The sequence below is a fragment of the Temnothorax nylanderi genome, unplaced genomic scaffold, assembly GCF_030848795.1.
Source record: "Temnothorax nylanderi isolate EJ_2023f unplaced genomic scaffold, tnyl_v1.0 TNYL_tig0275_pilon, whole genome shotgun sequence".
NCBI lineage: Eukaryota > Metazoa > Arthropoda > Insecta > Hymenoptera > Formicidae > Temnothorax > Temnothorax nylanderi.
The window spans coordinates 10069-254950 of NW_027249337.1; the positions used below are offsets into that span (position 1 = coordinate 10069).

Genomic DNA, 244882 nt, shown 5'->3' on the forward strand with positions numbered 1-244882 from the left:
TTGGGAAGCGTAGACAAAGTGTCAATCAGTAAAATGTGCGAGAAGTGTATCAATAAATTTCATACACCCTTAACGAAGCGTTTGGGAAGCGTATACGAAGTGTCAATCAGTGAAGTGTGCGAGAAGTGTATCGATAAGCTTCATACACTCTTTATGGAGCGTTTGGGAAGCGTAGACGAAGTGTCAATCAGTGAAGTGTGCGAGAAGTGTATCGATAAGCTTCATACACTCTTTACGGAGCGTTATTTGGGAAGCGTAGACGAAGTGTCAATCAGTGAAGTGTGCGAGAAGTGTATCGATAAGCTTTATACACTCTTTACGGAGCGTTATTTGGGAAGCGTAGACGAAGTGTCAATCAGTGAAGTGTGCGAGAAGTGTATTGATAAGCTTCATACACTCTTTACGGAGCGTTCAGAGAGCGTTTGGGGAGCGTGTATGGGTATTCGCAACCGCAAAGAGTCAATGGAAAGTCATTAGAGTGTCAAAGAAGCGTTAGATCTCTTCATTTAAGGTGCCATTTCACGTTGACGCTCGACGCTCATTTTCAGCGAGCAAAAATCTTCAAATATAATATATTTTATTTATATATATATATAAATTTACTTATATAATATAAATAAGTAAAAAATATTATTTCTAGGGTCACGCGGTTTCGCTTTGACGCTAGCGTCAAGAAATAAAGCTGAATTTATTCAACATCCAGCGTTGACGCTGAATCGTCGTTGATCGTCTCAGTACAATCAAAAATAGGCTTCGAAATACGTAAAATATTAATTATTTTCAAGTAATATCTTCAAGTAATAATATTTTACGAATATATATATAAATAAAAAATATTATTTCTGAAGATTTTTGCTCACTGAAGATGAGCGTCGAGCCGATCGAGCGTCAACGTGAAAAGGCACCTTTACGCTTATTTGACGCTCCGAGAAGCTTTCTATTTTCACCAGGGCAGTGAAGGGATTACCGATTTCTGGCTATTTTTTAGAAATGTCCGTGGTTGCTCTAATTTCCGTAAATTTTGAGATATCGAGCTTATTTTTTTTATGGATAGAGTATCACTAAAGGAAGATTGTTATTTAATTTGGCGAGGATCGGTAAAGAGATTACCGATTTCTGCTTAAAAAGTGTATAAGATGTACATGTAATTTTATATAGAGTATCATTAAAGGTAGGTTGGTGTTGAATTTAGCAAGGATCGGTGAAGGGATTACCGATTTTTGGCAATTTTTAGAAATGTCCGTGGTTGTTCTAATTTTTGTAAATTTTGAGATATCGAGCTTAATTTTTTTTTTATGGATAGAGTATCATTAAAGGTAGGTTGGTGTGGAATTTGGCAATGATCGGTGAAGGGGTTACTAATTTTTGCTTAAAAAGTGTACAAGTTATACATGTAATCTTATATACAAGATATTATTAAAGGAAGGTTGTTTTGAATTTGACGAAGATTGGTTAGAAAAATTTTGGAACCGGTTTCCCAAAAAATCGGTAATGATGAGGTTCTCAAAATATATATTTATATATTAACGCTTTAGTTTATATAATATGTGCATTTCATTTAATTGTGCAAGTAGAAACTTGCACATTGCTTCCTCATAGCTTTTAAGTGTGCAAGTAGAAACTTGCACATTGCTTCCTCATAGTTTTTAATTGTGCAAGTAAAAACTTACACATTGCTTCTTCATAGTTTTTAAGTGTGCAAGTAGAAACTTTCACAAGTGCAAGTAAAAACTTGCACACTTAAAAACTATGAGGAAGCAATATGCAAGTTTCTACTTGCACACTTAAAAACTATAAGGAAGCAATGTGCAAGTTTCTACTTGCACACTTAATTTTACTTCATTTTCCACACTTTCCCTGGTATTTCTTAAAGGAGTCATATGAACCGACTAAACTTAAGTTTTTAATTTTTTTAGTATAATTCAAATTTGTCTATAAACAGTAACTATCCATGTAACTTACATTCAATCCGCTAAGTTTTTTTGAGCGTCAAAGTAACATTAATATTAATTAATGGAAGAATATTTTTTTTTATAAAAAGAATAAAATCTCTTTCAGAATATGTTGTTCAATCTATTTCATAATTTTACTTTAAAAATTACGTAACTGTCGTCGTTAACTTATTACCGAAACCACTGCTTTTAGAGACCGCCAAGAAAACCCGAAATTAATTTCGGCCCTGCAATGGAACCCTTAGATTTAACGAGGCACCGAACTAAGTGCCGCAGATGGGTCCTATAGAAACCGACGAGAAATAACTCTCTACGATAAAGATCGTTACGACTCTACATCGGTACAATCCACGCATTTGCTAGCGTCTACTTGACGCGAGGGATAGCGATAAGGCCCTATGCCCTATCACCGAGGCAGCGATCACGTGTATGAATGTGACAATAACACGATATTTGCATTAACTTTTAGCGATTTAACATATTTAACGCCAAACGTAATTTAAGAAAATTCGTTTAACAAATATCATACGAAATTCGCGAAAATGTTATCGAAAACGAAATAAAATAACGTTTTAAATTTTAAAAATTGATTTTTTATTACGGGCAATAATCTAAAATCTGAAATTTCGTAAAAATATGGTAATTTTATTTGTCATTTCATAATATCTAATTGTAAGACGCGAATGTCGACTTTCATGAGCAAAAATTCTATCGTAAATGATTATTGTCTTAGCATCGAACCTTTTCGTACTTTTATTTAATAAATTATATATTACTTACAATAATAATTTTTAATACAAAATTTTGAGCGAAAGATCTCCCGAATTTAAAATGACAATCTTTTAATAAATTAAAAGTAGGGGAGACCGGGGTTAAACCGCCAGTTTTTTTTGGTGCCGATTTTTAACAACAAAATAAATAATTTTAGTTAAATGTAGTATACCACTGTAAAGAGTGAACCTTTAGCTACAAAATTTATATAGGAAATTTATATCTATGTTGCTTTGTTTAACCGGTATAGAGCAAAAACGACAACGGTGGAAAAATTGAAATCTCAAAAATGCCGGGGTTGAACCGCCACCCCCCCGGGATAAATCAGTTTCAGGTTTGATCGCCCATGAAATATTAGATATCTACACTGGATTCGTGTTCAGCATGCATTACTCTTTATAATCAGCATGCATTTATAATCACGTACCTCGAGATTTGGAGAGCAAATATTATTGCAGATATTACAAAATTTCCACGCGCAGAAAATTTCACTTTTCACCACGAAAACACGTTTGCCTCCGTAAAAATCATAACACGGCAGGTAACCTGTCGAAACTCCGTTGGTCACATGGGTACCATAAGCAGCGTTTACAATGTTAATAGCGAGCTCGCACAATATACAGGTTCCGAGATATTTGATTTGGCGGTTCAACCCCGTTGGCGGTTTAGCCCCGGTCTCCCCTACTAAGGTTTTAAAGAAAAGTTTTAAAAAATTCACCAAACACGTCATGATTTCCGTCTTATTACACGCATCCGATTACATAATTAACATTACATTATTTTCATATTTTTAATATATACAATTATCGATTATACACGGAAAAAAAGGATTAGCTACTATAGCTAAAATAGTCGTAATATATGGATAACTAACATTTTTTGCAACGAGAGTAACATTTTTTGCAGCGAGAACAAAAGGTTTTGCTACTATTGCTAAATTATAGCTCTTGCTGCAAAAAATATTAGTTATCCATATTTTACGACTAAATTTAGCTAAATTTTTTTCCGTGTACGTATATTGATTTGATATATACAATATATACAATTTAATTACGTAATATTTACATAAAATATACACAATATACACATAATATATATATATAATATATATATAATAATTACATAATATTTATAATAAAATACGATACGATACAATCATTTGTAAAAATTGATATTATATTTAATATAAAAATTAGAGTAGTTAATATTACGGAAAAAAAGGTTTTGCTGCAACAGCAAATCTATTTGTTAAATATGGGACAGCTAACATTTTTTGCTGCGAGAGCTAATTAATTTTGCAATAATAGCAAAATTAATTAGCTCTTGCAGCAAAAAATGTTAATTGTCCGTATAGTAGCAAATCCTTTTTTTCCGTGATAAAATACTAATTTTTAATATATTAAATAAATTTTAATATAAAAATTATTTAATATAAAAATTAGTATTATTTAATATACTTTTGAGTTATTGTTAAAAATATAATAATAATAAATATAATTACATTTATTATTATTATATTAAAGTTATTACTCTTATTTTGTCTATAATTTTTTCGAATTATATCCCCTTGTCCCTGCCTACCCGAATCCCTACCTACCCGACCATATTCCGACCTATAAGTAGTACTACCTACCCGTGTTACAATTTAAGATAAAAATTAGTTGAGACCGCGACACGATTTATTATAAGGGGTTTGATTTACTAGTCAATCTAGCGGGATATCTAAACGGGATACCTAAAAGCCACGATCATTTAAGATGTGGGAAATGTGGATTTGAGGATTTTAATATGCGCGCGATTAGGATTTAATTAAGGTTTTATCAATCTCGCACATATGCGAGAAAATATAAAGAAATTAGCCCTACATTGGGCAAATAAACAGATATGATATATCAAGTCATTTTGTATGTTATCTTATGCATTCTATTGTGGTCAATGTTGACCACTTACCTTATCGTATCCAATCTTCTTTCTTCGGGCCAGATCGGACCTACCTTTGTTATTCCTGGCCATATACAATCTGGTCGCATTTCAACCAGAGATCAATAGGAAGGAGAAAATCTCCTTTCATTGTCGGATCATTATCATCGCCGACAGATAATATTACGATAATATTTCGATTCGAATTACACGCAAGCATCGATCGTATCAAAAAATGCACAACGAGAAGTTAATTAAAAATATATATATTAATTCATAAAAGCTGACTGCACAACTTGATCAAAAATATTGCTATCAATAATTCCATTACTTACTTGAAAATATTGATTGACCGTTTCTTTGTGACCCGTTCGTTTAATTTGGAATTGTAATTAAGTATAGAAAAAATTTTACTTTGCGTTATATAAATATTAATTTCAATTATATTCCGCGAAAAATTGAAATTTATAATGCAAACAAAATTAAAAAATTAATAACGAAAAATTTTTCGATGTAAAAACCGACCGCGAAAATACGAAGATGCGTGATTGTGCATGTTGTTCATGCGGTACGCATCTTGAAAATATATCAAGTAAGATACATACAGAATAAATGACGTGAGATCCGAAAAAAAACTTCCCGCACAATTGATATTAAATTGGATATTATTAATAATTAATCAATAATTGAGTTTTATAATTGAATAATATGTATATCTTTATAAACTTACATATCGATATAAATATATCTTCTTATATTTTACATTTTCTACTAAAATTATTTTTGTTATAACATATTCATATATTTTACTGTAAAATTGAATTTAAAAAAACTCATAAATTGTTACCTCATTGTTACCTCAATAAAAAAAATTCTGACTCACCGACTCGATGCGCAACGGGCGGAGTTATTCAGCAACGTAGCTACGGTGATACTGTAACATACGAACATAATTGAAATTAAAGAAACATTTAAAATGATCAATATTTTAAAAGTTAATTCTTATTGCCTCTAATTCGTCTTTCAATGTAAAATTGATATTTAATAATTTAGTAATATAATTATCTATTTTCCAAAAAAGATCTTTACAAAAGTAAAATTTTATATAATTTTTCTGTCTCTAATTATTTCTAACTAATCAAGATAAGACAATTCGAATAAATGGAAAAGAATTATTATGCAGATAAGAGATGATACTCACCTCAAGGTTGCTCCGCCGGTGCCCGATGTCCCTCTCAGACCTCCTCCTCCTCTCAGGACGTCAGGCCTCTTCCTCTCGCCGCACAGGACACTCGCGAGAAACACTCGCGGATAATAAACTACAATCGCGCGCGGACTAATTTCAGTAAAAGTCTTTCTCGCGCGATACTGTACGGCACTCCCGTTTAAAAAAGTCCTTTAGTCCGATTACTTGAACGGCACTCCCGAAGCAAACGCGACGAACCGGCTGCGGTTCGTTCATTCAATTAAATCGGCGGACGAGGGTACGTTAGCTTCCCCGTCTTTAGATTTTTATCCAAGCAGAACAAGAGTTTTGCTTGGGTAAAATCTTCGTACTGGGTACTGAGCCTTCCCACCTCGCCAAGGTCGTACCCATGGGAAGGAAATCCTTTACTGTGCGATATAAAAACTGGTATAATATATAATATATATATATATATATATATATATATATATATATATATATTATATACTATTATATAAAGGAGAAAAGTTTGTACTGTTGTTCGGGGTAATCTTAGAAACTATTGGACCGATTTTGAAAGTATTGTATATGAAGTAGGGGTAGAATTTCCCGGGGAGTGCTATAGGGTGTATAGTTTTTCGTTACCGATCTTCTGGAAACCGGTTTTTCTAATTTCTTCAATTTTTCGGGAAATAATTGACGAAATCTCAAAGAATTATATATGAAACAGGGGTAGAATTTTTCGGGGAGTGATATGAAGTGTATAATTTTTCGTTACCGATCTTTTTAGGAACCGGTATCCGAAATTTTTCCAATTTTTCGGGAAATAATTGACCGAATCTTAAAGAATTGTATATAAAACGGGGGTAGAATTTCCCGGAGAGTGCTATAAACTGTATAGTTTTTCGTTACCGATCTTTATTGGAACCGGTTTCCGAAATTTTTCCAATTTTTCGGGAAATAATTGACCGAATCTTAAAGAATTGTATATAAAACAGGGGTAGAATTTCCTAATAAAGGGGTTACCGATTTCTGTCTAAAAAAAATCTACTTAATTGTTCTGATTTCTGCAAATTTTGAGATATCGAGCTAATTTTTTTTTATGGATAGAATATTATTATATTGAATTTGGCGAGAATCGGTGAAAGGGTTGCCTATTTTTGCTTAAAAAGTGTGTAAGTTACACATGTCATATTTGTCATCTTATATAGAGTATCATTAAAGGAAGGTTGTTTCGAATTTGGCGAGGATCGGTGAAGGGGTTACTGATTTCTACTTGAAAAGTGTATAAGTTATACATGTAATTTTATATAGAGTATCATTAAAGGAAGGTTGGTATTGAATTTGGCGATAATCGGTAAAAGGGTTCTTTCTTTATAAAAATCAAAATGACATATAATATGTGAAACCAGCAGCTTATAATATGTGAAACCAGAAGCTTATAATGACAAGAAAGTGAATTGATAGCAGTATTTTTTAGTAGAGATATATATACACAGAACCTCGATTTTTCAATTAAAAAACCAAGGAATAAAATCGGTAATCGGTAAGTGAAATATCGAGGGTCTGTGTACATCGCGAGCGAGCAATCTCAAAATTCCCGAAAAAACGCCCGGGTAAACCAAGGGATGATGTCGCTGATCGGTAAGTGAAATATCGGAAAAGCGGAAATGACTCAATAGTGTGAAACTCGAGTAGAAAAAGACCGGTTACGACATGTTTAATCCATGAAAACATTTATGTGGTTCGATTTGAAATTAGAGGCATTTAGTTATGATTCAAATTACGAATATCAATTTCATTCGAGAGTAATAATAATTGGGAAAATGGAATATGTGATCATTGTCAAGTAAAAAAGTTTAAAACTTAAGCACCTAGAATGTGTTATTCATGCAGAAAAAAATTAAACTACCGTCTTTAAATCAACCACCCGACACACTCCTTATGTTTGTCCACAATAAGGATATTGAAACACAAATGAAGTCGTTTCAAGAAAAACGACTCCCGGGCGAAGCCCGGGTAACCAGCTAGTATATATATATAAGATATGGGTGTTTTTACGTAAATAGGGATTTTTCAGATTGCAAATCTCTCAATTTCAAACATACCTAAAAAAAATTTTTTTTCCTGTTTTTGAGTGAATATAGAAGCAGAAACATACCCTGAAAGCCAGCGTACTACAACATCAAAAACCTGAAAGTAATAACTCATTCATCAGTGATCTGGTAAAGTGGTAACGAGTCGACTTTGCATGTCTAGTAAAATATTGAATTACCTCAACAATGAGTGATTTTGAGAGGAAATGTCAAAAAAATTCCTAAAATTACTTATTCCCGAGATAAATTCACAATTAGCAAAAAAATTCAATTTGATAAATGCCGGTTTACCATTTTCGTATGGAATTAGCAGATTTTAATATTCTTACATAAATATTGACGTCAAGGAATTGGGAATCTGTCAGTTGACTTCGTGATTTAATAAAAATACAAACATGAATCAATATTTATTGGTAAAAACCCATGAATGGCCAGGTGAATGACATGCCAGTAGACTGACATTTCATGGTTGAATTAACCTCACTTTTTCCTGAATTGACGTAAACCAATTTCCATTAAAAATCAAGTTTAGCCCACCGAATATCATCAGAATTTTACCACTAGAAGGAAAAATTCACTGCGATATAATAAAAAAAGATGTGCCACAGGCAAATGACGCGTAATTTTATGACATACCTTTTCTCAAGAGAAATACATGATTACGATTGTATCACGCTCAAAACAACCAACCACCAATAATGTAAACAACACACCTGATGTCCAATTCTTGAAATCTCCACACGAGAGTCCCATTGAATCGATGCAACATGGCGGAACCGCGGTAAAATTCAAAATGTGCAATTTTACTCCAAATGTCCGGACCAAGTTTGAAGCCGGTTTTTTCGGTTCCAAAGGGAGATTTATGTTTAATAATGATGTTAAAATCTTAGTTCTATATTATGATTAAATGAACATGGGGAATTTTCAATTGAGTTTGCAATTGGAGGGAGTAAGTGTAACTGGAATAAAGAATTTTCGTCAATGGACAGGCCAGGTGACTGACATTTTTAGGAGTTCCTGCATGTTTCCGTTGGATAAGCCACTCCCCAATTAGCAGATTATTGTGCGATACTTCAAATACAATGGCAGTAGTGAACTTTCACAATGCTTGCTTACCCTCCTCTCAATCATGAACATATAACAAGCTTGGACAGTAAAAATCCTTATTTACGTAGAAACACCCATATAATGTATATAATATATAATGTAATATATAATGTGTTTGCGATAAGAAGGTTCCTCCGTAGCCCTCGGCGGGGGAACAGGTGGATAAATGGTAGGAGAGTGAAAGGAGATGAAGGGAGAGATTGAGAGGTGAGGAAGGTATTGATTGAAGGGGGTAGATAGGGGAGTGCGAAAGGAAGACGGGAGAATGGAGGCGAAGCGGAAGGTGGCCTGGAGGAGACGGGAATCGACGGTGAAGTGGCACGTGGAAAGTGAGGTTAGGGAGAAGGGCGGGATTGAAGGAATGGAGGTAGCAGCCCAGGTTACACGACGAGAGAGCTGAGCGAGTTGGCAGCAGGGAGTATCGATCGGGCGATCGATCGATCTGTCGCGAGACAGAGGGATTGTCGATGGTGGCGCGGCAGGTATGGAACGGAGCAGGGAGGCGTCGCGACAGATCGATGGATCGAATGACCGAAGAGGCCGGACAGATAGACAGGTGATGGAAAGAGAAGGAGAGAAACGACGGAGTGGTAGAACGAGGAAGGAGAAGAGGTGACGAGCGTGCGTGAGCTGGACTTTGGAGGCAAGGAGAAAGGAGCTAGGGGAGTAGATTAAGGGGGAAGATGGACGAGGATAAAGCGGTGGAGGCGAGGGTATGGATACGGGCGAGGACGAGGGACATAGGAAGAAAGGTGAGTAAGAGGTAGGCGGGAGGAGCGGGGACGGATCAGGGGGAGAAGGAAGGCGGGACGAGCGGGGACGGATCAGAGAGAGAAGGAGGGAGGGGAGGAGAGCAGTGGCAGAAGGGAGGGAAGCGGAGAAAGGACAGAAACAAGGGAGGCGGAGGGAGATGGTTGGAGTAAAGAGGAAGGGAGGGGAAAGGAAGTGGGTTTTTGTTTCAGAGCAAAGACAGAATAGGAAGGAGGGAAGGTGGCGAGCGGGAGGAGAGAGAGAGAGAGAGGGAAGGAGGGGGAGAGAGCAGTGGCAGAAAGGAGGGAAGCGGAGAAATGGCTGAAGCAAGGAAGGCGGAAGGAGATGGAGGAATGAAGGACGAAGGGAGGGGAAATAATACATACAAGGTTGGCACCGCTTGTCGTTGGGAAATAGGCGGGATCGATGGAGCAATAGATCGATAGTCGAAGGAGAGAGGAAAATGCGAGACGAAGGCACGTGGCAGGTAGTAAGATAGCAGTGCGAGCGAAGGTAAGTGAGAGGAGACGGAAAAGTAATCTGCAGCCAAGGAAAAGAAGCGAAAAAAGAGAAAGAGGGGAAGGAAGGGAGAGAAGGAATTAGCGAGGAAAAGAGGAGAGAAGTAAGTAAGTAAGGGTGGAATTAGGCAGGTACACGTAAGGGGGGTAGAAAGAAGGAGAGAGAATAAGAGGGGGAGTCAAGAGATAGAAGTAAGGTAGTGAGAGTAAGAAAGGGTGTATAGGAGAATTGGTTACAGATCACCCAGGATTACCCAGGATGGAAGAAGAGGGAAAAATAATAGCGGAGGCGGTGGGAAGGATTGTGGAGGAGAAATCAAAGAAGATGGCGAAGGAAAAGAAGGAGGTGGAGAGAAGGAAGGAGGAGAGGATAGAGGAGTTGGAGGAGAAGGTAAGGAAGATGGTAAAGGAGAAAAAAGAGGTGGATAAAAAGAAGGAGGAGAGGATAGAGGGGCTTGAGGAGAAGGTAAGGAGAATGGAGAGAATAATAGAGAATGGAACAAAATGGAGGCAAAAGGAAGAGGGAGGACATCGAAGAGAGTGTGGGGGTGAAGAAGAAATGGTGGGCGGGGGTGGGCGAGAGAAACGAGGATGAACAGAGGAAAAGGAACGTAATCTTAAGGGTGGAGAAGGAGGTATGGGGAGATAAGGGCTCGCACTGGGAGAAGGTGAAGGAGGTATTTACGGAAGGATTAAAGATAAGGGTGACGGTAAGGGAGGTGTTTGTGGTAGGACAGAGAGGAGCTTGGTTAACGCTATTGGTGAAGCTGAAAGACGAAGAGGAGAAATGGCGGGTGATAGAGGCGAGGAGAAAGGCGGGAAATAGGGTAGGAGTGAAGATCGTTGAGGACAAGTCGGTGGAAAGGAGAGATAGAGAGAGAGAGAGAGAGAGAGAGAGAGAGAGAGAGAGAGAGAGAGAGAGAGAGAGAGAGAGAGAGAGAGAAAGAGAAAGAGGAGAGAGAGGAGAAAATGGAAGGGAGAATAAGCAGGAGTACAGGGAGATCTGAGGAGGATGAAATCTCCAAAGGTATGGAGGAGAAACTGCTAATGGAATCGGACGATGATAAGGAGGCCGGAGGGAAGAGGGACTGGGCCAATCGAGGGTAGGGCGAGTTGAGAAGAGGGGGGGCCAAAGGATGGGGCCGGTTCAAGAGCGGAGGAGAAGAAAGAGGAAGAGGAACACGAGGAAGAGATACTTTGATTTATGATTCGAGTTTTGACTTTGAGATTGTTGTTTGTAAGAGGCTTTTGACTCTGATGTTGAGATTGATTTGTATTCGTTTTGTTTTTTATGTCTGTGTAAGAGGTTTGAGAACGTTCCTCATAAAAAAATAAAACGCCTTGTAAACCCTGTGGGGAAACACAATAAATACACATACATACATGTAATATGAATTATTTACTACGTAGAAATACATATTTGGCACATATTTAGATACTCATATACCTTCTTTATCTTTAAATAATAATGTTAGCTGAAGCAATTCGTTCAAGAAAAAGAATTAGGATTTAAACTGTGCATAAATTATATCTGAAAAGCATTGGGATAAAACATTTATTTTGGAGAAATAAATTAAGGTTTACGTGTTAAGTAGAATGTTTAATTTGAGGACAGTCTCCGATCAATGCCTTTGTTCAAAAAGTTTTAAAGTATGTAATGACTATAAAATATAGATTTGTGTTTGTACTAAAAGAATAACATTCTACAGTAAAATAAATGTGACCTATTTCTAATAACAAAAAATATATTTTTTAAGTTTCTATTTTATACGCACATGTTCACTTAACTTTAAATAATAATGTTGGTTTAAACAATTTGTTTAACAAAGAGAATTAATGAATATATGCATATAAAATAGAAAATTAAAAAATACATTTTTTGTTTTATTAGAAATACTTCACATTTACTTCACTCTCGAATGTTATTCTTTCAGCACAAACACAAATCCATATTTTATAGTTATTGCATACTTTGAGACTTTCTGAACTAAGGTATTGATTGGAGACTGTCCTCATATTATATAGTCAGTATACATCTGTTCTTAAATTATACAATCATTATATATGGAAATGTCTTCAAATTAAATGTTTTACTTAATACTTTCTTAAAACACAATTTATGTCTGTAAAATAAATGTTCTACACCAATGCTTCTCAGGTATACTTTATGAACTGTTTAAGTCCTGAGGGCCATAGCACATAGAAAAACTTAAGCAGTAAGCAAATTGACTAATTACAGTTAAGAATTCTTGAAAACACAGGCTGTGTTGCGAATTTACTCTAGTTAACTAAAATGCTATAGTGTACGTAACGTATAGTATTATAACACTACAGCATTTTAGTTAACTAGAGTGAATTCGGAACACACCCACAAGATAGCTATTAATTAATTGCTTACCGCTCACATCTCACTGCTTAAGTTTTTTTATGTGCCAGGGTCCTAATAGCGAGACCCCATGCTCGAAATTTGCGCTGACAATTTTTTGTTTGTTATATTTTTTAAATTATGTTATAGATATATGTACATGTAATATGAATTATTTACTACATAGAAATACATATTTGGCATATATTTAGATACGCATATACTTTCTTTAACTTCAAGTAATAATGTTGGCTGAAGCAAGTCGTTCAACAAAGAGAATTAGGACTTAAACTGTACATAAATTATACCTGAAAAGCATTGGGATAAAACAATTATTTTGGGAAAATAAATTAAGGTTTATGAATGTTAAGTAGAATGTTTAATTTGAGGACATTTCCGTATATACTGATTGTATAATTTGAAAACAGTTATATACTGACTGTATAATTTGAGGACAGTCTCTGATCAATTCCTTTGTTCAAAAAGTCTCAAATTATACAATAACTATAAATTATAGAATTGTGTTTATATTAAAAAGATAACATTTGAGAATAAAATAAACTAGCTGGTTACCCGGGCTTCGCCCCGGAGGACATATGTAATAAGACACGCAAATAGTCTCTCTCTCTCTCTCTCTCTCTAAAAAATTATACACTTTATAGCACTCCCCGGAAAATTCTACCCCTGTTTCATATGTAATTCTTTGAGATTCGATCAGTTATTTTCCGAAAAATTTAAAAAAATTAGAAAAACCGGTTTTCAGAAAATCGGTAACGAAAAACTATACACATCATGGCACTCCCCGGGAAATTCTACCCCTACTTCATATACTTTTGGTAAAAATTCGGTCCACTAACGAATGAGTAGTTCGCGGACAAACGGACGGACAGACAAGACAAACAGTCGGGTTTTATATATGGAAAGACAGAAAGTCAATTAATGAAATAAAAAGAAAATAAAACAAAGAGACAGGTCACGTAAATGAAATAAAAAGGAAATTAATATTTAAGATACATACCTTTTTTGGTTATATATATATATATATGTATATATCTCTCTCTCTCTTCCCTTCTCTCTCTCTCTCTCTTTCTTTCTTTCTTATAATGTGCGAATATCCTCTTAATGACTTTCTCTCTTTCTTATAATGTGCGAATATTTTCTTAATTGCTCGTGACAGTCACGAATTGAAGTGACTGATTTATCAGTTTTGACATATCATATGTGAAAGCAGCAACTTCATAACATAATTCACTTAAAATTGCTCGACCTATGAACGATATTATTTGTTAATTTTTAAAATTTATATTTATTTTTTTAATTTATATTTATTTCACATATGATATGCAATTCTTTGAGATTCGGTCAATTATTCCCAAAAAATTGTAAAAATTTCTGATACCGGTTTCCAAAAAATCGGTAACAAAAAATTATACACTTTATAGTTTCACTACACTTTATAGCACTCCCCGGAAAATTCTACCCCTGTTTCATACCCAATTCTTTGAGATTCGGTCAATTATTTCCCAAAAATTGAAGAAATTAGAAAAACCGGTTTCCAGAAAATCGGTAACGAAAAACTATACACGTCATGGCACTCCCCGGAAAATTCTACCCCTGTTTCATATACTTTTGGTACACACAGAAAAATATATACTACCTACAAGTTAATATTACTTGCTTCAAGTATTTGATAAGTTCATATATGAGCAAATCTACCATAAAGTCGTCATAAGTATCACATTTACTCAAAACATATTCTAGATCTTAGCAAGTTTAGTACTTGAAACAAGAATATTAAATTAATACGAACATTCTGTTTACTTACAATATAGAGTCCACGGAAGAGAAGCATATACTTCAATAAAGATATCACATTTTCTTGAGAGAAGTTTATCCGTTATTTGAATCAAGTAAAAATTTTATTCATCTAGAATAATCGTTTACTTCAAAAAAGAATTTGTATTCTTGATGATTACAATTAATATTATTTTTATTTATTTAATTTTCTTTAATTCTTTAGTTCCTAAGTGGAATGTAGGTTAGGAGGTTTTCGTGCGCGGTGCGGAGGGGTACAGTTTAGAATATAAAAATTCCTGTCCTCAGGTGGACTCGAGAACCCGGTTCCTCGTGGTTATGAGTCTGACACTTTATCACTAGGCCACATCTCTGATTATATTCTTAGTGCTGCAGTATCTAGTTTTCACAGAAGTGATTCATTGATTTCAAGTATTTCATATTCTTACCTAAAGAATCAGTAAATATTCAAATCAAGCTTATGTGGCTTTTCTTAGATAAAGTTTACAGAATATACTTGAAATCAATGAATCACTTCTGTCAAAACTAGATACTGCAGCACTAAGAATATAATCAGAGATGTGGCCTAGTAATAAAGTATCAGACTCATAATCACGAGGAACCGAGTTCGAGTCCATCTGAAGACAGGAATTTTAATATTCTAAACTGTACCCCTCCGGACCGCGCACGAAAACCTCCTAACCTAGAAGAATGTTGTTCTATACAGCCAAGTATTTCATATTCTTACCTAAAGAATCAGTAAATATTCAAATCAAGCTTATGTTGCTTTTCTTAGATAAAGTTTCAGAATATACTTGAAAGAAAAATAAATTCTTCTTTTAAGCACATGATGATAAGCTTTTCTAATACTTATGATAAGTATATCTTAAAACTAATATTAAGAAAATATTCTTTGTTGAAGAAAACTATTACTCAAACCAAATAAAATAAAATGAGTAATTGCTTTTCTTGGCTGTAGAACGATATTTTTCTGTGTGTAAAAATTCGATCCACTAACGAATGAGTAGTTTGCGGACAAACGGACGGACGGACGGACGGACAGACAAACAGTCGGGTTTTATATAATAGTATGATATGACGTATTTTTAATAAAACAAAAAGTAAATTCTTTAATTTCTATTTTTTATGCATTTATTTATTTATTTAATGCACTCTTTTTTTATAAGTTATTTATTTATATTACATGTAATGTTCTATTAAACGTACTAGATATTGAACTCACATATCTATCTTTTATTTTACCTGTTTGGTTTTGTCATATTTATTCATGGACAAAATTCAAGGATTGACTTACGCGTTGGCCCTACACCTCTGACATTACTATTTCTATTGCTGTTATAAAACAACGTTCCGAATTTGTTATTTTAATTCTTATAAATTTCTTGTTTTTATGATCTCAAAACTTTGATCTATTATTCTACAATTACTACTGTGCAGTCCGTAAAAATGTTATGCTCAACTTCAAGATATGTGTTAAGAAAAAGAATTAGTTATTTTTGCATTTTTGATACCATAACATTTTACATGCAATGTTCTTTTAAAAAATCTAAATTTTTTACTTCTTTAAGGGCCGGTTGTTCCAACCTGTTGGTAATCTAACTAATAGTTAAATCATGTATCTATCTTTGTCTAATGTAAAGGATAAACAAAGACATATATATGATTTAACTATTAGTTGTATTGCGCGCCTCTTCCTCGAGATCATATGGTAGTAGCCCCTACTATGTACCGATGCACCACAGTTTTAAAGTTCTAAAACTTTCCGCTAGGGTTAGCTTCCCGTTCCGTTGGTCATTCTTTTACTTTGTGCCGATTAAGCCACACGCGTGTTTACGAGATTCCGAAGAAAATAGAAGTAAGGAAAGTTAGAGACGGTTCCTCGAGTTCGGAAGACGGCGAGGAGGTACAGAAAGGAAACGATAGCGACGGTGAGGTAGCGTTCGTCGTTCTCATATGTGTACGGTGTCACATACATATGTCACATATGTGTACGGTGCGAGGTTATGTGCCGAGTGACGACGAACGACGGCTACACGAAGCCGGAGACCGTCGTCGTCGTGACAATGGTTGACGCTGCACTTCCACGACGTTTCCGCACGGTTCGTGGGAAACAGGTGAAGTGAAGGGAAGCGCGTCGTTGTTGCGAGTAATCGCGAGCACCGCGCGCGAGGCACCCTCTCGTCGCCGCCGTCGCCGCTGTGTCGCGATCATCACGACCATCACGGTCGTGCTCGTGGCGCACCGTCGTCATCCTCGGTGCCAAGGAGGCACCTGACGGTTAGACGAAAGTAACCGAGCGAGACGCAGCAGCAAGATATAAAGGTGTCGTCTATATCGACTATATATCAACGCAGTAATGCGTAAAGGAAGGTTTCAGGTGTTTTGGTCCAACCAACTCACCTTGAGAATGCAAATTGAGAAACTTTAATTGTGCATAACCTCATCGCGGAATGTCCTACGATAGCCTAACCATCGGGCGTAAAGGAAGGTTTCAGGTGTTTTGGTCCAAACAACTCACCTTGAGAATGCAAATTGAGAAACTTCAATTGTGCATAACCTAACCTCATCGCGGAATGTCCTACGATAGCCTAACCATCGGGCGGTAGTGACTTCAAAAAGGTAAGACGCATAGGCGAGATTCAGGTGTCTTGGTCCAACCAATTCGCCTTGAGAATGCAAATTGAAAAATTTTAATTGTGCACATAACCTCGCCACGTAACGTCCTCCCAACCATCAAGCCCGTTCGGAGCGACTTTAAAAAAGGGGTAAGGTGCATAGGCGAGATTCAGGCGTCTTGGTCCAACCAATTCGACTTGAGAATGCAAATTGAATTTCAATTGTGCACAAAACCTCGCCGCATAACGTCCTCCCAGCTATCAAGCCTGTTCGGGACTGTACTGACTGTAGCGATTTTAAAAAAGAGATTCAGTCTTGGTCTAACCAATTCGACTTGAGAAGGCAAATTGAGAAACTTTAATTGTGCACATATAATACGCATATGCAAAGCCAGGTGTTTTGGTCCAACCAGTTCACTTTGGGAATGTGTGATTGATAAAATTCAATTGCATACATAACCCTTACTCATAACATCTTGTTTCAGAATATCATCAGAAAGGTAAATAATTTCGACCAGACTGGCAATCGACAACGATTGACTGAGGATGTTATCTAAGATTTTTAGAAATTATTGCGGAAAATATAATAGTAAATATATCGGTTCAACCAATATATTAAAAAACAATCCGAGCATAACTCGCCTTGAAACTATTAGAAAGACTATTTTTCCTCGAATACGAATATCCTTACAGGCGATCATAATGCCAATAAGGAAAGCTGTAGTCGTGGTTATTATTTGGAAGGTCTTTTTTACGACAAGGATTTCTTAAGAACTACGACGATAAGAGTCGTGATACGAGGAGTCGCTCTCCTGTTTGATCGTAGATATGTTCGGAGATTGCATTTTGCCTGATAGAATCCTAAAACCAGCGGGTTACAAGGATCTTGTAGTCAGGCGGGAAGACGTCATTGTAAAAGATCTTCCTTTGGAGGAGCGAAAGGTCCTGCTGAAAAAGTTATTCAGGTGTCTTGGTCCAACTAATTCGCCTTGAGAATACAAATTGAAAAATTCCTCCGGAAAACTTATACGGTAATAAATCCACTAAATATGAATTTGGAGGTTAAGTCTGTTCTAGATAGCACTATTATAAGAGGACGAGCGTATGGTTGAGAAACCAAAATTGTGCGGCAATCAATGAAGCACAGAATGACTGCTGCCATTGCTGGAATTGCAAGGGCCTCGAGTTCTAGAAACTCGCGAGGCCGTCTCGCCGAAATCGACAGAAGCCATACGGTCAATCGAAGGCGAGCGAGCAGAGGCAGATGTACAGTCAATAACAAAACTTGTTCTCTCAAAATCACATTACCGGTTGGAAGCCGGAACAAACGCCTACGAAAAGAAATTAGTTGTAAGTAAGGTTGCCAATAGACTGGCACAGTCTAAATGTCAATGAGACAACTCATATATCCGAAAGAACCGCAATAGCCGAGCAGGTAAAGATACAGATTCGTAAGTGCAGCTATCGAGGAAGCAGGCCATTCCGAAGTATCAGCCAGTTTCAAATTAATTATTTCGAGAATTATCTTGTTCCCAAACCTAATAAATTTTTTACAGGTTAATCTGATCCTTAATCTGATAAAGCCTTATAAGTTATAGCTTAATAAATAAGTTACTAATATGTTGAGCATTTTAAATAAAAGACAGAAAAAAGGTCAAACAAATTCTGGCTAAAGGATAATTCCTGGCGGCGATTGATTTGAAGGACGCATATTAAGTAATTCACATTGCTGTTTCAGACAATATAAGTACTTGAGAATTTTGTTGAAGGTGTTCTTTATGAGCTAAAGTACCCGCCTTTGTGCAAAACACGGCTTCTATAAAAACTATGAAGCCAATCTCTTACCTAAGAGAATTGGGCTACTTATCCGTTAATTAATTAATTGGATGGCTTTCTTCTTCTAGATGAGACATATACGGTATGTTTGAGAAACATACAAAAAACATGCAGTCCTCTGGAATCACTATAATTCATAATGAGGGAGAAAAGGAGAAAAATAAGCTGGCGACCAGAGATATGGTTCTTGGTTTGATTAGGATACGAGTACCTAAAATTAGTGAACAGCTTATAAATCCGAGGCAATTACACGATATTCCATTCGAGATTTTCGCCAGGCTCATAGGAACCTTAGGTTTATGTTGTGTATCCTTAAAATTTGGTTGGATACACATGAAGTATTCTGAACAAGAAAAATTGATTGTGTTGCAGAGAAACACGAATTAAAAGAGGTTTTTTGACTGGTGTTTCATTAAAAGTTTTTTCCTTTCAAATTTGCCTTAGAAATACGTTTGGATGCATTACCCTCAGGCTGAGGTGTTCCTTACCAAGCGCAGCAGATTCACGGATATCGGAATGCCATATCAACTATCTTGAATTCTTATCAGTGTTTTTGGTCTTAAGTAACTCGCAAAAATTCAGAGGACTGAGGGTGATGCAAAGAGAAGGATCTTTGGATCTTTACATTGTATATGCGATCCAAGAAGAGCGTCGAGACATCTTGAACCGAAAACGAAGTTCGTGTTATCAAATACGATTTCTTTTCGACGATAGTACAAAGGTTTTGTAAACCGAACATCAATTTATTTGCATCTCGAACCAATTCCAAATGTTTGCGTCATATCTCGTGGATAAGCGATTGAGAAGCGTTAGCTATTAACGCGTTTACTTATTGCTGGAAACAATTTCATTTTTTACGCAACTTCTCCTGTTCGCGACTATACTTCGAGTTAAAAAAAAAAAAAAAAAAGGTGAGATTGGAAGGTTCGCGAGATATTGAAGTGGCCCCTAAGTGGCCGGTTCGGGCATGAGGCCCAGTGTACTTAATAATCTTGAATTCTAATTCGTTTTATTTAGAACCGAGTAAATATTTTCTGTGGTTCCTTGACAGGAAGTCATATCCTCTCTGGAAGAGGATTATCCTGATTGTCGGAACGCTGTCAGAGAAGCGTCCGAGCTAAGAGACGTAGAAGCGACAGACATCATGTTTTCTTCGCGGATGGAGCCCTTGATTAAAAGGTTTCAAGGAAGTAAAGCATCTTATGGGCATGTCTGATAGTTGTACATAATAATCTTGGATAAGTCTTATTATTATAAAATCCTGAGGTGGTGGTGATCATAGCACAGAAAGATGTGCGCTGCTCTAATGAGCCAAAGATCTGAGTTCAAGTTCGACCAGAAATCATCGACTTTTATTCGCCACCTCTCAGAAGAACTTATTTAGTGAACAGGTTGCATGTATGTTATATATATATATTATATATATATATTATATATATATATATATAGGTACACCTACAAACGCCTTGGAGGTTAATCTCAAGTTCTGGTCTAAGGTCTATTGCACACAAGATGCGAGAATGAAGAGAAGTTAGAAAACTGCATCCTAGCATGCCACTGGCCAAAATATGATTCTGAGGATCCCAGGGTTGTATTGGGTCATGGCGCTGGGGTGATATGAAGACATAACGGTAGAAAAACTATCTTAATAGTAGTAACTGTTTGATAACGTAAGTGGAATTGACACGGATGTGACCAGTGCATATAGCACCCGCCATGCCTCAACTTCGGCCGATAAGCGAAGTGACGTCATCATAGACGTCGTTAGAAAGGCGGCAGGGTGGTCGAGAACGTTTTGCGAAGCTTTGCAAATGGCAAAAAAAAAAAAAAAAACACACGCACACAATTAGAGCCGGGCGCAGTAAATGGTGCGTAAGATATTAATAATAATAATTGAAATATATATTATATATAATTATAATATATATAAATATATCGCTAAATCTATCCTTAGCTATACAAATTAAGAATTTAATTGTCCTTTTGTTTAAATCCTTTGGTTAAGTGGATATACGCTAAATGCGGTTAAAATTTGTAAATGTATAAATTTTTGTTGTCCCTTTCACGGAATCTCAGGCATAATCTATCTGCCGTAATAACTTTAAACAGCTACCATATGATCTCGAGGAAGAGGCGCGCAATACAATTATATGATTAAACGAACTTACCTGTAAGTGAAGTTCTATCATAATTGTATGAAGCGCCTCTTCCGAAGAGATCATATGGTAGTAGCCCCTACTATGTACCGATGCACCACAGTTTTAAAGTTCTAAAACTTTCCGCTAGGGTTAGCTTCCCGTTCCGTTGGTCATTTATTTAAAGTGCTGCCGTAATATCTAGGGTTCTAATAATATTAGAATTGGGTATATACTGGGTAAGACCGATCTCTTCGGAAGAGGCGCTTCATACAATTATGATAGAACTTCACTTACAGGTAAGTTCGTTTAATCATATAATTAGTTTACCAAAAAGTTGGAACAACCGGCCCTAAAAGTGTTAAAAAATATTATTGTCGCGTTAATTCAAAAAAGAAAAATATTATAATTTTTTATAATAATTGAAGCAATATATTTAACATTAAGCACAATATTTCTTCAGTCTTTTTATAAAATATCTATAACAGTAAATATATAACATAAAATATATATAACTGTTACAATATTTTCAGGAATAAAAATTAATATTTTTAATAATTTATTTACTTTTACAAAACTGACTAACAATTTGTAATAGAAATTAACTATGTGTGTATTGAATTACTTCAAATAATTGTAATTCATAGAATGTTAAAGTATGTGAGTTATTTAGATGCATTTTTTGAAGATTTGTTTAAATCTTGTGATAAAGACCTGAAAAAGTTTACAATTAAGAATTAGTTATAATTGTCTGTCCGGGAAAAATATGTTTACGTGCAATAAATGCTTTGAAGACGATTAAAAAGCAGTAATGAATAAAGAGTAATAATGAACATTTTTTTAAATAATAATTTTCTGATTTATTATATTATATAATTATATAATTATATTTTATATACATATATGTATATATGTTTATATATAATATTTTAATTATGAAAATAATATTTTAAAAATTAATAAACCTGGAAAAATAATTTACACTCTATAATTTTTTCAAAAAAACGTAGACTTAAAATGCATTTAAAAAAGAAATTAGTGCTTAAACTGTATAAACTATACTTAGGAGACATTGGGGTAAAACGTTTATTTTGGAGACAGAAATTATGTTTTAAGATTTTGGGGTAGAATGTTTAATTTAAGGACATTTCCGTCAGGTATGTCAATTGTATAATTTAAGGACATGTATATAGGGGAGACCGGGGCTAAAAAGTCTACGGGGTAAATACGTCTAATCAAATATCTCGGAACCTGTATATTGTGCGAACTCGCTATTAACGTTGTAAACGCTGCTTATGGTACCCATGTGACCAACCGAGTTTCGGCAGGTTACCTGCCGTGTTATGATTTTTACGAGGGCAAACGTGTTTTCGGAAGGTGAAAGTGAAATTTTCTGCGCGTGGAAATTTTGTAATATCTGCAATAATATTTGCTCTCCAAATCTCGAGGTACGTGATTATAAAGAGTAATGCATGCTGAACACGAATCCAGTGTAGTTTTTTCATTATCGTTGATGTCTAATATTTCATGGGCGATCAAACCTGAAACTTGTGCTTGGGGCTAATCAGTTTACAAGCACCCGGGGCTAATCGGGCTAATCTCGTCATTGTGGCGCGCCGGGCGCACGACTTCAGCTCACGGTGATTTCAGGTTAGGTTTCCCTCGAGCGTGATTCTGTCTTCCCTTGCACGTGCGTCAGTTTGTGTAAGAGAGAAATGGTACGCACGTATCGTCGCAAAACGGGTGTTTTGGTGGCGGACCGTCGTTTTCGAGATCGCTCGCGTTCACGGCACGTCGGCGAGGTACGGCGAGGCACGGCACGGCTCTGAGATCCCGCGATTTCCGCGCGAGAGTTGACATGCCGCGCGCGCGGTAGATCGTCCCGACTCCCGGCCGCGGTAAATCGTCGTTGTGTCAGTGACAGTCGCGCGTGCGACCGCATCGTCCAGCGTTCGCCGCATCGTCTCGGCGTCATTGTCGCCGCCGTTGTAGTGGTGGTGGTGTCGGTGGTGGTCATCGTCGTCGTCGTCGTCGTGGTGGTCGTGGCCGTTGTCGTCGTGGTGGTCGTGGCCGTCATCGTCGTGGTGGTCGTGGCCGTCGTCGTCGTGGTAGTCGTGGCCGTCGTCGTCGTCGTCGTCGTCGTCGGCGCGTCGAGGAATCGGCGCGAGGACGCCGTCGAGTCGGTAAAATGGTCGCGCTCCACCGCGAGCTTTTCTAACACCCCTGTCGCTATTTATCGCTCCCCCGCGAGAAACGCGGCTTGGTTAGGTTGCTCGAGGGTCCGCGCTGATCCTATGGCACCGGAACGCCGTCACGCGTGTTCCCCGTGGTTGCCCGCGTTGACAATGTGACGTGCCGTTGGGGAGTTTACGATTTGGTTAACCTCTGTATTCACGTGCCTGAATTGTTTTATGGAATAGGTAAAACAATTATTTTTTAATAATGTTTCGCATAAAAATTTTAAATAAATTTTTATATTTTTCTCTTAAAAAACAATTATTAAAATGTATCCTATCATTTTTCAGGATTAGATGTACGTATATGTATTGAAAATGCAGTGTGACCGATTAGCCCCGGGGGGTGGACCGATTAGCCCCGGCATTTTTGAGATTTCAATTTTTCCACCGTTGTCGTTTTTGCTCTATACCGGTTAAACAAAGCGACGTAGATAAAAATTTCCTTAATAAATTTTGTAGCTAAAAGTTCACTCTTTACAGTGGTATACCACATTTAACTAAAATTATTTATTTTGTTGTTAAAAATCGGCACCGAAAAAAACCAGACTGTTTAGCCCCGGTCTCCCCTACTGATTGTATTATTTGAGAGCAGTCTCCAATCAATGCTTTTGTTCAAAAAGGTTCAAAGTATACAATGATCACAAAATTTTTCAATATTTTTTTGTGCTCTGCTCTATAAATAAAGTTTGCTATTGCACGTTCTATGTAAAGTAATATAGCATAAATTAAACGAATAAAATAGGAATGTCCCAAAACATGCTTTGTGCATATATATATATATATATATATATATATATAATATATATTAATCTATATATTGATTGATAACGTGTACTTTATTACCCACATGGGGTCCAAAAGGGCGTTTTGTAGGGACGTACCCAACCCTTTACAATAATTTCCGTCACCCATTACATATAATACATACAATACATTAGTTTGGCGTTTTATAGGGACGTACCCAACCCTTTACAATTTTTGCATTTTGTTATCCCCCTCCCTACCACTTCCAGCTCCTTCCCTCCGATCCCTCCTCTTCCTCGTCGGAAATCATTAGAAGATTTTCTTCCATCTTTTTTGAAATTTCATCCTCTGCTGACCTGCTTGACTTTCTGTTTTGCTTCTCCTTCCATTCCTTTCTCTTTTCTCTCTCTTTTCTTTCTTTGATCCTATCCTCCAGTGACTTGTCTTCGTCCATTTTTACTCTCATTCTGCTTCCTTCTCTTCTTCTTGCATCTAACACTTTCCATTTGTCATCCTCGTTTCCCAACTTTAGCAGCATCGTGAGCCATTCCCCTCTCTGCCCTAGCACGCTCATCTCCTTCAATTCCACCTCCACCTTCAATCTTTTCGATATCAGCTTCTGCACTTTGCTCAGGTTTGTGCCGCCTTCCCCCCATATCACTTTCTCGACTCTAATTATAATGTTTTTCTTTCTTTTTTCTTCCTCGCTCTCCTCCTTATCTTTGAAACACCATTTTCTCTTGTATGTGTTATCCCCTCTCTCTTCGCTCTCGTCCCTCTTCCTTTTGCCTTGGTCTTGTTCCATTCTGTTCATCCTTCTATCCATCGCGTCCCTCTCCTTCTTCAGCTCCTTTATTTCTCTCTTGAGATCTTTCAGTCGTTCGTCTATTATCGCCTCTATCACCTCCCTGTCGACTGTTAACGCCACTTTTCTGCTCATCATTCCTCTACTTCCTTCCTGCGGTATCTGTGGATAGTAGAAAATGTCTGATTAATACCTCTGCTTATATGTACCTTTCTCCTCCTCCTGTCCTCTGCCCGTCTCTCTCATTCAATTCCTTAGATAACTCTTTCTGCCGCTCTTTACCTTTACTCCTCCGTCGTCAACTCTTTCTGCTGTTCCTGCCTTGCTTCTTTTACTGTCGCTTTCTTATCACCTTTATTCTCGCCACGTGCACTTCTCGCCTGTTTTCCTCGATCTGTTACTCTCTTCCATCGCACTCTCGACCTTGCCGCCGATCCATTTTACCCGTTGTGGCGGCGTGCATTGTGTACCCGCCTTGCCATTTCCGCTATTCTCACCTCTAGTACCACTTTCTCTTTCTCCCGGGTTAAAGGAGTATTGTATCGGCTCATTCTGCTCCGTTCATTCAATCTAATAGAATACATTCTTTTATACCTCCCTCATCTTCCTTTTCACTTCCTCCTCTCTTGTTGTTCCCCTACCTGCTTATCTACCCTTTATGTTCCCCTGCTTATCTACCTCGACGTAGGTTCCCTTCATTCCTTTTCGATGTCTCGTCCTGCTTAGTCCTCTTTCGGGAGGTTATTGGCTCTTCCCCCTGCACTTTCCGTTCTTCTCCCTCTCTCCTCTTGTCTCATTTCCTCTACTGCTTTCATCCATTTCTCTCCCTCCCCCTTCTCTCCCAGCAGTCTACCCACCACGTCTTGCCATCCCTCTCCGTCCCACTCCTCCCATCTGGCACACTCCTCCCATATGTGTTCCCATGTTTCCTCCTCCCTCCCACACATCCTGCACCTTCTATCCTCCTCTTCACCCCAGTATAGTCCCTCCCTCACTTCATTACCAAGTCTGAATCTTGCCACCCTGCTCCATCTCGCTTCCTCCCATCCTTTCTTTAAATAGTCCGGGATCCCTTCCTTCCTTATATTCTTATACCACCTGTTGTACTTCGATTTCGTGATCTTTTCCATCCTTTCTTGTCTATCCTTCTCTTTCTCCTTCTTTTCCAATTCCTCCTCCTCAAGCTCTTCTTCTTCTTCCGTTTCTACTCCGATCCCTTCCAAGTAGTCTTTTCTCTCATGCTCCCATTTTCCTATTATCCTTCCTCTCTTCCATCTCTCTTTCATTTCTTCCATACACTTTCTCGCTATTTCTCCTCCTCTACCTTCTCCCAGTTTTCTTTCAAACCTCCATGCTCTTTTGCTTGCTCTAGCTCTCATTTTCTCTCTTTCTAGCTCGTCTCTGACCATATATCCCGGCGTCCTCCAGTTTACTCCGAGTACCCATCTTAGATATCTCTCTTGAATACCTTCAACCTCTCTCCTTTCCTTCCATCCCCATATTTCTGCTCCGTATCCCATCACCGTCCATATCAGGGTGTCATATAGCCAGATTCTTCTTTTGCAGTCCTTTTTCCACATCCTCTTTCCTATCCCCCACACCTCCCTCATTACTCTTGCTGCCTTTCTTCTTCTCTCTCTAATGTGCGCCTCCTGTCCTCCATTCTCCTTCAGCGTGTACCCCAGGTACTTGAATTCTTTAACCTCCTCTAATTTTTTTCCCTTCCATCTCCAGTCGCACTTCTTCTTCCTTCCTCCTCCCTTTCTGAACCTCATTATCTTTGATTTCTCTATACTCAGAGTTAAACCTTTTCTGTCTAGATATCCTTCCAGCCTGCTTATCATTGCTCTCATGTCCTGCTCCTCCTCCGCTAGCAGTGCTATATCATCTGCATACATTAGCGTGTATATCTTCTCTCCTCCTAGTTTCACGCCTCCCCATCCACCCTTCTTTATGTATTCCTCTATGTCTGCGATTAGTAGATTGAATAGTATTGGGCTTAGTGGGCATCCCTGTCTCAAGCCTTTCGCTGTCCAGAATTGTCCTCCACTCTCTTTTCCTCTCCCTACTCTGCTCTTTGTTTCCCTCAGTACTTCCTCCACCCTGTCTATCAGTCCTTGTCTCACTCCTCTTTCTCTCATTGTTTTGATTAACACTCTTTTATCCACTGAGTCGAAGGCCGCCTTTAAGTCCACAAAAAATACAGTCATTTTTCCTTTCTCTTTTCCTATTTGTCTGTTCACCAGGTAGTTCAAAGCGAATATTTGATCCATTGTTCCCATTCCTTTCCTGAATCCTGCTTGATTATCGGGGATCAGCTTCTTCATTTCTACTTCCTCTCTTATTCTTTCCGCTAGTATCGCCGTGTAGATTTTGTACATCGATGACATAATGGTTATTCCTCTATAGTCCTTCACCTCTCGCCCTTCTCCTTTCTTAACTAGTGGGATTATCTCACCTTCCTTCCATTGTTCCGGCCAACCTTCCCCTCTCCAGACCCGTTTGCATACTTCCCATATCCAATTCACCATTTCTTCTCCTCCATATTTCCATGCCTCGTTTGGTATCCCGTCATTGCCTATTGCTTTTCCTGTCTTCAGTTTCTTTATTACGTTTCTTACCTCTTCTAATTCTATCTCTTCTTCCTCCTGTCTATTTCCGTCCCCCTCTCCCTTCACCACCCTGTTCTCCATTCCGCCCATCAGTTCCATGAAGTACTCCTTCCATTCTTCCTGTTTTATCTCTTCGTTCACTCTTTTTCTTCTCTTCCTCGCTCTGCCTATCAACTTCCATACCTCTCCCTCCGTTCTCGCTTCTCCGATCTCTCTAATCATCCTTTCTTTCTCCTCTTTCTTCTTCCTTTCACACATATCCCTATATTCCTTCTTTCTTTCTCTATATCTTTCTACCTCACCTTTTCCTTTTCTCCATTTCCTCAATTCTCTTCTCACTCCCCTCTTACCTTCCGTACATTCCTCGTCCCACCACCCTCTTCTGTTCTTAATAGCTCCTTTTTCACTCTTATCCTCATTTTCTTCAATCACTTTTCTTATCTTCATTGTTCCTTCCTCTATTTCCTCTTGCAGATCTCTATTTCCTCCAATCGCGCCTAGCCTCTCTCTAAATTGTGTTCTTCCTTCTTCATTCCATATTCCTCTTCTTCTTATTCTTTCTGCTCCTCTCCTCTTTTGTTTTCTCTTTGGGCTACCTCTCACCCAAAGTATTATTGGGTGATGGTCCGAATCTATCCTTTCTCCTATTTCCAGTCTTACCACTTTTTCTCTGACTTCCTCCTCCCCTATTACGTAGTCTATGACCGTCTCGCCTCTCCCTCCCGTATATGTATACTCTCCCTCCTCATCCCCCTTCGTGCCTCCGTTTAATATCATCCATCCTCTCTCCTCGATGAACTCCAGTAATTTCCTGCCTTCCTTATTTATCTTCTTGTCTTTAGACCTCCTCCCTCTATCCTCATCTCTTCGCTCGATTTCCTCTTCCCATCCTCCTTCCTCTCCTGTTCTCGCATTAAAGTCCCCACCTATTATGGTTCTTACTCCCTTTTCCCCCTCCTCCGTCCATTCTTTCAATCCTTCTAATTTTTTGTCTATATCGTTGTTTACATAGATTCCTATTATCCTCCATATTTCCTCTCCTATCCTTATCTTACCTTCGATTTTTCCTTCTATCTCCGTCTCCCTTCCTTCCTTTATCTCTTCTATACTTTTCCTTATTCCTAGCAGCATTCCTCCGCACGCTCTGCCCTTTCTGTTCCTCCTGGTCGCTTTCTGTACTCTCCATCTATATTCCCTCGGCAGTTTCTCTTTTACTTTTTCCCATCCTTTCTCGTCGGTCCAAGTCTCCATCATCACAATAACATCCCATTCCTTTATCCCTTCCCAGAAGTCCTTATCCTTGTTTGATATACCCGCTACGTTCCAGAAGGCCACTTTCCACGTCTCTTCGCTCCCCCTATCGTTTCTTATCACTTCCCCCACGTGACCCTCCTCCTGCCCCTCGACTTCCACTATATCGTTCCCTCTCATGTCCTCCTCTTCTTCCTTATACATTTTGACGTCTTCTGAAACGCTCAGCTCTTCTTCTATCTTCTTAAACCTATCATGTCTCCTTTTTTGTATCTCTTCCTTCTTTCTCTCGTTTGTCACTCTTAGCCCTTCCTTATCCTTCTTCCTCTCAATGTGATCTGCGAAAGTCATTTCTCTCTTCTAGCACACCTTTGCTTTCGCTCCATCTCCACTCCTTGTTATCCTCCCATATTTTTTGGTAACCGACCGTTACTCTTCTTCCTGCCTCCCTTTTCTCCCTTGCTATCTTTCTTATCTCTTTCTGTATCCGTCTTTCCTCCTTAGTGAGGTCGTCATCCAGGAAGCAACCATATTTCCTTCCTAGCTCTTTCTTTCTCCCCATTATCTCCCTTTTGCTTTCCCAGTTTCTGCATCTCAATACCTTCATTTTAAACTCTCTATGTCCTATCTCTCGTACTTCCTCGACGGCCACTTTCGCTTTGTTTATTTCTTCTATCATCTTCTCGATTTTTTCTTCTCTTTCCTTTTCACTTCTTGTTTTCTCTTCTCTTATGATTATGTTGACTTTCCTCATTCTTCTCTCTGCCATCTCCATATTTCTTTCTATATCTTTCATTTTCCTCATTATTTCTCCTCCCTCCAGCACTACCGTATTATCATCTTTCTTCTCCATCTTCTCTTCTAAACTTTTAATTCTTCCTTCCATATTCTTCCTTTGTTTCTCCCATATCTCCTCGCTTCTCTTCAGTTCTTCCTTTAGTCCCTTGATTTCGTTTTTTATTTCCTCTTTATCTCTCTTTCTTTCTTTCTCTTGTTCCTCCTTATCCTTCTTTCTTTCTCTCTCTTGTTCCTTTATTTTCTCTAAAATTTCTTTTAATAAATCTTCAGTCGCCATGTTTTCTTTTCCCTCCTCTTCTTTTTTGATTTTGGTTGGTGGCGATCTGTTGACCCTCCTTTGTGTGTTGAATTCTTCCAAAAACTCTTTCTCTGCTTTAGCTGCCTCTTCCACTTCTTCTTCCCTCTTCCTCTTTTGAAGAAAATCCTTAACCGATCCTGGGCTGTCTGCACTTCCTCTCAGTTTGGCTAGCTCCTCCGCCTTCGTGGGCCTACCTCTTGTTTTCTTCTCGCCTTCGACTTCCCCCTTCTTTCCTTTACCTCTCTGTTGTTCACTTTCTGTTCCTACCTCCTTCTTTTTCTCCATCCGCTGCTTTTACTTTGCCTATCACTCTTCCTCGTTATCTATCCTATGGCTGATTGCCCGTTTTGTAGTTATCCCTACTTTACACGAGTTAGTCTATGCCCGCTTCTGCGCCAATGTCTTACATTCTGTCTGCCCTCTATATTACTTACCGTCTATGCCTCAACTGTCACTTTGCTCCTGCCACTTTCTTTGCCTTTTCTCTTTTTAACCGATTTCACACCCACTCGAATTCTTCACCTCCGCTGCAGAACACCTCCGCCCTGCTGCTCTGCCACTCTCACTCTCCGCAAACCTTTCTTAGTCCAGTTTTCTCTTCCACTTTATCTCCGCTACTCTCGCACCTGTCACTTTCTTTGTCCCGGAACCGGAAGTCTCCATATTAATCTATATATATATATATATTAATCTATATATATATATATATATATATATATATATGGGACGATCCACGTCACTTTTACCCCCCATCTGTCCAAAATTGGTATGGACGGATTTTAATGACCAAGGGCGGAAAATGTTTGTCTTGAAAAGAGCTTTCGAAAGGCGTGTGGCATATATGCGCAATTCAACATGGCGTCATAATTATGGCTGCTTAAAGGGATAAATTCAAAATTTCAGATCCAACATGGGCAGATAAAACGGTGAAAAGTAACTAAATTCGGGTGAAACTCAGTATTTGGGAAATTTTGGGGTCGCTGATTACGAATCTGAACGTAAAATTGTGAAATTCAAAATGGCGGATCCAATATTGCGGATGCAAATATGAGAAACGGACGAAAATTCCAGTAAATGATCTGAAAACTCTTACTGGAAGGTTTTTTGGGTCGCTGATCACGAATTTGTAGCTAATTTGTTAAAAAACAACAGACAAACCGTGTTAATTGAAATTCTACTCTTAGCGTTACCCAGAGATGACGGCGTGGACGTGGTAGAAATTCATCTCCTTTGGAGTGCTTTATTTTCGTGTGTTTCCCTGGCCTCTCACGCCTTGGGGATGCTTTATTTTCGTGAGTTCACCTGTACTGTAGAATGTTCAGTGGTTGCTCACTAGCAGAGTACTGATAAGAGATTACAGTACATGAAATACTCTGCTAGTGAGCAACCACTGAACATTCTACAGTACAGGTGAACTCACGAAAATAAAGCACCCCGAAGCGTGAGAGGCCAGGGGAACTCACGAAAATAAAGCACTCCAAAGGAGATGAATTTCTACCACGTCCACGCCGTCATCTCTGGGTAACGCTAAGAGTAGAATTTCAATTAACACGGTTTGTCTGTTGTTTTTTAACAAATTAGCTACAAATTCGTGATCAGCGACCCAAAAATCCTTCCAGTAAGAGTTTTTAGATCATTTACTGGAATTTTCATCCGTTTCTCATATTTGCATCCGCAATATTGGATCCGCCATTTTGAATTTCACAATTTTACGTTCAGATTCGTAATCAGCGACCCCAAAATTTCCCAAATACTGAGTTTCACCCGAATTTAGTTACTTTTCACCGTTTTATCTGCCCATGTTGGTCTGAAATTTTGAATTTATCCCTTTAAGCAGCCATAACTATGACGCCATGTTGAATTGCGCATATATGCCACACGCCTTTCGAAAGCTCTTTTCAAGACAAACATTTTCCGCCTTTGGTCATTAAAATCTGTCCATACCAATTTTGGACAGATGGGGGGTAAAAGTGACGTGGATCGTCCCATATATATATATCAGATTTAAAAAATTTTACATGACAGTTAATTTCAAGAAACATTAAATCTAAAAGATAAAACAATAAATCCATGCATATAGCTAAATGACACACATACACACACACACACACACACATACACATACAAAATACACAGTTATAAAAAATGTTATGAGTTAATTTCAAGAAACCTTAAGCCTAAAAGACAAAACGATAAACTCGTACATATAAATATATGACACACATACACACACACACACACACAAAATATATATAGTTATAAACAATGTTATGTAGGTGTTAATTTCAAGAAATCTTAAGCCTAAGAGACGAAACAATAAACCCGTGCATGTAGATATATATGACGCACGCATACACACACACATACAAAATACATAGTTATAAAAAATGTTATGTAGGTGTTAATTTCAATAAACCTTAAACCTAAAAGACGAAACAACAAACCTATGCATGTAGATATATGACATACACACAAAACATAAACTTGGAAAAAAATAGTACATTACTGTATAAACATACATGCATATAAATATATATTGTTAAATATATCTTTCCCAGGTAGCAAGACTCGTCATTTTGACGTCAATTGACGTCAAAAGTCTGTCATTTTGACGTCTTTTGACGTCATTTGACGTCAAAATGACGAGTGCTTGCTACCTGGGTTATTTCTTCTCTCCTAACTCTCAGTCATTTGTCTGTACCTCAGCTACTCGATCCACCTCGGTACGAGCCAAAGAGAAAGCGAGAGAAAAGGAAAATTTTCTATAATAATTAACCCTGTATGATTTCATGGAATATATAAATCGCAAACCTAAAAAACAAACGGTAAATAATAAGTTATAAAAGATAATCCATCATTTGACTATTAATTAGCGAATTTCATTATAATGCGTATATATAGTGAAAATAAGACTGCATGCATACAAACAAGTAAAAAATAAGTCAGAAAAGAAAAGAATTATAAATGTAAAATATTAAAAAGTTTTCTATTTTTTTTAGTGACTTTTCTATTAACATTTTTGGATTCTTTATTATGTTGAGACAAAGTATAATAAATACGCATGCGCATAAATAGTTTTATTAAATAAACTGTTGGAAAATTTGGACATGGTGCTTCAAAAGGTACGGCTTGTGCAAGTTCAAATAAATAATTACCAATATTTTTTTGGAAACAATTACTTTCAAAAGTAGTGACAAATATTTTTTCTAATTCATGTATATAAGAACAAAAACTATGACTTGCTACGTTCAAATTTCCAAATTGATTTTCTTCTGTGGTAGTAAAAGCTCGAAAAGAACAATATAAACTAGTATCATCTATGACAGTCTTGTTTTCATTAAGATAAGTTGTACACGCTTCACATGTATGTATTTGTAGACATTTCTTAATTAAATACCCGCATACATATCTAAACGCGTTTTCTTCTGGCAGGTCCATATTGTAATAGTCATGATTGGGGATGTCTAAAATTGGACGCGCCGAAGATGGAATGAACGCAGAAGATGATGAAGGACTCGAACATGATTCTCCAATTAAATTTAACATTTCATCTGTATCTACAGCACAATTTTGCGTATCTGTATGTTGTAAAAGTTTCATATTGAATAATTTTTTAAAAACGCAAGTAAACTGTATTGGTGTCGGATTTAAGCAATTACCGCCTTGTTGTCTAATGGAACCAAAAAAATTTTCAATACAGTCTTGATTTATTCTTCGTGTGCGAAGATATGGAAAATCATAACATTTTAATTTATTTCAAAGTAGCATTATACTTTTAATTGTTATTTGCCAGCATTCAAAACAATTAACTCTAACACATGAACCTTTTTCATTAATTACATTTATATTTTTCATAAAATTTATCATATATTTATCATATATATATCAATTATCATATATTTTTCACAATATACAATGACGTCCTAAAGGCGGCAATGATTTTAATTTTACAGATAAAGCGTCAAAAATTTTGTTATTTATGCCGGGTTTAATTTGCCATGTGTGCGTGAATAAATGTAGACCACCAATAGAAGGTAATGCAAAATGTTTCCTAAGTTCTCGATAATTTCGCGGACTTAAAAAAAATAAGCTTAAAGCAAACCGTTTAAATTCAGGACTATATCTTCTCCCATGTTTGCTTTTAATTTGCACGTCAATTTGTACAGATAATAACTGTGCAAAATTAGTAGGTAGTAACTTACAGCCTAATTGACGAAGAATTTCGTGTTCCTTACATTCTTCCTGAGACTTTTTCTTGCTTTCCAAGTTCTCAACTTTCTTTCGAAGCCGTCTAAGTCTTTCACGCAGCATTTTATTTTCTGCTTTCAATTTTAAATGTCGTTCTCTCCATTTCTTCTGCCACGAAGTTTCTTTCACAGCTGCTGAACACATGCTGCTGGATGTGCTTCTAAACAATAGAGAAATATTATAACATTACAGAAATATATTGCATGTATTGAAAAAAAATAAAATTATAAAACTAGAAAAAATATAAATAAATTGAGAAAAATTAAGTAACAATTTCAATAATTTTACAATCCCGTACAGGAAAAAAATAACATGAGAATTTTGAAAACTTCTAAATAAATGTAATTAGATACTGAATATATAATGCAATCATGTAAATAATTATTTTTTACATTTATTTTTATTGTTTCAAAAAATTAAGAGAAAAACAACGAAATAATATAAAATATAAAACTGAGAAATATAAGTTGAAATATATTTTAATGCGTGCATGTGTATTTATAAATCGAAATAATAACTATCATAAACTGTATATCTTTATAAATAATACAATATAATTAAAATGCACACACATATGTTGAATGAAGTATATAAAAACTTACGGTTTAGCAATTTCAGCATCTCTCCATGGATAGCGTTGCGTTTGATGTCTGGATACCACTAAAACATATCACATACATTTTTCATACCCTACATTGATAGAAAAATAAAATTTATTTATTTATTTTGCAAAAAAAATTTATTATAACAGCAAAATCTATTTTTGTTATTATAGAAATATGTTATAAGGTATATAGAGATTGAAGAACCTGTTTGTTTCTTCTTGTTGTTCAATAACTTCAATCATTGCTTCATCTTCCTTATCATTTCTTTCTTGTGTATGTTCTTCTGATGCTGTTGTCACAAGTGTATTGCTGTAAAAGTTATTATGGATAGTATTATTATATTTCATATATTATCAAATATTGTTTATATTATTAAATGTATATTATTTTATAATTTATATTATAAAATGTTTTTTATTTTATCAAATATATAGTATTATTTTATATTATAAAATATTGTTCATTATTAAAAAATATAAATATTATATATATATGGATTTACAACATACATTGCGCTTGTACTTGGCACTTTTTTTACCTTTTTTTGAAAAAGGTAATTTTGTACTGATATCATGCATTTTGTAGTGATAAGCAGAGATCGGCAAAAAATTTCCATTTTTTATTTGTTAATTATTTAAAAATTAACAATAACCACAAATTAAATTTTTATTGAATTAGCAAATTAGTAATTTATAGTCACAAAATTACTAATTATATAAAAATTAATATTAGGCTAAAGTGAATTACCCATTACTTAAAAGATTAGTAATTCGTTAGAGAAAAATTTCTATAGTTACGTGAAAATTAGTATTTAGGCAAAAATAAAATAATTTTTTTTGCAAATTGGTAATTAGTAAATATATATATATGTCGTAGGCAAATGGTTATTTTAGGAAAATAGCTTCTGACTAGGCAAATGCTATCTGCCTGGCCAAATAGCTTTCACTATTTATTCTTGCTATTTTCCTAGTCAAATGCTTTTTTTCTAGGCAGATGCTATTTGACTGAACCGCTGTTAGGCAAATGGTATTCCGCGAAGCATGCATTGGTGCACTTCAGTGACGCGCTTTAAACAGTTAAATACTGTTAAAGCGCGTCACTAATCTATACGCCGAAGGCGTGTCCTAAAATCAGTGAGAAGTTGTCGCGGGGCATGTTCATGGTCGCTACATCTCGTCGGTATGACAGGAATCATAACCTAATTCCTGTCAACTTTAACGATTAATATCTCGCTTCGCGGGGCAGAGCGACACTTTTTTCTGCCAGATTCTTTTGTTTCGTGCAAAAACGCGTCGAAAAAGCCTAATTTCATCAATTTCTGTGCTGGGGTAGCTAAACTGAAGAATTACCCACCAATGCATGCTTCGCGGAATACCATTTGCCTAACAGCGGTTCAGTCAAATAGCATCTGCCTAGGAAAATAGCATTTGACTAGGAAAATAGCAAGAATAAATGATGAAAGCTATTTGGCCAGGCAGATAGCATTTGCCTAGTCAGAAGCTATTTTCCTAAAATAACCATTTGCCTACGACATATATACATATATAGTATATGTTATATAGAGTGTACAAATATAGGTAACGATAAAAGAATTTATAAGAATTTCTGAAAAGTTTACTCACTAATCCTCGAACGACTGTCCCGATCGGCGAACAGGCTGAGACTGCTTTCGGAAGAGTCTCCTCTCAAAAAGCGTGATGACCAAACAAAAGCTGACTCTACAGATTATAAACGACGTTATCGCGTGTAACTCGAACCGTCTGCATTCTCCAACGGCCGCGATCGTCTTCGCCGAACGCTTCTTTTCGAAGGACAGCGTTTCTGTTACCGCGCTATGTAGTCCGGGAGTCAGGGGATTAGATATTGAAGTTCACGGCGCAAAGCTGGAACTTTTTTTAATCGATTCTTATGATATCCCGTAACAAGTGTGTAAAGTCTCTAAAATCAACTCGGCCCGCTTCGCCTTTTTTTATTACAAAATATATTTTTTAAAAACGCGTTTCTGTATAGTTTTCTTTAAATAACTCCTTCTGTGTTGGTCAAACGACAAAACTTGAAGAGAGGAAAATTGTTCGGAAGGAAATTTCCTAGAAGAATAAGCCTTAAAAAAATTTTTAAAATTTTTTTAATTGCAAAATTGCAAAAAATACGCGAGAAAAGGGCCATTTTTACAGGTTCCCGAAAACTGGGTTAAAAATTATCATATTTAAGCGGACATTCACTCAATGATACCTTTCAGTATGCTGAACAAGTGTGCACAAGGCTCGCCTCCAATTTTTATATAGCTGCCTATTAACAAATTATTTATGCAAATCGGGCGCTTGGCTCTCACGTCTGAACGGGTGTACTTATTTTGATGCACTTTATCGGAAATGAAAGGTAACGATGTCTACTTTATGAATTTAAAATAAAAATTTTTTTTTCTAAAATTTGACTATTATTTAAAACAATTTAAATTTCGCATATTAAATATCGGCGTTGTTTATTGGCGTAGAGTAATGCAAATAGCACCATTGGTTTGCGCTTAAAAAATTATGAACTTCAAAAAAAAAAACGTCCCGATACGACCAATAGAAGCCGAGATAATTGACTTTTACATAATTAATGATTACAGTTAAACTATTTCATATTTTTACTTGAAATTTGATGTGAAGGTACTGGAGTGAGTGCTTTAACGGTGGAATTTTTTTCGCTGCAATTCGACTGCCAAGTTCGACGAAAAAAATGTCGAATACAGCGGTTTTAGAACGAAAGCGCTGGAGCGGACGCAGCCGCGCGAGCCGCCGCTGCGTCCGCCAAGCTCGCTTAATTAACCATTATAGACCGGGAGCCCGCGACCAAAATTTGTGTCAGATCTTATTCATCGGGAAACCCTATATATTCGTTAGAGTACATCCTTCTAATATTGAAAAGTCATTTCTTACACCTGGAGGGTGGGACAACCCCTGCGGGGGAGTGGAAAAATAAAGCAGAGGGTGCAGTGTCAAATTTTATTCACCTTGAAACTTATTTGCTAGTTAGTTTTTAATAAATAATTTATGAAAGAACGTTTCTTACACCTGGCAAGCGGGACAAAATTGTTCTTACAGGTTGTAAACAATGTAATATTTCACGAGGGTGATGTCAAATATTATTCACTTTGAAATTTATATGAGAGGTAAGTTTGCACTATAAATAATACGAAAAAAAATTCTTACGGCTTGAACGCGGACCAAACGAGTTCTTACACTGCTCTGAAACTAAAAATTAAGATAGTTCTCCGGTCCTTATACTAGAGAAAATCGATTTTCTATAGATTTTCTTGAAACTGTGAATATACGTTAATTTAGGTGTGCTTTATGCGTGGTATAAATTTCAGTACCTCTTCCGGTATAAAAAATCAAGATACTGAGCCTCAAAGTTTCAATTTTTACTAAAAAAAATTTTTAAATTTAATTTTTTTTAATTTTGGCATTTTTTCCTTATAGAACTCGACGAGAAGAGCAACTTTGGTCCTCTTGGCCAACCTCGTATCTCTTACCGTTTGGCCTGGAAAACCTTTTCATTAATAAAAGTTTAAACTTTGAGGCTCAGTATCTTGATTTTTTATACCGGAAGAGGTACTGAAATTTATACCACGCATAAAGCACACCTAAATTAACGTATATTCACAGTTTCAAGAAAATCTATAGAAAATCGATTTTCTCTAGTATAAGGACCGGATGAGAACTACTTTTTGCTGCAGTGCGCACACGGTAATTTTCCTTTAATGTTAGTATATAAATCGGGTTTGTCACTTATAAACATGCAAAATAGATGAACAATACAAAATATAGTAATTTTCTATTGAACTCGCTATGATTAATATAAATTTATATTCATATATACATATTCGTAACCTGGTTGATTCTTCTTTTAAATGAAAGTATCAATTTCAACTGCATAGCAGGGGTATATAGTTTTTCAATAAGAAAAAAAGTTTACTGGATAATTAAAAACCCTCTTTTCATGAAACTACTTCGATAAAAATAAATAATCTCACGTTATTGCAAGTAAAAAAACAAAGGACTAAAATTGTAACTTTGTCGACACCCCCATGCCAAATAAATTTTGAGATGATAATATAAATCCAAAATTTTAAAAGAATTAAATTATTATTATTATTATTATTTAGAATGATAAATTTCTTTTCGCCAGTAAAAAAATTTAAACTATTTAATTTAGAAATTACATCAACGGACCAAAACCCATGGTCGAAATTAATAATGTCTCGATGATTGATCCGAAAAAAGTTCTGTGTGAATCCGACAAAGCAAGTTGGCTCACAGTTTTTCAATGTTCATATCGAAAAGACGTTATATATATTGCCAGTCAGGTCGATTTAAATTACTTTAATTGTTATTCTATGTACTGGCGAAAAGAAATTTATCATTCTGTTTATTATACATCCGTCGACCTAGTAATCGGTGCTCCATCTTATAGTTTGTTATTGCGATGAATATTACCACAGCCCCAGTGGTCGAATTGGCACGACACCCGCACGGTATACGGGAGGTTCCAGGTTCAAACCCTGGCTGGGGTAATATTTTTTCGCAATAAAAATTTAAACTATTTAATTTAGAAATTACATCAACGGACCAAAACCCATGGTCGAAATTAATAATGTCTCGATGATTGATCCGAAAAAAGTTCTGTGTGAATCCGACAAAGCAAGTTGGCTCACAGTTTTTCAATGTTCATATCGAAAAGACGTTATATATATTGCCAGTCAGGTCGATTTAAATTACTTTAATTGTTATTCTATGTACTGGCGAAAAGAAATTTATCATTCTGTTTATTATACACCGTCGACCTAGTAATCGGTGCTCCATCTTATAGTTTGTTATTGCGATGAATATTACCACAGCCCCAGTGGTCGAATTGGCACGACACCCGCACGGTATACGGGAGGTTCCAGGTTCAAACCCTGGCTGGGGTAATATTTTTTCGCAATAAAAATTTAAACTATTTAATTTAGAAATTACATCAACGGACCAAAACCCATGGTCGAAATTAATAATGTCTCGATGATTGATCCGAAAAAAGTTCTGTGTGAATCCGACAAAGCAAGTTGGCTCACAGTTTTTCAATGTTCATATCGAAAAGACGTTATATATATTGCCAGTCAGGTCGATTTAAATTACTTTAATTATTATTATTTAGAATTAAATTATTCAGATATCAATTTGAACTCCTCCTCTGAGGATTCAGACAGTGACGCGATGAAATTCAGAATATTTGATTTTATACATTATACGTATTACTTTAATAAAAAGAATGAATAATATACAATGAAAAATTATTCCACATTTTATTGTCCATCTATTTTGCATGTTCATAAGTGACAAACCCGATTTATATACTAACATTAAAGGAAAATTACCGTGTGCGCACTGCAGCAAAAGAGCGTCGTGGGCGCTCTTAATTTTTAGTTTCAGAGCAGTGTAAGAACTCGTTTGGTCCGCGTTCAAGCCGTAAGAATTTTTTTTCGTATTATTTATAGTTCAAACTTACCTCTCATATAAATTTCAAAGTGAATAATATTCGACATCACCCTCGTAAAATATTACATTGTTTACAACCTGTAAGAACAATTTTGTCCCGCTTGCCAGGTGTAAGAAACGTTTTTTCATAAATTATCTATTAAAAACTAACTAGCAAACAAGTTTCAAGATGAATAAGATTTGACAAGGATTACTTTCGAAAGTTACATATTCGTTATAATTTTCTGCATCTATGTCCCGCCGAACGATTTCGGCAATATTATGTACCTTTCTTACTCGATTAAAACAACTAATTCTATTAATATGGCGGTGAATAAGATAATACAATGATTTTGTCGCGGGCTCCCGGTCTATTACTTTTTCACAGTATATACAGTAGCGCAACTCTCCTGATTTCTTGTTGTCCAAAATGGAGTGCGCATGCGCGAAATAAGTAAGCGCCCACTAACACCATCTGAACGTCGCACAGTGGGGTATTTCGCCTAAAACGTGGCCATAAGTAAGAAAATTGAAACCATAAACAAAACATGTTATGTACATACAATTAATAGAAAACATATCCATATGTACGTTTCTGATACATATTTGTCATTTTTATTGTTGCTGTCATTGTTATTATTTATCAAAGCTTAACCTTTAAGCGAACCGTTTATAGCTTTATGTAAGATACGTTGTCACTTCGTATTATGATATATCTCACAATTGAAAGTTTTCCAGATCATTCCAGCATGAAAACGATGTCTCCAGGTATTTTAATTATATATTTATATAAATAGTTAAGTTTTACTTCTTATTTTTATAACAAGTAGTACATTGTTTTAATTTGATGTAAACTTCTTATTAGAACATCAGAGATTTTTTAATATTTATTATTGTTCCCGGCATCTCCCGGCTATGAATTTTTTTTGTTATTTAATACGTTTATTTGCCTATAATATCGCGAAAGAAAATATTGCGCCTTTGTGTGCTTTTTAAAATTATTTAATATTTTATCAGAGTCCTACTATTACAATCCTATTGAGTTTGACCGAAACTGAAAACCGAAACTTGGCCTAGAGCCCGACCGAAATTACAGGTTGTGATAATAGAATTGTGTGATAATGTGTGTAATTATTATTTTAATAATTAAATATTATAATATTTATAAAGAAAAAGTGTATAGTATATACATATATGTGAGCGTGTATACATATGGCTTTTCTAGGATTTCGATGAAAGTTTCGGTTTCGATTTCGGTTGGACTCTAGTTATAAAATATTAAATAATTTTAAAAAGCACACAAAGGCGCAATATTTTCTTTCGCGATATTATAGGCAAATAAACGTATTAAATAACAAAAAAAAATTCATAGCCGGGAGATGCCGGGAACAATAATAAATATTTAAAAATTTCTGATGTTCTAGTAAGAAGTTTACATCAAATTAAAACAATGTACTACTTGTTATAAAAATAAGAAGTAAAACTTAACTATTTATATATTGTAAATATATAATTAAAATACCTGGAGACATCGTTTTCATGCTGGAATGATCTGGGAAACTTTCAATTGTGAGATATATCATAATACGAAGTGACAACGTATCTTACATAAAGCTATAAACGGTTCGCTTAAAGGTTAAGCTTTGATAAATAATAAAAATGACAGCAACAATAAAAATGACAAATATGTATCAGAAACGTACATATGGATGTTTTCTATTAATTGTATGTACATAACATGTTTTGTTTATGGTTTCAATTTTCTTACTTATGGCCACGTTTTAAGCGAAATACCCCACTGTGCGTCGTTCTCTGAACTTCTTTCTCAATTGCTCTTCCTTTCTCCGTTCTGCTCCGCTCCCTCTCAGAATTTAAATGGTCAGTTATGTAAATGCCTATCTGTATTAGAACAGAAATTTGGAGGGAATTAGCTCAATTAGCCACTGAATGCTATTGAGAGCTGTTAGAAGTGTTTGACAGACTCTGAATAACTACGTTTGTGATGAAAGTGAAAAGAGTTTAAGAGTATAAAGTGGTTACAAACCTCAGAAGGTAGGATAATTATTCAATTAATCATTGTACTTAAAATCAGTTATGCTTAAATTAAGAATATCGTTTATCTATTTACTTGTGAAACTAACTCTGTGATACTCTAATATCTAGAAAGAATTGCTGGTTGATTCTACGTTGTCTACGAACGGTTACATTTCTGAAATACTTATTAAAATGCAAATGGTCGATATAATCTTACCAATTAGTGTAATTAGCAAATATGCTCAACTGGTGAAACCTTTTACGTGCCTGAATTCATCTACTGAAAAAAACACGGAATCTATCCGTTATAAAAACATGGCAACACCATTAGTTGGCATAACCAACTTGAATAATGAATTGTTGCCAATGAGTCTTGTTACACGGCGGCCGTTAATCGGGTTTAGTAACATCCATAGTTATAACTACCGATGTAAAATGTCGTATAAACGCTAGTTACATCCGGTTTTATAACAGCAGTTGTTATTACTCTACATATCCCTTCGTGTAAACGAGCATACGTTATAAGAAGTTACAACTACAGATGTTACTAAACCCGATTAACGGCGCCGTGTAACAGCGGTCATTGATACATTTTGAATTCAAAGGTTTTCGTCTCATGATGCCGACTGATACGAATAAATTACAACACGATTTATTGATGCTTCAGGTTGTAAACCATTTTGCTCTTGTATAATTTCCTTATTATAAAGATTTAATATTTAAACTTATTTATTTTGGTATTATATTATATATTATAGGTATAGTACCATACATTGTCACTGTAAGTCCTAATGATACAGTGAATGAGATATATGTTTGTGTAGATGAAACCTTGTATACAATTTACAGTATCATTAGAGCATTAGATATATGTTTTAAAGCATTTCACGTATTTCAATTGAATTATCCACTTGCCAGTGAACATTTATGGATTTTGATACAAAAAGGTATTTATAATTTTGATACAAAATTGGATAATAACATACCATTTATCGCACCTATATTAAAGAAAATTAAAGTAGAAATTCATGGTGAAAAGGCCAATGTTGAAAATTTAGCGGATAATAAAGAATCTAAAGATTCTGAAAGTTATATTTCAATTGAAAGCTGAAGTAGTAGAGAATAAAAAGAAAGTATTTTATTGATTGTTTTACTTTTTTATTATAATTTTGTTTTACAATGATTTCCTGTTTTTATTGTAAACTTTCATTTTATACATTAAATACGTTGATGTTACACATTTCATTGAAACACAAAACTTCTATATATTCACAAGTTGATTGTAATGTAACAAATTGCTTTAAAAAATATGGTAATGTTTATTCATTAAGGCGTCATTTAATACGTGATCATCAAATCGATAAAACTTGTGTTCCTACTCAATGTGATGCTTATTCTCATAATAATGATAATGATAATGAAAATACTGGGACATCTATAAATAACACTACAGAGTTGCATGAAATAGTAACAAATAATCCTTTACTACCATTAAACTTCATAAAAAAAGATTTGAATAATTATGAAAATATTAGTTTAAATACTTTTCAGGATGTAGTAATTAATCAGTCACTGTACTTCATAACTTATCTATACGCATATGGAAGTTTGAGTAGAAAAGCTGTTCACAATATTATAAATAAAATGAATAATTCTTATTTATCAAATTTTCTAGCAATTATTTCTTACAGATTTAATAAGAATGAGGATTTAAATGCCATGTTAAATATTATAAAAAACGGCTTGAAAATGTTTAAAAGCGAACATTTAACATTTGCATACTTGAAAAATATTAACTGTTTATTTTTACCATCACAAATGATAGTAAGGTCGTATTTAACATCTGGAAGATTTAATAAAAGAGTTAAAACTGTATTGCATAATAGTACATTAAGTATTGTTCCTTTAAAGCAAGTTATACCTACAAAAATTTCTGGAACTTCCAAACGTTTATTCTTCAATCCTATCGCATTTAGAAGAATGTAAGAATAGTCAGTATTTTACTTTTTTTTTTGATAGTGAATATTGGAAAACAATTGAAAACAAAAGAGAAAATAGAATTTTGCTTCCTTTAGTTCTATATTTTGATGATGTAGAAATAAATAATTCTTTAGGATCACGAAAATGTATTCATAAAATTGGTATAGTTTATGCTTCTATTCTTGGATTACCTTATGAATTTTCAAGTATGATAAAAAACATTTTTTTAGTTCAAATTCATAATTATCAAGATCATAAACTTTTAGGTAATAAAAGAATTTTTCAACATGTTGTAAATCAAATTATAGACTTGCAAGAAAATGGAATAATTATTTCCATAAATAACCAACAACATAAAGTATTTTTTGTTCTCGCTTTCATCGTTGGAGATAATTTAGGTTTAAATACTATTTTAGGATATCCGCGAAGTTTTAAAGCAAACTATTGTTGTAGAATTTGCTACAAAGATATTTCTAATTTAAAAAAGCAGTCTGTTGAAAATGTTAGTAAGCTTCTTAGCTTTCTTCTGTTCTTACAGAAGAAAATTATTTGTTTTATTTATATGACCAATCTTTTGGTATTCAAGAAGAATGTATATTTAATTTAATACCAAATTTTCATGTCATCAATAATATTTCAGTTGATCCAATGCACGATATTCTCGAAGGTATATGCAGATATTACATAGCGAAAATTTTACATAATTTTATATATGAAGAACATTTTTTCACATTAGAAATTTTGAATAACAGAATATTGTTTTTTGATATATATAACGTATCTTCTAATAAAAAATATTCCTCCAAATTTATCACGCGAATCTATAAAAAAAGGAATAATTATATTATCAGCATCAGAAATAAAATTCTTAATTGAAAATCTAAATTTCATAATTGGTGATTTAATTCCACACAATAATTGCACGTGGAGATTATATCTTATTTTGTCTGAAATGCTTCATATTGTAACCTTATCAGCTATTACTCTTGAGAATATTAAAAGATTTGACTCTTTGGCATCCAAATATATAAAGCTAAATTTAAAATTATTTAGGACGCCACTGAAAATTAAACACCACTATTTAGTACATTATTCTAGACTTATGAAAAAATTTGGACCTTTAAATAATATGTCTTCAATTCGATATGAAGCTAAACATAAACAACTAAAAGAAAACAGCAAAGTGATTACAAGTCGAAAAAATACATGTTATACTTTATCTCTGAAGCATCAATTACAGCCATGTCATATATTTATACATAATGAAGGATTTCCAAAAAGAATATTATATAGAACTCATATTTCAAAAGTTGAAATGATCAACACTTATGAAAATTTTAAGCAGTTATTATCAAATGATATTGGTAATTACGATATCATAGAATGGGTTAAAATTAATGGTATAGATTATCGAAAGAATGATGTACTAAATGTTGGTAAAAATAATTTGATATTATTTGGAAAAATTGAATATGTTATAACTAATTATTCTAATATTTTATTTATATATAAAAAGATAAAATCTTTAAATTATAATACACATTTTCACGCATACGAGATTGAAGAGAAAGAGGAATATGATCTGATAATTAAAGAAAACCTTATTATAGATTACAAAGTCTACAACTTGCATGTGTCATCAAACAACAAAAGATACATCTCTTTTTCTTCAAATAAGTAAAATTTATTATTTGCGAAATTTATGTTGTTTTTATGTAAATCATTTTAAATCTTAGATATGCTATTATATGAAAAAATTTTTGTAAAAACTTATCGCTGTGTGAAATGTATACCTAATATATGTATATGATTTCAGATATAAATTTATAATATAATAATTAATAAAAATCTTTCCACAAATTTCATGATTTATCTATTAAACAATGCGTAAAATGTGTTTAAAAGTGCATAAAAATACATTATTTTCATTAAAATAAATTTTCTATTTAAAACAAGTAAATAATTTATCTTAAGACTTCAATAATTTATTTATTCTTTTATTATTTAATTTTATTAACTTTTACTTATTTTTAATTAATTAATTTTATAAACCTGCAGGAACAAAATATATTTTCAAAATAAAAAAATAAAAATAATGAGCATTTACCAAAGATTGAGGCTGGCCGACATACACCGAGGGCCGTACATATCCATGACCTCCTATTCTTGCGAAATGCACATGGTGTGGCCTCGGTAAATAATGGTGGTACGGTGGACAATGTGGATAGCTTAACACATGTGAACGAGCATCGGCTTGGTTCGATTCATAGGGATACACCGTCTGAACTCCCATAGCTCCCTTCATAGCCGGGTTGAATGAGGACGTCGGCAAGTGCGATACTTGCTAACGAGATTGTCACTGCTAAGAACTGAAAAATAATAATTAACGAAACTTTATGCAGATTGTTCTTGAACAGATATTCGATATGGCAGAAATTTGTTTCCTAAATTATTTATTTACTTAATAATTTAAAATTATTGGGAGAGAGATTACATATTTATGGATTTACTATAGAATATTATTTTATTAGTATAAAAATCGAATTAGAGAAAAAGTAAAATGCAGAAAAGAAATAAACGTTGTATTACGTATTGATTTTTACAAAATTTCTGTCTAACGCTGACAACATATGGCTTTATTATTAAAAAGTTTTAAATCCAGAAGTTAAAAACTCATAAAAATATTAAATAAATGTAATACATATGTCAGAAAAGTTTTATACTCACTAATCCTCGAACGACTGCCCCAATTGGCGAACAGACTGACAAGACTGGTTTCGGGAGAGTCTCCTCCCGAAGAACGCGACGACAAAATAAAAGCTGACTCTAGAGATTATAGACGACGTTATCGCGTGTAACTCGAACCGTCGGCGACGGCACGATCGTCTTCGCCGAACGCTTTGTAGATACATTGTGAAACCGTCCCGAGACAAAAAGTACGAACGTCATTAAATTTTTTAAAAAGTATGTTCATATAGCGTGTTCTGAAAATATGGTTGCAGATGCAAATTGCTACATTTGTTATTTGGCAAAAAAAACGTGTGCTCGAGTTATGTCGTAAATACCACGCATTTGCCTAACAGCCAGCTCGCAAAAGAACTGTAAAACGATCATCTAATATAAATATCGCTAAGCAATCTTTCGTCTGCGTTTCATCGTTATCCCGCATTATATTATAGCACGCGAAACTTGAAACCAGGAGGTAAATTTCTGAAGCGATTTCATAATTCCCAGATATTACATATCTACTATAGCGATACGGTAATGTCGTGTTAAATTGCTAGTAATATTCGCAGCAACTTCAATATTTCTCAAAATGAAATATCACTTTTGTAATACGTGTTGCCTAGTTTGTGCAAAGTTTTTTTTTAAAGATAGGAAGTTAAAAATCAAACGTTTACTCGCAACTCGTCTGTTTGCGTAAAGATACACGAGACGGTCTCGCGCTGCGCGTGTACTTGGCGAGACTACCGTGTCTCTTGATATTGACATCTATCTATGGTTTTTCATAAATATCTCGAAATTGATTTAGAAGGAAATATCACAAGTTTATATTATTTATATTATTGATACACTAAAAATCTTTAAAGACTACCATCTTCGATCAAAATTCACCTAAGAAATAGAATCTGATAAATCAATCAATTTCTTGGATACTACTGTTATCAGAGATGGTGACAGACTTATATAACTAATTGGTATCGGAAACCCACTTTCTCGGGACGATATATTAATTATAATTATCTATCTAGTCATCCACATAGATACAGAGTTAATACTATAATTAATCTTGTTGACCACGCTGTTCTGCTCGCCGATATACGGTTTCATGAATCTAATATCAATATTGTTAAAGATATTCTGTACTTATACATATATAATTATGTATATATATATAAGAATCTCATTTTTTAAATAATTTAAATTAAATTAAATTATTAAATTTATTGCGATTAAAATTATTAATTTAATTTAATTTAAATTATTAAAAAAATGAGATGCTTATATATATAAGTATCAAAGATTATAAACGTCTTGACGATTAATCGGACCAAAACCAATGGTCGAATCGTCACGATAATAAATTATTGCCAGTTAGGCCGATTCATACGTCTTAGTTTTATTATCGTACTGGCGAACTACAATTGCATTGTATTTTATTATTTTATAATTTTTTATTATTTTATTATTTGTTTTAATTTAGGTTTAATTTCAGTTAATTCGAAAATTATCTTGCGATTAATGCATACATGTACTGCTGTTATAATTATAATTTTTTGATATATGTAATTTGCTTAATTTAACACACTGACACACAATGAGAATAGTCTAAAAATGGCAGGCCAAAACGTTTGTTAAGTTTTTACCTAATTAAAGATTACGACTTTGATAAGGAATAGCGCTATGTAGGTGGATGGTTTTTAAGGAACACCCTGTATATTAACCCTCAAATGCCACCCGGGGTCCAGCGGACCCCAGACCCTTTAGAATGATATATTTTCAAATGTTTCCGCCAAAAATGGAGCTCATATTTATTTATTTATTATTTTTTATTTTTTTGATTTTGGAGCCAATATTTTAACTGTTGGCGATCTTAATTTTTTTATACTATGTTGAAATTGAAATTTTAACAATATAAGCATTTTATTCTCTTTTCTAAGCCTTGAACAACATTGAAAATAATTTTCATAACTAAATATCAAAAAATCAATAAGTAAGGAGACATTTTTCATGCTGGGGTCTTTTAGACCCTATGTATCATTTACGAGATTCTTGAGAGGTGTGGCATTTAAGGGTTAAATGTTATCAAATTAAACTGATATACTTTGTACATGTTTACTTTCTATTTTAGAACACTTGAGAACATTTGTTTAACGATGAAAACAAAATTACTACTTTTGTCCAGCTAGATTGCCGTTTTGGCCCACTGTGCGCCGCCGGGGCGAACGGCAGCGTCGACAACGCCGTGGAGGAGGTTGTCAAGGTGTTGAGCGACCTCGAAAAGATCGCGCCTATAAAGGAAGAATACAGCAGCCTGTGCCTGTTGCTTACTCTGCCGCGGCTGACGGATCACCTGCAGTACAAGGACTGGAATCCCAGTAACGCGAGGGTGTAATGTTTCCGCGAGGTTCACCCTTTGGTAGAGAAGTTCCTGCCGGGCGACGGGAAGAGCGCCGACCCCGCGCATCCGATCACCTCGGCGAAAAACGATCGGCTCATTCAGCTCATCATCAAAGGCATCTTGTACGAATCCTGCGTAAATTATTGCCAAGCTACCGGGTCGAAAGAGAGCGAACAGGTCATTTTTGTCTCTTTATCTTTTTTTTTTGTTTTATTTTATTAAAGGATAAAATTTGCCAAAATTATATCAAAAGTAAAATTAAAATTACTTTTATTTAACAACATATACACTACTATAGTGTACTCTTGGCGCCTTTCTTTACCTTTTTTTTAAAGAAAGGTATTACATAAACACGAAACGATTTCTTAATGAAGAAAAAAAATCATTTGTGATTATTTGTGATATTAATCACAAGTATAATCTGAATCAGAGAGAAGACTGCGAGTGGCACTCCGGCGATCTAATGAGTTCTGAAATTGTGAATGTAAAGGTCCTTGCACAATGCTAGGCAACAGGCAATAGAATGTTTCAATGTAGAATGGACGATAATACAGGCAATAGACAGAGATTTTCCGTCACGTTGGAAATTCTGTCCTCGTTGCCTGTGTCATCGTCCATTCAGTATTTTTGATTTCTGTTTTCTGTTCCTATTGCCTGTTACCTGGCATTGTGCAAAGGTTTACATCCACAGTTTCAGAACTCACTAGATGGCCGCTCTCAGTCTTCTCTCTGAATATACAAATCTAAAACACAAATTATATCAGACATCAAAATTTACAGCTAATAAATTATCCCTGGTAACACAATCTGACACAATCTGATAGTTCAGATACGTCCCGAAGAAGTGCGCAAGAAAACAGTCCAAAATTACGACAGAAGTGCGCAAGAATTGCGACAGTTTTATATATAAATTTTCACAGTAGCTTCTTACAGCAGACTGCTGCAATAGTACAGTAAGTACTCGTTCAATCACAGATATTATGCACTTTTGTCGCAATTTTGGACTGTTTTCTTGCGCACTTCTTCGGGACGTATCTGAACTATCAGATTGTGTTACCAGGGATCCTGCCTAATAATTGCATTAACTTCATAATTAACAGGAATCCCAGGGATGTGACATTCCTAGGAATGTCTTTAGTTTTAGGAATATTTCAAAGAAGAATAAAACTAGCTTTATTGCTAAAAAACATATAATAAAAAATGTTAATATTTAATGCAGCAAATTTAAAGAAATTAAAGAAAGTGATTTTTTATTTTAGTTATTTATAGATACAAAAGTTTAGGAAGTCTTTCTGGAATTCTGTGTAGTGACATTTACGTACCATCTGTAAGAAACATGATCTTATCATAACTTAAACACTGAAATTATTATATTAATATTGACGTAAACCACCACGTCTAGCTGCCGGTTGCATCATCCTGTTCGGCGGCGTTATCGATATATCCAGATAATCTCCTATTGTGAACCTATAATTATACAAAATACATACATAATCAAGTATAAATGCTGATTTTAAAAAATTATCTTTCCTAATTCAAGTATTAGGAAATTTATTAAGATTCTAATTCATGTATCAAGATTTATTACCTTGCTTGCGCTAGCGTTTTGTTGTCATCTGCGCCTTTCTGTCCGGAACACGTAACACCAATCTCACGCATGCGATAACCGGAGTTGCGTAACTCAGGAGTCACTAACGAAAAGTCAAAGTACGTTCCCTTGCTGCGAGCGTCCGGATTCACTTCCTTAACTAAGCCTGTAATTTCTCGCAAAGTTGCATCCATCCTTTATACACAGAAATAATTAAAATTAGAGATAACTTCTTACAACAGTGTAAGAGAATTCACATTAAATTAATCAGAGAATCATAACGAGATATAAAATCTTATGGTCTCTCCGTCATAAACAATGTTAATGTTACCATGTGTATATCTGCAGCTCGTTCGAAGGGACATTCCCTCTGCTGTACTCCATTATGTTATGATGACGTCCGGTGTTGCAGAATACTCGCAGTAGAAGTGGACACGTCTGAAGTGCAAACAAATGCAACGTTATCGCATTTACGATTAAAGAAGCACTTAAGTCTATGAGATGGACATTTCTGGAAAACGCTTTTTATCGTCTCGCCGCCTTTACCTTTTCTCTGTCCACCGGCTTCTCGGGAAGCTGTTTTTCATCGACTACCATGGATTCCAAAGCCGATGCCATTTCGATTGGTAATCAAGGCCGTTGGTAATCGGGCTCGAGAACTACAAAAGAATCGTTCTCTGATGAGAAACGTCAAAATCGTGATCGTCCGTCGCGTTTAGAAAAAATGGTGAACCGCTTAATTCTAGAGGTTATGTTTGGAGAGGTTAAAGGCTGTTTCCATGAGATTCCCTCGGTCGCGCGTAAGTATCGAAATGACCGATATAGCGTAATGGAGATTTCCACAAAGGTCGGGGCGATCGTTCGACAGATGTATATAAATGTATATATGCAAAGTAATGAGAACAAAATAATCAAGCAGATTTTACTGGAATCTCTGGAGCTGAAATGTATAAATGTAATAAATCTCAAGAAGTAAATCTGTCGAATACATTTCTTATCAAACGTTCTTTCGCTCGCAAAAACGCGATCAATATGCAGAGATCAGCAGAAATGCGATTTAATATTATATAAATCGCTCGCCAAAACAAAATCGCAAATGGACTACCGCTCACTGGCGCCGTTAGATATATGAATTTTGGGGGGACTTTAGAAACTAAGAAAAAAAACATAAATAAATAAATACATAAAAAATAAAAGGTCGAGTATAGTTTAAAGACTTTAAAGTTTAACTTCTTATAGGGTTTACAAGTTGCGTTACATATAAACATTACTTTAATTTACCTACTCAAAATTATCATGTATATGTATTTATTGAGGGGAGGCGTTCCCCTCGTCCCCGCTAATGATCTCATGTGAGGATGACTTCGACCAAACTTTTTAATTAACTTGACAATATATTTTTCAGCATGTATCTATTTTGTTTGTTAACATGAATAGACTCAGCAAAATGTTTCATGCAATTTGTCAGCAGATTCAATACCTGCAGGACTTACAAATATTGCTATCAACTGCGCCCGCATTAAAATTCTGCTAGCACATAGCTAGCAGAATCCGCCAACATAATTTGACAGCAGAAACCAATACAAGGCAGAATCTATATATAGTTTCGTAATCATTTAAACGAAATATATTATTTAAGCGGTTACGAAACGACAGCTTCTCGGTTTTTGCATGCAGTCAGTTGCCATCGGAGATTTTATTATATTTCTTGGCAATTTGTTGACAAAATTTGCAGCAAAATCTGCCTTCGAGAGATTCGGTTATTTGGAGAATTTTGAACTTTTTATAATTTGACGTGTGAAGAAAGATTAGATTAGAAACGAATTATATATGTAGCTAGAAATTCCGCCGTAGGCAATTCTACCGATTAAATTAATCACTGGTTAAGTTAATCAAGCTTTGGTCGAAGTCATCGGGAAAAAGAGGGCTTTTGCGATCGCGCCTTCGCGTCCGCGATGCGGATTCGTGCATCGGCAACTTTCCCACATTTTTGCCTCCTACTTACAGACCATGATTATTACTGCTTATCGGTCGTTTTAAAAGAACAAAAGAAAGCTTAATAAGCTGCAGTCCATTTGATGTTACAAATGCTTTGAAGCCTTAACTTCTTCTTCTTCTTCTTCTCCTTCTTAAATTTCTTCTTCTTTCATCACTGAAGCGTTTGTAGTGTTAACCTTCGGTTGTCAGTTGTCACACCTCTTTTTTCGAACACGTTTGTCACACGGGGTCAATTTGACCCCAACCAATTTTCAAGCAACTGCTGTTCAAAAATTAACAACGGTTTAAGTGGATCGCAAAAAAATCTAGAATTAAGTTTAAACATTGTAAAATATGTATTCTTATTATAAAAAATTAACTTTTTGAGTGGCATCATGTTCAAAAAAATCCTTAAAAAATGTATAAGTTCCGGAAAAAAAAACAAAATTATAACTTTAATTTTTCAATGTTTCTTGCTCAAAATTTTGCATAGTACTTTTAAGATATGTTGCTTTAATAAAAAAAAAAAAATAGTCTCGGGTCACTTATTTGACCCCGGGTGACAACCGAGGGTTTAAGTGGACCACAGCTATAGAGCGGGAAGATTAACGCGGACGGCTGCGGCGAACTCGATTCCTGAAAAGCGGAAAAGTACATCATACGTCTTCGCCGCGTGGCATTATCTGCACGAACGGGGGAGCCTTGTTTACGTTCTCCTTTCTTGGTTTGCGTATCCCTAATCGCGACGAGTGTGACGCTACCGCGTACATATAACGGGACAGTGCATCTGTCCCATTGAAACGAAAGTCCATTGACACGTACGTCCGCGTTTAGCAATTCATATCCCTAAATGAATATTTTAATTTAAGCAGTGACGATCGTGGCGGAAGCAAATCGGATAAGAATATTCGGTCAATCGGACGATGCAGATGAGGGAGGATACAAGTTCGTGCGTTAATAAAGCTGCAGCGTCGAGGAGTCGTACATACCGAGAGCAGTCGTCGAAAAGATAACGCGTATCGTAAGTCGTGAATTTTATACATTTAGTATACATATTTACGTTTATCTATATATTTACGCTTATAAAACTCAATAAACATTTTAATCATCTAATCGTTGAAATACTAATTGGAGCGTAACAGCTGTTTATTATATAGGCGAGAGAGCGAAGAATCGCTTTGCGATTATAGTTAGTTAACATCCGGCATGATTCTTTCAAAAATCGATTTTTATTTTTACTGATCGACATCCATCGCGAGATATTTTTTAAAACTGGAGTCGCGAAGAGCGCTGGTTGGAATTCCATGGCTGGCCTGACAACGTTGACAACTAATGATGATTTTTCCCCTATTTTGCAACAGATAATTATCCTAATTTGATAAACAGCTGCCATCGACGCGCATCGATTCCCAATATTCCCATGAGAAGATAAAAAGGTGGTTCGCGCCGCGTGTAAATAAAGCGCGCGGGTAAATAAAGCTTGAACGATGCGTGCACCTCATCGCGCACTTTTCGCGCTTTCGTTGCCAAGAGCGTCAACGTCAAGAGCGCGGCGTGTCGCGCCGATAGCATCTATAGAATGTATACGTTTACGTCGCGTCCCCTCGGAGGCTCGAACTGTTCGAAGACTTCGAAGCGGCACAGGCCACCACAGGCCACAGCCACTCGTGACTCGTGACTCGAGTTTAGTCGGCAGCATGCGTCGGCGACGTACGTCTCGAATGTCTCGATACGCGGTACGCGGCGGTCTCGCGTGAGCAGCGTGAGCTAACGTCCGGACCCGGACTCCGGATTACCCGCGCTCGGATGACCTGGCTGATCTGGCGAGCTTCTCCTCTCGCGCTCGTATGACCGCGAGAAATCCTACGCTGGTGAGCTTAAGCGCCGGTTCCACGATCACGCGGAAAAACAATGCTCGCGGTCTCCGCCGTTTCCGCGTTCCGGCCGCGGTACGAACGGAGCTGATGGAGCACATCATACATAGAGCGATGACAACTCGCTGCCGGGACTGCCGGGAGGTGTCCCCCGTCCGATAAAACGCTGGGATTTTTAGTCGGTCTTATTTACGCGAGCACTATTCTCGGACATGATTCAGGCTCGGCGAACGTTGTTTACATCCGCGCGTCTCGTAGCTTCATAGATATATGTATATATGTGCTGTAGCTGGCAAGGATATGATAAATTTGCATGCTCTAACCTATTCTATTTCATTCAGAACTTGAGAAATAAATACTAATTTATGTATATAGAATTTAGTACATTGTCACAGCACTTGTGTTTTCGAGTCTGATTCTACATAAATATGCACTGCAAAAGATGGTTTTATTAACTGTATAATAATATTGATAGGGTATGACCATTTTGTGGAATGTACACATGACTAAAATAATGTGAGAAAAAATGGTAAGCAATTTACCACAAGAATTCAAGAAGTATCAGAGGAACAGGAATCAGCTACACCATATACTTGAAGAGACACAGCGTACATTAGAGGTTATAAAACTTGAGAACTTTTTCCCTGGAGGTAATTATTCATAATTATTCATGTTTGAGATTTAAATCGATAAATCTAATACGTTGCTGATTAGTCTTATTTAACATTTATATAACGTTTCTTGTAGAGAATATCATCGAGGAATTACTGCCTCCGTTGACCTTGGACAGAGTGACACACATCCTTGATAATTCCCCCGCAATAGTCATTTTTGGGCAAGATAATAAAGCCAAAGCTTTGCTGGTTAACAACTTGCTTTCCGCCGATATCTTGCCGCTGTCCAACGATCCATGGAGATGGGTCAAGATCACGTATGGTCATACGAATCATGTCAGTCTCACGTTAGGTTTAGAATACGAAGTAGTCGAGACGTTACGGGCCAACGAAAAATCATGGAGCACGCTCCCATTCGAGGATCTAGAAAAATCGATAAACGAAGACATCAATTGCCCTACAGTGCTGGAAGTGAAGTTAGATCAAGCAATACTGAAAGAAGGTGTTCAAATATTTGTCGTCCCCAACAGTGGTGTAGTAAAAATTCTCGCTAAAGGCTCGTTGAAAATTTTACCTATATTTCTCTACGCTCTCGGGGAGCAACCGTTGACTGAAGAAAATTTGGAAGAATTGAGAGATTTGAAAGAGACTTATCCGTATAATCCGATTTTATTCATATCGTCGTTAGCTAATGTTTCGTTGGATGGCACAGACGCGGAATTGACTGAGTCTGAGCAGCATAGCCTGCAAAATCGGATAGAGGTGCCGAGCGTATCTAAGGAATCGAAGAGTGATGATAGTATTAATATTGACAAAATGAATTCACTCGGTCTAACGTGGCTAGATCAGTTGAGCAGTTTAGGATTCCTAGGGATGGAAGAGTCTGTGGAAGTTCATCAATTAACGTGGCTTGTCGGCGAGCGTTACGTTAATAATTCAAGCGACCTAGTGGATTCATGCAAAAAAACGGACCGCGTTTTACATTTCACGCGTGCCTGCCTGCAAAGCTATCTGATAAACGCCAGCACTTATTTGAATGAAATACATACAACCAGTCTACGTAAATTTATTTTAAGTGCGTTTGACATGGCACGAAAAATACAGATCACTCCTAGAAGGATACAATACGCCCAACAGAAAGAAAACGAACTTTATGCTAGTCTAATGAAGGTTGTTAATGAGCAGCAGGTGGAATTGACTGAGTTAATACAATGTATTATTCAGGAGATGAAAGACGATATATTAGGGTCCACTGGCGATATCTTCCAGTATCAAACCGTTCCTTTCGATAATAGCGAACGAGCGGAGTGGACGGTTACTGTTCGTGTCGCGACGTCGGAGGTCCAACGATTTGTGCTAGGCCGCTTGGGCGAGAAAGTCGCGAAGGAGCTCGTAAACTCGGTAAACTGTCTTCGAGAAACTTTTATCGGGACTCTTCAACGTTGCTTAATAAGTCTTGAAAAAACTTACGAACACGACAGCAGCCTGTTAGCTAGCGATGCCTTGAAGCAAATACTCTCCGCGGCTTACAATGTGGAATTGCACAATTCGTCACCATCCTTGGTGCATTCGTTCTTGGAAAGATTGAGGCAGCTCTTCAAATCTTTACCGCTGCCATGGACACCTACCCCGACTCTGGACACGGCTTGGAGGCGGAAGGTTACTGTCGATATCTTGAATTCCTTGTCGGCAGCGAGATTGGCAAAAACAATTTCCACGCAGTTTAGAGACAAACTGAAATCGTCGCATGACGCCTTCCAGACTGCCTTGAAATCTCTAGAAAACTATTATTCGGGGAAGCTGGAGAGGACCGAGGAACAGAGAATAGCTATACGAAAGTACCACGCACCCAAGCTAGCTAAACTCGCGTTGGAATCCACGTCGATGATGGATGCGATTCGCTTCGGCATTCCTCATTACGGCAAGGAGATTGGCAGAGGACAGTATGGTGTGGTGTTTGCTTGCGACGGTTGGGGCGGTGCGCCGGGACCATGCGCGGTAAAATCCGTTGTTCCGCCGGACGAGAGGCATTGGAACGATCTCGCGATGGAGGTTTACTATACCAGGTCGATACCAGATCACAAAAGGATAGTGAAGCTTCGCGGATCCGTTGTAGACCAATCGTACGGCGGGGGATTCGGATTGGGCACTGCAGTTCTCTTAATCACTGACCGGTTAAGTCGCGATTTATACTGCGGTATACACGCCGGTCTTTCGTGGCTGGAACGTATACAAATAGCGATAGATGTCCTGGAGGGAATACGTTATCTTCACTCGCAAGGCCTAGTTCATCGTGATATCAAATTGAAAAATGTCTTGCTCGATACGGAAAACAGGGCTAAACTAACCGATCTCGGATTTTGTATTACCGAAGCTATGATGTCGGGTAGTATCGTAGGAACGCCGATCCACATGGCACCGGAACTCCTGTCTGGCCATTACGACAGCAGTGTCGATGTCTATGCCTTTGGCATCTTGTTTTGGTACATATGTGCTGGGAAGGTTCGATTACCGTATGCATTTGAACAATTTCATAACAAGGAGCAGTTATGGACAAGCGTGCGGAAAGGTAATAACTTCATTACGTACAGAGAGAAGTCGAGCCTGCATTATAATCATATATTTATGTGCTAAAATAAGAAAAAGGTTAATTTAATATTTCATATTTTGTAATTTCATATTTCATGATAAACAAAAATTACATTAAAATTTCTATAATGCAAATTTCTCAAATTTAATTCAGTAATAGTGAGGAATGTATATCATTGTTGGCTGATTTAACTGACTTAAGTGGATTGATATTTAATCATTCAAATTACTGCTTATCTCAATGTATTTTTTTTACTGTCGCATACTCACATGAATTGTTAAGCGAACGTATTTACGTTAGGTCTTAGGCCCGAGAGACTACCACATTTTGACGAGGAGTGTTGGACGTTAATGGAACAATGTTGGTCTGCGGAGCCTTCCAAACGGCCGTTGCTCGGTGCGATTCAACCAGTGTTAGAGTCTATTCAGGACAAAGCGGAAAGAGGCAAGTCCTTGCAATTAGGCGCACTGAAACTACAAGAGAGTTCATCATCCGAACATACAAATCCTGCGCTAGCATTAGCAGAGCCTAATAACCAAAGAGGTGCTGTATTCAGTCCGCTTCCTCCTAGACGCAAGGCTTTTAGAACTGTCAATCCTGTCGCAGGACCTTTTCATAAGACCAAATTTTTTCATGTTCACGTTCGTTCCATGAACATGTTCGTTCAAATGCGAGAATTTTAAATGTCAGGGGACCAAATATGTCTAATTACTTTGTTAAAGATAGTTTATTGATATATTTATTGCTTGGAATGTGCTTGATATACGGCTCGTTATTCTCATTTTCACTGATTCGATGATATCCTTGATAGTATTTTATAGCACAGTATTAGAGTGACGAACTTTATGTTTGAGTTACTTCACTTTTTTACAGAATATAGCATATTTCTTTCTTTAATAAAATTACACAATTAGTACGTATAAAGTATGTGTAGAATCAAATATAAAATAATTGGGCCGAAGTCATTCCAAATAGTATATCAACAATAAATATTCAACAGATTATACTTTAAATATTTTATACAGTCTCATTATAGAATTGTTACAGGTTTTATAATAAATAATGTATATAAGCATTTGATAATATAAATATTTTTATTGCTAGTTAACGAGATATGTTAAACCTTTTTTTTTTCTTTTTTTATATGAAAACATATTTATTGCTGTAAAATATAGCGTTTTGATTGTTAAATTACTTCTTAATATTCCTAATTGTGATGACTACATGATTTTGTTAAGCCGGGAAATATGAAATGATCAACCATGAATGTATATTGTTGAAGAATAAATAAAGTTTCTCACTTTTGTATTTGCTGTTGACACGTACTCATTTTGTCTCTTGTAAAACCTATCGTACCTATATTTATATATATCTGCAGACAAATACGTATATTTATTATTTGCGAATAGAGAACTTTGTATTTGATTGTAAAAAATGTATTTTATATTGCTTTCAGATAATACGTTCTTCGCAACCGAGCCTGCATGAAAATTTGAGCGGATATTGATAATACAATTGTTTCAAGGAAATATAATAATAGATTGTACAATATTTTTATTACTCGATAAGTGTGAGGATATGAAGATTATGCGCAGAACTATTTAATCAAAGATCCACATAGATGCGTAAAGCCTGTATATATTTTTCTAAAGAAAGGAGGAATAGCAATCTCTTGAGGTATGAGTTATTAGTTATTTAGTTATCCGATTCCGATCCTTTGATTAAGTTTTAATCAAATACTTACAACGTAGTCATAATTTTATTACATGTGGTACTTTACAGTGAACATATTTGCCTATGTTTTGAAAAAGGTTGTCTGTGTTTAAAAAAGGTATATATTTATCAATATTAGATACTTAGCTGACCATTATTGATATATGTATTGTTAACGTCTGTAATGTGATCCATGACTAATTTCACTTTTATACCGTTTAAGAGACGTTTTGCAAAACTCATTATCGAAATAGTATATAATGATCAATCTTAAAATCTAGTACAGTTGATAAAGTTGACAACTTTTTTGCAAAAATTCTTGACGTTTTTATTTATTGTATTTATTTAATTACTTGTCGAATATTTGTAATCTTAAAATATATACAAGGTTTCCATTAAATCAAACTGCAGCTTTGAGATAGAAAGAAATGGAAAAAAATGTCGTAGGGAACAAAATTACACTTTATAATTATACACATATATATATATATATATATATATATATATATATATATATGTATGCGCATAAATTCATAGTTATAACATCAGAACATGGAAAATTAAAATTATTTAATTTTTTAAATTATTTAATTTTTAAATTATTTAATTTTTAAATTTTATAAGATTTTTTTCTGTTCCTGCTTCAAAGCCACAATTTGATCCATTCACATAGAGCAGCTTATATACAGTTGAAATTATTAAGTGGAAAATTTAAATAATATTTGTAATTTCCTATGTGACTTAATACTGTAATTTCCTAAGTGATTATAGACCGAGCCATACATTGTAAATTTTCAATTAATTATGAGGGCCTATGATACTAAGATTATGATGTTGATGAATGTTATCCAAAGAATGTTACTTAAAATATTTTATTATCTTACTAGAGATAATCTAAATTTTTATTTCTTAAGATAGTAAATATTTTTATTTTAAATAATGTAGATTATAAGAAAATACATAAAAAAACTTTTTCAAAAAACAATTGTTTGAGTTGTAAATATATATCTTAATACAGGTAACATCTACATAGAATATTATTTTAATATGCATGTATAATTTGTTTACAGTAACAAATCAAGATTACATTTTGCCTTTTCCAAATCATGTAGAAATTTGTAAAACTGCCCTATTGTCATCTCAATAAATACATTCTTGATTTTACCATCATCATCAAGACATAACTTAAGTTGTAGAAATGATTTTGCGACATTGTCGGAATCGTTACTTGCTGCGGTCACTAAAAGAAGTTTAAAAAAATGACATAGTTATTCATTAATGATTGGCATTATAGTAAGAATACATAATCTATTATAAATAAGAATACAATTCGGAAAAAAAAAATTTGCATAACTTACTTAAATTATATACCTTGTTTATTAGTATTTACTACTAAAGTTAATCAAATGTAAGATTTAAATTAAATAGAAATACAATATACACAATTTTTATATTAATAGCAAATGATAATTAAAATATAGAATATCTTTGTTTCTTATTTAATAGATCTTCTAACAGAAAATAATAACCTAAGAACGTAATATGACAAACATCGATATTGGTCTCAATTTATAAACTATTATCTTACCTCCGAATCTCCACGATATGTCAAGTATTTTGCTGATATTTCTCTCCATCTTCAGAACATGCGTTATGACATACGATAATTACGATGGTTAATTACAGGAGAGAGAAAAACCTGAGAATGAACAGTGAGCTGAAGTAATCCAGCAGGCAGCAGGAAAACATGCACCGTGTGCCACTCATGCCACTGGCTTTAAATGGAGATGGAAGATGGAACATGGCCAACATGGAACCCATCCACTGGCGCCTCTATGTACATGAAACGTGTGCGTTGAACTACGTAGTCATGTCTATCATTGATGTCTACAAATATTTCCGACGGGTAACATGGGATAACGGCATCATATCACCGACAACCCAGCAACACACGTTATATGTCTAAAAGATATCTTTCTGACAATTTTATAAGACATTTGAACAATTTTTAGACATCTTTTAGATGTCTGGTAAGATGTCTTAATGTTTTTTGGAAAAATACTATTAAAAATCGACAATTTTGCAGAAAATGTCGTGACTGTTAAAATTTATACGATTAAATTTAGACTATAGATTGTAATATAATATCAATTTTATGATTTATTATTATCCTAATGTAAGATTGTTCTTATATATATTTATGATTCGATAATATTCGATTTTTATTTAAAAAAACTACTGCAGTTTTACTTTTATCACTTCGGTTTGAGACAAGATTATAAGACAGGTACCTATTGTCTTTGATTTTATTTCGATTGTTCGTTATTCACTCGCGGTGTATTTTCGCAAATTTTTATGTCCGAAATTAAATCCGAAATAAAAAAGTAACTTTTTTTTAGCTAAAAAATATGGTATTACATGCGTTAGATTAAAATGAAATGAGAAGAGCCTGCAAGAATTGTTTTCAAATAATTTTAATAATATCTAAAATATTAAATAGTTAAGTTATACATTGTACATTGTTTTGGAGAAACTTTATTACATTTTTAAACTTAATAAAAAATAGCCAAGTTATTTACAATAATAGCGCTAATGCTATATTATATTTCTAATCCGAGCAATCTTATTCGATCACAATGAAACTTTTCTATAAAATATGTCCCTATTTTCTTCCTGCTTCATTATTCTTCTTTCCATTTCCCAATCCTCACTATTTCACTATTATGTCTTTCTCAAAACATTTCTATTTTTATTATTCCTAGTTTTTTCTGCCAAAATTTGATTGTTGGCATATCTCACACTATTCTTGTCAAACTGGGATTTCGTTGGGTTGGAGAATGTCTTCACCATTTATCGCTCGATCCAGAGATAAAGCGTTCGCTCATTCTGCCAAAAGACTCTTTTCTCACTATCTTCTTATCGCTAATGTTCATTAGCATATTCTTCACATAGGACAGCTAATTGTAAGTCATATTCGCATTCGAGAATCTTGCTGGGTCATATCGATGATTGAGCTCCAGTAAGGTCCTTTTGTTGTGCTCGTCATTACAATCTTCGAGTTCGGCAACTTTATCAGTTGTAGGCTATCAAAACCTCCAATCACGTCGTTTCGTCCATTTCTTTGTTCCGATGTAGACGATGCAAGCCCATTTTCCAAACTTGGCAAAAACGGACAGTAAATTTCTGCAACGAATATAAAGCGTTTTAATATGATTACGGATAGAAGGCGATAAAGGCCACACCTCTCAAGAATCTCATAAATGACACATGGGGTCTAAAAGACCCCAGCATGAAAAATGTCTCCTTACTTATTGATTTTTTGATATTTAGTTATGAAAATTATTTTCAATGTTGTTCAAGGCTTAGAAAAGAGAATAAAATGCTTATATTGTTAAAATTTCAATTTCAACATAGTATAAAAAATTAAGATCGCCAACAGTTAAAATGTTGGCTCCAAAATCAAAAAAATAAAAATAATAATAAATAAATATGAGCTCCATATTTGGCGGGAACATTTGAAAATATATCATTCTAAAGGGTCTGGGGTCCGCTGGACCCCGGGTGGCATTTAAGGGTTAATATGATTACGGATAGAAGGCCTCGAAAATCTCTTGAAAAAGGATTATCAAAGCAATTTGCAAAAGTTATATTATAAAGTTATACTTATAAAGTTAAATCGCCATGAAGATTATATCTCTTTAGAAGAAAATGCATTTTGAATAATTGATATTAAAAAATGCAAATGAGAAATTAATATATAACAAAAAGGCTCACAAGATTAAAAATCAATCGAAGAAAAAGGAGCGTCGAGCCGTAACAAGGTGTTAGTGTTAAAAAATTCTATATTAAAGTAAAAAATAACAAACGTTTCGGACCTTTATAGGACCATCTTCAGTGTCGCATAAAAATTAAGTCAATTTCGGATAAAGTTAACAAACGTTACAAATATTACAGCTAAAATTAACGCAACAGTTAAAACGTTGAATTCGAAGTGGACCATAATCGAACTATGAACTATTTTGTAGGATGCTGTGAACTATTTTGTAGGATCGACATTTCAGTAATGATGTGCTTATAACAAATAAAACATCCAAAATTATATCTAATAAAATTGAAAAAATTGGAAAAACGCATATTTATGCCCGCGTATAAAATATATAACAAAAGTTGCGTTAATTTTAGTTGCGTTAATTTTAGTTGTAATATTTGTAACGTTTGTTAACTTTATCCGAAATTGACGTAATTTTTATGCGACACTGAAGATGGTCCTATAAAGGTCCGAAACGTTTGTTATTTTTTACTTTAATATATAATTTTTTAACACTAACACCTTGTTACGGCTTTTTCTTCGATTGAGAAATTAATCTTTTAATTAAAATCTTTTAATTGTTTATTGTTGTTGCTAAGACATACCAGATATAGTTAGATTATGCTCGGTGGACTACGAGTAGAATGTCAATACAGATGTATGATTTCCGCGGACTAAAATCGTTGGTGGCATGTCCCTCGTAAGTGTCTCCAACCAAGCCATGTATAAGGGCGCTGAAACTGCACCCTTCCTTGGCATTGGTAAAGACCTATGAATTACAAAAGCATTCTTAAGAAATCATCAATAACAAAGAGAATAATGCAGTAAATTGTAATGCAGAAAATAATGTAAGAAGATATGCGAGTTACATATTCATATAATCCGTGTAGTTGAATATAATCTTACAAAAATATATATTTTTTATGGATATGTTTTCAAGAATATTTAAGTATATCAGGCGTTGATATTTTTTTGCTTTTACGTTAAATTTTTATATATTAAACGAATATAATTTAAAATAAAAAATTATTATACATAAATATACGATTATAGATATTTATGTTTTGCAATGAGGAATATTATGTAATGCTAAATATATATTATTATACATACATAACTACCAAGGTGGACTGACTCGAGTTTTCCAATAATAATTCTCGCAGTCGCAGTTGCCGATTCGTTTTTTCTCGTAGAGTCTGAAGCTCCTGATCAGTAATATAACATTCTAAAAATAATAATTATTTACATTGAATATTAGATGCATATTAGAGGGAGATGATTAAAAAGGGATCGTTTAAACAAAAATTATGCCAATAACCTACCACCATTTTCGGAAGAATCGTTTATCCGAAAATCGGATATTAATTTGTCGAAGAAAGACCGCGTCTCCTCTCTTAATTCAACGCCGATGTCATTTACTATCTTCAGGCTGCTGTAGTTAATTCGTGCCTTACTCATTATCTCAACCATTCTGCAGGATAATTAATAACATAATCTTACAGCGAGATATTTTATTTACATTTTCGTGAAGTTGTTCGCTCAAAACAACTTCCTCGATAAATTATCAGTGTTCGTACATTAAAGCACCTTATATCTCCTATTATTTACTTACTCTTTTTCTTGCGCGCTGAGGTCGTGCTTATGATTGGTCAGAGCGAATATCCTCATCTTGCAGTGTTTCCAATTTGAGCGCGTGCTGATTATATACGGTAGGAGAATCGTCAAACCTGTCGAATAATAATTTCTGCCACTTACAAATGAGTCGGAAATTCCAACGAATTTTATATGGATGATTGAGGTACGTGTCTAAATCAACTCAGTCGACATACCCCAATCATCCGATTAAATCTATTTTTTAAGTCACCTCCGTCGTCATATAACCACCATACGTCGATGGTTCCTTTTTTGTACTTCTGTTGGAAAATTGTTACATTTTCCGGTATGGAAGCCATTCCGCCGTTTCGTCTCTCGCTAAAATAATTAATAATGAATCGTTAACAATACATAAATTTTAATAATTTCTTTTCGCTGGATTTTCAAAATTTTATTGAGAAAAAAAATTACTTTAAAATTCATATACACATAATGGAGAAGATATTAAACTTTAAGAATTGAAAACGTGGGAAGTATAAAACTTTAATAGTATAAAACAAATAAACTTCTTAGTTAATTTTAAGCCGCTTTAATAAAAATTTGATTTAGGTTTTAATTAATAAAATATTTAATATTGTTTTAAATTAAAAATAAAGAAATTTTAAAAACGTATATGATTAAATTTTCATGGAACAAAATTTATTCTAAGTTTGACGAAGCAAACTTTTGATAATATTTAATATAGTAAAAATGTTTAACGTTTTACTTACAGCAGTTTATCAACAGCGTGTTTTTTCTTCTGTTTTAAATTTTCTTGAGCTTTCCAATGTATCGCTGAATATCCGATTACAGGTGTCGTATCGGGTGTGGAAAATGGGGTACCTAATGGTATAATTAAACCGAAATATGTGAGAAACAATTATATGGAAAATTCATTGTTTATCTATGATAGAGCTAATTTCTATTTAATAAATTGCTCAAGATATATTCGTAAAAAAATGGAACAACTTCTTTAAATAACGATAAAACGATAACGATAACGATAATACAGTTTTATGCATAAATTATAAATAACAATAAACTATAAATATTGACATAATTGAAAAAAGAGGCGATATAATCTCTTTCTGTTTTAATTTAATATTAGTTTAATATTAGTTCTTACCTATTGTCGGCACGCTTTGTACTCTGGGAATCTGCGTGCTCATGGAGAGATTGCTGTCGGCGTGCATTAGAGTGTTCCCCGCCAAATTATAGCTACTCTGTGCGAGACTTCCGTGGTCATCGTAACCGTTCGCATCGTCTCCATTCGTGATGCCGGAGCAATCTAGACCTTCGGCAATTCTCAAGATTGCCACAGCCAATTTGTTATCGAAAGCATTGCTGAGAGAAAAAAAAACGAATTTTAAAATCTTCGAATGCGCTGTCCTCAATTATTATTTGCCATTTTAGAGTAATTCTGGAGCAGGCAGTCAATCAACTTACTGAAGAATATTGAAATATTCCTGCAAATCTCTGTGATTGCACGTCGACCAGTGAGTCTTGTAACCCATGAGGACCACATTGGGAGCTAACTTGCCTATCCCGGTAGCCTGCATCAGCGCGGCAGCACCTCGTTCCAGGCTCAAGTCATCCACCAAGTGATAGAATGATTTTATGCGTTGTTGTTGCAGCCAGAAGGAACCATTATTCAGGCGTACGGAGCGTAGTCGATACGACAGTCGTATCTGAAATTGCGTTGAAAATTTAGTGATGTCACAATTTTGCCACATAAACGACTACAAATAAGCGTAAAGTTATATTGTGACTAAATCGATACCGGAAAGACTTCGCCAGCAATCAGCAAAGAATTATTCTTCGTGATGAGATTCGCTAAGTGTATCAACGCGGGTCTCGCAGCAGGCGGGCCGGTAAGCGCCAGAATTTTGGGAGCGTAATTCTTCACGTGTTCGTCAATAGAGTTCAACCTAGAAGTTATCGTAAATTTCAAATTGAAAGCCTCATTTTGAAATTTTCGAATTAAAATACAAAGACAGAGATATTCTTAACGAGATGATTCCAAGCGAGGAATCCGATCAAAAAGAACAAATGCAAACAGATGTTATTATTTTTTAAAATAATACCTGTAGACGATGGAAATTGCAGTCTTAAAGGTCTGCGCCTGCGTGCTGCTGCCCCAATTCACGTCTGGCTTACGATAGACTACTATTAGATATAGCGCGAAGATGATGACAAAGGTGACAAGTGAAGTCACCCAATCGATGAGAAACATAATCGCCACGCAAAGGATAAAACCCATTAGAGACAGCCAGGTATTGTAGTACTATAAAAAGAAGAAATTAATAATGCGCGTTTATTTTTATCTCGGTTGTAAAGACGCTTAAAAAAGATTTAATCTTTTCTCTCAAAATTTTTTAATTCTCAACAGGTACTATTTTAGTCTTTTCATAAAAAGAATAATTATATTATTTTTAAATATAAGGAATGAAGCATGTAGGTAATAAAATAAATAAAAAAATAATATAATTTTAAAATATCTTATTCCCCTGTTTTAATTATAATAAATTTTCTTATGACGACATACACACGAAGAAAAAGATTCATAGTATCGAATGATATTGTGGTATTGAAGATTAAGCGTCTTTCAAAAACGTATCGTTCTCTAGATTTTTGTACTATTTTAATTAGATAAATTTCTAATTTACTTTAAAACTAGGCCGCCATCCGAGAGGTCGAATCAACGCTGCGTGAAAAGTGCAGAAGTTGATTAAAGCGTACGACGCTAAATAGAAGTTTGAGATGAGCGGTGCGACTACGTTGAGATCGGCTGAAAGGGAAACGATTAAGAGTTTCTAGGAAACAGAGTTAACGATAATAGAAATTCGATATCTTCCAATAAAGTTCGTCATATTTCGAGACAGTCATTTTACCGATTAAGAGAAAGAGAGCCGCAACGCCAAATGTGAGAACGTATCCTCGATAGGGTTCCCCGGACTTTCCGTATCCCTTGCTGAAGTAAATCAACCCGGGATAAATTCGATCTTGACCCAAAGCCTGAATGAGTCTCGGCACTGACAATAAATTTGTCAGCGCCGTCGACAAGGTAGCTGCGAAGCATCCCGCGTAAATAAGCGGACCCCACAATGACATTAACTGCATGACCTAAAAAAAAATTACTTTGTATAAAATTATATTAATAGTTAATAACTGACTTATTAAATAAGAATATCTAACAATTACTGTGTATTTTTACAATGTCTTGGCAAATTTCTTTTAGATGAATATTTGCTGCTGCGACTAACATTAAATTTATTTTGTTTGCAAAATTAGACAGCTTTATTTAGCAGCTTTATTTGCTTTATCTCACATCGCATATTTTTGTAAAAACAAAGTGCACTAGAAATTAATTAAAAAATGTAACATTGTAAATTTCACTGTTTATGCTCTGTGAAGTTAATTTGCGAATAAATTCAATCAATTCTTAATTTAAGATTTTTATTGCAAAAATTGATACTCTACTTTTAAAAGATGTATTTTTCAGCTCTGAGGCTGCCATTTGAGATTAAAATGAGAGAGAATGTTATAATTTCGAGACCATATCTTCAGTGACATATTTTATATACTTACCGAGTAACTATTGTGTAGTCCGTACGTGCAGTTGGGAATACATTCCACAATAGTGCTGTTCACAAAACCATCTGCGTCTCTGACAGCCGCGGCACCGGCAAAAAAGACAAAAGTTACATAACTGAACATAGAGATCAGCAGAGCGAGAAGAGTCCCCATAGGTATGCTGCTCGCTGGATCTTTTAAATCACCGGATATGTTAGCGCCCGCTTGAATCCCGGTGACCGATGGGAAGAAGATGGCGAACACCGAGAAGAAAGTTTGATTGTTCTTCTCGGAGAATCGATAGTCCGGCCCGAGATTACCCTTAAATACGTCCGCTAGAAATAATATATACTTTTAATTATTAAAATAATCTCTTTGTTAGATTCATTTCATTTAATTCACATCGTATTACTATTATCGCTTCATTAGTCGCAGCTTTATACCCACCGGAGAACCCTATGAAACCTTTCGCTTTTTGTTCTTCACTTTGCGGCCCCATGATAGTGCCAATTAAAAAATCAAAGATCGCACCCAAGATGACGGCTATAAGGAAGTTTTGTGCCTGATAAAAGAAGCGCAGAATATAATTATAGTAATTAATAATAAATTAAAATAAATATTTTATTTTATAATCGTATCTTTTAATTGTCATTTGTTTATATAACGAGTTAAAAAATTCAATATACATTTTCTGGAATAAACCAAATAATTCTAGAATAAACGAATCTATATACCTTTGATTCCCACTCCATGCCGACCGCGCAGATAAGTATCATAACGACGAGCGCTATTACACCGACGATTCTTACGTCATTCACGCTATTATCTATGATCTTCAAACCGTTCGTTTTTAACAAGTCGTTCAGGGAATCACAGAAACCGATCGTATTCATAGAAGCCGCTACAGCATTTGCGAACGCAAACACGATGCCGACCGATGCGCCAAATTCAGGCCCAAGAGAACGAGATATGATGAAGTATATCCCACCTGTAAATCAATCGATTTTATTCCACTTCTAAACTGTGAAAAGTCTTCTCGCAAGAATAAGAGTATAGGATATCCGACAACGAATTCGAACCATTTGGGATCAGTTTAGTGATATTATCAAAAATTTGTCGAGATTATCAAGCCACGAATTAAAGCAGAATTTATTCAAAGTTAGGATTTTGCCACACACATATTTACAGTAAAAAATAATATATTAAACTCAAAGCTTTACATTGCTACATTCAATCTTTTTTAAAATAATCATACTTTTAGATTAACAATTTTATCTCTATATTTCATTGCTATTCTATTGCATGAATCATAATCCCTTCAATAAGCAAAAGAAATGCAGCAAAATTTAAGAGAATTATACAATCATGTTTTCTACCTTTCTCTATCAAGACAAATTGCCCCGTGGCTAAATTGGATAAATAATTCTGATGAGAATCTTGTAGCTTGGGGAAAAACCCCCGAGCGTCTAACGACACAATCGTATATAGAGCAGTCGCGGTGGTGTGCACGACGCCACTCCTTCGGAAAAAAAGAATTACAGAATGCGTTACCGTAACACACCTCCCTTTACTTCCCCATTAGTGCTAATTGCGCTGAGGCTAAGCGTCGTAATGACGCAGACGACCGCCGATATTCCGATAATGACGATGGTCTGCAGAATGCCGGCCTGCGCGACTACCCACGAGAGTCGCAGAAACAGCATGACGCCCCATATATTCAGCAGGCATGGTATAAGAACGCCTTGGATCCATCCTAATTTTATTCCGGTGTGACCCTGCTGACCGAAGCTGCCGACCTGCCCGGTCTCGACGGCATTGGCGTCCTGGAACAAGGTTTATTTAGACGCTCAATTCTCCGCGCTGTCCGCGTCGACCAATTCGATGACGATGCCACGCGGCGTCGCAAATTACATAATTCCGATAGTATGATAATCCTTAAATTACATAAATTACATAATTTTAACGGTATGCTGGCTTGACGAGAAACTTCTAAAACTCCACTGATCGTAAAACATTTGAAAATTTTGAAGATTATTTGAATTTTAGGAACACGACACGCGTGCTACGTTGTTCAATTTTTACATTTCTCGTTATAACAAGAATTGCAATCTAATTTTTATACCTTGTTTCGAAGAGAGTCAATGTCAAATTTTGATTGAGTATGCTTTTCTACATTTCAGAAATATAATAAAATTATTGTATTTTTGATAATAAATAAGCTAAAATATGACTAAACTAATGTGGATGTACATGTGTCTTGAAGCAATGTAAAGACTTTCTCATAAACATTTGCTCTTTTGAAGAATGTACAAGGACATATTGAGTGATAAGTGAAAAATGTCCTTGTACATTAAAAACCGATCGTTGCAAATTTTCATGAACTCTCTCATTTGTGTTCAAGATAACGCTATAATTAGTTGCACGCCAAGTGTTATCACGATTCCAGTACTTTAAAAGTTAATATTTCGTGAGTTCCCATTTTATTTAAATATATATTATATACTATATATGTATAAATATATATATATATGTATATATATTTTTTATATTTAAATCCATTTTATTTATTTTACTTTTTACTTTACTTTACATTTTAAATAAAATTATACTTTTAGTTCAATCGCTATTTTTCATTTACATAGTAATTGTATTATCGAATTTAAGTATACCTTTCGATAAATGTTTTTTAAATTCTTTATTTATATTTAATAAATCAATACTACCAGTAAATGCTATCAGTTATAATCTCACGAGAGTCAGCGGGAATAAAGCAAGGTAATTAAAACTTCGTTTAATTAACAAATCTTTTAATATTAATTTATAAATAATAATATAAATAATATTGTAAATAAATAATAATTAATTTATTGTTCGGCTGTCTACTTTTACGTACATGAAAAAATATATATCTATATTAAACATTTTTATATATGGAATAATTATGAAAGAGTATATTTTTTTCTAATAAACTATCTTTTGTTGAATAAAAAAATTATATTATAGAATCAACGTTATCAAATTCTTGAATGCGTGTAAGATTATCTTTATATCTACTGTACACAGGAGAGTATTTCTTCCAATCTCACTGAACGGATGTTTACTGCTGCGTAAACTTAATAAACTAGTTTCCCCTTGTCTAGTTTTACCTTCACGACTTCGATCGTTTTTCTTTGAAATAGGGAAGAGAAATCACAGGGTGAGGCGATTCTCTTATCATCCGCAAAAATATCAAATACTTGCGTTATATTTTACGTAATATACTTCCTTAGAAATTATCACTTTATTAAACAATCTTATCTAATCTCGATTGAAACATTGTGTTTTAATTCTTTATATGCATTTAAAAGACAATTATATAAAAAATATATATATATATACAGGGTGTACCAGAAAGATGGGTACCCCGAAATAACTTGAACGGATGACGTTTTTGAAAAAAATGTTTAATACAAGAGTTTAGGGTTTAAAAATGAGCATCTGGTGGTGAACTTGACCTAGGGGTCATCATATATATGATTTTAATTAATAATTTGATGGTGGATAAATAAACAAATTAAATTTTAGTATTATTTTAGAAGAAGACAAAAGACGGCAAAATTGTGTAATTTTTACAATATTGCTTATTTAATAATTACCAATAAGAATAAACGTTTTAAAAGTGTAGTAAAATTCTAAATACGTTCTTCAAATCAAAAAACATCGATGACTATTTAAGTACATTCAACTGATAAGCCGATATTCCGTTGAAAAATATTATTGAGATTATAAAAATCAGAATATCTGTATCCTCACTTTAAAGTAAAAATTGATAGTATTCCATGAAAACTTGCGTCAAGTATTTATTGATACATTTATCCAGTCGTAACTAGATATTAATCGTTATATTTATCGGATGGAATCATTAAGTCTCTCTTTACATATGTGTATGTGGTGTGGCAAATAAAATTCGATTTTTCACGTGTGTTTCATATCTATGTATTATATATTCTAAACAATTTATAAACAACAGGTATATAGGTGTATTAAAAATTTCTTAATTTTATTTACCTGCTTCAGTTTCGATAATTTAATATCTATTAATTAACTAACTGTGTTTTATATTTAAATATATCATATTTTATTTAAAATAAAATAATATATTATCAAATTTTTAAATTAATGTCTGATGTTTCGATACTATAATCTTCTAAAGTATACTGTGATATATAAGTTTCCTTACCTTTATAAGATTTCCTTCATGCAAAGTGCTCAGAGATGGCCTTTTCGCGCGACGGCTTAATCTATAAAAGAGATTAGTGATATTGTAACGATAAAACTATTATTTTAGCCGGTCGCGGATTCGCCAAACTGAATAATTCCTTTTCGGGTATACGTACAAATAATGTTACTGATTTTTTTATATCGAGAACGTATAACGTGAACGTGCGAAAAAAGATTAATGATTTTCCAATATAATGCTTAAACGAACAAAACGTGGAAAACGTCGTTACGTAATCGCATCGATATAAATGGGCCGATAGATCGAAATATGATAAATTTTATACAGCAAATTTTGTAACAATTAAGAGTTCTTTTTTCTTCTTTAAACCAATTTTACGCAACAAAGCATATAACGTGACAATTGAAAACAGTGTACGTATGTAATTAATTTGATGTTAATTAACGTGATACACTCTGAAGTGTACTTTAATTAACTTAATAAAGTATACCTGTAATGATCCAATCGTGGAACTACATCCCATAATCCGCTCATATTTAGAGACATTGAGGGTCTCTTATTATTTTGCTGTAATTGCCCAATTACATCGTCTTCCGGTGCTTTGCCCTGAAAACGATTCTCCATCTTGCCTTGTCTGAAAAACACATTTTACTAGCAATGTTTTATTTACTTTTCAACTATTCTTGCACATTGCGCAAGCCATTTTCTTCTCGCATGAATAGTCAAGTTATAAGGTGATTAAGTAGCTAAGATGATAACAATTGTAAAAAAAAAGACAATAAATATACATTAACAATTTATTCCGATGTATATGTGTGTGTGTATACGTTCTACGTGTTGTATAATTATATCATTCAGGCATGGCGCGTAATAAAATAGTCTCTCCAATATTGCGTAAGTTGCAATTTTTGGAAGACAACATGTGTTTCGGTATTGATTGGAAGGTCTCACGGAGTGATAACGAGAACTAAGGGTAATTAAGGCCACGCATGGAAGTACTTCGCAGAAAATTCTACGAACATTTGCGAGCAATGAGTCAGAGATGGATCAACTGTCTCCAGTATGTACGATTCTTTTACACTTTAATTAATAATACTTATAATGACCGGTCATGCTCACATAATCCACCTTCCAGGTCACCTGAACTATCTCCAGGAAAGCCCCAAAAATAAGATAAGATACTATTGGAATCTATGTTTAAAGATTTTCTTATGTTTGTGAACAAGTATGTTCCTACATCAGATGCGCAAAGAATATTATCAGTCTCATTCCCATCCACTCTCTCCTCTTTACAGATTTATAAATAGTAATATGACTGCGTTTTGCGACACGCAAATTTTCGAGTGATTATTTGGCCACATTCCCGAAATTTTCAATTTTCATGCAGTTCAACGTCTTGCAAGTTTAGACATTTATTGGCAATGTATATAGTAAGTAAATTTACGAGCAATTTTTCGTAAGAATTATCTGAGAAAATAATAGCGATGTATACAATTTGTTGTTAAAATACAAATTTTTTGTCATTTATTGGTAGAAGCATTATTTTTACAAATAATTTTTTATTTGTGATAATAAAAATAAAGAAATCAATGCAATTATGTAATGTGTTCTTAAAACTAAACTGTTTATATCGATATCTTTAGCTTCTTTCTCTTTTTAATATCTTTTGAGAAGTTTGCAATATTTATAGATATATTAATTAATTCTAGTGCACCAAGATTTTTATGATAATTATGAGAAAACAAATCACGCACTTGGTTCGTTGATGTAATATCGGTACTTCGATGATCAATATTTTTTATGAGATCCAAGGAGCAAGTAATTTAATAAGAGAACGTTTTTAAGAGAATCTATCAAAGATGTATTCCATGTTTACTGATGTCAGATACGCACGTCTCGCATATATCTACGCGATAACGTGAAATAATCTAATAGAATAATGTGAAAAAATATCTTAATCAAAAAAGGAAATGTTATTTTTTAAGCTTACTAGAAGCTTACTAGAACTATTTCAAGAATATTTAGTTTAATTTTGTAATTTTGATTCGCAGTTTGAATTTTAATAAAATAGAGTTCTACGCATTTGAATTTGTCGAAGATCGATGCCACGAAAGATGATAAATCTAACAGCTTTAATTTTTTTAAAATTTAAATTTAAATTAAACAATAATTATTGTTCTCTTAATATATAAAATCTCATAAAAAAATTATTCTTTTACTGATGAAATTGAAATCAATTTTAGCCTAAAAATAAAATTTTAAGGCAGCTACTTATAATAATGGTCTATAAACATTAATATTAAATATTTAAACATTTAAATAAAAGATTAAATTTCTTTGGCGATATTAAGCCCAATTTAAATTAAAAAAGAAAAACAAAAACTATTTCCTACTTTCTTAAATACTTGATATTTTAGATATTTAGATGCTCTTAACCACAATATTATAAATATCATTGCTTTATATACTTAGCACAAATAATTCAATTTTAATTTTTTTCTATATTATAATTTATTTAGATTTATATAGAATCAAAAGAAAAGAATAAACTTTGACAAATTTAAATATAATTATAATATAATTATAATATAATTTAAATACAATTTAAATATTATAATTTAAATATAATTTAGATATAATTGTGTATATATTATCATTTTTCAAACCATTTTTTGCAAAAAACGAAAGAAAATTATAAAGAAAGACAGAAAGGAAAATGATTGAAGAATATAGAAAGGAATTTTTATAGCAGGGTAAAACGAATGTAAGAAAATCTCGATATAATTTTTGTCCCCTGTGCGATTCCTTCTTTTGATTCGCTGCACCGCATCGGTAATTACGGGTCAACGAAATGGAAAGCGCACGATCAACTGATAACTCGAAATCGATAACGAACGCCCATAGCACGGAATAACGATTCATTTGCGTCAATTTACCACCGCTTGCAGCTTGCAAATGCATGCGTCCGACAATGCCAAAACAAATAAATTTACGAAACGGTTTCCCGGTGCTGCCTGTCGCGGTCTTTACTTTCTCGCGGTCTTCGTTGTCGATCTATTACAGTGACACAGAGATGCCCTTCAACATGTGCCTCCCATTGACGGTCGCTCCCCTTATCAACTTGGCTCGGAACAAGACTTCGATTTATCACGGCTTACGCGACAGGCGAATCGCGAACAGATAATCGATCAAAATAATACGTCAGTTTGCATCCTTTCTCTGGCCGATTAAATCAATCTATTTGAAAGATAATAGCTTTCAAACAATGACACACGTTTTCAATAACGCGTACATGTTGTTTATGACACATTTCTCACTAATAAATTTTATTCGAAATATAATAATTTTGAGAACACAAGAGAAATTCGTAATCCTTTTTTTCGCACAAAATCCCTATACTATATACTTTTATTTAATTTATTCTGTCCACTTAGCTGAAGAAATTATAAAATTCTTTTATTAACAATATTTTAATCGATATATTTTGTAATAAATAAGGCAAAATCGGAAGTAATTAAATCTGGAAGATGTTCACTGCAAATCCAAGTATGTTATTTTAACTGAAGCTCGATCTTCTTCCACATTTCTTGCCGTTTTAAATCACGTCATTTAACACGATTGAACGTATTAACTTTTAATTTAATACAATTAAACGAGTTAAATTACGTGTAAATAATGTAATTTAACATGCAACGAAACATGTAAAACGAGCCTCAGTCAAATGTGTCATTTTTATGAGTGTAGAAATAACACACTTGGATTTACAGTGTTTTCACCGTGAACCGTGAAAAAAGTGATGGTAATTATTTACACAAAATTACTAATATAAATTATAATAAAAAAGAATATAAATTATAATAGAAAATAAATTATAACAGATTACTTTACTGCTAACATGGAAACAAAAGAAAGTTTAATCTAAAAAAAAATTGTAAACTTATTAAAAGCTCTATAAAAATTATTTGGATAAAATAAAATATATATAACTCAATACATCTTTCACAACTTAAAAATGTAATTAACGCGCGTGTGCATAATTTAAATTTTATACAAAATTGATTGTGATTCAAATAGAATTTGTCAATTACGCGCCATTATAGTTACGATGAAAGGAATTGAAATTGACACAGATTCCGAGATAAATGTATTTAAGCGATCGGCGCAAAATCTAAATTCGATCTACTTGATGTTGATCATGTTTTACGATAAATTATAATCGAGCGATTATGAAATAAATAGAATTACGGGGATAAGGCAAAAGTCGACGATAAAATCGCGACAATAAAACATTTCAATCCACAGAAGAAAATTTCAATCCGATACTCACGACGTGAAATTCGGCTGGAAGATCACGAGGATGGAAATTTTAACAATCACTCGCGACTTGCAATTCGCACTATTGCCGAAGCGATCCGCGAGAATCTGACACGAGGCACTGAGCGTCGCGAAAATTTGAACCCCTCGTGGATCAAAACCCCTCGAGACATTAAGGAAGGAAGCATGCGTCGAACTTCCCTTTCCACGATCCGCTTACGCGGCCCGCGAACGTGTGTGACACACACGCACACGCGCAGTTCCGAATGCGCGAGGCCACACGACGTAACATTTTAAACAAATTGCTATACGGTCGGCCATCTAAAATTGTTTCGATTAACGTGAAGATATATCCGAAGGGTTAATAGAACTACAATGCCGCATGCGTGTCCGCGAGGCACGCGAAAACGTGCGCGCATCGATTTTTTGAGTCCGCGTGGGCGACTGCGTGCGCGGTTTCGTAAACCTCGACCGTGCTCGCGGGTAGGAAACGAGGGAAAAAGGAGAGGAGGAAGGAAAAGAGGATAAAAGAAATGAGCTTTCAAGAGAAATGAGCGCGATTTTCATCGCCAGAATGCCACGGGCGGAATATGTCCATGACGCGAGATGAGAAGACGCGTGGGTGAAGGTCACCGCGGTGGTTCGCTCGCATTTCGAAATCCTTTGACGCCTCTTAATGCGCACAGAGTGGCGCGAAAAGAAGTAAGCTTTGTGCACGGACGATACGTGTGCGGAACACACACATATAATGCAAACTTAGAACGCGAACAATGAGACTTGAAAGAAATTATGTGAAACAGGAGGTCTCGGAAGAGAAAGAGGGAAAGAGTCAAACATAATGAAGAAAGCTATTCATCGCAAACATAAAAATAACATGTAGCTGTGTGTTAAAAAGCGAGAGCCAACTCACCTTGTTACTTTTGTCACTATTTTTAAATTCACGTAAGAGTCTTTCGAAAGAGAGTATTTCGGTATTAATAATACCACGCTTCAATTAGCTAAGTTTCCACTTCGGAAATTCGTCCGTTGAACTTCGTCTGTTCTTGGAAACGCGTATGTACTTGCGCGACAAATTTTATTTTATTTTACGAAAGAGTCGTTCGCGGAACGAAAATTGCGACGAAGACGGTTTAGTTCAATTATCAGTATCGGCGCGAGTCGCCGAAGGATGGCCGATCGAATTCCGCGAGCGACTACTACCTTTTTCAGTGGTTCCGACATTTATATAGACCGCGAGGAACTGTCAATGCGGCCGATGACGTTGGCTTGATGTTTACATTGACGGCAAAGATATACGCCTATGCTGAAGGCACCCTGCTTTGAAATTTATATACTGGAAGGAAGTGCACACAGGGTCCGCGAATAGATCATCTGGCTGCTCTTCTCGTCGAGTTATTGTTATTTGCTATTGTTGTTCCTAACAAGTGGTGCTGGCCGAAGTGATGCAACGCCGGTCTTTCTGCGCTGGAATCTTTTGAAGAACACTTTACAGTCATGTTTTATTACTGACGAAGTATAAACTAAATAACTAAACCGTGTTTACGAACTTCCGAAGAAGAAATATATCGGCGAAAAAATGTGCAGTGTTTCTGAAAAAGCCACTTATCGATTTGAGCAATCGTAATTACTTCTTATCGAGATAATTTTTGTTATTCATGTTGTTCTTATCATTTTTTTACGGTAACGTAGATAAATTATATTTGTATACGCATTGTACGTATATAATATATTTAATATATTCTATCTATATTCTTGTTTTGTATAAAATTATTTTAATAATAAATACAGTTTTAATAGTATACGTATTACAATGAAAAACTTCATAGATATAATTTGCTCGATTCCAGAATTGTTTTTTCATTGAGTTAACAGTTAACCGATCAAAAACTTGAAAATAAAAGTTGAATGTGTGATATCACATTATTATAAAATTTAATTTTGATTAAGATAAAGTTTCCTAAAAATATATGTAGATGTATATGGATTTATACGTGTATTTCTTTGTATTTTTATTATATAAAATTAAAAAAAAATTCTTTAATGCAGGTGACCAATAAAAAATTTTAGAAGCAGTTATCATCGTACTGATTCAAATTACGAATATTGTTGTATGATGTGCTATATTACTTTAAAAAAGGATGAAACTTACCACGGCAATTACATCGGTATTTTCTTATCTACGATAAATATCAATTTTTCTGTTCAACAAGTAGTAGTAATCGATAATTGATAAGTAGTTAAATCAATGATTATCTCGTTTGCTCGCAAACGATATCGCAAACACTTTGCTACATGTGCGCGGTTTCACGCTTCGTTTGGTTAATCTATCGTCAAGGAAGCAATGATTTACGAATTTGCATGTATATACATTGAACAAAAAATGTCGTAGCTAATGCTAAACAACGGATTGTTTGTCTTTCTGAACCATATCTAACAATCTATCTTGTTCCTTTTTCTAAAGTGCAAATGTATTTATATATTCCAAGAATAAAAAATATAAAAATATTCAGTAGAATGAAAAGAAAACGAATTTAACGTCAGATATGTGTCTATTAGTGATTCTATTGTTATTTAAAATAGATTGAAAGAGATGCTTCAATTTTTTTAAAATTGCAGATAGATACAAAATTTCCATCAATTAACCTGCCAAACCATTTTTAATTCGTATACTTTTCCATATACAAAATGTTTAACTTCATAAAAATCTCTGTTTTTAATTTAAAAGATATCAGATACTAGTTTCAATAGTAACGCAATTAAGTAGACTCAAAATATTGAAGATTGTTTTAAGACGAATAAATACATTTATTGTTATGTGTTTATGTATCAACGACTTTTAAATACATAAAAAATACCTAAGACAATACGGGTTGTATTGCTAACGGCATTGTGTTACGCTAACAACAGTTTACTGCCAGGTGTGTGCCAGGCTGATAATCAAATCCACTGCTGCACGACGTTGGAATGATATAAGCGGTGGATGCGTCTTTTTTTAACATCTTTTTAACGAGTTGGCATGAATATGCTGATTTCCTTAAGAGGAACGACACGACGCGAGCTTAACATGCCAACACAGACTTTTGCGTAAATCGTGCGATAACTTTAACGTCATAAAGAAGCAATTTACACAATAAAAAGTTTTTACATTTTTTTTGTTCGTCAAAGTATTTTGTTAATAATAACATAATTTGTACAATCTGGAGCTATAGGGGAGACCGGGGCGGAGTCATAATTGCAATTATCTCGAAATCTGTATGTTGTGTGAACTCGCCATTAATACTGTAAACGCGGCTTGCCCACGTGACCAACGGAGTTTAGTGAGGTTATGTGCCATGTTGTGATTCTTATCGAGGCAAACGTGTTTTCGGAGGTCAAAAGTAAAATTTTTTGCGCGTAAATTTGTAACATCTTAAATATTATTGTGTCTCCGAATCTCAAAGTAAGTGATTCTAAGGGCCTGAGCAGAATAGCTGACTTATAATTTCAAGACAGTGTTTTATGCTTTAAATCTTTGTTTTTAGCAACGCACAATACTGTCTTATGTCTCAAGTCTTACAATGTTGACACTTTGTACACTCGTTTAAGACTTGAGACACAAGACAGTATTGTGCGTTGCTAAAAACAAAGATTTAAAGCATAAAACACTGTCTTAAAATTATAAGTCAGCTATTCTGCTCAGGCCCTAAAGACTAATGTATGCTGAACACGAATCCAGTGAAGTTTTTTTATTTTCAATGATTTCTAATATTTTATGAGCGACCAAACTTGAAACTTAATTGTGTCCGGGGCGAAGTCGTCACCAAGCCATATCATGGAGGCTTCCGGCGAAAATCAAAGTCAAAGAAGCAGCAGTGGTCGGATTCCGGCGAGGACTTGGATAATATATGCTGCGTGTGCTCAGAGATGACAGAATAGAGCTGACGAGAAACGTGCGAGCGTAGGGCACATAAGTGTGTGCGCTTTTCTTGTAATTATTTTCCGCCATCGTGTTTTTAATTAATGTTTCCATTTTTCTATTAAAAAATAATTAATAAAATGTATCCTATCATTTTTCATGATCGGAATTATGAATTTTCATTTAAAATTCAGTCCGAGAATGGAGTGACGACTCCGCCCCGGCAATTTTGACATTTCAATTTTTGCACCTTCGTCGTTTTTACTCTATACCAGTTGAACAAAGCGACGTAGACCAAGAATGTCCGTATAAATTTCGTAGCCAAGGGTTCACTCTTTACAACGGTATGCCACATTTTACTAAAATTATTTGTTTTGTTGTTAAAAATTGGCACCGAAAAAATAGTGACGACTTCGCCCCGGTCTTCCCTACATATATTAAACCTAGCTTCCCACATTTCCAAATTTTTACGGGCTTCCCACATTGGGGTACAGGCTACCCCACGTCGTATATTTAGCTAAAACTATATGAAAAAATCAACTGATTTTAAGTCACTTTTTTCCATCGATACGCCAGACATCAAGGAATATGCCTATGAATAAGAAAATATGAAAAAGACAGTAGTTTAGAAAATATTTGCTTGTAAAAAAAAAAGGTAAATTCTCGAAGTAGCAAACTAGAGAATTTTACCTGGGGTTACAGACACCCCAGTGGGGGAAGCTAGGGTTAATATCCGAGAGCAACTAATTAGAATTATTATCTAATTTTCATGTAAATTATCTTTTGCTACATCTGTGTTACATGCATATTATAAGATATTGATGTGAAGAATAAATATCTTCTAACATACTTAAAAAGGTACATAATTTATTATTATAATTATATATTTTCTAAAATAAATTGATTTCTTTATAGTCTAGTTAGTAACTTTCGCATTCTAAAAGAAATAAAGAATTTAATAACAAGCTTTTTCGCGCGAGTAAGAGAGGATTAGTTACATATGTGTAATCAGAAATCTTGTCGAAAGAAGATCTTTCGCTGACATGACAGGTATGTCTTATATAAACAATGTAGAATGTGACGGCTGTCAATACGTAATTGTAAAAGAGTCAAAATATGGTAATAACAAATCACAGCTGCACAGGTGCAATTATATAAGATTTTACATAAATTATAGCAGAAATGATATATGTACATAGCAAAAAAGCAAAAATTTTTAGACTAATATATATATATATATATATATAAAGGAAAGTCCCCTATTATGAGATAGGCTCCTAATATGCGACAGCAAGGTTTCTACTAAACTAATAGGCCCTATCTGTTGGTTCCACCATGAACTTATTACCCTTGGGATAAAACCTATTTAGTGGAAAATTCATTGTTTGATCGTGAGTGTAGTCGTTGCAGAGAAAGAAATTGTGAAATTGGATGTTGTCAAGTGCCATGGATATGAGTCTTTAAACCTTGTTTATTATATAATTAATAAATATTTGGCAATAAGTTCTGCATGCAGCGATAGAGTAAAGTCGTATTAATAGGAAAATACGGGATATGTTAAGTTGTTCAATTGTAGAGATTAGATTTGGTGATCGCGAAACCGCAAGGCGTGGTGCTCGTAACATGAGATACTCAGGGTACTCCTGGGTTGCTGGAGTATGAAAGTTATTGTATAGTAATAAAAGAAGAGAAAATACTATATTAACGTTAAGGGAAGGTTTATACGAATTTATAAGACTGTGCTGACCTTGATTTGAGGGGGAAGGGTGGAGGGGGAAGATTAGGTACAATATTGAGTATAAGTGGGTTTACGATTGTTGCAAATATGCTTCTCCATTACATTTGTCTTTCAAAAACTTTAAATAAAGTTTTTTAATTGCAATATGATGTATTTTGCACTTTATTAGCGATTTCCCGGGGTCTCTCATATTAGGAGCACACTTTTTCGATTTTTTTGAAAGCTTATTTTTTACATTTTTCTAATTTTCAGAAAAATCAATATTTAAATTAAATTTTACATTTCAGCATCTTAAAGCTTATTAAATTCCCTTCATAATGACCTACTATGTTTTTCAATTCTGCCCATAGACTTCCGGCAATCACACAAAATAGATGTGGTATCTCATAATCGGGGTCTTTCCTCTATATTTAAAATAAATTTTTTTGTTTTAATTATTTAAAAAGTAAAAATTTAATTATATAAACGCACACACAAAATGCAATATTTATAATTTAAGAGTTTTGATGTACAAAAAGAAGGCTAGTTTAAAAATTCTTTTATAGAAATAATTGTGGTGTGTGTGTGTGTGTGTGTGTGTGTGTGTGTGTGTGTGACGATGACAATTGTAACTGTGTGTACAAATTTCGTTTATCAGGAAAAGTACGTTATAATTTCAAAGTTAAACTCGCACGACGCATACCATCTGAGTCACTAGTTAATTATAGAAACTAGTAAAGAAACGGAAAAATGCATGCAGTAACATCTTTTATACATTTATTGAATTTTTGCAGAATCATTTAGTAACAGTTTTAATTAATCCTTGTTTATTTCAATAGAATTATCAAAAATTATATTATTAAAAAGTGTATAAATAAAATTGTATTCTAATACATGTTGTATAATTTGTACAAGTAGACGATACACATGTATATTGAATTATATAGCTTTCATATATATGTATATATGTAATATATACAAGTATTAAGTAAATATCTCATTACCGCATTGTTTCGAGTGGTGTGTGGAATTGGCTATTTGTCGCACAAAAAACACGCGCGGAATGGGCCACTTTCCACGCACGTGTGATATAAAATGATATTGATGCGAGCTTGTTAGATAAAGAAATCAGGATGTTATTATTCGTTATTTATAATTTAATCTAAAGTTTCATTATGATAGATCGAGACCGAGAGAAATATATTCGGACAACTCTGGCAGAGAATTAGATTCATCATATTCTATCATCGACAATGGCAGAAATTTTTATTTCTGCCATATAATAATCAAGAGAGAGAATATTATAATTATATTATCTGTCAATAATCACTGTTTCTGCAAAAGTGCACGAAAAAATAAGGTTAAAATAAAAATCCTCATTCGCTTACTTATCCTTTTCATGAATTCGAAAATATCGTATTTTTCTGAAAACGATATTAGAATGCAAAAATGCTGAGTGCTTGAACAAAATTCTAACAAAAAATTTAAATCTTTCGCAATTTGCTACTTTTTACGATTTAATTTTGATGACTTAGCTAGCTAGAGCATTATTCTCTGGCGTTTTAATTGTCTGATGAAATCATCTCTTCGAACTCGACATATGTCAATTTGATGTAAACTCAAGCCAAAAAGAAAAATAGTCAGGCTTAATGTTTCCGTGTTCATACATTTGACGTTGATATAATTACATCAGCGGAATTTCGATACGTTAGCCATGTTCTCTGTGTGTCGTTTGGTTATCATGTATGCTGTATATCCGTCTTGCGTCAGGTACTATAACGCGTGCTCAAATACTTTACCGGATTAAACTGATATAGGCAAGTATGTTACTAGTTAAAACTACGTCAATTATACGCGGATAGCTGATAAATTCTTTTATGTTAGCTCGGCTAAGCTTAATCTTATTTATATTCTAGATATCAATCTTTATAGAGAATAATGTAACAGTCAGTAGAAAATCGTTATATTATTTCTCATACACTTTAATTGCATATAATTGATCCTGGTGTCGCAGTTGCATTATACATAACTTCCGCGTTTTGTGGGAGTATCAGATATTATTCAGAGCGCATTTGCTCACACGTTGCATATGTGCATTTTATTTTTATACTATACTCGAAGTACAGTGTAGCAATGAATAATTATCGTTTGCAATTTCAACGAAACGAGTTAAAACTTATGAATTTAACAAAACTCGTTGAAATCCTTGTTAAAAAATATATAATATGCTAGATCTATATTACAAGAAAATTATTACAACAATCTTAATAAACAAAATTTATCAAAATCTTATATTTAATAATAATAAAATAATATAAAAATAATATATAAAACATTTTAAAAACATGAAGGTTCTTTATATAGAAATTTAATATCAAAGAGAGTATTGTTTGTATATATGATTACATTTTACTTTATAAATTTTTAATATTAATAATATTGATATCTGTTAAGAAAAAAAATATCATTTTTAATTATTATTTAAAATAATTTAAATTAATATATTGATTAAAATAGCTTTTCTGAAAATAGAAACTTTTTAATAATTTATTATCTTTTTGTTAAACAAAAAGTACATGAATATTTAAAATTAGAAATAGGAATCAATCTTTTAAAAAATATCTGGTATATTTTAAAATATAAAAAAAAAATTTTAATGCAAATTTTAAAGAATCGCATATTTTTAAATAATGTGGCTTTGAAATTGTTGCACGTGCAAGGGGTTGAGTTACTAGGGGTCGAGTTCGTTGAAAAGAAACGGGAAGTTTGACAAACTGGCAATACTTGAAATTCCGCGCATAACTGGCACGATACAAATTTTGATGGCGAATAAATCGAAGTAATATATCATCTCAAAGGCATATGTGATTCAGTGAGACCGTGCCGCTGCAAAAATCAACTGCTCCAAAACTGGCATGACTGTTGTGTGATCGCGTGGAATCCAGTTTATGTTTGGCAAAAGATACCACGATGATTCATCGCAGAATGGTTCATCACCCCGACCATTCGATGAAATTTTGTCACTCGGAAACCTTGTTATATACATATGCCATATTTTCTTAAGCTATTTGTACGTAACGCTGCATGCTTCTCAGATTTATTTTAGATATATATATCATAAGCGAATATATGCGAGAATATATTAGGACTTGATATATAAATTGACAATTATGCGACTGATTCATCTATCGTTATCCGTCGAAATCCTTCTCGCCAAAAATGTAGAGACAAACTTTGCTGGAAAAGGAAACATTACTGTTCTTTACTTATAATTAACTGATTCATATCAATTGGTTATAACTAAAAATTTCAACGTGATCTAGTACCGACAAAACTAATTTAAAATTCAATATTTGAATTATTTTAAAATTTTCAGTTGATTTTGTACATTAAACAATTATTGCGCAAAATATTAGGTTAAATTATAAGAAATTGACAACTTTTTAAAACTTTTTAGCTCTTTTAACCGTCATATAATCGGTCGCATATCCTTATTGCGGGGGAAGAACCGTTCAAAGTGCCGCGTGTGAAAGTGTGAAAATCAACAGTATAAGTGTTCTGTGTGAGCACGTAATCTACCAGGAAGGCTAGTTATAGCTCGCGTGGCACCAGACTTGCGCGGAAATCCAAATTAACGACCAAATTGCGAAATCACATATGCGTACGTCGCTCAATGATTTTTTGATTACTTTATTTTATCGCGTGACAATCATGATTTATATAAGAAAATATTTTACAGCAGATAGCAGAGCTCCTTAGCTAAAATTATGAGAAAAAGCTATTTTTATTTCTTTGTAGTTGACATTGAGACAGAGAACAGCTGGAAGTGTAATAAAATATCTTGAATATCGATTTATTAAAAGATTAAAGATTTGTTACCTATACATATAATAAAACAACATTGTTAATTATATACATTTAAACTAAAGGGTACCAGTACTTGTTTTAGAAAGATTTTAGAATTAATATATTAACTTTTTTTGCGATTGTGTTTAAAGCCGAAAAAATGAAAGAAACACAAGTAGCTATATTTTGTTTATTGCGCAAAATCCAAAATAATTAACAGTTATGAGTTGTTCTATTTTATCATTCAATTTGGAATATGCATGTCAGAATGAGCTTGATACATGGCAAAAAGGTATATGATCGAATAAAGCCCTACATTTATCGATCACGTCTCTCATGCACTACCGTAATTGCGTAATTGCGTCGCCTTAACCCGAAATTGCCTATTTGCAATTACGGTAATGATTATTAAATCGGTACGCCGTAAACTGAATGCGAGAGAGAACAGGTAAAGGCGCAACTGAAGAAAATATTCATTTTCTAAAACAATTAAAAAATTTTGCAGCCAATAATGTCCTTTCCTACCAATGTAGATTAATTTTAATCGCGATTTAACTTACTTTTTATCTTTTTCTAGTTCTTAAAATTAGAGACAGATAAAAGGTAAATTAAACCAAGATCAAAGTTAATCATTGCATTGGTAGAAATGGATATAAGACTTTACATTAGTAAATTATTATAATATTTATTGCACAAATAATAAAAAATAAATCACGGTATTGCGTGGAATGAAACAATAGAACAAAATCACAACGAGAAAAAATTACCTACATATCATGGTTCGAAGGAAGTTGATAATTTAATGAATTCTTATCTTTTGCACCGTTACTCCTTTTGTATGTTAACGTTGCATAGAATCTTGCTATAACACGAATAGCTCATGCGCTTTAACATTATGTCACATGTGTAACAATTAACTCATAACCCATTACGTCGTTTCCCTGGAATTTTCATTTGACTTTTATATGTGTTAAAGATTGTTCTCGTGTGATAATGAAATTGTAATCCATTACAGTTACAAATGCAATTCTAAGATTCATTGTTTTATACGTAAATGTTAGTTACTTCTTATTAACAATTTTTCATAAAAATTAGTCCTTGTGCTGCAACAGAAGTACGAAACAATAAAAATAATGCTGATATGTATCAAAAAATTACATAAAAAATGTATTTTATGTAATTTCATAGGAGTTGCTGAATCAACTCCTATGAAATTACATAAAATACATTTACTAAATATAAAAGTCAATACTTTTTTATTACAATCCCAGTAAGCAAGAAACGTCAAGAAACATTTTAACTATATTGCATTAACGTTAATTACAACGTTGCTGCAATGTAGTTAAAATGTTTCTTGATGTTTCTCGCTTACTGGGATATTATGCAATAACTCGTAATCGATGATTTATATGGAGTTAAAAAAATCTAAATAAAATTTCTATTTAAAAAAAGCACAATTTTGTGGATGAAAATAATCGTTTTTATATAGATAAATTATTTTTGCTGCTGGGACAACTTACTTAAAAAAAGCAAATTTTTTTCTATATTATGCATACCAATTCATACGAAAATCGTGAGTTATGAATTATGTATTTATCGTGGATATCGCAAACTAACTTTGATCAACAATTTGGAAGCAAGAGAAGTATACTATCCGACCCGATTGCAATTGGGACAAAAAATGCGAATAAACGTTCGCAAGCCTCTTCAAGTTTACGTCCGTTTCGCGGCGTACACATGGCCGCCGAGATATACGGTACACATTTTATGCGTTTTCGAGGGGATTCTAAATAAAGCAGGCGGAATTCATTAGGTCAGTTCCTTCCTTCGCGGCCTGCCAGATGGTGACGCTTCTCGTGTGTGTACACTGATGATAAGTACTTATGTCCATACAACGTTGCTAGATAAAACATATTGTACCAAAACCAGTAAGGCATCTTCTGCGATGCTGTTTGGAATATACGTTAAAAAATAAGAATATACACGCAATTTCATTCTTCGCTCGACAGAATACATTCTCGGTATCTAACTTAACACCTTCAGCTCTGTTCCCTGGTGGAAAAATGTCTCGGAATTTTTCATATTATTAATCAGAATTTCTATAAAAATTTTCAGACTTTCTCAGAATGCTCAGAATTCTTCGGATGTTTTATACGAATTGGTTTTTCAGAAAAGTCAGCCAAAATAACAATAAAATATTTCAGATTTTTTCCGTCAACACATCTTTGTAGAAATCTGAATAAATATGAGAAAATCTGTGCAATTTATCAGAAATTTTCATATATATATGGATACTGAAATATTCCAAAAATCCTCATCCAATTATTTCTGAAAGCATCTGAGAAATTTCATATATTTTTTTCAGGATTTTTCGTAAGTCTCAATTCTTACAAAATTTCTGAAAAAGTATATGAAATTTATTCATCAGGGTTATATCGAAGTGGAGTTAGATTAATTTAATAATATCTTAATTTAGTGACACAATCTTAAATGCATTTTTTATTTACAGTAATATAGAAATGACTTCTAATATTAATTTTTTAAGCTTCCTGCGCTTTGAAGTCATTAGTATCGAAAAGTCTTCAATATTAAAAGATATCTCACGTATCAAACTATTTTGCAATATGCTAACTCACGAAAACATACACGCGATAATTATAAAATGAAATTTAAAATCTATATCACATTTATAAAAAAATTAATCAATTCTGATTAAATAATAAAGATTGTTTTGCCGCTGTATATCTGATTCAACTATATTCATTAATAATCCATTGTTTAACGCAATAAATTGTACTGAATTGAATGAATGAGACTATACATTCTTCGTTCGCTCTCATTAAATGCTAATTATCGACCATACAAGCGCGACATGTATGATTGTCTTCAAACGGCGTCGGTTGGTATTTCTTTGAACTTCATGCGTCTCTCGAGGTTACAACTTGTTAACTAAAACGTGTACGCCACGTCAAGATAATGGCTCCTATTAACATCTATTGACAGCTTGCTTGCTGCATTTTTCAAGTAACTTCGCAAATATATCGTCTCAACGTAAGAATACACAAGGAATTGGTTTAAAAAAACACATATTTTTGTACAAATTTTGTTCCCTAGTTTACTCATATATCCTATCTCAGTCAATATTTGATGACTAATATAAATGATAAGAATACTGGAAGGTTTATTTGTGGATTTTCTACACAAAGAAAGAGGCGAAGATTATAATTCGTCCTTTTCTGATTCATAAAAAGGCGGATTTATTCGCAGAGATATGGCAAAGGCATTGTTTGATCTGACAAATCAGAATATATGTCAATCGCCTAATTTTTATGACGCCAATATAGGACTCTTTGTCAATTTCAACATGTTACTTCATTATCACGGCCAGTATGATACTGGCGGATTGCCCGGGTGTACACTCGAGTGTACCGACGTGCTGTCAAACTTGACCGCTACGGGCTTTCAACGTCCGTTTATTTATTTACCGCAAATATCAGCCTTTACTTCGAAAGCCCGCCGAGTCCGTTCATCAATGAACCGTTTCATGGATTTCGAGATAAGATCAAGGTCTGCGAGTAACTCAATTTGTTAAACTTGCAAAATCACGTACCGATAATTAGAATTCTACTTGGCTGGATTTATGTAGAAGAAATCTACAACACACGAGATCTTTCGCGCAGATTATGATGTGCACAGTGATTATTATTACACAACTGATTTTGCATGATGATACAGAAGACTCGGGCGCTTTCAAATAAACCGCAGCTGCAATTATGCAATCTGTCTAGATATTATTCCCCTGAATTCTGCACATGATTGAACGAAAATTGGATTTACCTACTGTTTGTCATCGTCGGTCTCGAACACGTGCGAGATACTTAAATTATTATAATCCCGTAGGAAATCCGTAGACGGCTATAAGATAGCTTCAAGTGTAACACGCGCTCGAGGCATAGGCTCGTGTGGAAAATCGATGGCACATCTGCGATTAAATAGCAAAGGGGATAATCTTTTCAATGAGGCCAAGTGCCATTCCGCCCCTGCTTAGCTCTCAATCGTGGTGGATGGATATTGCGATCGATTCCACGAACTTCTGTCTGTAATTGGTGTCTCCACGAAGACAATGAGTATCCGTCGTCGTGGCCTGTCGTCATATCTGTCCTTAAATAGTTCCTACTTCGAAAGCATTTTTTTTAAGTTATATTTATTTTTGTAGACTTTTATACGTAGACTTGTGCACACAAGTTTAAATGCTTTCTTTATGTATTATTTTTTAAATCTTTTTTAAGGAGAATTGTCTGAAACACTGGACAAAGCTGATTATATTGGATACACCCTCTCTGCTCGAAAGATTGCGTTAGATTCTTATATCTAAGATATAAGAGCAATATGATTTCAATGTCTCTTGTGGGAATATGTTTTCAATATCTCATATGGGAAATAATCCTAATTAAAATCACATTATACTTAATCCTGATCCAAGATTATATCCGAATGTATTTTTGGATCACTTAAAGATTATATTTGTATTATCAATTTTGTCAGGTTTAAAACTTTATCATTATCAAATTGTAAACTCTTTTTTGTTTTATGAAACGTTGTTGTATTTGTTTTATTGCCTTAGTAATATTAGATAGTGACTTCAGTGACTTGAAAAGGATGTACAAAATAAAAAGATTCAACTATTTTCTCAAAGAAAATAAGTACTAAGACCATTCGCAATTCTTACGTTTTAAATTGCCGGTAACAAACGATACTATTTTGCAAAAGTAGTTTATCAATCGACACAATAGACAGCTAGTCAGTAGTCAAACAATTGATTTTGTATTTCGATTTTCGATCCGTTTTTCTACCCGCAAAACTTACTTTGTTCTGAAAACAAAACCATCACCTCTTCGACAGAAACCCCGTCACGTCTCTCCGCCTCTGTTCTCTGCAAATACAATTATTTCTTGAATATGCGCAACTGGCATAGGCGCGAACAAGCCCGGACATCTCGAGATCCAACAGCCACGATCCAGTTAAAGCCAGTCAAATCCAGCCGATCTGGTAGACCATCTGGAATGCCACAAGGTTTGGGATTCCGAAGCGCTTGTCCTCACTTGTATGAAACGCAGCTCCAAGGATAATGACTAAATGCGCTACTTAGAATAATGATTACATAAAAAAGAAGAATTAAAATTAATCTAAACTGTCGCAACTATAATGGTGATAATAATAATTTTCCGTATCTAATATGTATGTAGTCGTATTTTTGGTCAGTTGTTTTCTTTTTGTATTCTTGTCTTCCTTTGCTATAATAATTGAATAATTATTATAGAAAAATTTTTGCAATAACTTTATTATATATTTTTTTTCGAATAAAAGAATCATAAAATAATTCTTAAAAGGACTGCAGAAGATTTCCTCAAATCTATAAATCTTTATTTAAAATACTTTATGCTCTTTTATACAAAAATGTTTCAAAAATAATTTTTAATAAATAAATTTAGTTTATAATAATTTAATTTTCTCTAACAATGTTTTAAAAGAAATCAATTGGATCTATAAGATATAAACAAGATAAGAAAATTTTCTAATCAACTTTTATTGTGACAATTAACGTCCAATCCGTTTCAATCCGTTATGAATTTCGTGAGATACCTGTAGGTACTCCGTATCTCTTACACGTGCCGTATTCGCGACTACTTATTCCGGCGTCTTAAGAAAAAAAAGGCGTGGAAGCTTCCGACGGAATACGTCATAAGAAGTACACCGAATGGGGTCATGCCCGCTGCGAAGAAAGAGTTGTAATCGATCGATGGAGCTACACGTGGTTCAGGCACATATACCAATGTTTACCATAAGGATAAAGTAGGCGAAACCTAATCTGTATGAACTGACTTACGCAATTGCGAAAGAATACTTTTTGCGCACCACGTCGTATTTCTAGAATATTATTAATGCGCAATTCTACATCCCCCCTGACTCGAATCACGCGACATATTAAAAATACGACGTACTGCACCTAGATCTTAAGGTGATGCTGGAGTCGTCTGTTTTACCGACATTTCTTTGCCGTCACGTAGCGTCGTATTAATTTGACAGAATTAAAAATCCTTTTCCAGAATTGCAATACATACATCAATGATTCAGGGAAACTTCGATTTTACATAGAAAACATTAGAGAAAAAATTACGGAAGTACAGATTTTCTTATCTACTTTTATCCTAATATGGCGTCTCGAGTTGCGGCGGAGCTGTCAGCTCAACACAAGATGTGTTTTATATAAGAGATATACCATTGGTACGAACGCGAAAACAAGTTTCCCTGGATTGCACAACAATAAAAACATCGATAAACCCCCCAAATCAAGATTTGGAAGCGTAATATAAAAGTATAATGTCGGTGTGCATCGTGCGTATGTATGCATGCATTGTGGATAAGAGTAGAGCGAAAAATAGCAGGAGATTAGTTCCGAGATATTCGGATAGAGACGTTATAAATTTCCATGGCATGCACCGCATGCACGCACACACGGACGCACGCACGCACGCACGCACGCAAAGATGAGTGTAGAGGACGAGGGGTAAGAAGTGTGAAGTGAGGTTATACATCTGTCACTGTCATAGCAAATGTGTTGTTCAGTATTCAGTAAGTGAATGTGTTGCATACTGGTGTTTACGCGAACGTTACTTCTGTAGTAACTTACGATAATTCACTCCGCGTAAACGCAGAGACCCCCGTTTACGTGGAGTCCCACATAGCATGCATATCAAAAAGACGTCCAGAAGATATCCCGAAGATATACTTAGGAGATAGGATATATTCGGGATATCTTCTGGACGTCTTTTTAATATGCATGCTATGTGGGGGTAATTATCATATGTTACTACAGAACCCCGTTGACGCAGAGTGAATTATCGTATAAGTTACTTACTATCGTAAGGGCCAAAGCACATATGACAGTCGTAGACGTAATAAGTAACGCACAAGCTTTGGCGTATCCTGATTTGTCAGGTCGAGGACTACGACCGTCGTATATCGCTACGCCATGTTATGTGCTTTGGCTCTTACGATCGCTTACGGTGAACATTACGATAGATGTAGTTCGGGCTTTAAGCTTATTTTCTAGCAGCACGATCTGCTGCCCGCAATATAATCGCAGAAACGCGGCAGAAATCGTGCACGATGGTAAAAATGTAGCAAGGATAGGGCATGGCTTACCATATGAGCTAATCAAAAGATGAGAGTGGTCATGCCCGCGTTTTGGCTGTATCCTGTCGGTATGTGCACGTTTTTGTGGTTTTCTTCCGTGCTATATCCACGATTTTTTTATTCTCTTTGGAAGTAAAACCGAAAAATCGTGAATCTAACGAAAGAGAACCAAAAAATCGTGAACATGACATGAAAGAGAACCCAAAAATCGTTGACATTACCACAAAATATAGTGGACATAGCACGGAAGAGAACCACAAAAACGTGCACATACCGACAGGATTCGGGTACAGCCAAAACGCGGGCATGACCACTCTCGTACGTACATACGATACGCGCTTCGTGCGTATGCGTATGTTGACGGATGTTTACATAGCGGCCGCGGGACAAAAATTCCTGCCGATGCGTGTGCGTGTGTGCTAAGAGCACCGCGTGCAACCGAGGCCCGATTCTATTATTCCGTAACATTGCATTGAATATTCTTTCAGTGTGTGTATATCTATATATATATATATATATGTGTGTGACATTCCACGTCAAGTGGACCCTCCCTCTGTCCAAAAATTGAAGCGACTTTAAATATTGAGTTTGGGCTTAAAATGTTCGTATAAGCGAGGGCTTTCGAAATTTGAGTGGCCTTTTTGACAAACTCCATAACCCCATGACCCCATAAGCAAAATAACCCAAAAACCTGATGAAGTGATCTTACAATATGATTTATACGACTTGTCTCATCTCAATAATCGCTTTAATTAAGCTGTTTGGCCCTAAAACCCTCATAAACTATTAACCCCATGACCCCTTGATCTTATAACCCTCAAAACCCCATAACCCCATAACCATATAGCCCCATAAGCTTCTAAACCCCTATAATCGAAACCATCGCACTTTGATTATTTATCTTTCTATACCTCCGTAATCCTGTAATCCCATAACTCCTTGACCCTAAAACACCAAAACCCCATAACCCCATAACCCCATTCTAGAATATGCCCAATTACAAATTTGAATATGCATCATGTCTTATCTGCACAATGTCACGACTTATTCCAAAAACTGCATTACCATGTCGTCAGTATCCAAAAACTCCATAAAAATCATAACTTAGTGAGTCTGACCTTGTAATCCATTCAAAATTAGTGTTTTCTCAAAATTTGTACTGGTTTTAGCGTTACCCATCCTGACCACGTGGAGGTACCAGTCATCCCAGTACAAGTTTTGAGAAAACACTAATTTTGAATGGATTACAAGGTCAGACTCATTAAGTTATGATTTTTATGGAGTTTTTGGATACTGACGACATGGTAATGCAGTTTTTGGAATAAGTCGTGACATTGTGCAGGTAAGACATGATGCGTATTCAAATTTGTAATTGGGCATATTCTAGAATGGGGTTATGGGGTTATGGGATTACAGGATTACGGAGGTATAGAAAGATAATCAAAGTGCGATGGTTTCGATTATAGGGGTTTAGAAGCTTATGGGGCTATATGGTTATAAGGTTATGGGGTTTTGAGGGTTATAAGATCAAGGGGTCATGGGGTTAATAGTTTATGAGGGTTTTAGGGCCAAACAGCTTAATTAAAGCGATTATTGAGATGAGACAAGTCGTATAAATCATATTGTAAGATCACTTTATCAGGTTTTTGGGTTATTTTGCTTATGGGGTCATGGGGTTATGGAGTTTGTCAAAAAGGCCACTCAAATTTCGAAAGCCCTCGCTTATACGAACATTTTAAGCCCAAACTCAATATTTAAAGTCGCTTCAATTTTTGGACAGAGGGAAGGGCCACTTGACGTGGAATGTCACATATATATATACATATATATATAGGGTAGGTAGTCCATCAATGAACCAGTTGTACACTATAAACCATTGCAATATTTCATAAATGTAGTGTTGCTAGATTGTGCTTGTTGTCATGCAACGACTTGCATTTGAACCCCTCTTTGGCTCCCCAATCGGCCGGCAAATCGCACCAAGGATGGCCGTTTGAGACCACATTTGTGATTTTTTGGTGACAAACTAAGTTCTTTTCGTAAGTTTTACGTATTTTTCATGTTTTTGTTGTTATATGTATTATTTTTTTCATTATTCTATAATTTTGTGTGTATATTTGGCTTTATAATTCTGTAAGCAACTTTCTTCTATTGCATTATTTTACTGTATTGCTTCTAGTGATGGGCGACCTCGATTCGATTTTCAGAAAATCGATTTTTTTTCCCCGAAATCGAGTTTTTTAAATCGATTCTTGTCTGTTCGATTTTTGTATGAATCGATTCTTTTAATAGAGAATCGATTTTCGATCCATTGATATGTTTATTGTAACAATAAATTCTCTAAAAATTCTCTAAAAATTCTCTATTAAAAGAATCGATTCATACAAAAATCGAACAGACAAGAATCGATTTAAAAAACTCGATTTCGTGAAGAAAAAAATCGATTTTCTGAAAATTGCCCATCACTAATTGCTTCCTCATAGAGGAAGCTTTGTTTTCGTGAAAAAATTTTTTTTTCAGATATCTTTGGCAAAGTGTTTAGAATGTTCTAAAACGTCGAAAAATCACTTCTGTACAAAATGTCCGTGTGTGTGTGTGTGTATAACGCTTTTATTGTCCGTTTATGCTCTAACTTCCGTGATTTTTGAGATATCGGAATGCATTTTTTTTAATCGATAGAGTATTATGTAAGGAAGGTTGGGATTGAATTTGGCGATGATCGGTAAAGCGGTTCTTTTTTAATAAAATTTAGAATTTTTGTAGAAATGTTTGTGATTGCTCTAAAAGGGTGCGGTTACATGGGCTGATATTTTCCGCGTAACGCGTATCGCGTCACCAATCAGAGAGATTCCGCGTTTTCTGTTACGCGGAATTGAATGTCCTTAGTTCACATGGGGCCATTTTTTCCGCGTAACGCGTATCGTTACCCCTATATCAACCCATGTAACCGCACTCTTACTTCCGCAAATTTTGAGATATCGGTCTATTTCTAATTTTATTATATTCTTCAGTCTTTTCTACCCCTATTTCATATAGATCTTTAAGATTTGGTTGATTAGACCCAGCTTTATACGCGATCAAAGGTCCATAATTTTTTTAGAAATCCTTGTAATAGCTCTAACTTCCGCAAATTTTAAGATATCGGGCTATTTCTAATTTTATATTTTTCAGTCTTTTCTATCCCTATCACATAGGGGAGACCGGGGCGAAGTCAGCCCTTTTTTTTTGGTGCCGATTTTTAACAACAAAATAAATAATTTTAGTGAAATATAGTATACCATTGTAAAGAGTGCCCTTGGCTACAAAATTTATATAGGCATTTTTGGTCTACGTCGCTTTGTTCAACCAGTATAGAGTAAAAACGACAAAGGTGCAAAAATCGAAAAGTCAAAATTCCCGGGGCGGAGTCGTGTCTTCATTCTCGGACTGGATTTTAAATAAAGATACATAATTTTGATCATAAAAAATAATAGAATACACTTTATTCATTGTTTTTTAGTAGAAAAATGGAAAACGGAAAATAATTTCGAGAAAATCAATTTTCTTTTTCGCTAACAGTTAAAGCATGTAAAAACAGAGTCTGACGAGCGCACGCACTCGTTGTGTGCCTTACGCCATCACGAAATGCACTGTTTTTCATCGGCTCTGTTTTCTATTATCTCCGAGCATACACAGCACATATTATTTAGCTTTCTTGACTTCGTTTTGGCTTGGAAACGACTTCGCCCCGAACACAAGTTTTAGGTTTGGTTGCTTATAAAATAATAGAAATCAATGAAAATAAAAAAACTGCACTGGATTTGTGTTCAGCATGCATTACTCTTTAGAATCGCTTACTTTGAGATTCGGAGAGACAATAATACTTAAGATATTACAAACTTTCGACGCGGAAGAAATTTTACTTTTGACCTGCGAAAACACGTTTGCTTCGATAAAAATCACAACATGGCACGTAATCTCACTAAACTCCGTTGGTCATGTGGGCACCATAAGCCGCGCTTACAGTATTAATGGCGAGTTCACACAACATACAGATTTCGAGATAATTGCAAAAACGACTCCGCCCCGGGGCCGACTTCGCCCCGGTCTCCCCTATAATTCTTTAAGATTTAGTTGATTAGATCCAGCTTTATAACTTTATACGCGATCAAAGTCCATATGAGAAAGTCCATATATGGACCATGTAGCCTGAACTCCCAAAGTCAATATCGATTTGACATTGCGTCAATTGTAAAACCTCACTTGTGCTACTAAGCTGACCCTTTTTCAATTCATAAAAAGGTTAAATTTAAAATGAAAAAAAGTGTGCAAATTAGAAACTTGCACATTGCTTCCTCATCATTACAGATCGCTACCATTGCTCCTATTTTATTTCGCTCACAAAGCTTCCTCTATGAGGAAGCCAAACTAATAAATACTAATAATTATGCATTAAATAAAATACAAGCTTCCTCATAAGAGGAGCTTTGTGAGCAAAATATTTTTTGAAGATTATCATAAAAAATGTTATATGGTCTACAATAAACCATTTTGTTTTTTACTACAGTTACCTGTGTTATAAGTCTTATTAAACTGACTAGTTGTTACAATAAATAATAATCTAACTGAGAAAAAGTCTGATTAAAAATAATAATTTTGATTGTAAGCTTCAAATAATGAAAACACAACATATATAATTAAGTTAGCTTTAATTTAAAGTCACACTATCCTAATCTTACTTATCATGTCTTATAATTATCATTTCCCTAAATAAACATTTTAAAACATAGTAAAACTAAAATAACACTAACAATTCACTGTATAAAACATGTGGTTTATTGTTAAAAATGGCTAGGTTTATTGTGTACACATACACACCCCTGTACACAATGAACCATTTGACATTGTTTTAAAAAAATCGAAATTGTGGCTAAACTTTATGGCTTAACTTATAAGTCATCTTATACAGTATGTAGCCAACTAAATTCACGAACGTATCATGCAAAAACACAGGTCTCTAACTCAATAATTGAGAGATATAAGCCTCTGAAATTTATATGGTTTATTGTTGGACTACCTACCCTACATTTATCATTTATAAACCATGTTATTAATTCATCACATGATAGAATTTTAAATTTAATTAATCTTCTAAAATCTAACTTATCTAATCAATCATAACATCGATCAAGAGTAAGTATCTCGCGCCAACTTTCGATAACATCAAGAATGACTATTATTTTTATTTTTTGATAAATCTGTATTTCTTTAGAAATATAATCGAAACAAAGACATTTCAACAACGGAAGAATTTTTTTTATTTCTACATTTAGATGTTAATGCACAAAGTTGACAATGTTACGCAAACGCGTTAGCGATTTCTATAAATAATGGATGTACTCTATGCATTATCATTTTCTTCTGCGTTGTAGGCCCTTTCTCATATCTGCAGTAAATGCCAGCTCATATTTAGAGTGTGTATTATCGCGGCTAAAAATAATACGTTAACCGCATGGTTTTTGACAGATGCTAAAAACAAGGAAACATTGTCGCCTTCCATACAATGTAATGATCAATTCTAACGAAAGCGAAAATATATTCCCCCTGTACAACATAAAAAAATACAGATATAAATTAACCGATGGTATAATTTAAAAAATATTGAAGAGCTTGCTATAACGCAAGTACTTCACTAATAATTTAGAACTGCTTAATTTTTCTAATTAATATGCTCGATAAATATTATAGAAAATATTTAAAAAATATATTTTTTTTTAATACCTTGAGACATCTCTGTCAAGATACCAAACAAAATATGTCAAATGGAAAAACTTTTTTAGAAGAACATAATAAAATTTTACTAGAGCAAACGTAAAGAAATTTTAATGTGAAGAAGTCAAGGAAGGATTATTCTTTTTTAATATTTCAAGATAATCAAAAGTCTTTCTCAAGATATTTAGACAAAATATGTCAAATGGAAAAGTTTTTTAGAAGAGAAAGAATAACGAAACTTTGATGTGTTCAAGAAATGTTCAAAAAACTTTGATATTCAATCACTCTCTTCTTTTTCAATAATCAATCATAAGATGTAATATAATTTCGGTATCAGCAATTTTGTATTACATTTCAGAATATTTTATATATTTCGTATAAAATTTATGGTATACAAACAATTTTTGAGTTTTTTTAATCGTAACATCTTCATTTTCAACGTTGCAGAGTTCGAGATTGAGAGAGAGAGAGAGAGAGAGAGAGAGAGAGAGAGAGAGAGAGGGAGAGGGAGAGAGAGAGGGAGAGGGAGAGAGAGAGGGAGAGAGAGAGGGAGGGAGGGAGGGAGGGAGGGAGGGAGGGAGGGAGGGAGGGAGGAGAGAGAGAGAGGAGAGAGAGAGAGAGAGAGAGAGAGAGAGAGAGAGAGAGAGAGAGAGAGAGAGAGAGAGAGAGAGAGAGAGAGAGAGAGAGAGAGAGAGAGAGAGAGAGAGAGAGAGAGAGAGAGAGAGAGAGAGAGAGAGAGAGAGAGAGAGAGAGAGAGAGAGAGAGAGAGAAATAATGTCAAATTAAAATCATATAAAGCGAACATTAAAATTATATTATAGCTCAGAAAATTTATTTAAAGTTATATTTAATGTATATGAAAATTTTGATATTTATCTTTAGAATTAATGCAGAGAGTACTAGTCTCTCTTTCAACTTTTAATTTTTAATAAAATAATTCCCTACACAATTATGCAATGTATGGATCAAATTTGCACGATAAAGATGTCTCTCTAATTTCGTTAATTGAGTTCTAGTTGCTAATGTTAATGTTACGGAATAATCTGTGTAATACTGTAACTACTTAAGAGTTTGCTATATTACATTGCCTGGAGATAGTGTATCGTATATCGAAGAAAACATTTCTCTGAGTTTTATATTTAACATTTTAATATAGAAACTAATTAAGTCGAACACTTCTTTGTAGGTGCAAAAACACTATAATCAATTTTTATAAGATATTATTATTATTAAGAGGAATTATTTGACCAAACTGACGTTTAATATTGTAGTATTACATTAATTCGACGTTTCGACACTAGTTTTGTGTTCTTATCAAGAGTTTACTAAAACAACGAAGTCATGTTACATAAAAAATATATCGCACAAGGAACAAAGAGCGGAGAAAAAGAAAATATATACCTGTCCCATACTAAAGATTAGCCGCACATAGATTTCTTGCAGTTTTAACACTTTGTCAATTTCAATGTGAAGGAGCCGCAATCCATCCTTAATTAATCGTGCGATGTAGCACCGAGTTAAGACATAACCGGAACAGAGACATGTGAGAACAGCCGTTCCGAGTCGAAGGACGGCGTCAAACTAATTTGAAAATACAGAATACGCGAGTGGGTCACAGGAAGAAAAACATACACACGAAGAGAAAACTATTATGTAGATCTTATAATTCGGTCATATAACGGATTAAGATTTTCCGTGTCTTTTTTGAGATTGATCGTATTGTTGTGTTTTTTAATATCAAACATCTCCGCTATCTCTCTCTTCCTCACATTTCTCTCCCTATGCAAAACTTCAGCAGTGGACCATTTAAAATCATGCCCGTGCGTCAGTCGGTGCTTGCTAACTACGGAGCGCTTACTCTCATCTTTTTTAATGTCACTAAGATGCTCCTTCACACGAGTTTCCAGGTGTCTTAGTGTTTGTCCTATATAGGACACATTACAGTCGTTACAGTCAATTTTATAAACTACACCTGTTTCCTTCATGTCGTCAAGTTTATCTTTGTCACGTTTTATAATTGAATCAAGCTTTTTGGGAATCGTGTGAAGGACATCCAAGCCACATCGGTTCAAGGTACGGCGAATATTCTCGCTTAAACCCGGGCCTTTACATAAGGAAACACTAGATGTCTCCGGGCATCGAAAGTGTTGCTGGCATTACTGGAGTCGATGATGTCCTTGCGATAATTTAACTCTTTTAACCTCTTGTTAATTTGCTTATCAATAACGTGTTCAGGGAAGCAGTTATTTATAAGGATGTCCCTTACAGTTTCAATGTTGGAACTATAAAATTGCGTGGTCGACTAAGCTTGTAATCGTGTTATTCTTGTACTTTAGTGGATGATTGGAAAAATAATTGACGTATCGGCCCGAAAACGTAGACGCCGTTATAATAGAAATAAGAGTTATATTATCTGTTGTCCATTCCTATCGGGAAGCTGAGCCGTCGTAGTTTCGTCAGGCAAAAGTAAAGAACATCTTACACAATTCAAAAGACCGCAAACGTAAACTTTAGCGTCACTTTTTCCAAGAAGAACAGAAAAGTCAAAATGATGCGCATTAGAATCTTTTCGTGCTTTTTTAAATATACGTCATACATTCACAAAAAGAAATTTGCAGTAAGATTATTGAGTTAAAAATATTTTACTATATATAGTTACCAAGTAGGATAATAATAAATACTTAATAGAATAATCGATTCAATAACAATTATAAATATTATAATATTACCAAATTTTAGTCGCACGTACGAAATGTCTAAATTTAAACGTTAGTAAAACACAATAAGATGATTTTTGTTTTAATCTGCACAATTGTCAATGTTTTTCAGAAATATAATAAAATAATATTTTAAATAATATAAGGTACGTAGGAAGTCTGGGTTTTCCCGCGATAAAGTTTTATAGATAAAATGTAATTATATACTGCCTCTATTTCATGTTTTTTAGTAATAAAGTAATACCTTAATTGTATAGTATAAAGTGCAAAAAATCTGGTTTCCCCATAATAACATGAAGTCTAATTTTGTAGATAAAACTTACAATTAGATGATTATATACACTGCGTCTATTTCATATCTTATAATCACGTCTGGAGCATGGAGCATGCATATATGTATAATTACAATATAACATTATTTATTTAGACATTTTATTATTTAATAATAAACTTATTGATTGAATATAATTTGTATATTTGGAAACATAAGTTTATGATTTGAAAATATAAGCTTATGATTGTAAGCTTACATCCTCGACTTGGCTTGGTATATACCGATAAATATTGTATACATAAAATTTCAATAGTTTTCGTAATATTATCGCAATATTATCTATCATATCGTGGTCCAAGATATGTATATATATATCCTTAAGAGGATTTGCTGTTAGATAAATATCACTTGTAAATCCTGTTATGTCCTTTGACTCTAGATACAACGTGATGCTCTAGCCTATTAATTTTCATATTTCCATAATTCATCAATGCAACGTTATCGGGCGTTTTTACATAACTATTACTTTTATTCTCACATCAGTCGATAATTGCAGTTATAAATCACAATACACAATCGCAGACACGGCCGTCATAAACTAATTAGCAATATCGCGGTATCATTATTCATATAATAATGGATAATACAATTATGTTATTCATACAATTCGTCATTTGTATACGTAATATTTGAAAGACATAAAATGCATCTCTCTCTATAAATCTGACTTATGAGTTTTACTACACACTTGATCACGTTAGAGATTAACTGTGATGTTTTTATATTATAATATTAAAAGATATTTTCATGCTTCTTTTTGAGGACACAGCAATTGACCATGAACACGAATGACATCTAAACACTCATTTATTAAATTAAATGTCCAAATTAAAATTGTGGCCCACGTAAAATATCCTTTAGCATCACCGAAGAGTCGAACAATTAAAATTAATTTCCAATAAACTCAGGTAAATAAAATTCACTGGATTTTCAATTAATCGCTTAATAATTCACTTGCATTCGGAAAATTAAAGTCGATTCCGTCATGTCTCGTCCTAATTATTACTAGGGATCATAATCCAGACTGAACTTCCTTAGTAACTAACATAACTATACTAATCTTTAAATACACTTGGTACATTGCACTTATGGACGGACATTCGCTTCAAGTCCGTACAGTTAGGCTCGCCAGGAAAAGAACGCATGGTATTTCTCGGCCTAGAAATCGATGATTAACGGTTCCTATGTATAAATAAAATCTCTCAAGTCGATTAATCAACGCAATTGTCGGAATAATCGTTCACATCCTACATATTTACAATTATAGAGAGCGACGTGCCACGGAATTGAGATATATTCTGTACAATAATAACAACAATAATAACAATAACAACAATAAAATATCTGATTTGAGAAAAAAATCAGAAATCATTCTGCCTGGGTATTATTACAAAAGTAACTGTTGCGTTACCAATGATAATTATTATATAATTATCATATAAGATAATTATTATATAAGATACACCTTTGACAATTACGAAGATATACATGATATTTAATACACAACTCTGTACTAATCAATTTTTATTTTTATTTTTGCATGCATGTTTGAAAAATATCTCTTTATCGTCTTTACCCGATTCAAATCAAAATATTAAAAATTTCTATTTTTTCGACGACAAGAGCAAAATTCAAACTTTGTTTCCTAAAATGTCATCATTTTTTTATATGAACAGTAGCGACACATGCAGATAAAAAAAGTTCTTTTTTTTTCTTTAAATGAGTTGAGATCTTCAAATTGCATATGCTATCAAGAAGCGTCTTTTAAAACAGGGTGTGCGTTTTATTACAAAATAAAACTTTTAGCGTTAAAAATATTAAGTAATAGAAATTTGGAAGTTTATAAACAAATATATACGTTAAATCTCAAACTACTATACAATATCCAATTATATTCTTTACAAAATTTTCGTGAAATATGCCTTAAAGGTTTATTTCTAAACAGGAGTTTAAAACTTCTTTAAAACAACGTTAATCAATTTTGGGATATTATTTTAAATAATTCCCAAATTACTTAAAAATATTCCCAAATTTTCTGAAGACGACTTAAACGCATCACATTCATGTAAAATTATTTAAAAATAAGAAAATTTATTAATCTCAATATAAAAATTTCAACCAAACTCGTCTCTCCTCCAGTTTTGGTCTTCGATATTCCACATATACATTGCGAGTCACACCGAGCGCGCGGGCACGCGAATAATATCAACATAATATCTTATTATAATCTTAGGGATGCCCAAAAATAATAATCCCGTTATTTAGGGAATTTGAAAGAAGATTTCTCTCTTTAAACATCGATTAGTAAATAATCTTAAAATTAGATTTTAATTAATTTTTAAATTAATTCTTATTTTATTTATATATTTTATTCTTGTTTTGCAAACAAATTCTAATTAAAAAAATAGTATACGTACGCAAATACAATTTAAATATATCTAAATTATGCGACGTTGGTCTACTTATGAAAAGTAGCAAAAACTTCTTTTCTTTTTTAATAAGAGAAATTCTTGGGAATCCCTAAAATTCTGCGCCAATCACAAATCAGCAATGAAATGAATTGTGTAAATATCAGCAAACTTACAAGTAATCTAAGAGTTCACATATCACAAATTAATTTCACGCTCTACCTTAGGTAACGTTTAATTCTTCCAACAATCTTCACAATCCGATCGACGTATCATTACGTAACATTCAGCGTTCTAACAAAATACACACGCACCCTGTTTTGTATTTATTTCGTGATCACCATTTTGTCTTATAACTTCGACAAAGTTCTGTGTTTTCTTTTTCTAAAGAGTAATATTAGAATACCTCTGTCCTTAAATCAGACAACATTTGGCATCTTCGTAGTTGATTTTCTTCAGCCAGCAACCTGCACAGCTATCTGTCCGTGCGAAAACCTTTTTTGGATAAAGGTCCTTTCATTTTCTCATGCACACACTATTCGCTAACCAAACAACCGACCCTCGTCAATTGACGTCCATTTTTGCAGATCTTCGCAGAACTTCTGCTTCACGTTGACTCTAATACGCCGCCGGCGAGTTTTGTCGCGTACAAGTTTAGTGCCTTTAAAAAAGAAAGTTTTATTTTAGGGTGACAACTTTGAAACGGTGTTATATATATTCTATCTAAATTTGATAAAAACTCTAATTTTATTTCTTATAAATTTTACTTTTTATACTAAAAAAAATAGGCTATCAAACAAATTATTAAATTCGTATGGTTAAATTAGGTTTGAGGAAGACGCGCATTCTATTTTAGCAAGACACGTGTTTTCGTGTAGCGATTGATAGCATCGAGCATCACCTTGTATATGAAAGCATATTGCTCCTTGGTCTGAACTGCGCCAGCCCGGTCTCTCCTGATGGTGTAAACGACCCTCGGCACATCCACGGTCCTCGTAATTTCATATTGTCTAATTCCTAGGTCGAGGGCTATTAACGTGCCAGTGCGGCCTGTGCCAGGACTACAATGGACCACGATGGGCCCGGGGCCACCTCGCTGGAGTGCTCTCGCCTCGAGGAGCACCGCTATTAGGCCTGTACCGTCTGATTGGACGCCACTCACCGGCCATAGGTACCAGATGTGGAATACCTCTCGGAACGTATTGTTCTCCAGGTTCTGCAAAACATATTTAATTAATTGCTGCCGCTTGAAAAGATTATCTTTGAATATTTGAACTGCTATACAGCTACCGCTGGAGTTATAATTGGATCATTTTCACAGAGATCTCTCTTGCGGTATATTATACTTTGAATTTCATTAAGAACATTATTTACTTTGTATTCGATATTTAATTATAATTAGACTGAAGCGAAGAAAATTTAATAATAATATTGAGAAAATATAATTAATAATTGAGTTTATAAAATAATACGCGTTAGTGATTAGATTCCAAAGAGGTTTATCACCAAGTGGTTCGTAACTAGGAATGTTCTTTACCTTCAGATGAAGTGTAGAGATAGCGTACTTCTCCTTGGCTTCCCGCTTTTTCAGGGTGACTTGGAAGTCACCGTAAAGCCGATGACAGTCCGTTACCTCCGAAGGTGGAATGTATTCCGTACACTTCTCCACTTCGTTCTCGACGAGATCGGTCAGCATGATAATCACCTTACACTGTTGCTCCCAGATCATTCGCCAAAAGTCTGTAACGGTCGACTCGATTGGCGCTTGGCACGCGATATAGTACTTTGTGGCGTTCTTAGGCCCCTAAGAAAAAGACGTGCGTTTTTAAATCACATCCAAGAGAGTTGAGATTCTATACAATAGTATCTGTAATTATTTCTAGATATCTTCTAACAGTGAAACTAAACATCCTTTTCTTCTTTATCGAGTTTCAATACGTTGTGTCTAGAAATAAGAAAATGAGGAATTAACTTTATTTTTCTCTTCAATTTATAATTACTAATATTTAATCACTAATGTTAATATTAATATAATACGTTACTCATAAAATTATCAATTAAAACACGAAATTACTTTTCTTTACTTGGCCGGAAACTTCAACCTAACGTGTCTGTAGATATCAAAGAAATGCAATTTATCTCGCATTTTTTATTTTAGCATTTTAAATTAAAACTCACTCGTTCATTGATTACTGCTACGATTAATCTAACATTACGGGACGTTCACATAAAGCAATCTTAATTAATGATATTATATTTTTAAGAACGGCAGAATTTTTTTTATAGATAATTGTCGTGCGCGACCAATCACGCTCTATTCAGACGTGCAATTGTGTTTCCGGAGTATTACGCGACCTTATCGACAGTGGAGCGAAATTAATTACACGTCAGGCTGCGTTCCATCGACCACATTCGGCGCGCATTAATGCCTGCACGCTCCGCAATTGCAAGACGTACGCTATACACGTTGTACATATACGGTGGTGTATATATATAAGGTGGAAGCGTATACGAATGCCGGCTCGATTGTATCCGCGATATGAAGCAATCCAAAGGCGGAAGCGATACTGCTTGGGTACGCTTATTGATCGATCGATTCGTTCCTAATAGAAATCTGGTCCGTTGCCACGTCGAATCCCACACGGAAGCGCGTCTTAACGCATACGAGATAAATGGGGATTGCTGCCGGGCGCCGCAAGAGATGATACTTGGGAGAAGAAAAAGAAGCACGATTCTCTTGCGTGTTTCTACACTTTTTCCTCTGGCCTTTTGTTTCTTGTACGAAAATATATTGTAGAAAAATAAATTATAGAAAAATTTCCCAAGCGATAAATTGAAAATTGCTCAGTCGTCGTCGCATCTTGAGTTTATTGGATAAAATTGTCCGTCGTGTAAATCGTTACGACACCGTGCACATAACACATTCGCGACATCCTCCTGCGATTTATGCAATGAAGGAGATTACGCGTGTGCGCAGGTTTTTCTTCGAGTATTACTTTTATTGCAGATTGCCGCTATCGAAATTCTTTCGTGAACTAAACAATTGCGGTGCGTTTTACTAAGATGAATCTAATTAATATTGATGCGAGATAGTTCAAAAATCAGTGAATATCTCAATAAAGTACAGTTAAAATAAAACATTGTACTCTCGAACTAAAGAAATATATATTAGTGAAAGATAAACTGAAAAAATTTTAGAAAGGCGATTTTCTAACACCAAATTTATGATTCAAAACAATTTTAACTTTTTTTATTTTAAGACAATATTTATCGAAAGCTATCCTTGAACTTAATCGTATCAATATTAAGACCCCTTTAGATAATTTATAACTGGAGATGGAATTAAAATAGAATTATGTCTAGAAATTTATTATATCATAGATCGCCCAAAGCGTGCGCTGCGAAAAAACTTTCTATGCGAATTGTATCAGTATCTTTTACTTTGTTATTTATTATTCAATTAGGGTGACCAATTCTCGATCAGCCAATTTCGGGATATCAATTTAAAAAAAATCGGGACATTTTTATTGGTACATTAGATTAAAAAATACCTTGTAATATTAACGCATCCCGAGAGGAATACTGTCACAACTAAAAAATTCACAGTTTTCAGGAGAGAAGAAAAACAAATTTAATTCAATTTTTTTGAATTGTGAGATAACTATAACGCAATTACGATTATGATATTTTGTTATAATGAAACTTATACTGTTTCTTAAAGAGGACTGTTGTGATTTATTTGTCAATTTTTTTATTATTTTTTAATATAAATAATCATTATCGCACAGAAAAAAACAGTAGGTACATATATACGGTTCTCTTGCTTATATATGCGTGTGGTCCGCGCTTTATTTCTACCAAAGAGAAGCCTTTCTACCATCACTGCAGATTGGCTGAGTATTATGTTTTCAATTCAACGGACCTGAATTTTAATGCGATCTATTATTATATTTTATATTATTTATTTTGTTATATAAAAAATCGGGACAAATAACGTCCCGTCTACGGTTTTTTTGGGATGCTTTTAATGAAAGCTGAAAATCGGAATGTTCCGGAAAATTCGGGATGGTTGGTCATTCTATGTACAATATATTTCATCATATATTTTAGCGAGGGAATGTATAAAAAATCATCATTTTAATTTCTTTAATCTCTTTATGAAATTGCGAAGCTTGTCTGCTTTTCAGGGATTTCTAATCCTTTAAAATGTATGAGAAGCGTACGTATATTTCACAAATGTATTCTCGTAACCTTGTGCACGCGAGATGATTAGACCTCTTTGACTCCGTTTTGTGAAGCTTTTGAGGCTACAGAAAATGAACTAGTTATATTCCGTAAACAATTCCTAACGCTTCCGCATCTGAGTTCCCAGCTTGCGCGATACAATGCACTCACTTTCCCGCGGCGACGCGTGTTACGCAATATTCCATTCCCACAACCGCAAAAACGCTTTGCTACTCTTTAACACTTTAGCATTCACTGTGATGACGTGGCTGACGTAATCTGATCTCGCATATAAACACTCTATTATCCTAATGACATAGATAGATAATTATGCAATTCTCCCATGGTCCACATAAAAGTAAAACGAGTATAGGTATATAGATCGCATTTATTTTTCACTCGACGTGTTGCTCGCTATTGATTTGCAAATTAATTAATTCACATTACGCGGAAATGTGAACCCGTAATTCAGGAACCTAGGTGTAAATCATGCTCGAATTCGAGCTCGGGTTTATGGTTTTATGTTTCTCACGTCGTAAACGCCTTCAACAGCAATAACTCGCGTGCAGCGACAAAGACGTATATCCCTTGTGAACAACGCGATACGTACGATTCGAGGGACATACACGCCCGCGAAAATCAGCTCGAACAAAACGTCTCACTTACCCGCACGTAACTAGCGTTGATGTACTCGGTCAAGGCGTCATTGTTCAGCCTCTGCAACGGTACCCTCGTCTCCGGAAGCGGTATCACATTTGCGTACCTGTTCTTCACCTCCGCGCCCGGCGGCAGCTCGTCTATTTTCGCCGAAACCTGGGGTATGCCCGCGAACTCTTCGTTGATTGCGTTAACGTCGTTACAGAAAGATGAAAGCCCGGCGAAATTGAGGGGATGAGAGGGAATGGCGCTCTGAAATAAGAGAATACCTCTCATAGAAAGCTTTGCTCGTAGCTTCGCTCGTGCAGAAGAGAACGCTGTCTTACTTCCTTTGACCGAGCGCTACGTAGGAAATAACTCGATATCGATTGAAAAATACTTCAAATTTGCCAATTTTCTAAATTTAATTAAGTAAAAAGGTATATATATATTAAGTTGGGGAAAGTTCGACCTTCAACTTTAGTAAAGTGCAATAAATCAAAATACATTTGGAAATATTGATAATATATGTGCAATTTCTTTCTCTTTTATAATAATTGTACTCATCGTTTTATACTTATAAATCAACATCAAGGCCGGTATTCTGTGATTGGTTTATGATATCTTAAGATTGTACTTGAGATGATCTTAGATATAAAAACCGACAATGAATATCGGCCTAAAATTCACAAAAATTTCTAACAAATGTGCAAATAATTCTTTGTGTAATTAACTTACACAAAGTTAAAAGCTAGCTACTGTTAAAAGCATCTAGATGCTTTTCAGATAATATTTTATTGATACGCGTCGTTTTATAATTAAACAAAGTACATGGTACCCATGAAAATTAAATTTGTTCTAGAACATAGATATTAATTGTAAATGAAATTGACGCAGGATCTGCTGTATTTATTTAATAACGTCTGCAAAATTCTAATAAGAATCTAAGGGTCGCTCTAACCTGTTGGTAAACTAACTAATAGTTAAATCATATACATGTTTTTGTTTTTCCTTTAAATTAAACAAAGATAGACATATGATTTAACTATACTATTGGTTTACCAACAACTGGCTTGGAACAACTGCTAAGTCAACTAACGGCAACCTAACGGCGGAAATCAAACAAAGCGGCAATAGTTTATTTACTTTAATGTGCCGATCGAATCTATACTGCCAAGCTAGCCTGAATACTGCTACTCTTTTGCTACTTGGATACAGGCGATATTATTGCATTGCACAATCGTTTACCTGAACGATTAATTTAGATCTATACTTTCGTAACACGTAACAGCTATAAAGAAAGAAAATTATTGCTGTAATGTAATAGAAAATATATAACTGTATGTTACTAAAAATGCATTGTTGGAAGAAAAAAGTTGTCTCTTTATATAAAATGTGCCATACGCACACATGTTCTCAAAGTAATATCAAAAAATCTCTATTAAAAAGAAAAAAAGTTTCTCTGTTATCATAATCGATATATTTAATGACGCCAGTTTGTATTTCTCACAAGAAAATATCTTTAAATTAATTTATATAACTTATTAACTTAATGTAGCTAAGGTACATATGCATAGATCGAAATATCTCTGATGTAGTAGGTACACTATAATCATCGATTAGACATAAGATTAAATTCCTAATAGCACAATGAGAAATTCAAACTTGAAGTCTTGAAGGCTTCTACGATTAATCTTCTCGAACTTACCGAATCTTCGAAAGTCGGGTTGCCGTAACTTCTCTTGGAGGATCTTGCCGCACCTTTGCGCCTTACGCTATTGTACGCCGAAACGCTGTCGAGGCTGTAGGCGTCCAAGGATACCGGCCGGCACCGTTCACCGTAATTGAACCTCGTTTGCCTCTTTCTCATTATGAACTGCAAGTAGATACACCTAAGGTTAGCGGCCGTTACGTTCGACGAAACGAAAAGCAAAAGCCGATATAGCGATCTTCTACTGTACACAACTTTGCAACTCCGCTCTGTATAACAATACAACTCGTCTACAAATACTCACGATATCCCGAAATGCGGTGGCGGTTAATTTAGTGGCCATGCACTGAATCAAAAACTGCAGAGTTCGCCAGCGTGCAAAATATATTTACAAACGATAAAGGTGTGCCACTTATAGATTAATTATAATTTCGATTTAAGCAAATCAGTATATTGGAGAATTATTGTATAATTACGTGTTTCTCTTATTTCATCTTTAACAAAAAATGATTGTATAAGAAGATCAATTATATTATCAGTCAGATCAACTATCTGATGCAAATTATTTTACGTAATTCCCTTACGTTTTTAAATATAATTTATAAAGCAAAAAAAGTGAGGCTGCTTTAAATAGATATAATGATTGGCCGTCAGCGTCGATCGAATGCAACAATTATAATTGTAAATCACGCATTCTCTGATAAGTCCTTTTCATTGCAATTAAGCAACGACTTGTATTACCAATTACGCCACATGACCGACATATCTGAAAAGAGATCGAGGAAATCTCGCGACGGTCAGCAAAATAGAATAAACGTTATAGCCGGGCGGGCCATTTCGACATCGTCATTCGCATGCTCGACAAAAACCGCGAGAAAACACGGCGCAGCGACGCTGATGAAGTGTGGAACGCCGTTTGCCAGTCAATCTAATCAGCCATTCAAGGCTGGACAATCGCGTGTGCAAATGACATTCCATTTCTTCCGGTAAGAAGACGCGCGACGTCAATTTTCCTATATCGTTAATTACACGTTACTGCAAATACATATATACGCTTCACAGTATTGCCCCACGCATGTCTGCGCGTTCGATTGAGCGCTTTTCAAAATAAACCGTATCGATTTTAATTCCGCGATTTAATACCGTATTATAATCATCGTTATTCGTGTTCCGTGATCATTACTATTTTTAATATTTTACGATATTACCAATTTGTATAATTAAAGGCGTATTTTTAGAAAGCTTATAAAAATTATAAGCTTTCTAAAAATGCGCTTGGTTTTCTTTTCACGTCGTAACACATTTTTTCACGCAAAATTTGTTTGTTTAATACAGTTATCTGGCCTACTCATTAAGTAAGATTGCTTTTGTACACGAGAGTACAGTTTCGAAAATGAGATAGTACCGTTTTGTATTTCCTGAGGCCACCAGTAATTTTCTTTCTCTTCAATATTAATTGATTCGTTAAATTTGGTTAGTTCAGATTCCGCTTGGCGTTATACGTTCATTAAAATTAATTGTTGCACGCTGTGCAAGAAGCATGGTATTAATGTTACTGATGGCCGAAGAAAACGTAGTAGATCTCATAGCGATGCTATTATCGATATAATAACAGAACATGTTCCAATATTAAAGTTATGTAATACGAGCAATATTAATATAACCATCATTTTTCGCGTTTAATGATGTTGCCAACATCTAATAGACTCAAATTTTTTCCTATTAATTCTTATACATATGAATAAAATATCTATTACACGAGTATAATTTGCAAGCCTCTTGATTTCTCGTGAAGAGATCAACTTGCATTCCACGTGAACCGCAACCGCGCGTGTGCACGCGTATTATTATACGAATAAACGGAACGTGGAGATAAGCGCAACTGAAAAAAAGAACCATATAATAAGCTGCCATTATATCTAATTATAAGCGCAAAAGTAGGAGGAAAAAAAACTCGTTCGTGCCGCGAAATATTATGCGCGTGCAGAGCGCATTATCTTCGTCATCCGCGCGACGAAGACGAGAGAACATCCTTTCTCTCACCTCCTAGATGAAAACATATATATATATATATATATATACAGACATGTGATGAGCGTATTACGTACACTAGAAGAGAATTATGAGTGTGGACAGATGGACGGGCGAACGGACGGAGATGAACCGTACACATGTAAACCTCCCGTGAACGGAGGTTTATCGCAAGCGCGACTTTTAGCAGCAGAGGATTACGTCAGCGAGCATAGATTTTCGCGGACCTGCGCAGCTGTCATCTTGAAATATTAGTATTTCCTGCTTCGATTTCTCAGTAACGTGCCGCATAATGTGTGAGAACGGCAGACAAAAAAATGCATGCGACACACATTTATACTCTAAAAAAAAAACGATCGAGATAAAGTAGAACGATTCAAGCTTGAAAATTCTCGCGATTATCCTCGCTTCGCGAAGATAGCGAAAAAAAATAAAATAAAGTCAATCTTATATGTGATAAGTGGCATGCCGAACAATTTCTATGATGCGTCTTTTATTTCACGTGCACGTTTGCGTAAAAGATTCGAATGTCAAGCGTCAATGTCCGTCATAAATTAAATATGATGCGTATAGATATTAAAACGCTTACCAGAAGGCCGGCTAAAAGGACCAGGCAAATGAAGGCCACGGAGGAGACTACGACGACCGCTATGGCGTTACCGGAATCCGCTTCCGATACCAGAAGAAACTTGTGTATCTGGAAAGAATGAATGACCTAAGGAAATTTAATAGAGATATTCTTTCGATAACTGTGCCATTGCGTTTAACATCAATGACTTTGATACGGCGCATCGATCGATTAATAGAGAAAGCTAATAGAGAAGGGGCGCTTCGTAGAAACTTGAACGATAACCGACCTACTCGCGAGCGACGTGAATGAGTCTAATGATAAGTTGATAATCGGGGAGATTGAATTTTCACGAGACGTGCCGAAACACACAAGAGTTATAATGGAGTTGTGTTGACGTTCCGACAGCCACGATGTTCTAATCCGCGCCTGAGACCTTCTCCGCCGTTTTCAACTTACTCTCACTGGGAAGTTGAGAGACACCTTGTATAAACTTGGTAGAATCTTCGTCATGGCGGCATCGAACTTGTTGTCCTCGTCGACAACGTAAATCAGGATCGGGATTAGGGAAACCTCTGTGGGTGTCGGCGATGAGTTCTGCTCGCGACAAGGATTCTGACGGATGATAATTTGTCTCGACTGCACGGGCCTGCAAAATGAAGTATTCCACGCTATATTATATGTGACGATGCATTTTTAGTTATCTTAGTTGAAAGTTGAGTGTGCTAAGAGAAGAATTTTACTATATATTAATCTAAACTTTTACATTCTGTAATGAGTTTAGAGCAATTTTGGAAGCATTTACTATTAATTTATTACTATTATTATGTAATCTATATAACAAAAGAGCTATTTATTTCTAACATACAAAGGTATGTAAATTATTAATTGCAAAGATTTAAATATCTAAATGTGTGAAAAATGTTGATATACTACATTTTTATGAGATAATATTAGATGGAAAATAGTAGTTAAAAATAAATAATAATAATAAGTACATCCATATATTCAGCTTTAAAAAAATATTTCATACTCAATAAAGAAAAATAAAGAAAAATAAAAAGAATTTCGCAGATCACTTACTTGTCCAGTCCGTCTCTGAGGACGTCCGCGAGCGCCTTCTTCAGATCCTCCAGCCGAGGACAGACCTCGTGTAAGGTGCCCTCGATGATTATTTTAACCAGCAACGTGATTTCATCCGATGACAGAGTCTGAATACTTTCCGTTACCTCCTCCTCAGGCGATTCCGTGAAACCCGCTGTGTTCCAGGGTGCTATCGGCTCCAAAGTACTCGTAGCCGAAGGGCTCTTTGTGACGTTCGTCGTTGTCGCGACGCCTATGTTCGGCGGAAGTTCCGTCGCGCCTGGAGCGGACGTCTCGGTGATGTTCGCATTGAAACTTGAATCCTTTATAGACTTTAGAGGATCCTCCGTAACGCCGGAGGCTGCCGTGGCATCAGCGGTGGTGACGCTGGTGAGATCGATAACGCTTACAGTAACTTCGCTCCTCGTGAACTCCGTGCGATTACTTTGGCTCTCAGAAGTGGTCGGAGTATCTTGAGGATCTCTAGTAGTTTCGTTGTCCGCGTGATGCACACCCGACACTTGATCCGTCGTCGGAGTTCCGCTTTCGGTCGTCACCGGAAGTTCGGTGGATTCTTCCGATTTCATCGTGGTGACCGCGTCCTCCGTCGAATTGCTCGTCACGGACGGATCTTGAATCGTCGTCGCCCTCGAAGGCGTCGTTTGCTCCTCGAAGGTTCGCCCTTCGACGCTCCTCTCGGTCGCGTTAATTCCCGGAGATATCGCCTCCGTGAGACTGACGAACTCGAATTCGACGGACGTGGTCGTCGGGATTGAGGATTCGTCGGGATTTAACGTGACAGAGGGAGATTCGGTGGTTTGATTAACACTCGATGAAGATCGCAGCGTGACGTTCGTCCTCGGCGCCGATTCCGTGGAATTTTCGAGAACCGTCGCAGCGATCGTATTGATCTCCGCCGCCGACGTCGTCCAAGTTTTGGACTTGTTCGCTTCCGTCGTCGTGTCGTTGTCCAAGGGAACCATGCTCGTCGATTCGGTAACGATGAAAGTCGAGCGGATCATCATAGCTTCTTCCGGTTCCATCTGAACGTCGGTATTCAGAGACACTGTTTTAGACGTATTCGTTTCCGTTGAGTGCAACGTTGACGATTCCGTCGCTTCGCCGGAATGTGATTTCGCATCCTTGCCATCCGGCGTCAGGCTCACTTCCGTTATTCCGTTTCCAGTCACGTCGTAGCCTTCGTCTCTGCCTGCAATCACTTTCTCCGCCTCTTTCGTACCCGACGTGTCATTCTCGTTCGACTTCGAGCGTTTCATTTCCGTCGCCTTCGCGCTGCCGTTAAATCCTTCCGACAAAGTTTCGTTCGTTGATCCAACATCGGCCGAGACAATCGGAATCGCCGTCACCGGCGTCGAAGAGAAGAGACTCTTTGTCGTGGAATTCGTGGACTCGTTTACATTTTTCTTATTCGGCTTATGCTGTTGGATGCTGTTCTCGATCACGACCGAAGGTTCCGTGACAACGAGCTTCTTCTCGGACTCCCCTCTCCCGATCGTGTTCTCGTAAGCGGAAGTTTCCTCCGTAACGTCATCACCTTCCTTTTTCAGTTTCGAACTAGCTTCGGTTATCGCCTGAAACGACTCCCTGCTGGATTTTAGGTACGGATAAGGTCTTTGATCTATTTTTGCCGTGCTGTTTCGCAGGCTTTGAGTGACCGACGATCCCCCGTCGACGGTTCTCGTCGAGGCTGTAGATTTCACTTCGATATTCGGAAACTCGTTGACTCCGGAAAATCCGATAGTTCTGCCTTGCGGAACTGGACTAGGAGTGGTTCCAAGAGTGGACGAGATACGCTCTTCGAGTCGCGCGCTCTGAGTCATTGTCTCGGGCAACTTTACCTGGCTCTCAGGCTCCCCTATTGATCTCCATTCTTCCACACCATCTGCACTCTTAGCAGTTGCATTGGAAATGAAGGAATCTACGCTTTGCTCACGGTGATTTTCATCTGTCGCGCTAGTCTCCTTTTTCTTCGCGTAAGCGGTTCCTTCCTGATTACTCAATTCACTGACGTGAGAATCGTTCCTCGCTGTATCGTTCGTGATAGTCACGATCCTCTGTACCGGCAGGTGAGTTACGTTCTTAACGATCTCCACCTCTTCTTTCGGGTCGCCTTTCTCGCGCGATTCGCTCGCGTCAATCGAACGATTCCCCGTGCTAGCTTTGGGATTCTTCTCCGTCACAGTCTTATAAAAGTGATTGTAGTTCACGTAAGTGTCGTTAACTAACGAGACGGTTCCTTCGTGTCCCTTTTCGTCGATCTTCTCTAGATCGAATGCTTCAGACGCCGTCGTTCCTACATTCGCGCTCTTCTTAAATCCCGGGGAATTTTCACTGCGCGCTGTGGTTAATTCCCGATCACGAGCCCCCGTCGTATGATCTTCCAGTTCTTCTTTCAAGTCAGTCAAAACTGTATTCTTGTCCTTTCTCGAAACAACTTCTTTATGCTCGAACTTTATAATTTTGTCCTTCTTTTCGTCGGATCTGACGGTGTCTTCCGACGTCGATTTCGGAGTCGTCGAAAAGATAGACCTGACGGTCGGTATCTCTTGTTTATTCGCAGCTACGTTATTTTCCTCTTCATACTTGACGGAGGGCTCCTTTCCCGCCTCTTTAGATTCCGAGGTTTCCATAACGTTCGCGATTAACTTCTCGTTGACAACTTTTTCCTTCGTATTTGGCGACACGAGCTTGGTCGCATTGGATATTTTTTCACGATTGGAAGATTCGTGAAGCGTGTCATCCTCTGGGTTCTTACTGTCCTGTTTCGAATCGTTGAAAGACAGTTTTGCGGTCGCCGCAGTTAGTTCGTTCTTCCTGGAGAGTCTGAGGAGATCTTCGGAGACGACTTTCGTGCTGGTGCTTTTCCCGGTGCTTTCAGCGATCTCTCCGTACCGCGGCTTCCTGTTTCCATCCGACGATGAACTTTCGAAATCATCGCTTGATTTTTCCGCCTGCGAATTCGCGTGTGTTGACACATCGACTTTTTCTCCATCCTGATTTGCGCCGTTGATGACACTATCGTGCGATCCATCTTCCGTGTCGTGAGTTTTTCGATTCGTCAACTCGATATCTCTTCCATCGTTTTCGGCAAATGATCGATTTTGATGGATCGAAGAGACTCTGGTTAGAATCGTCGTAGATCCATGGGGAGTCGATAATTTTTGGGACTCAAATTTCTCGGATGCGATCGATGCTTCCGTAACTTCCGCCACTGCATTATTAAAGAGTAGTAGTAAGGTGCCTGAAATAGCAAAGGTCGATCTTACAACTTTATTTCTTTTGAAGATACAATTATTATTTTGTATTTACGATTATTTTTTACTCGAAAAATATAGAGGGTTCTACGATCACCGTATGGTACTTTAATATCATATTCGTTGCCTAAAATTAATTAAAATCGAAAATTATAATACGAGAATGTTGAAAAAAAGAATCATAATATTTTAGAACCGTTTATTGAAGTTGACCAATGATATCGTATAGAATTCGCGCGTCGAACTTATAATTACTTTTACTACTTTATATATTCCAGTTTATTAAAAAAAAACGCGCTTACAACAATTAATTATATTTATTCTAATAATATGCCAATTTTGCCCTAATATTTCAAATCTTATTTGTATGTATGTATCAATTATATATGTATAAATTTATTTTGTCAGATAAGTAACTTTAAATTGTAATGTAATAGAAAATATGAAATACACCGATTAACTACAATTTTGTAGCAAATTTATTTTGTCACATGCAAACACAAAAACTGTGATTCTGTGAAACAAACGCGCGAATTAATATTATAATATTTTACAGTCTTAAACAGTTTGTCAATTGATTTCAGACAATCTGAGAATAATTTTTTAGAACAATTTTTTAGACTCATTTACTACAATTTATCCCTGTCCCTATTTGTACTATTATTTGTAGAAGAGTCACAATTGTACTATCTGATGCTACACTTTTTTCTGAGTGTTGATTTTATATCACTTGAAGTAATGTAATGCGTGTAATGCGTGGAACAAATAATAACGCGTAATAAAAATAATTGGTTTTTATAAACTGATTATGAATGATTTATTTACGGATTAAATCGTTGTAAATTAATAAGCACGCTTCAGAGAAAAACTCTAAAAAAAGTGAATAGCCTTTTTTATTATTTCCATCGTCTATAATTCAAGATTTAATTCATCAATCTGTCAAAGATAATTAGAGAGAAGATAGAAATAATTAACACACACATATTTATATGCTATATTTTAAAAGCTGTATTCACAAGAGATTTACGCTTTCAAAACATTCATTAAAAATTGTGTGGGAAAGCTTTTAGCAGTAAATTGGTTCTCACGTGTAACGCGTTAATTGTTTTTACTCCACGTAATCTAAGTCACACGTTTGACAATAAACCGGTGAATTATGGTTAGTAATCCGCAATAAGTATCGTTCGCTTGACGCACGAAAACAAAAGTTCCTGCGCGCTCATCGACAATAACGACAACTGGTTTTATTTCCACCGAGATGCGCGATGCGAGAAAAATGTAGCGTGCGTAGACGAGACGTTTAATGGATCGAAAAACCGGTTGTCCGTGGAATTACCGCCTGGGTTCCTTCGGAACTATTCACGAGAGGTTCTACGATACAGTTTGCGCTCTGCAAATTGAAAGTATTCGCGCGATCGCGCGGCGAGAGCGTGCGTTTGAATATTAAACAGACCTTCGGAATTATGCAGGGGGCTTCGAGTGTGTCCTCGTGTTTTGCTGATTTACGTCGATACGAGAGACGACTAGTCCTCACCGTGAACGTTGCGCGAAGCCGAGATAAATATTTATTTTATTGATGCGGATTCCCAGCGCGGAGAATTTTCCACCTGATTTCTACCTCGATACTCATATTCGATGCATTTCCGACGGATGCTGAAGATTTTATGACAAAGTATCGATTTCTCGAACTTGGTTATTTAAAAGAAAAGATAAAAAATCCTCGTTTCTTTTCTTATACATAATTAATTATCTACTGTCCAGATTCGCGTATCTTGACATTTAAACCGTGTTTTCTCGTTCAGTTCTCTTTCATATAAGAACCAAATATTTCCTTTATTTTTAATTTGCGAGTCCTATCATATGGACATTTAATAAAGTAAAAACTGAAAAGTTAATGTATATTTTAAAGCAGTTTATACTTGAAATTTATTTCAAAATACAATTGGAATAAAGTATGCATTTAAATGTGATTATCCTGTCAAGAGATTGTTGTGTCAATAATATCTCTTTATGTGTAAATCTCGTATTGAATAATATCCGTCTCTGGAAATAGCTATTGTATAATATTTATGTAATATCGAAATATTTATATAATAAATTACGGTAGAAATACATATATCGGGGTATTGATGAAAGAGACATTTCATCCATTACCATCATGTAATATTATATAATATTATCGTTTAAACTAATTATATAGGTTAATAATAAACTAATTAAATCTTGATGCACGTGAAAGTTATATAATTATTTATTAAACATTTCTTGTCTCGCAACAAGATGATTCGAATAAACGAGGCATTTATTTATGCAGCGCGCAAGTCTTTTAATAATAGTTGTCTCTTTTAACTCGTTAGTTTACACGCGACTTCTTTAAGGTAATTACTGGGAATTTGCACATTGTTCCCTAATATCACATAGCATTTTGCTCAACAATACATTTAAAAAGAGTTAATTTAAATGTACATAAAATTATATATGCGTGTACGATTTTTTCATTTTGCAATGACGTTAAAAAAGGCAGGCAATATTGTTTGAGTTTCTTCATTTCTCTCTAGGTGGGAAATATATAGCCCACGACGTTGGAAAAGAAACATCGTTAAAATAATTATCTACCTTATTACCCATTGCATCACCGGGCTTATCTTACAGACATTAATTCCAGCTAATTAATTAAATTCGCGAGAACTCTATCGTCGTCAGACTTTAACTCCTTCTGAAGAAATGCAAATACGTTTTGTATGCAAATAGATACACGTGTGTAAGATATTTAACGCATATACATCCGTAATCCGGGTAACATGCATTTGCGACATTTACCTCAGACAACTTAACTAAATATTACAGAGTTTTATTCGCTCATATTTGAAAGTAATCAAATTTAGATCGCGTCGTTCACGTTCACCGTAAAGCCGTAAACCGAAAGGTAACGATCTCGCGTCTCGAGGTGGGACGGAAAATTTTGTTGATAAGCTCCAAGTTACAGTTAACTCTTGCAGGCATGCTCGTTGCAGTAGACCTAACAGTACTTGGTGCAGTCACCTCGATTGGCAAGCTTTACATCACGAGTTCACAATGCAACAGGATGCGGCCGAGAGATGCTAGCCCATTCTCTTCGAGAATGGCAATCCGCCGCCGCGCTGCGCGCGCTGTACGACTCGAAATAAAAATTGCGCGTACATAATCCGCTTAGAAAACCGTTCTCCCTTTCTTTTCTGAATAATTCAAGGCAACGCGTTAACGTTCATTCTGTAGTTTTTCGTAAATGGGAAATAACTGTGAAAAATAAAGAGAATTGCATTTTTTTTGCAACTAGAACTCACCTGTACATACTCCCAATACGAAGATAAACGTTCTTCTTCGCGTCATTTCTGACCGTTAGATCTTCCCGCTCGATCTGCAACAAAAAGCACAATATCGTTACAAAAATGCATACTATTGCAATAAAAGTACAAAGCTTGTAAATAAATAGAAATTAGCCTTGGCTTCTGATTGTTTTGTATTTATAAATAAAATGTTAGTTTCGTTAAGGTATAAAAGTACAGAATATTTATAACAATAAATGCAAATAAAAGTTATGAAAAAGAAGTAATCGTATATATATAAATATTTCAAGTCAACAATATCAGTATACTGCCGATTGATATTCATGAGAAAACACGTATCGACCGAAAGCTTGGGAATGGATACAGCTCGCTATATACATCCAAACATAATTTTCAACATTGTGCTGAAGATGACCTCGTTTACGAGCCTGTTCACCTTAGGGAGTATAACATAAAACTCCAGTCCGCAATGCAGCACGAGCTTTATTAAAAGTTTTCATCCTGCGTTAGCAACGTTGTGCGAAGATGCGGTATAGTCGGTCAAGGATGATCAAAACGTGCAGATCTTTGCGCAATCTTTTTGTTATTTACCCGACTGTGCGCTGAAATAGTTCAATACCGTTCGTATCCAATTTTGTAAAAAAAATAATAGAAACTTCTCGGGGAAAATAAATTATTTTTTATATGAAGTAGAAACTGCTTAGTGCATTCAAGTGATAAGGAATGCAGGCGCGAGATATATTTTCAGATTTCACGAAAGCAATTTCGATTAGATGGTGTGAATGAAACGAAGTCGTGCCAAAGTCCGATCGCAATTACTCAATTTCCATAATATGTAGGCTGGTATTATTCCGCTATTCAACGCCTCGTTTGCTGCACGAACGCGCTTGCTGCGGTAGCGTGCAGGTGGTATCGTTCACTGGACGCATACCGGTGACTCTAATTCTAGAAAGTAATCGTAGAAAGTACAATTATCAGTTTGTCGCTAATGCATGTAGAGACTGCGCGCATGTCCTAAAAGCTAACAAAAGATCAGCTTTTTAAACGTTCGTGACGTATCGATTATGCCGCATTGAACACAGAGAAAAAAGTCTTGTAATACTTAAACGCATTTGGTTGTGCGTTTTAGCGCATTATTTGATAAGTAGTAACAAATATGGTAATTGTTACCAAGCGGTTGATAATAATTACAAAATAGTTAACAAGACATATTTTTTATACAGTTGAAACACTTGAAACAATTAAATGGTTTAGTAAGTAATGCTAAATACTTCGGTAATAATTACCAAATAATTTGATAATTACCATAGTATTTATGTAAAAAAATTGTTTTTTAGTGATATGCACCACATAAATTGGTAATAATCGCCAAGCCTTGGAGACAAATACCAAGCCTTGCTATGATTATTTGAAATATTTACCAAATTATTTGAGTATATTCACTTAAAGATTGAGTTAAAACTATTTCACTAAAGCACTTATGTTAGTAACTGTGATCAGGCTAGATATGATTATTACCGAATCTTTTTTTCAATGTAGAAGTATGTTTCATATTAGAGGGGTACAGAGAGAAATTCAGTCAGTATAATTAACTCATAATATTAACAAGTCAAATATCAAATAAAAACTCTAAATTTAAACAGTAATAAGTAAAACTTGACCGACATATAAATCCTAGAAAAAGAAATGCCATTAAATAGAGAGAATGCCATTTTCGGTCGGACCTTTGTAGTATATTTGATAATATTTTGTGTGAATATATATATATATATATTTGTATACTTTTTTCCACTCATCAAACTGCACGCCGATTGTTTGTCAGTCTTAAAACACAGTTTTCATGTTGCACCAGTAAATTCACATAAATTAAATCTGCAATTAATTTAACCTTTTGATTCTAATAAGTAAACTTTGAAATTTAAACATTTAAAGTTTTCTTCAGATGTTTAGCAGATATAATTCAAATATTCAAGAAGTTTTGGGATGTACCCAATGTAATTTTACTTTCTTCAGCTATGATTTTACAATATCATAAAATCTAAAATTTTATCTCACGCCAATTTAAAATTGCAGAAGAATTAATAACACGGAAAAATTCTTTTAGACATTCTTTCTTATCCAACTGCCAAGAACTCGAATGAACGTAATGGTAACTTCCTCGCTTTGCCTCATGGAATCATATTCTGCTTTTATAGCCTTTATTTCAGGGCACGTCATTTTCTGGCAAGCTCGCTCATATTCCTTATTACTTTGCCTCCCGAGAGAGCATGTCCAAAGTATCTATTAAATCCCGTAGGTAGTTCGTGACACTGTGTCGACTAGTCGCATAAGCGACGCTTTATAAAGCGGCGCGGCAGCGCCGACAATCGGAAGTTGTAATTCCGTTGCACGAGTGAAGACGTAACATAGTTTTAACCTAATATCGTAATAAGGACAATACCGTGCATGGAATTAACGACGTGTACCTATGAGTAGCGAGTCTGTCGTATTACATCTTACGTATTTCGAGCAAATGTCTTAACACATTTCAAGAAAACGCCTTAATCGAACAAACTGATTGCATACACAGAGAGAATTTTCCCTTAGAATTTATCCTGAAAAACATTGTGGGACAACATGTATTACGAAGAATTTTATGCGAGCTATTCTGATTAATATCTGTAGTATAATAAAAAAATATTAATATCTATTACAAAATAAAATATAAAATATGCTTAATTAATTTTATTAAAATATATAGTAAAATTTCAATAATTTTTAAGAAATTATCAATCTGCTTGGTAATTTTTATTACGTTGTAAAATGTGTTTTGTATGTTTAAAAAATTTCTATCGTTACGATAAAACTTGATTGGTTGCCAAGTTGTCCCACATTTGTAGTGAATTTAACGGTAAAATATAACGAAAAATTCTCTTCGTGTATAGCTATTGCAAACGGAAAAGTTATTACGCAGATATATTTTTGATTGATTAAAGTCATGATTTCGTTGCTCTCGGTGCGGAAATATTTGGCAAAAAAAGCAATAGCGATAAATCAAATTTACGTAAAGTAGTATTTTCGAACAAGCGTAGTACGTAAACATGACATTTAATGCATTAGCCCATAATTGAGTTCAATTTGACGTATCAAGAACAGAATATTCGAAATAAATTTATCTCATAAAGCATTTTCAATGTTTTTCAGGATGACAACAATTCGGCCGGCCGGCGCGCGGCCTTGTTTGTTTTTCTGACGTACAACGCGCTGTCACAGCCTTGCGTATACATTTATACAAGGTTGCGCCGCGCTATTATTCGTGCGTCAACAGTCAAACGAACAGATAGTGGCAAAGAGATATTTTATCGTAAATTTTAATTTCGAGAGTGCCGTGCAATAGTCAGTATTTTGACAATTAGTTCATGCGCGATTACCCATGTTTTTGCGAATGTTGTGTGAGTGCAACAATCCCTGTCAACTGAGAGATGGAGCAGATCTAGAAAAGGCATCAGGTGGAGCAACCTCTCTTAGGGTGAGTATTTAATTATCTATATATTGTTTTTTAAAATTAACACATTTTCCTTTAACTGAATTGTTGTCATTTGAATAATTCAAAAAATAAGGATTAAAGAGAAAGGTTTTCGTTTAATAAAAATTTATGAATGTTATACTTAAGAAGGGAGAGAAAGAGAAAACTTTTTTTGGAAAATATAAAATTTTATTATTTTATTTTTTATTAAATGTATTCATTTGAATAAAAAATTTCATGCACACAATAATTGTTTTTTTTTTTAATATAAGCTACATTTTGACCGTTGTTGTAATTTGGCTGTTACGTTTATATGTTACAGTTTCATCGCAATTTGCGGCGTAGATTACTCGGCTGTTGCGCATCGTATTGGTAAGTGATGAATTAAATTTTATTTTAAAGTTATGAATTTTATTTCAAATAATAGATTCGTGAATATTGCGTCAGATGTACATGAAAAGTTTATGAGAATATTATACAAATAAATATATAACATCTCACAGATCCATTACTTAAATTAAAATGAATAGGCTGGAACCAATTAGGATAAATATTTATGTCCTGTATCTGCAATTACTCATCAATTTGTCACACGCGTACAGAGCTCATTTTATCGACGCGCCATTTATTGGCGTATTCTGTTGTCCTATATATAAAACAGAACGCTAATTACGAGATACATCAGCTACGTGACATTTATCAAATAATTCCGTAAATACAAATAAATACATAAGCGAGAATAAATAATATAAATAATAAGAAATAAACGAGTAAAAAAATAGTAAATAAAAATGAATAGTTATTTGAAAATAGGGAAAAAATGATTATACAGTTAATAAGTATGTTGTTTTATTTCTATAAAGCCCTTCTATCCTCTTCTCAAATATTTTTCTTCCATGCAGGATTAAATACTTATTATATTAATTGGAAAAGTGTAAAAAAGTAATATATACGGAAATTCTTTCAATATGTGTCTTATAAGCTTAAACAAAAAAAAACGATTTTGGTTTTAGATATTTTATCTAAGAACCACTAACAATTATTAATTATTGTTACTTATTTTTGTAAAGCATCAATTTTATTCTAAACTTTTATAGTCTATTCATATTGTATTGATTGATAACTGAATTTGATCCCAGTTAAGATAATCTAAGGTGACGATAAATCGACTTAACTAGACGCAATTGAAACCAACTTTAAAGCTTAGATCAAGCTAACAATAATATTTGATAAAAGTGAGGCAATTTAAAAAAATATAAAAAGATAAGATTACTTATATATATTTTTCTGGTGATTATCGTCAAGATGAAGTTAAATCGTATATCAGCGTATTGCCTTGAGGCTGTAAGAGAAAAGTGTTCTGTGAAAGAACGCAAAAGAGATTGAAATCTTCTGGAGAATTAGCGAAGGATGCCGTCGCAAAAGGGAAGATGTTCTTTAACAGAAAAATATAGAAAAATATGTCATCTCCTTGTTGGCAAAACGAGATATAGGGGAGAGTTGGATATTACCGCGCGGTTGACAATTCCGCGCCACTGTTTAACTCAATAACTATTTGTATTACGCGCCTACAATGATCTTAATATCATAGACTAACACGGAATACCCCCCGCGAATGCGCTGTCAGTTCGTTCCGGCCGTCCATGTGAAGACACTGCGCTCTGCAAGATTTTCTGCTTATTCACTGTAATTTTGCTGGTAGTTTCGATAAGAGGTGAGTAATATAATATTTACATTACAGAATTAAATTTGACGCATTTGATAGGCTAAAACACTATAAAATTAGGTTGCAAAAAAAACATTTTGTTATTGTGTTCTACTTCATATCACTGGCTGAAGCCAGAGTAATTTTTATAGGCACGATATTATCAGACCAGTTCGGTAATACCGCGTTTTCTCATTTTTTGGAAAATTGTTAATATTTTAGTTTGTGTTTAACTTTGAAGATTATTACTATTATATATGGATAGCCAAATAAATTACCTATCTAAAACTGCACATTTTGTTTTTTTGAAACATTTCTAAGCTTAGATATACGCTTCAATTCTTAGGGGCTCGGTAATATCCAACTCTCCCCTACGAGAAAATATTCCGTTCTGTACATTTTACTTAAAATAACCACCATAACACTACACGGTATATATTTCGCACGGTACACACGAGGGAATACATTTAATACAAAAGGGAAGAGTTGAATGGAGAATCGCGAACATCTCTATTCAATTAATTAGCACGTGGAAGGATTAAGTCATCAGTTGCGAGAAACATCAAAATGCACTCTTAGTCATGTGAACACGGAATATGCGTGCAATGTGCGCGGGATTCGTTACGACGTCTATGATGCAGCATTGCGGGGATCATTCAGCCAGTCAGCGGTACCAGAAAGAGGTCGACCTCAAGCCTTGTATTAGATTAGTACAAGTTAACTTGCCCCGGGAATGGAATCTAGTCTCGTCGCGCAACAGTTCCGTACGTTGTACGTTATCGTTCGCGATCTCTTTGTGCGCGGCAAACAGGGCAGGCTGGGGCTTTGAATACCGATTCTGCATGTGTTTGTCCAGGACTTCGTATCCCGCTGTTTACCGTGACCCAAATAGGCCAAATATCGGACATGGAGCGCTGTCCGGTTATTGTAAGCCAAATAATGCTTCACGGCCCGCGTTACATCACTATCGTTTGCATATATCGGTAAATGTTACCTTATTTTCATTTTGCGCGGGGTTTATCGGAACCAATGCGATACAATTTTTTCTAAAATTTAGCGAATATATTCGCTCGTTTCCAAAAAAATCATCAACGTTATTGCAACCCGGTATATTAATATCGTTCAAAAGATGTATTATATGCATTGCATAGCTGTTATCACATTTGATGAATGCTACGCGTAGAATGCCAGAGATTTTGCTGCAGATAATATGTACAGTAATATAAAATAATATAGAAAATATATATATTTCTAAAAAAAAAATTTTATAAATAACGCGCATGTGATAAAGAAAATGACTAATTGATGATACAACATCAATTCATCATTTTCTTAATACCTATATAATATAATATCATTTTTAAAAAAATGTTTTAACTTTGTACACTATACTAGAAGTCCTCGCATTCCTCTCTTCCATCCCTTGCGCGGTTACGGCAAATGCCCTGTTATTGTGCTGGATTGATCTGTCGCAGATCGTAAAGCAATAGCACGCGTCCATTTTGCGACGATTGAAACGGCAGTCATTGCATGAAAAGCGGGATACATAAAGGATGCATTTTCAACCAATCTTGCTCCCTTTGTTTCCGTTGATTGAATCGCTTTTCCGCCACTCCGTCGCGAAAAGCCTTTTTCCGCCGCGAATTGGGCCACTGCGCCCCGCGTCCATCTCTCTCCGGGATGTGAAACGTATCGAGAGATAGTAGAAAGTTTAGTATAAATTTTTTAAGTGCTGAGATGTGTTGTGTGCCGGGCTCTGTGAGTCACGGTAGCGGATATCCTCCGCGTCGAAGAAATCGCCGGTATCGAAGACGCAACGTATCTGTGTACTATTGCGACATTCCCTTTCTCTGTTAAGCGAACAAGTCTGTTGGAGATAATCAACAAACTTGTTTTCAGATTTCAAGTGCGATTATATTCTCGTACAACTCGTTCAACGACAAAAAAACTAATACTTGTGATTTTAGCGATTTCATCCGCAATTAACGATTTTCCTAATTGCAATTCTTACATTATTATTAATTCTACTGATGGAAAACGTTGTTATTAAAAAAATAGAATGAGTTTAAAAAATCAGGACACTACGGGGATCCCTAGGAGTTTAATTATTACCACGCAAACGTTGTCCTTTGTTTTAGAATAATTTAGATGCAGAAATTTTGCAGCGGCGAGAAGAACGGCGTAGGAAAATGCCGCACTTTCTCCTAGCCGCGGCGAACGATGCGGTACGAAAAGCAGTTTACTAAAGCGAGAACGCGAAGCGCCACGAGTTGCGCGCCGAGTTGATCCATCGTCCATGGCTGACGGAAAAGTGAAACACATTTCTAGCGCATGAATTCCCCCTCGTCTGCTTGTTCCTCCAGACGCAACGCGTCCCAAGTGCATACACAAGCCGCCTGTGGATTTGCGTTACTCAACTTCCTTCATTTACATGCTAATAGAACTGCCGGCGACTCGCGGATAGTTAAAGACTTCATTGTTGGACGAAGGGGCTCGCGCGTAACTCGAGCGTGTAAATTTTGCTGCATTTCTCGCGTACGTACGCGCAGCGTGCTTTCTCGTGGTTTTTCGAAGATCGCGATAGGTAACTGACGCGCGTTTTCCGTGTTATAGAAGTGGGTCACGTTATAATTTCGCGAAGCTTAAGCCAGTTACCGCCAGGTCTGACGGATAGGATTACGCGAGTTTTCCCTCGCTTCTTATGCGCCGCGACCACTTTGCGTTTTGCACTTTGCAATAAAAAAATTTCGCGGTAGGTGATTGTGCCTTCAGCGTGTTTTTAACAGCTATCTCGCTGCAGCAGCCGACTTACACTGCAAATCTAAGTATAAGTATTATTTTTACACGCATAAACGTCTAAAAATGACACATTTGGCTGAAGCTTTTTTTACATGTTTCTTGCGTGTTAAATTACGTCATTTAACATGTTTAATCGCATTAAATAAAAAGTTGATACGTTCAATCGTGAAAATGAAGTGATTTAAAACGGCAAGAAATGTGTAAGAAGAGCCTCAGCGAAAATAACACGTGGATTTGCAGTGTATGAAGGTATAATATCTTTCTGCGCAAGAGCGCGATGAATATAAATGTTATGGAGATAGTAAAATTTCGAGAGCCACGAATTTCGCGATATGCAAAAAAGCTGCAAAGTGCAGAAGTTAAAAAGAATCGTAAAAAAGTCATTTCGGAAAGTTCCGCTCTTAATGATATTTGATGCAACTTCAAGAAGCATTAAATTTTATTCATCTCTACGCGCGACAATGCCGCACTTTGCGACTTTAAACAAAGGCTGTAGCTTTTATAGAAAATTTCAAACTCGCGACGAATTTACTATACGCAAGAGAAGCTGTTAAAAATATAAATATGTTAATTTTAACTGCTTCATTAAAATACAGTAATTGAAATTATTATTAAATTACGCACGAAATTACGGAAGATATGCTAGAAACAATAAATAATACAATACTGAATACTGTAGGTACTAAAAAAATAATTTATAAAAGACAGAATTTTTATATTTATTTATGATCTATGAATTAACTACAATTAAGTACACAATTAAGAGCACAATTATGCGCTGTAATAATCCTTTTTTCCTCTTTCTTTTTAATTTTAACACGACAAGACCGATTTGTTCTGCCTTTCGATCTTGTCTTTCTCATGGCGAAGAAAACCGTACTGGACCGTACTCGTGTACGCTGTCTTCCCGGCGAATTTACATTCCCGCACTGAGGGGGGGGGGGGTGTTTGACCGGGCGTCTCTTAGAAAAAAACCATCTCGGTCTCGAGTATGGATGGCGGGTCAGCGGAGCGTGACCACCTGTTCCCCCTTGGTGTTTTATTGTTGGCCGTAGCTGGCTCTTCGTGTTTCACGATGTTTCGCCGGATACGGTGCACACGGTTGTACGCTCCACTAACTGCAACGTCCGTCGCGACGACGTCTTCGCGCTTCGTGACCGCGGAGTGGGCGCTAGGGCGAAGGAAAACCAGTTCGGTGCCAACGGTGCTAACGGTTTTTTTTTGCAATTAATATTTGCGAGGTATGTAGCATGCGAGATAAAGACCCCTCGGATGTCTCGAGAAGTGCACGAGAGTACTTGCTTCCTGGCATTAATTCTAGCTGCTCCATTGAAGTACAATAATTTAAACAAAACTCTATTAAACAAAGTTACAGAAGATATTTTAACGCAAGTAATAAGTAATACAACTGCGTACTGTAAGTACTAAAACTTAATTAACGGAAGACATAATTCTCATTTATTTATTATTCAATTAACTGTAATTATAAATATACAGTATTTTAATCGTCAAAATTACTGTATATTTGATGCTACAGTGATTATATTCGCTTTCATCGGAAAATTCATGTTTGCAACAAAACAATTTAGTGTTAGTGGTGGTAACAAATAATATCGGTATAGATATCTATTTAATTAAATTTTGTGTATGCAATATATCAAACATAAATAAATAATTTATTTTAAATATTGCATAGGTCAAATTTAAATCAATTATTCCGTTATTTATTTCACTTCTATAAAATAACGACTTGTAGAACGAAAAAAATTTATTGAAAATTATTACTTGAAAATGGTGTACCTTTTACATTTACCTCTTAATTATAATTACGAAAATATACTCTAAAAGATATTACATCCAATGTTGCCAAGAATGAGTTTTCCCAAAACCTTGCTTGCGATTGGTACATCGCGAGAAACTTTTGATGGGGAAAAGCAGACAAAGCAGGCGCGTGTTTAATGTCGTATAAAATTACACGCTTCGCAACGTTCGATTGCAAGCGCGATCCGCGTTAAAGCAGAGAGTGTAACCTATATAAAAATTTTATGCATTTTATATCCAATCAGCTGCCAAGATATTGTTAGTATTAACCTTCACATATTAACTTAATCATCTATTTAATTACTTTCAGTAGCTATATTTCCGATTGCTATATTTTAATATCATTCTGTATCATAGAATATCAATGAGAGACTGGATATAATATTATAATAGAGGGAAAGAAAACTACTATATTAAGCAAATTTATCATTCTGTTTATTATAATTTGACTCGATCTTCTTTTGAGTTTTGCTCAAATATAAATAATTCAAGTTAATTAAAAGAAAATCTTGAAGAAAGTGTGCATTTTCATTTCCGAGACTTTAATAATTGTTCTAGAATTTTAATATAATTATTTTCTGGAGTAATTTGCCGTATATAAGGCGGAAAAAAGTCGTTGATTATTTTAATTCTATAAAAAAAGGCTATTTGAAAAAATGTGTTTTCATATATATCTCGTTTATTATATAAAATCGCATACAAACTGAAAAACGTGAAATAAACACGGGACTGAGGTGTAGAATTTTTAATCGTACAATCCAATTACAAGAAATTTCGAGATACAATATTTTTCTCATAATCCAATTACAAAAAAAACTGATGAGCAACGCAAGATAGAAAAATGTATGATTTGCTAATTAATGCATAGATATTATTCTGTTATTTTAAACAATATGTGTCGTATATCGATTAATACGACACCGCGGAGACAATTCAATCGCAGTTTGAGTCAACGCCGGATCGTTCTGATTAGAGTTGTAAAACGATGCGCTACGTGATGCATCAGTGAAACAGAAGCACGCGGCGGGAGTGGCCCGGTAAGTGTTGTCAATCGAATTCAACGTGATGCAACGTGAATGTCAACCGATGACGGAATGACACTCCGATATCGATTCGCTCGTTCACGGTCGGCCTCCATTGTTTCGCCGTGCGCGCCCGCGTTTGTGCTCCCAGTCGCGACGAATTTACATTAATGGGCGATTATGCGTGCGCCGTACTTTATGAATATGGTTATGCGGAAACGTTTGATCGATTCATCCGCAGACGCGCTTTGAAATTGTAAGTGTTACACGAGCTGAAAAAAATTAAACACAGATGCTGCTTAATAGATCTCCTTATAATAATGTAAATGATTAATGTGTCAAGGATAAGAGAATCTGGATCGTATTTATAGGATATTAATTAATCAATCTTTGTAAAATAATTTTGATGCGTGCTCGTTAATAGATCGGATAATATATTAATAAAAATTAAATATAATTTTAAATTTGGTAATAAATACTTAATTCAACATCACTTGATCAGCTGTAAAAAAAAATAATCAATATCTTTCAGTAGAAAATATTTTTACATTTTTTTCACAATTATCTTTCTTTTGTTAATAGAAATATTTTTAGTTTTTCAAACAAATAATTAAGTTTTTATCGTATTTGCAAAGTATTTTGTCGTGCTTTTTATTAGATTTCCGTCTTTAAATCTTCCAAGTTTGGGGCAAAGGAACTTTTTCATTAAACACTGAAAGAACTTTCCTCCGATTGGAAGCAATACCGAACACCGAATGCTTCCTATCGACCGTACTTTAGGCAGAGGAAACGGCAGTCGTGCTATTTTCCGGTTCGTTTGGTAACGCCACTAGGGAAACACATTACGTCACTCTAAAACGTTGTAATGATTATCCTCTTTATTGGCTGAAACCTGAAACGTCGAAGAAGCGCGCCCACCGCCTTCGCATTTGCTCGACTGCCGCGGCGCATCACTGTTTCCGTTCCAACTACTAAATCCATGTTAAAGTTAGCCGAGCCGCAACGCTCGATTGCAAGTACGAGTGGCCGGTTAACTGCTCCAAAAAAGTTTCTGATCGAGCACCGCGTTTAAAGGGGTGTTCTAAACTTATGAAAAAGTCTATAGCGATGCCCCGACTCTTTTTATCGAGCCGAACCACTTGTACGTAGTTCAAGAAACGCTTTACGAGTGCAGCATTTCCGTCGAATAAAGTCACATTCGAGAAATCGGCAGCTGCATCACCCAAATGTATCAAATTTTGCTAACTTTAAATAATGAGATTAATACAAAAATATTAATAATATTTGTAAATAAATTTTCTCGATTAGTCGAAATATATTAGTTGAAGTACAGATTAAAAGCGGAAAAGTAAAAAGCGAAATCGCATTTTCCACGAATCATATCCATATTGAACGCAACACTATCCAAATAATTAGATCTAGCGCTGAAAGGTAATTAATCCTTTATAGTTCTATGGAATAATAATTTCATTGCATGCGACCAATCGCAAATAGCTGTTCCAATTGCGGCCTTAAACATCCATGCGAAATATTCATTGCTGAATTATGATTAAAGATACATTCATGGTCGTGATAGATGCTATCGCGTTATCAGATAATTTCTGATATCGCGGGAACGTATCAGCACCGCGCACGTGGCCTGATTTGCTCCGAATGATATCTTGGCTGTTCCATTTCTTTCTTTTTTTTTTTAATCATCGTCCTGTTTGTCCGGTGCTTTTGTTGCCGAGGGCTCTAAGCGGATTGAATCATTTCGTAGGCCCATCACGCCACGATGAGTCTTGCATCAACGGTGGCATCGTGCGTAGATACGAGTATGAGTAACCAGTGCGAATACGAGTGCTCAATTATCCAATAACAAGTCACGGCCTTGTCTTGCGTTGCCGAACAATGACGTCCCATTACGCTCTCTTAGTTTGTTTGCTGTCGGTTGGATACTGTGTCGCGCGAGAATGTTTGCTTCAGACACGCTGGAGAAATACACGAAATCTTTTATGCAAATCACGTATACATAGACGCCGAATGTATCTCAGTTCCGCATATTAATCCGTTCGTATCGTCTCTAACGATAAGACAGGAATTGAAACTGATATGGACATGTTTAGATATAAAACTTACGATTTTGTACACACATTGAATTAACGTGTCTATATCTATATGATAATAGAAATACTACAGCTATATTTTCTTATAACATAATCCATAACGTTATTTCAATTTTAATCCCGTCGTGATATATCATCTGAGGAAAAACCAATAAAAGAGAAAATTACGTATTTCAGATATATGTTCGCATAATACACTTACATAGCTTTAAAAATTCAAATATTAAAAATTTGAGAGAGGGACTTCAAATATGTATATTCAAGTAACTTTAAAAAGTCGGATTTTAAACGTTTGAAGCGTTAACATGAGAAATTGAGCATTTGAACAAGAATAATCTTCAAACTAAACTTGCTAGAATTTTATGTCTAATTTTATGTCTAATTATAGGTATATAAAGATAATTTTTATATCTTTATATTTTCAAAGAATATAAATTACATAAAATTAATGTATATTTTATCTTTATTATTTTATATTTATTATTATAGTATAAAAAGTTGTCAGACATGAAAAAAAAAACATTAAAAAGTTAAATATCCATAATATATAAAAATTCGCGCTATTATATTATTTCTAACTTTAAAATACGAAAGATTTTAGTTTCGCCAATCTATTAGTACTGAATGTACTCGTGCATCTCTTTCTCTGCCACCGTCTCTTTCGCTTCTCTCGTGCCGGTGCTAATTAGAAGTGCTACGGCGTAATACGATCTCCCATAAGGCCGGCATGCTCATTGTGTCACAGGCGAGTAACGTCACTCGCGTCGCGCGAAAGCAAATTGCAAAATAGCGATGGGGACCGCGAATTACCGTCACGAGGAGGGCATTGTTCGCGCGAGGCCGGCATAACGACGTTTCTCCCGTGGAAAATGTTCCCAGGATGTTTCCGCAGGCATGAATCGGGTGATTAATCGCGACGTGTCTCGTCATTGTCACTAGGTACCCTTTGTTTGATAATGCATGACATTCGTGTTTATTGCCTCATCGGCAACCTCTGCCCGCTGGGTACGTAAAGGGCAATTGGCAATTATAAATTGTTGAATAAGATTGTTAAAGTCAACGTTGTAAATCACGATAAAGTCTATTTTTAGAGGAAATATTTAAGCACTTACAATTAGTGGAATATTGAACACTACGTTTAAAAATAAATAAAACAAATTACCGATTAATATTTGTTTTAATAATTGATAAACTGTAATATTAATCAAATTATCAAATTACTTTGTTACAAAGAACGAGACATTGACAATTAAAAAATCGCTTATTGGGACTAATATTAATATAAAGAAACAACTTATTATTTTATCTGTTTAGTTTTCGAAATTATTTTGCAATTATGTTCTATACAAGAATCACATGCGTATTTCCTCTTTAATCAGTCTTAAGTTTGTTTTTTATATAAAGTGGCGTTAAAGACATAAACAATTTCTTTACAGTTGTGCTATGTTAGTGACACAAAGGAAAGTGTGGCATAGTCGACGAGCATGCAATCCGCAAGTCTGTCCGGAAGCGGAGTTTCGTTTTTGCGAAGTAGTGAAAGTTGGATTAATCGCAACACACAGTGGCTACGGCGCAATAAAAATCCGTAAGTACATAGTTTCATTGAAGCTTTATTAATAGTTTGCGAGTATTACGTACTCGTCACACTGCTAATTTTTGCCTCGTCGATTAATTAAGGTTCATCGTACAGCGGCAGGCGCAATTTATTGTTTCCGCATAAAAGTTCATTAAAATTAAATGCACACGTCATATCTATTAAGCCCGTACATATAAATTTATATGCAGGTAATATAAAATAATCGAATATAAAAAAATATATATCTATTAAACATATGAAGATCATAACTAAATAATATTTGTAAATATTATATATTTCCAATCTTTATTCTTTAAATAACATTAAATTCTTTTATTAAATTCCGGACTGAAAAAACAATCTCTTTTTATTTTATAGAATGTTTTTTATTTAACATGTGACATAATAACATTTATCGAATAACATATATCTTTTTATAACGGCGATTTTTTAAATTTATTTGTACAAAAAATAACATATACATATACGAATATATTTTTCATTTAATTTTATATAAAATAATTTTTATTTATATTTGCATTTATATTTATATAGAAACAAACAAATGCAAATTGTGTGTAAAGATTATTATAAATTAAATGCTAACTCTCCTAAAAAAAAATTCAGCAAGAGGTACTATATTGAATAAAATATTGTGACAATAACATCTGTATAACAGTCCATCCTTAATTACCATTCCGAGAATACGTCCGCCGTGTAGATAAATATTATAACGTAATATTATCGCTCGGTAATGAGAGAGAAGAGAGTACGCTGACATTGAAATAATATTTTACTCCGGGTTAAGACAACAGACAGAGAGCAACGGTGGAGCTGATAGCAGCCACGGTTCTCTGAAAGGTAAACCTTGGTTTCCTTTGCCCTGAAATACAGCTCATCGTTGAAATTCATCGCGTGTATACATGTCGGAACGTCACTGCGCTGCTGTAAAAATAGTATAAAAATTCATCTCTCCGTTTGCAGACGTACATCATAATTATTAACCATGTTTGATGCATTTACATTTATACGGCGAATCTGAAAGAAAAAAATTAAAGCGACTCGAACCTTTCTCACGTTCGCAAACAGATGAAAATAAAGCGGAAGGAGTTTAAATAAAAAAAAAAGAATGGAAGAATTTGTACGAGCACAATTATTTTTCAGGAGCAATTAGAGGTGTGGTCATTACAGCCACCGTAATTACACCCGTTGCTGATATTCTTTTCATATCAGCGCGCTGCAATCATGCCTTATTTTTTTGCGAACTAAATATTAGCTTTATAGTTTATTCGGTATAGTCGCGTATATAACTGCATTCTAGAATAAAGCTTTCAAAAGACTAATGTCAATTTTTCCACATGCGACGAACAAAGGGAATACATAAACACACGGTACGTATATTGCGATATTATTTCTGGTTAAAAACATAAACACTTCGTTCATCGTTTAAACGTTATTTCTACTCTATATGCTCACTTTTACCAAAAGACCTCGGTTAAACGAAAATATTATATTGATACGTAAACACATAATATATATAGATATTGTGATGTTATTTCTCGTTGAAAATATCAATCCTTTATTCAATCCTTCAATTATCGTTTAAACATTTCTTTTGCAATGCTTATACTTTTACCAAAATACCTCGGTTAAACAAAAATATCGTATTGATACGTAAACACATAATACATATATACTTATTGCGATGTTATTTCTCGTTAAAAATATAAATCCTTTATTTACCCCTTCGATCATCGCTTAAACATTTCTTTTGCAATAAACAAAATAATCTCGCTCGACTAAGCAAAAGCTAAATAATTTAAAACGACCAATTTTCGAGCATTTACAAGATGTTAAAATTCCAACGAAACAACCCGGACGTTATTTTTACAAGAGCTGATAAAGGTAATGTCACCGTAGCATTAGACAAAAATGAGTACACTCAAAATATTGAGACGTTACTTAGTGACAACTTGACAAGGACATATATCAAGTAGTTGAAAAAAATCCGTCTGCCAGATTAGAGAGGGAATTAAACAATCTTATCAAAAAGTAGTTACAGAAAAAGTATGTATCTAAGAACCATATTTTTTCTTACATTCCAGTGATTCTTTACTCCCTAAAGCATATGGTCTTCCAAAAATCCATAAAAAGAACATTCCATTTAGAATAATAGTCTCATCTGTTAACACGGCTCTATATAATATAGCATCATTTTTACAGAAAATTTTAGCAGATAGTTTACCGAAACCTAACAGCCATGTTAACAACAGTTTTGATCTGTGTACTGACCTCTTGAAAATAAGGTTGCAGAAATCTGAGATTCTGATTTCTTTAGATGCGGTATCGTTATTCACGAATGTACCATCTGAATTGGTCGTGGAGGGCTTAAAAAAGAGGTGGAAGTTTATTAAATCTAAAACAAAGTTATCTCAAGGTTATCTCAAACTGAGTTTATTGCTGCGGTTAAATTTATTTTAGCATCCACCTTTTTTACATTTAACAATGTCATTTACAAGCAAACTTTTGGATCTCCAATGGGCTCCCCTTTATCTCCGATTGTGGCAGATATTGTTATGGAAGACCTGGAGGAAAGGGTTTTGGGGGCACATTGAATATCCGTATATCGTTTTTCAGGCGCTATGTTGATGATATTGTTATGACAATCCCAAGGGATAGCGTTCAGGATGTTTTATATCACTTTAACAATTATCACGATAGACTCAAATTTACAGTTGAATACGAGGAAAATGGTTGCCTTAGCTTTCTGGATCTGATGCTGATTGTAAAAAACGACATGATTATAACAGATTGGTTTCATAAAAAAACATTCTTGGGTAGGCTATTGTCTTTCTTTTCGAGTCATCCTATTCAACATAAAATAGGAACAATCTATAGTCTGCTGGACAGAGCAATCATGTTGTCACACCCTAGCTTTTACAATAAAAATTTAATTTTTGTGATCAACGTTTTACTTGGAAATGGGTATTCCATTGACTTAATATTCTTACATATTAATAAGAGATTGAGGAAGCTTCATTCTATAAAGAATAACAATAACACATACAATGATTCTGAATGTCCCCAACATCAGAAAAAGAGTTTTATTGTTATGCCATATTTAAAATCTGCTTCGGAAATTATTGCCTCGGCGGTGAATAAATCAGAAAATTCGGTGGGATATCGTATTCTAAATAAACTTAGTAGCATCATTAAGGTCCAGAAGGATAAGAATTCCTATTTTTCTAATAACGATGTGATATATAAATTTTGTTGCAAGAATTGCGATACCTCTTATGTCGGTCAGACTAAGAGGCAATTACATACTAGACTAAAAGAACATAAAAACAATATTAGATTGGAGGAGTCCAAACATTCGGTTGTCTCGGAACATATAATTAAATTTAATCATTCATTTGATTGGGATAATACACGCATCTTAGAAATTGAACAAAATCACAAAAAAAGATTAACCGCGGAAATGATTTATATTAAAGAGCAGCAAAATGGTATAAATTTAAACAAGGACACTGAATTAGGACGATGCCTATTCTGATATTTTGAATTTATTATCGTAAATATCTTGTTAATAACAATGACTATTGGTTGCTGTGCCCTTGTGATGAGAATACCGTCTCAGTCATCTGTAATCTCTCGCGACGATCACACGCGTTACTGCGTACAGAGTACTGATAAGAGATTACAGTACATGAAATACTCTGCTAGTGAGCAACCACTGAACATTCAAGAAAATAAAGCACTCCAAAGGAGATGAATTTCTACCACGTCCACGCCGTCATCTCTGGGTAACGCTAAAAGTAGAATTTCAATTAACACGGTTTGTCTGTTGTTTTTTAACAAATTAGCTACAAATTCGTGATCAGCGACCCAAAAAACCTTCCAGTAAGAGTTTTCAGATCATTTACTGGAATTTTCGTCCGTTTCTCATATTTGCATCCGCAATATTGGATCCGCCATTTTGAATTTCACAATTTTACGTTCAGATTCGTAATCAGCGACCCCAAAATTTCCCAAATACTGAGTTTCACATGAATTTAGTTACTTTTCACCGTTTTATCTGCCCATGTTGGATCTGAAATTTTGAATTTATCCCTTTAAGCAGCCATAACTATGACGCCATGTTGAATTGCGCATATATGCCACACGCCTTTCGAAAGCTCTTTTCAAGACAAACATTTTCCGCCCTTGGTCATTAAAATCCGTCCATACCAATTTTGGACAGATGGGGGGTAAAAGTGACGTGGATCGTCCCATATATATAATTTTACTTTGTTTCTTACGGGAATTTAAAAAAATTTTTATATAGTTGCCACTAAGTTGGTCTGCGACAAAGAAAGTTTCTCAATTACATGGTTTTCACGGACACACATGAGTCATGCAACGAAGAACATGGCTGATTCTGTATGTAATTTTGACGAATATTCGACAATGTATTCTCCGACTTCACTTTGACTATTGGTCCATATTCATAGGTGAGATCTACTGTGTTTAATGTAAATCAATGCGTCGACACTGTTTCTTTTATTGGATATTGATACGAGACATTTGTAATGCGTTTAGTTTTTTATGGTTCTGAAGAAGGCCAAGTAAGGCACGAAACGTTAACGATTGTATACTATTATTGAAATTATTAAATATAATTTTAACATCTTGTAAATGCTCGAAAATTGGCCGTTTTAAATTCTTTTGCAATGTTTATTTTTATTAAATGATCTCGGTTAAACAAAAATATCGCATTGATACGTAAACACATGATATATATATACATACATATTGCGATGTTATTTTTCGTTAAAAAATAAATCTTTTATTCGCCTCTTCGATCGTCGTCTTAAACGTTTCTTTTGCAATGCTCACTTGTATCAAAATGCCTCAGTTTAACATTTCGTATCGATAAAAATTGCGATTGATTGTGGCGTTTGAAGAAAACTTATGAAAAAGATAAAATAGATTTTTCTTACCGTAAATACGAGTGTTTTATCACATTAATAAACGAAAACAGCGATGCTGCAGAGAATTATTTCAATCACGTTAATGGAAGTCCCTTAAACGGAACGATAATAGCAACGATAGCGTACATCTCTGGTTTACTCCGACAAACCGCAAAACATTTCGTCGTCACAAGATATCGAATGGCAGTGTAGAACTTCGACGTCTCGGCGAAACCGATATTCCGACGCGATCTCATTTCTGTCTCCGCATTGAAATTAAGCCAAACGATTATAATGACAAAAGCAATAATAATACGGCGGTACTGATGATGCAATTAGTAACGGGATCTCGACGCTGTCAATCGTGAGTTCTTTCTACGAAACGTGAGACACAGTCAATACATGGACATAATGGAAACTATCTTTGTGATCTGGCACAAACCATTTAAAATTCTCAAAAATTATAAATTGCGTACAATTTTTCTACAAAGTTGTAATAAATACGCTCTTCCGTTTCTCCTCTATAAACTATGTTTGCTAACAAAATATTTAGAATCCAATATGATTGTTATTTGTTATCATAACAATGGTAGTAAAACATAAATGTATTGATAAAATTACATGTCATTAGAAATAAGTGATCAAAATACAATTTGTTAAAAAAATTAATTTATATATACATAGAAAAATATTTTTCTATGGCACATATTTTTATTTTTAATTAAAAAATTAAGCTTATACAATTAACTGTAATTTTAATGCTAGCGATGCTTATAAGGTTATATAATATTCACCCATGATACTTAACATATTACCGTATGTATTACTAATTAATAGCGGTTTATGGCAAATAATAATATTTAATATCTGAAGCTTTTAGAAAAAATTGTGTTAATTGCATTAACGTGTTACGGGCACTGAGCTATTTCGCGATTGTAGAACGACCGTTTCATTTCAATACTTTTGATTTAGCTATATAGCCACCGCCTCGCGACGGCGAGTACCAAATTGGCGCCCTAATAAGAGGATTATCTGGCGACGTTATTGTGTTAATCTGCGAGATAGCCGTCCACTTCAATGTGCTTGATTTAATGCGTCGCGCGCGCGCATATATTCACGTGACAAATCACGGCGGAATCTTTCGAATAGTACGGTACTAATATAGAGAATTGCCGGACGTGGTTGACGTGCGATTGAAAATAGACGCTTCCGGCTTCTCCTTAACACGTAATGTGTGCCACGGCGACTTGCTGCGAGTCGCTTTCAAATCGAACCGCAGCTCAGAAATCGAACACGGACGGACAAGTCCGCCGAGTAATATCAGTCATCCGTTTTCTCACATGCTTCGTTTCGATACACACTGTACATAAACTTAATAAAATTCCGGAATTAAAAATTAAATTACTTGACATGGAAAGGCTTTATAGTTTTATGTATACGTTGACAAACATTTTAAACCGATATTTTAATCACTCAGGAGAAATATGTAATTAAATAATTCAACAAGTAGACCTTGACAAATTAATTATATATGTAGTCGTACACGCACATATTAGACAGGCTCAATAGAGAATTAGGTTGCTGAAATTCTCTTTTTTCCATGTTAGCTCTAAAAAATCGTGCTATTTCATTTGCAATGGTTGCCATCAGATACGTCGATCAAGATCGACGAAGTCCTTGCGGAGTTCGCCGAATAATCTAATCAGCAACGTGTGACTTAAAGCAATTTATGGCATTGGCTTATCTTATCATGGCAGTTCTGACGTTCGCTCCCGAGTAGCGAAATCTCGTAAAGTGCAATATAGCAGCCGTGTAAGTCGTAGGTGCAACGATCTTCAAGATGACTCAGACCCCCTTAATAAATCGGCGACGTTAGAAGTAAACGTTTCCCCAGTGAAACATTTGCTACTTTTTCCCCTTTAACGTATCCCTTAAGAGCAACATTTATCCGATTAAAAATATCGAATGGTAATTCGATCGTAAAAATGTAAATGGATAACTGTCCTGTATTGTGTGTTACTTCCATATATGAAATTAAAAGAAAGTTACATAAAGGGAAAAAATTCATCGAGAAGAATTCAATACAGAATCACGTAGTATAACAATTTCGCGGAATAAAATGTCGCTACTTTCTTCTCAGTAAGTTGTAATCGGTGATTTTCAATAAGCTGTATGTCGTGTACTGTACCGAGGAAACTTGGTATTGATACTCTTTCCTGCGAAAGTGTATCTGAAAGAGCTGTGTAAAATCCAGTGTAGGTTCGAGAGGTTTCAAGAAAGTCGCCGGAAATAAGCTTCTACGAAGGAAAGGTCCCCGTCACACAACCCGCGTGTATATGTCGCAATTAACCCGAGAGAAAAAAAAAGGGCACGTAGGAATATTCCCAACCAGTTTTTCGAGAAACAGTAGAAGAAAATTGAAGAAGAGAGGATGATAATTATAATTTAGTCAACATTATAATTTTTCATAGTAAAATGTTCCTCGAGCAAGTGTCAATTATCCATTAAAACAGCATTATTAAAGATGACTATAAAGTAACAATAATTGATATTTTTGTTAAGGGTAATTATATTAAAAATATTCTTTATTTATAAAACATTAATATTATTATATGTATGTTATATATAAAAATAACTTTATCCAATATCCAATATCAAGGAAAATGTTGGAAATTATTTTTACAAACAAGTTTTCAAATAAGAATATTCGCTGCTTTTCCTCGTCGAAGAAGGGACACGCTTATTTCAGCTTTAAATAAAATATGCTTCACAATTTTCGAGGAAGGTTGGATCGTCAACATTCCCCAAAGGCACTGCAACTCCCGTCAATATTGCAAACTAGGAGGAGAAAATCTCATTTAGGAAAATTGAAAAATCGCACCTTCCACTTTAGTTGCGCAACTGCAATTGTACACAGGACATTTTTAATTAACCGGTGATGAAGAACGCGTCAAATGCAGAAATCTTTTAACGAGACGAGAAACAATTCTGAAGGCATTCTGCGCGATCTCATCGCTCTGCCATTAGAGAGAATTTTTCGTTAAGTTAAAAGTGACATCCTTAAACGAGGAAATCCGAGAAACAACTCGCGTAACTTTGTTTCGAGCTGCTTTGCAAATGCGATTATATGCACAGGAGAAAATTTAATTAACGCAAACAAAATAGCATTACATTATAACGTAAACTCGCCGGCACAAAGTGGAATACGTATAGTGAATGTCGTATGAGAGAACTCACGTTTTCTGTTTTTCTTCTTCACATAATTTTTTTTATTAATAAATTCCCGATATCGGCGATTTAGCAAAATCAATAGTAAGATATAAGACGAAGAAGAGCACATAACTGTATGTTCATAAATATACGTCAAATGCATATAAAAGATATTTTTCATAATATAGACTATTATTTCATAATATAGTGTTATTGTGTATAACACAAATCAATAATGATAACGAGATAAACTATCTCGCTTTTACATGATGTAAAAGAGAAGAATTTTATATAAGAAGAAAGATGCGCAATCGTTTCTCATGCAATCTTCTGTAGAAATTGCACTATAGAAAATTCCTCTTTTGAATATCAGGCAAAAATACAGCACTACCTCGTTGCATAAGATATAAAGAAATTCCGCTCTCTACATGTACATTATGCATACGAGAGATCCTCGATACCTTTACTTTTTAATTCTTCAATACTTTAATCATTTAAATACGATCTCTTCAACAAAAGAGAAGAATATGTCGATGTAAAATATCGTGTACATTACTTGCTAATCATCCTACATTGCAAGCAGCTATATCGTATTTAACGTATTTTAGATAAAAAAATTCTTTTTTAATAATATCAATTTTTAAATATGTAAATATGAAAAATACATAAATATGTATATACATATTATAAATACATACGTACATGCGACATTTTCCATGAATTAAAGGAGACTCTGTCTCGTCCTAGAATTATTTTTATACACAACAGAAATATCTACTCCGCTGAACTATGAATCATAAAAGTTAAAGGTTTATAGGATATTACGAACATAATGGAACAAGTGTTGCGATATAGAAACTATTGTTAAAGATACAATTTGCCTCCCACATTTTTTTCCGATATCTCACTTAGCCTTTCGGTCGAGTGTCGTTCGTCTCATGGCAAAAAAAATACTACACAAAGATCCTTTTATTATCCTTTTTTTAAGAGAGAAAAATCCATTACCCTTTATATTCGTGCACAAAAATACACCTATACCAAATAATAGTAAATCGAATTAAACATGTTTCGGAGAATTCATACACCGCATGAATATTCAACTTTATTTAAATTTAAAATAATAAAACAAATTTATATATTACTTATAAATATCAATTATAATTAGTATTCTACTAAAAACAATATGAAGACAAATTTTAATAAATTAATCCTGTATTGAGTTAAAATTTATATTACTTAATGTTATAGCCATAATAGCTTTCCAATTGAAGCTATAATAAAGAAAAAAGAAAAAGCTCATAATTAATATTTTATTTGTTTCAGATTAAATTAATTCTTATTTTAAACGCATTTAAATTTCCCTCGGGGAATATCGATTCAATTATATATAAATTTTTGTTTATCTCCGCAATATCTCCGCATATTACGCGGGCAAACGAGAAAAGAGACGTAAGTGTGATCACGGCGCAGAGACTCCCACGGCATATTTCGCAACGCGAGCGCTATGCAAAATTCTCTTTGACCGCGTAGCGGGCAATAAAAAGCTCCGCTAGATGAACAATTCGAACGCGCCGGTCGCGGGTGCACCCATGGAGAATGGGAGTAGGCGCGCCGCGCCGTTCGTAGGTATGTTATATTCGCGGGTGGAAATAAAGCACACGGAGAGGCTACGGTTCGCAAACAGACTCGGCTGGCTTCGCCAGTCACTTGACCTGACATTTAATGCCATTACACAAGTCGCGGCTACTCGTTACTCTTTGTTCGCTCGGCGCAGATGCCTATTTACCGAGATGACGGTGTAAATGGAAGAAAACAAGGCCTGATATACATATACCTATATCTATATACGTATCGTTACACGAGAAACATAATGACGATCGCGCGCTGACTTATTCCAAAGGTTGCAACTTTCTTGCATTCCCTCGGTACGCAAGGGCGATCTATTTTATCGCTCACACGTATGCGCATATCGATTCATCGCCTCGATTAACACCTCGCTCATGAATAGTAAAAAAACCGTGATATATTACGGAGAACGAATATATACATTGGTATGCATTTGGAACAGATAGACTTTTGCATATCACATACCGTGAAACGTACACGCCTTACAATTCGATTCTAGATTATTTGAGATAAAAAGGATGCAATTATATCCCTCGATTTGCATGAGATAGATTATAAGCAACACAAAATAGATAAATTGGAAGATATCGTGAAATTATCTATTCATCTAACAACTTTTTTAGCAAATTGAATGAATTGGATAAAAAAGTGGAGAAATAAGTAAGATGCCATCAATTTCGTTAAAAAAATACACATTGCAATATGTATATAATATAAAATATATAAAAAAGATATAAAACATAAAATAAGTAAACCGGCGCGATAAATAAATCGTCAGTATGCTGAAATAACAATAAGCGCGCTGTTGTTCTTCTCATGTCTTCTGCAATCATAACTCGTGGGATCTTTTATGAATCACAATAGGGTCTTATGCCCTCAGAGGGACAGATCAATGATCGGCACACACGAGATCACATTTCGTCGCTCCCGCGAGGACGCCTTGTCGCAATAAATAACGTTTATGCTAATATACCCCCGCTGTAAAACGATCGCTCTTCGTAGCCCGTTATAAATGCAAATTTCGTTCGTCGGTCCGTTATCATTTTATTACGAAAGCAAACGCTCATTACGCCTGTTAAGTGACGCGTAACCGGAGTGCCATTAGCGGAGTGCCGTAACATTTACGCGATCTCGGAGTCTGCCCGACGATTGCGAGCTCCATCCGAACCACCTTTATCTGGATTCATCCACTACTCCGTCGTTGAAGAGTATACTTCTCTCCAATCTCGCTCCTCCTTTACCACTGCATCATTCATGCACTCGATCGTATTTTCTCGTCTGGATTAGCTAATTCTGAGCCACCGATCTTTCTCCCTCCGTTTCTCTTTTCCTACGCTTTGATGTTATAGACGGACAACGGAAAGACTCGAGTCGCCCGGAATTAGTACTCAAGTTGGTGCGGTTCGAGTCTATAACATCTTCCGTTCAACAGGCAGAATTTCTCCCGTCGATATTTCACGACGTAGACCGCTACCGTACCCTCGCCTTCCATTTCGATGGGAATTATTTATGATCTCGCCTGTCCACGAAAAGCGTTTGATGCATTATATATCGTCGCTCCCAAGCTTGCCTGATCGATGTACTACTTGATGAACCAGCGTCTCTATCACGATAATTGACATTAGATGCTTGATGCAAGAAGTGACGGGTTAAATAGTTCGTGGTAAAAGTACCGTGTATAAAATATTAAAAGATTTTCGTGTAGAACTTACTATCATGAGAGTGAATCGATTGTCGCATCGCGTGTCAACGCGACGTACTCTTTACGACGTCTGGTGACATATTAACTCAAACATTTCATTGATTGCCAGGCGGCTGGAATATTATTGACGTCGCTGTGACTCATCAAGGCTAGATATCAAATGTATAAAGAACTGCCGGCTCTACTTTCCGAAGTTTCAGCACCCGAAAGAGAGCAACCGTAAAATTATTTATTGAAATACGCGCCTTCGCGATCGTTCGTGTTCCCCTTGTTAATAATTCATGTGTGTCCATGGATCGCATGGAAAGCAGAATTTTTCTTTGAATATTTTGCACAGTTGTACGTGACCGTCTATACATTTCATATACTGGTATCATAAAATGTTTGTATAACACTTGATAATACGTATATGAAACGTTAAAATCGAACGCGTATCTTAAATATAGTCTCAGACACTAAATTTTTCATACTTACAATAATTTAATATAAACTTTATAAAAATGTTTCAAACAATAATTATATTTATATAGAGAATATTTTAAAAAACAAAATATATCTGCGCTTCCTAAAATATTATTGCTTGTCGCATGTATATAACAATGTGCAAGTTGTGCTAATCAATGACTAAGCCGTTTCAATTAGCTCGATAAGATATCGGCAAAGTCATATAATTACTTACCTCTATGAAAACGCGAATTTCAACGGTTCACCCGTCTTTAGAGTCTGCCCAAACTATCCGAAACCACATATGAAAGAGGAACATATCCCGTGATTCGAAGACGTACCTACTATATGTAATAGCGAAAGTTACTCCAATTTGCAAGGTTTCCATTGCTGGACGTGATCAAGTCGGTGCGCACTGTGCCCCACAATAGGCTACATCTCCATATCCCTTACGTAGCGCAGGTACTACGTACGACCGCAACTTTGATTGGTTCGAAATTGGTTTTGAGCTCAATCAGACACGTGTGTATGTATATGTATATGTATATATGTATATATAATATATATGTATGTATGTATGTACATGTGTTGTGGCATATACTATGCATATATGTATGTGTCGTCATAGATATTAATTCCGATCCCCTGTCGACAATGCGACGAAATAGCCCATCTGATCGTAAAATGAAATGACTCATTGTGCCCGGCATTACACAAACAATGACATCGAGAGAGCGCGCGTTTAAAATAACAGAGACGTAAAAATAATATACCACTCGTATGGTAAACAAAGAAAAGCGAGCGAAGTGTTCTCTCGCGAATGTTTCGAGAATAAATAAAAAATAATAATTTTAAGTAAAAGATGATATTAAATTTTGAAGTATATTTTTCACTTGTTGTTTAAATTTGTTTTTTTCCCCTATAAAAGTACTATAAAAGTAATAGTATTAAAAGATATCAAAAGCTTGCGCCAAACAGATTCGTAAAAAGTTATTGCGCAATATAAATTTTTCCATATTATCATTTCGATATCGTTTTGACCACATTCCCATCTTTACTCTTCTCCCCTCCCCCTCATTTGACACAGATTTCTTGAAAAGTATTCGCATGATTAATAAAAATATATATCAACGTCATGGATTTTTTTAAATTTGGACAGATTTTGACAACAATCGGAAGTATTTTGTAATTAAAAACATATTAACGTATAAACACGGGATTACGACATGAGGAATATTATATTTTAATAACGTTTTAATATCGAGCCTGAAAAGGCTAAATATTGAAAACAACAAAAGCATTCATAAAGCGAACATTCATGCATTAATCATTTACTATCACCGATCATTATTGTCTTCCACGAACGTCGTTTTCCTCGTGACTCTGTTTGCATAAATTACAGGCGGGCTCCCACAGCCCGTGAGAGATTATTGCGTTTTCGTGTTGCGCGCTAAGGGCCCGGGGGCACTTACTTAGCATCGGTGTCCTACGGGGACACGAATTAAAAATCATAATGGTGCTCGCGTTGCGTGCGCTCGTGAAGAGAGTATCACGTCGTGACGTGGAGGCATGCGTACGCGAAGGCATGCGAAGGAAAATAGGCTGTGGAAGCTCGTGAGAAGCCGTGTAAGCCGAGGGCGACAAGGAAACACGTTTAGATAAAGTTCCTTAATTTGTAGAGAAAGCTCCTTTAAGCGTTGCCGTAAAAATTGTTCGATATCGGTACAGGATAAACTACTCGGGGCGATTAAAGTGCTTGCAAACTAGCGTAAATTAATTTTGAGGTTGCCTAGCTCTTATAGAGCCATCTTAAAGTCAAGAAAATTACAAAATCAAAATATTTAAAGCATCGTTAAGTGTTTTAGTAACAGCAAGTATTATTAAATGTCATTAAAATATGAAAAGCATAAAAATATAAAAAATGTTTTCGAGGCGTGTTTTGTTCTACATATTCAACTCACAATTTTTGCTCGTATTAATCGGTAATTATTGACGTAAAAAGCTGTTGGCCTAAATGCTGGCCTTAATGGAAAGGAAAATAAAATAATGAGACCAACGAACCGCGAGGTATAAATACTTTACGATGAGTACGACGTTACATTTTTGTAGCCATCGCGACGTGCGTTTATTAATAAATCCGATGGTGTGCCAGATAACATTTACTTTTCTAAGGAAAAGGGATCACGGCAATTGCGTTTCCCACCGCGAAGTATAACATCGCATGCTTGCGCTTCGTTCTTCAACACAACGTAGAAGAAAAGGTTTCGTGAAAGACGGCGGTGTACATTCCGCGCATTGCTTTTTACTGACGAGTCGTCTGCCACGACTTTGTGTACAAGGTGTTTCATTCTTCCGATTGTTGAGCAGCGTCACGAGTGGCAACCGATGTGATACTTATGACATTCTTGCGATCGTAAACGTGAACGTGGCCGCCTTTCAATTCACTTCTAAAAAGTCTAAATTTTCCCCTAATCTTCTTTTAAAGAAAAAAAATGTTTAAAAGAAATACATAATTTCATAGGTAGAATAACGAGAGAATTTAAAAAGAAGAAAACACTTTTCGAAGTTTTCGAGCACAAAATTACTTATTCTCCAAACTCACTCCAAAGAATAAGTAGCTTAAATCGATTACAAAACAACTTAACGTGAAGGAATGATTTCATAAAGTAGAATTTTAAAAAATAAATTATTTTCATACCTTTAAATATATCTTGCATCATTATTTAATTTTAAAAAAGCATCCATATATTCGATTATTTTTTATTAAATAATATTAGGAACAAAAATTCAAAAAATGAATAATCAAAAGCATTTGATAAATTTTACATATTGTTCCTACATCGGGAAACGAAATTTCGAGGTGTGTCGTAGCGCGTGAAACATTCCACAATATTCAAATGTCCGAGTTTCTCAGTTTGCAGTTTCCAACGCGCGACGCAGAACATTTTTAATATAAATTCACGTTGCAGTATCAACATCGCATACTGCTTTGCAAAAAAACGCCCGCCTCTGTATTCGACTCGATATAAAAGCGACGGGCAAAAAAATCCGGACAGAAATTCAACTGCGTAATATCCTTCCCGAGCCGGCCGAAATATATATCGCGCTCTGCGAGAGATATTTATCAACGGAGATTAAAACGGGACATCTCGCGTGTACCCTCGTACACGAGCGCGCACCACACTCGCGCATTCGGATACCGTAAGATTTCGGATCCGTCCCATCGAGGTGCCTCGCTATTCGACATGCAGAATAATCCGATAAAAAGTAAGCTGCGCGTTAGAGAGAGAGAGAGAGAAGAGGAAAGATTGTTTCTCGCATTGACGCATATGCAAATCGATCGGCATTCGATCCGCGTCGTAGCTGAGAACCTCGGTTCTCCTACCATCGCTCATTGTAAATTCAAATGGCAGAAACGCACGATCGTGATATATTATGATTGTAACCTGATTAACAGTCTGAAAATGCAGATAATCGCGTTGGCTAATCCCTATCGCAGTTTGGATTAGAATTGTTACGCCAAAGACGACCGTAATATTCCACTATTATTTGATAAGCAGAGTGTTTCGAAGCTTGGTTATATACAGATGGACTATACGTAGTGTCCTAGATTTCTCTCATCTACGATTTCTTTGACCAATTTGGAGCTGAGTTCGTCTTAATGAAAACACACGGAAGATGTCTGCAACATTAATGTTTAAATGGAAATCTTATTGAAGGCTTCGAAACTAGCTTTGAAATAAAAGATTTCACTATCTATTTTATATAAAGCTCGTTTGAAATTAACGCATAGCAACTTCCCTAAATATTCAATTTAAATGTTATTAGTGTCACGGCTTTTATGATTCAGACACAATTTACTCCGAGTAATGACATGCAGCGTGAAAAACGGGAATGACCCGCATATTGCGTTAATCCGAAATTCGCAGTTGCTGAGATTACCCGATAGCAAAACGAGAGAGAATAGAGATGAAAATCTGCCCGACGGAAATGCTTAGCATGCAGCGCGGATGCATTCTCTCGGTTAACGTAATTTTGCATGCTCGCGTTGTGTCTCGCATGCGCGTTCCAACGCCACCGCGCCGTCCCGCGTCCGTCGCGTCGCGCGTCGTCGTGACTCACAGAATGAAAAGTCAACGTTACCGCGTATTATTTTTTTCGTCGCTTCATTATTATCCCACGAGCGCTGGATTGCAAGGTGTCTCCTTTTGTTCCGTATATCGACCGGGAGCTCCGTATCGTGAGTACTATCTTAGCGCTTTGTATGTTTAACAGAGTCTAGTCGATAGCTCGACGCTTTAAAAGCGCGGATAATCAGCACGACAGCACAGGCGAAGCGCTTAAAAACAAAACAAAAAACGAGGAGAAAACCTAGGCTGGCAAGCGCGATCGCGCAATCTTCGAACTGTTCATAAATCATGACTCAAGCTTCCTCTGAAATCGCCTGAGTCATTCTTGCAGGTTCGGCGCGCAGAACGCCTCTTTATACTCTCTCGATAATGCGCGCCACAAAAATTCTGTTGGACGGAAAATTACTTGGAGTAAATTCGAACTAATATAATACGGGGAATCTAGTCAAAGTAACGGCGTTTGTCGCGATGTACCGTTGCGTATTTTATGCGATTGTGTTATTGGAGTGCGTCCTTTACCTGGCACACAGATCTCATCCTCGTTTCAGGATTGCAATTTGCAATTTCAGCGCGGTGCGCTTTATCATCGAATAACGAAATGAAATTACGCCGTAAATTCCACAACGTTGGAATTCATTATTTGATTAATCGTTACAAAGCTTTGATCGTTTCGAGTAACGATATAGCGCACGCGCTGCTGCGACCGCGGTGGAAACGATTTATCTGCGAGCTAGATCTGCAATCGTCCTCGTTTGTGGAGTTTGGACGCTTCGTTCCAGGAAAAATAAGAGCAGCACACACACACGGGCAAGTGGATTGGACGTTTTCGACGCTTTCTAGCGTCGTTTAGAATTTAGAAGCTCGTAAAGATTGTGCGCGCGTCTCTCCACACTTAGAATTCCGAAGAGGAATGGACGCGTGATTTGGTGATTCGAAAAAAAAAACGGAGGGCAATCGGGGAATCACTTAACATTTTATCGATGCCCGAAGGTTAATCGTGCGTTAAGCGTTTCCCACCCCGCTAATCGCCCGTGCGAAAAGCGTGGGTGATAAACGAGCGCGGCGAGGAAAAGTTATGGGCATAATTGCACGATGGGAACTCTCCGCGGTCACGTGTACGCCACTTTATTTATGAGATGCGGAAGAATGAGTGCGTGTGAGGCTCGCGTATCATCACTGTGAAATATTCCAGCGATGGCAAAATGCAACCCTAAAACCGAAAGCAAAATGATTAAGCACGATATCGTATAACACGTATATAAATGTTGAGGATCCATTTTTTTTTAACTTTATATTTCCCGATATTAGCAAGCTGAATATTGCATTGTAACTTGATAAATTGCTTTATATCTAAGTCTAGTCGTTAATACAAATACGCAGGAGTTGCTGAAATAAACGAATAAATAATAAATGTGTATTTATACGAAATCGCGAGCTTGCCGATTAAAAAGTAATGAATTTATGTTCAATTTAATTAGCTTATTATAATAACATTTATACAAATTTAATTCGTCAAATTATTTTATTCAAATGCCAAATCAAATCAGAAGAATGCAAATGAAATGCATTTATGTCGATTTACGTGATACTGCTGGAAAGAAAAGAATTGCGCCTTTTCGAGAAACGGCGTGGCGAATATTACGAGAGAAATAGTGATGCAATGATGCGTAATGGCGTACACAAAGGAAATTTCTTTAGCTGATTTATCGACGAGTCAAGGATTATTACATAATACAACATGCAACTCTAAGTATTCGTCGAGCTTTTAAGGATTCTTGAATATGCGGCCTTTTATAAGACGCGGAGTTGCAGTGAAATTAATGAAATTAAATAAAATATGGTAAACTTTCCTCAGAAAATTAATTATCGTCTATTCTATTCTGCATCACTTTGCCTTCTAGAGCCGTAATTATATCTTAACAAAGATAAAGAAGAAAATTCATTCAATTGGAGATATAAATTAAAGAACGCGCGAAGTCAATTATCTCTGTTCTCCGATGAAAATAGTTTCCTCAATAAAACCGTTTTTATATTGAATTAATCGCGCTGCAATTTCAATGGAAGATTCTTATATCTGTGAAACGCTGCATTAAATCCCCGTGAATTTATCCGACAAATCGAATCCCTATTAACGAAGGAAAATCAAATTGATTTCATCTCGCACTTCGAGAGCGGCTAGTAAACAGCCTTTATCGGAGTTTGTAGAATCGCGCGCAATGTCTCGCGCATTTCAATGAGCGACATTTTGAGATATAAATTCGTTCTTGCAGCACGGAGGCATTCAAATTAACCGCACTCGCAAACTGCAATTATTTATAATTAACGCCGACGCATAGTGTGTGTGTGTGTGTGTGTGTTATCGGACGTGCTTTTGTATAAATATGTCGCATTGCCACTGCGCGGTTTTCGGATTTGGCCAATTAACGACTAATGCACCACAAAATCAATATATCCTTGCCTATATCGAATATGTTGTCGTAAACTATAGTTTTACCACTTTCGTCGTTATGCATTCTATTTATATATTAACCAGTTTTTAAATCTGCTGCGCAGGTAACAGTTAAAGATATTATAACACCTCTAAATATTAATAAGATATATATTGTGTTTTCTCATTACAACACTAATATATCCAGAAATAGAAATTCTGATGTTTGATCAAATTATCGCGAAAGATTGCGACCAGATAAAACTCGATAATTTCGCGATGTTTGCGAATCCGTAATCGGAATTTATATTTAAATCTCACTTTTTTAACGAATTAAGATCTCAGGAATTTGTCGGTAGAGTCCGCATAAGTTCCTGAAATTTACACAGAGCGGAGAAAGTTCCATTATTCTTCTTTCTTTGTTCACGCGCGACTTCAAAACATGTAATAAATCTTCGAAATAATCGTTCGAAAATAATCAGAAGAATCATTATGATGTAACGAGTAGATGGTTAAATTAGTAACACCTTTCTAATGCTAATGTTTTAATATGTAATCAGATATTAACTCGTAACACATTTCTCATCTTGTGTTACGTTGTCGCTGTACTTTAACACACATCAATGATCTCTGATACGAATCGCTCTCACGTCGTAATTCGAATAAATCGTGTTTTACATACACGGAGAAAATTTTATATTAAATTTTACTATGCTGCCGAAATGCTATGAACATAGCATTCAATGCTATGTTCATAGCATTTAAACTTGTGGCGTCTTGATGGTCCGCAGTTGGTACGGCAGCATAGTAAAATTTAATATAAAATTCTCTCCGTGTATTCATATAACGACGCAATTAACAGAGCTCCACTCGCGACACAAATGGAACAATTTAAATTATCGGCGCGGACGGGCGAATAAAAAAAAAGAGCCAATTAATCGAAAATGCGACAAATCACTAAACGACAAACAGGACCACACATTGTTCTATTTCTCCGACAATTGCATTTAATTTATCCAACGGTAAATAATTCAATAACACAATAACACAATAACAAACTGTTTGTCCCGCTGTTGTTTCCGCTTGACTAATTCGCGAACATTTTCGACTTCTGCGCGAATGGGATGTTATAAACGACGTCTGTTGCGTATTATTACCGGTGACATAAGTCGCGGTTGCTAACAATAAGAGGTCAACATTTGAGAAGTCATGTCCATATACTTTGAGTGAATTTCCTTTGGTGGATATATATATATATATCCACCAAAGGAAATTCACTCAAAGTATTATATACTCAAAGTATATATATATATATATATACGGTGCCGTTTAGTTTACGGTCAATCGCCTCAAGCGACTGCGCCTTATTTTTAACCTTTTAAAGCAACCTCAACGGAACCGGCGCGTAGCCGTTCTTACGTGAAAATCGGGGCAACGAGAGATGGTGCAGCGCTCAGCCGCTCGACATCATAGTTTTGATCGACGCAGACGAAACGTGCGCTCGATTAAAGATGAGAATTACGATCGCGATAGCACTCGCGGTAAACTGGATCGGTCAATTAAGCGATACGAACAGTTATAACTATCCAATGTTACAAAGAGTTGCAACTGCCTTCGAGATGCAAAGTAATTAATCCACGTATATATGGAGTGGTGTTGATCGAGCTAAGATCAGTCTCGTCTAACTTTGGATAATAAGGTACGAACTTTACAAAGAGGTGCAATATCGATATAATCGTGGATTCTGTACTCTTTAGGAAAGTTTATTAATTAAGTAGAGAATAAATTTGGCATCATCTCCTTTCTGATGATTGATATCTTTTCCTGTTACAAGAAGAATGCGAAAGGCTGCGTGAATGATTGATTACTTTCGAGCGACTCCCATTTTGAGATATTATATGTCATTGCGTTCTCAATAATGTGTGTGTGTGTGTGTACCTACGTATATCGTAGAATTACATATGTATAGTTAAATCAATAATATCGTTAATACGTTTCAGTATGTTTAATATTTTCATTCGTCAATAATTATCTTTTTGTAATATTCGTAATAATCTTCTTTCGTTCGGACGAAGAGAGTTTTCGCTTCAAAACTCGATACTCCCGTAAGCGGTATTATTACAACGGGCGCAGAGTGTTCACTGCTGTTATTGTAAAATATGAAACTCGCCGATACATGATCGGTATTTGTACAACAGTGAAACGTTTATATTTGATATTTTTAATTTTTGTAGTCCACAAGCGCTCCGAGTTCACATGGCAAATATATCATATTTGATCATAACAGAACTGACACATACACACACGGCGCGCGGCGCTGCCTTTGACATAATTTCTCATTTAATTTAAAAGAAGATATATAGAAAATTGGAGAGATAAGGCTCTGTCGGATGTTCACACGTGGAAGGAAACGGGCTAATTAAGAGCCGATCGCTGTTGACGGTGCGAAATTATATTTATTCTTCATGGAATATACAGAAAATTTCCGTGAAGGAAGGATTAAAAAAAAAGCAGAACTTTGATTATTTTCTTACGGGGTGATAAATGTGTCCGCCGACTTTCTTATTCATTATCTCCATTCACTTATATTGTTCGTTGAATTAAAAGGAAAGCGAGTGCTTGAAAGGATTAAACTTTCAGGAGAATATTATCATCGTCCATTTTGTGTGAATCTAACAGATGTCAGAAATGCATAATATAAAAGAAGACAAAAGACGCGAGAGCATCATTAAATTATGAAATGATATTCTCGCAATTAATGACTAAATTTCCGCGTCAGAGAGAATAGCTGTCGTGCTGACCAATTATTACAAAATGTTAAAGGCGATTTGCGCATCGCGAGAGCACGAGTGGAACTCGCGAGTCGAAGTTTCGGAGGGCGGGCAACCCCTCCCAGACGGCACCGTGTCCAAAATCGGGACGTAAGACGTCTTGAAGACATTATTAAGACGTCATATTACAAGATGTCTTAAAGATGTTTTAAAAACATTTTTTAAAACTTTAAGACTTTTTTTTAAGACAAATGTTTTTAAAGATGTCTTTAAGATGTCTTATGTCTGGAGTACGACATCCTTCGTAAATCCGACGCAGTTTGTTATTATCGCGGGCATCTCTGGTGGTATATTTCACTTACTACGAGCAGATCCGAACGTCGTCCTGTCGCTGAAGACGGAAGCAACGGCTCCGCATTATCGTCTCTCCGTGCGCGCCTCTACCTTTCCCCGTCCCTCCGGCTCCGTATCTCCCTCGCGCACCTCCACGACGTGACTTCGCCTCGGCGGGTCGCGGTTTAGCCCACGCGGTACTCCGTAGTCCGTATCCTCGGTCCCTCCACGGCACGTTTCGCTTCTCCAGCCCCCTTTCCTTTATCCCCCTCGCCCGACCGCGCGCAAATCCGCACTCTACACCCGCGGGGCACAACACATGGTACCCATGACGACGCGTTCTCTTTTCGCACTTGCTTTAATATGTATATACGGCAACTCCGCGCTCATCCGCGCCGATCGACCGGGTCGAGTCAGCCGGGCGGTGTTACAACTTGTGAAACACGCGCTCCGCTTTTGCTCCGATTTGGCGCCAAGTGAGATCGAACGACGGAAGAAGAAGAAGAATAAAAACGTCACCCTTCCACGACGACGCTCGGCGCGTAACTGACCGTCCGCGCGGAGAGCTGAGGTGCAGGCGGCGACGTACGCTTTGATGCCTTTGAGCCGAGCGGCGCCGCGCGCATGCGCCGTCGCTGGTAAAAGGCGAAAACGCGATCGGCGTTCTCCAAGCGTGGCGCCGCGCCGAGGAACCGAACCGAACCGATCGCGACCACCGGCGATCGAGGGATTTGGTCGGCGAATGATGCGCTCGTCCTCCAATGGAGAGTGGTATTTAACCCGTTCGTCGCGCAGCCTGTGCGCGACTAGCGTTATGCTTAATTCCGGCTTCCATCGCGCGAATGATATACAACACGATACGGAAAATGTCCGATAGAACGTGACGTTTAAGATGCCACGTCGCTCTTTTTGAAATATGTCTTTGCCTACTTGTCGTCACCGATACTTGCGAGAATAATGAATCGACAGTGATTAATATCCACGAAAGGTGTGTGAATATTCAAAAACGTTTCAGATAAAATTTTATGCGCGAGCGAAGGAGCTCCAGTTTATGGCAATTTTATTAATGCGTAAATCTATTTGAGTCTTTTGGAACATAGCTTTATACATATATCTGTACCTTAAAGGTAAAAGAACCGTATCTCTCCACACAGAGAGAATTTTCTCTTAGAATTTACCCTGAAAATCATGGTAGTTGTGGGACAACATGTACGAAGAGTTCTATGCAAGCTGATTAATATCTACCATAATAAAAATATTAATATCTATTACAATAAAATATAAAATATGTTTGATTAATTTTACTAAAATATATAGTAAAATTTCAATAATTTTTCAAAAATTACCAAAATGTGCTTGGTAATTTTTATTACGTCGTTTGTAAAATATCTTTTGTATATTTCAAAAATTCCTATTGTTACCGATAATATTTGATTGGTTGCCAAGTTGTCCCACATTGCAGTGAATTTCTCTCCGTGTATAGGCGCGGTGCTCGTACAAAAGCACTAACGTTTGTTTGCTGAACGAGGGCAAGAGGCAGGAATAAAAACGTAATATTTTTCGTAAGAGACCTTCAAACAAGCTTGGAATGACCGAAGAGTATTATAGCTTTTCCTGAAATTTTTATTTACACGCTTGCAATCTCTTTTTATTACAAGTTTGTAAATAATGATGATGACAGGTAAACATTGCGGTCGGGAGCCATGCTTCTTTCACGACTTACCGCGGAGACGTGAAGACGACAAGATCGATGCGGAGGGAAGATGTTATTGGTTGTACACGTATTACGTATTCGCGCATTACCAATCTGCAGTGTGTGGCGGAGCGGAATGGAACTCTGGTATAGTAAAAGGCGGAAATCCACGCCAGGATGATAATGCCGCGAATATACCGCGCAATACCTATTGTTCGTTGGCAGATTTTCCTGAATAACTGCCTTCAAATGTGCCAACGATTACGACCGATTACATTTGAGTACGAAGATAACAAAAGATTTCCGTACCAAACAGAATTTTCGAATAATTTACGCTTTTAAACACAGCAATAATGTTATCATTATTTAATCATGATTTTTCTTGGTCATATTAAGTAACCAAAAAAACGCATAAAAAGATGGAAACAGTTCTGTATTGTATCAGTATGTATTGTCAAGAATAACATATATTTCATCTACGTATAATATTTTCAATTAAAATACTGCCACAGAATATGATCGATGCTGCGCAAATAGTGTTTCGTAGCTCGCATATTTTTTCTATTGATTGATTCTCTCTTTCGAGAACGCAAGAATTGACACAAGAATCGTTGCTACCCATAATTTCGAAGAGGCATGAGACGAAACGGAGGCTCATATATTACACAGTATTTTTCCGCAGGCGCAGATGGTAATTATCTGCGAGTAGTAGATATACATATACACGTGCAGATACCGCGAAAAAAATACAAAAGCTGTCGGCGTGACGTGCACCGTTATGCTTGTCCCCTCATTACGAACTTCGCCTTCGAAAATTGGCACGTATGTCTCCGGAAACCGCGAGCGGGACGGCGATGACCGTTCTTATGGCTGTTTCGCGTGCACAAAAGTCATGAATTACATTAAACTTGCCCATTAAATAAATTACTTTAATGAAAAAGTTTTCGTTTCGTATATCGGGAACATGATTATTAAATGTGAGCGAACTATAAAACGACAGCGGAAAAATGTCAGCGTGCTCTGAATTTTCCAGACAAATTGACGCAACTTGGCAGAAACGAAAAGAGTGAACAATGTCATAAAATGAAAAATTTAATTAATGTGTAATTCAAATGATTAATTTATTGACTCAGCTAATGACGTAATTTAAATTTTTATTTTATTAAGCGCGACATTCGGAAGATAGAAATCTACAGATTTATAAAGAGAGAGAGTTTTTCTGAATTTCTCTCTGCCGCCGAATCGCTGCTCAGTTTGTGCTTTTGATTTTCCACGGAATTCCACACGTTTCACGCGACGGCGATATGCAAGGCCATTGTTGATTTTTATTTTTTACGTAAATCACATATCGCTGATGTTCATGTGTGACGGCAAGAGAATGCACTTTTCCTCCGCGCGTCTGTTATGTTATGTACACACTCTTTATCGTACGTGTGCGCGATAAAACGTGAAAATCCGCCGCATATTTGCAACAATGCATGACTTCCCGGTTACGAGTTGCAAACCCGAAAAACACGTTTGTCTGCCTGACGTTCTCAACTATAGTGATGGTTGTGGGTGCTGTTTTATTTTTTCATATCGCGCTTCAATCTATTAATAAAATAGTCTTTGATATTTATTATATGACATCTTTTTAACGTTACGCAAAAATTATTTAATTTACTTAATAAATTTGTTACTATTGCTCTTATTATTATTATTGTTACAATTTTAAGTACATGTATATACATTTGTTACTATTAAATACAATTGTTTTTCAGCAGACATTATTTTTTTCAGTAAGCATCTGTGTATTGAGATTAAAAGTTGAGAATGAACGAAAATTCAGAGATTATTACTGTTTTTCGATTCTCAGTGTAGTTTATTCAATTATATTATTATTAGACCCAATATCTGGATTATTAAACCAATAATGAAATTATAATTGTATTATTATTAGACCCAGATATTGGGTCTAATAATAATACAATTGAATAAACTACTTATGTTTTTGACATCCCGTGATAGCACTTTAATTAAAGCAACTGCTTTTTTTCTCAGTGTACTAATGTGATCACAATAATCTATTCTTTCTTCCAGTAGTCTCTCTAATTCTAATATTTAAGCAACATTAGACATTATATTTATTGAAATTTCTCATCATAAATTACTATTGAGAAGCATGACACCGACGCAAAAATTTACAAGCAACCTTAGACCTTTAAATATCATTATTATTACACTACTAAAACTTCCCTCTTACGGTTATTGCGCGTCGGCGAAAAGTTTAATGGTTCTTTTCCCCATGAAATTCAATTTTGCGACTACACTTCTCGTTATACTCGTTACACAAGATGCTCCAAAACCATCAAATATCCTGTTAACTATACATTAGCGACTCGTGAGAGTTGGAAACATCGTCCAGAGAAAAACGTTAAAGTATTTACGTATGTTAAAGTAGACAGTGCTTGTTACTTCATGTTTCGTTGTTATATTTAGCTAAGGTTACGTGAGCTCTATTTGCTAACTTTCTATAAACTAAACCGACAGCTGTAATGCAAGCGACGTCGGTGAGCATGAAAAATGTAACTTGACCGATTACAGTCTCAGTCACATTTTTGTATAGTTTTATTTAAAGATTGCTGCAATCATAAGGCAACAGAGCAAAATAAGAGTTTCGTTTGATCTCTCTTTTCTAAAGTATAAGTCCAAAAAAATAACTGAATAACTCGAATTAGTAGCCGCTAATTTACATGGTAAAAAGTAAAAACAGAAGACTAATTCGTTCGCTTGTCGATTCGTAAGTACGCAAATTCAACTTATACATTACGCGAAATGAATCGTGAAGCGAATAGTTTGACGAGCATCGACGAGCGAATTGTCAGTTCATTATGCAATCTCGCTACTTGATTTATGTAGGCACAACCGATAACTCATGTGAGTCAGTGTTTATACGCTGCAGGTGTTCATTTAGGGGATTTTTCAAATTAATCAAGTGGACAATGACAGATGTCTGTTCATTACATAATGTAAATTATATCTTTTATGCCACTTTTTTATAATTACTTCCTTTCAACTCGACAAAAGAGAGTGTAGTTTTCAACATTTAAAAGATTTACAAAATAAGATTCTTTGATGTAAAACAGATATTTCTTTACTTCTTTAATTTATACTTTCTTGAAACAGAATTCAACAAAGGAGAGTATGGTTTTCAAATTTTATAAAATAAAGTTCTTTGATAAAACAGATATTTCTCTTATAACGCGCAAATACAAGATTTATAAGCGCGTAGATATACATCAAGACTTTCTCCAAACATTTTGATAGCGCAAAATGTATAACAGCGCGATTTCTCGGATTAGCAGAATGTTCTTGGATTTTTCTGAGATCTTTCGAGTATCGTAGTAAAGACTTTTGTAAAGCACCAATTGTGTCGATCCTTCTTACGTCTATAATGTTTCGCGAATAAACTTTGGATCTTCATTCGCGCGGGTATATCCTCCATGAAACTTGCAAATCCAATTTCCCGGGATTACAACTCGGGTTAGGGAATTCACATCGCTGGAAAGCTGGACCGGTCGAGTTCGATTTAACTCCGACGAGGCGTGTTCGCCTGACGAAACGTATTTCGTTTCTATGCTCTGGGGATTCTTAAAGCTAATACCGGGATATCGCGTAAACGCGAGAACCACAGGTGGTATATCGATGCGAGCCTGCACGTCAAGTTAGGTGGAATTATTAAGTAACTACCTCGCAGCGCTTCGCAACTCACTTAATTAATTATCGTTCGCGTATCACCATTGCAGATGCATTCGGCCCTGACGAAATAAATCAATGAAAAGTTCCAAGTCCATTTTCAACGATCTAAAGTTTGTGTCAGAATTTGAAATAAAATTCTAAAAACATTTGAAGAACGAGAAATATACATACATATAAAATTATATAAACATAAAATTGAAATCTGGTAGGAATTACAAATCATCTAAAGAGTGGACTTTATAAGCAAAATATAAAATGTTTATACATATAAATTACATAACGCCAATTTTACGCAACACATAAAATAATTATTTGCAGATTATCTAAACGAACTTTCTCTGCATATCTTTGATAATTGTGACATAGCATATTAGAAAGACATGTTAATCGTAAAAGAGCGAGAGTAATATACACTGCATGCTCTATAAATAAAATCGATCACACGCCCCTCACCGAATTATCGGTAACACCGACCGATAAAAATTTACCAGATATGTCACAGTTTAATGTATGCATGTCCACTATACATGATTCACCCGTCGACGTACAAAAAAATGGTAACTCTGCAGAAAATTCATGAGTGTATATATTCGGTAAGCGAGAAGAGAAATAAAAAGTTGGATGAAATACATTTTTAGAGTATTACGATGTATAAAACGATATATTTTATATAAATACATGTTTTATATAAATAAATTGCGTAAAATTATATATGTATATATTGCTATATATATTTTTTTAATTAAAATTCATTACTATACGCTAGAAAGTAACTTTTTTACTTTAAAAATCGAAACTTAATCTACTCCAAATCAAAAGTGTTATTTTTTTGCTAATCAACAATGTTTATACATATTTTTCATGTATTTTTTTCTTTTTTTTTTACTTTAAAGCTATACTGTATTAATGTGTCACTCTGTCCTCACAAAAATCACGTTCCATTTAATCGCTCGCGATAAACGAGACCAAGGTTTCCCAGGAAATCGCAAGGCTTAGCCAGTTCTGACATTAGAGAGGCCGAGGTTAAAATCCGAGGGATTTCCTTGACATACGAGCCAGCACCGACCACTATTGTTCGAGAAATCCCTATGCTAATTCTACCGTTATCTTAATTAATGCACGTTAATTATTCTAATTGATATAAATGAGGTTTATGTAATATGTAATAAGAACTAATATTTTGATTTAGAAAAATTACTGTCTCTTGTAATAATGCTACTTAATAAAACATTTGTGTATTAATTATAATATTATTCTTATTATGATCATATTAAATTAAGAAATGTTATATTACAATTATATATATTTATATTTAAATAAGCTACTTTTTTACTTTAAAAATTAGTTGGAAATGGAGTTTTTGAAAACAAGGTCATTTTTATGAATCTATTCTGAAAATAATATAAAAGATATACTTTACATTAATCATTGCGTCTTTATTGTCACGATTGTTTTGCTAGTCCGAAGACTTTGTCGTGTTAATTTCTGGCATATGAAATAAAAACTCCATTTTTGCATTCTCTATATTTAAACACTTTTGCAAAGACCTCATATCGCACGCTCGTTTTTCTCGTTTTGGCGCTGGATAGACGGTTGAGATCGGACTAAAGCCACGGTTAATTTCATGGCAAAGGAGCAACTGGCATGAATCAAGTTGCAATATAGGATTACAGAATTACAAGGCAAGGTTGTCGCCCAGTTCGCCTCAATAAGGTTAATAGAGGACGCGGCAGCCGGACAATTTCCTTGACACGGGCTGTCCGCGCTTTAATTGAGTTATAGTTCGTAACGACAGCGAAAATCTATTTTGTCCCTCCGAGACATAGCTGCAGATACCCCGAGAAAAAAAATTCGTAAAAAAACAAACAACTTGTCTTTGAAGTGCACCTCGAAGGCTTGGCGGCGAGATCGCCGCTCGTAATGCGAGCACTTGCCCAGCCTGCACGTACCATTTGTCAATGTATCGACGTCTAAGCTACGTATTAATATAGCAAGGACATTTAAACGAGATAAATCCTGTTTCAAGAACGAAAGCATAGAATGCATTCTGTATTTATAATACATTTCAATGGGATTTCTACCAAAGAACCAAGTAGCCGAAATGTCGATTTGGAAATTAGTACTAAAATCCAGTACACTATCGGAAGTGACTGTGCTTCTCCTAATTTTAGTTTAATGTTTTAAGACCGTATCAATTTTTTAATTAATATTTTATTAGTTTATTTTCTAGCAAAAAATCAAAAAAATAATACAGGAGATTAATTCAAAGTGTACGCATGGTTGAAGTTCCGAAAAAGTAGATTTATGAAGTAGAAGTATTCGGAAATTTAATTGATTAGGGGAAAGTAGGGGAATAGGATGCAGTGGATAATAGTGCGCACCTCAAGTTTGAAACTGTGACGATAAGCTGACGACACATTAGTGGCAAAATTTCAAAGCTTGCGTCAATTCTAGATAATATTATAAATACATTTTATCCCAGCTCAAAGCTTCGTTTGAACGGAGGAAGAGAAAAAGAAAACGCGCCCGTTTCCTTACCATTTTGAAGCGACAGGAGTTAAGCTCGTAAGTGGACAGTTTTTATTTGATGCTACTGTAATTGGTATAACATAGTGAAATACGATCCCTTGGGACACTTTGGCGCGTTGGTCCCATAATTTCATTTGCGGTTCGCGAGTAATTGACAAAATTGTCCCAGAATAACAAATCGGGGAATAGTACGCGGATTTTATTTATGTCGATTTTATATATATATACCTATATATATATATATATATATATATATATAGTTTATTTATATTGAAATTTATATATATTTATGTCGAATTAATCGTGCGTTGAAGCCACGAGTCAGTTCTACTCGCAAAAAAAATTTTTTTTTAATATCTTTCTATTTTTCAAGTTTTGCGTTTAATTTGCAATTATTTATCATCACTTATATTAACTATATTTAAAACTAATGATTTAAGCAGAAAAGTTCGAAATTGATACGCTGCAGACACAAATTTTGGCAATTTCTAAATTGCGCACTATTACTCGTCACTTTCATTTTTGCCCGATTTTGCATCGTTCTAAATGTCGCTCAATAAATATTTAACACCAAAATATTATTATCAAGTATGAGTTCACTGCATACTTGTAGACAAACGTTTAAAGGTTCCACAGCTGCATTTAAATTAATTGTAACTATAAAAGCCATTTTGTATTAACAGATTTACCTTAGGTGCGCACTATTACCCCACTTTCCCCTATATATCGACAGAAAGTGAAGGTTATTAAAAATATGTGTTCCCACTATAAATATTATTATTAATATACGCCCACTCGAAGAAAAACCATGAATTAAGCATTAAAATATTCTGCTGCCAATTAATTTACGTCATTATCGCATGATTCCAGCTGTTGCTAACGTCTGCTGTCCGATAAATGACGCGGCATATAGAGAAATTCAATACTTTCAGTCCAGACACGATGTTTATTACCATAAAACTTGTAATTTATCCCGGGGGCGTATTATCCTGCTTGAAATATCAAGCATACTTCATATACGGTTTAAAAAATATGTCTATTCACATGTTCAAACGTCATATCATATTCAAACTGTAGCATCGTTGTTGATCGTAGAGCTAAATTAATTAACTATAATACATGAACGTGAAGAAAGTGGTGCGTAAAGATAAATACCACACACAAAAATGTTATTATTACGTAGTAATCGGTAACGATCATATAATATTTAAAAACGATAAGAGATAAACATGAAAGGTTGGGCATTAATATCGTAAAATAGAATTATTTTATAACATTTTTCATTTTGTTCGAGCTTAATGAAACTAAATTAAAAGTAGAGAGACAGCACTGTTGAGCGTGAAGCGCCAGGAATGAAAGCAATATTTCGAAGTAATCCTCTCTCTCCTCGTACAAATGCGTTTTCGTCTTTGTATATATATACATATATTACTGTGCAAATGTACAACGAACAACCGAATGCTCGCAATGAAATATAATGAATACATTTTACAAACAAATACATTTTACTCACAGCGCATACACACATGCACTTGTTACATTGAATCTCGAATTTTTTTTTAGAACCGCAGTCTTTTTTACACGAACAAGTATTTTCCAATCGCAATAAACCGACACGTTTTTTTATTTTTTAATTCTATCTTGACAAGACGATTAAATTTGATTACTAATTGTCAGTGTGAATGTAAAGTATAGAATTTATATTTTATCATTGTGAATTTATCATTTTATAATAATAATTAGTAAAACAGGACCGTTATGAGGTACATACAATCAATTAGAGAGAAAAACACTGTTTACGGTCCGGACTGGATATGTATATTGGCCTAAAAATAATATTGTGAATTTTTGTAGGTATACTTTTTCCAAATTCAATAAATTGTGCCGATTTTTTATCGGTCTTTAAAACACAGCTCCTTGTTGAAACAGTAAATCCACATACTTAAATCAATAATCGATTTAAATTTTGATGCTAATAAGCATCTTCATTAAATCACTGTAAAGAATTTATTGCGAAAAATATCATCCCAGCCAGGGTTCGAACCCTACATTTCATAACCATTATCAAATATAAATAAATTATAAAATATGATAATTATTATTTTATAATTGCCATTGAAATAAAACTGTTAATCATATTTTTTAAATGTTTTGCGAGGATTTGTTAATTGCAATAACATTATAACAAATAATCCATTTTTCTTTCTAAAATAATATAAATTTTTATAATGTAATATATTATAATAATATATATATTCCTAGAAAGCTCCATAATTTTATGATAATATACGAGACAATTTCATAAGTCTGCAAAAATATCGGGCAATAAATGCAGGTAGGGAAAGTGAAATGCATTGTACCGCGAGACGGTGATTCATGAGAGATTTCCCTACTGGGGCTACTTTAGAGACTGGAAGAATTGCGCCATTAAGCATTCAAAAGCGTGCGGCAAACAAAAATACCAAAAAAAAACATAGGAGCTCTGGCGTGAATACGGCAAGCCGTTTCTCCGCACCCTGTTCCTTCCGTTAATTCTTTTTGATTAAAAGATTTTAATTGGACATAAATCCAGCTTATTAGTACCAAATGAGTGCGCAGTTCCGCTAGAAAAAGAAGCAATTTAATTAGCCATTTCCCTTCCCCACTTCGATGAAACTAACCGGAAAATATCACATTAAGATTAAAATTAAGATTCTGCGAAAAAATGGCGCGTATAAATTGATCTCATCGGGTTCGAAATTAAAGTGATGGAAGATAATACGGTATTTACATTAGGAGCATGGACGAAATTTTGTCCCGAACAAACTGTCGCGATTTCCGACTGTCGCTGACTTAAAAGCGAGTAAAACTTTTGAAACATTGAGCAGTCAACCACAGCTTTCTCGGTGGAAATCGATCGAGGTCGTTCACCTTCCCTACTTATACCAATACGCACGTATCTAGTGTTCATTCGTCGGGAGTTTACCCGACTAAATATTTTATTCCCGCCAATGCAATGTTGTCTCGACCGCGTATGTGTCACGCGGATCGATGGCACTTGACGTGCGCGACGCGACTTCCTCGCTGAAACAACCAAATTAAAACCATTAAAATTTTCACACATCGCTAGAAAATAAATAACGTTTTGTCTGCTAAACCCGTATTATTCATTTTATTTCTCTCGTTGCACGTAATTCGATATCGCGTATACCTGTAATATATTCTGCGAAAATATTGAATTATATTTTTGGTATTTTATATCTGAACTATATTTTTTTCGTCATAATTTTGTTCAATAATTAATGTCAAAATGGTAATTTTTTTCTTTAATTATATTTTGGTTAAACTTTAATTACATTTTAATTAATCGCTCTTGCTAAATTATTTATTATTGGTTTTTAATTTCGCAGTTTCGTACATGTTCTATTAATTTTCTGCTGCCTATTACTTTATGCAGGTATTAACAAGTTAGAAAAATAAAAAAAACTAAATTAAATTTTATATTGACATTTGTATTCAATCTAAAAAATATATAATTACAATATATAATTACATTGAGTGCTTAATGAGTTAAAATACTAATATCTCATGATGCGTAAGAAAATAATTATTTACTGCCCTTAAATCTCAGCGTACCTCTTTCAAAAAGATTTTAATAAATTAATTGTAATTATATTAATACAGTTATACTCTTAAATTCTTAAAGTAATTTAACATAAAAATTAAATTCTGTACTAAATTATTTAATACTCATAACGCAACAGTTAGTTTTCTGCTTAACAATTATAACTCTAATCATAAACAGTCGATATATCTGCTCTTATAAATTACTCTTATTCTGAGTATTGAGCTAACAGTGATAACGAGTTAATTAAAATAGTGAAATATATGCAATCGTCGCATACACGTCTCTCTTAATAAAACTATCTAACGTAAGCGAATTTTTGGATTTTACAAAATATATCCGAACTCAAATAACGAATAATAAATATCGGCGTATTACGCTAAAAATTATTTGATCTATCGCAAGTACGATATCGCGTGACTACAAGAACACGACTTTACAGCGAGCAAGATCTAATCCGCTTATCCGCGGAGACGAATAGGCTCACTTCCAGTCCACATGTGCAAATCTTCCGCACATACGGTAAGTACGTTTGCTCACACGACGACGCTGGAAGGAGTCGCAGCTTCCCACCGTGGGATTACGTCGCACCAGCAGCAGCAGCAGCACCGTGTCCTAATGCACTATTTATTGAGCACTTTAGACGATAAATTCGCGATGGGTTATTTAGCACCGTCCCTTGACACGTGCGCGAATGTATTACTTCTCGCGATGTGAATTTCACGTTCTGTAGTACGGCCTGTAAGTGGACATCGGGATGTTGTTCTTCGACAAATGATGAACGTCACCCTGATCGTACTCCACGTCGTTATAGATACCGCTTTGATTCTGAAATATAAACCAATTCATCGATATATAACTATAGCAATCAATTAGTTTTTACGGTTGTTGTAATTAAACGATGATACAAACGAATCGGATTAAGATTAAATTGAAGAGTTTAAATTATATTGGAAAGGAGAAAAATCGGAAAAGAATCAGAACGAGGTATCTGCGCAAAAATATGGCGATTTAAAATAAATTAATCGAAAATTGTTCTGCGGTATTATTGGATTTCTTTCGGTCTTGGCTTTATAATTATTGAATTTCTTTCTATTTCTTTTTATCTCTCTCTATCTCTTATTAGATTTCAATTAACGTGAAGGGATTAAAAAGATATTTTATCAATATACAATTTTTATTCAAAACTGTTATATATCAATGTGAATTCTTCTTTTATTCCATATTCGCCATTCAATTACACTCTTAAGTTTAATAAAATGCACTATTAAATCTCAGGGAGATACATTTTTTAATCTTTGATCCCCTGTATCAAATATTTAATTTGAAAATAATCTTTTTCACATACACGCACAATATATTTTAATTTCTTATCTTCCGCGAAATAAAATATATATGTATATTCGTTAAGTTAATGGGTACCCACCGCTAATGAAGATCTCGACTTTGGCCTCGGCACATGAAAACCACTGCTCTGAGGAATTAGGTCGGCTCTGTCCTTATCTTGCGGTTCGGAATCCGAGCTATCCGGATCTGGTTGGGGTCTCTGTCTCGGCCGTGATGGGGCCTGAAGTCGCGGTAATGGGACCGGAGGCAATGTTCCGTGAACGTTCATAGGTGGATAACCGAACATCGCCGAGCTTGGTCGCGTAGGACCCATGGGTTCGGTCTTCGAGTAAAGAAAATGTTCATGAGTTTCGATTAGTTCCTTATTGCCGACAAGCAAAACTAATTATAGTTTATTGCGTAGAAATCAGCTAGTTTGCAAATTCAAGAATTAATATCTTGCACATGATAAGACTTATATAACGATCATATATTTCTTTACGTGGTAAAGCTTATATCGCCTATCGTCCATTTATTTATAAACACATTAAAATTTATTTTTATGCGTGCTCTTATTTTTTCTCATTTATTTGAATTCAACTTTAATTACGCAATATTTTCTTCAATAACAAAAATTCTCATTACATCTCTGGTATTTATTATTATAGCTATTAATTAGTAAAGTAGATGCATACCGCATATAGATTCGCTGTAGCCATGTGCTCCCCAAAATGAGCCCACATGTAAGGTGGCAAATTCGTCGGCGGTCCTTGTTTCACGGACGCCAGAGTGCCCACAGAACCGACCCTCGCTAAGGTCCCTATAAATTATTCGCGTAATCTTTAAATATATATATCCTCTAACGAAAGATCAAGTTTATATTTAGCTGCTAATTGATTTTTACCTGGAAGAGTACCGGGTATTCCACCTTGGATATAACCGTACACCGGAGAACCCGCAGACTTTTGTTCACGAGACCATTTACGACTGCAAAACATACGTACAGTTGAGTTCACGCACATTAACGTATAATAATAACAATTGTATCAAGAAACATGTTTTTTTTTCAACGTTGATTACCTCCACATAACGAGACAGACTAGAGTCAGAACTATGATTATTAATGCGGCCACAGACGCGCCTATGGCGACGCCCAAGACCTCGCCGTCGACCTCGCATTGCGCGCCGTAATAATTGCCGGTGCATCTGGAGATGGAGAAGAAATTTTTCAATGCACTTGACGAATACTCACACGATTCGCGTTTATACTTACGTGCACTGCATCTGGTCTCCCTGATAAGAGCAGGTGCCACGATTGTTGCAATAGGTCGAGGGACACGACAAGCACGTTCTGCCGGATTCATTGGGATCGTTTTTATGGGGGTCCTTCAATCCCGGGTGGCAGGAGCACGTGAAACCGCCGAAGGTGTTGGTACAGCTGGCGGATGAATGGCAATCGTTCAACTCCGACGAGGCGCATTCGTCCAGATCTATAAATCCAGAAATGCTTTACGTTACAAATTCTTATTAAAATATATTTAAATTAAATAAAGTAACGAAAATAGTAACAATTCGTTACTTTTTTAGTAACAATAATGGGAACGAGTTATTTTTTTGAATCGGTAACTAGTTATTTTAGAAAAGTAACTTTCCCAATCTTGCTTTTGCATGTAATTAAGTTGCATGTTACTTGATGTTTGTTGGAATCGCACCAGTTATAGCTGCTAATTACAATTAACGATCGAGCATTTACCTTGCAAGTTCGATATAGATCCCGGTGGGCTGTCCACGTACAGAGCACTGTTTCCAATGTTGTTATTTTTCCTATGAATAACACCTAGCAGATGTCTTTGAAGTTCACCGGCTAAGCTTGGCCTAATCGTTCTCGGCTCATAAGTGAGTTTTAGAGTTGCGTTCACGAACACTCCGCCTTGTCCTTGGCTTACGTCTCCTTGATAAATGTTGTTTATCAGCGACCCCATATATTCGTCTGAAAATGGTGTCATAGACATGGCAGACTCCACCTGTACGGAACAAATTATACATATAATAAATAAATAACATAATTAAATTTATATTTAATAAATGGAGAAAGATAGATGGTTAGATAATTTCTCAATTAATAAATTGTATTCTGACTAATTAAGTAACTGGTCGAGGTGTTTCTAGCGCATTTTCTACATATTTCTTTATTTTATTAATTAGATATAGATACGGCATTAAAATTTTTACAATGTATGTCAGAAACATATTAATAAACGATTTAATTACTTAATTAGCTATAATATATATAATTTATTAAAAGAAAAGTTGAAATTATTATTCAAACATTTCATTAAGTTTCCGAGTAATAATTAAATAATTTAATTTGCACTTACGGCTCTATTGGCCTCGTAAGCAAGAGTTTGATAAGATTCCGAGTCCTTGTCAGCCAGTCCTCGATCCCACACGACTTTCTTGTCGTAAAACTTGTCAACTCTAATTGACACTACGATACTGACAATCTCTGAAAAAGAAATATGGAATATGCAAACTATGGATCGTAACAACATGTCTCGCGATTATCAATCGTATACTAACTTTTGCATGGCAGCGAATGCTGCAATCTCGCATATCCTGGCTTGCAGTGACAAGCCGATACCCCTTGAACCGTCGCGCAAGCCTCATGTTGACTTGCATCACATGTGCTCGTGTCGCCCACGATGCAAGTGTCTATTCTGACAGGTGGCTGCGTCGGTCTTCGATATAACGGTGGCTGCCTCCGATTTGATCCATTCGGACGAGAAGTGGCAGGAGGAGCATCCGGTTGTGGAATGGCGAGACTGGGTAAGAGAAATAGAAAGTCATGCAACATTTTTATATCAATTTAGAAAAGACCAAATTCCATGGTCGAAACGACGATTAATCCGACCAAAACCAATGGTCGAACCGTCATGATATTGCCAAACGTTGTCGATTAAAAATAGAGTTTTTCTTGTTAATCACTATTGGCGGAACAAATATATACTTTTTTATTTTTATCTTTGATCAAATCGTCCATCTTATGGAGGCCGGCCTAAAATTTTTTCCGAAGACAGAAAACGAAACCCTGGTGGAAAAATATCTCAGAATTTTTCACATTAAACTTCCTCAAAATTTTAAGATTTTCTCAAATTTTTTTTTATACGAATTTTATTGGAACATTTTTCAGAAAAACTCAGGCAAAATAATGAAATATTTCTAATTTTTCCCGCCAAAAATCCTCGTCCAATTATTTCTGAAAATATCTGAAAAATTTGACATATTTTTTATAAATCTAAAATATAAAAAATTCTTAGAAAATTTCTGAGAAAATATGAACAATTGTTTCACCAGGGAATTGCTCATAAATCGTCTAATATTTGGCAGAAAAAGATTTAAATCGTCGAAAAAGCTTGTCATATTTTTTTCTGAATGATAACATATTCTCAAAAAAGATCACGAAATCGAGACATACCCACTACCGACGATGGGTGGCGGTTGAGTTCTAGTTGGTTGTACATGAGTGGGTCCGGGCGTCCGTTCCGTGTTATCAAACAGATTCAGATACGTTCTTTTGCCGTCAATACTCACGAAACCTTCTCCGCCCACTGCGGAAGTTAATATGACATCACCACCTGAGTTTAGGGATACTCTAACGCTCTCCCCTAAATTAAAGCAAAAAATGATCAGTCGTCAAAATCTAGTCTCTTAAAGAAAATTATTTGTGAAAATCTATAATTAAATTGTCTACATGTTGAAAAAAAAATGTTACTCACAAATTTCCACACACTGAGGGAAAAAATTGATAAAAAATTGATTAAATTAATGATTTAATGTGCACATATAACTAAAAAGATACCATAAAGCGATCCATAATTTGTGTCAGATTTTACGATAGGATTCTATTTATAATTTTATATACTATGTATTTCGATATATATGTTTATGTTTTAGTATTATATTTTATACTTGTAATGTATTTTTAATTCTATAAATGGTTCTCATATTGCACACGATACATAAAATAATATTTTATCGTGAATTCTGACGTGAATTGTAGATCGTGGATTAAACAATGACATAAAAATTACCAGAACTTCCTCCGGGTCCCTGAATTGCCGAAACTGTTACGTCAAAGACGTCACCGGGGGATGGATGTCTCGAAGGTGCGTAAGGCCTCTGACTTGGCATTCCTTGCGCTCCCGTATAATCTAAAGTATCATCCAAGACAATTCCAGGTCGTGGACGATAACGTTCAGTGGATCCTATTACAATTATTTTACAGATTATTTATTAATTTATAATAAATAAACGATATAAATTTTAAATTACGCATCAGTATGCATATAATCACAATAGTGCACAAACACACTCTTATAACAATACCGTAAAATAACGTAATAATATCCCAGTTAACAAGGTGACGTCAAATAACGTAATACCGTCTTAATGACGTCTCTAACGTCAATAATATGTCATTAAGACGTCCTTAAACGTCACCTTATTAACTGGGATATATTTATGTACATATGTCTCTATATGTAATTTTTTACGTGCCTGTATTTTTCGTGAAAATCGAAGTGGTGGGATGAACGACGCTCTTCTCCGTCGTGGCCGAGCTCTTCGAGTAAGTCGTAGGCAGACCATCAGTCGGCGTCGAGATGCTGGACGTCGGTTCTATGTACTCAATGTCTGATGCGCTGCTAGGCTCCAAACTCACACCAAACTTAGCATCGACGCTTGATTTTACGGTAGTCGCGGTCGGTCGAAGAAGAATTTTTGTCGACATAGATTCGATCACTTGGACCGACGAACTGGTCTCGATATTCAGAGTGCTGGTCGAGAAAGTCTTCGAGGCGGTCGAGGTGGTTTTCTCGATCGGTTTTTCCCCCTTGGACGTCGCGGACATTTTTTCTTCGCTCTTCGAAGATTTCGTAACTTTGCTCTGACCGTTCGAAGGCGCTACCGAGGACTCCGAATGTCGCGTCGTGTGGGTCGGAATGACGTCCGTGGCGAGACCGAGGATCAGTGTTTCGTCGCCGTTGATCTTGTTTTCCTTCGATGGTGTATGATACTTATGAATTGTAACATGGTGCTTCTTGGTGGACTCTTCGGGTTCCGGTTTCTTCGTCGTGTTCTGGATAGCTGAATCATCGGTCGCCACTGTGGATTCGACTCGATCTTTACTGACTTTACTAGAATTGCCCGTGTGATTCTTAGTATCGTCGTCTTCGATAAGTGTCTCTCGATGACTGGCATCTTTCTTTATCGTGGAGCTGTCGTCGGGCGTTTCGGATTCCGGTTTTAAATCATACTGCGAGTTCTCCGTCGTCGAAAGGTTTTTGTCGCGATGGAAGGAGGAATCCAGCGACGGTAGCGAGGGTTTGTAAGGTGGTGCCGGTCGTCTGTTTCCATCTTAAAAAAAAAATAGATTAATTTTCCGGATAATCATGATAAAATAATTCTCATTTTACTAAAATTACCCGGAAAATTACTTTGTTTTATATATTCACGTCCCGTTGTGTTAAAGCAGCCATGCAAAATAAATGATTAATTAGGTGCACAATTATTTACGGATGAACAACGTACTGTGAGAAGAATCCCAACTCCAAGGCGGCACAACTTGCTCCGGTAATGGCACTCCGCTGATGAAGGGCCTAATGGGTCTCTCCGGTGGCAACAGCGGTCTGTCAGGTGCAGGGGGCTTCTCAAACGGATAAGGATGAGACGACGGCGGTGGAGGTGGTGGATTCATGCCAGGAGTGTCAAAGTCCGTCAGCAACGGCGGCACATCCGATATTCTGGGTGGTCCTCTGTTGTTGATCCTGCAAATTCGATGTCATTGCCAATAATAAGACATACTTATATATGCGTCTTTTTTCAGATAGTATATAATTAATACAATACAAATTTTTTTATATAAAGGCACTTCTCTCTGTCAGTTTCTCAATATTTTTCTTATATTATAAATATACGCGGAAATAGATGACATAACATTTTCGAAAATTATCGTAATGATTTTGATGCTGAAAGAACCTGATTGTATCGTCATATTTTGTAATGTAAAATACAATATCTGTTAGAAAAATTGATATTTAGCTTACCTCGTGGCTTGTATCGGCCTCAACGGCCTCACCGTGTTCGCGGCTACGTTCACGTTGCCATTGAGCAGCTTGACGATGCCGGTAATGATGTCCTGTATATCGGGGTTTGCCTGTCTATGACCTGGCGCGGCGGTTTGCAGAATCGGCGGCGGCGGCGCGTGCTCGCTATAGATCCTCGGGATCTCTTGACGACCTCGCCGCTGCTGATCCGTTACTGGCGAATGCTGTGCTTGTTGCCTCGGCGCGCCAACCAGCTGATGGGGCTCCGACAGGAGATCTACTCTCAGCGGAGCCCCTTGTCCTTCCCCCGACATCGACTCGCTGGTGGTAGGCACTATGCTGCTTGTGACAACGGATTATTTTAGAAGATTCGCCTTCGTACTTCGAAACTGGAGCTTTTAATCAAAATTAACGCTAACTAAACGAAATTCACGCGTGCACTAATTGTTAATATAACATTCAGTACATTACTTTAATTTAATTTGGATCGCATTTAGAGCAGAAACACAGAGTTAATTGAAACTTTAATGAATGTCGAACATCTCTTGCAGCAGAACGTAGTTACACTATTGTCAATACGGAGAACCCATTTACGTTTATATAACCCTTCGCGTGCAATTCGCCCTTATATTAGTATTCATAGAAACGGAAATGAAACTTACTGATAGTACTCGCCGGCTTTCGCCTCGATGTTATTACCGTCGATATGGGCCACGTGCTTCGACGACGTTAGTTCGTCGATAGACTCGTCGCGACTCGTATCTTTGAACACGAGCCTGGTCTCCTCCCTGTCGTAATCGTTGACGTTTTTCGAGCTTTCCAACTGGAACGCTGGGACGGTCCGTTGGAAAGTCCGGGACTCATCCGGCTGACTCCCGCTCGATGTTTTTTCGGGACCGGTGTAAGCGCTCGCGCTCAACACGATATTATCCCGGGACACTCGAGAGGACGTTTTATCGTTCTGTATGGCCGACACCCCTGCAAATGAACGAAAGCCAGTGTCACCTTTTCCGCACATTCCATCAACGTTTTCCACAATATGAAAGAAAGAATAGTTTATCATATAAAATATTCTATTAATGTTACATATTATAATTAACATATGTAACGTAGCGCGCTTTTAATTGTTAGTTCGAGTTTCAAGCTAGGATTTTCCACCTTCGAGATCTCGATAATAGGACGTTACAGGAAATCACGCTTTATGCTCGATTATATTGCAGATCTCATACGCGAGGGCGATAAACCTAAATATAATGCACGCTCGTACTTTACGCGAATATTAAAACGGTAAACCACTGAAGTGAAGACTATTAGACCTACGGTCATATAAGGAATATTCGCCATGCTCGAGGTACTCGCGGTATATAATATCTTGCGTATAAGGTTGATGAACCTTTTTCGTGCATATTGCATCAACGCGGCTGTTCACAAAAGGCCAAATTGCATATCTTCAGATCGTTGCGTCGTGTCGGCGCGTAAGAAATAAAGAGGCTGGGCAGAGGGCCGCTCGAGAGTGATTGTTGCAGCGGATGAAAAGAAAAAACGAAACCATGCTAAATTGCAATGGTCACTTCCTCATTCCGCCGCGTAAAAAAATTGTATAATTATATCGTCGTTAGGGCGTAATTAGCCCTGCCATGCTCGCGTGAGAAAGATCTCGTGCACTTCTTTGATCGAGACACAGATGAAATAATTTCGCACTCAAACGGTACACTGAAAAGGTACTTTACGGTACCTATCGTCGATTCGCACCTCTCGGCCCTATTAAACGAGAAAGGTTCCTCATTCCGTAAGGAACTGTTAAATTCGCACGATGCTGAAGATACGCAGCGAATAGCCCTTTGTGTACGCGGGGTAGCGAAAATTCACTGTAACCTTTCCGGTTGCCCTGTCGTACCGTAAATAGTCTCATTTCCTCAACAAATTAATTTCGCATAATGTGTGAATGTTCTTTCTCACACATAACTCTTCTGAAGTTTGTACATTTTTACAACAGGGAAATTTTACGGTAAATTTTATTCTTTAACTGTAAGAAAATATTTTAATAAAAAAAAGTCACACTATGTTACCATGACGGTTAAAAATTGAAGTAGAATATTTGTGTAAACAATTAGAAAATAGAGGAAACGCCGTTCTCCGGCTGAGGAAAAATTCTTTAACACGTATGTCGCGTTGGGCCGAGCAAGCGGGAACTTTCGAGACCATCGAGAGGCTGTATCCGTGACCCTGCCCTCGACTAGTCAGGTGATCTCAGCGTCCTCCTTCTCGCGAAAGGGTGGATCAGCCAGCGCGACGATCCATGGCCGTTGTAAAAAAGGTCCAACAGTCGAGTTCCACGGTCGATCCGCCGCGCCGGTAGGCGAACGGTACTCGAGCGGTTGACATTCTCGAGGCCGGTATCGAGCCTCGTTTGACCAATCGCGAACGTGACGGGTATGAAATTACGATTGCGCTCTGTTCACCTCACCAGCTTCCTCGGCCTCTGCTCACCTCTCCTCTCCTTCTCGTGCACCTCGATAGCACCTTGCGCCTTTCGATCGAAGGTAAAAAGGTTCATTGACATCGACGGACGGCATCGAGCGCATCATCGGCGATTCGCCGCATCGAAATCGATCGGCAGTCTGAGATCGCCTCTCGATAGGAAAGCCAATCAAGGAATAGACGGAAGTGGCTACCACGGTCGGCCACTTGTCTTGATTTTACTCGCGATTTAGTTTTGTTGCCGAGCCGAAAGGAGCAAAATCGATTTCGTTTAGAAGATCAGGCAGACACTTGATCAAGCGACTTTAATGGCCGTTTAATTCTTGTTGACTGCTCTCAGCCGCGAGTCTCAACTTGGCCATAATGTAATAGATATGCAGCAAAAAAAATAAAACATTTGTTGGACGTTATAGAATTATAAAAACAGTTGGCGAAGGTGAACGTTCGCACGTTGCTGTCGATGGCTTGCAAAATTCCGTACCTGAAGATACGGAATTTTCCGTGCCTTGAAGTCAACATCCAGAAATGACACACAAAAAGATAAAGATCTATAAAGAAAGAGAATGAGAAGTCGTTATAACGGTAGCAATGTAGTTGGATTTTGAATACACGACACTCCTAAGAATTGAACTCTTGTCTTGCATTCTAACTTAAAAAAACGAAACTTATGTAGCAACCTAGTATATCTAATTTAAAACTGCACATGATGTATACAAATAACACTAAAATTGCAGAAGAATTAAGAAATTAGCGCAGGTTAAATGTATAATTCAAGGGATGAACAAATGACGCACGTTCAGTAACTAATTTATCACGTAAAGGAGGGTAAGACAGCGGCGTTGAATTGTTTCCGTGAGATCTTTCCCAAACGATTGATGATAACGCATTTAATATTATCGTAACACGCTTATCTGTTTCACACAGGAATGCACTGCAAATTAAATGTCTGTCTGTCTCGTAATTTTCTAGGCTTTGCTTCCTTAATGTCATAATTACATAATAAAAGCACCAAATAGAGGGTGAAAACGAATACAATGTAAGCAACGTTCGATCTTTTCCGGTCCGTAATTATATACTCCTGCTTCTGCAGGAAAATTGTATATAACGCATTTCCGTTTTATGTAACAAAAATTTTTTATACGTGTTACGTAAATAACGTAACATTCCCGATCATAAAATCAAACTGTGCAAATTCGATGATTATAATGTTTCTCCATCTACTAGACTAGGTAATTAAGTGTATATAAAAATTCTATAACTACCTTGTTCAACAAAAAATTACTTTTTTTCGAGCACAAAAACGAGAATAATAGTTTCTTATAATAATATACAAAATAAAATTTAAAAAAATCTTGGACGCTAAATATAATCCAGTTTATAAAACTGCTCTATATCGCTAAAAAATTCGACCTTTTAAATTTTGATATCTGCCATATTGGATTTATCAACTTTGACATCAGATTAGTATTTAGGGTTTAAATAACATAATTAAAAAATATTTTATAGATCCCAATGATCGCAATTTTGACGAAATAGACTATACGTTAATCATCAATACCTTTTTAACCATAATCGACACAACAAATTCTTTTTAAGGGCTGAAAGTCCTAACAACATACTTAATTTTGATTTTAATAAAACTTTCGTACGTCTCATATCATAGTTATAATATGCCAAAATACACTAAAATAGTTCTTTTTGCAATTTTAACTGCAAATATCTCAAAATTGTGAAGTGACAAAACAATTTAATAAACGGGATCGTATTCAGCGTCCAAAAAACTATGGCAAATGATTATTCTCGTTCTTGTGCATTTTTTTGTTGTTGTTAAACAGTGTTATTGATATCGCGATTAATTTTTAGTTTGCAAAAAAAATAAATTTGAAAAATAGGTAATAAAAATCATTTAAATGGAAATGTAAAGTAGTTTCTGAAAAAATGTATTTTAAATGCAAAATACAAAATAGGCATTTTACATTTTGTATTTCCATTTGAAATGCATCTATTTCAAATAATGCACATCTCTGGTAGTTATAATATGCCAAAATACACTAAAATAGTCCTTTTTTGCAATTTAATTACAAATTTCTCAGAATTGTAACGTGATAGAGCAATTTAGTAAACGGGATCGTTGCATTCAACGTTCACAAAACTACGAGAAACAATTGTTCTCATTCCTGTGCATTTTTTTGTTGAACAGTGTTATCATAAAAATTAATACGTATAAGAAATTAAAAATTGCATTAAAGAGAAGCATTACCGAATATTATATAGAGGGAATAGAAAGAAAATTTACGTTGTTTACTTAAAAGACGAAAACGTCAGAAAAAAAAGAACTAAAGATATCGTAACTGTAATTGAGAAGTACCGTAATTTAAACGGTTCCGGTTTTTTCTTTAATCAAGAAATCGAAACCGAAACCGGAACATCCACTAGCTTGTCTTATCGAACTCTAACCGTAACCGAACAGACATTTTTTTATTTCGCATCCATGATGTAATCTGTCGGCTAGTTATAATTTCTTATCGGATATAATATAATTTATTTGTCTGAACGCGCGCATATATAGCATCTAGTTTTACTTTACTTTCAAGTCAACTGGTTTACACTCGACTCTCGGATAGCAGGATCTCTCCCGAGGATACTAACCGCGCGTTGCATTTCGTACACGTGTCGGACAATGGCGTATCCCCGCGCGGGGATGCAACGACGCGCGAAGCAATTTAAGTGAAACTAAGACGACGCGCCGCGGCATACCTAGATCACGACGTTTCGATAATGGCCACGGCCGACCTGAATATCGTCCATAAATATGGAATATATCGGTTGAAACAATTAATCGCGCCTATCCCGCGGAACGTATACATGACCGCGTAAATATATCTCCGCATCCCTGGCGGGACGCGTCCGTCGATCGCATCTGGACTTATCGCGTAGAAAGTGTGCATATTAGAGAACCATTTTTTTTTCACGAGCCTTTCCCTCTTGTCGCGACTTTCACCGTTGACGACAATGGCACGAAACGAGATTGACAGTATCAAGATTCGCGACGTCTTTCTGAATAGCGTATCCTCCGCTATTCAATTATTCCAATAGCAGGAATCCTAATGATAGAAATTATAAGAGATAATTTAATACGAAAAAAGAACGCTACCAGAAGATTCAATTTCATGTCATTTACAGTGATTGCTGATACCGCGATCGTACAATGAAAGCGGAAGTTTGTGAATCGATGAGATGCTTAAACAGACATCCGAATTGCCAGGCAATGCTGGAAAATTAGATAATAGCAATCGATTTGTTACTTGCGTTACTAGGTTCCGGTGAATTATTCCTTTAACGAGATGAATTACAAGACAAGGTACCTATCATGAAAGACAGGCATATATGAAGAAAATTACATTTCATGTCGTCATTACGATCACGTATCGCAAAAGTGGAAATTGATAAAACATGAAGACGATCAGCACTCATTATCCAGGCGGTACTGTGAAATAATAGGAAGCTAAGCCTCATGTCTCCGGGAGGGGGGGGGGGCACAAGAACCTTAACGTTCTTGCGGGGGCATGCGATCCAGCCGAGCGGATAAAGCCGTTCGCATCGCTGACTGACCGCCGCGTCAACTATTAATTATTCATTAGCGAAGGTGCCCGATCGTTCAGGTAAAAAGCACATTTGTGCCTCCGCGAATCGGTTCGCCGCGGCTAGTTTGCGAGTATTCTTCCGCGAGGCCTCGCTTCCGCCACGCATCGTCTCTATTCCCAATTAATCATTGAACGACGTGCGACACGCCGCGATTTTGAATGCGAAGCCCCTTTCTGAGGGGACGATTAGGATTGCATTCAGCGCGTTCCCGATGTAGACTTCTTTTCCATTACGCTACACCATTGCTGCGCGCACAATGCTCTGTTATCGTTAATTAAATCAACTGAAGGCTGATGCGAAGGAATGATAAAACGACTGATGGTACTAGGATACGATAAATCACGAGTGAGATGAAGTACGCTAAATTAACTCTCATTGAAGTACTTTGAGCTTGTTCCTTTACGTGTAAATGAATATCGTTGTCCTTTTTCTAAGAAGGTCGTGTTACGTGCGAAATTATGTGCATATACAGCTTAAGACTTTCAATGGAATTCTCATTGGAGAATGGAAATCTTAAATTCCGTATGATGAATTGTCTGATGAATTCTCTTGATGAAACCTCTTGATAAGAGATAATAATGCGTCGATTGCAGCAAAGGAGTCGACGACGTTTCCTTCCTTTCGTTAATATAGTTAATTTGATGTAAATGCTGTTACAAAATTATTATTTATTTTATATACAGATATTACTGCAATCCCAGATGTGTGAGAAAGAAGATGCGGAAGTGGATGTAATGATAAGATTCCTTCGCGCGGCTTCCTTTCCGCACGAAGCTCAAATATTATTCAAACGTGTGGCTGTCGGCAGAAATTCTAGAAAAGCTCACGGCGCGCGCTCTCCGCGCTCTCTTCCGCGTGTACTGATAGAAGTTATCAGACTCTACGGGACATTCTCGGAATAACGACGACTATACAATTTTCCTGGATTCTCACGGTATCCTCCCTCAATGGCATCCAGCGTAATATATGCATTACAAACTATCCGCTGCACTCGAGATACGGCTGCAGCTGCAAGCCTAATGCTCACAATAGTAGGACATTCCGCGTAACAGGATAATACCGTAATTGCAAGCGAGCGCTCCTGGGTTGTACGGAGGAGCTGACAATTGGTCGTGCATGCGCCCGGGAGAGTGTAATTTTAATTCTGATTAAAATACAATGCCCAACGTGTGCGCGCGTAAATAAGATTCTCGGCTGCTACACAGTTATCTCTCCGAAAGTATGTCAAATCATAAAAATGTTGGACACGCACGTAGACAAAGGATCGATCGCAGATGCTCCATACGCAATTGTTATTACAAGTAACAATATTGAGTAATCAAGTAAATAAATCAATATTTGTTTATATTATCAATATCACTATAGCTATACAAGATGAATCGTTATTTAAAACACTTTTGATGTAAGAAAAAACAATTAACAATTAATAACAATTGTTAATAATTAATTTTAACAATTAATTTCAAAAGAGATAAAGGCTTCTTGAGAATTTCCTACGAAAAAGCCTAATCAAAGTGACCCGACAACATTGATCAGAATAAGTTTGTTGAAACGGTCTGAAGTCTATTTAAAATTTCAGTCGGTCGTTCCACGCAGCGAAGCGGCCGTTTTATCGGCGCGCATTAATGGAGAATATTTTTACAGTTTTGCGCGTTGTAAATAAGTAACGGAGTTCACGGGCACTACGATCTCCTCTAATGCAAGCCGGGAAGCCGTGAGAATGTAGGTGAATCGCATAGCGAGCTCCGCCGCCGCCGCGCCGTCGTAACGAACGGAATGCAGTCCCGCCGAGCCTCTCGCGGGGACCGGAATATTCTGCATCTTCGACGGGAACCCGGGGAACCGCGCGATTCTCGCCTCTCGGCCGGGCGAGACGAAACGTCGCGTCGCCCGCATGCAATCGTACTCGAAATAATTAGTGGGCAAGATGTGCGAGAGAGTACCTACGCGGCGCAACGATTCTTCAGCGGTACTTTTACTTCGTTAATTAGCTTCTTGCAGAACGTTTCTTACGCTGAATCGCTCGGTCCGAGAACGCGAATAGAGGAATTGAAATTGTTTCAAGGAATGAAAACGGTACTATATGCCTATAATATAGGAGATATATTTCATGTGATAAACTTTTGTCTTAAAAAAAAGTTGAAAATCAATATTAGCCAACAGTTTCCGTCAGCAGTTTATTGTTAGCAGTACAGGAAAGCGCAATGGTGTAAAAGACAACGGCAGGGTATAAACAGAACTATAAAGATAAGATTTTTATAGTTACTTGTAGAAACCGCAGGTTGCCAGGGTTAGCACGACAAACGGTTTGTAGGTAAAGAACTGAATGCTGAAAAACAAGGTAATTGTTCGGCGGTAACGCATATTTTCAAGAGAGGACAACGGACGTTCTTTTCACGAGAAGATAGAAACGCCTTTTTCAAAACGGCGAAATCGCTACATCGTGTCCGCTCGAGACGGAGAAGGAGTGAGGAGCAAACGTAAAAATATTACCGGTCTCACAAATACCTTCCTGTTATCGCCGATAATACCGGCGATAATGATACTGACCCGAAACCGGTATTAGCGCGACATTAGACGCACGGGTGACCTCAAGAAGCGGTGCAGGTGGCCGATTAAGCATGGGAGTCTCCGATCTGTCCTATCTAATTCAAAAGATCGATCCGGTTCGCACGGCCCCGACGAATTTCCCATAATGCGCGCGCGCGATAATAGCTCTTACGTTAAATCTCGAGTAATCATCTCTTATTGTTCGCGGAGCGGAGTTAATTCGAGTACCACTATTGCGCCACTCTTTCAACACACTATTTTGGTTCCCCGATTTACAATTGACACATATTTGAATTAACGGCGAATAACAAAATGAGACAAACGAAATATATTAATATTTTTTTAAATATTGTACACTTTGTTTCATTGTTTTTTCCAATTCTTTATTCCGTTTTCTTTTTTGTCTTTGGACTGACTTAACGTCGATAAGCTTCATCTAACGCAACCATAAAAGAACAGGAAAGAAACCTGACAGGGGTTACCCGTGGACGTGTGTACCGTGCTATGTGCCGTCTCTCGAGGCGGTAACGGCAGACTTAACGGTATCCCATTCCAGCCCAATATTTATTCTTTTCGCCAGTAAACGCGACATTTCGAATCCGCGCGGTGCGATTCGACATTATGCGGAGCTGTAAAATCGATGTTGCGCACACGCAAATCGACGTGTCACGTGAAAGTGACACTATACCGCAAAAGAGCATGGATTGCTTTACGACAGCTACGTAATCGTGACGTGACGAGAGCGCACGCGATTCCGTATATCCGCGCGAGATACTCCATAAATGTCAACCGTGAAATAATTCTCACGTTATCCGCGAGGCAAAAGATTAGCAAAACTTTAAATTGCGCTTTAGAGTGTTACAATCTTTCGCGACTAATGATTCAAATCAACAATTGTTTTTACTATTTTTCAACTTTATTTCAAATATTATAATATAATGAATAGCATTATCCTGCTTTCATTTCAAGTGTTATAGTTCACTTTTCCATCTTTCGTGCCGTAAAGTTCACTCTCGCTTAAAATTCGACTTTCGACTTTCGCTTTTGTAAAAATTCGGCAGATAAACGGATTCTTATCTCGGTCGATCTTCGAAATAGCGATTCTCCGAGCAGCCCGAACTATAGTCTTCTGTTTCTGTTCTACTGCACAGGCAGCGATTTCGTGACACTTTCACGGTGTGTGCGGTTGGGCGAAAGTCAGGGAGTGATGAAACTCTATGCCGGATATACGTTTCGCGGTGTCGTTGCTCCCGCGCGCGCGCACCTGATGACGTTAGTAGCTTCATGCAAATATCTTTCCTTGCGCAAACGGGAAGCCCGATATAGCGACGGTAAAACTTACGAAAGCTACGGGAGTGATGCGTCAGTCGATGACTCTTTCATTGGTGAAAAAGAATGCTCTTACGGCATCGAGCGTCATAGGTATCGATATTGCGCAGTAAATTGATAACGATGCCAATTTGATATTTCAACGTTTTGAGAATATATTAGCTCATAATTCTAAACATCATTGTTAATTATATTAGCGCGAAATGGATTGCAATATGTCAGTCATTAATATGTACGTGAAGAGGCGCGGAATCCAATATTAATGCTACAGAGTGTAAACGCTAATAAGCGAAAATACGTGAAATGCAATAATGGTCACATAGCTTTAATGATTTGCACTTATCGAGTGTCGAAATGTACGAAATTAAATCCATGAAATTTGCATAAATTTTCAGTAATGATTAAATATTTTTGACGTACCGAAATGTCTGTTTTATACTCCAGTGGTTTTGAAATGATAAAATTATTGAGAAAGAAACAAGATATATCTATAAACTTCCTAAACTTTTGCGGTCTATTTATTAGAAACACAATTAATCGTAATATGCAAGATAATAATGAATATTTAAACAACGCATTTAGGAATTTAAAATAACTCGTGAATATTGAACACTTGCCTCGTGTAGACTACAAATCTGATAAAAAGAGTGTTACACACGTTTCCTCCGTTTGTCTAAGTTTGATATGGATACAGGTGGTGAGAGACGAATAGAGAAAATATAGGCCATATCACTTATTCGATTCCAACAATTTTATGCGGGTCTTAAAACTGTATTGACAAATTGCGTATGTGTGTACGCGTTTCGTAACCGCGTCGCCAGCTTTTTAATCTGAAATGTAAAGACCTCCGAATGTTTCAATTCTTGAGAGGAGTGATCTCGGTGCAATTATTTTTGTGCGCAGCTGTTCGTTGCGTAACGAAATATTAATTATAATATTAATTCAAGATATTAATTAATAAAATTCTGATTTAATATCTCTGTTTTGAATTCCAGCCATCCGTATGTGCTTTATAAGCGTGTATATATTCTGTGGATTATGTGTGTGTGTGTGTGTGTGTGTGTGTGTGTGTGTGTGTGTGTGTGTGTGTGTGTGTGTGAATTCGCGAGCCTGATGATTTTACACAGGATGGGATTTACGTGGTATCGAAACCAGACGTGCAGTGGCACGACACGGATGCCGAAGCGCTTATCTCCTCCAGGTAGCACTGACATGTACACCGCTGCGAAACCGGACGTATTTCTATTTACGCAGTCGCGCCGTATTTGCATAAATTCTTGACATGTTCCTCGAAAAAAAATGGAAATCAATATTCATCATGCATAAGTATAATTATCCTGGCGGTACCCTCGTAGACGTTCACAGAACGTTACGTCCAACGGGGAAGTGATAAAATATTCCTTAATTACTTAATAGCCACGTGCGATTCGATGAAGCGTCTCGATCCTATAGCATTCTTGAGCCTGCCGAATTTTTCGGTGGAGGTCAAGATACCGGTTTCGAATATGCCGACACGCCGCTGGCTTAAAAACCTATCGGACAGGTTCGAGATACGTTTCAAGAGATCGCATTTTTTTTTTGTAAATTACACTAATTATCTCGCGAGTAAATGACGTGACGCCGACATACTTAAGCTGAGCGTTAATGTCACCGTGACGACATTACATTGCGATCGTTGATATCTCCACCGAATCTTGCGGTCTGTCATAATTCGTATTTTATAGTGCGCACGAGTTAGGCGGGATGTATTAGTAACTAAATAGAAAATTTATCTCTCACTAATTATATTTTAAATTGTACTTTATTATTTTTTACAATCAACGGAATTATAATCATGGATCAAATTACACGCTCGAATATATATAATTTTGCTGCACCGATTAATAAATAGAGACTCGCAATTAAAATGAGATGCAGTTAATATTTCGTTAAATTTTTTTATATAAATTCAATTACGCTTTAGGAGTCCATCGCATTTAACACAAATAACTCCATGTCTAATAGTTTTATCTCCACCTCCTGGCTCACTACCCTATCCCAACCTTTCCTCTCCCGGACTTACCGGACAGTGCAAGGATCGTCAAGGTCACGAGGACCTTCGACCCAACTGGTCCCGCCATGATCATCGACTGCTCTCGCAACCCCCGCGCTTTTCCTAGCAAGATCAAGGGCTGCGAATGTCAAGGACGCGATGTCGCGTGGGATCCCTTCTTCAGGATTCCGCGCATCCGGATCGGTCGTCGTCGATTCGAAGCGAGCTGTGGTGCCTACCAATGTCCGCCATTTTGGAACACAAGCCTACACAACGAGCCGCTGGACATCGGGGGAGCCGACTTCACGGGCGATGCCTGCGGCACGCCATTCTTTCTTTTTCCCTCGCCCCTCTCTCTTTTTCTCCCTCCACCCCTTATCCTGCCACTCGTGGTGTTCCTTTTTTTCTCTTGTTCAGTCTCGCACTCTCGCACACGCCGGTTGACCTACTTGGCGGCGGATCAGACCGGTGTACACGTCAGGTTTTTGGCCAATGTGCCGCGCCGGACTTTAACTTAATATCCGATGAGATAGGAGCCTGTTTTATACAAAACTGACTGTATTCCGTTGTCATAAGATTTATTTTATCTTACTATTTTGCTTTGAATTGCGCTTTAAAGAATTTTATTTTTTGTCAACAATTCTTCTCAGACAACTTTCTTTTGATTCTCGAAGAGAAAACATTTTTTAATTACTACTCCAAAATGAATTGCTTATAAATAATTGCTTATAAATTTTTCAAAATACAAGACTGTTTGACAACTATATTTAACAAAGTGGTTTCAGTAATAGGTATCGCTTCTTTTAGAAAACGTCGGTTAACTAATTTTTCAATCTCACGATTATAGAGTCGTGTAGGAATTTAAATATTTCACAGATTGATCGAAATATAAAGTACCTTTTATATTGAATAATATGACAATGCAGTAAGTTTGCAAAATGATGGTCAAGGTTTTGCAGGCAATGTTCACGATTCAATGCGGAATAACAAGTCAGTCAACAAATTAAATACCGTTCAAACAACAAGGTTTTCTCAATGTTATATCTCACATTCAAAACACCTCGGTACAATATCCGAGCACTCGGTTCACACTAAAGACATCCGTAAGACACACGTCGTGAATACGGTTCACGAAGTATCTGGAGCAACACGAATTTCTTCTGGGGAACAAATCATCAATGACAGCGGGAACTCGGTCCCCTTCGTTTTTTTCGTTCTGTCAAAACTCGAGCACGGAAAAGCGCACTGACGATCAGTCCACTTCCGTCAACTAGCAGCCACTGGTTATCCCGAAGCTCCGGAGTTTCAGCGCGAAAAAAGGACTCAAGGTCCTTGAGCGTGCACCATCCGAGGTTCACTTCACGGTCGTTCACACGAGACTGGCTCAGGCTGAGGACGGTCATACACGGTTTCTCCCACTTTAACTATGCCATAGCTATGGGTACACTGTACACCGCCGAGTATGTACGTCACGTCTTCTTGGCTGACTACCACCATTCCCGCTCTCTAAAGCAGTCCTTTTCCCCATCCCCACTCCCATGAATCTTTCTCTCTTTCTCCCAACATTTTCTGCGGCGAAGCGTGCTTACCTGCACGGCTGGTATAGTACTATATAACTTCTGCCCATGGTATGCGTATCCAGTTTTCTAAACTGAAACTGGTATATGCTTTCGGCGATGAGAAACGGAAAACTGAAATAGAAAGCCAAAGTGGGACTGAACCCTTCAAATCCGAGAATACATCCTTTTATCATTTTAAACTGATATATTTTAAGCTATATCACATTCTTCTCTCTTAAAAAATTCTTAGATGCAATAAAACTTGAAAACCACAAGACTAAGACTCCAAAATTTTACGATGGAAATCAAAATTAGCTGACGCTCCTTTTTTTCAAAAAAAAAAGTTCAGGAAAATAGAGTGTCTCGTGATAGGAAAAGTCTTAATAAATAAATAACCGCTATCGAAAGATTTATAAAGTATTTGTGAATAACTATTTTAAATAAGACTACGAAAAGTAAACTGTACCGAGTATTCCTCGTGTTTCACGCTATTCACACTAAATAACATGTTTAGCGCTAGGCGGAATTGCCTGGTTTCTACCTCGTTTTTCGTGACTTTCTAGTTTTACTCATTTAACATGTAAAATTATAGTTACAATGTGATAAACTGGAGAATTATTACTGAATATTTTGTTAAGAAAGATCTCAGGCATCTTTCAGAAGACCTTTATTGTTAATACATGTTTTGTTAATAAAAACATACTTCATCAATAGAACAAGATTTAAAAGTTAAAACAATAAAGCTTTTACTATACTTTCACATTCAAGTCAGTTATGACTAAAAAATAATAACAGTGATAATAAAATGGAATTATATGATATTATCAATTATTTCAGTCGTATAGTTTTAATTACATAATTGTCAACACTGAACTATTTTTCTCATTAAGAGCTGCCAAGAGCTGCTAAGTGTACACTATTATATCTATCCGCTCGGTAACTTCTGCTATGCTATGTTCCATACTTACAGTAAAACTGATGATTATTTCAATGGTGTTTGTGATTGTAAAAAACGATAAAGTATGTAACATTTACGATCTATTCTGAAATACTATTCCGATAATTACTATGCTTTATTAACAATAATCTTTTACAATTTATGTTAATTTTGCATATGTACCATCTGTTCTTTATTAGCAAAATCTTTTGAAGCATTACAAATTATATAAAATGGAATAAAATGTTACGAAAAATGGAAATGAGAAACAATGTACTGCAATTTAAGATTATTATCTTCAGAAATGTCGTTAAAATTCTACTTCATGTACAATCAAGTAATTGTAAGTAATTGTGTAACGTGCGCAAAGTCGCGCACATGTATAGTTAACGGGACTTCGATGCATCGTGAGCATGGGAGCCTCAATTGCATCAAAATGTCATTAATGTTACTTCCTTCCCAAGTTGTTACAAAAATTGAAATTCTATGTAAACCTCTGCGTATTTTTCTTTCTTTTTTGTTTAACTTTTTCAACGAAAAGTTCGAAGTACAATAATATACAGAATAATAAGTTATAAAATATTAAATCTCTATTATTGGGAAGAAAGTAAAGCTCTCTAATTCTAACACTAAATTTCAACGCTTAAAATACACGTAATTAATTAATAAACCGAGGAATAAACATATGGTACATGTTACATTCCAAAGAAAATTTGATCAAAATTTTACTCCATGCAGTTCATTATTTATTGTAGCTTGATTTATATATTTTAAAAAAGAAAAATAAGGAGTTTTTAACATTTTTCTTTTTTGCTGAAAAATTAAACAATTAAAACGTACATTAAAGTATTTTTACGAATAATGGAACACGTTTTAACACTTTTAAACAAAAATTAATACAGCTTAAATTGTATTGTAGAATCTACTTCTCATTTTACCGCTGCGCAAAATGTAGCGAGTGCACGGGATCCGTGTGCATTTTGCTTTATTAATGAATATAACGTAAACTGAGAATTGGTCAGTGCAACATAACTGAATCTCGCAAGTACATTGCATCTCGCACGCACAGGCATATTTTTCTGCATTCAGTAAATACAAGATGTACCGATGCCTTACTATTTCTCCCGTTGTTATGATAAATCGCGTGCCCATACTCGTTACCTCATCTCTTTACGCTTCAAACAAACGTCCGTGTTACAATCGTACATGATTACTGTCACGAAGTATCGTATCATGTAAATTGATCAACATTAACGTAAATTTGTAATTTAAATTATAAATAATTTAATAATTTCGTCTGATTATATATATAAAGTTATTTATTATTTAACAATTAATTATCAAATAACTAATTAATTTAATATTTATATTATGATTAATTATTCATTTCTATTTTGAAACACTAAATACGTAATTTCTAAATAAATATTTAAACCATTTAGGTAATTGTATAAATTTAATTAGAATTTTTATATCTGCAAATAATGATTAAAGCATTGTTCTTTCTATTCATTCCTTTTCTCAAGCATTGCTTTTTCTCCATTTATTTCTTAAATTTTCAAATCGAGTTTCGATAAAATAGGCTTCAAATACAATCAATTATTATCACACTGCGTTTACTGAAACTCAAAAAAATATGAAGTGAATGTAAGAAATAAATAATACTAACCAGAAAACGTGGTTAGGCAGGTAGGTAGAGAGATTGTAACTTTAGATTTCTAAAGTGCCATTAGAGTACCCCTAAAAATTCTCGTGATGAATCGGTGGATTCCTGATGGTAGGTGTATAAGAACCTGAAAATCCTCGATCTTGTCCTTCGAATCCGGCAAGTCGTTTCGTAACAGGTATCCTTTCCTACCAGGTTTTCCTTTTATATCGTTTTGTGGTTTGGTTGGAAAAGTCTGTTTGAATTGTTTTAGTATACCAAATATATTTTAAAAGTCATGATTATATACACTTATTTACGCTAACAAATTCTTAAAACTTGCCATATAATTTTATACGTATTATAAAATTTTATAATTTTACATAATGTAGGTTTTGTGTGTGTGTGTGTGTGTGTGTGTAACTTTAAGAAACACTCACGCATATTAATTGTCTCAAATATTTCTACTCGCGTAATACTTGTCGCGTTACTTAAATGGAATTATATATTCGAGGGAATATTACTTTCATATGTAGAATTAGCTGGCCTGCTTTTCTGACTCGCTAATTTTGTGAAAGCTTGACAGCTGCAAGACGTATATCATACGTACGTCTCTATTTCTTTCTGGTAGTTCTGTATTATTTTCTCTGGCAAATGATATGAATACCATGTGTTTTCCTATCTAATTGTACATCTTCTTTTTTCCTCTTTCCCAATACGATAAAAACGGGTTGGGAGTTGTTTTGAATATTTTAAATGATATTGATTTAACGCCATCACTGAAATTTATGCAATTTAGAAGTTATTTACATATTTAATATAGAAATAATACTTATATATTACATTATGTATTACACGGATTTTATAAAAATATAATACTCTTTTTGTTAAAAATTCCTTAGAATCAATTTTTTTTCTAAAAAAGTGTAAATTTAAGGCATTAATTAATAATATCGAGCAATTAAATAAAAACAGGATAAAAAAGTCGAGCTTTAAATGAAAAAGATATTTATTTTGACCGGAAAACATTTTTTTCACTTTTTCATTAATAATCAGGATCTATTTATCGATTAACCTCACGTATCGGCACACCCGGTTCTATAAGCAACTACTTTAGTGGGATTGTCCGCATTGCACTATACGGCGCACGGAGAATTAAAATTGCATTTTCTATGTAACGGGCAGCCCCCTGGCCAAGTGCGCATGAAATTGCTCGGTCAGTAACTGATTCTCATCTGGAAAGAAGAAGAATAGAATATGAAGAAAATTATCTTTGCGTGAGTGGAAATAGAGTCTTGCTCATTAGATGTATTCACCATATTTAATCTTTAGAGGACAGGAAGCCTATTTTTATAGGTTTCAAACTGTTTATGCGCTAAAATATCATATATAAGATTTTTTTGATAGGGAACTCTAAGGGAATCTAAGGGAAACAAGTGAGAATAACCAATTCTGAGAATTGAAGCGATTACTCTTATCTTGTTAGAACTCTTTTGTGAAACCTTTAAATACTATGTCCCTTCTACCTTTACTATTTTTCTACTCTATAATACCTTTACTCGTAAATAAAAATTTTTTCTCACAAAGTCCTTCTCATAAATTTGTTTGCATTTTTTAGCTCTGAATTTCAAAATATATTTTTATAACAAGATTTTACAAAAAGTATTTCCATATTTCTCATTTAAAATTAAATATAAATAAATAATAATTTATTGAAATTTACAATTATATGAATATTTTATTCAATTGTTCCATTTATGTTAATGCACCAGACGTGAAGCCTATTTTTAGGCTCCACGGGAGTCACTTATTTTTCGTAGTATAACACTTTAACACATATGAAAGTTATACTTCATACATAACGTGTTAAAAAAGTATATATTTCATACATAACATATATGAAAGTTATAAATAAAAATTATAAAAAATCATTTTAAAAAACTGCCCGTTCTCTAATGGTTAAATATTTGATAATAACTACTTGCTATCACATCCATCATTTATGTTGAAAAGAGATGCGGTTTCCAATTTCGTAAAATATAGTACTTATAAGAATTACGTACAATATCACCCAGCTTAATTGTATTTAATTATATTTAAGTAAGATACATAATAATATTCTTTACTACTTTTATTGCAGTGTAACTATACACGGAGAAAAAAATTATGTTGTATCAACAGCATTAGTCTAATTGGAAATAATCTTGTTAATTCAATACGTCATTTTTTGTTTTAATAAAATAAATATTTCTTTTAATAAAATAAGTATTGTTTCACTAATACTGTTATTGAATTAACAAGATTATTTCCAATTAGACTAATGCTGTTGATATACAACATTATTTTTTTCTCTGTGTATCATTATTTTAACTTGTATGTTTAAATGCAAATTGAGAAAAACAAAATATAAGAAAAAGTATTTATTTATAAATTTTTAACATCACACTTTTTAAGAAATTTAAACATTTCCTTGAAACGAAATGAGAGAGAGAGAGAGAGAGAGAGAGAGAGAGAGAGAGAGAGAGAGAGAGAGAGAAAAAGAGATTTCTAAATTATAAATTTTGAATTTTTTAAGGGGTAACGCCACTCTAGAATTTTCAAAAAATCGATTTTTTTTGCTTAAACGATGCTTTAAGGTCTTAGAAATAAGGTACACTTGGTTTCAAAGCTCGGAAAAATCTCTATTATCCCTTTTTCGTAATCAGTCTGCCGGCGCGGAATGCATCTGTGAATGTTAACTGAAACTTTAAACGCGTTTTTCTCGAAATCACTTTTTTAAAATCGGGCGGAATCAGAACTTGAGCAACTTTTATCCGATTGACTTGAAATTTTGATTGAAACTTTACAATAACATTATCTTTAGAAGTATCTATGGATTTTGCGATAAGTTGAACAAAACTTTTTTTATAAACAATTTTGTGCGAAATTTTTTAGCGAAAAATGAAACATTTTTTTCCAACATGCACCATTCTTACAAAAAATGATATTTCGCAATTCCCATAGGTACTTCTATAGAAAATCTTATATATTTTTCAAAAATCTTTGAATTTTTGTTCCAACTCAGAAATTATAGGAGCTTCGATTCCGCCCGTTGGACGACTTCCGCAAAAAGGCACTTTGGATCAATGGCTCTGGCGCCGCCATTTTGTCAATAAAAAATTAATAAAAAAAATTTTTTATACTTTAATATATAGATAATAAATAGAATTAAACCGATTTTTATTTATGATTATTGTATTTCTGAAAAAAATTATCAAAAATTGGCTTTTTTGGGACTCTAGAGTGGCGTTACCCCTTAAGTTTAATTTTAGAGTGAAATATTTGCACTTATTGCTAGTTGATATAGCATGCTGATTTTTGGCATAACAGTTTACGATATTTAAAAAATAAGCTCTGCGCTTATTACTAACAATAAGCATCTTGCATTAATTTTTTATTTTATAGGACTGCAGGTTGAACCGTAATTTTTACTTGCTAAATTTAAAACATGTGAAATTTTCGCCGGGATATTTTTCTAGAGTGCATATATCAAATTTCTACTTCCTGTAATTAATAAATGTATGTAATAATTAAATAAATTTACAGAATTGCGTGCGGTGTAGAGAAAAGATTTAGTCATTTTCCAATTTTAGAAATGTACATGTTGTTTATCTACATTTTTAATTAATTTAAAACTATGTTGTGTATATACCAAATTAAAAACATGTAAAAACTTCATGGTTTGTAATTAATCTGAAAATTATCTCTTCCCTCATATTTATGAGTTCGGAATTTAGCAATCCTCGAGGCACTCGAGCCATCCAGTGATCGTACAGCCAAACCACCTCAAGTTCACCTTAAACGATCTCTAACGATTTATAATTTGCGTTAGAAATTAATCGATTTGGACTGACTTCAAGGACATGTTTTAAAACTATTAACATGCAATTAAGAATAAAAATACTTGTTTCTTATTATTTTAATGTATCTATAGTTAAAGTTCATAAAAATCGGAAAGTATCAATTGGGAATGCTTTCTCGTTAGTTTTGACCATTAGTTGATAATATAGAAAATGAATAACTCCACACACATACTTCTTTTTTTATAAATAAATAAAATGTATATTTTATAAAAATAAAAGTAATAATAGCCTCATAGATAAATTGAATAATTTCGATAAAAATGCAACTAATAGATTAAAAATCTTCATAAAATTCCGAAATGATGGCTAAATAGTATGATTATCTTTTTTAATATATAACTGTCTTCAAGTGCGTTTATGTGCAAAAAAAATTGCAGCGCCCGTTAAAACGATATTCAAGAATATACTACTATTTTTCTTTACTGTGTTTATTACACAACGCGCGTGCTCCGAATTTGTCTTCTTTTCTATTCTCCTGTAAATCATATTCTAGCTTTGTAATGTGTCTTTCATGCACTTGCATCTCTCAATTATCTTATATTTCTATTAATTCGAGAAATTTTTATACAAAGAAAATATGACGCAGATGACAGTTGAATATTATATTAATTGTCAATTAATGTACGAAATAGTTGCGGAAATACACTGGCATATATATTTCTATTTTGTAAGAACATTTATAATTCTACACAGCTAATACACAACAAAAAATATTTTGGTTACAAAATTTACGTTCAATCGATAAATCTGATAATAATCTTTGCGTTTCTTGAAAATGAAGTAAACAAAGAGTTACTCTTAATTATTTATCTCAAATAATGAGAAATATAAAATATTGATATATCTTCATTTTAACTCGATACATCAAATGATATACGAAATACATTAGAAACTCAACTAACAAGTTGAACTTCTTATCTACCATCAGTAGATATATAAACATACGAACTCTACAAAAAATGTATTTATAAAAATACTTTTATACATATACATATCCTATTATTAGTTACCATATATACCAAAAGTATATATACAGCAAGGATTGCAATAATGCAATCTTTATATCCAAATAATATTTTATATTTGCAAAAATTTCTTAAAGAGATAATCGATACTTTTATTAATATTAATTCCAAAAAATTAATATACGTAAATGAATAATGCTATTAAAATCTGTGAATAATTATAAGATAATAGGATAATCGAGTTGTAGAGAGTATCGATACGGTAGAGCGTAAAGGATTGACCGGGCGTCAAAATTTTATTAAGTACGCTCAATCGAGGCGAGAGGAAGCATAAACGACGTTGGCGTCTGCGTCAGGCGCGCAATTACTGTCTTCGTTTTAAGCGTTGTTGTGCCGTCGATGATAGTCAAAACGAACATCCGGACATGGAATCAGAGATGGAAGAAAACGAGACAAGTGCAAGATGAGCAACCAGACGAAGCTATCATGTTTAAAAAAAGATTCGAAAAAGGGAAGAAAGAAAGGATCGTGGAAGAGCGCGATCTTGTTGGATGCTGATAATTGGTGGCTTCTAGAAACAGAGAGGACGAGAGAATGCACATTGAATTTAACAAACGCATTTTTATTATCTTTATTTTCTAAAATATATCGCATACTATATGTTTTTTGTTAAATGGTAATTTAGCATTACATTTCATGTTTATAATCCTTTATGTGTTTTATAAATAAAATTAAAAACAACCTTCTACAATATTATATCATAGAGCTGTCAAATGCATCGCGAAATAGAAGTGATAGTCTATAATCATATACTTTTCAATAATTTTCATAATTTGCTTTCTCTCATAATCATAATACATGAACTCAATTTCATCAATCTTTAATGTTGCGACTATTATATGCATCAATATTCGCGAATCACCGTTCATTTCGAATGATATATTAATTTCGTAAATTGCCCCGCTTATCTCTTCCAACATAATCAATTTGACGAATAATCTTGTCGAAGATATCCGCCGTTTCCGACACACATAGCTCACGCGCCCGACCGGCGCATCCTCCTTCCGAAAAGGCCCACATTCCGACACGTCCATCCCTAAACGACGACCAACCCGGATACTCTTCCAAGAAACAGCTGCATTGGCGCGAGCTGGCGAGTCGAAAAAAAAAAACGATGCTGTAAACAGTATCGGGAAAGAATCGCGCGCGGCTTCAAAAAACAAACGAGAAGGAAGGGTAAAAAAGTAAAACAAAATTCGCGTGTCATAACTGACCGAGAGGGTGCAACGAACTAGCCGGGTGGCGGAATGGCGTATACAGGCACGGGACATTCCTTCACAGTCGTCGCTGTGTGTTAATTGCCACTTTTATCCGCAAAAGCCGGTCGCTCGCAGGTTTCCGAGGACATCGGAACGGAAAACGGTTCCCGCGCTGGATCGATCGCAGATCCCTCCCGGTCGCTTTGTGCGACTCGGCTCTCGGCTGCATTGTGAGACTATCGACGTGCCTCCTTCTGTCTCTCTCTTTCTCCCTTCCTGCCTCTTGTCCTTCTCACTAACCCCCTGGCGCTGCTCCTGGTCCCACTGTGCACCAGAATGCCTCCGACCTCACCAAACTAGACGTCGGACTGGTTTTTGCCCAATTTAGATCCCCCATTGTTCGGTCCGCGCTGGTACGAAAAATAAAGGAATCGCTAACCGCGTCCTATTCGCGTACGTTGCATAGGAAAACACCGGCAGTGCCAACGAGCACACGCTCGGCCCCCGTGTCAAATTGGTGTACGTTTGGTACGAGATAGGTGCAAGGTCAAGACGCCAAAGAAGTGAGCGCGGGCGGGTAGTAATCTAGACGGTTTCTTATTTCGTCAGATCTTTAGAGAAGTTTTTGCCTTTTGCTGCGCTAGAGTATACGGATACATTTTTTATCACACCTCAGCTCGATACGCCCGCTGACATTCCTCCGTACGACTGGCTCGACTCTACTCCCCAAGTCTTGGGATGTAGACAGTCTTGGCTGACGAAGTTTTATATTTTCTTAGCGTGAGATATTTTAACGGACAACATCGTGTTTTAGTCGCGCGAATAGTCCGCTAGCCAACGTGAAACGCTAGAAGAAGTGCTAGCCGCGACATTTCAACGCATCGATAAGAAGCTGAAGTGCAATATCGACATGTTCCCAGGACTACCTACGTACAGTCGGTTCATTGTGCTTTCTCCGTCCCTCTCGAAGTAGCACACTAAAATGCGATGAAAGGACCTCTATAAGCAACCAGGTGTAGACGGTCTCCAGGTGTTTCTCAGTGCAACGTCAAGACAACCCTGGCATTATCGTCTTCATTATTTTTGCTTGAAAGTATTCTGATGTATTTTTGGAAATTGTTCAATCGGCTATTTCACTGTGTCAAATAAAATACTTCAGACCTGATCTCTCTGTGTCGATCAATCGGATATCTGATATATAGTTATCTTCTAGTGTGTAAGAATAGTAATTACTAATTATTCCTTCGATTTTCAATTGTCGATTAAATGCTAACGATAGGCCTGAAGATTAAACCGAAAATTAACTCTCTCTCCATTCAGAAACGAAAAGTACATTTAGATCCACGTTCCCACTGTGTGCATTCCTAGAAACGATCTACAAGTAAAATGTGCGTTCTCCTTCTAAGTGGCTTGAATAATTTAATGAGAATCCATTGCGGCAAAAAAAATAGTTACTTTGTCGGTGCACCGGGTCCTCATTATACGGCACGTAACGGAACTCAATCCTCCTCTATTTCCAGAGTCGCCAGGTATTTTTCTATGGTGGAATGTGTCGCGCGCAGCACCATCCATTGTTACGAAGACTCGCCATCTAATTCTCCCTGCTTTAATTACCCTACAAGATGCGACACTCTCATTAATGAATAGCAAAGTTTCCATTGTATTTCTTGATGCAATGATAATAATTGAACTGAAAGGACCACGCCAAAAATAGATACGATTTTTAAATTAATTATTTGTTATTAATTACAATATCTCATCGATTGATAATAAGAAAAGAAATAACAATAATGATAATAATAATTTGTGAACGTAAATGACAAGGGAGTATCTTCTACACGCGTTTATTTGGATTTCAATTGATTATCAATCGACTTGCTGGATTTGTAACCAAGTGGAACAGCGTAAACCACAGTAGCTCGTCGGACGGCAATAATGGTCATTGATTCATATACGTCATCTGGCTACAGTATGCGTCACTGCGTTACTGCACTTATATGTAGAAACAGGCGGCGTTAGATGCATCACTGGTTCGTCACGCGGGATAATTCCGCGCAAGCTGCTCGAATAACCGAGTGACGCTTATGAAAAGTCTCCTAATCATCATCCGCGGGCGCCAACGTTAGTCATTCACAGATATATAAAACAGAATAATGTTCTTGACCATTTATAGTGTGTTCTTGATTTCAGGCCAAAGAACTCGAGTTAGCCTCACATCGGTACGCGTATAAAAATTACGCGGTTTTAGATAAATATTTTACAAAATTGTAACTTCTGTCTAATAATTTTAAGGAAATTTTGAATTTAGAAGAACGTATAATTATGCTATTTGCAATATTTCTGCGAAACGTACAGAATTTCTGCAAGATTATATTTAAATGTTTTAAAAAGTAAAGTATTGCTCGTGATAATATCTTCTATTGTGATCGTCGACATAGAATACGAAGGAAAAGAAACACTTGAGTGAAATTATCAAGAAATCAAACACATTTAGGTCAATCAATAATACGACGCATGTAGGACTCTTTAATCCTATACCTTCGACGCCGTACGCCTTGCCCTTACTATAGCACCGAATTCCGATCACGTGTAGACAGTATGCAACGACATACTTTCCTACGCCGGAAATTCAAACACAAATGAAGAGCTAACAAAAATACAGGTCCAATTAAATATTGTGCCTATATATGCTTGCACGCTCCGCGTGGCGACTTCTTCACAGCCGTGGTTGTAAAATGAAGTATAAAAGAAGCGATCGAAGTGCTCCGGAATTCCAAGCTGAAGGAACGTTCCGCCATAAATTTCAGAAATTAGCGAGGGCCTTTCTCTACTCCGCCGACATGCTTGGCGCTTTACATCGTCGGCGATAACGGAATTAATATTCTGAAAAGAATTACAAAAATACTGCTCTATTTGGGAAAAAAATAGTCATTTAAAAAACCTAATAATTATATACGCGATCAAATGACTTGTAATTAGCAATTTTTAGCAAGCGGATAGCTCTCTTTCATCGATTCACTAGTTAATAAAACAATTAATTTATCTTATCGGAAAGACAATGCGAACACATTGGAATGAAGTATCACGATCTAAATTTAAAAAAAAGAAGATATCCATCGATTCTGTCATTATGTTCACGATCGGAGCTTTTCTCTCTACATTCTCGTTATTTTATCACTTCACTCGGCAACAAGTGGGAAGGTTTTATTTCCAGCATTTTCGACACTTCACGTTCACGCTCGAACATGCGACTCGACACAGAAGACAGTAGTTACAGCCCTGATACTAAAGCGAGCCCTGCAAAGGGCCCGGCGAGAGCCGGCCCCACTCCTGGGGCCAGACCCGTGCTGGAGCCTCTCGGCCCATTCCATTCCATTCCGGAGCCGTAGTCGTCTCTCGCGTGCATCGCCCGCCGGAGGAAGCATTCCATTCATGTCTCGGAGCGCGCAACACGCTCGTCGCCGCGCCGCGTGAGAGAGAGAGAAAAGGCCACGAGAAAGTGAGGGCCGTTCGGGGCCCCGCCGCGCCGCGAGGAGAAGCGCAGGGTCTCCTCGCTACTTGGTGGGCCGCCTTCAGCGACGGACGGACGGTGATGACGGCCGTGATGACGATCGACGGGTTCGCCAGGAACGTCAGCCATCCGACCTGCAAGCGCGTCCAACAACGCCTGCTAGCACGTGGTCCTGCGTTATTGTCTGATGGGCACCGCGCTGAGCGTGTTCGGGCCTTCGGGGATGCAGTGAAGCTGCACTGGTGCGTTCTTTTGTTTACCTTCTTCTTCTGCTCTTCTTTCTCTTCTTTACACCGCTTTTTCGTGCTGCGCGCGTTTCGCGGGGATCGTAGGTAGAAACGATACGGACGGAGTATTTTTATAGTATACTGACGGAGAAGTTCCGTGCGAACATCCATCGGGGAGGTGTGAAGATAATAACGCGCGGCGTATTATCTCACTTTTAGTTCGAGATAGAGAGAGAATTGGGTGTCTGTAAATATAACGGCTTGATTAAGAGGTTTATCACGTGTTTGTGCTACTGATAAAGACGAGTGGTTTAGAATGGTAGAACGTTCAGCGAGAGATGTCTGTCCTGTCGGCGTCGGCGCCGATTAGAATGCCATGGGAATCTCCCGCTGTTCCCGATTTTCCGAGTGGCCAACGTGTAGTTCCAAATAACACAGTGTCCAAAATCGGGCCGCCCTCAAGCCGACTTATGATATGACGTCTTAAAGACGTTATTAAGAAATATAAGACGTCTTTAAGACGTCTTATGTCCCGATTTTGGACATTGTATTGTCTGGAGATTCCCGGATCTCGTTTTGCGGGCGGAATTAAAAGAAATTCCGCGATTGAACTTCAGATCGCGCGACCTTTGTCGCGACCGCGGAATGTAATTATGTAATGTAATTAGCGGAACAGTATAATCTTATATTATTTCCACGTTAAAATCGCGTATCGGCACTGTCGCGTTCGATAAAACCGTAATCGGTAATATGACTCAGTCCGCGAATTATCTCTCCAATATCGGGCTACATATTTTGATCTCTATCATATCTGTTTTCGGCCGATTTAAAATCATTCACCGGCACCGGTGAATCGCGAAGGCCGGCGGCGCTATTGTAAATAATCTTTATTTAGCAAAACGGACCGTGGAGCTCGTAACCCGTCACTCCGAGACTTTCTTCGTCTCCAGAGCGCATAACCATCGCGCATCCTCCGCATGCTAACGCGGCTGTTGAACTCTCCAGTATACTCTCACTTTATATATGTATATACATATATATATATATATATATATATATATATATAAGATTATCGTCTTTAAATCATCCGATGCAATAGCCCCGCCGTGTATCGCCAATCTATATATACATATGCATGCCTCTCGACAAGAGATATTCCGGAAGGCCTTTCGAAAGAGACGTTTCAGCGCAGCCTCCGTGCATCAGAATTCCTCCACGGTGGCGGCGCGCGGCGCTCTCCTCCGACAGGATTCTCCCGAAAGCACGGCGGGATCCGGCGCAACGGAGCGACAGACTCGCAATTTTTACGACGACACGGATGTTGAAATAACGGACGGGGGATCCTGGTCGTTGCGCGCGCGCGGTCGTCGAAACCGCCGCACTTCCTTTGCTTCCCTCCGTGGGTGATAGTGTCAGGCGCGGATGACGAATGTGTAATGTCGCGCCGCTAATTTCCCCGGGAATATGCATACGACTCCGCCGGCGTGTGACGATACCGAAGTCCCGTAGCTTGCGGCTACGACGAACGACGGGCCGTCCTGATCGTTTAACGTCGCAGCGGAATATAAAAGTTGCATTAAACTGTGACTTCCACTTAGCAGGTTAAAAGTAATATCGAGACGGACTCGTTATTATTTTCAACCCGGAATGAAAACCCGAATTTCATTAGACGACCAATCGCACAATGTACTCCATAGTGTAGTTTCGAATAATGCAAAGTCCATCTCGCGCGTAAACTACAAATTATTCGTTATATAAGCCTGACTCGGAAAAGGATGATAGGTACATTAGATATACTAGATAGCACATTAGATATACTAGCGAGTCCATGTTAAGCATTTCACATTACCAGTGTATATTTTCAGACTGTATGCTGATATTTGCATATACTCGGCAGGACTTTACCATCATTCGCGGAACAACGAGATATTCATGATCCTGCATTGAATAAGCGTACATAAATTCCCACGATAATAATCGGTTTCTGTATACATCGTCAGTAATCGGCGTCGTGTTAACAATGTACTCTATTTTCTGAAAAATTTGTATGAGTAACGGGGAAAAAAAATCAGATTACTAAACGGGATTTTCAGAATCACTGACCCGTGTAACGTTGCATTCGTTTTAAAAATGTACGCCGATTAACATATCATTTTTTTATGTTATGCAGACGAAATAAACATTGGAAACTCAATTGCAATTGCTATAATATAAATAATATATTGGCATTTTATATAGCTTAAAAATGTATTGATCTTCTCTTTATTAATAATTGGAGTACAATACAATACAGTACAATAAATAGCGATTATTTAACTTACAATTAGTGATTAACGTTCGAGTTTGTTTTAATTTATTTATATATATATATATCCCCTGGGATATTATACATATTTCTTCGTGTTGATTTTATCCTTCAAAACACATTATATTACGATTATTATAACTTTTGCGCTCTCGTGGTAGAAAAATAATACTGAGAATAATCGGCAGACATTTGACAAATGGTTCTCTATCCGGAACGCTTGAAATCCGCATTTCCACGCCCATTAGGATTGCAAACTTGCAGTTTCCCAGAAGAGAATCCGACAGCATCCAACGTGCTTGGGTATCGTCCAAGAATCGCCCGCGATTATATTGCTCGAAACTTCAACCGGAGTGACGTGTTACTCCGGGATAGCTGATTGAGCGTCGTGAATCACATTCCACTACCGTATAGGCAGGTAGTACACGCTGAAACGTCATGATCGTTTCCGCGAACGTACTCACTGGGAAATCATAATCTCGCTCCGTTCATATAAAACTCCGTGGCGTATCGCGTGCGCGGCCATTCAGTAACTCGAACGAGCCACCGTATACATCGGCTCCGGCGGCGCGCGTCTCTCTCGTCCCTCCAAAACACCAACTCACCGAGACCCTGAGTCTTCGGAGCAGCGGCGGCGCGCCCTCCCTTTCTCTACCCAGCCAGCGCCTCCCAAACTAGGGTTCCGCGAGATGACGAAAAATTACACGTTCTCCGCCGCTTGTAAAGCCTATTTAAACGACGCGCCGTCCGCTTTAGGGATCACTTACTGCGGCCATAAATATGTAAGTACATACGGGCGAATATCGACTCTGTTTGCTCTTCAGTATATTACGAGTTTGTTTTCTCTTTCTCTCTCTCTTCTCAGTCACTTTTTTACTTATTTAGAACATAATGCAAGGAAGATACAACATTAGAAAAGCTAGATTATATTAGGGGAAGAATTGTAAATCTTACATTTGAAGCTTACTAATATTAACCCTTAAATGCCACACCTCTCAAGAATCTCGTAAATGACACATGGGGTCTAAAAGACCCCAGCATGAAAAATGTCTCCTTACTTATTGATTTTTTGATATTTAGTTATGAAAATTATTTTCAATGTTGTTCAAGGCTTAGAAAAGAGAATAAAATGCTTATATTGTTAAAATTTCAATTTCAACATAGTATAAAAAATTAAGATCGTCAACAGTTAAAATATTGGCTCCAAAATAAAAAAAAATAAAAAATAATAAATAAATAAATATGAGCTCCATTTTTGGCGGGAACATTTGAAAATATATCATTCTAAAGGGTCTGGGGTCCGCTGGACCCCGGGTGGCATTTAAGGGTTAATAATCTTTGGAAGATATTTTTTGTTTTAAAACAGAGCGAAAAAGAATTTATTAATTTCTGTTGTAAACATTTACATATAAATTCTAGTAGATAGACCATAAATGATGGCTTTTTTATTGCTTTTATATATATTTTATGAATAATTTTGCTGCTTACATATTTTTTATTATTTATATATATATTTCATAGTGTGTGTATATAATATATATAGTGACCACTATTAGTTTAGGCAAATAAAAATAGACCATGGATCGATTATGTTGATGCACAGACTTCAACTGGTTTCCTGCACATCAGTCTGTATGTTTTAAATTACAATGTCATTGACATAACAAACGCGTAACGACAAATTATAAATTACCGCTTAGACTTGGCGCCTGTAATTCATTCACCGCGGAAGATTGAAAATATCACCTCTATCTATCGATTACACGAGTCTGCATTCGCTCGCGAAAGGCGTGTATCTATAAATAGCATCATGTGTCAACACAATTCCTCGTGTAATTCAAGGGTACAGAAATCTGCAATATTCAGATGCAACGATCTTAAGATGGTCTGATATTAAACTATACGCTCTTCAGTCATTTAAATAGAGATACCGAGAGATGTAGGATCAATATCTTCCTTTCTAACATAACGAACTTGAGACAAAGCCTTACAATTAGGTAAATATTTCAATAGTGTCAAAGTACGATAGATAACAATCCTGCATAGGATTGTTCAATGAATAAGAGTGTAGCCCTATTGAATATTTTATTTCATTTAGTTGGGATTATAAGTTTAGGATCGAGATACCAACTCGAAACTGTTACCCACTCCAAGTGCAAGGGTTTTCGAAGTTATCTTCGAAGGTCTCCCCTAGCCCTCTCTTTCGGAGCAACGGAGTGCGTTTACTCTCCGGTAATCCGATCGTGGCTCGGGCTGGAAAATAGGACGAGCAGCTGCAGAGAGAAGAGAGGTCGCGGCTCCCTTAGCATAGAACGCGCAGCCACGAACAACAATCCTCTTCGGAAACCGGCCAACCCGCTCGAGGGCCCGCCGTCAACTGATCGGAGATCGGATCCGTTGAGGCCGGCGTGACGAGCTTCGGTTGTTCTACGGCCTGACCCACAGCTCGGCCTGTGCCGGGTCCCATGCCGCCTCAACGCCGGATACGGCCTGACGATTCGTTGGCCGCGCGCCGGCCGCGATTGTGAGTGGCGAACGGGCTGGTGTGTACGTGACGTGTCGTCGCCTCCTGTGTGCGGCTCATAACCCCCGTTGTGTCTCGCGCGAGTGCTTACGAGCGAGTGCGTACGCTGGGGCATTCGTTTAATACCGTTTCCGGCGCGCGCCGGGGCCGTGCATACAGTTTCGGTTGTGTTGTGTGTCTCGCCGCGCGGCGTCCCGTTCGTCCGTCCACCCGTCCGTCCAGCTCTTGACGTTCTATTTTCTGCGTGCGCTCATCATCATCATCATTTTCTTCTTCATTTCTTCTTCTTCTTCTTCTTCTTCACTACCATCATCTTCGTCTTTATCTTCATTCTCTTCTTCTTCGTCTTTCGCGGAGTATACGCAGCGGTTTCCGCTGTTTCGCTCTTCTCGCGGGAGGTCAGCACCTCAGCCTCAGCGTCGGTTGGTAGGTAAGTGCGGAATGTGGGATTCTCTCGGGGTTGCTGCCGCTGAAACGTGGTAGATGCCGATCTCCCAAAAGAAAAAGAAAACGAGCAAGAGAGAGAGAGAGAGAGAGAGAGAGAGAGAGAGAGAGAGAGAGAGAGAGAGAGAGAGAGAGAGAGAGAGAGAGAGGAGCCTTCCATTGACTCTCGAAAGGAAAGCTCGCGGTAAAATATGAGCGGCCGGTTTCGGTAGTTTTCTTCTCTTTGCGTTGGCGGCCAACGCGGGGGATCCGTCGTGTGTCTCGCGGGTGAAGCCGCCGGTATCGGGGAATCCGCGTAACGATTGGACGAAGACGGTTCGTGGCGAATGTTCGCCAATCGCTTCTCCGCGGGATTCCGATGAAAAATCGCGCGTGAGAGAGAGTCGGAGCGATTTAAATGGGCTTTCTCGCTGATCTCGCGGACGAATGGAAATTCCGGGATGTCAAACCAACCGAATCGCTCGTAGATTTCTTATCTGATAGGTGGACATGATTTGAACGCGGAGTTATATTGAGTAATGAGGATTTTAACGCATGGATAATTCGATAGTCTTCTGCGCGCGAGTGAAAAATCTATAGATCGGAATGTTTTTTTTTTTAATTACAATACGGAGATATATATTTATGTACCGAAGTTATATCTTTCTCTCGAATTATTTCTTGTAGCTTCAAATGTTACAGCTTCGATATCTAAACCTTATGGATTTTCTTTTATGTTTCTCAGAATATAAACAACCGGTGTATTCTCGTCGTACTCATAAAGAATACCATCGTTTTGTTATTTTGTTGCGTGTCATCCAAATACTCGCAGTTTTCAAAAACGTGACGAATCTTTGCAAGAGAATATATCCAAAGTCTAAAGAAATAATTCCTACTTCTCTTTCTTCTCACGCAAGACATACGGTCTTAAATTCATTTATCACCGTGTTTCGTAATATACATCGTGAGAAATGCACTTCAATGGGATTACGGATAGCATATCTATGAAACGCAAGACGAGTGTGTGGAATGTTTCAGCGTGTGTGAAGATAAGACAAGAAGCGACAGCTTGGCGACGGGGTTGGTTTGCCCTGCTCCCGCCGCCATTGTGCGTCCCTCTTGTTTACGAACGGTGTGCATAGAGAACGCGTAGAGAAACCACGTGATATCTTTAACATGGGATATCCTCGAGAAGCTAGATCGCAGCATTTCGTCGCGTAGATAAAAATTTCATAAAATTTTGGGTGTTTTTATTGCACGACCAGCACGACTACTTAGACGAAGCGATTTGTATTTTGGAAATTAATATATACTGATTAATGTGGATGAAAAAGCGATAAATTATTTAAAAAATGAATCAGTGCGGATGTTCAAACGTCGAAATAACTCTTATTTTATTTTCTTCACATCTTCCTCATCGTCTATCTACTGACACGCGCATGTTACTCGAGCAACGAAGCGCGTTTAGCATAGAAAATAATTCTGTTGGCTTATTATTCCTAAATGAATAATTTGTGCTGAACAATATTCCAAGAAAACCGCAACATACATTGCATTCACATTCATTCAAATCTGCAGTTCTGACACATAATAAGTGCAACGCTTGCAGTTCTGTATCTTCTGAGAAATATGATGATTCTCCCACGATAAGGCGTCACTGAACTTGCACATTTGTAGATAACCTATATATTTATATGAACTTTACAGACATCGGTCAATAATTACAAAACTGTTTGCAGCGAAATAATTATCGTCAATTTCCTTCATTTATAAAAATTCCAATAAACACAGCTTGAAGTAAAAATACACTTTTGTTATTTTAAGTGATATAAATCCAATTTTTTGAAATTATAAATTTCAAGAAAATAATAAAGTTAGATTTTGTGTAAAATATTTATAAACATTTAAATATTTATACATTTAAAAAAATATTGCATAGGAAAATATATTTGTTATATATAAGAAAAATTTACTACTTTATTAATTAATTAAAAATACAAAATAATTTCTTTATAAAATAAAACTTTGTAATTGTTTAAAATATTAACTTTTCTCATATACATACGAATTATTTCTACAAAAGAAATATTAATTTTGAACAGCAATATTATTGAATGACCTAACGAACATTATTTTCTATAGATAAAAAATAACGGATGTTATTTTTTTGAAGATAGAGAGATTGTATTCAGCTTCCTGGTGCTCCATCGAAGCGATATATACGATACTGAGTGTGCGTATTCTTCTAGTACGCTTAGGCTGCGTTCGGAAACGTCACCCGGGTACACATGGGTATACTCCCTTCTCCTTCTAACTCGTTGAGATAGAAAGAGAAGGGAGTATACTCGTGTGCACTCGGGTGACGTTTCCGAACGCAGCCTTACGCTCGACTTTTCGTTCTAGAAATAGAAGTGAATGAGAGCGTTGAGCAGGTGTTTGTTGTGTGACAGACTTGAGTACATAGTAGTGTCAATTCCGTGGATAATCTGAAAGCAGCAACGCCCTGTTTACTCGATTCGGTAGTCTAGCGTAGCAAACGAGAGCCCGGAATATCGTTGTCAAAGATTCGTGTGTATTTTCAGCGTTTTTAATTGAATAGGGCCGGCGTAGTGCCCGTAAATTATTCGAGTTCCTAATTAGGCCGTCACTGCATTCCTCCGCAGGGAAGTTTTCCCCGCACAAAGAACGGCGTTCTTTGTCGATTGTTAATTATTTCAATTCAAATAACATTTCATTTTCTTTTCGACAAAATAATAATTCCTTTTTCTACAATACTTTCTGATATTTTCCATCCAATTGACAATTACAAATTGATACAAATACGATTGTCCGTCAGTTCTTCATCCGGAAGAAGATATATACTTATTGCTTTCCAATATGGTTAGTTTAAACATTTTTAGTTTAAAAAGCATAACAATATTTTTGATACACAAAAATGCATAACTCTGAAACTTCACACATTTTTTTGTATACTCATTTTATGTTTGTGATCATTTTTCTGATTGCTAGATTCAATTAAATCGTACCACCTACAATCAAAATTTTACATTTCGTTTGAAATAATCGTTTGATATATAAAAGAGTAATCTTGTGTATTCTTTTTTATCTTTACTAGCTCACTACGAAGTTGTAACGCGGATGCCCGGATTGAGATAAGATAATCTTGCATTTAGAGTGATTGACCGACCTCCTTTGTGCATTCTAAAGTTAATAAAGACTCGATCGAGAATCGTTTCGTGAGATAACACAAGATTTGAGATTTTTAACAAAGTGGATATCGGAGCGCGGTATTTTTGTCATGAATTAATGGCGCACAGTATGTTTTACACTCACATCTCACATGTAGCCGTTCATTCATCCAGCACGGACATACGCATGTTGACGCTCGACTTTGCAAACAATGGGCCGTAAATGTGTGCTTCAATTATGTTGCAATTGCGGCGACGCGTGATTTACTACGCCGCTTACGCTACGCGCTTACATAGTGCGTAAACAATCGTGACACGTGTAACTTTACGGAGCGGCTCGTGCGACCTAAAATTTCGGTGTTTGTCATCGAGAGGGACCTAATGAGCCTAACACCAAACGACTCCGATGGGAAACAATCCTCCTATGAAGTAATGTGACGCGATAATAATTTACTGAGGGCGTTATTAACAGTGCACCCTCTTTTTCTTTTTCTCGCGATATGCAAAAATTGGGACGAGATAAAAGAAAATTGAAGCAAAATAATTTTTTTAACACAATTTTTTAATAGCCTCGTTTTTCTTAATTGCGCTTTTGCATTATTTTCTACCTTTTAACGTTTTACATCCCGAAGTATATACGCAGAAAGACAATTCTTACCATTTAAAATAACGCTGACATGTAACGCTATCGTATTATACAAATCGGAACGTTGCCTATTTTTGCATGGTTTTTTTTTTCAATTTCGGATCTATTTATACATGGAAATTTTGCTGAGTGTATATATCCATCGTGTGTACTTTGCCGAGCAATACGATAAGAAGATTGAGTAACTCGACATTCCGACGTTCGAAAGTTCTTACGTTATCTAATTTACCAGCGGAAGTCGTGTTTTTTCTAAGACGAGCATTACGCGATTTTACATCTCGACGCCACGCCGCGCCGAGTCGATACGTCAACGCCGTACGTCTCGGTTTAGTCAAGACGGTTCAAGTCAAAATTCAGTTGAACCTCTTCTCGTACTCCATCGGGGTATCCTCTTTCGTGCACGGCTGTTTATCTAGCACGAATACTTTTCGAGTTATCAGTTTTTCCCGCGGAGCGTTCCGACCGCTTATCTGCTACGTCAACTTTCTTGGGCCGTTATTCTCGTCCTTTTTACGTGACCCTGGATGTATTATAACAATGTAAAAGAATATCGTACCCTCTCCTGCACCTCGCGACAGCGCGAGAACAGAAAAGATTCTGTGGACAATAAAACGGAGACTTTTCGGATGAGAGGAGGTGTCTGTTGTGTATGTGTTCCGTTCAAACGCTGAAAGTGCCCAAAGAATACTGCGCTCAGTAAACTTTCGCTGGTACGCAATATTTTACGACGTAAATGGCAACTTTTGGAGATCATACGATCGATGAATTTATTAAAAGTCCCGTGAAAAGTGTTGCAGCGATAAGTATTGTGGCCTTGTATTGCAAAATGGAGTTGAAAGTGAATGGAATTCTTTGCAGTGATAAAACATAAAATAAGGATCAAACATGTTGTTTTACGATTTTAGAGACTTGCAAGAGAAAGAGAATATTCTTTGTACGATTATCCAAATTATCTACTTGCTAATAAAAACTAACTTGCTAATAATACATGATAATGGAGTGACGTATTTCTCTTAGTCTCCCCTATGTGTTCCAACACCATGTGCAAAGTACGTAAATACTATTTACAAAAGTGCATTGCATTATATTACCAGCGAAAATTAATTATTGGCGCACCGTTGCGCCTACTAATAGAAATGAATATGAACGAAAAGTAATTACAAAGACAGACAAAATACACGCCTGCACGGCCTGCATCTTCTCGAAACGTCGTGTTAAAAGAGTATTGCTAGACTATATGCTTCATCAACTTCACTGTTTCTCCTTCTTGGTGTCCAACGAAACTGTAGAAACATCTGCCTCTTCCAGGAAGGTGGTCTCGAGATAATGCCGCATATATGAAAACGCGCTCTGTACATAAAAAGTTGCTGCTCGCATCCAGAACGAAGACACGTTTTTCTCCAACTCCGTGAATCGCCCATACATTTCCCTTTTTTCCCTTTTTTCCCTTTCGCTTCTTTCACTTTGCGACAGATCTCGTCCAGAATTTTTCCACAATGGCCCCTTGAAATTTCACGCATTAGGGGCATCCCGTTTCTTTTCCTTCTCTAGGTTCGATGTCAGATATTACGAAAAAAATTTTCGCGATGTAAAAGTCCAGCTTCTTTTCCTTCGTTCGTTCGTCTCGCTCTTTCCTTCCTTCCGCTCGGCTTTAGAATTTCTTATCGTAAGAGGAAGTTGATAGAAGAATTTAATCAAAGCCGCGAGAGTACATCCGTTTACGAAGCGTTCTTCTCCGAAACCAATATGGGTCACTCGACATTATGTCTGTTTAACATAATACAGTGAAAATATTTTATTAATATGATCATTATTCGACTAAACGTAAAAGGTGTTTAGGATTTTCTCCTGACATAAAAGAATATTATGTTTTGTGATATTAAATCAATGACATTGTATTATCTATACCCGGCCTTTTCCCACAGCTAGCATCTAACGGCGGCCATGTGCCACTAAGAAATTACGACGAAGTGATAACAGCGTATAGTTTATTATTTCCTCTGGACGAAGGCGGGCGTCTTTTTTCGGCATCCGGCTATTTAAACCATTTGAATTATGCCACACGGATCTCCCCTATCGTAGCTTCGATTCGTATCTCTTCGCGCCGCTCAATATCTCCAACTTCCTTTCTTGTTCGACACGTTCATCACAGTTTTCCGCGGAAACCAAGTTGACGCATCCGCGTCATACGTATCATTCATAATTAATAGTTTACATAGTTTACATAGCCGAAAATTTCGAGATCAATTTTGAACGTAAAGGAAGATAGCATCAGGTGTCACGTTGGAAATGAGCGTTATGATGAAAAGTAGCCACTTGCCAAGTTATATCTGCTCTCCGATCGTTACGTATCGCAAAAGATAGTGAACTATTCAAGGAGTAAAGTTTTAAAGTTCTAAAGTTCTTAAAGAAAATAGCCGAATGATCCGGTGAGACACGATTGATCTATTTCTTTTTTTTCTTCTTGGATTTCCGTCTGTTACGGACTGATCTTAAGGGAGGACACCACTGTAACTGCCCATTTTCGACTGCCTTCTTTGGTATTTTTTTTTTAGAAAGGAATAAAATATATGGTCAAAAGAACTTTTAGGCTTTATTAGACATATATTAAAGTATGTAAAAAAATTTTTTATTTGTTGAAAAAATACAAAATGGCGGCGCACGAGTCGCTATAGCACTTATTGGTTTTCAGCCAACCCTCTCCGCGGCACGCAGTAGAACTGTCGTAAATTTGATCCTGGAACAAAAAGTGAAATATTTTCGTTAATTATATTAGTTTTAGCAGTGAAGTACGAGGGGAAATAAGAAAATATTAAAAAACAAAAAATAGAGACGAGTTTGAATAAAAAGTTCGATTTTTCGACCATCGAACTTTTTATTCAAACTCGTCTCTATTTTTTGTTTTTTAATATTTTCTTATTTCCCCTCGTACTTCACTGCTAAAACTAATATAATTAACGAAAATATTTCACTTTTTGTTCCAGGATCAAATTTACGACAGTTCTACTGCGTGCCGCGGAGAGGGTTGGCTGAAAACCAATAAGTGCTATAGCGACTCGTGCGCCGCCTTTTTGTATTTTTTTAACAAATAAAAAATTTTTTTACATACTTTAATATATGTCTAATAAAGCCTAAAAGTTCTTTTGACCATATATTTTATTCCTTTCTAAAAAAAAAAATACCAAAAAAGGCAGTCGAAAATGGGCAGTTACAGTGGTGTCCTCCCTTAACAGCTAGTCTGTTAAGATCACCATGGTTCAATCGATATATTTTTCGCGCAACCAATTTACTATCACTGGACCCGAGCGAAGAAGACAAAGGGCAAGGACCCCGGGTGGTGGGGTTTAGGGCCTCCCTTGCGTTCACAAGATGTTCTGGAAAGCCGACGATGAGGCCGGCGTAGCGGGCTATTATATGAGCGCAGGTGTCGGTGCAGATGTCGCGTAGCAGACGGCCCGCCACGATCGCACGTCCCGCTTGCGGTACCGCGTCTCTCGAAATTTTAATAAAACGCGAGCGAAAGAGAGAAGCTAGCTGGTCCCGTATATTTGCCTCACGACGCGAACCCGGGTGTTGCAAGCACGACTGTACAAACACGCATACACACACGGTTTCCGCGCCATGCATTCTTGTCTTCGCGCATTTCTGCATAGATTTGAATGCGGATCTGTCGAGGATCTCGTAGAGACAAACTAAACAATCAGTGATCGGAATCAGCGAGCGGAAGTAAGACCTATCGTTAAGATTCGGGCTTAACGCCGGGATTCTAACTACTTTGTTCTAAATGGCTTATTAAATATAAGTTTTTTCTTACGATTTGCATTAGAAGATTAAGTTCTTCTTTACGATTTGCATTAGAAAATTAAACTTCTATATAATTATATTAAAATTATATAGAAGTTATATTAAAATTTGTATAGAATAATACGGTCTCTCTCTATCTTTCTCTCTCTCTCTGTAAAATTATTCCTAGCAGGGAGATTGAAAGCTTATTGAAACATACAGTTCTTATGCTATAGGAAATTTATGTCTATGTTTGCCGCGTTTATTACACGAAACTGTTAAATTGAACTCTCTATTGATTTGGAGATACTTACAAAAATTGAAATAGAAGTGTCAAGGTTTTCTCTTTTTCTTGTTAAAGAAATTGCCGTGTTTCCTTACTTTTTAATTTTATTACTTCCGTCGACAATAAGAAAAAAATTTGTTTCAGGTAGAAGTCGAGATGTTGTGATGGCTGGTAGGTCACGACGTTCGAGCACAGAGCTCGAACCAGATTTATCGACGCCAACTGCCCCAAAGAGACCCAAGCAATCCGAAACCTCGTCCGAATCGTCTGGAGAGGAGCACCTAACGGAAGTGGAAAGTACCGAGGCGCCGCCGACCACGAGTGAGATATCTTTGCAGGCGGAGGTTGTGCTCGTCCGGGAAGGGGACAAACGACTCTCAGATGTTACGGAGGAACAGGCGGGAACGTCGAAGCAATCGGTTTTGATCGGCGAAACGTCCCCCCCGGAATCGACCGAGACGGATCTCCCCGAGCGAGAGAGCGAGACCGCGCCGATCCCGAGTACCTCGAGGGAAGAACCCGAAGAACAGCTCGGCACGCTGAAATCCATTGTAATGAAGTACAGCGATCAGGGCGAGCTCTCTGGTCCTTCCGGGAAAAGATCGGAGGAGACGACGGTACAAAGTTTCTTACTGCGCGAACATGCGTCGTACGAGGACCTGTCCCTTATCGGGAACGGCGCTTACGGAACGGTGTACAAAGCTAAGGATAAGACTAGCGGTCAAATCGTAGCACTTAAGAAAGTCAGGATACCTTTGACGGAGGACGGTCTGCCTATGTCCACGCTAAGAGAGATTGCCGCCCTGAAGTCGCTCGAGCGATACGAGCACCCACATATCGTAAGTACCTTTTAATCACAATATAATCTCTATTCATAAAATAACTACGTACGAATATATCGCGAAATCTTCAATATTCTGCATTTTCTAACAAAAATAGGATATTGTTATTCATTAATTATGTTCTTAATACTTAATAACGTAAATGTAAATACGATATATACGTTTGCTCTCTTCCCAGGTCAGATTATTGGACGTCTGCCAAGGAGATTATCTTGATTTACCGTCGGGTGACGGTGAACGTTCCGAAAGGCTGGACCGTGGTCTCACCCTCTGGTTGGTGTTCGAACACGTTGAAAGAGATCTCGCTTCGTACATTGCTCAGCATCGGAATAGCTCGCCACGATCGGGCATCCCGCCGTATCTCGTGAGGCAAATGTCGAAAGAGATACTCTGCGGGGTAGAGTTTCTACATAGCCATAGAATAATACACAGGGACTTGAAGCCGCAGAACCTTTTGGTAACACGGGAAGGAAGAATTAAGATCGCGGATTTCGGTCTGGCTAAGACCTACGACTTTGAGATGAGATTAACTTCCGTGGTACGTGGACAGATATAGCATATACAACGTATTACAAATTATGTGCTTTTGTCGACCACAAATATCTCGACAAATTCAGATTATATTTTGATTGATTACAATATTTAGAATTAAAATTGATATTTAAAATTAAAATTGAGCTTATTTATTATAATCTTTTCTTTAATGAGATTAAAGTGATTTAAAATCAATCAAAAAATATTATTGGTTTATTGATTTATATATATATATATATATTTTAAGTTTTTAATTTTAAATATTAAATTTATAAATAATAATGTATAAAGACAATCGTCGTTTTGTGTTTTACTTTGGTATCTGTAGTTCAAAGAAAATAAGCAATGTTTGATATATGTATTATTTAATATCGCTATTAATAAAACCTTGTAATATTTTGTACATCTATAGGTTGTAACCCAATGGTATCGAGCACCTGAAGTACTTTTAGGATGTTCCTATGCTACTCCTGTAGATGTTTGGTCTGTCGGATGCATACTGGCAGAACTTTGCAAGCTGGAACCGTTATTCCCAGGTACCAGTGAAGGCGATCAACTGGACAGAATTTTCCAGTGAGTTATACTTTTCTATACTTTTTCAGAATAAAATTTGCATCTTCCAATATATTTCTATACATTTCGCGCCCTTCCGTTTTTTAGAGTTTTGGGTACTCCGTCGCAGCAAGCGTGGCCAGAGAATGTATCGCTCAGTTGGACAGCTTTCCCATACAGACAACCTAGACCTCTCGGTGCAATAATACCAGATCTCAGCGAACATGGATTAGACTTAATAAGGAATATGCTCATGTTTGATCCTCATAGTCGTATAACTGCAGCTCAAGCCGTAAGACACCGATACTTTTCCGAGGAGGGCGTACAATGACTGTTCCATAAGTTATGTAGACTTATTGCTGGATTAATCTGGCAAACTCAGACTGACATAATTATATTCAGGAAGAGAAGTATAAACCTACTACAACAGTATAAAATATTATAGTACACACGTAGAATTACTAGTAACACGTTGATTATTAAATATCTAATCCGAGTATTAACGATCACTCGTGCGTATAAATGCTACAATATTATAAATTCAATTAGCATTTAAATTTGTTATATCGTATTAAATAGTAGTCATTATACATATCCCTTACTTTTACACAACTAGCCTTGCGTAATTAAGTTATTAACAGTAAATATAACAACCTAATAAGTTTGAGAAATAAGCTCCATAATATTTAAGTTAATTTATCCTAGGTACCTTTATGTACAATGTGAAGATGAGACAATTATTATTATTTTTGATATGTTATTTATTTACATAATAATGTCTTAACGTTTCAGTCAGTTGTCTTTTTATAATGACGTTATGAATTATACCTCTCAGTAACTTTTTTTTTATTTCACAGCAGTTATTACTTAGCGGTTAATAGTTTAATTGTATGCACGAAATTTGCATTAGTTACGTAAAATACGCGTAGTTGCGGCAAATCCTATTAGAGATACAAAAAAGCGATTGTATGTATGACATACCTAACTTAAGTTTTGATTCGATGTGAAATTAGTGTAAATCTAATTGTAAGATAACGCTATGTATATTTTTTTTATATAAGTAGAATTACTTTTCTAAGACTGGGGCCTTTTGCGACCCATTAGGGACACGGGAATGATTTAAAGATCTTCCGAAGAAAACCAGAAAGCGCACTGCCATTATACTTTGTATGTACCATGAGCCATTGCAATCATTAATAGCGTATTTTTATTACTGTACAATATCGACGACACGTGTATAAAGCAATAAGTAACAATAATATTTATGTGCCCTTAGGGTGCATTATTGTGTTAAGAATGTCGAAAATGGATAAGCGCATTATTAAGAGAAGACTGTCCTATGAAATAAAAGTTTTATAGTTTTACATGCAGGACTCTGGCCTGTAAGTCTGTAATCTCCCCGTGATATATTCATCTGTAAACTTGCCGACTTTTTACAATGTAAAGAAATGTGGAAAGCGATCTGTTGAAAAAGGAAAAAGCGTGCGTTTAGTTGGTTCTCAGCAGTAGTCTGGATTTGAAACTCGCGCCTCGAGATCTCGATCGTGGCTGCATGGACGCGAACGTCGCGACCTTCGGACCATAATAAAATGGAATCCAGATTCCAGATAAAGTAAATAAGGCATCGAAACGTAAACGCGAAGCTGACGATACGCACGTTACTGACTGTCGTAGTCGCGACAGCGATTTTCGACATGAGATTGCTATCGAACGTCATCGCAAATGCGTGCAAACATCTGGCAGTTGGTGGCAACCTGCCGGTCTGCACCGTGGAATCCGCCAGTTACAGAAAAATGGCGACGGAGGTGGAGAAGGCGCAGGCCGCCGCACCGGAAGGTGACACGATATTTGGGAAAATAATACGTAAAGAAATCCCATGTAACTTCATTTACGAGGACAGCCAGGTAAGCAGTAGCATAGCACACGAAGATTACGTCCTTTCTGTCGAATTACGTGACAAATCCGACTTACCGGCGTCATTCGGACGCTTGCATTTAAGCTTTTTATCGAAAATATCAAACGTTATTCAGGTGCGATATTGCTTGTTTTGATACAAAAAGTGTGGCTAAAGCGAGCGATGCAAACATGGTCTTAAGCATTAAAGTTAATTTATATCATATGTCATCTAGTCGTAGTCGCAAAGTATCGCATTTACTTATGTATGCAGCAAAAATTCTGTCCAATTATCTAAAATGATTTGCTATTATTCTGTCTATAATTATTACATAATCACACTTGCTCGAGTCTACCGAGTTGTCATAGTAAAGATGTTGACTTGTTATGTTAGAAAAATTATAGATTGAAATATTATCATAGATATTATATATAAACTATTTTTTTTTATATATTGGTAATCGCTTAATGAACGACGATAAATTTCGTTTAAATAACACATTTTTATTTAATAAAAATTATATTCAATTATTTTTATTTAATAGAGCGCTGATATTAAGATGTTTTATGATTTACAGTGTGTTGCGTTTGATGATGTAAGTCCTCAAGCACCCGTGCACTTTCTGGTAATTCCACGAAAGCCGATTCCGCAGCTCTCGAAAGCTCAAGATGAGGACGAACCTTTGCTCGGTCACCTAATGAACGTCGCTCATAAAGTTGCGAAGCAAAAAGGTTTGACGAATGGATTTCGCTTAGTTGTCAACGATGGAAAACACGGTGCGCAGTCTGTGTACCATCTGCATCTGCATGTTCTTGGTGGTCGGCAGTTACAGTGGCCACCCGGCTAAAGTGTTATACATTTGAACATAAATTTGATTTCCATTATGAAGTCTTTATCTTCTGTTATAAAGTGTCGATAAAAGTAAAAATATATGATTAAAGGATATTGCATAATAAAATATGTATTATTATCAAATAATATGTATTTATTATGTATTTATACATATATTAGAGAGAATATGATAGACAATATCATTAATATTATAATGTTTCTCGCGATATCCTATTTTTACAGGTGCAAAAGATATGTTTATAAAAACGGCCTCATTTATTTATAGTTTTAATGATGACGGTACATCTGTAGTTCTGCTGTTTATCTTCTTTCTGCTGTTTATCTTCTTTCATACACTTCATATACAAATTCAATTCCATTTTCTTCCTGTGTACCTTGTGGTACCGCTGGATCCCTGGAATTATTATTAGCTATTGGAAGACGGCGACATGAATGTGAAACATAAAACCCAACAGAGAAATATTAATACTTACTCAATTGACACGAAGTCATTCGGAATAAGGGGAAAGAACGTATCGCATTCAAATTTTTTCTTTATACGCGTCAGGTACAATCGTCCAAAGTGTGGAGATTCCATAGCGCTCTAATATAAAATTATACAAAAATTGTTATATCTAATTTAAATTTATATTGCTAATATTTACGCCTTCATTACCGTATTAGATTTGTGTTCTTTTAGTCGCGCTTTCTGTACTTTCTTAAAATTATTTCTCTTTCCTCTGTCCTTGAGTCGCGAGTACTCGTTTTAAGTTAAATGTAGAAAAGATTTATAGCATCGCATTTTTAAAAAGGACAGACCTATTTTTTTCAAAATGTACATTACGTTAATTCATTGTACAAAGTACCTTGTACACGCTACTTCCTCCTATTACCCATATCCTTTCTACTTGATTCTGCATTTCTGAAATCACGTCAAGAGCGTGTGGTATACTCTTGCACGCTATCGCCTCGTCTCCGCAATCCCTAAAATTGATATACGATCTCTTATCTTCTAAAGAATTAAAATTTTTTCTTATCTCATTTCACCTATAATTACAATGATTGCGAAGTCAACACCATGTTTATGCGGTTCTTCAAAGGTCGATACTTCCCGGGGATGCACTCCCACGTGCGCCGGCCCATAAGTACGACGTTCCTTTTATTTTTGTCCTTTGTGTCAGTCGTCATGCGCGTGAAGAACGCCATTTCCGTCCTACGTACGAATCACCTGGTTTAAATGTTTCTTCGAGCTCAGTCACGTATATAATTTATTAACAATCTTACTTTAAACGCCAAGGTAAATCGCCATTTGCTCCAATGCCCATATTTTCGCATGCTGCAGCGATTAGCTCCAATTTAGGTGGCATATTGAGATACACTCTCGAGTAAATCCGGTGCAACAGTCCTGGACCATGCGATGATATCATTAAATTCCGTTTATTTAAAAAATCATAATGGCAAAAAAGGTTTTATCTGCAGTTTTGTTACTCCATTAAAGTAAAGTTTTTAATTTAGTATAGGAAAAAAACGCGAAATATTAATGTTGATTTTTCAATGTAATTACGAGTTTAAAAAAGCGACAATCACTCAGATGTATCAGATACGATTACAAATCATAACATAGTCGCTTTAATTTATATCTTATCAAGCAATCAAGAAAATTACAATTCCTTTCACTTTGTCAATGCCAATGACAAAACTGCTATAACTCGAAGAGTCCTCTTAAAAATTTGCTTGAAAAAGTATAAGCTTTATCTCTCTAATTATATTATAATAACTATAAAAGAATTTATAAATTGTATTTAGCAATCATATATTTTGAGGCATGAGCCTTAAAATTTATGATTTTTCAGAAAAATTAGCATATTTTTACTTCTATTCTTAATTTTCTATCAGATATTTTCTCAGTTATACTAAAAATCCGTTTGGTTTTTACAGAAGATGTTGACATACACAAATACTTTTTACACAATTCCTATTATTATGTTTTGTAATCAAGATTCTATAGTTCACTAGTATGAGATTCTTAAATAGACTAATAATCATGTTAGTTACGTGAACGAAAGGTCTAAATTGCTTCAAATTGATCGCCACGTATTAAATTTTTCAGTAGTCTTCTCAAGTCAACTTATTTGCTTGCTCTAACACCACTCTACTGATTACCGCGAAGCAAACTAACTAGCAAACACTAACGGTCGAGCGAGTTGAGCCATTCATTCGAATATCTTTCCCCCACCATTCTGTTTTGTAATTCTTAAAGGAAACGCTCCCATAAAAACGCCCGATATTTTTAGTCATTCTTTTTGATAGACTTCTTTACTTCTTGAAAAACGTAAGAAGAAGAAAGAAAAACCTTTCACGTGTGATGTATGTATGCATATAATAAAAAAGATATAGGAGAGAAACTTTTAAACTATGGGACCATATGGGACTTAGGTTTCCTATAATGACATCAATGCTACCAACGCTCGAACTTCTGGACAAAACGGAAGAGTAGAGAATATATTAATATCGATCTCAATAATACCTAAATAGCCAACTCGGTTGGATGCACTAGTGCGCACTGATGCACATTAAAGTACACAAATTGACGTAAAGATGTTTATATAAATATACATATAAACGGATTAAACTGTAAAATCCTCAATACAATCCTTTACTGTGCTGTTTGGTAAAATATGTATTGGGCATTTTATCAGTCGAGATATTTGCATTTCACTTTTAGATTAGATTAAAAGTACAACGGCTTTAATATCCACCAGCGCACTAATGCCGTTCAACTAAATTCGCTATAACTTTTGCATTTTTATACTAGAACTACTAAGGGGGTCAAAATGATCCGTTTGACATTTTTAAATAATTTATTACTAATTATAATTTTTAAAACATCTTGATTTCTGAAATTTTGCCTGACTTTTATTAAAATTATCTATAGATAATTAATTTTTTTAATTTTTCTCTTTTTCTTTTTTAAGATATTTCTTCGGAAGAAATAAATATAGTTTAATCTCCGATAGTTCTAGTGTTAATTCAGAGACATGGATATCAATCAAATGTGACGAAAAAAGGACTTGCTCCCAAGTTCAAACTGCTTCGATCGAATTCGCTGTTATAAAAAATAATACCTATTAAATATGTATACAACTTACGTGCACGTCCACCGCTAACAATAAGATTGAACAGCATTGTATTGAATCCTCCAATTTCAAATAAGACTTTTATACGTTACAAACCGCGTATCGCAATTAGACGAATCTTCGGGTTTTTTCGAACAATCCGATGTTATTTATACATATAAATCCACAAGGCATCGTACGTAGGCCTGTTCTTTACAATTATGATACATTTCCTGGAATTAAAATGAAAGACGCGTGCAAAGCTTGCTTTAGACGAAGTATATAGTTTGCATCATGATGCACTAAGTACTTAATTGCATATCATGAGTTTGCATCAGATTTCAGGACAGAATTCCATTTACAATTTGATGTGCCATGTATTTTATGCATTTGCACATGTATGTACGTACATTTTAACATATCTGTATGTGCATTCTTCAGACGTTTTGTAGTCTACGACAAGTAGAAATCCAACCTGAATTCTGATTAGATAAAAAGATAAAAGAGGAAAGAATAGAAAAATACGTATGTATGTATGTACAGAAGATTTAGCTACAAGGAACAGACCTGAGGTCGCCGAGCTTCAGAATTCACGACCCGCGGCAGCACAATCTGTACGATCAGCTTGAGAAAAATTCGTCCTACCGCGTAAACATCGGTAAACATTTGTCAACCTTCACCCGGAACGAATTTCCGAATCTACCGTCTATCGTTTGTACCTTGCAATCCAGTTTGGAAATTTAGTACAACTGCAAGTAAGTCGAGGACTCGAATACTGATGGAATTCCGTAGTCATAAGAGAGGTATTCGCGTAGTATATGCGCGTGTTGCTCTCTCTGTGAATATATCGCATCTATAATTTTGAAGTATCCTCTACACATTGGATAACTTAATTGTGGATTTAATTTTGTGTTAATATTATAATTAATATTATAGCTTATTATAGAATAATTTTTATTTGAACTCTTTTGTGATTTGATTGCTTCCCGTTTCGACAGAGGTTATATCGATTTAATGTTTGTTGTTAGAGTTATTTTTTTGTACCATTTCTAAAAGATAACACTGCTCAACAAAAAAAATGCACACGAACGAGAATAATCGTTTCTTATGGCTTTTTAGATGTTGAATATAATTCCGTTTGCTAAATTGCTCTATCACATCATAATTTTGAGAAAATTGCAGTTGACAAACAGGATCGTATTCAGCGTTCAATGAGCTATTATAAGAAATGATTATTCTCGTTCTTGTGATAAAAAAAAATAATTTTTTTAAACAGTGTAATTAGACACGTGTGATTAATTTTTGTGTACTTTAGAATGTCTGGCCGGGACGGAGGTAAGAAGAAGCCCTTGAAGGCACCGAAGAAGGATTCCAAGGTTTTAGATGAAGAGGACGTAGCGTTTAAGCAAAAACAAAAGGAAGCGCAGAAAGCACTGGCTGAAGCAGCAAAGAAAGCCAGTCAGAAGGGTCCTCTGGTCACTGGTGGTATAAAAAAATCTGGGAAAAAATGATCGTAGTAACGAATGAGATACGTGATCTGTGCCCATAAATGTTCCGATTGTATCTATGATTTTGGACTTGATCCGTTGTTACACCAGACTGCAATTTTTTTTTTACGACAATCCTTTATTTCGAGAGATGCTTAAAACTTGTAAATATTATGTATATGGTCTCCATTAAATTTTTATAGCATTAACCACGAGTCTTATATAATTGCGTTTATTAAATGACAGATTTTACATGTTTTTCGTCAAGAACGTTGATTTATGAAGAGCAAAACGATAAAGAACATAAAAATCTTAGAATTTATCAATCTTGTACGATACACTCAGAACATAATTAAATCAGTTGAGATTAAACTATTGCTTCTGTTTAACATTATTAATAAAAATATATAAATATAATTATGCCGAACTTTCTGATTTTCATAATTATGACAAATTTCAGATAACGAAAATCAAGAGTTTTATCAGATAACGATTATTGTTATAGTATCTTGAATACACTTGTTAGATGATGCATTTGAAGTTACCAGTTTTGACAACACTGGCAAGTGGTTGTCACCAGGGTTGCCAGGTTTTAGATACATCAATGCCAGTCTTGACAACCGAATGCGTCACATTGCGCCAAAACGTTGAAAACGTTTAAAATGCATATATTACAGGACAGATTTTATCCCAAAAAGATTTTAACCATAAATATTCTATTATTCTGTGTATTTCTATTATGTTATCTAAAAAAAAAACTGAATAAAGTTTAGTTAAGTCAGGTAGTAGTATTATAGTTAATTCGATATTTTTCAACTGAACGGAATAATGCGAATATGTGCGGGAAAAAGAGGACGAAAGGTTTTACTGGACGAGAAATTTGATTTCCCTATAAAAGTATACAATTATTTTATTTTTATATAAACCTTAAAAAAATACTATATTATATTGCACTGCATGAAAAATTATAATAGAATAGTTTTTATTCTATGTCAAGAGAAAATATAAAAGAAAACTGAACTATAAAACACATTTATTATAGTGCATTCAAACGTTTGTTTTTTTCCAATAAACTATAGAATTATTTACAATAAGAATATGTTACAATAAGAATATGTTTCATTCTAACTTATTATTGCATTATAATGTGTTCAGAAATTCGTCGCTAAGATACAAAACATGTTCTTATTTTGACGTCATTAATCGCTCTATAAAGCCGTGTACACGATACTAGAAGTCGGTCCGAGTCCTCGGTCCGAGAAAAAGTTACTAGAACTCGAATCGTGTACACAGGCAACTTGGATGAATTTCTCGAATAGAAATCTCGTACAGAAAAATGCATCCTGTCCCATTTTTCAGTACAAGTTATCGATTCAATTCCATGTTGCCAACGTTATTACTTTATAAATAGCTAGTCAATGATGGTCAATGTAACGTTGGACAACGGAAATGTATAGGGTTGTGTGGGGTGATGTGCAACATGGGGTGATGTGCAACGTTTCCGATTCCTGGTCTGCATGTCGACATTTGACAGAACCGCATACTGCCATCTGTTTGTGTTGACAGTACCTTGTTTTAGATAAATAACTCGCGAGATAGCACGCACGGCCCAGGCTCCTGGTTCATACTGCTGTACGAAAAGCGAGTTAAATTTCTCGAGCTGAATGTAATTTTTGCTTTTCACATTCATAGTGATTTCGTGAATTGGTTTTAGTCATCTTATAGGTAAATATTTTTATATTGTTAGTTTTTCAAGTACTTTTGATAATCCAAAGCGATTTTGTGATTTTCTTACATTGTGTTGGTGTCACGCCAGTCCGCGCAAAATAGCGTGTTTGGGGTGATGTGCAACATGATGTGATGTGTCGACATGCAAGGTCGCAACTATTTTACTTGTGACAACTGCGATTCAGATGATGAAAAATAAAGTTTTTTGCGTTTTTCCTTTCATTATATTAATTTTTAAGCGATAAATAAATAAGAAATTAAATAAAAAATGATTTTTTTTTTTTTCAGGTCGATTACAACACAGTGAAATTTTTTGTTCACCAGATTTCGATTAATTTGTATTTAAGAAGCCCAAATTTAACATTTAAGTCGATTGATGTCGATATTCATGCATTTTTTACCTTAATTTTACCTGTGTTGCACATCACCCCAAGAAAATTTGAAAATGCTAAAACAGACGTTTTTGAAAACTCGAAAAATTTTTAGGAAAAATTTAAAATTTTGAAAATCTAATCACGCAGAATTTTAGTATTTTCCTTCCTCTACATTATACAGCCATGATATATTCAAGAATTTGATTTTTGGATATGTTTTCCGAGCAACGAGAGAAAGTGTTGCACATCACCCCACATAACCCTATAACTTTCATAAATCTTTGATAAATAGAGAAAAGAGAATTATATATATATATATATAATATATATATATATATATATATATATATATATATAGCACGCACGGCCCAGGCTCATACTCAGCTCTCGACCACCTCAACAAAGTTAGCCCCCCCAAGTGGATCATTGATATTTTTTTTTTACCAATCGTTTGGTGGTTGATTGGTAGTATTTGGTACCGTATTCAAAACGTTTGGTAGTTTCTCGTTTTTTTAGGAAATCGAAAACAAATTTTTGATCTTCTTTTAGCCCCCCCACTTTGACTGTGGTAATATTTTTTTTTTTTGAATCGATTGGCGATTGATTGGCAGTGTTTGGTACCGCATTGAAACCTTTTGGTAGTTTCGCGTTTTAAAAAGAAAGAATTAATTGTCAACAAATTTTTAACCTTTTTTAGCGCCTCCACTTTGACTGTAGGGAATTTTAAATTCTTTTTTACCAATCGTTTAGTGGTTGATTGGTAATGTTAAGAGCTGTAAGTTATTGAAAATTTTATTGTAACATTCCAGTTACGTATAGTGACGATTGCACACGATTGTGGGCATTCAGGAGCGCAACCGCTATGTACGTGTCCGGGTTGCGGCTGATCTTACTGATTAAAACAAGCATAAGTTTAATGAGATTCGTTAATTAATTTGGCTAAAATTTGGGAAAAACCGTTTCTAAGCAGCTTTGCAAGCCTGAAAAGCTGCTTAGAAACGGTTTTTCCCAAATTTTAGCCAAATTAATTAACGAATCTCATTAAACTTATGCTCGTTTTAATCAGTATAAGATCAGCCGCAACCCGGTACATAGCCGGATTTTCCATTTTGGCTCTTAAAAAATTTATAATAAATAAAATACGGACTCGCAGCTAAGCAACCCGACAGAGGTCGGTAGTGTTACTCCTGTCGACCCTTAATTAATTTTTATTAGAATAGAGTTGTTTTCCAAATAATAAAAATTATATCGACACTTTATCCAAATGATTCCGGAGCGATTGGATTAAAAACAAACTTTTTTAGACACTTATTTCTGCTAACTATACGCTTAATTGATTTTAATTAATTGTGATTATTGTATGGTTTTCCAAACTCTAAAAAGTTTTTTCCAAATATCTCCAAATGATTTCCAAACGATTGGATAAGATAATTTTCAATAATTTTTAATTTGTTTGCCAACTATACGTCGGTGTACACAAGGCAAGATATCCGACTATCCGCTGCACTTCTGAACTAGTGCAACATAGCTAACAAAACAAATATATTTTCTTTCATTCTAACTTATTGCACTAGTTCAGAAGTGCAGCGAAAACGAACAGAGGCTTGATTCTTGAAATCATTCGCAAGAGAACCGTATGCGCAAATGTTGTTCTTACAGAAAAGTTGCAAGTCGATTGGCTGTCGCATAGCTTTTAACCAATCAACTTGCAACGTTTCTGTAAGAGCAGAATTTTCGTATACGTTTCTCTTGCGAATGAAATCAAGAATCGAGCCCCAGCCTAATGCTGGGTCTACAATGCGAGTCGCAAAGTCGTGAGTCGCAAGAATTGACCAATCACAGTCGAATTTGAGGAGAATAATCGACTGTGATTGGTCAATTCTTGCGACTCACGACTTTGCGACTCGCATTGTAGACCGGAGACCCAGCATAAATTGTGTATTGAGTATCACCACAAATTGCTACGCTACGTAGAGAACAAACAGATATATTTAATGTCAATTTTGCTAGAAATAATGTTTCAGTATATATTTTCCATACTGGGGCAGAAAATTTAGCTAGAGAACAAAGCTCTCATGACACAAGGCGAAAATTGGCGAAAATCTATTCGTGACTGCTTTTGAAGTTTGAACCATGCAGAACCTAACCAAGTGTCCGAAACGATATTACATGGCGCCAAGCCGGATATTCAATTTTCCATCGCAAAATATTTATCTCCCGAAGGAAAAACCTATTTTCAACGTTAAACACTTCAGTTACGCGCATAATAATGGAGCTCACAGGTTATCTCTTCCCATGTCTTATCACGCAAGTATCAACATGTTTTGTGATACAAGTATCAACATCTTTTATACCAATTTCTATTTATATTTCACACTTATTTAGCTAATTGATTTTCAATTTGTGACAACTGGATACAATTTTTATATAGATATAACATTGATATCTTTGACAGGAAAGAAATGTCATTAAGTATATCCCTAGACAGCGAGATCTGTTTTCAACAGATTTTGCAAGGCATCTGCTATGAATTTTTTTGGCACAATGCCAGCGAAAATAAAATCTAGTATAATAAATTGACTGCAAATATCGAATCTATCATTTTGTAACCATTTAAATGATATATTTTATTTAAATGATAGATTCTGTTTGCAATCTGTTGGCAATATGTTGCGAGATTACATCAGCAAGTTCTGTGCTGGCAGAACATAAATCAATATCAATCTGTATTCTGTCAATTAATATTCTATTCGAATCAGTTTGCAAACTGATACTACTAACATGTAGAATGTTAGAATACTACTAACATTTTGCGGGATTTGTTTTTAGGCTTACAAGAAGATTCGCAAAGAATTACATGCCGTACAATCAGCATTATTGTGCAGCGGCAAATTCAGCTTTTATCCAAGATTTGATAGTATCAGATATTTTAATACTACATGTAGTAACGCCAATGAACAATCGCCAAAGAAATCAGGCTCAGAAAATCCAGACAAGAAGCCTGATGAAAATGAGGATATGAAATCAGTTTTTACTAAGCTCTCCTTATGGTTTATGGTATTATACTTTGTCTTAATTGTATTGAAACACCAGATGGGAATGTCAAATGCAGAAGTAAGTTTTTATTAATCATCATTTATCGTAGGAATTATTTTTAAAAGTATAAATACTACCGTTAAGATATGACATATTATGTTTGAATAGCTCGCTGCTTCTATTTCCTGGAATGAATTTGTATATGACATGTTAAGTAAAGGGGAGGTCGAGGCAATTATTGTAAATCCTACTATTGAGCGTGTTATAATTGTTGTGCACGATGGTGCCATTATTAAAGGAAAGAGAAGCCCATACAAGAGATATCACATGGCTGTTCCAAGCATTGAGAATTTTGAAGAGAAACTGAGGAAGGTGGAAAAGAATCTTGGCATAAAAGCTGGTAAATAAATCGCTTGCGATGCATTAACAAACATCACGCGCCAGATTACGATAATTGAAGTATTTGTCTGAAATATTTTAGGCCAAGGAGTACAAGTGATTTACGAAAGGAAGATAGAATACATAGCGAGTATTATAAGATTTGCACTTTTTGCGCTGATAGCTATCGCTGCTTTTAGTTTTGTGAGAAAACGTTTTTCCTTCAAACCTTTCGAGATCATTTCGCAAATGAAACAGGCGAAATTTACTCTAGTCGAACCGTTGGTGGGAAAGGGTAAAGGTGTACGTTTTGCGGATGTAGCTGGACTGAAAGAGGCTAAGATAGAAGTGATGGAATTTGTCGATTATCTGAAAAAACCAGAACGTTACAAAATGCTGGGCGCTAAAATACCACAAGGTATTTGCTGACATTGCACTTATATATGTATATAAACATATATATATAAATAGAAAATTATTAGCGTTTCTATTAAGTTGATGCCACAAAATTAGATCTTAAAAATACAATCCTATTTTTAGGCGTTTTACTCCTGGGACCTCCTGGATGCGGTAAAACATTACTGGCTAAAGCTGTGGCGACTGAAGCGAGCGTTCCTTTCCTGTCTATGAACGGTTCTGAGTTTATTGAAGTATTCGGTGGTTTAGGTGCTGCTCGAGTTAGAGATTTATTCAAAGAAGCTAAAAAGAGGTTTGTCTGCTCTATTGGTTCTCTAAATTTATCTTAATGATATTTTAATATTTACTTTAATTTCTTATAGAGCACCAAGTATTATATATATCGATGAAATTGACGCGATTGGCAAAAAACGTTCAGAGAGCTCGCTCGGGGTATCTGACCGTGAATCGGAACGAACGTTAAATCAACTTTTAGTAGAAATGGACGGAATGATATCAAAAGAAAACGTTATTATACTGGCCTCGACGAACAGGGCAGACGTATTGGATAAGGCGTTATTGAGACCCGGCAGATTCGATCGGCACATTTTAATCGATTTTCCCACGGTAGAGGAGAGACAACAAATCTTCGAGACTCACCTTAAAAAAATATCTTTACAAAACAAACCTTCGAAATATTCGGGATACTTGGCTTATCTTACACCTGGTTTTAGTGGTATTGCATTATCTATAAAAAGAGCAATGCTTCAAAGGTATTATCATTTCAGCTATCACACAAGCATGATGTTTTCAGGTGCTGACATAGCAAACGTTTGCAACGAAGCCGCGCTACATGCTGCAAGGGATAAGAAGAAACAAGTAGACAGCAGCGATCTTACATATGCGATCGACAGAACGATTGGTGGCTTGACAAAGAGAAATAATCCGTTAACGCCGTCCACAAAACGTGTCGTCGCCTATCACGAAGCCGGTCACGCGTTAGTGGGATGGCTGTTGGAGCATACCGATGCCTTGCTCAAAGTAACGATAGTGCCACGAACTAACTTGAAACTGGGATTCGCGCAATACACGCAATCTGATCAGAAGCTCTACAGTAATGAGCAACTTTTCGAACGCATGTGTATGACGTTAGGTGGTCGTGTCTCGGAACATGTGACGTTCAATAAAATTTCAACGGGCGCCGAAAACGATTTGAAGACTGTGACAAAAATGGCGTATCACCAGGTCCAACAATTCGGAATGAGTCCAGCTGTGGGTTTAATTTCTTTCGAAGAAGAGCATACCAGCACGGTATGAGATAATGTTACCGCGAACTCTCCTGTTCATTGTACCTTAGAACGTAATGTCTAATTTCTTTTCTCTTGTAGAAAACTAAGAAGCTGTATAGCAAAAAGTTAGCTAATTTAATGGACGCCGAAGTAAGAAGAATAATAGGGGAAGCATATGCACAAACTCGACAATTGCTTTTGGATAACAAAGACAAATTAGATACGGTATGTATACATTTCTTACACATATATTTATAATTAAACAATACTGTGCGAATTTACGTATATAAAATATTTTTATTGAGCACAGCTTGCGGAGGCTCTATTAAAAAAGGAAACATTATCGTATGACGATGTAGAAAAATTAATTGGACCGCCGCCATATGGAAAGAAGCGACTTGTAGAACCAGGAGAATTTGAAAATTCTGGTCCAACTAGAGAATCCCCGTCGGTAGACAGGGAATTGGCAGAATAAAACGTATATTTTTTGTAGATATTTATATTCTGTATAAAGAAATATTAGGATGATAAAATATATTAAATATATTTAAAAAATTTGTTGGTAAATTCGAGATTTATAAAATACTTTCTTTCCTGTTATACATATGTACATATTTTTATTTTATTTATAACATATTATCGTCTCAATACTATGTTTACCAAATTCAAATTGCGGTAATTAAATAAAACCACAGAAATGGAAGAATCATATTTTTATTTCAATATTTATGTAGAAATAAATTTTGCTACAACATAGATAGTGGAAAATATAGGAAATGTAGATTTAAAAAACTGTTAAATCTAAAAATGCCTCGTGTGGTTATTAGCATTTCTTTTTCATTACTTTTTTTTAATAAAAAATAGATACACGTATTTTTCTCTTTAAATATATGTATGCATATAATATGTATAAATAACTAAGATATATTTTATGGAAAATCAAATGTCTTGTACTCTAATGGGCATTTTTGTTCTTTGTTATAAATTTGAGCGAAACAATTAGAATATGAATATGCAGCGGAGTAGATACTTTTATAAAGTACTTGCATTCGATTCGCTCTTATATAAGAAATATATGTCAAATATGTAGTCGTGTAACAGAAGTTGCATCTTAGGATATTTGTACGTGGTTCTTATTAATCTTATTAAATAATCTATATCTCGGAAATCATCATCTTATTTAAAGATTAAACAGGAGGATTAGAAATCTAAATACTGAAAAACTACTTAGATTATTTAACAACTTATACTAAAACAGTAACTATTAGCAGTAATCATTAAAGTAATTATTTAAAAAAAGCTCTATGGCATCATAATCATAATACGGAGTAATCGATATGACCAATTTTGTCAGAATAAAATTCAGGTTATATTAGTTTATGACATCATTATATGGCATACACAGCTAAGCTAAGCAAAACAGAATATAATATTATACTTTAAAAATGTAAGGAAGAACGGTAACGACACGACTACGTCTATGTCACAAGTATTATTATGGCCAGATGTCTTGAATAAGCGTGACAATATTGCATATTTATCATTGGCATCATAATTTGTAGGAACAATTAGCATGCACTCGAAATTTCAAACTAAGGACAATTTTGATTTTGTTTGTGCTTTGCCAGTCCCTCAAGCACACACCTTTTATCACATTCAATATTAATACTTATTGTTTAACAATTAAATCTTTGATAACGCCATTAAGTGCTCGCTCCAAGTGCGAGCCGTCCCAATAAATCTTCCCACAATGCTCGCAGATATAAAAGGTCTGTACATTCTTCAATACGTTCAGTGGGACTTTATCGATTTGTATCCGCATGTGATATCTGGTTGTACACGCGTCAACGTCAAGAGTATCCATGGACAAACGCCATGTACGATGTTCGCTGTTTGTAAAATAATTATTTGGATTCCGAACAATTTCGAAATCATCGTTCGAATCGGAGTCAATATCGGCTTCTAATGTCTTGTCCACTCGATTAGGCAATACTCGATAATTGTTTTTCCTTATAATTTTCACAAAGCTGGATCAAATAAAAATTGTTTTTATTACATGAAATTGAAAAAAAAAGAGGGAAGACATATGTATGCACATACGTATCTAGATAAAAATATAAATTAATTCAATTCACCTTTGCATAAGATCGTCCATTAGCTTCTTCGGAACTTTCACGAATTCATCGCAATTACATATTTGGCATCGGCTGAAAATATCATTCTGCGTTATTACAACACCAAAGTGATGTAAAACCTCACGTAGTTGGTTGTCGGGTGTGTCGGCAATTATCCTATAGCAATTCTCCAGCGGTAGATACTGCTTAAACTAACGTGACAGAGATTATTAAAATAAGATCTATATTGACCGTTGATACGTTGTAAAACGGATCTTACTCTTTCGTAACTTTTGTTACGCGTTAATAGTATCCTGTTCTCGCGCATCGCCAGTCTAGCAGAATCGTCTCCTCCTTGATCAAATAATACGTGTATGCAATCTATGCCACACATGCGTAACTTGCTGCTTAAACCACCCAACATTGAGTCGCACACAACGCGCCATGTATGCGCAGGAATTGGATCCAAATTCCGTCGTTGTACGGGTTCAGGTCTACTCGCATTATTCTGTCTAGTTTGAATATTTCGTCTACCCTGAATATCCTCCCATTTACTCTGTTTATCATATCTATTATAATTGTCGCGTCTACTTTGATTACCGCGATTACTCTGGGTATCATGTCTATTATAATTCTCATAATTATCGTATCTCCTCTGGTTGTCGTATCTTCCATCATTGGCTGTTTGATTCATTTTGGCATTCGCATATCTATTCTGATTATAATTATCGTGATTATATTTTCTTTGGTCATCGTGTCTTCCATCGTTAACTACTCGGATTACTCCACTATGCGCAGTTCTGTCACGATTATAATTATCATGATTCTCATCATATCTTCTTTGGTCATTGTGTCTTCCATCATTAACTACTCGGAATACTCCATTATGCGCACTTCTATCATGATTATCATGGTTATCATATCTTCTCTGGTTATTATGTCGACTGTCATTAGCTAGATCACGGTGTACAGATCTACCCTGATCATTCTGTTTATTGTGATACCCATGTTTGGCCATAGGTCTATGTGTTGTTCCATACTTGGGCGAAGCTCCTGCGTTCATGCGATAATTCTCATTATCTTTATTAGGCATTGTTGGATATTTCTGTAAAACGGTTAGTAATGAACTTAGTAGTGAGTAGTGTTCATAAGGAATATAATTAAATCAATATAACATGTTTTATAAAAAAAAAATCATTTATTTTTAATATAAAAAAGATAAAAAAACATACTACATAAATTTAAATTAGTCAATTATTCTGTAATTTTAAAGGGTAATACAACAAAAGAAGAACTAAAAATGGCTCAGGATTTTTTGATTCAATTTTTGATAAGTAATATCGCTGTATAAATAGTGGGCGCGAATTAAGTGACACCCTGTATATGTAATACTTAACTATAAAAATAACGTTTTTCTCATAACAAATAAAGATAATATTTTCATCAGAGATTATACAGAATATTTTTCCACTCGTCATTAAATAGAAAAAAATTGCCACTTCTTTACTAAAGTATTGTTATATTATACTTTTACGTATCAATTTGTTGCAATTTATACCTTCTGTGGAAACTTATTTACATTCGTCTTTGTATGTGCGTGCGGAATATACTGTATTTCAGCACAAATATCTTCAAATGGTATGTCCATATCTGCTGAATAATCTGCTAATACATTGTATATCTCCAACAAACAATACGCATCTAGTGCTGCCATATATAACAGATACACATATACGTATAGCAATGGGAAAAAATTATATTAAATAATATTGTATTAAACACACAGAAAAGCGATTACTAACCAGCATATATTATTTGACTTTCTCGCAAAGGTCTCAGCTCCCAATTCGAAAATTGATCAGACTTATCAAGTCTTTGTCCGAAACACAATTCTACAAGTTTACTCAAGCTTTTGTTTGTAAAATTTGGATCGCCTTTGTATGGGAAAATAAAATTGTACTCCTCTACTAATTTTCTCCATAAAACCATCAGGTCAAGATATCCTTGGCCATGTGTTTTAATGGACGACAAGGCTGGTAAACTATTACGTATTACAGTCATATCTTGTGCTACTCCAAATCCTGTATATAATACATATAATAATATGCAATAGTCTCAATATCATAACATTTGTGTTATTCTCATATCATAAAATGACTGAATAATTGTCTATTTCCAAGATAAATATCCAAGTAAAATACAACATGTACATATTGCACATAATTAAAATAATACAGACGACTATTTTAGATAATTGAAACCACATACCAATCTTGACGATGTCTTTATTTCCGAATAATATAAGACCAAGCTCATTCCAGAGTTCTGGTAATTTATTGCCAATAGTAGTTACGTCCAAAATATAGACGTTATCTTCAGTAGCTACTTGCATAAGTGCCAGCTCAGGTTGTTTAGTTCCTGATGAAATATAAACGTTTTACATTTAAAGTATATTATATATTATAAGTTGTTTTATATAGCTTCTTTATATTCAACTTTCGATTGTGTGATTACCAAAGCTAGGTTTCCACTCCAAGTCAATTCCAACCATATTAACATCTCTTAATCCATTATCGAGGAACTCTTCAAATAACCGTCCATCGTCTACTAACTTCACATTTTCTCTTGGTAATTTTAAAATATGATAATTTACATTATCTTCATTTGGTTCCCGGGTTTTTCCTCTACTCGTAGAAGCGCCCTCGTTTACCACTGCAAACTATAATAGTATGGGTATTCCTCAAGATGCAAATGTAAAAATATAGATAAAAGCATTACTTTGTGCACTTTGTTCCTCTATATGCACGATAGCCCATGGCCATTCATCTTTAGGTATTTCATATTCTCTTGCCCAGTATAAACCTTCTTGTTCATCATTAGTGTTAACTAACATGGTGAGCAACTCCGTTTGTAATTTAACATCATTCCCTATTGCTTCTCTCACCATCTCTCTCCAACTGGCAATATCTGTACGTAATAAAAGCAATTAAATAGAAAATGTAATTTCCATTTCCAAGTAAGAGAATCGCTGGTCTTTCCAAATAATAATATAGAAAAATGGATATTTACTTAAGCTACCATCCACATATCGTTTATGTATAAGGAATTGCAACGCTCCTTCGTTTCGTTTTGTGTTTAAGTGGGGACATACATCGGGCGATAAGTTATACTGTTTTATTAGACGTGCAATAAGCTTTGTTATCGGACGAACTTGTGTCAATGATATCTTAACGTCTGGTATATCATTTGTACTGAAAGGATTCAGTTTAGTGAAAAAAATTGCTCTAACAATTGATTTAGGTGCTTAATAAAAATAAACATATTGCCACTTACTAAATAAATTGTTCCAAGATAATCTGCACGTTTTGCCCTGGTGCTATTAAGTTGTCCAAATAAGTTGTCAACGCTTTTTGAACCTCCGGGCAGCCCGTTAAAAATTCATCAACTATTTGCAATTTATTCTGTAGTATAAGCGGTAGTAACAATATTTTCGGATCTATAAAATGACTTTGCAATTGTAATATGGCTGCATATTGTGCAGCTTCTTTATATTCTTTCTCTTGTATCATATCCTAAAAAAATATGTGTATAAGTACCTACAAAATAGATTTATTATATCTCTGGCAACCTACTTTTATTGTTTGTAAGAATATGTCTTTATGCTCCACAAAGTCATATATGGCAGATATTTTCTTTATTAGTAGCATCTGTTTCATGTGTTTCTGTCTCACTAATTTAAACGCTGCTAGTTTCAAGTCAGGAACAAGAAATTCCTTGTATCCTTCTTTTCTCTCTTCTATCCAATTTGCAAACTCCTCTATCACTGTAACGCAATCGAAGTTAGCAAGAAGTCTAAATTTCTCTTCAAGAAAATATCGCTATCTCTTTTATACAATATAACCTCTCAAAACATTGTTACAGCAATTATTACAGAAAATAACTTTTGTAAATTATCAATATTAAGGAACACGCCTCTTTAACTTTGACATGTATTGTAGAAATAAAAATGCCAACTTATTTTGGTTTACTTTAACTAACTTATGTGTGTTTTCTAAATATATTTGTCAAAGTTATTAAAGAGGTACACCCCTTAACATAAATAATTACATAATTTTTCTTCTGTTATGTAAATCAATAAATTACAAAAATTATAATTGTTATACATATATTATATATTTCAAGGTTATATAAATTATATACTGCAAGTATATAAATTACGTATTGGAAAAGCTATAAAATAGTTAAAAGATAAACCTGCAAACGCAAGTGACTTGCTGTTCGTCATGTGATCAAAATCGGATACGTTGACAAGAATTCTCAACGTGCTGAGATACGGATTTGGTGCCGTCTCGAAGTAATCCGTCAATGTCTTACTGACACCGTCGCATTTTTTCCCTGCGATTTATACGAATATGCACGTTTAATGCTAGGCGATCGCGATGACGAAAACGTACGGGGGGAAAAAATTGAATCAAATGCTTACACAGCGCCCACATTCGATGCAGGGTATCGAGCCACATCTTCGTGGCCTCGTCTATGGAAGAGAAAAACAACAAATCCATATCGGCGTCTTGACGGCGGCTCATCACTTTGGGAATTCTCGGTTTTCTCGGTGAGTTTGAATTTTGTCGGCCAATACGTGCGCTGTCAAGAATATCGCGGATTCGGTTAGTCTCACTTTAGAAATACTTGAAAAAAATCGACGACGACCGAGAGAACGATGGAAGAACACGGATACCCGCGATGAAACAACGGAATGACAAAGGGTGGTAGGTGGTATTCATTTGACGCCACGTCACAATATCGACGAGAAAAAAACGTTGAGGAAAACGTTGATCGGGACTTCACCGACCCATCCCGTGCTCGTGCCCTGTCGTATCCTCTGAAGTTTGCGCCACTTTATGCGCCGAGAAAGGCATGAATTAGGAATGTTCAGTGTAAAACTCGGGGCAGATGGCGCCATGGCGTTCTGTCCTGTCATGGCGGCGTCACTAACACTAACTCAATATACATGTGTGTGTTGGTGTATCTGTGAGCACATCCGTGAGATATAAGGTCTGTTTTCTGTTGCTGCACTGCTGAACTAGTACAGAACTAGTGTACTAGAGTGCACTAGTTCAGCAGTGCAGCAACAGAAAACAGACCTTATATCTCACGGATGTGCTCACAGATACACCAACACACACATGTATATTGAGTTAGTGTTAGTGACGCCGCCATGACAGGACAGAACGCCATGGCGCCATCTGCCCCGAGTTTTACACTGAACATTCCTAATTACACGGTAACAATAGATCGCGGAATACGGAGCAACGGAGGAACGCTCCGTTTTTTGACCCATGTTTGTCTTTGGCTGCATTCCGATATGTCAGCAACTGTCAGTACTGAAAATCTATAGTATACGTGACGTAAAATATACAATAGAATAATATAAATTTTTAGTACTGACAGTGAATATCGGAATGCTTTGACTATAGTCACTCACACTCATAGCGACCGGTGCTTGAAGTTTTCCACTGGATCAACCAATCCGAAGGTTAGGTTATGAATTGGTCAATTAGGCCCGGCGCACAATAGAGAAAATAATAGGAATAAATATTAAACATTAGGATATATATAAATATAAGAATATTTTTGTAATAAATACTAAATATCAGATACGGAAATATAGGAATACTCTTATATTTATATCTTATATCTTATATTTTATTTGGTAATTATTTAGTTTAGGCCTCACCTCAAATATCGATGAAATTATGCTCAATCGACGCGTTTTTGCACGAAACGAAAGAATCTGGCAGAAAAAAGTGTCGCCCTGCCTCGCGACACGAGATATTAAGGTGATGCTGGAGCCGTCTGTATAACCGACAAAATTACCATTTTCTATGTTATCGACTACATCTGTCCTTGTATAGACAAAAGATATAGACAAGGATAGCACGCTACATTGCACGCATACATACGCACGATACACATCGACATCATACTTTTATATTACGCTTCCAAATCTTGATTTGGGGGGTTTATCGATGTTTTTATTGTTGTGCAATTCAGGGGAACTTGTTTTCGCGTTCGTACCAATGGTATATCTCTTATATGAAATACATCTTGTGACGACCCAGGTAGCATTAATGTCTAAAAGACATCATAAAGATGTCTTTAAGATGCCAGAAATCTTAAAGATGTCCTTATGATGTCTTTTAGACATTAATTGCTACCTGGGGAGCTGACAGCTCGCCGCAACTCGAGACGCCATATTGGGATAAAAGTAGGATAAGGAAATCTGTACTTTCGTAATTTTTTCTCGTTTTCTATATAAAATCGGAGTTCCCCTGAATCATTAAAGTATGTACTGCAATTCTGGAGAAGGATTTTTAATTCTGTCAAATTAATACGACGCTACGTGCCGACAAAAAATGCCGGTAAAACAGACGGATCCAGCATCACCTTAAACGTTAAAGTTGACAGAAATCAGGTTATGATTCCTGTCATACCGACAAGATATCGCAACACTGAACATGTCCTGACTCCTGCGGCCACATGCGCATGCTCAGTGGCCGCACGCGCATGCAAAAGTGCGCCAGTTTTAAATATGATGACTGGTCAATCGTGCGGAATAACCAAGCGTCTTGATTCAAGCAGTTAAGGTGCGATTTCACGATGACGCTCGACGCTGGATTCGAGCGTCAAACAGCGCCAAAAAGCTAAACTGTGTTTAGCTTTGACACTCGACTCTCATTTCAGCCAATCCAGTGGTTATAGGTTATATTTCGCGTCCCTCTGAATCTATCACGTGACCAGATTTGACGCTCGACGCTGGATTCGAGCGTCAAATCTGGTCACGTGAGGGTGCCATTACATGGAGCGCGGAAACGCGGAAAGAAAGTAACTAGATTCCGCGTTTCCGTCGCTTCTTTCTATCCCATTTGAGCGGAACAGCGGAGCTTCACGGCTATAGGGCACTTATGCATTAGCGCTTGTTCTACCGAATAGTTTATAACAATTAAATCACTTTTCCAATTTCACGGAGAACTGTCCACAATATTCTAAGCGGGATAGAATATATTATAAAAATACATAACCTATCTGAGGTATCTGAGTGCAACAGTACAGAGAAAAAGAACGAACATTTGACGCGCTCGTTCCGCAAGTTTATTTCTCCTTATATTACATGGAGCACAATTTGCGCGGAAAAGCGGAACAATATGGTGATAACTAGACATTTATATTCCTTTATTAAATGTGTGTTGACTTAATTCATTGCAATTTGTATTAGTATGCTTATCTTTTCAGTTTATTTATTGAATACAAGCATTTTAATCAATAAATACCGCTAAACATTCTTATTTTATAATTCCCTATTCCGCTTTTCCGCGCAAATTGTGCTCCATGTAATATAAGGCTGGGGTCCCATGGAGCGGATTACGCGGAAGCGGAACGAGCGTATCACCAATCACGGCATCATTCTGATAGAACCCTTTCAAAGATTCCGTCGAAACGGTCCCGTGATTGGTGATACGCTCGTTCCGCTTCCGCGTAATCCGCTCCATGGGACCCCAGCCTTAGGCAATCAAATGAACGGAACGGATCGACGGAAATCTAGTAAATTTTGTCTTCCGCGCTTCCGCGTTTCCGCGTTTCCGCGCTCCATGTAATGGCACCCTGATAGATTTCTTAATTTCCGCGTCGAGTGAAAAAAGCTAAACTGTGTTTAGCTTTGACGCTCGACGCTCATTTCAGTCAATCCAGTGGTTATTTCAGTCAATCCAGTGGTTAGGTTATATTCCGCGTCCCTCTGAATCTATCACGTGACCAGATTTGACGCTCGAATTCAGCGTCGTTTGTAGCTTTGACACTAACGCTAATTTCGTTTGTAGTTTTATCCATTTGCAAAAACAAAAATTTTTTAAAAATCACTCTTCCCCAAAATTTAGATATTTGAAATTCGTTCGCGCCATGTGTTTTACAATCGTTTGTAGTTGTTTGTAGTAACAATAATTTCGTTTGTAGTTTTATCCATTTCGAAATAACGAAAAATTTTAAAAATCACTTACTCAAAATTGAGATATTGAAATTCGCTCGCGCCATGTGTTTTAGAATCGTTTGTAGTTGTTTGTAGTAACAACAATATCGTTTGTAGTTGAATAATTTAAAAGTGCCATGTATTTGTAATAAACAAATTACGTATCTTTGTCAATTTTAAAGATATCTCGAATCCGTTTGCGCCATGTTTTTTAGAATCGTTTGTAGTTGTTTGTAGTAACAATAATTTCGTTTGTAGTTTTATCCATTTTGCAAAACAAAAATTTTTTAAAAATCACTTCCCCAAAATTTAGATATTTGAAATTCGCTTGCGCCATGTTTTTTAGAATCGTTTGTAGTTGTTTGTAGTAACAATAATTTCGTTTGTAGTTTTATCCATTTTGCAAAACAAAAATTTTAAAAATCACTCTTCCCCAAAATTTAGATATTGAAATTCGTTCGCGCCATGTGTTTTACAATCGTTTGTAGTTGTTTGTAGTAACAATAATTTCGTTTGTAGTTTTATCCATTTCGAAATAACGAAAAATTTTAAAAATCACTCTTACTCAAAATTGAGATATTTGAAATTCGCTCGCGCCATGTGTTTTAGAATCGTTTGTAGTTGTTTGTAGTAACAACAATATCGTTTGTAGTTGAATAATTTAAAAGTTGCAATGTATTTGTAATAAACAAATTACGTATCTTTGTCAATTTTAAAGATATCTCGAATCCGCTTGTCAGACAACTACAAACGATTCTAAAACACATGGCGCAAGCGGATTCGAGATATCTTTAAAATTGACAAAGATACGTAATTTGTTTATTACAAATACATGGCAACTTTTAAATTATTCAACTACAAACGATATTGTTGTTACTACAAACAACTACAAACGATTCTAAAACACATGGCGCGAGCGAATTTCAAATATCTCAATTTTGAGTAAGAGTGATTTTTAAAATTTTTCGTTATTTCGAAATGGATAAAACTACAAACGAAATTATTGTTACTACAACAACTACAAACGATTGTAAAACACATGGCGCGAACGAATTTCAAATATCTAAATTTGGGGGAAGAGTGATTTTAAAAAATTTTTGTTTTTGCAAAATGGATAAACTACAAACGAAATTATTGTTACTACAAACAACTACAAACGATTCTAAAAAACATGGCGCAAACGGATTCGAGATATCTTTAAAATTGACAGAGATACGTTATTTGTTTATTACAAATACATTGTAACTTTTAAATTATTCCACTACAAACGAATTTGTGTTACTACAAACAACTACAAACGATTCTAAAACACATGGCGCAAGCGGATTCGAGATATCTTTAAAATTGACAAAGATACGTAATTTGTTTATTACAAATACATGGCAACTTTTAAATTATTCAACTACAAACGAAATACAACGAAACAAATAATTTTTATCCCCTAAAAAATCTTTACGGGGACGCTGGTCTATATTTGAGCTCGCTATTAAACGTTTAATTAACATATCCGTTTATTAGAAACGTTTTTCCGAATACACATGTTTTAAATCTAGGGTCTCTCTCTGATAAACGTTTAAACGTTTACCAGACCTAATATACATTTAAATGTTAAGATAAACGTTAAACGTGTTAGTAAACGTTTACTAAACGTTTAAAACGTGTAGACGTTTTTTACAAGTAACGTTCTTCTGGAAGAACATGTACAATGGATAAACGTTTCGCGTTTAAACGTTATTCGAAAAACGGAATAAATCAGAGCCCTAGACTCTATATTCTACATTCTGAGTTCTAAAATAATTCTCGTATAGTTCTGAATGTATCCGAACAAACGTTTTTCGAAGAACAATGAGACGCTGGCCGATTTCTGAAATTCTGGGGTGTTCTAAAATATTTCTCGTGTAGTTTTCTGAATGTGTCCTAACGTTTTCCCAATAGTTCTGCCGATTAGAATTATTTTAATTTTTAAATGATTTTTTATTGCCGCATTTACGACTACATGAGTTGAGACACGCTAGCCGAATTACGATATTTATTTGAAAAATAGAC

The 244882-nt window shown here is 35.7% G+C and overlaps 11 protein-coding genes and 1 long non-coding RNA gene across 33 annotated transcripts; 6 read left to right on the top strand and 6 right to left on the bottom strand.

Moving 5' to 3' along the window:
* Nucleotides 1–16221: 16221 nt before the first annotated feature.
* LOC139780380 (uncharacterized) lies at nt 16222–20884 on the top strand. 6 transcript variants are annotated; one of them, XR_011720221.1, is made up of 4 exons: nt 16241–17099; nt 17581–17595; nt 17789–19237; nt 19376–20884. It is a non-coding gene; the product is annotated as an uncharacterized lncRNA (long non-coding RNA). The 6 variants fall into 6 exon arrangements; XR_011720219.1 differs by having other exon boundaries at nt 16239–17099; nt 17581–19237; XR_011720218.1 differs by having other exon boundaries at nt 16241–17684.
* Nucleotides 20885–50524: 29640 nt separating this feature from the next.
* Bin1 (histone deacetylase complex subunit SAP18) lies at nt 50525–51951 on the bottom strand. Its single transcript, XM_071719030.1, has 4 exons — nt 51436–51951; nt 51221–51327; nt 50890–51084; nt 50525–50768 (listed from the first exon to the last, which is right to left on the bottom strand). Exons 1-4 carry the CDS (start codon nt 51505–51507, stop codon nt 50675–50677), a joined length of 468 nt encoding a protein of 155 aa, XP_071575131.1. The 5' UTR covers nt 51508–51951; the 3' UTR covers nt 50525–50674.
* Nucleotides 51952–53529: 1578 nt separating this feature from the next.
* Nucleotides 53530–62241, top strand: Ripk5 (receptor interacting protein kinase 5). Of its 6 annotated transcripts, none has more exons than XM_071719028.1 (6): nt 53934–54737; nt 55216–55390; nt 55488–57923; nt 58245–58487; nt 59401–59621; nt 61164–62241. In XM_071719028.1, the coding sequence occupies exons 2-5, from the start codon at nt 55267–55269 to the stop codon at nt 59430–59432; spliced, it is 2835 nt and encodes a 944-aa protein (XP_071575129.1). In that variant the 5' UTR covers nt 53934–54737; nt 55216–55266; the 3' UTR covers nt 59433–59621; nt 61164–62241. The 6 variants fall into 6 exon arrangements, with proteins under 6 accessions (XP_071575125.1, XP_071575124.1, XP_071575129.1 ...); XM_071719026.1 differs by having other exon boundaries at nt 61344–62241; XM_071719029.1 differs by having other exon boundaries at nt 53937–54737; nt 58245–58388; nt 61344–62241.
* Nkcc (sodium potassium chloride cotransporter) lies at nt 62116–78783 on the bottom strand. Of its 3 annotated transcripts, none has more exons than XM_071719020.1 (20): nt 78114–78762; nt 73380–73523; nt 72890–72950; nt 70232–70493; nt 69405–69658; nt 69118–69232; nt 68686–69005; nt 67989–68220; nt 67764–67885; nt 67182–67381; nt 66878–67025; nt 66544–66785; nt 66224–66441; nt 65829–65940; nt 65330–65436; nt 65078–65192; nt 64788–64936; nt 64579–64690; nt 64071–64234; nt 62116–62840 (listed from the first exon to the last, which is right to left on the bottom strand). In XM_071719020.1, exons 2-19 carry the CDS (start codon nt 73511–73513, stop codon nt 64099–64101), a joined length of 3039 nt encoding a protein of 1012 aa, XP_071575121.1. In that variant the 5' UTR covers nt 73514–73523; nt 78114–78762; the 3' UTR covers nt 62116–62840; nt 64071–64098. The 3 variants fall into 3 exon arrangements, with proteins under 3 accessions (XP_071575121.1, XP_071575122.1, XP_071575123.1); XM_071719021.1 differs by lacking the exon at nt 78114–78762 and adding an exon at nt 77217–77302; XM_071719022.1 differs by lacking the exons at nt 62116–62840; nt 64071–64234; nt 64579–64690; nt 64788–64936 and having other exon boundaries at nt 65080–65209; nt 78114–78783.
* Nucleotides 78784–102741: 23958 nt separating this feature from the next.
* LOC139780388 (uncharacterized) lies at nt 102742–158613 on the bottom strand. Of its 3 annotated transcripts, none has more exons than XM_071719013.1 (10): nt 158081–158613; nt 121920–121993; nt 115322–118583; nt 114722–114887; nt 114260–114367; nt 111637–111804; nt 109959–110201; nt 106606–106872; nt 105970–106284; nt 102742–105729 (listed from the first exon to the last, which is right to left on the bottom strand). In XM_071719013.1, the coding sequence occupies exons 2-10, from the start codon at nt 121963–121965 to the stop codon at nt 105676–105678; spliced, it is 4629 nt and encodes a 1542-aa protein (XP_071575114.1). In that variant the 5' UTR covers nt 121966–121993; nt 158081–158613; the 3' UTR covers nt 102742–105675. The 3 variants fall into 3 exon arrangements, with proteins under 3 accessions (XP_071575114.1, XP_071575112.1, XP_071575111.1); XM_071719011.1 differs by having other exon boundaries at nt 114698–114887; XM_071719010.1 differs by having other exon boundaries at nt 114260–114385; nt 114698–114887.
* LOC139780389 (cyclin-dependent kinase 4) lies at nt 129599–219534 on the top strand. 6 transcript variants are annotated; one of them, XM_071719014.1, is made up of 6 exons: nt 129599–129667; nt 136316–136464; nt 216387–217081; nt 217263–217622; nt 218031–218191; nt 218279–219534. In XM_071719014.1, exons 2-6 carry the CDS (start codon nt 136323–136325, stop codon nt 218499–218501), a joined length of 1581 nt encoding a protein of 526 aa, XP_071575115.1. In that variant the 5' UTR covers nt 129599–129667; nt 136316–136322; the 3' UTR covers nt 218502–219534. The 6 variants fall into 6 exon arrangements, with proteins under 6 accessions (XP_071575115.1, XP_071575116.1, XP_071575117.1 ...); XM_071719015.1 differs by having other exon boundaries at nt 129601–129716; XM_071719016.1 differs by lacking the exon at nt 129599–129667 and adding an exon at nt 129815–129884.
* On the bottom strand, nt 169506–179602 carry Pwn (calcium-binding EGF-like domain-containing protein pawn). Its single transcript, XM_071719001.1, has 17 exons — nt 179508–179602; nt 178366–178466; nt 177708–178023; nt 177046–177384; nt 176531–176766; nt 175499–176356; nt 175033–175206; nt 174417–174606; nt 173522–173763; nt 173320–173447; nt 172695–172965; nt 172215–172431; nt 172022–172147; nt 171846–171928; nt 171637–171761; nt 171042–171284; nt 169506–170443 (listed from the first exon to the last, which is right to left on the bottom strand). The coding sequence occupies exons 1-17, from the start codon at nt 179600–179602 to the stop codon at nt 170336–170338; spliced, it is 3852 nt and encodes a 1283-aa protein (XP_071575102.1). The 3' UTR covers nt 169506–170335.
* A 212-nt stretch (nt 219535–219746) lies between the features above and the next one.
* On the top strand, nt 219747–221081 carry Hint1 (histidine triad nucleotide binding protein 1). The gene is made up of 2 exons (XM_071719006.1): nt 219747–220074; nt 220642–221081. The coding sequence occupies exons 1-2, from the start codon at nt 219865–219867 to the stop codon at nt 220909–220911; spliced, it is 480 nt and encodes a 159-aa protein (XP_071575107.1). The 5' UTR covers nt 219747–219864; the 3' UTR covers nt 220912–221081.
* Dhfr (dihydrofolate reductase) lies at nt 221027–224323 on the bottom strand. 3 transcript variants are annotated; one of them, XM_071719002.1, is made up of 6 exons: nt 224045–224323; nt 222180–222300; nt 221953–222108; nt 221762–221879; nt 221390–221499; nt 221027–221310 (listed from the first exon to the last, which is right to left on the bottom strand). In XM_071719002.1, exons 1-6 carry the CDS (start codon nt 224079–224081, stop codon nt 221235–221237), a joined length of 618 nt encoding a protein of 205 aa, XP_071575103.1. In that variant the 5' UTR covers nt 224082–224323; the 3' UTR covers nt 221027–221234. The 3 variants fall into 3 exon arrangements, with proteins under 3 accessions (XP_071575103.1, XP_071575106.1, XP_071575104.1); XM_071719005.1 differs by lacking the exon at nt 224045–224323 and adding an exon at nt 222951–223331; XM_071719003.1 differs by lacking the exon at nt 224045–224323 and adding an exon at nt 222849–223331.
* Nucleotides 224324–224331: 8 nt separating this feature from the next.
* Nucleotides 224332–225707, top strand: LOC139780385 (translation machinery-associated protein 7 homolog). The gene is made up of 2 exons (XM_071719007.1): nt 224332–224766; nt 225327–225707. The coding sequence occupies exon 2, from the start codon at nt 225328–225330 to the stop codon at nt 225520–225522; it is 195 nt and encodes a 64-aa protein (XP_071575108.1). The 5' UTR covers nt 224332–224766; nt 225327; the 3' UTR covers nt 225523–225707.
* Nucleotides 225708–229525: 3818 nt separating this feature from the next.
* On the top strand, nt 229526–233266 carry Spg7 (SPG7 matrix AAA peptidase subunit, paraplegin). The gene is made up of 9 exons (XM_071719009.1): nt 229526–229907; nt 230430–230714; nt 230805–231036; nt 231118–231432; nt 231555–231723; nt 231794–232146; nt 232225–232721; nt 232799–232924; nt 233010–233266. The coding sequence occupies exons 1-9, from the start codon at nt 229734–229736 to the stop codon at nt 233172–233174; spliced, it is 2316 nt and encodes a 771-aa protein (XP_071575110.1). The 5' UTR covers nt 229526–229733; the 3' UTR covers nt 233175–233266.
* A 131-nt stretch (nt 233267–233397) lies between these two features.
* Nbr (exonuclease mut-7 homolog) lies at nt 233398–239779 on the bottom strand. Its single transcript, XM_071719008.1, has 13 exons — nt 239297–239779; nt 239068–239208; nt 238446–238636; nt 238147–238385; nt 237883–238064; nt 237592–237780; nt 237328–237525; nt 237082–237231; nt 236616–236894; nt 236372–236520; nt 235094–235918; nt 234835–235025; nt 233398–234726 (listed from the first exon to the last, which is right to left on the bottom strand). Exons 1-13 carry the CDS (start codon nt 239397–239399, stop codon nt 234369–234371), a joined length of 3195 nt encoding a protein of 1064 aa, XP_071575109.1. The 5' UTR covers nt 239400–239779; the 3' UTR covers nt 233398–234368.
* Between the last annotated feature and the right edge of the window lie 5103 nt (nt 239780–244882).

Bases quoted from the DNA above. Each gene is read 5' to 3' on its own strand.
- Bin1 (XM_071719030.1), bottom strand. From the start codon at position 51,507: ATGGCATCGGCTTTGGAATCCATGGTAGTCGATGAAAAACAGCTTCCC. The intron at 51,328-51,435 runs GTAAAGGCGGCG...TTTGCACTTCAG, and splicing joins AGCCGGTGGACAGAGAAAAG to ACGTGTCCACTTCTACTGCG. The intron at 50,769-50,889 runs GTAATAAATCTT...GTATAATTATAG, and splicing joins AAAACGCTAGCGCAAGCAAG to GTTCACAATAGGAGATTATC.
- Ripk5 (XM_071719024.1), top strand. From the start codon at position 55,267: ATGGTAAGCAATTTACCACAAGAATTCAAGAAGTATCAGAGGAACAGG. The intron at 55,391-55,487 runs GTAATTATTCAT...CGTTTCTTGTAG, and splicing joins TGAGAACTTTTTCCCTGGAG to AGAATATCATCGAGGAATTA. The intron at 57,924-58,244 runs GTAATAACTTCA...TATTTACGTTAG, and splicing joins ATGGACAAGCGTGCGGAAAG to GTCTTAGGCCCGAGAGACTA.
- Nkcc (XM_071719020.1), bottom strand. From the start codon at position 73,513: ATGGAGAATCGTTTTCAGGGCAAAGCACCGGAAGACGATGTAATTGGG. The intron at 65,193-65,329 runs GTGACTTAAAAA...ATTATTCGACAG, and splicing joins GTGGTTATATGACGACGGAG to GTTTGACGATTCTCCTACCG. The intron at 64,937-65,077 runs GTAAGTAAATAA...ATTATCCTGCAG, and splicing joins CTCAGCGCGCAAGAAAAAGA to AATGGTTGAGATAATGAGTA.
- LOC139780388 (XM_071719010.1), bottom strand. From the start codon at position 121,965: ATGACGCGAAGAAGAACGTTTATCTTCGTATTGGGAGTATGTACAG. The intron at 111,805-114,259 runs GTAAGCGTTTTA...ATCTACTTGCAG, and splicing joins TCCTTTTAGCCGGCCTTCTG to TTCATAATGAGAAAGAGGCA. The intron at 105,730-105,969 runs GTGATGCTCGAT...TCTTTTTTAAAG, and splicing joins AATATGCTTTCATATACAAG to GCACTAAACTTGTACGCGAC.
- LOC139780389 (XM_071719014.1), top strand. From the start codon at position 136,323: ATGTTAGTGACACAAAGGAAAGTGTGGCATAGTCGACGAGCATGCAAT. The intron at 136,465-216,386 runs GTAAGTACATAG...AATTTGTTTCAG, and splicing joins CTACGGCGCAATAAAAATCC to GTAGAAGTCGAGATGTTGTG. The intron at 217,082-217,262 runs GTAAGTACCTTT...CTCTCTTCCCAG, and splicing joins GATACGAGCACCCACATATC to GTCAGATTATTGGACGTCTG.
- Pwn (XM_071719001.1), bottom strand. From the start codon at position 179,602: ATGAACCTTTTTACCTTCGATCGAAAGGCGCAAGGTGCTATCGAGGTG. The intron at 173,764-174,416 runs GTATGTCTCGAT...TCTCTTACCCAG, and splicing joins CCACCCATCGTCGGTAGTGG to TCTCGCCATTCCACAACCGG. The intron at 173,448-173,521 runs GTTAGTATACGA...TTTCTTTTTCAG, and splicing joins GCATTCGCTGCCATGCAAAA to AGATTGTCAGTATCGTAGTG.
- Hint1 (XM_071719006.1), top strand. From the start codon at position 219,865: ATGAGATTGCTATCGAACGTCATCGCAAATGCGTGCAAACATCTGGCA. The intron at 220,075-220,641 runs GTAAGCAGTAGC...TATGATTTACAG, and splicing joins TCATTTACGAGGACAGCCAG to TGTGTTGCGTTTGATGATGT.
- Dhfr (XM_071719002.1), bottom strand. From the start codon at position 224,081: ATGCTGTTCAATCTTATTGTTAGCGGTGGACGTGCAC. The intron at 222,301-224,044 runs GTAAGTTGTATA...CGCATGGTCCAG, and splicing joins TGTTAGCGGTGGACGTGCAC to GACTGTTGCACCGGATTTAC. The intron at 221,311-221,389 runs GTAAGTATTAAT...TAATAATTCCAG, and splicing joins AATGACTTCGTGTCAATTGA to GGATCCAGCGGTACCACAAG.
- LOC139780385 (XM_071719007.1), top strand. From the start codon at position 225,328: ATGTCTGGCCGGGACGGAGGTAAGAAGAAGCCCTTGAAGGCACCGAAG.
- Spg7 (XM_071719009.1), top strand. From the start codon at position 229,734: ATGCAGAACCTAACCAAGTGTCCGAAACGATATTACATGGCGCCAAGC. The intron at 231,037-231,117 runs GTAAATAAATCG...GAAATATTTTAG, and splicing joins GAATCTTGGCATAAAAGCTG to GCCAAGGAGTACAAGTGATT. The intron at 231,433-231,554 runs GTATTTGCTGAC...TCCTATTTTTAG, and splicing joins GGGCGCTAAAATACCACAAG to GCGTTTTACTCCTGGGACCT.
- Nbr (XM_071719008.1), bottom strand. From the start codon at position 239,399: ATGAGCCGCCGTCAAGACGCCGATATGGATTTGTTGTTTTTCTCTTCC. The intron at 237,232-237,327 runs GTAATCACACAA...ATATTTCATCAG, and splicing joins GGAGTGGAAACCTAGCTTTG to GAACTAAACAACCTGAGCTG. The intron at 236,521-236,615 runs GTTAGTAATCGC...TATATATGGCAG, and splicing joins AAGTCAAATAATATATGCTG to CACTAGATGCGTATTGTTTG.